Source organism: Thamnophis sirtalis, unplaced genomic scaffold (assembly GCF_051295495.1).
Source record: "Thamnophis sirtalis isolate CommonGarterSnake01/CBP01778 unplaced genomic scaffold, rThaSir2_p1.2 scaffold_14, whole genome shotgun sequence".
Classification (NCBI taxonomy): Eukaryota; Metazoa; Chordata; class Lepidosauria; order Squamata; family Natricidae; genus Thamnophis; species Thamnophis sirtalis.
In genome coordinates this window covers 17,743,438-18,029,751 of record NW_028261394.1, presented here as the reverse complement: position 1 = coordinate 18,029,751, position 286,314 = coordinate 17,743,438, and the positions used below count along the sequence as shown (strand labels likewise).

At 44.1% G+C, this 286,314-nt stretch overlaps 9 protein-coding genes and 1 long non-coding RNA gene across 18 annotated transcripts; 4 read left to right on the top strand and 6 right to left on the bottom strand.

Annotated features, from left to right (window-relative positions):
- Positions 1–14,269: 14,269 nt before the first annotated feature.
- MEIOB (meiosis specific with OB-fold) lies at positions 14,270–56,085 on the top strand. Its single transcript, XM_087728886.1, has 13 exons — positions 14,270–14,344; positions 34,595–34,652; positions 36,731–36,862; positions 43,605–43,677; positions 45,423–45,609; positions 47,172–47,272; positions 50,627–50,679; positions 50,778–50,873; positions 51,225–51,329; positions 53,082–53,235; positions 53,598–53,787; positions 54,587–54,673; positions 55,978–56,085. The coding sequence occupies exons 1-13, from the start codon at positions 14,276–14,278 to the stop codon at positions 56,083–56,085; spliced, it is 1,413 nt and encodes a 470-aa protein (XP_087585012.1). The 5' UTR covers positions 14,270–14,275.
- Positions 56,086–56,180: 95 nt separating this feature from the next.
- FAHD1 (FAH domain containing oxaloacetate decarboxylase 1) lies at positions 56,181–61,107 on the bottom strand. Of its 3 annotated transcripts, none has more exons than XM_087728883.1 (3): positions 61,021–61,038; positions 60,656–60,745; positions 56,181–58,057 (listed from the first exon to the last, which is right to left on the bottom strand). In XM_087728883.1, the coding sequence occupies exon 3, from the start codon at positions 57,942–57,944 to the stop codon at positions 57,273–57,275; it is 672 nt and encodes a 223-aa protein (XP_087585009.1). In that variant the 5' UTR covers positions 57,945–58,057; positions 60,656–60,745; positions 61,021–61,038; the 3' UTR covers positions 56,181–57,272. The 3 variants fall into 3 exon arrangements, with proteins under 3 accessions (XP_087585009.1, XP_087585010.1, XP_013915508.1); XM_087728884.1 differs by lacking the exon at positions 61,021–61,038 and adding an exon at positions 58,645–58,751; XM_014060033.2 differs by lacking the exon at positions 60,656–60,745 and having other exon boundaries at positions 61,021–61,107.
- Positions 61,108–61,139: 32 nt separating this feature from the next.
- LOC106543929 (hydroxyacylglutathione hydrolase, mitochondrial) lies at positions 61,140–90,359 on the top strand. 3 transcript variants are annotated; one of them, XM_087728882.1, is made up of 10 exons: positions 61,169–61,297; positions 72,346–72,639; positions 76,169–76,350; positions 78,322–78,386; positions 81,349–81,466; positions 84,182–84,290; positions 85,133–85,236; positions 85,958–86,059; positions 86,659–86,738; positions 88,952–90,359. In XM_087728882.1, exons 3-10 carry the CDS (start codon positions 76,246–76,248, stop codon positions 89,049–89,051), a joined length of 783 nt encoding a protein of 260 aa, XP_087585008.1. In that variant the 5' UTR covers positions 61,169–61,297; positions 72,346–72,639; positions 76,169–76,245; the 3' UTR covers positions 89,052–90,359. The 3 variants fall into 3 exon arrangements, with proteins under 3 accessions (XP_087585007.1, XP_087585008.1, XP_087585006.1); XM_087728881.1 differs by lacking the exon at positions 72,346–72,639 and having other exon boundaries at positions 61,140–61,297; XM_087728880.1 differs by lacking the exons at positions 61,169–61,297; positions 72,346–72,639 and adding an exon at positions 65,599–65,666.
- Positions 90,360–93,498: 3,139 nt separating this feature from the next.
- On the top strand, positions 93,499–115,523 carry HAGHL (hydroxyacylglutathione hydrolase like). Of its 3 annotated transcripts, XM_087728804.1 has the most exons (10): positions 93,499–93,569; positions 95,770–95,908; positions 97,221–97,285; positions 101,113–101,230; positions 101,698–101,806; positions 104,033–104,136; positions 106,414–106,515; positions 108,892–108,971; positions 114,096–114,286; positions 115,198–115,523. In XM_087728804.1, exons 2-9 carry the CDS (start codon positions 95,804–95,806, stop codon positions 114,256–114,258), a joined length of 846 nt encoding a protein of 281 aa, XP_087584930.1. In that variant the 5' UTR covers positions 93,499–93,569; positions 95,770–95,803; the 3' UTR covers positions 114,259–114,286; positions 115,198–115,523. The 3 variants fall into 3 exon arrangements, with proteins under 3 accessions (XP_087584930.1, XP_087584931.1, XP_087584932.1); XM_087728805.1 differs by lacking the exon at positions 106,414–106,515; XM_087728806.1 differs by lacking the exon at positions 114,096–114,286.
- LOC148042722 (uncharacterized) lies at positions 101,343–103,383 on the bottom strand. The gene is made up of 2 exons (XR_015698452.1): positions 102,956–103,383; positions 101,343–102,024 (listed from the first exon to the last, which is right to left on the bottom strand). It is a non-coding gene; the product is annotated as an uncharacterized LOC148042722 (long non-coding RNA).
- Positions 115,524–116,252: 729 nt separating the features above from the next.
- On the bottom strand, positions 116,253–139,926 carry CIAO3 (cytosolic iron-sulfur assembly component 3). The gene is made up of 11 exons (XM_014060037.2): positions 139,721–139,926; positions 136,487–136,579; positions 131,983–132,126; positions 131,033–131,162; positions 129,551–129,685; positions 126,405–126,523; positions 125,553–125,682; positions 124,619–124,691; positions 120,513–120,650; positions 119,437–119,594; positions 116,253–117,368 (listed from the first exon to the last, which is right to left on the bottom strand). Exons 1-11 carry the CDS (start codon positions 139,922–139,924, stop codon positions 117,130–117,132), a joined length of 1,563 nt encoding a protein of 520 aa, XP_013915512.2. The 5' UTR covers positions 139,925–139,926; the 3' UTR covers positions 116,253–117,129.
- Positions 132,029–135,310, bottom strand: LOC148042721 (uncharacterized). The gene is made up of 3 exons (XM_087729220.1): positions 135,223–135,310; positions 132,401–134,814; positions 132,029–132,164 (listed from the first exon to the last, which is right to left on the bottom strand). Exons 1-2 carry the CDS (start codon positions 135,308–135,310, stop codon positions 133,634–133,636), a joined length of 1,269 nt encoding a protein of 422 aa, XP_087585346.1. The 3' UTR covers positions 132,029–132,164; positions 132,401–133,633.
- A 7,112-nt stretch (positions 139,927–147,038) lies between the features above and the next one.
- On the bottom strand, positions 147,039–214,111 carry ABAT (4-aminobutyrate aminotransferase). Of its 2 annotated transcripts, XM_087729117.1 has the most exons (16): positions 213,975–214,111; positions 185,147–185,280; positions 177,777–177,874; positions 175,756–175,785; positions 174,608–174,725; positions 170,651–170,700; positions 168,547–168,627; positions 167,607–167,699; positions 166,635–166,697; positions 160,031–160,094; positions 158,243–158,391; positions 154,604–154,741; positions 153,701–153,868; positions 153,355–153,501; positions 150,605–150,716; positions 147,039–150,065 (listed from the first exon to the last, which is right to left on the bottom strand). In XM_087729117.1, the coding sequence occupies exons 2-16, from the start codon at positions 185,214–185,216 to the stop codon at positions 149,944–149,946; spliced, it is 1,503 nt and encodes a 500-aa protein (XP_087585243.1). In that variant the 5' UTR covers positions 185,217–185,280; positions 213,975–214,111; the 3' UTR covers positions 147,039–149,943. The 2 variants fall into 2 exon arrangements, with proteins under 2 accessions (XP_087585243.1, XP_087585244.1); XM_087729118.1 differs by lacking the exon at positions 175,756–175,785.
- A 12,084-nt stretch (positions 214,112–226,195) lies between these two features.
- METTL22 (methyltransferase 22, Kin17 lysine) lies at positions 226,196–242,933 on the bottom strand. 2 transcript variants are annotated; one of them, XM_087729522.1, is made up of 12 exons: positions 242,824–242,933; positions 240,667–240,724; positions 239,222–239,374; positions 237,387–237,749; positions 235,753–235,793; positions 235,529–235,673; positions 234,104–234,175; positions 232,653–232,706; positions 231,736–231,816; positions 230,455–230,557; positions 228,607–228,775; positions 226,196–226,390 (listed from the first exon to the last, which is right to left on the bottom strand). In XM_087729522.1, the coding sequence occupies exons 3-12, from the start codon at positions 239,325–239,327 to the stop codon at positions 226,325–226,327; spliced, it is 1,200 nt and encodes a 399-aa protein (XP_087585648.1). In that variant the 5' UTR covers positions 239,328–239,374; positions 240,667–240,724; positions 242,824–242,933; the 3' UTR covers positions 226,196–226,324. The 2 variants fall into 2 exon arrangements, with proteins under 2 accessions (XP_087585648.1, XP_087585649.1); XM_087729523.1 differs by lacking the exons at positions 240,667–240,724; positions 242,824–242,933 and adding an exon at positions 239,689–239,728 and having other exon boundaries at positions 239,222–239,376.
- A 6,294-nt stretch (positions 242,934–249,227) lies between these two features.
- Positions 249,228–262,916, top strand: TMEM114 (transmembrane protein 114). Its single transcript, XM_014068421.2, has 4 exons — positions 249,228–249,607; positions 252,784–252,864; positions 259,297–259,434; positions 261,948–262,916. Exons 1-4 carry the CDS (start codon positions 249,424–249,426, stop codon positions 262,178–262,180), a joined length of 636 nt encoding a protein of 211 aa, XP_013923896.2. The 5' UTR covers positions 249,228–249,423; the 3' UTR covers positions 262,181–262,916.
- Positions 262,917–286,314: the final 23,398 nt, after the last annotated feature.

Sequence of the window (286,314 nt, the reverse complement as noted above, 5' to 3'; positions counted from 1 at the left end):
AGAGAAAGAACGCAACAATCACACCATTCGAGTGGGGCTATAATCTTAACCCCAGGCCAGCCGGGACAGCCAGATCTTTACAGCAGCGCGGAAGGATTGGAGGGTGGTGAGGGTCCGAATCTCCATGGGGAGTTCGTTCCAGAGGGAAGGAGCAGCCACCGAGAAGGCCCTCCTCCGGGTAGTTGCCAGTTTGCACTGGCTAGAAGATGGGATTCGGAGGAGGCCTAATCGATGCGATCGAATCGGTCTGGTGGAGGTAATTGGCAGTAGGCGGTCTCTCAAGTACCCAGGCCCACTACCATGAAGGGCTTTATAGGTGATAAGTAGCACCTTGAAGCGCACCCGGAGATCAACAGGTAGCCAGCGCAGCTCGCGGAGGATAGGTGTTACGTGGGTGAACCGAGGTGCACCCACTATCGCTCGCGTGGCCGCGTTCTGGACTAGCTGGAGTCGCCGAATGCTCTTCAAGGGCAGCCCCATGTAGAGCACACTGACAAGATACTAGCCAGATGAATATCATGGATGCTGGTAGGCAGAGGCAGATTTTTTTTTCTTATTTTCCTCCTCAAAAACTAAGGTGTCTCTTATACTCCTAAAAATACCATAAGTAGAACAGCAAGGGGGGGGGGGACAGCTATGCTGCACAATTTAGATTTGCTACAAAGCAGGATTTCCTGCTTTCTATCAAATATTGTCGCACAGATGATAGTTGGAACTTTTATTTTACTTTTTTAAAGCATTTTTTTTACTACTGATTCAGGCGAACTGGTAGCATTTTTTACTACTGGTTCAGACAAACTGGCCCGAACCAGTAACATTTCACCCCTGATTGTAAAATGACTACCTATATAACAACCAACCAAAATTACATCAGAGGGCAATAGTGTTAATCTAAGGTTTATAAATTAAATTGGCCTTCCCCACAAATAAGGAATAAAACAGAAATCTTTTACTGGCATTTAGAATATAGGAAAGCCCTATTTTAGGAAAGTTTACTTCCATTCACTCTCCTAAAAAATATTAAGTGAGATCTTCAGCCAACAAACAATTGTCTATCTCTAATCTTATTATATATGCTCATATCTAAACTCTCCAAGTTTTCAATGAAATTAGTGATGCATCAAAATCTACCATAAAAATTCTCAGTTTTCCTATGCTGCAAAATGAGTGTTTCACTACTGTACCTAATTGTGGGGATGCTTGAGAATTTCTTTCCTATTTTTTTCCCCAAGAGTGTTTTTCATCACTAAAAGCACACTCCAGCCATGAGAAATTCAGCAATATTCAGTTTACTATCTTAAAGCAATCTTAAAGCCGATTTCCTTTACACAAAATGAATAATACCTGCTCCAAAAAATGCGGGATTTTTGTTTGTTTGATACAGCGTTATCTGAGATTTATTTGCTCTATTGCCTCCAGCAATGCAGCCATTTGATTTCAAGTTTCACTTTGACAAATACACTGGGGGGAAAAACACTGGGGCCAGCCAGGTAAGAAATGTTACTTCCTATTTCCCCAGGTGAACCTTCACCTTTTCCATGAAATCAGTTAGGGCTACTGAAAACATTCCCCCCAGGGCTCCTTTGATTGAGAGCAAATCCTTTACAAGGTATAAGCAAAGCCCTTAGATTGACGCATCATTTTTTCCTCCTCTACCTGAGAGATTTATGAAGACAGAAAGGAAAGTATGTGCATCAGTCACAGGGATCTGTAACCGAACGCCATAAGTAGCATGAAGAGCTTGATGTAAGAAGACACAGAGGCAAAAGGGTCATTTTGTGGCTTGGACCCTCTGTGGTTCTTCCACTTTTATTCTTGTTCTGTTCTTTTCATGACGCCGAGCAAGACTGAGGCTTGGCTTGGCTCTAACTAAACAGCCAAACTGCCATCCCTTCAGGGCAGAACAGGTGAAGAAATAGATAGCACAGGAATACAGAATCATTGTTATATAATATGGTAGTCCTCAATTTACAATAGTTTGTTTAGTGACCGCTCAAAGTTATTACAGCACTGAAAAAAACAACTTATGACTATTTTTCATACTTGAAGACCTCCAAGGTCCCTTCCAGCTCTATTCTATTCCTCATTTTAGTCTACTCTATTCTACTCTACTCTATTCTTAGTTCTGTTTTATTCTATTTCTATTTCTGTTCTATTCTACACCTTGTTCTATTCCATTCCGTTCCATTTTCTATTCCATTCCATTCCATCCTCCCATTCTATTCTGTTCTATTCCATTCCTCATTCTATTCTACTCAACTTCTACTCTAAGTTCTGTTTTATTCTATTTCTCTTATATTCTATACCTTGTTCTATTCCATTCCATTCTGTAGGTTTAGGTTTAGGTTTATTGGGATTTATATGCCGCCCTTTTCCCTGAGGGGACTCAGGGCGGCTTACAACCACAGGGGAGGGGAAGTGCAAGGTCAAAACAAACACTTTGTGAACAAAAGAAAAATAATAAAACACAGCTTTCATTCAGCAATCAAACACTCGGGCGGGTAATTGGAAGCCTATCCCCAGGCCTGCTGGGAGAGCCAGATCTTGAGGGCTGCGCGGAAGGTCTGGGTCGTGGTGAGGGTGCGGATCTCCATGGGGAGCTCGTTCCATAGGGTCGGGGCAGCAACAGAAAAGGCTCTCCTCCGTGTGGTCGCCAGTCGACATTGACTGGCAGATGGAATTCGGAGGAGGCCCAGTCTGTGCGATCTGATTGGTCGATTTAGGGAGGTAATCGGCAGAAGGCGGTCTCTCAAGTACCTAGATCCACTACCATGGAGTGCTTTAAAGATGGTCATCATTATCCTGAAGCGCACCCGGAGACCAACAGGCAGCCAGTGCAGCTCGCGGAGGACAGGTGTAACGTGGGCGAACCGAGGTGCGCCCACTATCACTCGCGCGGCTGCATTTTGGACTAGCTGTAGTCGCCGGATGCACTTCAGGGGCAACCCCATGTAGAGCCCATTGCAGTATTCCAGTCTAGAGATCACAAGGGCTCGAGTGACTGTTGTGAGGGCCCCCCGATCTAGGTAGGGCCGCAACTGGCGGACCAGGCGAACCTGGGCAAATGCCCCCCTGGTCACAGCTGACAGCTGGTGGTCAAAAGTCAGCTGTGGATCCAGGAGGACTCCTAAGTTGCGGACCCTATCTGAGGGGTATAAAATTTGACCCCCCAGCCTAAGCGTTGGTGTATTAGCCAAATTATTGGGGGGGAAACACAACAGCCACTCGGTCTTATCCGGGTTGAGCACCAGTTTGTTAGCACTCATCCAGTCCTTAACGGCCTCCAGACCCCGGTTCATCACGTCCACCGCTTCATTGAGTTGGCACGGGGCGGACAGATACAATTGTGTATCGTCCGCATATTGATGGTATTTTATCCCGTGCCTCCGAATGATCTCGCCCAGCGGTTTCATGTATATGTTAAATAGTAGGGGGGATAGGACCGAACCCCGAGGTACTCCACATGTTAGGGGCCTCAGGGACGATCTCTGCCCCCCCACTAACACCGACTGCGACCTGTCCGAGAGGTAAGAGGAGAACCACCGCAAAACAGTGCCTCCCACTCCCACCTCCCGCAGTCGTCGCAGAAGGATACCATGGTCGATGGTATCGAAAGCCGCTGAGAGGTCAAGGAGAACCAGGATGGACGCATAGCCTCCATCTCTGGCCCTCCAGAGATCATCGGTCAATGCGACCAAAGCGGTTTCTGTGCTGTAACCAGGTCTGAAGCCGGACTGTATTCTGTTCCATCCTTCTGTTCTATTCTATTCTATTCCATTCTCTATTCCACTCCATCCTTCCATTCCATTCTGTTCTATTCTCTATTCTATTGTTCTATTCTATATTATATTATATTATATTCCTCATTTTATTCTACTTTATTCTTCTCTACTCTACTATATTCTATTCTATTCTTAGTTTTGTTTTTTTCTATTTCTATTTCTGTTCTATTCTATACCTTGTTTTATTCCATTCCATTCCCTATTCATTCCATTTCATCCTCCTATTCTATTCTATTCTATTCCATCCCTCATTCTATTTTACTTAGCTCTAAAGTTCTGTTTTATTCTATTTCTCTTCTATTTTATACCTTGTTCTATTCCATTCCATTCTGTATTCCATTCTATTTCATCCTCCTATTCTATTCTATTCTATTCCATTCCATCCTCCCATTCTATTCTGTTCTATTCTATTCTCTATTTTATTCTGTTCTATTCTATATTCTATTCCTCATTTTATTCTACTCTATTCTGCTCTACTCTACTATATTCTATTCTATTCTTATTTCTGTTTTATTCTATTTCTGTTCTATTCTATACTATGAAAGCAAAACTGGGGCAGGGCGTACGCTACCAGGTGGCAGGAACAAGGAACAAGCTTCCTCCCTTTAAGACCTACTGATAAGCTTTTTCACAATAAGACGTAGGCATTCCATTGATCCCCACATTTTTTCCTTCCTCTGTTTTGCTTTCTTTTTTATAACTTTTTATAACTGGACGACAGATGGAAATCTAAAGAAATCCATCCAAGAAAAGAAATTTCCCACCCCGCTCTGCATGCACTGAAGTAGGCTCAGGAAATGCTGCCCCCTTTGCTTGGTTGGTTTGACAGATGGGACGGATGGTTGCTGCCAATGATTAAATTCTCCATTTAATGCAGGATGAAACTGTGTCTTCTCTTCCCCATCCATCCCATCGCTGTGCCCCCAAACGGTCCCCTGATCAAAGCCGCTGGATTGACTGTTACCCGCTCCCACCCCCGCCCCCTCTGAAAAGGAGCCAGGAAATGAAGGGTCTTTTCAATCACAAAAAGTTTCCCAGCTTGAAACTCCCCTGCCTGTCAAATGCAATGATATGGCTGGTCTTCTTTTCCATTGCATTGAATTTTTTTTCTCCCCTTCTCAAAAGGGGGCGGGGGGGGGCAGGAAATCTATAGAAAAAAATTGAAACTTTTAGCACTGTAACATCATAGAAATTGATAGAAAGCCCTGCCAGATGGAACAGCAAGGGGATAAAAGGCATGCCGAAAGGCCCATAATACAAAGCAATCCCAGCAAAAAAAAAAAAAAACCAACAACCCTCACCCTGGTCTCAAATTTCTGGAGCACACGATGAATATCTTTACGAATAAAATCACAATTCCAGAAGCAACAGAGCTGCATGCTGATCAGAGGGGAAATACCTGCATGCTGTGGACCAAAGCAATTTTTTTTTAAAGTTGCCAAAATGTATTTGAAAACCCCTTTTTCTGTTCCTTGCTCCTTCTTACCACTGGTCACCAAAACTTCCAGCCAGCTGGGACTGATAACAGACTGGATTCAAAGATGAATGCAATCCACAAAATTGAATGAGTGAAAGGTGCTGATCGCAATGTTGGAAGAAATGTCCATCTGGGTTCAGTTCAAAGTAAGGAGAAAGACACTGGAAACATGGAGGCTGCTTGGAAAGGTGGTTTTAATGGTGGACAGGATCCCATGCCTTGAAGATCTTGGGTGAAGGAAGAAAAAAGGGAAGAGATGCTGAGAGTGCCTGGTTATATGCCCTCTCTGGGCTTTTGAATTTGAGCTTGTGTTCTGATTGGTTGTCAAACTCCCATGGGGCCATGCAGGGGCAACTCTGTAGGCTGTCCAGAGTCCCAGGCTTGGTTGATGGGTGATGTTATCTTGCCATGTGGTGAGATGGGTAGAGGGCTAATCCTACCTTTGTTGGATCTTGGGTGAGGGCATTTGCCTATGAATAGACCTAGCTATCTCTTTACCTCTTAAGATCAGACATCTGCTGTGGGCTATTGAGGAGGGTGGGGGTTATTAAGAGTGAGTCTGTTTCCTGCCTAAAAACATGTTTCTCCAGGGAAATGTAATATTCTACCTTTTTAAATATTCCCTAGAATATTTCATTTTTCAAGGAGAGGGGTGGGTGCTAACTTCCTACAGCAATGTCCGACCCATTGCAACCCCATGGACAATGTTCCTCCAGGCCTTCCTGTCCTCTACCATCCTCTCGAGTCCATTTAAGCTCAGGCTGACTGCTTCAGTGACTCCATCCAGCCACATTCTTCTCTGCTGTCCACTTCTTCTTCTGGCCTCCATCTTTCCTAGCATGAGGCTCTTCTCCAGGGAGTCCTTCCTTCTCATTAGGTGGCCAAAGTCTTTGAGTTTCCTCTTCAGGATCTGGCCTTCGAAAGAGCAGTCAAAGTTGATCTCCTCTAGGACTGACCGGTTTGATCACCTTGCAATCCAAAGGACTCGCAGGAGCCTTCTCCAGCACCAGTTCAAAGACCTCCATTCTTTGGCGCTCAGCCTTTCTTACAGTTCAACCTTCACGGCTATCCATTGCAACTGGGAAAACCATAGTCTTCACTATATACACTTTTGGTGGGCGGGGTGATGTCCCTGCTTTTTAGTATGCTGTCTAGATTTGCCATAGCTTTCCTCCCCAGGAAGCAAGCGCCTTTTAATTTCTTGGCTGCAGCCCCCAACTGCGGTGATCTTGGAGCCAGGAAAATAAAATCTGTCACTATCTTCATTTCTTCCCCATCTATTTGCCAGGAATTCAGAGGGCCAGATGCCATGATCTTAGTTTGCTTAGATAGTTATTTCCTTATTTTCCAGACCATAAAACCCTCCAGAGATTGCTGTCTTGCAAATCTCCTTACAAGAAGAAACTATCTGGAGTAAATGATCTCAAGGCCTTCTCCTTTCCTGATCTGGTTCTTCATCCCAATTGAAGTCATTGGCTGAAATTTTTATGAAGTCCTCTTCAATCCATCAATTTTTTCCCATTGGGAGGGAAGGTGGAATTTAAATCGGATAAATAAATGAATATAGGCAATAATGATCCATCACTCCTTGATTCTGATCAGAGGTAGGTTTCAAATCCCAGCGCTACCGGTTCACTTGTGCTTACGCGCATGTGTGGCGCTTTTGCGCATGCGCAGAAGTGTCTGGGTGGATGGGTGGAGCTTCCCACCGCCGCCAGTCATGGTTTGGCCAATCCGGGCCAATCCAGGAGCAACCCACCTCTGATTCTGATCACTGCCTGATTTGAAGGTATGGCCCAGTGGTGGGGTTCCAAAATTTTTTACTACCAATTCTGTAGGCATGGATTGCTGAGCATGGCAGGGGAAGGATACTGTAAAATCCCCATTCCCTACCTACCCCACTAACCTGTGTTCCAGCTCCATTCTCCTGTCAGGGCAACAAAAGAAGACCCAGCCAATCAGCTAGGACTTGGGAGGCAGGGAATAGATTGTGGTGGGGCCAGCCAGAGGTGGTATTTGCCAGTTCTCCAAACTACTCAAAATTTCCACTACCGGCTCTCCAGAACTGGTCAGAACCGGCTGAATTCCACCTCTGGTATGTCCCGTGGCAAAGCACTCTGAAACATGATCTAGAATTCCTCAATTTCTGTACTAGCTGTCTATGAACCAATCCAGCAGACTCTGTGCTTGATTTTTTTCCCCCAAAGGGAAAGAAAGAAGTTATTCAAATAACCACATAATTCATCCTTTCTTTTTACCTCTGTCTCGTCTTTTTTGAATAAGCTTTTTCATGATAATTCAATCCATGTTGGTGTCAGGAAAAAAAACCATGAAAACTATACACTATATGCAGCCAAAACTAGGTAACAGACAGAAGACCCCCCCCCCAAACACACACACACACATCCGGAAGAATGTCATATGCCAGTAATTTGATCCGTGCCTTTTCTTCTCTGCTGCTTCTTGTTTGAATGGAGGCGGTCAGTTGAAAACAAATGCAGGAAACTTGAATCTCCCTCGTATGGAGTCTTCAGACAAAAGATGAAAATTTGCTCTAATTGGAAGAGATTTCCAAGGCCAGATAGCATCGTCCTCCAGTCTGTTTTTGCTATCTGCTTGGAAGACAACTCTAGAAGTCAATGGACTTATGAAGCTCTGCTATGGATGAAGGAAAACAGACTTTCAGCAATATGTAGGGGTTTTTTTTCTTTTCAAACAAAGCACTAAACTTCTCCGCATTACACAGTTTGGGGCTGTTGTGTTCTTTCTTCCTTTTTTCCTTCTTGACCCAAAATTCAAAGCTTTGGGCATCGTTGTATATAGAACTTGAAGGAACAATATAACTTAACAATTCTGCTTGCATTGACCACTGTGTGCAGTTTTTGGTCATTGCACTTTACAAGAGTTTTTAGGTATCATCATCTCCTTTTGATGACCCCATAAATCCCTTGCATGGTGGAGTCTGGGCAATTGAATGGAGCTGAGTGCTTACTGGCCTGAGGCCCTTCCTGTCACCAAGGCAGAATTTTATTCAACAGATAAATTCTCATTGTGGCCCAGAGAGAGAAATATCTGCCTCTACCCAGGATTGAGCTCACAGCCTCCTGATTGTGAGGGGAGAGCTCCACCTCTAGGCTACCACACCACTTAGGTAACTACGTGTATAGCCACCTAAAATGATCAAAGGAAGGGTTACAGTTGGGGGTATCTACTTGGAATGAGGGGAGATGGAGATGGAGATGATGATGATGATACACACTTCAGAATCTCTGGAGACTTCTTTATCATGCTATTACTTTCATTGCATTTTTTTCTATTTCCCAGTATAACCTGTCTAATCTAGTGCAACATATAAAGAACGGTTGCTGGAACTGGATATGTCTAGTTTAATGAAAAGAAGGACTAAGTGTGGCATGATACCAGTCTTCCAATATTTGAGGGACTGCCACAAAGAAGAGGGAGTCAAGCTATTCTCCAAAGCATCTGAAGGCAGGACAAGAAGCAACAGATGGAAACTAATTAAGGAGAGAAGCAACTTAGAACTAAGGAGAAATTTCCTGACAGTTAGAACAATTAATAAGTGGAATAATTTGCCTCCAGAAGTTGTAAATGCAGCAACACTAGACATTTTTAAGAAGAGATTGGATAACCATTTGTCTGAAATGGTATAGGGTTTCCTGCCTGAGCAGGGAGTTGGACTAGAACAGTGTTTTTCAACTACTGTGCCGTGGCACACTAGTGTGCCGTGACATAGTGTAAGGTGTGCCGTGGGAAAAACACCTTATATATAGTCAATATAGGCACAGAGTTAATTTTTTTAAACATTTTCTAATGGTGGTGTGCCTCGTGATTTTTTTCATGAAAAAAGTGTGCCTTTGCACAAAAAAGGTTGAAAAGCACTGGACTAGAAGACCTCCAAGGTCCCTTCCAACCCTGTTACCCTATTATTCTGTTAACCTCTGACAATCCTAGGATTTCTTTGTTTTTCTCAACCAAGCACTTGGCTTTTTTTATACAAAGCTTTATTTTATTGTCAAGAAAAGTGCTTAATTATTCAACAGCTTTTCTTGCCCAGAGTACATGTTGTCTTAAAATAGTACAATAAACCAATGCTTTAGTCTTCCAGTGCTTCTTTAGCTAAAAAGTATGCTGTTTTCAAAATCTTATTATTCCACTGTGTTTAAGTAGAAATCAATTTAAAAAATGTAAAAACTACATTCAAATCAAATCATTTCATATTCTCGGTCTCAGACCATACACAAGAAAAGGACTAGCAATATAATGAATAAAAAAGAATAATAAATAGAGAAAACTCTAAAGCAGTTAACAATTAGCAATTCATAATAGGAAGAAGGAATTAGATGGTTTTTAACAATTATAGCTATTGATAAAAATCTTGCAGCTTTTCTTAGAGGTTTTGGAAGAATAATTTGCCCTCACCACAATAACCTTGCTAAGCAATTTGAACCTGGCTCTCAGCATTTTCCAATGCACCTGTCACTAAATTTCCTAAAGCAGATTTACTAAGGAGTGATAGCCATTGAACACAGCAGAGCGAATGACTCCTCATGTAGGAATGAAAAATAATCCAATAATGCAAAATCAAGTAGTTTTATTTTCTCAATTGTTGCTCCTGATGTTTGAATTGGGTTTGCTTCATATTTGTTAAGTTTACACTGAATCATTTATAAGGTTGTTTTCGGCTTGATGTGAAAGTGGCCAAAGTTTAAGGAGTCCCAACAACAAGCACTTCTTGCCACTTTTCAATATATATATCTATATAACTTCCTCCCTTTTCCAGCACCTTAAAGCAACAGGACATGAAATTGATTTTGAAGGAACCAAATTAATCTCCAAAACTGAACACTTCAACAAGAGAATAATTATGGAAGCCATTGAAATAGAGAAACACCCCTACAACATGAATAAACATGACGATACCTCCTGCCTACCAGACATCTGGAAACCAGCCCTAGTCAACAAACGAACCCCACCCACCACCCAGGTCATTACAACACAAAAGAAAACACCAGCCTGAAGATGGCGAGTGGGATCTCGCCGAAACGTTGCCAAGACAATCTCAATCTTACATGGAAAAAGACCCAAATATGTTAAGACCTGCATGCGCGCGCACACACACACACACGCACTTAAAGTCACAACCCCTGGTATGCCCAAGTGTGGGAGGAAGGTCACACTTCCACTCTCTGTCATTAGGCTCGTCACAAGAGTCCATCCAGACAGAAACCCAATATTTTTACTGTTGCCTTTGTTATATTTATCAGCACAAATAAAAACATATATATATATATATATATATATATATATATATATATATATATATATATATATATATATATATATATATATATATATATATATATATATATATATATATATATATATATATATATATATATATATATATATATATATATATATATATGCGCTGTGGGGGTAAGACACCCCTAACACCCCTGGGGGGGGTGTTCTGTTAAGATACAGCTGTTGTGCCTTAAAATGGCTTCTACTGTACAGCATAGTGGAGTTGCCATGGTAACAGCTTCACAGTACTACACAAGGGATTTCCCTCTGGTAAGGGGGGAAATCCAACACAGAAATTATGTTTGGTCTGGACATTTGTGATAAACATTCATGTATTAGACATATACAGGATTGGGATAAACAAATACCTGAGCAATGCCAGATTAGCAGTTATTAAACTATATGAGAACATTACTAGGTGTACGATGGATAACAGAATAACAGAGTTGGCAGGGCCCTTGGTGGTCTCCTAGTCCAACCCCCTTGCTCAGGCAGGAAACCCTATACCATTTCAGACAAATGGAAGTCCAATCTTGTCTTAAAATCCTCCCCCATTGGAGCAGCTACAACTTCTGAAGGAAACTCATTCCACCTGATTAATTGTTCTACCCCCCCCCCTATTCTAATCATTTAAGGCATTTAAAATAAGCATTCGTTGTAGGCCGCTTTTTTCAATGTAATTAACAATGCTTATAAAACACTTCATTTCTTTCTTTCCAATTCTTGGAGACCACCTGGACAAGTTCCTGAAGTTTTCTCTGACAAGTCGTCCCCCCCCCCCAAAAAAATGTGGTTTGTCATTGCCTCTTTCCAAAGCTGGTTGGGGGCATGCTGTGAGTTGAAGTCCACCAATTTTAAGTGATTGAGAAATATTGCACTTAAACTATGTTCCAATCTGAGTGGAAAACCCAGCCACTAAAAGCAGTCAAAAAAATATGTTACCCCATCGTGGTCACAACATTTGCGGCCAGGTTTGATTGTATAAACAGAGGCATAGAATCAAAATCATGTGTAATATTTAGTGCTGCTTTATAAAGCCTAGTAAGACCACACCTGGGATACTGGGATAAAATTTTGGTTACCACACTACAAAAAAGATGTTGAGACCTTGGAAAAAGTTCAGAGAAGAGCAACTAAGATGATCAAAGGCCTGGAGACTAAAACATATGAAGAACAGTTGCAGAAAATATGTTTGGCTAGTCTAGAGAAAAGAAGGACTAGGACCGGACATGATAGACGTATTCCAATATTTGAAAGGCTGCCACAAAGAGGATGGGGTCAATTTATTTTCCAAAGGACAGAAGGCAAGGTAAGAAACAACGGATGGAAACTAATCAAGGAGAAGCAACCTGGAATTAAGGAGAAACTTCCTAACAGTGAGGACAATCAACCAGTGGAACAGCTTGCCTCCAGAAATCGTCGGTAAACAGTAACAGTTGGAAGGAACCTTGGCGGTTATCTAGTCCAACCCCCTGCATATGCAGACCTGTACCAGGGATTCAATCCCCCGAACTGCCAACCTTTCTGATCGACAAGCTGGACATTTTTAAGAAGTGACTGGACAGCCACTTGTCTGAAATGGTAGAGGGTCTTCTGCTTGAGCAGGGGGTTGGACTAGAAGACCTCCAAGGTCCTTTACAGCTCAGCTCAAGCCACAATACGGTTGTTCTCAACGTTAGTAATTACCATTGTTATCTATCCAAATTTTTGCAACTCGAATAAGGTTGCACTTGTATCCTCGGGGGACCGCAATACGTTGTCCGGAGTTTAGCTTTTAACTTTTCTACAAAAGTTCGGAACTCGGATTTCTCGAGAGCAAGCCAGGAATGGGAAATCATATTCCTGCAAAGGCTGAGCCATTCTAAACATCGCATTCGGCAGGGGCGTCGCAACTGCCCGCGGGCCTCTTAAAAAGTCGGGGTGGGAGGGAAAGAGAAGGCGCGCCTGCGCGGTGCCAATCCAGCGCTTCGGACTGGTGCGCCTGCGCACGGAGAACCACGCTGCTCTTGGTGTTTTTTTTCCCGCCCTTCGCCGATTGCGCTGAGGAGAGAGGCGCTGTGAGGCGGCTTTTTGGTTCGCGCGTTCCTTGACTTTTTAAAGGAACTGTTTAAAAATAAAACATGTTTTCTTTGCGCACGTTATTCACACGCCCCTATTTCTCATTGTTAGAAAAACCGCAAACATAAACAAGCCTCCCCCTCTTTTTTTTCTAACTGGGAATTGGACAAATGAGTCCATGTTTTGTGAGCGGGTATTGGCGTCACTCGCCCTCCTGCCCACAAGTCATGGCGGATCTCCAGAACGCCTGAGGCCGGTCGTGGCTTGTGGCCTTTCCAGCCTTCTTGTCAGCCAAATGCAATGGGGAGACAATTCTCCAAATTCCCAGCTGTCCTTGGCCATGTAGGCTGGGAATTCTAGGTGTTCTAGTCCTTACACTTGTGGGGAGGAAGGGGCTAAATTAAAAAAGAAAGTACAGTAAAATAAATTTTAAAGCATTCCTTTCTTTAATTTACTGTGGAAAAGCTCAGAATATCACTACTGTTGTAGTTAACAGTAAGAATTGATAGCTGAGCAAAGAACCATAATTTGGATTATAAAATTCTTGCTTTAATAACAATTTCTTAAACATTGGGGGGGGGGATAAAGAAAATAAAATAAGCAGCTGCCCCACACACACTTGACACACTGGCCATTTTATATTTACTATATTTGAGTTATGTTATACCGTAACACAAATATAGTAAATGTAAATATATATAGAGAGAGAACTATATAGAAAATAGTTTCCTCATAAAGCCCCACAGCTTTGCATGACAAGGATGCCTCTTTTTTTTATTACGCTAATTTTCCCCCCTATACGAATCAATTTTCAAAAGGTTCTTAGCCTACAAATAGAATTTTAAAAACTTCCCAAACCACAATAACAACCAACTTTCTAGTCATTGGCACATCATTTGTATCCTGTTTAGGCCAACCAAAAGACAACAGTACAAGGATTAACTATAAAGTGTGGCAATGAAACTGTTGCAATAAAAAAAAAATCAATATCATTCAAAGAGGTTTGTTCCCGTGAGGAATTTACCTCAGTCTCCAAGAGATTTCTCCTTCAAAACACAAGATTAAAGCATAACTGCATTTAAAAATACATCTCAAATGAATGCCACACAATTTTTTTATTTTTTAACACCGACAGTTGTACTAAGTCATTTGCCCTTGGCACAATGTATTGTCTGAACTTCACGTGAATGTGACATGGAAACTATGGTTTGTGTGACGGAATTGATTCAGATATATGTCAAACTAAGTCTTGTTTGAACCATGCAAATAGTGTGCTTCAATTATAGCCATACATCATGGTTATAGCCATACATCATGTACAAATCACAACATATCATGTAAATATGCTAATTCCACATAAATCACTATGTCTTCAACAACCCATCGTTAAAACAATTCATGACTTTACAAGATGGATAAATACAACTATAAATCCTTTTATTGGGAGCTTGAATTGTGTTTTTTTCCTTAGCCCATGCAGCTCCATATATCTAATCTTAATATCTATCAGTGTCAAGCACTGTTCCTAAAAAAGAGTTTTAGGAAGACATAAATACATTAAATAATATAAATAATTGAATCTGTTTTTAATAGGACATTCTGACTTCTCTTTCTCCAATTTCAGGTAAAAAGAATGGCGTATTCCATTTCGTCACAAAATATTGTAGCCATTTCTGATCTGCATCCCAGCCTTGCTCATCCTGTAAGTCTAAGTACCATAACAATATTTTGTTCTCCGATGAAACTTTATATAAGTGTGTTCTGTTATAACATTATGTAATTGGTTTATCTTCATCTGCTCATAGCATTGACAGAATTATTAGAGACAAAATATTCCTGTGTCTCATGTATCCGCAGAAACTGAAAACTGATATCTCTGGCAAAAGAGAATGGATATTACGATCATTCTAGGATGATTGGACTAAGTTAAATTATGGAGTTTTATGAAAGGATGGCTGGGTTTGCTCTCCATGTTTAACTCCCATGCTTGGTTAATGAAAGGGCAACCCCTGGTTAATTAAGGGCAATTAATAAATACTTGAAATAAATTAAATAATGACAGAATGTGAAAGCCTGTTTGTGTCTGAGTTTCCACAACATCAAAAAAATTTCTATGCCATTTTAAACTTGTAAATGTCCATAATGACCTTTCTCAAATCGGTCAGTTTAGCCACCTCAGCAAGTTTTGTCAATTTCACTAACCCTCCATAGTGGGTAATGTCAAATCTTTCCATATGTGTGCATATGTCGTGCTGCAATAATCATAGATTGATATAATTTTCCATGACTGTTTTCTAACTGCATCCACCAGCTTCTCATTTGGAGTACATTCTAGATTCCTCTGGCATCATGTACCAACAATACATCATTTCATAAAAATTATCTTTAAGATCAAAATATAAATTTCAACCCTTTTGACCACATATTTTCCCATTGAGCCATCTGTATATTATAACCAAAATTCTTAGCCCACTTTGTCATATATTTTTAACCTGTTGTTTTATTTTAAATTTCAATAAAAGTTCATATATTTTACTAATCACATGTTCCTAATCAGTATGAAATTGCATTTCAAATTATGTCTTACTTTGCTTCATACCATAAGTCTTTTAATCCACTTTAAATCTTTCTAATAACTGTAAATGGAAAAGCCATTGATAACTATATCCTGCCATTAGTTGCTATCTTGACTTAATTTTTGGTGATTCTACAATGATTCTGGTGTGTTAACCATTTCTCTTTTGTTTCTCTTTTGTGAAATGTATTTTTGAGCACAGCTTGAATTTACATCTATTCCATATTCTCAGTATGGCACTAAACCTAATAAAATGTTTTTTTAAATCTATTTAATAATGGCCAAATATTTTACTTTTTTCTCAATTCTATTTGATCTTCTATTTTTATGTTGTTAATATCTTCATCTTCCAAGTATTAATCTTAAAACTTACTAGCAAGTCAAGTCATTTAATTTTCCCATTAATGTCTCTAATGGATCCTCCAAACACTATAGCCAGGTCATTGGCAAATATCATTACTTTTAGATACGAGGAGGCGCTGAGGTAAATTGAACAGAAACCTTTATTCTACAGTAGAACTGACAGCAAGTTCAGAACACGCGCGCTGGACAGCGCCGCCTGACAGCTATTTATACTGATAGCTGTCAGGCGGCCGGCCAATGGGGTGGCCGCAATTCTCCCGCCGTCCGGCAGCCGTGCCAGGACCAATCAGCCTCTTGCAAGGTGTGGCTCGGCTGCCGGCTGCGTCAGGGGGACGCAACACCCCTTCCCCCCAGATAGTGCATGCATAGTCGTTCAAGTACTTCAGTCGACTACGCAGGCACTGCCTCAGTCTGGGTGTGTCTGCCGAGGGCGTCGGAGGCGGAGGAGAAGGTTTGTCGGAGTGATGACGCTGATCCGGAGGCCCAGCCCCTTGCCTTGCGCTGAGATTCAAAGGCAAGTTCGCGGCCGCGGTGGTAGCTGGTGGCGAGCCGCCGGGAGGGTTGGGGCGAGTTGTTTGCGGCTGGAGACCAGTGTCGGCTGGAGCGGCGTCGGCCTGTTGTCCGGGTGGCTGGGCGGTTGTGCGGCGGCGTAACTGGTTTATATGGCGCTGCCAAACTCGTCCGTCGCCAAGTTGGACCCTGTAGGAATAGGGCCCTGTTAATTCAAGCAGCATGGCCGACAACCACTTCGGTTCGCCCAAATCGTTTTGAGCGTAAACCCCCTCCCCCACCAAGAAGGTCTGTGGGGTGTCCAGTTGGGGAACGCACAGGGGATCGAAGTGGGGGTGCAGCCGGTCCAGTGTGGTACGGAGCCGGCGGCCCATTAGGACCTCGGGAGGGGATTTTCCGGTGGTAGAGCATGGGGTGGAGTGTTGTGCCTGGAGGTAGGTGAAGAGCCGGGCCGGCCAGGGCAGGTGACTGAGACGGGCCAGGCCTTCCTTGGCAGAGCGAACAGCGTGCTCAGCCATCCCGTTGCTGGCGGGGTGATAGGGCGCCATGGGGCATGGTGAACCCCCAGGCTGGCCAGGTAGAGCCAGAACTCGGGCAAATTGAGGACCGTTATCGGACACTAGGATGTCCGGCATGCCATGGGTCGCGAAAAAGGCACTTGAGGGACTGGATGGTGGCAGCAGAAGTCAGGGAACGCATGGGGATGACCTCCACCCACTTAGATAGCGCATCAATGACTAGTAGGAAGGTGCGGCCATCCACGGGTCCAAAAAGGTCCGCGTGGATGTGGCTCCAGGGGGCAGAGGGGGTTTCCCACTCCCGGGAAGGGGACGTGGGGGGGGGGCGGGCCGGATGGCCTGGCAGGGAGGACACCGCTGCACACAGCCAGCGATGTCCGCGTCCATGGAGGGCCACCAGACATACCCGCAGCCGAGGGCCTTCATGCGGACAATGCCTGGGTGGCCCTCGTGAAGGCGACGCAGGACCAACTGGCGCAGGGCAGGCAGAACCACCACCCGGGATCCCCAGAGGAGGCAGCCATGGACAAGGGAGAGTTCGGTGCGGCGGCAGAGGAACAACAGAAACTTGGGGGACCGCGAATCCGCCGTCCAGCCCCGGCGAACAGCTTCCAGGATGCGCCGAAGGAGAGGGTCGGTGGAGGTGGACTGGGCAATGTCGGAAGCAGAGAGTGGCAGCTCCAAGTCGTCTACGAGGAAGACGCTGGAGGCCACAGATGGGGCAGGGTCGGCAACCTGGGTGGGCAGTGGACAGCGGCTCAACGCATCCGTGTGGCCCATATGCTTTCCCGGCTGGTAGTGCAGCCGGTATGAATAAGTGGCAAGGAATTCGGACCAGTGGGACATGCGGGGTGACAAGATGGGTGGGGTGGCACGATCCCCTGCCAAAATGCCCAGAAGGGGTTTGTGGTCCATAAGGAGGGTGAATGGACGGCCGTAGAGGTAATGGTGAAACTGCTTCACCCCTGCTATGGCTGCCAGAGCCTCCTTGTCCAGGTGGCTGTAATTCCATTCAGCCCTGGACAAGGTGCGTGAATAGAAGGCAATGGGGGCTTCCGACCCATCAGGAAAGGAGTGGCTCAAGACGGCCCCCACGCCATAGGGGGACGCGTCGCAAGCCAGTAGGAGGGCAAATGCCCGTCGTACTGTATGAGCATGGGGGAAGCTGTCAGCAGGCGTTTGACAACCGCGAGCGCATGCGCTTCACGGCTGGACCAAACCCAGGGAGTGGAAGAATTGAGCAGGCGGTGAAGGGGCTCCGCCACCGATGCCTTATGCAGAATGAAGGCGGTGTAGAAATTAAGCAGCCCCAAAAACGCCTGAAGCTCCGCCTTGTTGGAGGGGGTGGGGGCATTGGTGATGGCCTCCACTTTGGCGGAAGAAGGGTGGATGCCTTGGGCATCCACGCGGAAACCTAGGAAGTCAATGGAGGAAACTCCAAGTTGGCATTTGGAGCGCTTCAGGTGGAGACCTGAGGCGCGGACCCGGGATAGGACAGTTCACAGGATGGAGATGAGTCCTGATTGATCCAGAGCGGCAATCAGGACATCATCAAAGTATGGTGTCATGCCAGGGATGCCATGGAGCAGGCGCTCCATGAGTCCCTGAAAGAGACCAGGGGCAACACTGATGCCGAATTGTAGGCGCTTGCAGCGAAACGCACCCCAGTGCGTGACTATGGTCTGGCCAGTGGCAGTGGCGTCGTCCACTGGCAGTTGCTGATACGCTTGGGCCAGGTCCAATTTGGCAAAAATCTTGCCCTGGCTCAAGGTATGCAGCACATGCTGGATGACGGGGACCAGGTAGGGATGGGCCTGCAGCGCCTTTTTGACTGTATTTTTGTAATCAGCGCAGACCCTCAGGGAGCCGTCAGACCTCAGTGGAAGGACAATAGGGGTCTCCCAAGGGGCATGATCCACTAGCTCTAGAATGCCCTGGGAGATAAGTTTGTCCAATTCGGCATCAACTTTAGCTCGCAGCGCAAGGGGCACCGTGCGAGTGTCAGCCTCTGCTTTGCTGCTGCTTCGGCTGCCATTGAAACGGGGAGGGGGGGCATGGTATTTGGGAGGGGTTTACTAATTGTGCTGGAGGAAGATTCTGGAGTTCTGCTGCCTGTCGGACTGCGCATGCGGAGGAGGTTCCCGCCAAGGCCAACGGCACCGACATTCCATCTCGGTGATGCCTTTCGAAGTTATCTCACACCTGACACTTGGGAGAATTATGATTGGACTGCAACTGGGATGCCAAGGGGTGGGGAATGGGTTATTTTATATATCACTTGCTTTCGCGCCTAAATAATCAGTCTTCGCTTTGCTACGCTTCTGTTCATTTATAATTAGTAAAAGTACACTTGATTTCTATCAATGGAGTCTCATGGTCTTCTTTCCTAATTACTTAATGAAGAGGTGCTGACAGTAAGTGAAGACTCACTCACACCCCACCAGGAGGTCTCAACCTACCGTGGGGGGTGTACTCACAAGCAGGAACGAAGAAAATGTCATTGCGAGCGAGCGATGAAGAGGAGACTGAAAGGGAAACTGCAGACCCATCTTTACCTGAAAGGCTGGCTGGCCTAAGAATAGAGGAGCCTGCAGTTCGCCCTCGATGGACTTTAGGAGTGGGGCAAAAGGAGGATAGTGAGATTTTGGATGCTGGAGTTACCAGGAGAAAACAAAAGAAAAAACCAGCCGACTGGGAAGAAGCCATGACCGAGCGGAGGTCCCGGGAAAAAGAGCAAACAGAAGAATTTGAACAAAGGTACTCTATGCATAAATTTAGGGAGGGTGAAGAGGCTGAGGGGGGATGGGAGCAAACAAACCCAGAAACAGCTTCCCTCCCCCAGCCAGAGTTGCTGCCAGAGTAGCCCCCCCCCCCAGAAGATGCAGAATGGCAAAAGTCCCTCCCTTGCCAGTAAAATATAACGGAAATCCCAGGGACCTGGGTCTCTTTGTTATACAGATTTGGAATTATATGGAAATTTATGGGCCCGATTTAGAAACAGATGAGATGAAGGTGCGAATGGTTTTACTTTCTTTGGAAGGAAAAGCGGCCGATTGGATGGTCAGCTTACACCAATGTAACTCCCCCCTCCTGAGGAATTTTGATGTCTTTATGACTGCACTAAAAAGGAGATTTGATGATCCGCTGATTGAGAAACGGGGGAAGGTGAAATTTATGGCCCTCAAACAGGGAGATAGACCGGTGGCTGAATATATTCAGGAGTTTCAACAGCTTTCTTCTTATATGAGAGGCTGGTCTGAAGAGGTGCTGCTCAACCAGTTTGCATTGGGATTAAATGAGGACATTTACCAACAATGCGTTAACAGACACCTTCCCAAGCGAGTTACAGCTTGGTATGAAAATGCAGCAGACGTTGAGCTCGACTTGATTAGACTTCAACGTGTGAAAGAGGAGAAAGCAGAGAGATCACCCCCCCAGCTCAAAGGGCCCCATTCCGCATCAGGGGTGAAGGGAAGGGAAGCTCCGCCGGCAAGGCCAAGCCTTTCACATGCTTCCGTTGTGGGAAAGGGGGCCATCGCGCCATGGATTGCCGCGTTAAACTTCCTGCAACCGCCCCGCCCCCTGCCAAGAGGGAAGGGAAGACGAGCAAGACCCCGGGGAGGAAGAAAGAGGCTGCTTTCGCTGCTGAAAACACCCCCCAGCATTTCCGGCAGGAGGCGGAAGAAGCGGATGTCACCACCAGCTCCTCTGATGACTCCGATGATGACGCCTTGCCTCGTTGGGTGAGTTCGAATAAAGGCCCCATGTTGATCCCAATAGAGTTAAGGGTGCCACCCGATGGGGAGACAGAACAGCTTCCCGCCCTCCTTGATTCGGGCTGTTCTAGATGTATGATTAATTCTGCAATGGTTGAAAAACTGGGCTTGAAATTGAGGACTTTGAAAACCCCTATTGTTTTTTGCCAAATCGATGGATCCATTGCAGGGGGTGGCCCAGCCCATTTCTACACTGAACCTCTAGAGATGAAAATGGGCACCCATGTAGAATTGATCTCTTTTATTGTGGCTCCTGGAATGGACAGACCCCTTATTTTGGGACTCCCCTGGCTTCGTAAATGGAACCCTCGCATTAATTGGAGGGAGGGGTGGCTGCGTATTCGGACCAGCACAGCCCCAGATGGGGAGGCCGATGCCCCAGAGCCTGCTGGCTCCAGCCCCGCATTGGCCGCCAGGGGCCAGGAGAAAATTGAGGGGGAAGAAAAGATTCCAAAAGAGTATTGGGACCTGAAGGGGGTTTTTAGTGAAAAATATTTAGATAAACTTCCACCCCACAGACCTACTGATTGCTCCATCGATATTTTGCCTGGAGTAAAGCTTCCAAAGCCCCAAATATATTCAATGTCCCCTAGGGAAATGGAGGAAATGAGGAAATTCATTGATAAAAACTTGAAAAGGGGTTTCATTGAGCCAGCACGGCCCAAGGTAGCAGCACCTGTGTTGTTCAGAGAGAAGAAAGATGGCTCCCTGAGATTATGTGTTAATTTCAAAAACTTGAACTGCATCTCAGCTCAGAACCTATACCCATTACCGCTGATGAAGGACATGCTGGCCCAACTGGGAAAGGGCCGTATTTTCACTAAATTGGACCTCAGAGAAACATACTATAGGGTCCGCATAAAGGAGGGGGATGAGTAGAAGACGGCTTTAAACTGCCCCCTTGGTTGTTTCCAGTTCCGGGTGATGCCCTTTGGCCTGCAGGGGGCACCTGCAGTTTTCATGCAATTAATTAATGAAATTTTGCATGACCACCTTTACAAGGGCGTTATCGTATATTTAGATGATATCCTTATTTACACTCAAACATATGACGAACACGTCAAGTTGGTCCGCACTGTCCTCAAGAAGCTCCGAGCCGCTGAACTTTATGCCAAGTTGTCCAAATGTGAATTTCACCAGGAGAAGATAGACTACCTTGGGTATCGTATCTCCCCCGCTGGTATTGAGATGGACCCCGCTAAGGTAAAGGCGGTCACTGAGTGGGAGGCGCCCCGTACATGTAGGCAATTACAGAGATTTTTGGGTTTTGCCAATTTCTATCGTCAATTCATACCTTCTTTTGCCAAAATTGTGCTTCCCATCACTAATTTGTTGAAGTCCAAAGGTGGGCCTAAACCTAAGCCTAGCAAGCCGTTGAATTGGACCATGGAGTGTCAAGCTGCTTTTGAGAAGTTGAAACGACTCTTTGCGGCGGAACCGGTTCTGAAGCATCCGGAGATGGACAAGCCTTTTGTCGTTCAAGCTGATGCCAGCAACGTGGCAGTTGGGGCCGTCTTGCTTCAGACTAACGACCAAGGTAATTTACAACCTTGCGCATACACCTCCCGTAAGCTCACGGACACGGAAAGGCGTTGGGCAATCTGGGAGAAGGAAGCATTTGCTGTACGTTGGGCTTTAGCCACGTGGCACCACTTTCTGGAGGGCGCTAAGCACCCATTTGAGGTGTGACCATAAGAACTTGGAAGCTTTGAGGACTCCCAGGCGACTCTCCCCTAAGCAGATGTGCTGGGCTCAGCATTTCAATCGGTTCAATTTCACACTCAAGTACATCCCAGGAGGGAAAAATTTTATGGCTGATGTTTTGTCCAGACTTCCTCAATGCAACTGCTCTAAACTCGGTGTTATCCAGCCCGTGGTTCCCACGTCCAGCCTCGCTGCTCCTGTTGTTACTAGGCAGCAGGCATGCTCAAAGGTGGAAGTGTCTCAAGATTTTCTCTCTGATCTCAAAAAGGCCCTTCCTCAGGATGACTGGTTCCAGCAGCATCAAGGTGAATGCACGATAAGAGACGATTTGCCATGGATTGGAGCGAAACTTTACGTCCCTGCCTCTCTTCGTCTTGTCCTCCAATGGGCTCATGATTCCAAGTTAGCGGGTCACTTTGGATTTGTGAAGACGCTACATTTGGTGAAACGGCAGTTTTGGTGGCCCCCTTTGAAAAAGGACATTGAACTTTATGTTGCCAGCTGTCCGGTCTGTGCAGCCGCTAAACGGCCACCAGGGAAGCCGCAAGGTCTACTCCAAACTGTAGCCCGCCCTGTCGCCCCCTGGAAGGAGATTTCTATGGACTTTATTATCGAACTTCCTGAAAGCCAGGGGCACACCGTTATATGGGTGGTTACTGACTTATTTTCCAAACAAGTTCATTTTATTCCGTGCCACAAGATTCCTTCTGCAAAGACACTTGCTAAACTCTTCATTTCTCACGTTTACCGTTTGCACGGAGTGCCTGATCGCATCATTTCTGATAGAGGTGTGCAATTCACTTCTGTTTTTTGGAAGGAATTTCTTAAGCGCATTGGCTCCGCCCAGGGTTTAAGCTCCGCCCACCACCCTCAGACTAATGGGCCTTGCGAGAGGACTAATTCTGTTCTAGAACAATATTTACGGTATTTCATCAATTACCAGCAGGATGATTGGGTGGACTTGTTGCCGCACGCGGAAGTGGCTTATAATAATTCCGTACATAGCAGCACTGGATTCACTCCTTTTCGAATTGTATCTGGCCAGGACTTTGTTCCTATTCCCGAGGTTCCTCTTGAGCAGCCACAGGTTTCGTCCGTCTCCGAGTGGAGTGAGTGATTGAGCCATATTTGTCCTTTGGCACTTAGTACTTTGGATGCTGCGCATCGCGTGCATAAGAAACAGGCTGATAAGAAACGTGCACAACCTTATCAGTACAAGGTGGGTGACCAGGTTTATTTATCCATGAAGTTCCTTCACACTACGCAAAAATCTAAGAAGTTGGGACCTAAGTACGTGGGCCCGTTTCCCATAATCAAGGTCATCAATCCTGTTTCGGTTCGCTTGCAGCTACCCAAGCACCTCAGCCATGTTTATCCAGTTTTCCACGTTAATCTCATTAAACCTGTTCGTTTCTCGTCTTTACGTCCACCTGTGGACCCACCGCCTGCCTGCCTATTGATTGATGGTGAACAGCATTTTGAGGTCCGGGAAATATTGGACTCGCGGCGGCGGCGGAATCGGATTCAGTACCTAGTGGCTTGGAAGCATTTTCCTCCATCTCATGCCGAGTGGGTGGACAAGTCCCATGTCCGTGCTCCCCAGCTGCTCCGACAGTTTTATTCTACTTATCCTGACAAACCCTGATTGACTCTCCTTCCTGACTTTCTCTTCCCCCCCTTTTCTTTTTCTGTTTTTTGTTGTTCATCTGTTTGTTTGTGTTTTGTCGTTTTCCAAGCCTGACCGCTTTTTTCCGGAGGAGGGCCGGATGTCAGCCTCTGCTTTGCTGCTGCTTCGGCTGCCATTGAAACGGGGAGGGGGGGCATGGTATTGGGGAGGGGTTTACTAATTGTGCTGGAGGAAGATTCTGGAGTTCTGCTGCCTGTCAGACTGCGCATGCGGAGAAGGTTCCCACCAAGGCCAACGGCACCGACATTCCATCTCGGTGATGCCTTTCAAAGTTATCTCACACCTGACACTTGGGAGAATTATGATTGGACTGCAACTGGGATGCCAAGGGGTGGGGAATGGGTTATTTTATATATCACTCGCTTTCGCGCCTAAATAATCAGTCTTCACTTTGCTACGCTTCTAATAATTTATAATTAGTAAAAGTACACTTGATTTCTATCAATGGAGTCTCGTGGTCTTCTTTCCTAATTACTTAATGAAGAGGTGCTGACAGCGAGCTTTGAGGCGAATAGGCACCACCATGGGGTCTAGACTCAGGGAGGTGGGAGTGCCATTATAACGGCCCAGGGCAGCAAATTCTGTGACGGAGGTCCAAATCAGAGGCCAGCCTGAGGGAATTGACCCCGGCGATGGACAGGCCGAAGGCACGGAACCAGTCCAGCCCCAGGAGAGAGGTCAAGGGATTCCGGACCACAATGAGGGGCAAGGGACCCTGGAACCACCCATACTGGATCGGCAAGGTGAGGCAACCCAGGACAGGAATGGAAGTCCCCTGATAGTCCCTGAGGTGGCAAGGGGCAGAAGAAAGTCAGTCCTACCGAAGCGGGGGGAGAGCTGTCTCAGAGTGTCCCAGGAGATGATGGATCATGAGGAGCCCATATCCAGCTCCATGGTGCAGGGTTGGCCGGCCAGTAAGATGCGTAGGTGCATCTTAGCCCGGCCCCCTGTGGAAGTGGACGCCGAGTCCAGCAGCCAGTCGGGAGAGACCCCGTCGGGTTCCAAAACAGCATAGCAGCCTTGGCGGGAAGACGATGGCATGGACGCAGGCTGGCGCCCGGCGGGAGCTCTGGCAGGCCGTTGCGCTGAAGCAAGGGAGTGGCACACTACGGCAATGTGGCCCTTATTGCCACACTGGCGGCAGAGGGTGGTCCGGAACTGGCATGACAAACGGCCCCAGCATCCCTGACAGAGAGAGACCTGAGGAGATCCACGGAGAGGTCGAAGTTAGGCCGAGGGTCTTCCGGGCCCAACTGACAGTGGATTGAAGCAGGAGGAAGAGAAGCCGTGACCGAAGGAGGGAAACGGCGAATAATGGAGGAAAACACCCCGCTTTCGCCCCTCAGGAAGATCGGTGAGGCCGTAGGCCTGCAGGAAGATCTCGAATCTTTCAAGGAAGGCATCCCAACTCTCCGCCTCAGGACAGAAAGGCGAGAAGGAAGAAGCGGCAGCAAGAGCCAGGACGTGCACTGGGTCGACGTCGCTCATCCTCGTCTCCAGTTTTAGATACGAGGAGGCGCTGAGGTAAATTGAACAGGAACCTTTATTACAACAGAACTGACAGCAAGTTCAGAACACGCGGGCTGGACGGCGCCGCCTGACAGCTATTTATACTGATAGCTGTCAGGTGGCCGGCCAATGGGGTGGCCGCAATTTTCCCACCAGCCAGTAGCTGCCCCGGGACCAATCAGCCTCTTGCAAGGCGTGGCTCGGCTGCCGGCTGCGTCAGGGGGACGCAACAATTACAAGTTTGTTTTTAATTTTTATTCCCACTATTTTCTCATCTTATGACTCTGTTCTGTTACCTGAATAACTAAAATGAACAAGAGTAGAAACAGCAAGCATTTTTGTCTTCTCTCACATGGGGTTTTTTTTTGGTTAATTCTCCATTAAACAATTATATGAGTTTTTATGAGGTAAAATTCAATCTTATGTATTTAATAAAATTATGTCCAAAATTGATAACTTCCAGGACTCTAAAGAAGAAAATTCAGTTAAAGCTATCAAAGGTGTTAGTTGCATCTAAGAAAATCAGTGGTTTATTTTTCATTATGTTGATCCAAATATCCAATACATCCAATATTCAATATATTTCTAATATTCTCTTGTAATTTTCCCTTAAATTAAAACTCACATTGATTTCATGAATAAAGTCCTATACAATTATTTTCAACCATTCATCCCAAAACATTTTAAACAACTTGTAGTCATGATTCAATAAAGATATTGGTTGGTAATTTCTTGTTAAAGTCAGCTCCTGGGATTCTTTAAGTATGAATCATATACTTGCTTCTTTCCAAGTGTCAGGAATCTTTCTATTCTGTAAAATAAATATTCATTGTTTATTGTTCAGGTTGTAAAATTTAGTCCTCAAAACATAAGTCGGCAGACCAAGTGCCTTTCTGATTTTAGTCTTTTTAATAATTTTACAAACTTCTGTTATTCTTACAGATACATTCAAAATTACTGATTCTCTGTAATCTTTGGTAAATTCTGTTTATATAAATAATTGTCAACACTCCTTCATTTGGATAATCAGGAAAGAAAACCACAAGACTCCATTGATAGAAATCAAGTGTACTTTTACTAATTATAAATGAACAGAAGTGTAGCAAAGCGAAGACTGATTATTTAGGCGCGAAAGCAAATGATATATAGAATAACCCATTCCCCACCCCTTGGCATCCCAGTCACAGTCCAATCATAATTCTCCCAAGTGTCAGGTGTGAGATAACTTCGAAAGGCATCATCAAGATGGAATTTCGGTGCCGTTGGCCTTGGCGGGAAACCTCCTCCGCATGCGCAGTAAGACAGGCAGTAGAAACTCCAGAATCTTCCTCCAGCACAATTAGTAGTCCCCTCCCAAATACCATGCCCCCCCCTCTCCCTTTCAATGGCAGCCAAAGCAGCAGCAAAGCAGAGGCTGACATCCGGCCCTCCTCTGGAAAAAGGCGGTCAGATCTGGAAAACGACAAAACACAAACAAACAGACGAACAACAAAAAACGGAAAAAGAAAAATGGGGGGGGAGAGAGAAAAGGTCAGGAAGGTGGGACAACTAGGGCTTGTCAGGATAAGCAGAATAGAACTGGTGGAGCAGCTGGGGGGCCCAGAGATGGGACTTGTCCACCCACTCGGCATGAGACGGGGGAAAATGCTTCCAAGCCACCAGGTACTGGATCCGATTCCGCCGTTTGCGAGAGTCCAAAATCTCCCGAACCTCAAAATGTTGTTCACCATCAATCAATAGGGAGGGCAGGTGGCGGATCCATTGGCGGACGTAAAGATGAAAAACGAACAGGTTTAATGAGATTAATGTGGAAAACAGGATATACACGGTTGAGGTGCTTGGGCAGCTGCAAGCGAACCGAAACAGGATTGATGACTTTGATGATAGGAAACGGGCCCACATACTTAGGCCTCAACTTCTTGGATTTCTGTGTAGTTTGAAGGAACTTCGTGGATAGATAAACCTGATCACCCACCTTATACTGATAAGGTTGAGCACGTTTCTTATCAGCCTGTTTCTTATGCGCGTGATGCGCAGCGTCCAAAGCACGAAGTGCCAAAGGCCAAATATGTCGCAAACGCTCACTCCACTCAGAGATGGATGAAACCTGCAGCTGCTCAAGCAGAACTTCGGGAATAGGAACAAAGTCTTGGCCAAACACAACTCGGAAAGGGGTGAAACCAGTACTGCTATGTACAGAATTATTATAAGCCACCTCCATGTGCGACAACAAGTCCACCCAATCATCTTGCTGGTAGTTGATGAAACAACGTAAATATTGTTCTAGAACAGAATTAGTCCTCTCGCAAGCCCCATTAATCTGAGGGTGGTGGGCGGAGCATAAGCCTTGGGCGGAGCCAATGCGCTTAAGAAATTCTTTTCAGAAGACCGAGGTAAATTGCATGGCCCTATCAGAAATGATGCGATCAGGCACTCCGTGCAAACGGTAAATGTGAGAAATGAATAGTTTAGCGAGGGATTTCGCAGAAGGAATCCTTGGGCAAGGTATAAAATGAACTTGCTTGGAGAACAAATCAGTAACCACCCATATGACAGTGTGCCCCTGGCTCTCAGGAAGTTCTACAATGAAGTCCATAGAAATCTCCTTCCAGGGGGCGACAGGGCGAGCTACAGTTTGGAGCAAACCCTGTGGTTTCACCGGCGGGCGTTTAGCGGCCGCACAAATGGGACAGCTGGCGACATAAGGCTCAATATCCTTCTTCAAAGAGGGCCACCAAAACTGTCGTTCACAAGATGCAGCGTTTTCACAAAACCAAAATGCCCCGCCAACCTGGAATCATGAGCCCGTTGGAGAACAACTAGACGAAGAGAGGCAGGGATGTAAAGCTCCACCCCAATCCATGGCAAATCATCCCTCATGGTGCATTCACCTTGATGCTGCTAGAACCAATCATCCTGAGGAAGGGCCTTCTTTAGGTCGGAAAGAAAATCTTGAGACACGTCCACCTGAGAGCGTGTCTGTTGTCTAGTTCTTATGGTCAGTCCACACCTCAAGTGGGTGCTTAGCGCCCTCCAGGAAATGGCGCCATGTGGCCAAAGCCCAATGAACGGCAAATGCTTCTTTCTCCCAGATTGCCCAACGTCTCTCTGTGTCCGTGAGTTTACGAGAGGTATAGGTGCAAGGTTGTAAATTACCTTGGTCATTGGTCTGAAGCAATATGGCCCCCACTGCCACGTCGCTGGCATCAGCCTGAACCACGAATGGCTTGTCCATGTCCGGGCTCCTCGGCAAAAAGTCATTTCAACTTTTCAAAAGCAGCTTGACACTCCATGGTCCAATTCAATGGCTTGCTAGGCTTGGGTTTCGGCCCACCTTTGGACTTCAACAAATTAGTGATGGGAAGTGCAATTTTGGCAAAAGAAGGTATGAATTGACGATAGAAATTGGCAAAACCCAAAAACTTCTGCAACTGCCTGCGTGTGCGGGGCGCCTCCCACTCAGTGACCGCTTCGACTTTAGCGGGGTCCATCTCCACACCTGCGTGGGAGATACGATAGCCAAGGTAGTCTATCTTCTCCTGGTGAAATTCACATTTGGACAACTTGGCATAAAGCTCCGTGGCCCGGAGTTTATTTAGGACAGTGCGGACCAACTTGACATGTTCGTCGCGTGTTTGCATGTAAATAAGGATATCATCCAAATATACGATAACTCCCTTGTAGAGGTGGTCATGCAAAACCTCATTAATTAACTGAATGAAGACTGCTGGTGCCCCCTGGCCAAAGGGCATTACACGGAACTGGAAACAACCCAGGGGGCAGTTGAAAGCAGTCTTCCACTCGTCCCCCTCCTTAATTCGGATCCTATAGTATGCCTCCCGTAAGTCCAGTTTAGTAAAAATGTGGCACTTCCCCAGTTGGGCCAGCATGTCCTTCATCAGAGGCAAAGGGTAGAGATTTTGGGGTGAGATTGAATTAAGGTTTTTAAAATTCACGCAGAGACGAAGAGAGCCATCTTTCTTCTCTCTGAATAGTACAGGGGCAGCCACCTTGGGTCTGGCTGGTTCAATGAAACCCCTTTGCAAGTTCTTGTCAATAAACTTCCCCATTTCTTCCATCTCCCTGGGTGACATAGAATATATTTGGGGTTTTGGAAGCGCTACCCCAGGCAAAATCTCGATGGAGCAATCAGTGGGCAATGTTCCCTCTAATTTTTTTTCACGGTGAGCGGAAAAGTATAGTGTTTGAGCGGCACAGTTTCATGCCTGAGCACCTAAGAGAGCCACCGTTTGAACTTCTGTCTCGTCTGCTGGACATTTGCGCAACATTCCAAGCGCCAAGCACCAATTGTGAGCGAGGTTTCAGCCTGATGAATGCCAGGCATGAAAATGTGCCACTCAAACACTATACTTTTCCGCTCACCCTGAAAAAAAAAAGACTTCTGCTCAGCTTTTAGATCATTAGACTGGCTAGAGAGAGACATGGCACCAACAGGTCCTGGGTCCTGGCATTTTGCAGGCAACCTGTCCTCTCACATTCCTTTGGAATGCAACCCATCACATTTGAATTAGATTTTGCCAATTATCCTATTAAAAGATAATCCTATTATTCTAAAATATGACTAACTCGATATTAAAAATGTAAATATTTAATGCTGATAAATAATAGCAGTAATTGTTATTTAGTATGATTAAAATCAGTATTGATATATATCTATCTAAATTGACAATAAACACTAAAATAACAATACAAATATATAATGTGGAATATAAATGTAATAAATATAATATATAAATACAACATAAATGTAATAAAATAATTTATCATGAAACTCTCCCCCTTTAAAGTAATAAGATCAATTAAATAGTCTAGCAAGTTTGGACAATATGCTATATGTTATGTTACTTAAGAATATATATGCCTCAGAATCAGATACAACATCCACATCATTTCCAACTGAGTCAATAAAATGATATGCCATGCCAAAACTATTTTAAATAAAGATATGAAATTAATCAAGTATTGCATTTATTTTTCAAAATGAATGTAGAATTTTTTTTATTATTTAAGTTTTGAAGACTTAGACACAAAAAGAGATAGCTGACTAACCTAATACGATTAAACCAATAACTCAAATGAACAATATACAACAACTGAGAGATAAGCGAAAGGAGAAATGTATTAGGGGTGAGAACCCACCGTCGAGCAATTTGGTTAGACCACAATGTTGGGAAAACTTAAAAAAGCTGATAGGAAATCCGCTATAACTACCTGCTTGGAATTAGCAATTAAACTTCATTTTAGATGAGGCGAGAGGATTTATAATCCTTGCCTCTTTAAGCAAGGAAAGGAAAAGAGAACCAGGTTGTCCTCAGCAGAGGAAAATATGTAAATGTAACAAAGGTTAGAGGGGAGGGAAGGAGGATAGTAGGGAAGTCAGGATGGAGAGGAGAAAGGAGAGGAACAGGAAAGGCAGAAGAAGGGGGGAAGGATAAGGAGGAGGAAGAGAAAGAAGAGAAGGGAAAGAAGGTGGGAAGAAAGGAGAGAAGAAAGAGAAGAAACCGGGGGAGGAAGGAGGGAGGGAAGAGGAGAGGGTAGTAAAGAGGGAAAGAGGGAGGGAAAGAAAGAGAGAAGGAGAGTTGAAAGGAAGGAAGGAAGGAAGGAGGGAGGAAAAGAGGGAGATTAAGAGAAAAGGAAGGAGGAGGGAAAGAGGAAGGGAAGGAGGAAAGGTATGTGAGAAGGAGGGGGGGACCGAGGGAGGGAAAGGAGGGGGAAGGAAAGGAGGAAAGGAGAAAAGAAAGGAGGGAAGGCAGGGGAGAAGGAAGTAAGGGGGGAGGGAAGAAAAGGATATGGAAAAGAAGAAATGAGGGAAGAGAAGAGGGAGGGAAGGAATAAGATACCTAACCTTTGATGTTTATAATGATTTGATAGTATGGGAATATCTCGAAATGTAGTTGTATTGTTTTTTACAAGTTATGGATGTTGTATTTTCTTTTTACCAATAAAATCTTTTTTAAAAATTAAAAAAAAAAGTTTTGTACCCTATCTTTTCTAACTAACGTTAACTTTAAAAAGATGTTACATCAGACTACAATACAAGTAATTAAATGAAGACTAAAATAAGTGTTTTGGCATATTGAGCTTTTTATATTTCTTTCTAATATTTCTTCCTTAGTTGAGAACTTCCTCCTCAGCTTACTTACACATTAACTGTTTGTTGCTTTTATGGTTTATTCATTCACTGCTCCATCTTCAGTTTTTTTCACAGGGGGCAGGGTTTCCTTCCTTCCTTCCTTCCACTCCTTTGGCCACCAATTTTGATCTGACTCTCTCTCACTCACTCACACTCTCTCTCTCTCTCTCTCTCTCTCTCTCTCTCTCTCTCTCTCTCTCTCTCTCTCTCACACACACACACACACACACACACACAGACAGACACGTGTTCTTTGGGGGGGGGTTTGAATTACTCCACCTCACTGCGCAAAGTCGGCTCAGCATGTGTTCGGCCCCTGCTTACGCTGAATCAAATCTGCAGCCGGCGGGACCATTTCAAAGCCGCCAGTCCTCTTGCTCCTTCTCCTTCACCTCCCCCTTCGCTCGGAGCACCTCAGCTGGGCTCTGGGTTATCCCTGCCATCGCCTCCACCTCCGCCGCTTTCCTACTAGCTCCCGCGGCCTCAAGCACGGCAGAGGAGGAAGGGGGAGGGATAACGCGGGGGCCAGCTCCACGTGGAGAGAGAGGCACCACTGCCACGGGCGGCTCATCAAAACAAGTCTGGGGAGGTCCTTTGCAAGCGGCCAGTTCTAGCTGCCTGCAAAGAACTTCCCCACGTTTGCTTTGGTAGAAAGCTCTGCGCGGCAGTTAGAAAGCTCTGCGCGGAGGTTTTTAGCGACGTGCGCGGCCGCGCACGCGCGCACCTTAGAGGGAACAGTGGGTCTGTTATTCTTACAGATACATTCAAAATTACTGATTCTCTGTAATCTTTGGTAAATTCTGTTTATATAAATAATCATTTTTTCCAAAGAAATTTCTGGACTCTTATATAAAGTAGAATAATAGTGGTAAAACATTTTCTGCGTATTTGCATTATCTGTTATTACAATGTTTCCTTCTTATAACATTAGTATCACTTTCTTTTGTTTTTCTTTGTGCAGCTCATATGCCAACCATTTTCCTGGTTTACTTATAAACTCAAATTTTCATTGTTTTGCATAATTCATCTTTATTTCTATCTCACCGTTAACATAGATAATTGCTTCTGTAGAAAGAAAGTAATTGTCCTGTCTGAGGGCTCTTTAAACTTTTCCTTTTTTATGGCACCCCAAATCACCCCAAGGCACGAACCCTTCGTTGATTTGATACAAAATCAGATTATCAATTTCCTTCTAACAGAAATTAAAGGATACCATTCAGCCATAGTTTTTATAAAGTTAATTTTTATTTTTACCCCACCTTTACTGTGTTTATAAATAATTCAAGGTAGTGAGCATACCTAATACTCCTTCCTTTTCATATTTTTCCTATAACAACAACCCTGTGAAGTAGGTTGGGCTGAGAGAGAGTTACTGGCCCAAAGTCACCTAGCTGACTTTCATGCCTAAGGCAGAACTAGAATTCACAGTTTTCTGGTTTCCAGCCTGGGTTGTTACCACATTGTAATCACATAAACATTTCCAAAGTATTGGAATCATGGATCAGTTATATTTGTCCAGAAGGGTTTATTTATTTTACAGCAATGAGAAGAGATTAAGTATTAGAAAAAGGACTGAGCCAGAACCTAGTTTTTTTGTCATTTGACTTGGTAAACAAACCTTGATTTCAGTCTGATTCATCTTTTAGGAAGTTAGTAGCCAATAGTTAAATAGGGGTATGTGTAAATGCATGTGTTTCCTTAAAAGTAAACAACTAGCTCCAGAAAACTACATTGTAAAGCATTACTTCAAAGAAAGAATATATAATTGGGTCACTAAGTCACTGTTTTAAATTATGCAAATATTGTATCCAATACTCTAAATAATGTTACTTGAAGACAGAAAAGAAAAATAACAAAGAGTTGTTTGGCAAATGGACACAGAAGTTTTTCTCTTTTCCCCTTGATTAGCTGAACAATGTGGCTACAATCCCAACTGTACACATTTGGGAATCATTCACTCAAAATTAAAGATATATACAAAAGGTTTAGGAATAGATCTCATGCTTTTAATTTTGAATTATGGGATTTTGCTTGCTTAAAAGAGACTAAATAATTTTATAAAGATAAAATTTAAGAAGTCTTTGAAGTAAATACTGTTGTAAGTCCTAAGGCATTAAATGACATTTTGGATTCCAGGAACCAGTTCTTTTATTATCAGTAGAATAATGCACAGGATATGCTGCCATCTAATTAAATTACTGTGAGTAGGAAACTAAAAACATTTTGAATGTAGATTAATAGAATATGTTTTAAAAAGCAAACTTTTGGATACTTTGAGGAAATTATATTTTATTACACAGATACTCTGAATGAACTCATCCAGATAAATGGAGGAATTGTTTTCTTGCTCCACCTAGTGACTTAGATGATCACAGAAATTTAAGTGACTGTTTTTCAGTACTTGTTAATTGTGTTTACCAGTGCTGGAAATTAAGAGAAATAAAATTATTGATTGTTTAAATTCTTTGAAACGTTTTATATCTATGACATACTCATAAAAACTGCATATATTTACTTAAACAAATCCTTCTGCAGCTGGACAACAAAGTAAAAAAATGATTAAATAACAAGCTCAGAATAGCTTTAACTCATAAATGAAAATAGGAATGTTGTTCCTCTAATTTGGATATTCATCTGTTCACACATGAACGCTTAGAAGCTGCTTTTAGGTTTTTTTTTGTTGATTTACACATGCTTGAATATAATAGGAAGTTGGTCCTTGAAATAATCCATTCTTGAAAGTTCATGGAGGCAAAATAAAATGTGAGTTATATTAAACATGTGAAGAATTAGGACCACCCACCATTACTTCCTGGAATGTACAAAAAACTACAAGCCTTTATTAAGTGGACACAGTTCCCCTCCCCCTAATTAGTGCCATCATCATTTCTGTTATTCATTCACTACCATTAAAAGGGTTACTTATATTACTATTTCTTATTCATAATAATAATGTCCCTATTATTTCTCACACATCTTTTTGTATATTGCAAGAATGACTTCTGTTAATAAATTAATGTTTCTGTCAAGTATGTTAAAATAGTTAAAACATGTTTTTAATTAATGAAGGAATATAGAGAGTCTGTGAAAAAAAATCCATCCTGTACATCTGTATTTGATGTTTATATTCTGCAATCTCTTTTTCTCTCTCCATAGAATATAATTGGTGTGGTGATTGGGAAAACAGATGCCAAAGGCTTTCCGGATAGAAAAAGTAAAGTGGTTTTTAAGTATCTTATTCTCAGTTTCCCAGGCTCTATCTTTCTGTTAGTGTCTTGACTAATTAAAAAAAAATTGGTGCAATCTTTTCTGTACAATCTATGTTGAAATGACAATAGCTATTTCACTCTTGGCACAAGTAATATAAGATCATGAGAAGTGATAGTAACACTCTACAGTATATAAGCACTTAGACTTATATACCACTTCATAGTGCTTTACAGCCCTCTCTAAGCGGTTTACAAAGTCAGCCTCTTGCCCCCAACAATCTGGGTCCTCATTTTATTGACCTCAGAAGGATGGAAGGTTGAGTCAACCTTGAGCCGCTCAGGATTGAATTGCTGGCAATCAGCAGAATTAGCCTGCAGTACTGCATTCTAACAGGAAGGAAGGAAGGAAGGAAGGAAGGAAGGAAGGAAGGAAGGAAGGAAGGAAGGTAGGTAGGTGAGGACTTATATACAACCTCACAGTGATTTCAGCCCTCTCTAAGCAGTTTACATAGTCAATATATTGCCTCCAACAATCTGGGTCCTCGTTTTACTGACCTCGGAAGGATGGGTCAACCTTGAACCTGGTGAGATTTGAACTGCCAAATTACAGTCAGCTGGCAGTCAGCAGAAGTAGCCTGCAGTACTGCACCTTAACTACTGCGCCACCATGGCTCCTCCTATACTATACTAATGAGGCCACACTTGGAATACTGTGTCCAATTCTGGTCACCAAGATACAAAACAAGATGCTGAGGTCCTAGAAAGAATTCAGAGAAGAGCAACAAAAATGATAAGGAGTCTAAAGGCTAAACTGAAGGATTAGGGATAACATGACAGCTGTCTTCTGATACTTGAGGAACTGCTACAGAAAGGTGGGGTCAACTTATTCTCTGATGCCCCTGGAGGTAGGACAAGAATCAATGGGTAGAAACCTGTCAGAGGGAGATCCAACCCAGAAATAATGAGAAATTTCCTGACAGTGAGAACAATTAATCATGGGAACAGCCTGCTTATCAGAGTTGTGAGTGCTCCATTGTTGGAGGTTCTCAAGAAAAGATTGGACAATTTGTCTGAGATAAAATAATGTCTCCTGCCTTGGGCAAGGGATTGGACTAGAAGACCTCCAAGGTCCCTTCCAACCCTATTCTACTATATTCAACTGGTGATAAGAAGTTAAGGGGAGAAAGTTTCCCCCATATCTGTCATTTTTGTTGCTGTGTCTCTCAGTACACTTAAGGATATATACCTGTTCCTTAGTAGTAGTAGTAATAATAATAATAATAATTCAATATTTTTGAAGCAATGAACATAAGCAAAACATTTTATTCATTATAAAATTCAATACTAAAGTTCATACTAGTTTCTTTTCCTAAACTTTTTCTTCTCATTCCAGAGAAAGTTTTAAAATTATGGTGACCTCTAGTGGTATGAATGAGATTGCCCTGCAATATTTGCATTCTAATTCCTCATATATCAACATTTATAGTACAGATAGTCCTCAATTTATAACAGTTCACTTAGTGACCATCCAAAGTTACAACTGTACTGAAAAAGTGATTTATGACAATTTTTCACATTTATGACCATTGCAGCATCCCCATGGCCATGTGATTTACATTCAAACATCTGACAGCTGATTTCTATTTATGACGGTTACAGTGTCCTGGGGTGATGTGATTCCCTTTTGCAACTTTCTGGCAAGCAAATTAAGTAGGCAAACCAGATTTACTTAACATGTTTGTTACTAATTTAACAGCAGCAGTGATTCACTTAAACCAATGTCGCAAGAAAAGTCGTAAAATGGAGCAAAACTCACTGAACAAATATCTCACTTGGCAACATAAATTTTGGGCTCAATTGTGGTCGTACATTGAGTACTACCTGTGTAGCATTTCTTCTTCTTTGCTGCTGCTGCTGCTTGTATCTTAATTTCTGTTTCCAGAACTCAGTTTGATTCAAAACCATTATTCATAGCATGGTTTAAGTTTTGTAATAGCAGACAAAATATCATTTACTGTATATTATGTGTCTCACACCAAATTCAAATTTTAAATAGGGTTCTTAAATATACCCCTCTCTGCAGATATTGGATCAGAACGATATACTTTTTGTTTTACCATTCGTGATTCCCCATCATGGTTCATAAATGTGAATTCCTGGGGAAGAGAGGACTATATTAAATCACTTTCAGAAAGCTTTAGACTTGGTGATTGTGGTAAGATGGAATTTATTCTGAACATATTTCAATATGTTTTTCTCTTTCTTAAATCAGTATAATGTGGCTGTGATCTTAGGGTGTTTTTCTTCAAGGAATTACCGACCTGTTTAACTGGAACCAATTTTTTCAGTTAGACTAATTGAAAGAAGTTATATTCACATATTCTGATTAGTGAAGCTGTCATGAAGACATATAAATTTAGAACATAATTTCCCATATTCCTTCTTAGATCGTTGTACTATGTTTTTACTTTTAAAATGTTTCATAAGTATAAAAGTAATTGGAGTCATCCCCTACAGTGAATGTGGGAATAGTCTAGTAATTCCTATTGACACAACGGGAATTATTTTTGAATAAAATACATACATAGTATTATACGTTGCCCAGCCTTTCTTTCATTTAATTATTTTCACTAGACTAAATGAATCTTTAAAACATCCCCAATGCTTCTCAATAAAATTTTATTATGCGAGCCTGGAGACTTAAAATATAATATTATTTAATGTTATTATTTTTTTATTTCTGGTAATTATTTTATGTGTATATTAAGATCATTGCCAGCTCTTCCTAATTTTCTATACTGTCAAATAAAAGTTACTCCACACTTCATTTACCTTCACTGGCCACCAAAGCCTAAGCCAGTCTAGATCTAGTTGATACTTGAATTCTACAACAGAATCTCAGGGCTGTAGGTTAGACAGATTATTTTTTTTAGAAAATGACAAACAGCACCAATGGCAAATCACATCCTTGTTGTGACTAAGAAAACTGCATGGATGTGGTTCCTGCAGTCACCAGGATGTAAGGCTGGTTCCAGAGTATCTTTATTATTTTTCTCTCTCTTTCATTTGAACAATTAAACCAGGAGAGATAAACTTAATCCAGAAAAAAAAAGAAATGTCATTTTCTCAAGTGTCGGCAGATATTTGAGGATGGGATTGTTCGAAGATAAGATCTCTCTCCTTAGCAAATTTTATTTGTGTTGGAATCACTAGAAGGGGAAATTAACAATTCTTATCCTAACCTTGTAGCTTTTGTAGTTCGGCAGAAGGAGGACACGGAAGCCAAGATTAACAACAGTAGCAGGTTTATTTAACATTAAAAAGAGGTGACAACGATTCCTGGCGGGGAAACACACGCCAAGATATTTATACAATTATACAACCAACCACTGGCCGAGAACTGGGCGGCACCGCTAAGATCGAATCTCGGCCAATCAGTAGTAACTGTGGCCGGCAACAGCCTCAGCTGCGTCCCAGCCAATCAGGGCGCAAGAGGCTGTTGCCGGCTAAAACGTAATGCATACACAATCCAACTAATGAATATTCAACACCCCTTCCCCCCAGTTCTGCGCATGCTCCCAGATGGAGCATGCGTAGTCACGAAGATAGGCGGGGCGGTGCCGGACCCGCCCTGATCTCCTTAGTTCAACAGCAGTCGTCGGCGGAGGTGGACCTGCTCGTTGTAGCTCCTCCCCAAAGGGAGTGCAGCTCCGAGGGACGCCATCTCGGCACGGCCCAGAAGGTGGGCTCAACAACACAGGTAGGCTGGGCCAGGGTGGCGCGTCCACAGATGTAGGGGAGAGCATTGGAGGAGTGTCTCGGGGAATAGGAGCATAGGCCGGTAACTCTTCGATGGCGGTTTGAGCTGACAGTTTCGCTTCCCGGCAGGGGGCACTCGGACAGGCCGGGCCTGGCTTGGAGAAGGCCTGTTGTCGCAGTTCGTCGGATTGAGCAGTGTCTGGCTGTGGATAGACGAGGCCTGGATGTGTGAAGGCCTCACACGGCAACCCCGAGTGTGCAGCGTCGTCTCGTCCAGAGAAATCCGGGTTGCCCGTCTCTGCTGGGAGGCGCCTCCTTAACTGATCCAAGTGGCGCCTCCACTCGGATCCATCAGCCAATCCGACCCTGAAAGAACAGGGGCCTGTCAGGGCAGTTACTTTAGCTGGGACCCACCTGGGCTCCCCAGTAAAAGAGCGGGCCCACACCAGATCCCCCTGTCTAAAGGAATGGGAAGGGAGAACCCCCAGGTTGCATGGCTGGTCCCCTGAATAGAGCGGATGGAGTCTATCCAGGGAGGTCCGCAGGCGCCGGCCCATCAAGAGCTCCGCGGGGCTTTTGTTGGTTATCGGGCAGGGGGTGGAATGCTGGCTTAATAAGTAAGCCGCCACTCTTGTCTGCCAGTCGCCCCGGTCCATACGGCCCAGTGCCTCCTTAGCTGAGCGGACCGCCCACTCCGCCCCGGGTGGTACGGGGCTATGGGCGCGTGCCAGATCCCCTGCTCGGGCAAGAACTCCTGAAATGTGGCGGCTGTGAATTGCGGGCCATTATCCAAAACAAGTATGTCCGGCAACCCATGGGTTGCGAACAGTCTACGTAAGGCCCGAACCGTACTCTCGGCCGTGGTGGAGGCCATCAGGACCAGTTCCACCCACCGAGAGTAGGCGTCCACCACAATTAGGAAATTCTGGGCGTGGAAGGGACCGGCAAAATCTACGTGGAGGCGTGACTATGGGCCTCTCGGAACCTCCCACTCCCGAGCAGGCCCGGCCAGAGGATTGGGCCTGGAGAGTTGACATGTAGCGCAGCGGCCCACATAAGCCGCTATCTCTGAGTCCAACAAAGGCCACCAGACATAGCTGCGGGCTAAAGCCTTCATCCGCGCTATGCCCGGGTGATCTTTGTGGAGCAGAGGCAGAACTTGTGGCCGTAGTGCAGCAGGGATCACTACCCGATCCCCCCAAATGAGACACCCCCCGTGAATGGAAAGCTCCGCTTGCCGAGCTTTAAAGGGCCGGAAACCCTCTGCCACTTTATCTGTGGGCCATCCCCTCAAGACCCAGGAGGAGACCTGGGAAAGGATAGGATCGGCTTTCGTGTAGGCCGCGACCTCCGCGGCTGAATGGGTAGGCCGGAGGCCGCGATGGATAGGACAGAGAGGGCTGGCACGGGGGCGGTATCAGTCTCCGGCAGTGGGCAGCGGCTAAGGGCATCCGCATGCCCAAGCTGCTTGCCCGGACAATATTGCAGCGTATAAGAATACGCCGCAAGAAATTCCATCCAGCGTGTCATGCGTGGGGAGAGAATGGGGGGGGGGTCGGCCTGTCACCTGCCAAAAGCCCAAGGAGCGGCTTATGGTCAGTGACAAGACTAAAGTGCCCACCGTAGAGGTAGTCGTGGAACCTCTTAATCCCGGACACCGCAGCCAGAGCCTCCTTGTCGATCTGGCTGTAATTGCGCTCCGCCGAGGAAAGTGTCCGGGAATAAAAGGCCACCGGGGCCTCCGAGCCATTTGGAAGGACATGGCTCAGGACCGCCCCCAGACCGTAGGGAGAGGCGTCACATGCTAGTGTCAGAGGCATCCTGTCATTATATTGAACCAGGACTGCCGATGACGTCAGCACCTCTCTGACAGCTGCGAACGCATGCGCTTCGCGGCTCCCCCAGCGCCAGGCCGCGGATCGGTCGAGCAACCGATGCAGCGGCTCGACTAGTGACGCCTTATGCGGAATGAATGGCGCGTAGAAGTTAAGTAGCCCCAGGAACACCTGTAGCTCCGCCTTGGAGGTGGGTGCAGGGGCGTTCCTGATAGCTGCAACCTTAGAAGGCGTAGGGTGGATGCCTTGGGCGTCAATTAAGAAGCCCAAGAATTCCACCCTCGGGACAGCAAACGAACATTTGCTGCGCTTTAACTTGAGACCCGCCCCCCTAAAACGCAGGAGGACCTTCCTTAGTACTTCGACGAGTCCTGAGCGGCTGGAAGCAGCGATCAGAACATCGTCGAAATACGGTACTACGCCGGGAAGCCCGTGGAGCAACCGCTCCATGAGGCTCTGGAAGATCCCCGGGGCCACGGAAACGCCGAATTGAAGGCGGCGGAAACGAAAAGCCCCACGGTGGGTGACGATGGTCTGCGCAGCCGCCGCATCGTCATCCACCGGGAGCTGTTGGTAAGCCTGCGCCATATCCAGTTTGGCGAATGTGCAACCCTGCCCCAATGAGTGGAGCAGGTGTTGCACCACAGGGACTGGATAGGGGCTCGCCTGAAGGGCCAGGTTGATCGTTGACTTATAGTCGGCGCAGATCCTCACTGAGCCGTCCGGCTTAACTGGGAGAACGATCGGGGTCTCCCAGGGTGAGTGGTCAACAGGCTCGATGACTCCCTGCGCCAGGAGCTTATCAAGCTCAGCGTCAACCTTGGCCCTTAAGGCAAAAGGCACCCTGTGGGCCTTCAGCCTAATTGGAGCAACCTGGGGGTCCAGACTAAGGGATATGGGGGTGCCTTTATAACAGCCAAGCTGGCCGTCAAAAACGTCCGCGAAATCAGACAGGACGCTTTCTAGGGAAGAAGAAACAACCCGGTGCACCCCCCCAATTGAAAGACCCAGAGCAGGGAACCAATCCAGGCCTAAAAGAGCAGGGAGGGAATCCCTAACTACCAGGACGGGCAATTTTCCCTCAAAGGGGCCATAAGAGACCAAAATGGGGAAAGAGCCCAAGGTGGGAATGAAATTCCCCTGATAGTCCCTTAAAGTGGTCTTAGCAGGCAGGAGCTGGCTTTGAGAGACCATGGGGCAGAGGCGAGAGAAAAGAGCCCAGGACAACAGAGAACGAGAAGAGCCGGAGTCCACCTCCATCCGGCAGAGCTGACCTTCCAGTTGGACCGAGGTAGCGATCTTCCGGGCTCCGGCGGAGGCTTGGTTAAGAGAGCAGTCAAAGGCTTGCGATTGATCAATGGTGTAGCAGTCTTCAGCCCACCGAGCAGGCCGCGATGGTTGGCGGCACGGCTGCGCTTGGAGTTGGACAGCAGTTTGCAGGAAGGATGGGGCAGGCAGCGAGGCCCGGCAAACCCTAGCGATGTTCCCTTGCCCGTTGCAACGGCGGCAGGTTGCGTTGCGGAAAGGGCAGACTGTACGGGCATGGCGACCGCCACAGCCACGGCAAGGGGCGCCAGCTGTTGGAGGCGCAACCGACTGCGGTTGAGGTTTGCGCTTTGGCTGCGTCCTAAGCTGCCCCACGATTTCATCAGTTGGGTCCTCCGGGGGTGGCAGGTCATCGACTAGGCTCGTTTGCGAGAAAGGGCCAACAGAGGTGTGAGTAGGCGAAGCCAGTTGTAGCCGCTCGATATCGGCCGTGGACTGCTCCGAGAGCTCCGCTGCTCTAGCAGTCTCCACGGCCTGGAGTAAGGTAATGTCTTGATGGCGGAACATACGGCTTCGCAGATTTACATCCCGCACACCACAGACAAACTGCTCCACCAGGTTTTCTTCCAAGTTGGTAAAGTCACATTGGGCAGCCGTGGTCCGCAGGGACTCTAAAAATTGGCTAATTGACTCCTTAGGTCTCTGCACCCGGCGACGGAAAGCGAAACGGCGGACGATCTTTGAGGGTGTCGGTGCATAATGTCCTTTGAGCCTGGCCATTAGAATGTCCCAGCCTAACTTATACACCGGCCTTGGAGCGGCCAAGGCTCGGGCGGAGGCGAACATGGAGGGTTCGCAACAAGAAAGGAAGAAACTGCATTTTTCCTCGTCGGTCTGTGCCTGGCTCCTGGACGCAATGAGATAGCACTCAAAACGTTCCATGAATCCCTCCCAGGATTCTCCCCCTGAACCGTAGGGAGCAAACGGAGGCAAGGCAGAAGTCATCGTGGCTAGATGCGGAAAGGACTTGCGGAGTGGAGAGGAGAGACCAGAAAATTTTCCTTCCGTAGGTCAGCGTTCGTTGCAAAGCATCCCACCTTCGTCGCCAGTTTTGTAGTTCGGCAGAAGGAGCACACGGAAGCCAAGATTAACAACAGTAGCAGGTTTATTTAACATTAAAAAGAGGTGACAACGATTCCTGGCGGGGAAACACATGCCAAGATATTTATACAATTATACAACCAACCACTGGCCGAGAACTGGGCGGCACCGCTAAGATCGAATCTCGGCCAATCAGTAGTAACTGTGGCCGGCAACAGCCTCAGCTGCGTCCCAGCCAATCAGGGCGCAAGAGGCTGTTGCCGGCTAAAACGTAATGCATACACAATCCAACTAATGAATATTCAACAGTAGCTGTTCAAGGATCAGCCAGAGATGTCTTCTTCACATCTTCAGTGACCTCTATTAATATGGTTGTCTTAATACTGATAAAATGTTTTTTCTATACTCAGTTAACAGCTGATACGAGCCTAAGAAAAGCATGGGTACAGCTGCCCCATATTACAGGGGCTCCATATTGGTGAAGGGTAGGTAAAAGCCACAGATTACCCATTCCTCATTTAAATGGTATAATCTGTGTGAAGTTACTGTTGGACAGAAATTGGTAAACTAAATCTTCTAAATTTTAAAGTATTTCTAAAAAGCATGTGCAATTAAAAAGCCCTGTCCATTATTTGTATTCCAAGGTAAAAAAGATACTATGCAGCCCAAACATAGCATGTATCTGCATAGTATTAAAAATACAGCATCTTTCCAGGATAGGCCAGCTGCCTTCTGTATATACAGTGTAATCCTGGGGAAAAGATACATTTGATTTAGGGAGTTGCAGTGTTACTGGTAGGAAATATATGTGCCAGATGTTATGAAGTGGTGCACATCCTACTTCTTTTATTTTATTTTATTAACTATTTGTTTGGATTGAAAAGTAGGATATAATTCAAATCACTGTGTAGTTTCTTCTTATATAGCAAACTTTAGGAGTGGTTTGTAGGTATATCAGTCCACTTGTAAACTGTTATTTGATTTTTTTAATCACAGTCATAATTGAAAATCCTCTAGTACAGACAAAAGAGGTGGAAAAAGAAGAAAAGTTTAACCCAACTACAACAAGGTAAATTAAAAATAGAATTTATGTGGTTGGACTAGTTAGATTATTGTTATCAGAAGATGCAGAAGATTATTACTGCACAATTATACAGGTAGTCCTCAACTTAACAACAGTTCATCTAATTCAAAGTTCAAAGTTACAACAGCACTGGAAAAAGTGACTTATGACCGTTTTTCAGACGTATATCTGTTGTTCCCATGGTCACATGATCAAAATTCAGAGGATTGGCAACTGGTTCATATTTATGACAGTTGCAGTGTCCCGATGTCATGTGATCAGTATTTGCAAGTTTCTGACAAGCAAATCCAATGGGGAAACCAGATTCACTTAACAACCATGTGACTAATTTAACAAATGCAATACTTTACTTAACAATTGTGGCAAGAAAAGTCGTAAAGTGGGGCAAAACTCACTTAACAAATGTTTCAATTAGCAACATAAATTTTGGGGTCAATTGTGGCCGTTACTCGAGGGCTACCTGTATACAAGCTAAGGAAAATATTCTACATGAATATTGCATATATCAGAACAGGCACAATGTACAGTGTAATTATTTTGGCTTCTGGTTTATTGGAGTAATGTAATTAACATCCAAATCAAAGTACAGAGGTTTTTTTTTTCTGTAGTGTGGCAACAAAATGTTGTAGAAGCATTTTTTCTGCAAAGTACTGCGAGTAAAACTTGCCATACATAAGACAAAATCTTACCTATATTCATCTTTTATCCATATCAAAAAATAGTATAGTAATAGTGTTATTTTCCATATCCAGAAAATAGACATAAAATATAGCCAAAGCAGAAGGTGGTCAACCTATTTTCCAAATCATTTGAGGGCAGCAGAAGAACTAATGGGTGGAAGATTGTTAAAGAGATATCCAACCTAGAATTAAAGAGAAATTTTCTGACAGTGAGAACAATTAATCAGTGGAATGGCTTGCCTTCAGAAGTTGTGGGTGCTCCATCAAGATGAGATAGGATAGGGCAATCATTTGTCCAAAATGATGTAGGGTACCCTACCTGAGCAGGGGGTTGGAAAACCTTCAATGTCCCTTTCAACTGTTATTCTTTGTTCTATGTCATTTACATGTTGCGAGTTTATGCCATATTTATGCAGTACCTCAGTGAATTACCTTGAAGTTAATAAATGTTTTAAAATATCCTAATTATCATCTACAGTAGGATTGGAAGCACTGTTTTGTTTTATTTTATTTTTGTTTTGTTCCAAGATAATCAATAGCTTATGTTACCGTCTTCACAGTGAATGGCCTGGTGGGCAATTCAGGAAGCTGAATACAGTTGTTCAGTGGTTCTCAACCTGTGGTCTTCAGATCCTGGGGGGAAGGGGGGATGATGCTATCACAGTGGGCAGTTTATTAGTTTATTTCATTGGGTTTGCATCCATGGTACAGAACTGCAGCCTAAAGAGTCATCAGTTGGTAACTACTTCTAAAAGATCCTCATGCATTCATAACATATATGGGCTGCAAAAATTCTCATGAGATTTTTTTTCCTCATATGCGATAGGCTTACCTTGTTCCAAAGCTTAACTACGGCATAAGGGACAACGTGCTTCCAGTAATTTTGTTTTAGTTTTGAATTAGTCAAAATAAGTTTAGATGTCAGGAAAGTAATTTGAAATTGCTATTTAATATGTCACTCATACAGTATTCAAATATAAAAAGTTTGATGCAACCAGTACAATATGTATGTATTTAAAAGTTGTAAAATATTATGTGCCCACTTGTCAGCAGTTACAAACTATTGCTCAGTGAGAATCACTCTGTGGTCAGAATCTATGAAGCAGACACTGGACTGCTGTCTCTGTTACATCTACCTGTAAAGAACCCACAAGATTTTTACTCATTGGGGGATATTGTGGCCAATGGACAAAGCTTGGATGGAAAAATAATTAATGTTCTCGCTGCTGTTAAATCAGTAAGTCATGTCATCTGTAACAAATCAAAGAGAGCTCACATTATAGCCTGAAAAAATGTAATGGATTTCTGTATAGATAAGAATTTACTGGGTTATAGAAAAGCTAGGAGGAAGACTTTATGTGTTGCTCAGCAGTCTCTTGGCTTGATTTAGCACTGAGAAAGGTTAATGAATAACATAAATCAAATATTTTATAAACAATATTCTATAAAACTGTCATGGATTTAAGATGCAGCTTCAGTAAGGTACTAAAGGTTTAGTTAAAATTTCTGCATAGGTTAATTAGTAATCATGAGGTTAAGTATTAATGCTAAATGCAGTATTCAAATTAAGTTGAATCTCACCCTTGTACCTTTATCCTCCCTTTCCTGCATAATCCATGTAAACTCTTCTGCACAAACCATTTTGAAAAACGCATAAGCTCCTATTAAATGCTAACATTGGAGGGAAGAGGGAGAAATGGTGGGTGAGAGTTTCCTGCCTTCATTTATTGAGTTTAAACTTTCCTTCAGCTGGACTTGGGTGAATAGGGAAAAATAAAGAACCCTTATGTATGTATGCCTATTGAAAGAGAGAGAGAGAGAGACGGGGCATTAACTATATGAATAAAAAACACTTTGTTTTACTTGAAATATGCAGTTCTTTCATTTCAAAGCTTTATCTGGCTACTAAGAATTTAAAGTAATATCGTAGTTTTAACCATTCAGTCATGTCTTGGTGACTTTATAGGCAAGTGCTCTCCATGCTACCCTGTCAAGCACAGCTTCTATCAGTTGTTGGATGTTCATCTATGATAGTATCAAACCAGCGAGTTAACCATTAATACTTCTTAGTAATAAGAATTACTATTTAGTAATAAATAATTACTAAATAATAACAGCATTCTGTGCATCTTCGGCGTTTAGTCATTGGCCACATGACCACGGAGATGTCTTCGGACAGTGCTGGTTCTTTGGCTTTGAAACAGAGATGAGCACTGCCCCTTGAGTTGGGAATGACTAGCCCAGATGTGCAAGGGGAACCTTTACCTTTACTCTTTAAAAGAGAATTGACAACTAAGATCTCAATCATTGTGTAAAAAACAGACTACCGGTATTTAAAAGAACACTCACAATTTATGGAGTCTGATCTCCACTCATCTACCATTTCATCATCCAAGTCTAACATTTCTGGACTTTGTCTTATGTGTGCGAGGGGAACCTTTACCTTTACCTAATAAATAATTGCTAACGAATTCTATAGGAATTCTCATTGTTTTATAAGTGACAAAATGAGAACACTTCATTTCCTATAGCAATATTCCACAAATTTGATAATATCCCACAATTTGATAAGTTGTTCTCAGAAGGTTGTGACTCTCTGAGAAGAATAAACTCTACATTTATCCACCCAAACACTGTAATTAAAACCAGTGCTTCTATAGCTAATTCCTGCTGAAATGAGTTTAAGTTTGAATAGTGGTACCATGAATATGAGAAACATTTCTATTTAACAAAACAAATATACATGGAATGTTATGATCAAGATCAGGTTTTCTTTTTCTTTTTTTCCCCTTTACAAAGGTTGGTGAAACAAAATATTTTGCTACTTCAGACAGGCGTAAAGGCCACAGGTGTGAAGTAAGACTGTATGATGATAGCGAGTCTTCCTTTACAATGATATGGTAAGCACTGGTTGAAGCCATAATTCCGCTTTATATGAATACAAAACTGTGAAGTCTGTAGAGATTCTCTGACATCCAGATCATAGTTGTCCCAAAGGTACTTTTTTAAGAGGCAACTGGACTTTCTTGTTTTTCTTTTGAAGACGTTTCGCTTCTTCAGCTTCCCCTCTATTCTGCTGTGAAGCAACAATGGGTAGAAATGCATACACTTATCACTAACCAAGCCTGCTAACTGTGTGATCTTTGTGAAATAAAGGATTTATTAAGGCATAAGGTTCTTAGAACTTTGAATATAAAAACACCTTTCATTTGAGTTACCATATCAAGAAAAGTTCTGCATCCAGAACTCTCTATAGAGAAAGGGAGGCTGCTGCATCTATAAGCTTTTAAATGGGGGGAGGGGGAGGTTTTTAATTCTATTGTTCACATAAAAGTATAAAAAGTAAAGAAACTTACCTTGATGGAAATATGCAAGAAACGTTAGCAAGAGGGTTGTATTCCTGAAAAAAGAGATAACATTCGGAAGCGACTCAGATAGATGCCTCCCTGATTCATTGGAGAATAAGAAGGGGTGGGGGAGACACAGCACAGACTTTCAAGATTCTGTTACAGGACATCTCAATAAAAGTAGATCTAGTCTGCAATTAGTCAGTGGAACAGCTTGACTCCTGGAGTGGTGGGTGCTCCATTGCTGGACACTTTTAAGAAAGGACTGAACAACTAGTTGTCCAGGATGAATAAGGATTCCTGCCTTGCGCAAAGGGTTGAACTAGTACACCTCCAAGTTCCTGTAGAGTTGATTTTGATTTTTGATTTTTTTTAAATTTTATTTAGCATTTATAGGCCGCCCTTTTCCCTGAGGGGACTCAGGGCGGCTTACAATAGTAAGGGAAGGGGAGTGAAAGACAAAATACAGGGGGGAAAAAATGTGAGATAACTAAAAAGTACTAAAACACAACATTCACTCAACATTCGGGAGGGGCAAGAAAATTTATCCCCAGGCCTGACGGGCTAGCCAGATCTTGAGTGCTGTACGGAAGGCCTGGACTGTGGTCAGGGTACGAATCTCCACGGGGAGATTGTTCCATAGCGTCGGAGCAGCAACTGAGAAGGCTCTCCTCCGGGTGGTCGCCAGTCGGCACTGACTGGCGGATGGAATACGGAGGAGGCCCGCTCTATGCGATCTGATGGGACGCAGGGAGGTTATTGGCAGAAGGCGGTCTCTCAGATAGTCAGATCCACTACCATGGAGCGCTTTATGGGTGGTAAGTAAGACCTTGAATTGCACCCGGAGATCTACAGGCAGCCAGCGCAGCTCGCGGAGGATAGGTGTTATGTGGGCGAACTGAGGTGCGCCCACAATCACTCACGCGGCCGCGTTCTGTACTAGCTGAAGTCTCCGGGTGCTCTTCAAGGGCAGCCCCATGTAGAGCACATTGCAGTATTCCAGCTTAGAGATCACAAGGGCTCGAGTGACTGTCGTGAGAGCCTCCCGATTCAGGTAGGGCCGCAACTGGCGCACCAGGCGAACCTGGGCAAATGCCCCCCTGGTCACAGCTGATAGATGGTGATCAAAACTCAGCTGTGGATCCAGGAGGACTCCCAAGTTGCGGACCCTATCTGAGGGGTATAAGTTTTGTCCCCCCAGCCTGATTGATGGTACGGTGGTCAAATTATTGGGAGGAAAACACAACAGCCACTCTGTCTTGTCTGGGTTGAGCACCAGTTTGTTTGCTCTCATCCAGTCTTTAACAGCTTCCAGACCCTGGTTCATCACGTCCACCGCTTCATTGAGTTGGCACGGGGCGGACAGATACAATTGTGTATCGTCCGCATATTGGTGATACTTTATCCCGTGCCTCCGAATGATCTCGCCCAGCGGTTTCATGTATATGTTAAATAGGAGGGGGGACAAGACCGACCCCTGTGGCACCCCATATGTTAGGGGCCTCGGGGACGATCTCTGCCCACCCACCAACACCGACTGCGACCTGTCCGAGAGGTAGGAGGAGAACCACTGCAAAACAGTGCCGCCCACTCCCACCTCCCGCAGTCGTCGCAGAAGGATACCATGGTCGATGGTATCGAAAGCCGCTGAGAGGTCAAGGAGAACTAGGATGGACGCAAAGCCTCCATCCCTAGCTCTCCAGAGATCATCGGTCAATGCGACCAAAGCGGTTTCTGTGCTGTAACCTGGTCTGAAGCCGGACTGGAAGGGGTCAAGATAGTTTGCTTCCTCCAAGGTACGCTGAAGCTGGAGAGCAACCACTTTCTCAACAACCTTCCCCACAAAGGGAAGGTTGGAGACTGGACGGTAGTTATTAAGAATAGCTGGATCCAAAGACGGTTTCTTCAGAAGGGGTCTCACCACCGCTGCCTTAAGCTCGGTGGGGAAGTGCCCCTCCCGAAGAGATGCAACAACAACCGCTTGGATCCAGCCTCGTGTCACCTCACTGCTGTTGGCAACCAGCCAGGAGGGACACGGGTCCAGTACACAAGTGGAGGTACTCACAGCTCGCATAGCCTTGTCCACATCCCCAGAGGCAACTTCCTGAAACTCAACCCAGAGATGGTTTGCCAAGTCTTTCCCCTGTGTCTCAGCTGGCTCTTTCCTGGTTTCTTCTATCTACGGGGGCTTACAACAAGATAGATAATTGAGATTAACGTTTTAGGAAAATGTAAGCTAAAATGCAGCCTGGAGTGGCAAAGAACATGTGCATTCTATGCTATTTGCTGTTAGTATGACCAATTTCTTCAGTCTTCAAATGTATTTAGCTGACAGTTCACTAGACTTATGGTTTCTGAGTTTTTTTGAGAGCTGTGGAGAACTTTAGATTTAATTCCAAAAAGGGGCTTCAGAGCATATGGAGACATAAACGTATCACCTCCCTATGACTGTTATAAACAGATCCAGATATGTACTATATTGTATATCTTCCATATGTTCAGAAACATCTTTTAAAAAGCATATCCAAAGTGCTGTACAGCCCTAATATTTTGAACCTCTTAAATCTAACCTGTCTGGCTGTGTTTTCCCATATTATATCTTCTACCTATTGAATAATACGAGCATCTTCCCATAGCAGATGCACATGGGAAGATAAAAGATAGGATCTTTCCATTTGCTCTAGAATTTATTTAATAGGATATCTCCTGATTATGAATTTCTAGGAAGGGAGGTAGTAGATAAACATCTGATCAAGTATTTGTTTTGTTTTTCTTTTTTATTTACTAGATTAAGTATGTATATGCTTACATGTTTTTAATATTTGAATACTTCTCTAATATACAGTCATATACATTTAAATAAATAAGCATTTATTTATAATAACCTAATTCTATTGTTTTCTCCAGCTGGGACAATGAATCTATCCAGTTTGCACAGAGCTGGATACCGCAAGAAACAGGTATCATTTTTTTCATTTTTCGTAAACGTTACCAGATTTCGTTAAAATATCTAAAGTTTGCCTGGGATAACAAAACACATTGTATTTTCTTTTCTCAGTAATATTTGCATCTGATATAAGAATAAATGTTGACAAATTTAGAAACTGTATGATTGCAACTGTAATCTCAAAGACCATCATTACTATTAACCCTGGTAAGTAATTGTTCTTAAGTTCGGCTTAAAGTATCATAAATGCCTTATTCTAGTTCTTTTAATGAACAGAAGTTTGGGAATTTAAAGTCGGTGGTTTGGATCTGAAATAAAACTCTCTATAACTATAAATAACGTTTCATAAACAATTGTAGCAAATTTAATTGAAATCCCCTGCTCAGTCTTATTTTTTCTTTATATGGCCATTTTATAAGTTTGAAGTTATAATGACTCTGTTCCCCAATCATCAGTATAGCCCCATGGATAATACTTTCATCTAAAATCGTTATTATATGTTGTGGCATTGCCCATATTTACTTGTATTAATATTATATTGAAAAATATTTTTTCAAGATACAGCGGAAGCCAATATTTTATTCAACTTCATAAGACAAAATCCAGAAATGTTAGACTTGGATGATGAAATGATAGATCAGTGGAGATCAGACTCCATAAATTGTGAGTGTTCTTTTAAATACTGGTAGTCTGTGTTTTTACACGATGATTGAGATCTTAGTTGTTAATTCTCTTTTAAAGAGTAACGGGTTTCCCTCGCACATCTGTGCTAGTCATTCCCAACTCAAAGGGCAGTGCTCATCTCCATTTCAAAGCTGAAGAGCCAACGCTGTCTGAAGACGTCTCCGTGGTCATGGGGCCGGCCTGACTCAATGCCAAAGGCACATGGAACACTGTTACCTTCCCTATTTTTTTACTTGCATTTTTTAAATATTTGTTTTTTAAACAAACACAAATGGACAGAACAAAAAACAAAAAACATTAAACCATCTTCCATGACAAATTATAGAAAGTGTGTCAGTTGGTTACAAAATTTCTATGCATCCCTTCCATAGTCATCACTTACAATCTACTTGCATTTTTACATGCTTTCGAATGGTTAGGTTGGCAGAAGCTGGGACAAGTAACGGGAGCTACTAGTGCTTATGCAGCACTAAGGATTCGAACTGCTGAATTGCTGATATTTCTGATCGACAAGCTCAGCATCTTAGCCACTGAGCCACTGCATCCCTTTTTTTTAAAGACTAACCATGCCTTATAACTGATTGGAATTTTTTGCTTAAAAAATACTATTTTATCTATTTATGAAAAAAGATCATAAATTATGTTTTGTGAGGATAAGGCGCACAAATTAGAGAAATAATAGTTTTAAAATGAAGAATAATACAGATATATTCAGCCCCTATAGCATTGGCTTATGAATACAAGGTTAGGCCAGTCTGGAAAACCAGATTCATATAAAAACAACAATTCTAGTTATATCCACAAATGATGAAATGTTTGTAATATCCACTGAAATGTGAGGAAGTTTCCTAAATCACACAACATGCTAACCCACAATATAATTATGGCTTATTACAGGTAATCCTTGATTTACCACAGTTCATTTAATGACCAAAGTTATGAAGGCCCTAAAAAAAACAACCTTAGGACCGTATTTCGCAGTTACAACCTTTGCAGCAGCCCCATAATCATGTGATCAAAATTCAGATGCATGGCAACTGGTTCATACTTATGACCGTAGCTGTGTCCCAAGGTCATGTGTTTCCCTTTTGTGACTTTCCAACAAGCAAATCAATGGGGAAGCCAGATTCACTTAACAACTGAGTTACTAACTTTGTCAACTGCTGTGATTCATTTAACAACTGAGGCAAGAAATGTTGTAAAGTTGGACAAAACTCACTTAACAAATGTCTCAACAACAGAAATTTTGGGCTCAACTGGAGTCATAAGTTGAGGACTACCTGTATGATGTATGAATCTAGCCACTGGTTTATAAATCATAGTATGTTATTTGCTTATTTTAGGAATTTGGGGGTTATTTAGAGAACAGTTTGGTGTAGTGGTTAAAGTGGTGATTTAGAAACCAGGAGACTGAGTCCTACATGACAGCCAGCTGATTTGGGGCCAGTCTCTCTCTCAGCCCAACCCAGCCCAGCCCAGCCTAACCCACCACACAGGGTTGTTGTGGGGAAGATAGAAGGAAGATGTATTATGTATGTTCCCTGTCTTGAGTATAAGGTAATAAAGGCAGGATAAAAATCTAATAAATAAATAAATAAATAAATAACATCACACTGCCCTTAGAGCCACCAGGCTTTGCAGAATGTCCTATTCATATTTGAGTCTTAGACTTCACTCTAAGTTCTGTTGTTTTCAGATGTGCTTTTCTTTTTTTCCATTTCTTATCTATAGTGCAGACAATAGTTGACGTTTATACAGTGGAACAATTAAAGATGAAAACTTTGCAAAATGAAGGAAATCCAGAACCATTTTATGGCATTATTTTTGCTTACATTTCTTCATTGAATATTGATAATGAATCAAGTAAAGTAATACGAAACAAATGGTAAGCACCTCGTTAAGGGAAACTGGGTAGCATTGTGGACATTTATTCTCTTCTCAGTTTCAAATTAGCCTGGAAAACCATTGAGTTTGTACATTGAAATAAACTCTTTAGGCCCTGCAATCTAACCCCCTGCTCAGTGCAGTAAGCCTAATTAAAGCATGCCTGCCAGATGGTTACCCAGCTTCTGCTTTAATCTATTCAGTGAAGTCTACTATCTCCTTTGATTATGGATTCAACTGTTAAACTGCTTTCCATTCATCAGTCTGCTTAATTTGAAAAAAAAAAGAGCCATAACACAGAAAAATCCATTTGAAAATCAGTTAACTGTATACCTATTAATGTTTCCTTTTTTTCCTTTGTAGTGTTAAATGCCACTATGTTATCAATGAAAAGACAAATACATGTTCTTTTTGTAGCAGCACTAACTCCTTAGCTGACACTGTGCCAATGTTTGCCAGCTTTGATTTACTAGTTGACCTAACTGACCATACAGGAACTCTTCACTTTTGCAGTCTCTCAGATACAATAGCAGAAGAAACTTTAGGTCACACGGTAAGAACATAGGAAATAGTTTCCTACTTCCTGAATTTATTCTTTTAGGTTTGTTATGCCAGTAAAAATCCTGGAATCTCTCATCAATGCTTGAGGCCAATTCAGATAATGTGAATTTGTGGATACCAAAAGGCTTGTAAATCTGCTGTATTTAATGAAGTGGGCATCGTTCAATTAAAAGCTATTCCAGCTTAAATTTTCTAAACTCTTAATAATTTCACAAAGCATCACTATTATGGTAGTTATCACAAGTTAGATATCAAAAGACTTCATTAGAGCCAGTTTAGCCTAGTGGTTAAAGCACCGGGCTAGAAAGCCCAGGAATTCCAGTTTGGTCTTAGCCATGAAAACCAGCTGGGTAACTTTGGGCTAGTCACGCTGTCTCAGCCCAGCCTACCTCACAGGGTTGTTGTTGTGGGGAAAATAGTAGACAAAGGTATGTTGGATATGTTCCCAAATTATTTCTAAAAGTAATAAAGGCAGGATACAAACAAAGAGATTTGCTTCACATATATTATGACGATTCTATAGCAATCAATTGGATAAAAATAATTTATTTCTGAGGTAGTGTTTATATTGAAGTGGTAATTACAGATGTTTAATAATTTTGATTCATTTTAATGTATTTTCTTTCCAGAGAAACTTTGAAAATTGCATTTACTGCTTTATTTGCCCTGTAGAAAATTTAACTTTCTGATAATTATACCACATTCTGGACATGAACATTTTATTGTTGAATTATGTTTGATAGCAAACGCACGTTTATTTTTAACAAACTGATCTGTGATCACTCCACTAGGTCCAAGAATTTCAAGCTCTGACAGAGACACAAAAGACAACATTAAAATGGCAACTCCTTCTAGAAAGAAGCAAAATTTACTTTAAGGTAAGTATCAGTATAATAAATAATAATGAAGCATGATAAAATATAGAAGAGCCATGTAGATGGAGTGATTAAGATGTTGATCTAAAAACTAAAAGGCTGAATTCTAGGCCTTCTTTAGCTGTGAAAGCCAGCTGGGTGGGCCACTCACTGTCTCTCAGCCCAATCCCAATTCATGCAGGTTATTATGGGGAAATATGAGGCAGAAATATTAAATATGTTTGCTGCTTTGAGTTTATATATATATCTAATAATAAGAGTAATCATCATCACCATCATCATAAAATCATTAAAGTGGGGATTGTGCAAAGAAGCAGAGGAAACAGTAGATCATATACTCAGTTCGTGCAAGAGGATTGCATAAACTGATTATAAAAAAAAAACCCATCACAGTCACCAAAATGATTCATTGGAACATTTGTAAAAATTATCATGTTGCAGCACAGGTAGTCTTCGACTTATGACCGCAACTGAGCCCAAAATTTCTGTTGCTAAGCAAGACAGTTAACTGAGTTTTACCTCGTTTTACGACCTTTCTTGCCATAATTGTTAAGTGAATCGCTACAATTGTTAAGTTAATAACATGGTAATTTGGCTTCCTCATTGACTTTGTCAGAAGGTTGTAAAAGGAGATCACATGACCCCAGGACATTGCATCCGTCATAAATACTAACCAGTTGCCAAGCATTCAAATTTTGATTGCGTGGCTATGGAGATACTGCAATGGTTGTGTGAAAAATGGTCATAACTCACTTTTTTCAGTGGTGGTGTAACGGTCACTAAGCAAATATTTGTAAGTCTCTATATGACATCCTAAGTTCTTGGGAAGAGATTTGATGCATAGGAGAGTCAACATCACCTGTGATTCCACGTTGTTATGAATATAATTACACAATAATACAGTCCTAAAGATATCACTATTTCTTACAACTTGACCAGTATACTAACATCTCAAAATCTATGATCAGTTTTTCCCACTGAATGAAAAACTTTGATCTGCAAGAAAAAGACATGTCTACAATATTTTGGAACATAGTATCCAGAAATTTAAAAAAACCCAAGATTTTTCTAAACCACACAGTAGTACAGAATGTTTACAAATTACTAAATGTATGTGTGTCACTGCTCAAATATTTTGTCAAGATTCTCTAGCAGTATAAGGAGATATTAGGAGATACAAATGGCTTCCATCCTTTTCTAATAAATACTATTTATGAAACATACATACATAAAATGTTCAGCCTGTGAACCTAGTAAAAAGGAGAGAAAATCTTTAAAAATGATGATTTGTACATTTACTTCCATAGGTTATTTTTTCTACCACAGCACGAACTGGGCTAAGAGTGAAACTGCTTTCTTGCAACCTAGCAGATCCAGTGGAGGCTTGTCAAAACTTGCCTGAAAAAGGAAAATAACATTATGCATCTTTAGAATAAATGGAAGGAATTCTTATTTTATCATAGCAGGGCAAAATGACATCTGTAGAGGAGAATGCAGACTCCATACAAAGGCTTGTAAAATATACTTTATTAAGGTGGCAAGATTTTATCTGGCTTTGAAGGGTTTGTTTCACTTTCCAATTTAGTTTTCCATTATAATGTGGAAGGAATATATGTTTTCAATATTCTTCACAAGCATGTTTAATTTCAGATGACCTCAAAAAGGAAGAATATTCAGGACTTTTTGTAGCGAGAGATGGTTCAGTAGTTAAGAGTTTCAGCTGGGACAGAAGCACCATCTTCATGTGTTGCACAAGCCATGAACTTATTAAGTGTTATGAAGGAGAGTCCTTCCTCAACACTTCCCCGTTTCCCTACTTTAAGTGTTCAACAGAGAAAATATATCTATGACCAGTGTTGCAAAAATGCTAACTATATTTTGTTTCATAGATAACCGGCAAGAAATATTATGAACTGAGTGGCATTTATTCAGAGAGAAAAGGAGACATGTTTTGGCTTCATTTCAAAGTGCTTTTAAAATCTCATCATATAAAGTACAATTTCCAAACAATACAATTTGCCGCAAAATTTCTTCATTACTTGGTTACGGTTTTAAGGAAGGTAGATTATAACTATAGGATATGATGTGTTTTGCAGTCTTAAAAATATATAGGCTTTTTATTTATAGTTATAGGCTGGCCTTTTCCAGACAAGCCAGAAATAGGAAATAGACAACCAATATAGCTTCTAAACTTGAGCTTGCCAAAGGGATACAGCCAGGATATCTTATCTGCAAATCATAGCAAAAGGCTTCCAGTGTTAAGGTTTACTTAAGCTGCTCCAATGAGGCAACTGGTGTATGTTTGTGAGTATATTGCTATATTCTGGTTTAATTTATCTGAAATAAAGTCACTGTATCTGGTACACAATAGGTTGGGATCACTGTGGGTGGCACTCTGTGTGAGAGAAGGAGATATCATTCTGAAAGCCTCCTATTTTCCATTTCGGAGTGGGGAAGGAAGGTGCTTTTTCATCTTTGAAGTGAAACATCTTCAAGGAAAAACCAACCACTTGCCTTTTGAAAAAACACCTTTTGGAACAACCACGACCCGGATGACTGAGAATCTCCTTAGTTGCTTCCAGAGAAAAGGAACTTCCACACATCAGGGCTGGCTTTTCTGCCGCGCCACCTGAAAGCGTATGCTCAGCAGCCCCTCGATCCCAGCTTCTATTTCATCGTTCTCTTGCACAGCCGAAACTCCTTCGGGGGATCCCGTTAAGATGATATCTCCTTCTTCCAAGGTGACAATTCCACTGATGTAGCTGATGATGTATGGGATGGGGAAAATCATGTCGGACGTGTCCCCGTCTTGACGCAACTCTCCATTCACCTTTAGCCAGATCTTCAACCGATGTGGATCTGGGACTTTCTCCTTGGGCACAAAGTCACTTACTGGACAGGAGGTATTGAATCCTTTGGCCAGAGTCCAAGGGAGCCCTTTCTTCTTGCACTCCTCCTGAGTGTCCCTGGCTGTCATGTCCAGGCAGAGAGCGTAGCCTGCCACGTGACCCATGGCTGCTTCCTGAGGGACGGTCTGGGCTCTCTTCCCAATCACCACGCCCAGTTCCACCTCGTGGTGCAGCTTATTGCAATAGTAGGGCTGGATGATGGGATGGCCCTCCCTGACGTAGGCCGAGGAGGGCTTGAGGAAGAAGAGCGGCTCAGTGGGGAGGGCATTCTTCAACTCCTTGGCATGGGCTGCGTAATTCCTCCCCACACAGAAGATGTTCTTGCCCCATTCCCAGAACTTGCCTATAGGCTTGGAGGAAGCCATGCTACAATTATCAGCTCTTCAAAATCGTCAGCTCTGGAGGCAGCAGCGGTTGTGTAGCTTTGCTTGAAGAGCAACAATTTCTCCACACAGCAATCTGGATCCCGATTTCCAGTCTGGGGGGGGGGGAATCAATAATTTAGAGGGTTTGACATTTTTCCCATACAGCTTCATACATATACATACATACATACATACATACATACATACATACATACATACATACCAGTTGTGGGTTGCAGGCGGTATGCCCCAGTACGGGAGTACCGGAGCCTGCCCGGAGCATCGGATACCGGTACGGTACGGTGCTCTGGAGGGTCCACCCACCCGCCCGAGTTCCTTACCTGTCTTTTAAGGCTTCCGCGCATGCACATGGCACATACAACACCTGTGCGACGCTCCGCTGAGCAGCGTCCATGTGGACGCTGTTGGGCCCGTTCCAACCGTACCAGTTGGAACAGAATCCGGAACCCACCACTGATAGATAGATAGATAGATAGATAGATAGATAGATAGATAGATAGATAGATAGATAGATACATACATACATACATACATACATACATACATACATACATACAGTATATCTTAAAAATTCTACACCGAGGCCATACACAGGTAGTCCTCGACTTTCAACAGTTTGTTTGGTGACCATTCAAAAAGTGACACTGAAAATTGTGACATGCACATTTTTCAAGTTTACCTTTGCAGCTTCGCCATGATCACGTGATCAGGATTCAAAGGCTTAGCAACTGGTTCATATTCATGACGGTTGCAGTGTCCTGGGGTCACGTAATCTTTTGCGACCTTCTGACAAGCAAAGTCAACGGGGTAGCCAGATTCACTTAACAACGAGGTTACTAACTTATCAACTGCAGTTATTCATTAACAACTGTGGCAAGAAAGGCCATAAAATGAACAAATATCTCACTTAATGACAGAGGTTTTGGGCTCAACTATGGTTGTAAGTCGCAGGCTACCTGTATTTCTTTGCTAGATTTTAGAGTGGACAAATGAGAAAAAAAACTCAAGCCGACCTACATTAAAAATGACACAAAAGCCATTAGAATGCCAAACGCACAAAATGAAACAATGCTCTGGGGATTCATCACAAGAGGCATGCTGTGGCTCCCATGGGCAAAAGAGTGTGTGGTTTTGGATCCAGAAAGTGGGCTGCTTCTGTGCCAGCATCTGCTCTTTGAAACCCCAATCCCACCAAAATTAAATTTGCCTTGACCACAAGGATTCTTTGGAAGCTTTAACAGATTAACAGAATTGGAAGGGGCCTTGTAGGTCATCTAGTCAACCCCTCCTCGCCCAAGCAGGATACCCCTACTTGAAGACTTGGATGTCTTCCTGGCCAGAAGGGGTCAAATTCTTAGCTGGAGCCTGTGAGGTTGTTTTAAAGGCCAACACAGATGAGGCCAAACAAGAGATAGGAGGTCCTAGGGTTTTCAAATCTTTTCAGGCTGGGGAACCTGTCTGGAACCCCTGATCAAGAGACAAAGGTCTAATGACAGAAAATGTGCTATATTCAAGGGTTGGGGTTTTTCTTGGGGGGGGGGGAGGTTGATTGTTGCTATTTTGCCCTAAGCACCTAATGAAACCCTATCTAGTCCTTGCAAAAGAACTCAGTGGGACACAGTTTAAAAATCCTTCTCTATGTAACCAGAACAAGTCCATCCCGTGTCTTTTTGAAACTTAAAAGTAATTGCTAAGTCATCCGGCAAAGCGAAAATACGGATGAAATCCAGGTTTCTGCTGCTTCACATTACAGCTTATTCAGCAACTGCCTTCTCACATCTGGATTTGCAAAACCACCATCCTGATTGCTGCTTCTAGCAGAAACAAACAGTGCTAAAAGGGGGTGGATAACAGTAATACAATAATATTAATAACATAATTATCTTTTCTCTCTTTTCTTATCTCACATTTTCTGAAAAATGCTATTTTGAAGCCAGAGAAAAGCCTCCATATGCTGGGATTGAACTCTGCTCCTCAAGAGAGCCTTCTTGCATTTGGTCACTGATTAATTGTTTTTATCAGGTCAGTTTGGACTCAGATTCTCTGCAAAGCCTTCCTACTTCAACATCTATTGAAAACCTCGGCCTGATGTAAAACTGCAGAGGAAAAGCTATCCAAAATTTGGAGAGGTTATAAATGAAATAAAAGAGGAACTGGGGACTGAGTCCCTGCCCAGGCAAGAGAGCACCTGTGTGGGGCTCAGCCCCAGCAAGCCTGGCTCCCACACTCACCTGCTCAGCCAGAGGGTTCATTTCCAGAATAGAACAGAATATAGAATAGAACTAAATATAGAATAGAATGTAGAAAATAGGATAGAAAACAGAAATAGCAATAGCACTTAGACTTATATACCGCTTTACAGTGCTTTTACAGCCCTCTCTAAGCGGTTTACAGAGTCAGCATCTTTCGCCCCCAACAATCTGGGTCCTCATTTTACAAACCTCAGAACGATGGAAGGCAGTGGGCAGTTAGCCTGCAATATGGCATTCTAATCACTGTGGAGGGAGGGAGGGAGGGAGGGAGGGAGGGAGGGAGGAAGGAAGGAAGGAAGGAAGGAAGGAAGGAAGGAAGGAAGGAAGGAAGGAAGGGCAATAGCACTTATATACCGCTTCATAGTGCTTTTAGAGCCCTAAGCTGTTTACAGTATCAGCCTCTTGACCCCCAACAATGTGGGTCCTCATTTTACCCACCTCGGAAGGATGGAAGGCCCGAGTCAACATCGAACTGACAAATGGCAGGCAGCAGAGGTACTACAATACTGCACTCTAACCACTGCACCACTGCAGAAATTAATAGAATAGATTAGAATGTATAATAAAATAATATATACACTGCAATGGAATGCAATACAATACAAGAATAGAATAGAGCTGGAAGGGCCCTTGGAGGTCTTGTAGTCCAGCCCCCTGCTTAAGCAGGAGAACCTATACCATCTCAGACAAGTGACTGTCTAGTCTCTTCTTAAAAGCCTCCAGATGAGAAGGATAACAATAACAATAATACTACAGCCCTACTACAGGGGTAAAGAAGGGAGCTGCTCCCAGCTTCCACTCACCTTCCCGACCGTCCAGGAGTCGCTTCCTCCTCCCCCCGCCCTTGGCACGCACACCGCCGCGCACGCCCCGTCTGCAGGCCGGGCGGCCATTGGACGGCGGCGGGGGCGTGGCGGGGGCGTGGCAGTGCGCCTGCGCCAAGGGAGGGCCCGCCGGGGAGCGGCTGGGGTCGGGGCGCGCGGGCTTCGGTTGTGGCGCCTCCGCCTCGGACCATGGTCTGCGCGGGCGGCGGGAGGATCGGCCCCGCTCTGCTGCTGCTGGCTGGCCCGCTTCGGAAGGGTACGTGCAGGAGGGGCCCGGGGAGGGGGCCCGGGAAGCAGGCCCGCCGGGGCCGGCTCCTCTCGCGGAGGCCCCGCTGCCCTCCGAGCGCCGTCCCTGCGGAGGCTGCGGGCGGAAGAAGGGAGGGAAGGAGCGAGCGGGCCGGGCGGGTCCCTTTTCCCGGGAGGGTCGAGCCGAGCGGGAAAGACGTTGCAGTGGCGGCGCGGATCGGAGGTCCAGCGCTTCCCTCTCCGCCTATCCAGCAGTCCTGGAAGCCCGTAACCGCCGGTGTCGCCTGAGTGGAAGTGTTTTCCTGCCTTTTCCAGGTCAAAAGCAGAAAAAATGGCCGTTAGGACAGCACAGAATAGAGCTGGAAGGGAACTTGAGGTCTTCTAATCGAGCCCCTTGCTGAAGCAGCAGAACCTATAACATCTCAGACAAGTGACTGTCCTAAAAACCTCCAGATGAGAAGGATCATCCTATCCTATCCTTGCATCCTTGGAGGTCTTCTAGTCCAACTCCACCTGCTCAGGCAGGAAACCCAATGCCATGAAATGTCTTTGAATATTACTCGCTCTGGTTGGTAGTTAGGCTGTTGGTTTGAGCTCCGAGCTTGGCAGTGTGGTTTGGTTGCAAACATTTTGTCACCATTCGAGGAGACGTCATCGGTGCACTATGAGTTATGCTGTCGGTCGGAACTCAGGCCTATAAATCCCTTTTTATGAGATGCAAATTAGTCTGAATGTTGTTTGTTCGAATATATGCTATGCCAGGCAAATGACTGTCCAGTCTCTTCTTCAAAGCCTCCAGTGATGGAGCACCCACAATACCTAAAAGCAAGCCATTCCACTGGTTGATTGCTCTCTTTGTTAGGAAGTTTCTCCTTAGTTCCTTCAACTCATAGCCTGGTTTGTAATTTCTTTTAAAAACACGTTGGTACTGATTTTTTAAGCCTTTTTAGCTTAGGTTGCAAATGAATACCTGACGATACGATATTAAAAACCAAATAGGTATTCCATATTTTTCAGTCAAGAATATAATTTGATTTGGTCAAACTTTCATTTTCGTTTACAATCTTTAAACGTGTTGGTAGCTCCTAATGCAAAAAATAATAAATAAATCCCATTTTGGTTGATTGTGCAATAAAGAAGACAAATTTCAGTTTCAGGTTATATAACTAAGTTCTCTGTTGCAGCTCAGTTTTGAGTTGCTTGCTATGTGATTTGCTGCATTGTGTGTTGGTATAGAAATATGCACACAAAGTTCAAAACCTTGAACCATTGGCAGGTTTATCCAAAATGTGTTGGATACACTTCATAAATTCCCAGCTTGCATGTTAGTGAGCCAAGATTTAAAGAGCATGATTTCAACTAAAATTTGCCTATTTCTCATAATTATTCCACGCTGTTGCGTGCAATATCTTTGTTTAGAATGCTGAAACCCAAAACATGTTATTTGTGAGGAAAAAGCAGTTGCTTTGAAGGTGGCCAGGTTCCACGTTGATTCAGTTTAGGTACCAGCTCCATTCGATCACCTTCCCAGGCTATAGACCAAATTTACATTGGCCTTCCTTCATCTGGTGTCCTCCAGATGTGTTGGGAATATTAATCACAGAATTCTCAGGCACAGTTCTGAGAGTCATGGTGCTAAAAACATCAGGAGAGCAATGAGTTGAGTTCAGCTCCTGATGACATAGAATAATAGAGCATAGAGAAACAGGATTGTAAGGGAGCTTGGAGGTCCTACTCCAACCGCTTGCTCAAGCAGGAAACCATATACCCTATAGCAGTGTTTCCCAACCTTGGGAACTTGAAGATGTCTGGACTTCAACTCCCAGAATTCCCCAGCCAGCGAATGCTGGCTGGGGAATTCTGGGAGTTGAGGTCCGGACATCTTCAAATTGCCAAGGTTGGGAAACACTGCCCTATAGCCATCTCATAACATCATAGACTCATAGGGCTGGAAGGGACCTTGGAGGTCTTCTAGTCCAACCCCCTGCTCAAGTACGAAACCCTACACCCTATAGTCATCTCATAACATCATAGACTCATAGGGCTGGAAGGGACCTTGGAGGTCATCTAGTCCAACCCCCTGCTCAAACAGGAAACCCTACACCCTATAGCCGTTTCATAACATCATAGACTCATAGGGCTGGAAGGGACCTTGGAGGTCATCTAGTCCAACCCCCCGCCTAAGGTAGGTGTCCTTATTCCATCCTGGTCAAATGGCTGTCTAGTTTCCTCACTGGCCTCACTGTCTCCTTAGTTTTTGGTTAGATCTTAAATGATCTTCCACCTGTTACTTCTTGTCTTGCCCTCTCCTCTGTGACATCCCCTCCAATACAGGAAGAACTATCCTATCACCCCTAGTCCTTCTCTTTGTTAGAGTAGACATACCTAGTTCCCTCAATTGTTCCTTGTATGATTTAGCCTCCAGTCCCCTGGTCGTCTTTGTTGCCCTTCTCTGCGCTTTGCACAGCCTCAACATCTTTTCTGTATCCCATAGTGAACAAAACTGGATGCAGTATTCCACGTGGGCCCTCACCAGTGCAATATAAAGCCAGACTATCACTTCACCTGACCTTGAGGCTGTCCCTCTGTTGAGGCAAGCTAGGACTGCATTAGCTTTTTTGGCAGCTGCAGCACACTGCTGGCTCCTACTTAAGTGGTGATCTATTAGGAAGCCTCTCACAGTTGCATCATCTACTCCAGTGTTGGCCTTTTCACCTCCAAGTGCTGTAACTGGAGCGCGAGCGCTGGAAACTGGAAGAACAGTTCCGCAGTGCCCATGTGTGCACTGGGAAGCTAAGCTTCCAGTTTCCGGTGTGCACATGTGCGCCGGTCACATGGTCTTCCGGTTTCTGGTACGCATGCATGCGCAAAGTCCAGCTGGCTGGCCCATATGCGTGCTCCGGAAACTGGAAGCTCAGCTTCCTGGCATGAACATTCGCACCAGGGAGCTGCAATTACAGTTTCTGGTGCTGTGTGCACCAGAACCTGGAAGAGCAACAGGCGATGGCTGGTGTGCCCAGAGAGATGGCTCTGATGCCACTTCCGGCATGCGTGCCATAGGTTCGCCATCACAGGTCTATTCTATACCTGTGCATTTGGTTTTTCTGGCCCAAGTGTAAAAAAAACCTTATTTTTGTCACTCCACAATTGCATTGTGTTGGAAAGGGCCTAGTGTTATCCTTCTGCATCTTGAGCCTTCTGAATCTGACCATAATGCTAAACCCATAAAAAGATAAAGGGAAACCCTCTTGAGCTGATCTCTTGATGACTACAGAAAAAAGTTGTTGGAAGAAATATCCATCTGGCCCAGTTCCAAGCCAGGAGAAAGCTACTGCAGACAAAACGGAGGCTGATTGGAAAGAGGATCCATTTATTGATGAACAGAATCACCAAGCACATGGTTCTGGTGCGGCTGACCCCATGAAGTTGAGAGTGGGAGATATTTATATTTGCACTTGAGTTTCCTGTTCCTGTGCAAGAACATGTATTCTATTGGCTTTTGTCAGACTCCCATGGGACCATGTACAAATCCTAGGAGTTTGTTCTGAGCTTAAGTTTGGTTGAAGTTTGGCTGATGCAATGAAGGGACTTGTTGGGCAATCCCTATGGTGGCAGAGGGCTAATTCTACCTTGGTTGGCTCTTGGGTGAGGGTATTTGCTTATGAATAGAGCTATCTCTCTTTATCTCTTAAATGCTGACACCTGCTGAGCACTATTAACAAAGGTGGGGGCTGCTTTTCAAGAGCATGTTTTTCTCTATTTCCCATGCAGGGAAATAGGATAGTCTGCCTTTTTAATATTTCTCAAAGTATTTCATTCTCCTAGGAGAGGGGTGGGTGCTAACTTCCTACAATGTGTACATGGTTTCTTTGGTAGCAGTACGGAAATCATTTCTCCTTTTCCAATTTTTTAAAACTTTCCAATGTATGGTTCAAAGCTGAAATTTTCTGACTGGTGACCTCCCATGGGAGTAGTAAACTTGCTTAGTATTTTGAGATCAGCCAAAAACAGCTGGAGTTGTGCCATATCTATCATGAGTGATATGAGAGAGTCTTCTGCCCTTAGGTAATCCATTTGATTACTGGATTCCTAGTGTTAAATCTGCTGCCATCAGCCATATGATCAACCTAACCAGGAGGCTGGTGAGAAAAGCCAAGTTTCCGAGGAATACATATTCTGCAGCTAAGGGCAGTAGAATCAACACAATATTCTATTCTTCTTCTGTCCTTAGCTACAGAATCTCTAGTCCTTGGACACCCATTGTTTTCTCACCAGCCTGTTGGTTAGGTTGATCGTATGGCTGATGGCAACAGATTTTAACGCTGGGAATCCAGTAATCAAATGGATTAGCTGGTTTGCAAGAGAAGTGCCCAACATAGGTATGGAGTATGGGTGGGGGTATAGAACCAAATGATTACTTTCTTCTCTGCTACTGGTATATTTTCTAATTCATTCACGCCTTCTCTTTTTTTGAAAAGGAGGTGTGATTGACATCTGCAAGAGAGTATGGTGTGGGCAACGTATACGACAGAGCAATACTGATAGTCCTCTCTTAATGACACTAATTGGCACTCCCTCACTAAAAGTCTGTAGAGATTCTCCGTCATCCAAATCATGGTTGTCCCCAAGGTGCTTTTTCAAGAAGCAACTGGACTTTCTTGTGAAGACATTTCACTTCTGCAATCCTTCCCTTCCCCACCATCCTGTCAGAGCTGAAGAAGCTTCTTGGATGAGAAGCAAAGTGTCTTCGAAAGAAAAAAACAAAGTCCAATTGCCTCCTGAAAAAAGCATCTTTGGGACACTCCATCGCTAAGCGATGCAGATAAGAAGCAATGTTGGGTGACCATGCTGATTTACAGTGGCAGTTCCAGCAATCCCAGTTGTTGTTATTAGGAGAATCCCATGCAATTGTAACATCCACTGCCTGCCACTGCCTACTGAGGCTTGACTTTCGGAGACCAAACCTCCACTGTAGGGAGGAGGAACCGACCAGGTGGTTCCGCCCCAGGCCACTTATGGACCCCTTGAGGTTCCAGACGGAGCTTGGGGTTATTCCTGATACTCTCGCCCGCAGTCCGGTGGAGACTCTGGTTGCTGCCTGGAACTCGGCAGCGTCGGAGTCTGTTGACCGGATTGCGCCACTACGGCCGCTCCGAGGCAGTGGATCCAGGAGGCCTCCTTGGTTTACCGAGGAACTCCGGGAGAGGAAGCGCCGGAAGAGACGCCTAGAGCACCTATGGAGGTCCAACAAATCCGAATCGAGCCGAGCACTTCTAACATCGTGCATCAAGGACTACATCAGGGCAATTAGGACGGCGAAAAGAGCTTCTATTGCCACCTTGATCGCCTCCGTTGAGTCGCGCCCCGCCGCCCTGTTTAGGATAACCCGTTCCCTCCTAAACAGGAGGGACACGGGGGATCCCCTCCAGGGTAGGGCTGAGGACTACGTCCAGTTTTTGGCAGACAAAGTTGCTCGGTTTCGGTCGGAGTTGGACTCCGATTCCGATTCTGCAGATCCAGCTGAGGCACAAGGGGATAATCTGGTAGACCACCCCTGGGTTGAGTTTCAGGATGTTGCCCCTGGGGACGTGGACAAGGCCATGAGAGCTGTGAGTTCCTCCACATGTGCAGTGGACCCGTGCCCCTCCTGGCTGGTTGCTAACATCAGGGAGGTGACACGGGGCTGGATCCAGGCGGTTGTTACCGCCTCCCTTCGGGAGGGGGTCTTTCCCCCCGCACTTAAAGCGGCGGTGGTGAGACCCCTCCTGAAGAAACCATCCTTGGATCCAGCCGTTCTTAACAATTATCGTCCAGTTTCCAACCTCCCCTTTGTGGGGAAGGTTGTTGAGAAGGTGGTGGCCTTTCAGCTCCAGTGGTCCTTGGAGGAAGCTAGCTATCTTGACCCATTCCAGTCCGGCTTCAGGCCTGGCTACAGCACAGAAACCGCTTTGGTTGCATTGACCGATGACCTCTGGAGAGCCAGGGACGGAGGCTTTGCCTCCATCCTGGTTCTCCTTGACCTCTCAGCGGCTTTCGATACCATCGACCATGGTATCCTTCTGCGACGACTGCGGGAGGTGGGGGTGGGAGGCACTGTTTTGCAGTGGTTCTCCTCTTACCTCTCGGACAGGTCGCAGTCGGTGTTAGTTGGAGGGCAGAGATCGACCCCTAGGCCCCTAACATATGGGGCGCCGCAGGGTTTGGTCTTGTCCCCCCTACTTTTCAACATCTACATGAAACCGCTGGGCGAGATCATTCGGCGGCATGGGATAAAATACCATCAGTATGCGGACGATACTCAGTTGTATCTGTCCGCCCCGTGCCAACTCAATGAAGCGGTGGACGTGATGAACCAGGGACTTGAAGCTGTTAGGGACTGGATGAGGGCTAACAAACTCGTGCTCAACCCAGATAAGACCGAGTGGCTGTTGTGTTTCCCTCCCACCAATTCGGCAAGTATTCCACCTCTCAGGCTGGGGGGTCAAACATTATACCCCTCAGACAGGGTCCGCAACTTGGGAGTCCTCCTGGACCCACAGCTGACTTTTGAACACCATTTGTCAGCTGTGACCAGGGGGGCATTTGCCCAGGTTCGCCTGGTGCACCAGTTGCGCCCCTACCTGAACCGGGAGGCTCTCACAACAGTCACTCGTGCCCTTGTGACCTCTAGGCTGGAGTACTGCAATGTGCTCTACATGGGGCTGCCCTTGAAGAGTATTCGGCGACTTCAGCTAGTCTAGAATGCGGCCGCGCGAGCAATTGTGGGTGCACCTCGCTTCACCCACATAACACCTATCCTCCGCGAGCTGCACTGGCTACCTGTCGATCTCCGGGTGCACTTCAAAGTGCTACTTGTCACCCATAAAGCCCTACATGGTAGTGGATCTGGGTACTTGAGAGACCGCCTACTGCCAATTACCTCCACGCGACCTATTAGATCTCATCGATTAGGCCTCCTCCGAGTTCCATCTGCCGGTCAATGCCGACTGGCAACTACGCGGAGGAGAGCCTTCTCGGTGGCAGCTCCGACCTTATGGAACGATCTCCCCATGGAGATTCGTACCCTCACCACCCTCCAGACCTTCCGCACAGCCCTCAGAATCTGGCTATCCCGTCAGGCCTGGGGCTAAGACTGTAACCCGCCCGAATGGTATGAATGTTGTGTTTTTTTAATTATGTGTTGTCTTATATGTTAAAAGTTTGTCTCCCCCTCCCCCTTGGGTTGTGAGCCGCCCTGAGTCCCCCCAGGGAAAAGGGCGGCATATAAATAAACTTCAAACTCAAACTCAAACATCCTGCTGTCACGTGATCGCCATTTTCAACCTCCCGCTGGCTTCCCCATTGCCAGAAGCTGGCTGTGAAGGTAGCAGATGGGTGATCAAGGGCTACTTACATAACACTACTGCAATGCGCTCTACATGGGGCAGCCTTTGAAGAGTGTTTGGAGACTCCAGTTGGTCCAGAATGCAGCCATGCGAGCGATTGTGGGTGCACCCCGGTACACCCACGTTACACCTATCCTCCGCGAGCTGCACTGGCTACCTATTGGTCTCCGGATATGCTTCAGGGTGCTAGTTATTACTTATAAAGCCCTACATGGTATTGGACCTGGGTACTTGAGAGACCGCCTTCTGCTGATTACCTCCCACAGACCCATTCGATCCCACAGATTAGGCCTCCTCCGTATTCCATCTGCCGGCCAATGTCGGCTGGCGACTACTCAGAGGAGGGCCTTCTCTGTGGCTGCCCCGGCCCTTTGGAACAAGCTCCCCGTGGAGATTCGGACCCTCTCCACCCTTCGGGCCTTCCGGACGGCCGTGAAGACCTGGCTGTCCCAGCAAGCCTGGGGTTGAATTCCCCCCCCCTACCTGAATTTGTTGTGTGTGTTGTGCTTTTCAATTGTTCGTATTGTCCGATTGTTTTTGTCTTACTTTTTGTAATTTCCCCTCCCTTGGCTTTGTTCAGCCGCCCTGAGCCCCTTCGGGGAATAGGGCGGCCTACAAATTGAATAAACTCTAAACACTCACTCTCTAAACATTTCTTATGGAGCTTTGCCATGTAGGACAGGTGAAAGGAATTTGCCCAAACAGAAAAGAATTACAGAGTTGGAAGGTACCTTGGAGGTCTTCTAGTCCAATCCCCTGCTCAAGCAGGAGACTCTAATACTTCATGAAAGCCTCCAATGATGGAGAACCCACAACTGCAAAGGCAATTAAATTTTTCTCACTGTCAGGAAATTTCTCCTTAGTTCTAAGCTGCTTCTCTCCTTGATTAGTTTCCATCCATTGCTTCTTGTCCGGCTCTCAGGTGTTTTGGAGAATAGCTTGACTCCCTCTTTGTGAGAGTCAACCTATTCAACTTTAATGAACCTTCCTTTGAAGGTTTACTAAGAGATGCATATGCTGTGATGACAAAGTCCTTTTTGGACTCTTGCCTCTCCCTTCACTCTCTCATCACCTGTCAACGAGAATTGCAGTTCCAGCCTTTCTAGTTTGGTGACCAGAAGTGGTGACTCTTATGACGCAGGGAGCTTCTAATTTACTTTCCCCACTTCTGTGTTGCTACTACCCTGTTTCTCCAAAAATAAGATCCAACTGGAAAATAAGCCCCAGCATGATTTTCCAGGATGCTACTAATGTAAGCCCTACCCCAAAAATAAGATCCAGTTAAGATCGTCAACCAGAGGGATGCATTTAGTACCGCATTTCCCAGAAAACAAGACCTAACCAGAAGATAACCCCCCAATGCGTCTTTTGGGGCAAAAATTAATATAAGATCCAGTCGTGTTTTCGGGAAAACACGGGATGCTGCATTGGTGATTTGGAAATTGCCTAGGCCAGTGTTTCTCAACCTTGGCCTCAGTGGTGAAATTCAATTTTTTTTACTACCGGTTCTGTGGGCATGGCTTGGTGGCATGGTGTGGTTGATGGGCGTGGATTGGTGGGCGTGGCAGGGGAAAGGATAGTGCAAAATCTCCATTCCCACCCCACTCTGGGGCCAGCCAGAGGTGGCATTTGCTGGTTCTCCAAACTACTCAAAAATTCCGCTACTGGTTCTCCAGAACCTGTCAACCTGGATTTCACCCCTGTTTGGCCCCTTTAAGATGTGTGGACTTCAACTCCCAGAGTTCTCGCTGTGGAATTCTGGGAGTTGAAGTCCGCACATCTTTTTAAAAGGTTTTATTTCTTTTAAAAAACACAAATATTTCATCATTCGTCAATCATTAAAACATTGAAGTACAATTTTTTTGTATGCCCCTCCCTCCCTCCCTCCCTCCCTCCACCCCCAACCCCCTCCTCCTCCCCCCCCCGACTTCTCAGAACCCGTACACGGTATGGATTTTTAACTAACACAGTCTAAAATCTATTGAGAAAAAAAGAAATAAAGAAATTAATGACATTCTACATTGACCTTAGCTGCTTCTTACTGAACTAACTTTAAACAGTTTAAATCATTTCTGATCTTAAGCATAGGCTAACTGGAATTTCTTGGTCCCGTATTTATTTTGTATATAGTCAATCCATTTTTTCCAGTCTCGTTTATATCTCTCATTTGAGTGATCTTTAAGATATGCCGATATTTTAGCCATCTCGGCTAAGTTTGTAACTTTCAATGTCCATTCTTGGATTGTAGGCAAGTCTTCCTTCCTTCCTCCGCACATCTTAAAGGGGCCACGATTGGGAAACACTTGGCATAGACACAGCTGTTCTTGAATTTTGGTGCACAGAGCATTAGGAAACCACACAAATCTTTTCCATTTGCTTATCCCTTTCGGTGCCTGACAAAGGACAGATTAATCATCTGGCTTGAGCTGCTTTTTCAATGTCTTCTTCCAAAAGGATTCTCAGTGACTTGAAAACATACATTTAAAACCTGGTCCCCAACTTTGCCTGCTTTCTCCCTCTTCCCCGCTCCCTTGCTGGCTACTTTATTTTTTTTATTATTGTGGTTGTTACAGATTTTTTTGCAGGCAGATTTTTCTTAGAATCTGTTTGGAAGAAATGTCCATCTGGGTTCAGTTCCAAGTGGGGGAAAAGACACTGGAAACATGGAGTCTGATTGGAAAGAAGGTTTTAATGCTGGAAAGGATCGCATGCCTTGAAGATCTTGGGTGAAGGAAGAAAAAAGGGCAGAGATGCTGAGAGTGCCTGGGTTTTATGTCTTCTCTGGGCTTTTGAATTTGAGCTTGTATTCTGATTGGTTGTCAGACTCCCATGGGGCCATGCAGGGGCAACTCTGTAGGCTGTCCTGAGTCCCAGGCTTGGTTGAGCCTTGCTGGGTGATGTAATCTTGCCATGTGGTGAGATGGGTAGAGGGCTAATCCTACCTTTGTTGGATCTTGGGTGAGGGCATTTGTCTATGAATAGACCTAGCTATCTCTTTACCTCTTAAGAGCAGACATCTGCTGTGGGCTATTGAGGAGGGTGGGGGTTATTAAGAGTGAGTCTGTTTCCTGCCTAAAAACATGTTTCTCCAGGGAAATGTAATATTCTACCTTTTTAAATATTCCCTAGAATATTTCATTTTTCAAGGAGAGGGGTGGGTGCTAACTTCCTACAACAATGTCCGACCCATTGCAACCCCATGGACAATGTTCCTCCAGGCCTTCCTGTCCTCTACCATCCTCTGGAGTCCATTTAAGCTCAGGCCGACTGCTTCAGTGACTCCATTCAGCCACCTCCTTCTCTGCCGTCCACTTCTTCTTCTGGCCTCCATCTTTCCCAGCATGAGGCTCTTCTCCAGGGAGTCCTTCCTTCTCATTAGGTGGCCAAAGTCTTTGAGTTTCCTCTTCAGGATCTGGCCTTCTAAAGAGCAGTCAGGGTTGATCTCCACTAGGACTGACCGGTTTGATCGCCTTGCAGTCCAAGGGACTCGCAGGAGTGCCATGTGATGAGATGGGTAGAGGGCTAATCCTACCTTTGTTGGATCTTGGGTGAGGGCATTTGCCTATGAATAGACCTAGCTATCTCTTTACCTCTTAAGTGTGAACATCTGCTGTGGCTACTTCCTACAGTCCTTTCCTGACTTTTGTCTCCTTTTCATTTCTTGTTTTCCAAGCCCTGTTAAGTGTTGGGCTGGTACTTCCAAACAACACCTAAGGAGGTGCCATCCCAAAAAAAACAACAACCAAAGTTGGGAATCCTGTCTCACCCCACCCCTCCTCCGTTCCCTGGGAGCGAAGGAGACGGGCGGAGGCCAGCTGCGTTAAGGCAGGCTATCCAGCCGGATTGTCAAGCCGCCTGCTGAACCCTGAACTGGCTGGAGAAAAAGTTTATCAGAGACCTGCAAGCCGAGGAACAGCAAAGAGGCCAAAGTTTGAAGCCGAAGTGGGTGATGCTTTTAAGGCAATTCGTAAGTTCTCCCTTATCTTTTAATAGGCTGTGGCAGGCAAGCATTTCCTCCAAACGACCAGCTTAGGCAATACTTTATTAGAAAATAAAGTCAATAAAGCAGCATATTAAGATATTTTTTAAAGTTTTTTATTTTTTCATTTTTATACAAATAACCACATGTATATTGTTTCATAACCAACATTATTTTGTATTATTAAATATTTACATCAGTTTGTCTTACCATCAACCCCCAAGAAGGATTAATGGTCTTCTACTCTCCATACACCCTGTTTGTACCTATCCATCATTTTTCTTCTCCCTCTCTCCTCCTCCTCCCTACCTCCTTTCTTCCCTCTGTCATCCTTCTCTACTTCCCCTTCCTCTCTCCATCTCCCCTTTCCACTCTTTCTTTCCCTCCTCCTCTCCCCCCTCCTAACCCTCTCTTCTTCCCTTTACCTCTCTCCTCTCTTCCACGTTCTTCATCTCATTTACTTGATGTATTTCAGCCTCTGAGCTGGCTCCATTTTAATGTTGATGGTATTTATAATTTCATTTCAATAAGCATCTTTAATTTTAACATATATCCTTTTTTTAAAGAAAAAAGTATACATATATAGGAATTATATTTTAAACCTGAAATATTTTTGTTGGGCATCCTTCCAGAAAAAATATAATAAAAAGATATATATCTGGTTTTACATATACTAACTGCAGCCAGAATTGTATTTGCGCAACAATGGAAAAACGATGAGATTCCATCAGGATGCAATTAAGAAAATACTAGAATGCGCAGAAATGGATAGGTTAACACTTACTATTAAGGATAAAGAAGAAACCCAATATTTTTTGATGTGGGACGCATTTTATCAATGGTTAGACAATAGAAACAGATATTAGAATAGAGGAGATATAAAAAAGAGGAAAGAAATGTTAACATGGAGAGAATTTGACCATGAAGATGTTATGTATTATTCTAATTATATTGATAGTTACATTATTAATATTATTGTGACAAATAAAATAACAAATATGTGGATTGTGACTGTTTAAATAACTGTACCCAGAACATACTGTTTGCTGGAAATGGAAAGTCATATAAATAAAATAAAAAAACATAAAAAATAAAAAAATACTTCTAAGTTCCTTTCCTGGTAGCTGGGATTGTGAATGCTTGCTTGTTTACTTACAAGGAACTTCGTTTTTCTTCTGGGTTGTTTTTTTTATTTTATTTATATGTTTTTCTTTAGTAAGCATAAAAACTCAATATCTACATGAACAGTGTGTTGTCTGAGTGCAGTTAGTTTTGAAAAATAATGGTAATAATAACAATATTCATAGCCTTGATAATGATCACACAATAATATTTGCTTCTCCATACAAAATCCCTTCATTGCCTATTTAATCATTCTCTTAAACTTTTGAATTTCTAACTTCTGTTTCTGTATACTAATCATTGGTAAAATGTTAAAAAAATATTGTTTCTTCCTTCTTCTTTACTTTGAGCGTTAATCTATCCATCCCCACGCATTGTAATATTTTATTAACACTTTTTGTTTTCTTCTGGGTTTTAATTCTGCTTTTGATAATTCCTGATCCCTGACTTTTATTGCAGGACACTGGAGTCTTTGGCCTCAAGGAAAAGGAATTTACTCCCTGATTCTTGAGGGGACATGGAGGTTGGGGCTATGTAGAGAGTCAGGCAGAAGGAGTGAGACATTTTTTAACTCTTAGCATTTTGAGATAATATTTGAAAGCAGACACTTCCCTAATTCACCTGGATTATAAAAAGAAGGAGGGGAGGTTTACAGATTAACAGAGCTGGAAAGGACCTTGTAGATCATTTAGGGAGTTGGAAGAATTGGAAGCGACCTTGTAGGGTCATCTAGCTCAAGCAGGAGACCCTACACCATTTCTGACAAATGGCAGTCCAATCTTTTCTTGTGTTGTGGCCCACCAGTGGAGCTGGTGGCAGATTCGGACAGTGAGGAGGTTGGGGAGGAACATGGCTCAGTCCTGGAGTCTGGGGGAGGCTCTGATAAGGGCTCTGTGTCAGAGGCAGAGAGGGGGGCCAGAGCCGTCTGGCAGTTATCAGCTGCCTTCAGAGTCAGACATCAGTGAGGCAGAAGAGCAGCTGGAGCCTGTTCTCAGTGTGCGCATGCGCAGAATGGCCAGAGGAAGGGAACAGCTAAAGAACAGAGGTCGACTTGGGAGTAAGGCCACAGGTGGACGATGAATGCCGCCTCCCCCCCCCCCGACGAAATAAAAGAGCGAAAGGGGAGTGGAGTTTGCAGGAGGCAATTAGTTCGCTCAGAACATCTTGAAAGTTTCCAGTATGAACCTCCCACATCTTCCAAATAAGTTTAACCCTGTCAGACTTGAAGGGTTCTGTACTTTTAGACAATCTCTGGAGTCAGCTTCCTGGTCTGATCTTCCAAGTGGGGCAGAGGTGGGTTCCTATCGGTTCAGCCCTGTTCGGCTGAGTAGGTAGTGCCACCCACGCACCTGAACCTGTTCTATTGTTGGCGTCGCCATCTTGTTTTTTGGTTCTGCACATGCGCAGAACAATCTACATTGCCAAAATGTAATTTCCCCCTCTTTTCTAACGTCTGCGCATTTGCAGTATAAATGCTCGTTTGCGTACTGAACAGGCAGTAATGCTAGTAGCAACCCACCCCTGAAGTGGGGGTGATCCCCTGAAGAAATCCTGCCCTGGAGATCCTGCCTCTGCATCTCCAGGCACGACCGGCTGCTATCTCTAGTCCACAGAGCAGCTTCTGGTCTGGCGTGATACGATACTGAGCGATTAATCATCTAGCTAACAGGAGTTCTCCCTGGGTGCTTATTAATCTCTTTCTTTTTCCTATCCCATTAAAAGTTTGCAGGTGGGTGTTGTGGTTATGTGGGGGTTTCTGGACGCCCAACAAAGGCTTGTAGCAGTCACGGGCAGCCCTGGGGATCGTCTCTGTGGGGTTCTGCGTTACACATCTAATAGTCGATGGTGGCCAAACTTCTATGAAGGAAGAACTTTGCTTTCTAAAACAGGGGCCCCCAACCTTGGCAACTTTAAGCCTGGAGGACTTCAACTCCCAGAATTCCCCAGCCAGCAAAGCTTTAAGCCTGCAAAGCTTTAGGACAAAGCTTAAAGCTAACAAATTCTGGGAGTTGAAGTCCTCCAGGCTTAAAGTTGCCAAGGAGGGAGCACCCTGTCCTAAAAGACATCAGCTGTTAGCCAATCCAGGCAACTCTTGGTTCTTACTGTTTTTCCATCTTCCCTTTGAGCAAAAGTGGGGTGGATACAGAGGTGATATTCAGTCAGTTTGGACCAGTTCGTCCAAACCAGTAGCGGAAGCCATCCTGGGTATAGGACTTCCTGTCTGAGCAGGGTTTGGCTTGGAAGACCTGCAAGGTCCCTTCCAGCTCTGCTAAATGGTAAAGGCTTTCTTCTATTGTGGAAAAAGTTAACTTGGAAAAGTTAACCAATTTCATTGTTATTTAAGTACAATGAAAAATAAAGATTATACTTATACTTGGTTTCTCGTCTTCCAAAGGTTTTTCCACGTTCCAAGTCAACTTTGCCCATCCAGAATTTGAGCGGCGGCCTCCTCAGATCATCTCGCAGGCCAACATGAAGGTGGAAATCCTCCCAGCCCTCACAGACAACTATATGTACCTCCTTGTGGATGAGGAGACCAAGGAAGCAGCCATCGTTGACCCCGTGCAGCCCCAAAAGGTATTTTCTTCTAGATCACCTCACTTTCCTCCGGGGCTCCGGGGCATCCATTAGCAGAGACAAGCATCCTATCTTCTGGAGAGCAAGAGTTTGGACTGTGTGTGTCCCCAAAAATACGACCTACCCCGAAAACCAGCCCTAGCCTGATCTTCATGCTTGCCCTAATATAAGCCCTATCCAAAATAAGCCCTAATTAAGCTCCACCCACTGCCTGGTTGTACTAGTTGGGGTGAGGAGGCGTAAAAATCAAGCTGGGGGGGGGATGGAGCTGCCCCACACACCCCCATACCCGCTTACCTTAGGACCACCATAGCCAGGTCTCCCATGCCCTGACACCTGTCATGCCATTGACCCAACTTCTTCAGTAGCCTCTTGGGGATGTTCATGGCCGGATGCCACATGGCGCATTGTTCATTACATCATTGCTGTCCCTCGCAGCTTGATGCTGTGAGGTTCGGTGCGCTGGTGCCGTTGCTTGCACACATAACAGCACAATACGCACATGCAGAGTCCTGCCACAAGTGGCTACATCAGCGCAATGAGCCACATGGTGTCTGGCCCCCAGTGGCCGCAGAAGTCAGGCCGTGGAGTGGCAGGTTTCAGGGCACGGGAGGCCTGGCTGCAATGTTCCTAAGGTAAGCAGGCAAGGCATTCCCCAAAAATAAGACCTGGTGCTTATTTTGGGGGCGAAAAGAAAATAAGACCAGGCCTTCGAAAACAGACAAACAATTTCAATACATAACACTACACATACTCACTGGTTTTATTTTATTTTATTTTATTAGGTTTGTATGCCGCCCTATTCCCGAGAGACTCAGGGCGACTAACTGCAGCTAAGATGGCTTTTGTACAAAACTGGAAACAAATCAATACATCCGCAGACGAAACAATAATTAGAAAAGTACTTGAATGTGCAGAGATTTCTATAAAATATGGAATAGAATTCATAAGTGGCTAGAAAACAGAAGCCAAAATAGGAAATAGAAGTCTTTCTTTGTGTTTTCCTAAACTAGTATTGGATAAATTTAACCAAAGTTATCAAACTTAAAGTATCGACTACAATGTAAATATAATGGCGATATGAAGAATTAATATTATTGCAAGTGTTAGTATTACTGTTATTACATTATTAGAGAAGGTAAAACCAATAGGAAGGCAATGGAGAATGGAGAACTAAAAAGGCTAAACATGAATAACGATACAGAAGGCTGTATAATTACTTTATATTGTTATGTCTGTCTTGTTTTTTTCTTTTCTTTTTTTGTTGTGTTTTTCTTTCTGTTTTTAAAGGTAAAATGTCTAATAAAAACTGTTGTTTGTTAAAAAAGTAAAGTTGAGAAGACAAAAAAAAGACTGGGTCTTATTTTCGGGAAAACAGTGCTAGGATTCAGGCCTGGATGCATTATTTGGATTGGTGGGTTGGCGTTTCTTCCCTCGTTCCTTTGAGATTGGTGGAAGGAGGTGCTGCAAATTTGGCTCAGCTGTTTTGAGAACCTGAGTCAAAAGGAATCATTTCAGATGGGCGTCCACTTTATCCTGAAATCTTTCTTTGGTTTCCTTCTTCAACAGCAATTTATAAATAAGATCCTGCAGGTATTCTGAATCACATATTACAAGACTGTCAAATTCCATCAAGTCTCTAAATATCACCCCCTTTCTCCAGTAGTATATTCAGTAATAATAGTAACTCTTTTAGTAGTATGCTACTTATTTGAAAATAATGGTTGTCTTTCCTGATGGTTACGTTTAATGAGTGCCAAATCTTGGTTTCTAGAGACATTTCAGTAAAAAATTCAGTCTTTTGTTTGAGTGTAGGATTTTTTTGGCACCTCTTGAGATATTTTCTATCTTCACTGATTGATTGGTTAGTCCATGTCTTTGTTTGCCCTCAAGAAGAATGGACATTTGCAACGTTTTGTAAAGAGTAGTGGTAATAATAACAACATTTCCACGTTCCACTGTTTTTACTAGGTTCTGGATGCAGCCAAGAAGCATGGAGTAAAACTGACCACTGTGCTTACTACACATCACCACTGGTAATCCTTTTTTTTAATTTCGTGGCTTAAAAGGTTTTGGACCCGAGTAGCAAGGGGCACCGAGGGGACAGCTATTTTTTGGTGAACCAGGGTTTTTCCCGTGCAAAGAGTACTGTCCAGTTTTGTATTAAATTTATATTTATCGACAAAGAAATAAAAGGAGACTAGTATAGATCTATTTGAAGCTATTTAGCTCTTGTCAGCTAGCCATACCCTTCTGGGATTCGAACCCGAGCTATTTACATATTACATGGATGTATTAAACTCTAAGCCACAGGCTATCCTCACTTTGTCAGCTATACCAGGGGAGAGATTAAGTGGTTTTTTTTTTAATCAGGGCAACCTGGTCTACCCAAATATGGGATACTGCATACTGCTTCCGCTTTTGCCTTTCAGCCCCAATCCTGGAGCCTTCATGGGCAATCGCTTTTGTGACAAACTATTTTTCTATTAAATTTATTTTTATCGACAGAGAAATAAAGGGAGACTAGTATAGCTCTATTTGAAGCTATTTAGCTCTCGTCAGCTAGCTATACCCTTCTGGGATTCGAACCCGGGCTGCTTGCATATTAGGTAGATGTATTAACCTCTAAGCCATAGGCTCTTCTGGCTTTGTCGGCTATACCAGGGGAGAGATTAAGTGTTTTTTATCAGGGCAACCTGGTCTACCGAAAGTGGAAGCAGTATGCTCCGTCCCATATTTGAGTAGACGAGGTTGCCCTGATAAAAAACACTTAATGTCCAGTTTCTTCTCCTGGGCTGCTGATTCAGGTTAGATCTGCAGCTGCAGCTGTCATCCCATTTCAGTTATTGCTGTCATCCCGACGTCTCAGACAAGTAGTTGATTTTCCAAAGTGGAAGGCTTTTCCAGGGAGGAAAGAAATACAGAGTTCTTTTGAAATTAACTATTCACTGAGTTTGCCTTCGTGGAATGGACCGGGTCAATACACTGCCGGACAATTTAACAATTCAATTTAATTCTTTCAAATAAAGTTAAAAATCCTTTTAATTTTTGCCAATGACATTTCATTCCGTCCCTCCTCCTGCCTCTTTTCTTCAATGATTCCATTCCACCATTTCTTCCATATTAATGTAACTCTTGTCCCGTGGGCAAGGAGGTGCCCGTGGCAAGCCAGTTGTGGCAAGTGAGCTGTGGCGAAGGGTCTACAGCAAATTGCGGAAAGCTGTGGCCGTCGGTGGGAGTTTGAGCTTTACCACTTTTGAAATGACATTTGGGAGAATTCTATAAGCCCCCTGTGGTTCCCAAACTCTGCCCTGCTGCTGCACTTCACAGCAAAGCAACAGATCTTCCGCAGGGGATTGAGAGGAGTTTGTTGGTTTGAAAAAGAAGTAAAACAGCGTTTGCCACTTTTAAAAAAATGTTTCATTTGTCATTTTTCTACAAACGTATCATTAGGTGAACCAGAGTTACATTTTAGTACAAATAAAACAATACTCTTCATATTTAACCCAATGAATAGTCTTATAGACTTTTAGTAGTAATGCACATATTTTGATGAATTATAATCTTAATTATTCCACATTTCAGTATATTGTTTTTTATGCCAATCTCCATATCCTTGATATCACTCCTTTTGCTACATATAGAATACCAATAATCATATTTGTTATGTTTAACAGACTTACATAATTCTAACGGTAATACACAGATTTATATTGAATTATAATCTTCCATTTCCCCCCTCTAATTTTTACTTTATGCCACTGTTATATTTTAAAAATATCCCCTTTCTATCACATTTTAAAACAAAGAAAGCAATGTTCATCTTAAGTTACATTTGACAAGTTCTATAATTCTAATAAAAATAATACACTATTATTATGAAGATCTTTCATTATTATCTTGTTCAATAGTTCAATATGTTGTTTTCATGACAATCAAATTCTAAATATCCTTTTACATATCCTTCCTTTTACTACACATAAAATGTTTATATATTTATATTTATTTATATTTATATTATTTATGTTTATATTATGTATTTTATATTTTATATTATATATTAGATGTTTTATATTATTTATATTTATATATTTATATTTATATATTTATATTTATATTTATATTATTTATATTTATATTATTTATATTTATATTATTTATATTTATATTTATATTTATATTTATATTTATATTTATATTTATATTTATATTTATATTTATATTTATATTTATATTTATATTTATATTTATATTTATATTTATATTTATATTTATATTTATATTTATTTATATTTATATTATTTATATTATTTATATTTATATTTATATTTATATTTATATTTATATTTATATTTATATTTATATTTATATTTATATTTATATTTATATTTATATTTATATTTATATTTATATTTATATTTATATTTATATTTATATTTATATTTATATTTATATTTATATTTATATTTTTTATATTTTAAAACCCGCCAATGGTGGCTCGATGGTTCACATTTTTATTAGGTTATAAAGTATTATAAAATACGAAATACAAAAGTAAATAAGAGGGCAATGAGGGGGGAAGGAAAAGGGTCGCAAAGGGAGGAAAGATAGAGGGGAAAAGAAGTATTGACTTCTGACTCTCTCTATTTAGAGTAGCATAAGGTATTACCAACCAATCACAGCTTTTTGCTTTTCCATAATAACATGAACCAGCCATTTCTATAAAGATCTGTCTGGCAACTGGAGAGCAGGCCGGGGGATCAGTCAAACCCTGATCCTGTCAATCTAATCCGTAGAACCCAAAGTCAAAGTTTCATTCTTTTCCACATCAAGCGTGAAGTTCAGAAACTGTTTCCAGTGGTGGCTTATTCATTATAATAGGACTTTTCTTTTGCCGAGAGCGCGGACCGAAAGGCCATGGAGTTGGATGTGCGTTTTCGGCGGATGCTTCTTCCCGGGTTTGCACCGCCTCCAAAGTCTGACAATTTTACCTTCTAGGGACCACGCTGGTGGCAACGAGAAACTTGCAAAGATGGAGCCGGGGTTACGAGTGTACGGGGGAGATAGCAGGGTTGGAGCCCTCACCCAGAAAGTCTCTCACCTTACGACCTTTCAGGTAAAAAAGCACCAACAATGGTGGCGGGGAGGGGAAGGATAGATTGGCCGGGCCCTTTCTGAAACATGCATCCTATTCAGGCTTGACGGCGTGTGCCTCTCCCGGGGCTGGTGGTTATGCTGACCCTTTATAGCCACGTAACAGGGGTGTGGTTGACCTCAGGGGGAGTGTGGGGCGTGGCTGACTCGGGGTGTGTGGCCAACATGACACCAGTCGCCAAACTGCTGGCATGTTTCCTCTTGGACTGGGTAGACCGGGCCGTACTGGCCCGATGTTTCCTCTTTGCATTGGGTGGACTGGGCCGAAGTGATGCAGTTACACCGGGATGAAGTGACATGGGCCAGGCCCTTACATTTTCCAGGATGGCCCTGCGGGCCGGATCCAACCACATTGCGGACCGGATCTGGCCCACGGGCCTTGAGTTTGAGACCCCTGCTTTACAGGTTGTCTTCAAGTTACGACCACAATTGAGCCCAAAATTAAAACAGGACGGTGGGGTTTTGTTTTGCAGCAAGCGAAAAGCTGTGTTTGTTTTTCACAAGAAGAATTTTAAAATAACCAAACTAGGTGATCCAAGACACTCGGTAGGTGTGGAAACTGGTCATGGGTGCCCTTGGTTGCCGCCACCCAGGTCCTGGGGAGGAATGTGGTTGCCAAGGTTCCAACTGACGAACCCAAGCAAGCTAGCAAGCACCGTTGAGACGATCCAATCTCTGAGTGCAAAACTTCATTGAGTACATCGTATCGGCACAGATTGAAAGCAAAACCAACTCTAACTACCGTATTTTTCAGAGTATAAGGCGCACCTTCCCCCCCAAAAGAGGATGAAAATCAGGGTGCATCTTATACACTGAATACAGCATTTTTGGCCTACTGAAAGCCCGTTCCCTTTGCAAGAATGGCTGTGCATAGCCTTTAGGAGGCTTCCAGTGCTCCTGGGGGCTGGGAAGGGCATCAATGAAGGAAAAACGGGCCGTTTTTTGCTCCTTTTTGCCCCCCAGCCCCCAGGAGCACTCTACAAGCCTCCTAAAGGCTAAGCATGCCCTTTTTTTGACAAAAAATGGGCCCGTTTTGCGAAAAATGTGGTGTTTGGGGGAGGTCTGCAGAGTGCAAAAACTTTTTTTAAAATTTGCCTCTTCAAAATCTGGGTGCATCTTATACTCCGCTGGGTCTTATACTCCCCAAAATACAGTAATTCCCATGGTTTTCACATAATAATAAAAAAAAATGCCCTGGAGTTTTACTTCTGTTGGGGGTGCTCCTTGGAACCCTAACATAGAACCACTCCCTCCCCTCCTATTAGTGCAGATCGCATTGTCCAATGAGATGGCCACTGTCAGTGTTATGGCAACTGTCCAACTGCCTTGGTTGAACATCTGGTTAGGTGACCTTGGTTCCCATGAGACGATTTGTTGCTGCGGCCTGGAACTGGCCTTCCACTCCCCCCTCCCTCCCCCCCTCCATTATTGAGGCAAGCTGAAAGCAGGAATGGCTGCGACAGCAAAATTGCGCTTTGAAGTTTGCCTTTGTAAGCTTTTCAAATCTAGGTGCTCCTCCACTTACAGCAGTTCATTTAGTGGCCATTCAAAGTTACAACGGCACTGAAAAAAACGACTTAGGACCAATTTTCACACTTCTGACCGTTTCAGCATCCCTCTGGTCACGTGATCAAAATCCAGGTCAGTTTGGCAACTGACTCATATTTATGACAGTTGTGGGATCCCCTTTGGTGACCTTCTGACAAGCAAAATCAAGGAGGAAGGCAGATTCACTTAACTGCGGTCACTAACTTGACAACTGGAGTGATTCACTCAACTGTGGCCAGATAGGTCGTAAAATGAGTCAAAACTCACTTAACCAATGTCTCACAACATAAATTTTGGGCACAGTTGTGATCGCAAATTGGTAAAAAAGTTGGCCTCGTTCTTTGCCCGGAGCTACCAAGGCCTCTGGCCACATTCATTCTTCAGTTAAACAAGCACTTCCTTACCTCTCTGCCTAAAGCAGGGGTGTCAAACTTGATTTTGTGGAGGGCCGCATCAGAGTTGTGTTTGACCTGGGGGTGGGGGCAGAGGGCATGGCCAGCTTGATGGCACTCATGTTGTGGGCGCCTCTGGCCCAAGCCCTCTCCCAGAGAAAACGGGCTCCTGAGCTCTGTTTTCGGCTGTGATGGCTTCCTGAAACTCTCTGCCAGTGAAAACTGACCTCGGCAGGGGGGAGTGTGTGGCCCTTACAAGCTCCGTTTTCGGCTGCGATGGCCTCCTGCAGTCTTCTGCCAGCGAAAACCGAGCGCCCCCCCCCCCAAGCTCCATTTTTGCTGGCAGAGGGCTGCAAGAGTCCATTGCAGCCTAAAACAGAGCTCACAAGAGCCGTGTGCAGCCCTCCCAAGTTCCGCTTTTGCTGGCAGAGGCACCCCTGGCCGGCCCTTCACTGTTTCCAGGGTGACTGCGGGCCAGATGGAAGACTCTGCGGCCCTTGAGTTTGACACCCTTGGCCTAGAGAAAAGTTTTCTGCAACAGAAAATCCCTCAACAAAGGCTGGCAAATGTGCATCCAGCTCCAGAAATGGGACCGATTGGTGCAACCAAATTTGCAGCACCTCCTGTTTGGTGCTCTGCTTCTTTGTACTTCTGCTCTGTCAGCCGAGCTATATCAGAGTCAGAAATGGTGTCGAGGCCTCCCTGTCAGTAACCAGAAGATTTCCTCCCCTCCTCAGGTGGGCTCCCTCAACGTGAAATGCCTCTCAACTCCCTGCCACACCTCTGGACACATCTGCTATTTTGTGACAAAGCCTAACAGCTCAGAACCACCTGCGGTGTTTACAGGTAGGCTCCATAACCAGAGCTTTCTAAACAGAATATTATTGCCATTATAATATTGTGTGTTATATATAATATTATATATAATATGTTGTACGTAATATGTTATTGTTATTATGTGCCACGGTGGCGCAGTGGTTAGAGTGCAGTATTGTAGGCTACTTCTACTGACTGCTGGCTGACTGCAATTGGTAAAAGCACAGGGAAGTGGTATATAAGTCTAAGTGCTAAGTGGGATGGGTGGGTGGGTGAGAGGAAGGAAGGAAGGAAAGGTAGGAAGGAAGGAAGGAAGGAAGGAAGGAAGGAAGGGAAGGAAAGGGAGGAAGGAAGGGAAGGAAGGAAGGGATTAAGGAAGGAAGGAAGGAAGGGCTATGGTGGTGCAGTGGTTAGAGTGCAGTACTACAGGCTACTTCTACTGCCTGCCGCTGCCTGCAGTTTGACAGTTCAAATCACACCAGGCTTAAGGTTGACTCAGCCTTCCATCTTTCCGAGGTGGGTAAAATGAGGACCCAGATTGTTGGGGGACAAATAGGCTGTCTCTGTAAACTGCTCAGAGAGGGCTCTAAAAGCACTGTGAAGCGGCCTATAAGTCTTAAGTGCTATTGCTATTAGCAATATTTCCATAATTGCTTCCTTCTCGAAGGGAATCTGTGCACAGAACAAGCCCCTGATCAAAAAATCATCAGCCATACAACCACAAAGGAATCAAACATTAAAATAAGTTTCCTTAAAACAGAAAATCAAGGTGATGGCAATCTAACAACTGTCTTGTCTGGAAGAAATTGGGACTCATTCTTGCCTAGCATCCTAGTCCATTTCTATTTTTTCAACCTCATCTTTCTCCCCAGGTGACACCTTGTTTGTGGCTGGCTGTGGAAAGTTCTTTGAAGGAACGCCGGAAGAAATGTACCGAGCTTTGATTGAGGTCTTGGGGCGCCTCCCTCCTGAAACGGTATTTATGTACAAACCACAAACCCCTTGGAGGGCTCAAAGGGAGCTGGATCTATACACCATTCTAAACCTGGGCTAGCAATCCAGCGTTTTCTAACAAGTCCCAATCGCAAAGGCCAATGTCACCCTCCCTCTGGGGCTCCGAAGATCACCTGCCCTCTTTTAAGCAATTGAGGCAAATAACATTGTCAAATATAAACGGAACTGTCATTAATTGAGCCGTAGTAGTTAGAGTGCGGTACTGCAGGGCTACCTCTGCTGACTGCCGGCTGCCTGCAATTTGGCAATTCGAATCTCACCAGGTTCAAGGTTGACTCAGCTTCCCATCCTTCCGAGGGGGGTAAAAGATTGTTGGGGACAAGATGCTGACACTTAGAGAGGGCTGTAAAGCGCTATGAAGCAGTATATGTCTAAGTGCTATTATTATTGCTAAGAACTGTGGTGGTACAGTGGTTAGAATGCAGTATTACAGGCAAATTCTACCAACTGCCAGGAGTTTGATCCTGACCCACTTAGCGAGGTGGGTAAAATGAGGACGCAGATTGTTGGGGGCAAGAGGCTGACTCTGCATACCGCTTAGAGAGGGCTGTAAAGCACTGTGAAGTCTAAGTGCTGTTGCTAATTTGCAATTGTTAAATAATTGTTTTGGGAAGCATCCAGTGAGGTTGACCTGCCATTTGGTGCCTTCTAATGTTCTCTTTTCCTGCTTCTTTCCTGGCTAGAAAGTCTATTGTGGCCACGAATATACCATCAACAACTTAAAGTTTGCCCGGCATGTGGAACCAAATAATGCTGCCATCCAACGAAAGCTATCATGGGCAAAGGTAAGAGAGTTTGCCCTTTCCTTCCCTGGAGAAAGAAATAGGAGTGGTTCCTAAGAATTTTCAGCTTGTTCTCTTTGGCCGCAGGAAAGTCCCGTTTGAATTTCCCCAATGCATTAATATAGCAGATGAAAGTGGTGTGGTAGCCTAGAATTCTCGCCTCACAGTCAGAAGGCTGTGTGTTCGATCCTTGGTAGAGGCAGATGTTTCTCTCTCTCTTGGCATGATGAGAATATATCTGCTGAATATAACTCCGCATTGGCAACAGGGAGGGCATCTGGCCAGTAAATCCTCTGCTAGCTCCATTCAATTGCCCAGACTCCACCCAAGGAGATGATGATGATGATGATGATGATGATGATGATGATGATGAATGTAGCAGTTGACTATCGCAGCTCTCTGACCTTCTTATCATGGTTTTCCATGATTTGTTCAGGGCCCTGGCAGAAATAGCCGGTCCTTCTGCTGGGTAGGGGAAAAAATGCTTAGTCCCAAAAGTGGTGCAGCAGGTTATCTCTGATGGAGTTGCACAACAGGTGAGTCCTTCAAGGATCCTTCTGCCTGTTGGACTTTTCTCAAGCTCTTCCCTTCTTTTTCTGCAGGCCAAATACGATGGAGGGGAGGCAACCATCCCATCCACCATCGGCGAAGAATTCACATACAACCCGTTCATGAGAGTGAGGTAATTTCCCTGCGGCAGGAGGGTTGCTCTATTAGAGCAGGAGTGTCATAACTCAAGATCTGGCCTGCGGGGCCAGCCTGGAAGCAGCAAAGGATCAGAGGGCTAGCAAAACAAACTTAAAAAAAGGGGGGGATTTTTTTTCTCCTTTTGCACTTGAGCCTTGAAGAAGGGACAGGAAAGGAGAAAAGGAAAGAGGAAAGACAAAGGGGAAAAAAGGAAAGATGAGAAGAGAGCAAGGAAGGAAAAAGGAAGGAAGGGAAGGAAGGAAGGAAAAAAAGGAAAAAGGAAGGGAAGGAAGGAAAAAGAAGGAAGGAGGGAAGGGAAGGAAAAAGAAAGGAAGGAAGGAAAAAGAAGGAAGGAAAGAAGGGAAGGAAGGAAAAAGAAGGAAGGAAGGAGAAAGAAGGAAGGGGGGAAGGGAAGGAAGGAAAAAGAAGGAGGAAAGGAAGGAAAAAGAAGGAAGGAAGGAAAAAGGAGGGAAGGGGAAGGAAGGAAGGAAGGAAGGAAGGAAGGAAGGAAGGAAGGAAGGAGAGAGATTATAATGGGAGGGAGGGTCTGAGAGAAGTCCTGCCTTAGCACTTGGCCACCACAGTTGCCCCCGACATGAGTCCTGTGTCATGCCCACCCCGGCCACACCATGGCCACGTCACGGCCCCAGCCCTCCGAGGTCAAACACAGCCCTGATGCGGCCCTCAATGAAATAGAATTTGACTTCCATGTATTATAGTGTTTCTCAACCTCAGCAATTTTAAGATGTGTGGACTTCAACTCCCAGAATTCCCCATCCAGCTGGGAGATTCTGGGAGTTGAAGTCCACACATCGTAAAAGCTGCTGAGGTTGAGAAAGGCTGTCCTATTACATTAATAAAAGGCAAATTAAGTATTTGCTGAATCAGGTACCTCACAGCATTCTGCCGTCCTGTGGGGCTAGGGGCAGGGGTCAGCAACCCACGGCTCTGGAACCGCACGTGGCTCTTTCATCCCTCTGCTGCAACTCCCTGTTGCTCAAAAAATGCGTCACAACCACCAATGGGTGACACCCGCTGGCATGTGATTTATTGAGCTTTTCAACCCCTGGTAGGCCAACCATGGTTAAATCCAAGAAAAGGAAAGTTTCGAGAAGAAAACAGAACATTTCATTCAACTACATATACTAGGGTTTTTTTTTTGTAAAAACATTTATTTTTTTCTTTCCATATACATTCACAAATATACATTCTCACAAGTACACTTAATATTTATCTGTTATCTTCTAGCATTTATCACAATCTGTTTAAACATACTGTATAAAAAGCATAATCGGGGTCGCTTTCATTCCACCCTGTACATCCATCTTATTTTGCAACAACCCTACTCCGCCTTTCTTCCCAACCTCTCTTCTCTACCTCCTTCTTTCCTCCTTCCTCTTTTCTTCTTCCCCTCCCTCTCCCCCACTCCTCCATTCTCCTTCTTACCCTCTCTCCTACTCTTACTACCCCTCCCTTGCTTCCTCTTCCCTTTTCTTTCTCCCTCCTTCCGTCGTTGCCCTTGCTTATTTTCTTCTTCCCTCTGATGGGTTTTCCGGGTGAAATTCCAGCGATCCCGGTCTCATATTTACATTTTTTTAAAAAATCCTCTTCCCCATTTTTATTTCCCTACTAATAATTCCACTTGTATCATCTTTTAAACTGTATAGTTGTATCTTAATACTTTTCTATTTTTCCCTTTCCCTCCCCTTGATTTGATAACGTGTCAGCGGGGTTGTTTAATCTATAATCTTTTTCTTTTTTACTTATATTCCTTTTCTAACCAATCATAAAATCGCCCCTAAGTCCTGAAGTACACCGATTCCTCTTTGTCCTTTATTCTCAGTGTTAACCTATTCATTTCTACGCAATCCAATATTTTCTACACATGCTAGTTTTGTGGCCGTTCAGGAAATAGTCAGGCTCCGGAAGGATTTTGTGGCTCCCAATGTTTTCTTTTTGGTGGAAAACAGGTCCAAATGGCTCTTGGAGTGTTTAAGGTTGCCGACCCTTGGACACAAGCCAGAAAGGAATAAGAGGCATCCTCTCGCTTAGGTACTGCTGAAGTCTCCCCTGCCCACTGGGGATTCTGGGAATTAATCTGTCCAACTCACGTGGAGGCAGCCAAGCTATGGGAGAGTCCTTGAATAGGCTGAAAGCCTCTTCTAACTGCCAGGTTCCCCTCATGAGTCTTCTTTTCTGTCTGGACAGAGAATCAACCGTGCAGCATCATGCCCGGGAAACGGATCCTGTCCGGACCATGGGGGCCATACGCAAAGAGAAGGACAGCTTCAAAGTGCCGAAAGATTAAAGGAACCAAATCCCCCCCCTCCCGTTGTTTTTCTTTTCTTCTTCTTCTTCTTCTTCTTTCTGTTATTCAGTTCAGGAAATTGGTGTTTTTATTGTTCTGTTACTATTGAGTTCATTTGCATTATGGAATTCAGTAGGGGGAGGAGGGAAAAATAAATCACCGAAGCACTTTGCTGTTTAAAAAAAAAATTAATTATTCTCGTGCCCTTGGGACTCAGTTAATTATTATTATTATTTGTATTTGTTTTTAGCGTGATGCACGGAAGTGGTATGGGTGTCTCTGCTGGGAGCAGAGGCTCTGTGGGTTTTTACCAGCGGGGTCCAGTGCAGACCTTCTTCCGGGGGACTAGACTAGGGAGGGTGAACCTTTTCGGCACCGAGTGCCCAAATCGGAACACGCATGAATGTATGTGTGCCAGAGCGCCAGAAACTTGAAGACTAGCTGGCCAGTGCACATGCCTGTTTTTTGGCCGTTATTTGGGGCCATATTCAAGCCGTTTTCTGCCGTGCCGGCACTCGCAGGGACATGTGCACTGGAGACCAGAAGAGCAGCTGGCGATGCAAGTGCCCAGAGAGAGGGCTTTGTGTGCCACCTCTGGTATGCGTGTCATAGGTTCGCCATCACGGACCTAGACTTTCTGGGAAGCTGGCTTTGAACCCTCTCTGCCTCTTGAGTCGAAATGCACCTTTGAAAGTCTCGGTGATTTCTCTAAAGACTTCAAAACAAATCTTTCTAATCTGCCAAGGAGTGTTTTCCGCTATTCTAAAATGCTCCTTCTCTCCAAGTGTTTGCAATCTTGCATGTGCTCTTTGCATGCGAGCACGCCGTTCCCCCTGAGCAAACGTGCCCGTCCCTCAGGGAACTAAGCAGCGGGCTGGGAAAACCCAACAGAGGAGAAGTGACATTGCAGGAGCAAGTAAATAGCGGTGTTTGTAGATCTTTAAAATAGGGAAACGATGATTGTTTTAACAGCACAGCACTTTAAAAAAGGAAAAAGAAACAAACCTTAAAAATCTATTTTAACTGGTCGTGGCTTCAACCAGAAGTGATTAGCAACTTCGTTTAAATATTCTCAGCACTCTGGAAAAACTCTGAATTTTCAGAAATCAAAAGTAGTGACGGTAGAAAATGGTGTGTTTTCTTTCTTTCTTTTTGCTTTATTTAAGCTGCCACGGCAGAGTTGCACTTGCAAAACCTTCATTGTAGACAACCTCCTTCTTAAAGCTTGAATTGTCATTTCCCCGTTGATTCAGCTAATGTACATGTAAATAAATATTATATCTAATAAATATTACTTTAAGAGATTAAGATGTTTGAAGAGCCATCCTTCCCTCGTCTGTTTTGGAAAAACCCTGATGGAGTCTGGCCAAAGAAAATATAAGCCTATCCATGTCAAATTCTCAGGCTACCTTATTAAAAATGTCATTTCCTCTGTACTGAACGCTCCTTGCCTTGAGTTTGCACTGGCTGTGAACAAAAATGTGGTTTTAGTTCTTTTCCTCCATCTTCCTCCAAACTTCAGGATATTTTACAGGTGGGACAGATCTTTCTTCCTGAACTTTTTCTAACCCTTCCCAAAATTACGGGAGTGACTTGTACTAAATAACAACAAAAGAGCATCTCTTTTTAACTTTGGAAAATGAAAACAATCGTTAGGGCATCGCTGGGAGTTTTCACAATAGTGTTTGGATGTGAAAGCTAAGCTGGGTTGAGAAGGTGGGTGATCCTGTTCTATAATAAGTGGACAGAAGATTCACAAGAAAACCAAGCCTGAGAAGTAAAAAAAAAATATCCCAGAAGAAAGCTGTGGTCAGCTATCTCCACCTGACTGCCAAAACTACCTGAAAAAAGGACATGGATTGAGACTCTAGAAAGAGTGCAGAGAAAAGCAACAAAGAAAGGGTTTGCAGGATAAATCCTATGAGGAACGGTTAAGCAAAGTATGCCTAGACTGAAGAGGCTAGTATGAAGAGAAGGATTAGGGATGGCATATGATAGCTGTCTCCCAGTACCTGACCGGCAATCACAGAGAAGGTCAACCAACTCTTAAGGCTAAACAAGAAGCAGCTAAAGAAATTTCCTGATAGATCGAATAATGTTGAGACTCTAGAAAAAGTGTAGAGAAGAGCAACCAGGATGATGAGGGGACTGGAGACTAAAACATACGATGAACAGCTGCAGGAACTGGGCCTGGCTAGTCTAGAGCAGAGAAGGACCAGGGGAGACAGGATAGCAGTCTTCCAATACTTGAAGGGCTGCCACAGAGAGGACGGGGTCAAGCTATTCTCCAAAGCACCTGAAGACCAGACAAGGAATAATGGATGGAAATTGATCAAGGAGAGATTCAGGAAATAAGGAGGAATTTCCTAACAGAACAATCAGTAGAACAGATGTTGCCTTCGGAAGTTGTGGGAGCTTCATCACTGGAAGCTTTGAAGAGACTGGACTCTCATCTGTCAGAAATGGTATAGGATCTCCTGCTTGGGTGAGGGGAGAGTTGGACTAGATCAGTGGTCTCCAACCTTGGCAACTTTAAGACCTGTGGACCTCAACTCCCAGAGTTCCTGGGAAAGCTGGCTGAGGAACTCTGGGAGTTGAAGTCCACAGGTCTTAAAGTTGCCAAGGTTTTGGAGACCACTGGACTAGATGATCTACAAGGTCCCTTCCCACTCTGTTAAGCAGTTAATCTATTAATTCATCAGTGGAACAGCCTTGTGGATGCTCTGACATGGGAAGTTTTTAAGAAGAGAGTGGACAAGCATTTGGTCAGGATGATATAAGGTTTCCTGCTTTGGGCAGGACATTGGATTAGAAGACTACCAATGTCCCTTCCAGCTCTAGGCTCTCATGAAGCCACATCTCCTCTTTTCTTTTTTTACAGAGGGCAAATTTTGGCTGTTTTCCAACACCTCAGTAGAATGCCTACTAGTTTACTTTGGGGTGGAAAACCATCAGTGAATATCACAGTGGTTACCCCTAGAATAAAAGAGTTGGAAGGGACCTTGGAGGTCTTCTAGTCCAACCCCCTGCTCAAGCCGGACACCCTACGCAACAAAGTTTGGACTGCTAGAAAACAAGAGGGTGGATGAGTGTTGTCAATTATTTCTTTTATAGTTGAAAATCAAAGATGTTTTCAGCAAGTCAAGCACTCTGGACAAGCAGGGGTGCTTTCCCCAAATTGGGATGTGATGCGGTGACCCAGATATGAAGGCCAGAGGGCAGCCCAGTCACTTCCCACAGAAACGGCAGCAGCAAAGGACTAATTGACTGAGACAAAACAGAACAGAATAGCAAGAGTTGAAAGGGACTTTTCAGGTTAGAATAGGAATAGAATAGAGAATAGAATAGAAGAGAATAGGAAATAGAAGAGAATAGGAGAACAGAAGAGAAGAGAAAAGCAAAAGAATAGAAGAGAATATAGAATATAGAATATAGAAGAGAATAGAAAATAGAATCGAATAGAAAATAGAATAGGAGACCAAAAGAGAAAAAAATAAAATAGAAAATAGAATAGGAGAACAGAAGAGAAAAAAGAATAGAATAGAAAATAGAATAGGAGAACAGAAGAGAAAAAACAAAAGAATCGAATAGAAAATAGAATAAGAGAACAGAAGAGAAAAAAGATTAGAATAGAATACAGAATAGGAGAGAATATAGAAGAGAGAATAGAATAGAAAATAGAATAGAAGACCAGAAGAGAAAAAAATAAAATAGAAAATAATAGGAGAACAGAAGAGAAAAAAAGAATAGAAAATAGAATAGAAGAACAGGAGAAAAAAAAGAAAATAATAGAATAGAAAATAGAATAGAATAAGAGAACAGAGAGAAAAAAGATTAGAATAGAATACAGAATAGGAGAGAATATAAAAGAGAATAGAATAGAATATAGAAGAGAATAGAAGAACATAAGAGAATAGAAAAACCAAAGAATAGAATAGAAAAACTAGAATAAAGAATAGAAAAACTAGAATAGAATAGACAAGAGAAGAGAGAATAGAATAGAAAATAGAATAGAGTAGGAGAACTGAAGAGAAAAACAAGATTAGAATAGAATACAGAATAGAAGAGAGAAGAGAGTTTAGAATACAGAAGAGAAGAGAAAATAGAATAGAATAACATAAGAGAATAGAAAAATTAAAGAATAGAATAGAATATAAAAACTAGAATAAAGAACAGAAGAGAAAAACAAAACAATAGAATAGACAAGAGAAGAGAGAATAGAAGAGAAAAAAGGAAAGAAGAAAGAACAGAAGAGAAAAACAAAATAGAATAATAAGAGTTGGAAGGGACCTTGAAGGTCTTCTAGTCCCCCCCGTCCCCCCCGCTCAAGCAGGAAACCTCATAGTAGCGCTTCACAATCTTTCTAGTTTGCCGTCCCCGCCCGCGGCTCTTACGAGCCGTTGTCTCTCCCTCCCCTTTCTATGGAGAAGAGCGCGCATGCCCAGAGGCAGGAGCGGGGGCGGTTCCATCCCGCCTCCCGGAAGGCGGGGGTTTTCGTTGGCTGCGGCGGCTCGCCAGGCAAGGGGAGGGCGGGGGGGGAGCGGAGCTCCGGGGAAGGGCCGCGGGTCAAACAAAGCTTCCTGGAAGGGGGGGGGCGTGGAGGGGAGGGGCATCTTGGCCTCCCAAGGTGGCTGTTGGTGGGATTTAAACTGGCACCTGACTCTGCAGAGCGCTGTTTGGCCACTTTAAGATAGGCGGACTTCAACTCCCAGGATGCCCCTTCCCCGTGCCTCGGCTGAGGAATGCTGGGAGTTGAAGTCCGCCCATCTCAAAGTGCCCGTGATCGAGAAACACTGGAGTGGGTGAAGTTGGGCCGGCATCGAGAGGGTGGCTGGCAGAGCCCCGATTTCAGCTTTCTTGGGGAAATCATCCCCCTGGCTGGTTTCCTCCTGCCAAAGATCTTGGGATGGGGCCCTGAGCAGCCTTCCCCAGCTTGAATCCATTCAGTTCAGTTGGAAGGGACCTTGGAGGTCATCTAGTCCAACCCTCTCGAGCAGGAGACCCTATACAATCTCAGACAAGTAACTGTCCAGTCTCTTCTTAACAACCTCCAGTGATGGAGCACCCACAATTTCTGGAGGCAACTTCTCTTCCACTGGTTAATCGTCCTCACTGTTAGGAAATTTCTCCTTAAATCCAGGTTGCTTCTCTCTTTGGTGAGTTTCCAACCATTGTTTCTTCTCCTGCCCTCTGGTGCTTTGGAGAATAATTTGACCCACCCCCCTCTTCTTCGTGACAGTCCCTCAAGTACTAGAATACTGCTATCCTGTCACCACTAATTCTTTTTTTCTTTAGACTAACCAAACCCAAATCCTGCAGATGTTCTTCCTATGTTTTAGTCGCCAGGCCTTTGATCATCTTAGCTGCTCTTCTCTGAACCTTTTCCAAAGTCTCAACATCTTTTTTGTAGTATGGTGACCAAAACTGAATGCAGTATTCCAGATGTGATCTTACAAAGGTTTCATTTGAAATCCCTCCTAGTTCAAGACAAATCATTCCACTGGTTAATTGTCCTCACTGTTAGGAAGTTTCTCCTTAATGCCAGGTTGCTTCTCTCTTTGGTTAGTTTCCATCTGGTTTTGTTTGTTTGTTTGTTTGTCTTGCCTTCTGATGCCTTGGATAATAATTTGACCCCTCTTCTTTTTTTTTGGCAGCCTCTCAAATATTGGAATGCTTCTATCATGTCCACCCTAGTCCTTCTTTTCTCTAGACTGGCCATCTCCAAATTCTGCAATTGTTCTTCCTATGTTTTAGTCTCCAGGCCATTAATCATCTTTGTTGTTCTTCTCTGAACTTTTCCCAAAGTCTCAACATCTGTGATGACCAACACGGAATGCAATATTCCAAGTGGAGTCTTACTAAAGTTTTACATCCATTGGGGCTGGTTCCCCAGAAGCCCTGGGTCCAATGTGTTTCTGCTGGTTCCTTCCCGTGTTGGGAAGGTGGGATGCTGCTTCAACTTTCACTTGTAATTCTTTCTTTCCTCTCCAGCTGAACCATAGCAGTGGTTTCCCACTAGAATTCTTCTGCTGGAAAACTGCTGCAAATATATGTCAGGGTTTTTTCCCTTTTATTCGGGTAAAAAGACAAGCCTACCTTCACCCAATAGCAGGCACAAAAGCCATAGTCACTTTTGCTGTGTAAAGCATCACCTGGGTTCTCCCCCTCCCCCCTCATCTCCATCCCAAGGTCTTCTGGTAGATTTTGCCAAAATTGTTAGGGACTCCCCTACTGAACTCCCTTCACAAACCATTCCCATATTGCTTGCTCAGTGAGTAAAACTGAAAGAAGGGATTGTGCAATCCCTGCATTGAATAGTTAGCTCAGTGGATCTAAAAGATTCTCCCTCCCTCCCTCCCTCCCTCTCTCTCTCTCTCTCTCTCTCTGCAGAATGAGAATATATCTGCTGCAAACTCCGCTCCATTCAGTTCCACCAACGCAAGGGATTATGGGGGTCATTAAAAGACAAACAAATAAATCTAAAAGTATTCTATGTTTCTAGTCCTTGGGGCTGCCAACATAAGAATTTGAAAGGGATTTCCAGATATTAAGAACAGCAAAGGAAAAGCGGGATAGGTTTAGTGAAGAAAAAGCTGGGATGCATTAGATCATGTTGCTGCAACTACAGAGAGTGTGGAAGTATGCAATACCATTAAAATGGACAAGGGGTGTGTGTGTTTGGAATTGCTTTTAATGAATGTGGTTTTCCTTTGGGCAGTTTGGCTTCCCTGAGACCTTGAATCCCCTGGAGTATGAAGGTCAAAGTGATTTCAATTTTAGAAGATAATTACATGTACCTGATCATTGAAGAAACCACGCGAGAGGCCATAGCAGTGGATGCAGCGGTTTCCAAGCGGGTAAATGGGATCAGAAGAGGCTTGGAAAAAATGATAAAATAGAGGCAGGTGGTATAGGTTGCTTCCCTTTGGAGTAGCTTTCAAGACCCCTTAGGGCAGAGGTCTTCAAAGTTGGCAACTTTAAGACTTGTGGATTTCAACTCCCAGAATTCTCCCAGCTATGCTGGCTGAAGAATTCTGGGAGTTGAAGTCCACAAGTCTTAAAACTCTGCTGGCTGGAGAATTCTGGGAGTTGAAGTCCACAAGTCTTAAAACTCTGCTGGCTGGAGAATTCTGGGAGTTGAAGTCCACAAGTCTTAAAACTCTGCTGGCTGAAGAATTCTGGGAGTTGAAGTCCACAAGTCTTAAAACTCTGCTGGCTGGAGAATTCTGGGAGTTGAAGTCCACAAAGCTCTGCTAGCTGTAGGATTCTGGGAGTTGAAGTCCACAAGTCTTAAAACTCTGCTGGCTGTAGGATTCTGGGAGTTGAAGTCCACAAAGCTCTGCTAGCTGTAGGATTCTAGGAGTTGAAGTCCACAAGTCTTAAAGCTCTGCTGGCTGGAGAATTTTGGGCATTGAAGTCCACAAGTCTTAAAATTGCGAAGTTTGAAGACCTCCGATCTAAGTGGAGAGATTGCAGAGGAAGGGATTACAAGAGAATAAATTATGCTGGCTGGAGAATTCTGGGCGTTGAAGTCCACAAGTCTTAAAGTTGCCAAGTTGAGGGACCCCTGCCTTAGGGCATTGGGGAGTTGGGGGGCGGGTGGAGAGTTGAAAAGGTTGGCAGGTTGTTGTAACTTTGAACAGTCACTAAATCCATGATGGAGAACCTATGGCCCATGTGCCAGAGGTGGCAGCAGAGCGCAGTCATCAGCTGTTCTTCTGGTTTCCAGTGCACATGTGTGCCGGCCAGCTGATCTTCGCAGGCACTGAAGTGCCGGAAAACAGCCTGAAAATGGTTCCAAAAAACCAGGCTGTTTCTCAGGACATTTTCCGGGATATTTTTTGGCCGCTTTCTGGCTGTTTTTCAGCCCAGAAAAACAGCATGTGCACGGCAGCCAGCTGGTCTTCAGATTTCTGGCACTCCGGCGTGTGCACATGGACACACATGCACGTATGTTCCAGTTTGGCCACTCAGTGCTGGAAAGATTCGCCATCCCTGCACTAAATGAGCAGTTGAAAGTTGAAGACTTTGTGTACGGCATTCTAACTATTGTGCCACCGTGGCTCATAGATAACAAATTAAAGGACTTTTTTTTTTTAAAGTCTTTTGGAATAAATCTATGCTCACTATGTTCTTTGTGGCTGTTCCCCCCTCCCCCTCCCCAATTAGCTCCTAGAAATCATCCGAAGAGAAGACATCGTTCTAAAAGCCATTCTGACTACCCATCACCATTGGTAAGAGTTCCGCCTGGCTCTGGCGCTGGTCCTTTGGGAGAAAAGAACAGCTTTTTCTCCCTCTTCAGGTTCAAGGGGGGCTGAATTTGTGAGGCAACAACGAAACAACTGCGGCCTCCCGTCAAGTTCAAGGGGAGAGTGTTCCCTGAGGATTTTCTTTCAATAGAATAGAAAAGACTATAGGATATAGAATAGAATATAGAAAATAGAATAGAATATAGAGAATAGAATAGAATATAGAGAATAGGATATAGAATAGAATAGAATATAGAATAGAATATAGAAAATAGAATAGAATATAGAGAATAGAATAGAAAAGACAATAGGATATAGAATAGAATATAGAAAATAGAATAGAATATAGAGAATAGAATAGAAAAGAATAGGATATAGAATAGAATATAGAAAATAGAATAGAATATAGAGAATAGAATAGAAAAGACAATAGGATATAGAATAGAATATAGAGAATAGAATAGAATAGAAAAGACTATAGAATATAGAATAGAATATAGAAAATAGAATATAATATAGAAAATAGAATATAATATAGAGAATAGAATAGAAAAGACAATAGGATATAGAATAGAATATAGAAAATAGAATATAGAAAATAGAATAGAATAGAAAAGAATATAGAATAGAATATAGAAAATAGAATAGAATAGAATATAGAGAATAGAATAGAAAAGACTATAGGATATAGAATAGAATAGAATATAGAATAGCATAGAAAAGAATATAGAATAGAATATAGAAAATAGAATAGAATATAGAGAATAGAATAGAATATAGAGAATAGAATAGAAAAGACTATAGGATATAGAATAGAATATAGAATAGAATAGAAAAGAATATAGAATAGAATAGAATATAGAAAATAGAATAGAATAGAACAGAGCTAGAAGGGACCTTGGAGGTCTTCTAATCCACCCACCTGCTCAAGCAGGAGATCCTGTACCATTCCAGACAAATGGTTGTACAATGATTGCCTTCTTAAAAACATCCAGTGATGTCCACGATTTCTGGAGGCAAGCTGTTCCACTGGTTAATTGTCCTCACTGTTAGGAAGTTTCTCCTTAATTTCAGATTGCTTCTCTCTTGGATTAGTTTCAAACCATTGTTTCTTGTCCTGCCCTCTGGTGCTTTGGAGAGTAATTTGACCCCCTCTTCTTTGTGGCTGCCCCTTAAATACTGGAAGAATGCTATCATGCCACCCCTAATTCTTCTTTTTTTTTAGATTAGTCAAACCCAAATCCTGCAGATGTTCTTCATATGTTTTAGTCTCCAGGCCTTTGATCATCTTAGTTGCTCTTCTCTGAACTTTTTCCAAGGTCTCAACATCTTTTTTGTAGTGTGTTGTGTGTTGATCAAAAATTGCAGTATTCCAGGTGTTACTAGGGTTTTATAAAGTGCTACTAATATTTCACATGATTTTGATTCTATGCCTCTGTTTATACAAACTAAGGATTGTATTAGCTTTTTTGGTGGCTGCTCCATACTGCTGGCTCATATTCAAGTGATCATCCACTAAGACTCCAAGGTCCCTCTCAAAGTTACTGTTTTTTGAGCCAGGTTTCACCTAATTTTTTCTTATACCTTTGATTTTCCTGCCTAAATGTAAAGTTTTTGCTTTTCTCCAGATTAAAATTCATTTTTTGGATAGGGCCCATTCTGGAGAAATTATTAAAGGATATTTTTTTAATTCTTTAAAATTGGGGGTGGGGTGGAAATCAAAGAACTTCTCAGCCTGCAAATGAGGTGTGAAATTTTTGAAAAATACTACCATAGAAGAGTTCTGCTTTCTTTTTTTTTCTTTTTTTTAAATCATTTCGATATCTTTTATTTTCATTTTCATTTCCATTTCATACAGTCACATATATACTGTGCATAACCGGGGCCATATAACATTGAGCAATAAACACAGCCATCCTTGTCAACAATACTCCCCAAAATACAAACCCAATATACCACTTCAACCCTCCAACACCCTTTCTTTCACCCCCCTCCAACTTTCCTTTCTCCCCTCCAACATTCCCCTCTACCCTACTTCCCCTCCCCCTCTATCACTCCTCTCTCCCAATACACTCCCTCCCTTCCATCTCATCCTCCCTCCGATCCTCTCTCCAACCCTCTCTACCCCTCTTTCTTCTTTCCCTCTGCTCCTCCCTTCGGTGTATTTCTACTATCTATCAATATATTCAGCTTCCTATTTTACACTAGAATTAAAAAAGCAACAGTATACAAGTACAATCATGTTACTTTAAAATCTAGCACATACTATATTCCCCCCCTCCCCCCTAGGACCCCCCCTCCCTCCCCCCCCCGACTTCCCAGAGCCCGTACACGGTATAGCTTTTTATCAAACACTGTCTAAAATATATTAAAGCCAAGGAAATTTAAAAAAAAGAAAAAAGAAAAAAAAAGTCAGTAAAATCTCTGCGTTGAACTCAGCTTCTTGCCGTTACACAAACTTTAAGCAGTTTACATTATTCCTAATCTTAGTTGTTTGATTACCTGCAGGATTTCCCCAGAGGTTATTTGTTGGTTCAACTTTTTCCTGTACTCTTCTCTAACTAGGGGTATTATCTCTTTATCTAAGTATCTGTCTATATCTAAACCCTTAATTTTGTCCCCTTTGTACAATTCTGTAAAAATAAATAAAAAAATTCCCGGAATGCCTTTTAAATCTCCTCCTGTTAAAACACCTCCTTCCCTCTATAACACAATTTGATACATTTCAAATTTTTCTTTTAATTTCCTCTTCCAATTCTTTTCGTTTTTGCCCTTGTTTATGTCTATGTATTTTGTTTATATTCATCAGTACTCCTCTCATATACGCTTTACTTGCATCCCCTACAAATTCCATGAATGTACCCTTATTCGTATTCAGAACAAAGTATTCAGATAGCAATTTTTTACAATCATTAATATACTTTTCATATCTAAATAAACTCTCATTCGACCTCCAAGACCTTCTTGCCTGCACTACCCTTCCCAATTCCGTCCAGACTGGGTTATGATCCGAAAGGACCCTCGCCGCAATCTTTGTCTTCTTCACCCTAGAAAATAAATCATTAGTGATTTATATAAAATCAATCCTTGAAAGGGATTGATGTCCATCAGAAAAAAGGGTGAAGTCATATGCCTCTGCATTTCTTTCTCGCCAAACATTTCTCAATTCGAAGTCGTCCATCAAGTCTTTTTCCCTTCTAGAATTAGGTCTAATGCGATATATCTTCCAAAGGGATCTGCTTCAATTAGTTCAGCCTTAATGTCTTTTCTTAAGTATACAACTATACCATTTTTCTTTTCCATAGCAGAGGTCACAAAATATTGACCAAGTTCGGGGTTGAACAAATATTTTTGATCAGTTGATTTGATATGAATTTCTTGCAGACAAATTATATCGTTCTTGAACTGTTTGAGATAATGAAATATTTTCTTTCTCTTCTGTAAAGAGTTCAGACCACAACTCCTTGATCAATGGCCGATGATTATTGAGGTTGTTGCAATGTACCTTGTTTTCCCATTCGTCTGGTAGTCATACGGCTAGATCTTTGTTCCCTGACCCCTTGCCCTTCCGGAAGGAGGAAATGGTGCTTTTTGTCTGGTAGTTGTGTGATTTGCTGTTTATCCTGTCCTTCTCGTGGTCTTTCTCCAGATCCAGATGATTCAGGGTGTCCCACCTTCAGGATCTTGTGATAGAAATCTCGGGCTTCCCATACAGAGTTGCTTTCTTTTTGATAGTCTCTTCTCTCTCCTCCAAATTGGAGATGGCCGAAGAGAAGGAAAAAAACCTTCCCTCTTCCTCCTTTTTTCCCAAGGGATCATGCGAGAGACAATGAAGAACTGGCCAAACTTTATCCTGGCCTGGAGATATATGGTGGGGACGAACGGGTGGGAGCTCTGACACACCGCGTGACTCATGAGGAAGAATTAAAGGTAAGCATGGAACGGATCACACCCTTCTTCAGCATTATTGTGGTATCACAGTATGTGTAAGGCCCGGCCTCGCCTCCTTATTCAAGAAAGTAAAGACTCTTGAAACTTAGCATTTCAAAAGGAATCTTTTATTGAACAGAAGTGATAGCAGGACGTAATCAAAGCAGGATCTGAGGGCCCTCAGGCCATCCAGTTAGAATAAAAGGAATTAGAAACCCCTCCTAACAGTCCAGTGTGGATTAAGCCAAGCCACCAGTGTGAAGATATTATTGTACTGGCCACTCTGAGAAAGTGATAAGGGAACTTTCTCGGGTATTCTCTTCTGGCTTTCGGGAGATACAACCCACATGGCCCTCTCTCCCCTTACATTCCTCAAAAGGTAAGAAAATGCCAGGCTTCGACACACAACATCCACCCATGTCTTGGGCTTTGACACACAACACCCATCCTTCTTTTCTTTTGTACAGTTTGGCAGTATCAACGTACGGTGCCTTCTCACTCCAGGCCACACCGCGGGGCACGTCTGCTACTTCGTGTGGGAAAACGATTCCCTGAATGCTCCTGCAGCTTTCACAGGTTGGTCCTGAGAAACGAACGGCAGTTATGATGCGTCCTGGAGCCAGCTTTAGAGAAAGGGGAAGTTGCTTATTGCATATGAAGCTGTTGAAACAGTTTTAGGTTAACTTGTTTTCTTTTTTTTTAATATCTGAGAACTATACTTTATTTCTCTGCCAATGAAAATGGGCTCTTGGGCCCTGTTTTCGGCCGTAACGGCCTCCTGCAGCCCTTTGCCACTGTGAGAGAAAAAACAATGATTAAACCCTCACAACACAGAGAGAAATCTGGTTCACAATTCAAAAAGGTTTATTTGCAGAAAAATAAAGTGTTTGCAAAGGTGGCCTCCAAGTCTCTTCCCAAGTAGATCGAGTACAAGGAGAGCAAAGAATAGCATTCAAACAATACATTTTATAGAGTCTACTCCAGGGGTGGGTTTCAACCGAATTGCACCGGTCCCTGCGATCCGGTTGGTCGCCGAACCCGGAAGTAAGTAACTTCCGGGAACGGCGAAGCCCCCCCCCCCGCGCCCCCACGCCCCCGCACACCCGCGCCCGCTCCTTACCTGGATTTTACGAATTCTGCGCTTCCACGCATGCGCAGAACGCATACAGCGCCTGCGCGATCCTCCAGGAGCAGCTGGAGCATCGCGCAGACGCTAGTACGCATGCGCGCGCCGACGCCGCATGTGTGCGCGAGGACGCCGCCGGCCTTGTTCCAACCGAACTGGTTGGAACGGGGCGAGAAACCCACCCCTGGTCTACTCCTAAGAAACTTTCCCCCTCCTGCTCATTCATTTAAGTCATTTCTTTCGTCATTCCATACTCTAGGGCCAACTTGACAATTTCTTGAGAAGCCCCTATCTCTTATTTGGTTTCTTTCTGGTGCCTTTTGTCTGAGCAGATGGCTTCCTATCTAACTTGTAAGTTGGCTCCTGTAAACGGCTTGGAATAACAAAGGTTATCTTCTCCTGCTTACTGAACACATTTAGTGGTTAGCAAAAGCACAGTAACTTATTACATATTTTAGGCAAGAATTTAATGGTTTATATGTTCATTAAGTGAGTTTCGCTCCATTTTATGATTTTTCTTACGGTTGTTAAAGTAGATAACACGGTTGTTAAGTGAATCTGGTTTCCCCATTGAAACACAAACACACACACACACACACCGGAACACTGCAACTGTTGTAAATATGAATCCATTGCCAAGCCTCTGAATTTTGATCATGGGGTCATAAGTGTAAAAAATGGTCGCCAATCCCTTTTTCCAGTTGTACGTTTGAATGGTCACTAAGCGTACTGTTGTAAGTCGAGGTCTACCTAAAAAACAAACATTGTAACACAATATCTGAGACTCAATCGCTAGGAAGGTGGGTTTTTTCCCCTGCCAAGGTTTAAGGAATTTTTATTAAAACAAGAATTTTATAATCTAAATTATGGTTCTTTGCTCCACTATCAATCCTTCCTGCTAACTACAACAGTGGTGATATCCTGAGCTTTTCCACAGTAAATTACAAAATTAAAGAAAGGAATGCTTTAAATGTTTTGTACTGTGCTGAAAATTATTTTCCCTCTTTTCCCTGTAATGTTTATAAAACATTAATTTGTTTTTTAACTTTTGCTATATTTGTTTTTTTTTGGGGGGGGGGGGATTTTAAATCAATAGGTAATCTAGGACTAGCAGTTTTGCTAGCCCTGGCATTTGTTGTGTACCTAAGCTTCAAAGTTTCCTTTCCTTTTTAAATTCATTTTATATTTTGTAATGTTTTTCTCAATTTTACCGTATTTTTCGGAGTATAAGACGCACCTTCCCTTCCTAAAAGAGTGTGGAAATGTTGGTGCGTCTAATACACCGAATACAGGCATTTTTGGCCTCCCAAAGCGCCCCCCCCCCCCGCATCCCATTCCCAAAAACATGGAGGTGTTTTTTCCTTCCCCCAGCCCTGCTGAAGCCTGCAGAGTGCTCCTGGGAGCCAGGGAGGACAAAAACTTTTTTTTCTTACTTACCTCTTTGAAATCTTAGTGTGTCTTATACACCGGTGCATCTTATAGTCTGAAAAATGCAGTAGTAGTTTTTCCATATTTAGATTTTTTTCCTTCAGAGGAAGGTGTTTTAATCGCCCTGCTGATGTTTGAGTAATGGGCCCACCAAGTGACCAAGTGGTTGGAGTGAGGGGGGGAGGAGGAGGAGAATCAAGTGGGGAGGGGAATTGTGGCTTGATTGTGCATCTTTCTTTTGTTCTTAGGGGACACCTTATTTGTCGGTGGTTGTGGGAAACTCCTGGAATGCACAGCTGAGCAGCTGCATAAGAGCCTGGCGGAGGTCTTGGCCGGGCTGCCAAAGGAGACGGTAGGTTGGAGCTGCTTCAGAGGCCGCTGAGGTGCCAGCCAAGGAAAAGACCCTCCTGCCCTGTGCCCTGTTCCCATTTGAAGGCCAGCAGTGGGGAGAGAAGAGGATAGGAGGTTTAGTCTTACCCAAAGGCAGGCCTGGTCCTCCAGTCAACCCCTCAGCCCTGGCTGCCTCTGCTGTCACTTTCCCATGGTCCCTTGCTACTACCCAACCCAGAAGCCTTTCCCAATTTCTTGTGCTTTTAAGTCTTTATTTTAAGATCCGTGGTGGCACAGTGGTTAGAATGCAATACTGCAGGCTAACACTGCCCACTGCCAGGTGTTCGAATTCTATTTCTATTATTTCTTACAGTATTTCTTATCCATTTCTTACATTCTATTCATATTCTTCTCTCTCCCTATTCTATTCTATTCTATTTTTTCTATTCTATTCTATTTTTTCTTTTCTATTTTTTATTCTATTCTAGTCTATTCTAATTTTTCCTATTCTATTTTTTCTTTCCTATTCTATTTTTTCTACTCTATTGTATTGTATTCTTTTCTATTCTATTCTGCTCTGCTCTGCTCTGCTCTGCTCTGCTCTGCTCTACCCTACCTCTACTCTACTCTATTCTATTCTTCCTGTGATGACACGGTGGTTAGAATCCAGTATTGCAGGCTAATTCTACTGCCAGAGGTTTGATCCTGATGGGCTCACTCAAGTATCCTTCCGAAGGTCAGTAAAATGAGGACTCAGATTGTTGGGGGCAATATGCTGACTTTGTAAATTGCTGAGCAAGGGCTGTAAAAGCACTATTTATCTATCATCTCTCTATCTAGCATTTCTCTCTCTCTCTCTCTCTCTCTCTCCCTCCCTCCCTCCCTCCCTCCCTCCCTCCCTCTCTCTCTCTCTCGCTGTGGTGGTTGAATGGTTAGAGTGCAGTATTGCAAGCTAATTCTGCTGACTGCCAGGGGTTCGATTCTGACCGGCTCAAGGTTGACTCAGTCTTCCCTCCTTCCGAGATGGGTAAAATGAGGACCCAGATTGTTGGGGGCAAGAGGCTGATTCTGTAAGCAGCTTAGAGAGGGCTGTAAAAGCTCTGTGAAGCGGTATATAAGTCTTAAGCTAGTGTGTGGTGTTTTGATATTCAAGCTCTGCTTAGTTCTGGATAGCCCTGAATTTTAATCTGGGATTGTAGTGGGAAGTGATTCAATTTTATGTCATGAATTTGTTTCGATAGTGATTTTTATTTGATTAAAAATGTTTAAAGCTGTACAGTGCCTGGGGAGCACTTAGGTTTGGCAAAGGACAAGAATATAAATTGAAGCATCCCTGAAAAGAGTGGATAATATCACATATGATTGGAATTTTTTTATGATTCCCCTCTCCCAGATTGAAGGAGAACTTGGAAAAGGTTCAGTTCCTAATTTTAAAAAAAGTAACCCTATTTTATGAATCACATTGTCTTTTTGCGTTTTCGCTTCCTCAAAAAATCCGAGAAACCACATTTCCAGTTCTTGACACTATTCACTAGGTGTTGTGGTCCACCGGCAGCCTGCGGAGCTGGCAGCAGAGTCGGACAGTGAGGAGGTTAGGGAGGAACATTGGCCAGTCTTGGAGTCTGGGGAAGGCTCGGACGAGGGCTCTGCATCAGAGGCAGAGAGGTGGCCAGGGCCATCTGGGAGTTTTATGCTGCCTCCAGAGCATCCAGAGTTGGACATCAGTGAGGCAGAGGAACAGGAGGAGCCTGTACCCAGTGCACACATACGCAGAGCTGCCAGAAGGCAAAAACAGTTAAGACAAAAGGGATAACTTGGGAGTACGGCTTGAAGGGGATTGGCCCCTCCCATAGGACATAAAGGAGGAGCAAAGACATGTAAGCTTTTGCAGGAAGCAACTTTGTTCGTTCTGTTCAGTTTAAATTCTGAAGCTCCTTTTTGACTCTTTGCTCTGTGTGACCTTGCAAGCTAATTGCCAAACAGGTCTTTGGCAGCGTTTCAAGGGAGATAAAGTTGGGTGCTTATCAGCCTTATCCCAAAAGACTTTGGCAGATTTCTGTCGGACTCTTTACAAACTATTTGTGACTCATTACGGGCTTGTGAATGAACATAATTCACAGCCGTTGAAATAAAAAGAGGGTTTGGGGGACTAAGCGTGTGCTTTGTACTGTCTCAGGGAGCCAAGGTCACAACACTAGGGACTTTGGAGAGCACAGCAAAGAAGTTTGTGGAAGGAAGGGATTCCAAGGGGAATCACTCTTAAAGCGGTAGTCTGAAATAAAAAAAAATTCCTTTTCAGAAAATCTTCTGTGGACACGAGTACACAATCCAGAATTTGAAGTTTGCCTCAAAGGTGGAACCCGAGAATGAATTTGTGAAAGAAAAGCTCATTTGGGCTAAAGTGAGTGGTTCTATACTGTTCTCCCATTTTTTTTTATCTCTCCAAAATGAGGGCCAAGAGCAGAGGTCTTCAAACTTGGCAACTGTGAGACTTGTGGACAAGCCTCAAAGTTGCCAAGTTTGGGGACTCCTAGCCAAAGAGGGAAAATTGACCCCTTATAAAAGTCAGAATTATAACCAATAACATCAGCCTCTAATTAGTTTAGTGATTGCTTCAAAGGTCTTGCTAGACTTTGGATTGTTTCAATCATGACTTCTGGTATAAGCCAACATCTGTGGCAGAACAAACCTTGATTGCTTTCAGTGGTGTTTGTGGGATGGATATGTGGTTTTAAAAAAAACTAACTCCGGATGGCCATGTGATTGAAAGACTCCCTTCTTTTATGCTTCCACTGCTTGCTTGTTTTTTAAAAAAAATCAAAAGTATTTGAAAATGCCCCCGTTTGATGGATCGGAGATAAGACACCGGGCTGTCTTAACGCATGGGCCTGTTGGGCTCCATGAGCATAGGGGCTCCATACTAATCTGTGTATGTTAACCCTTCAATGCACCTTGTATCATATAAATCAGTGGTCTCCAACCTTGGCAACTTTAAGACCTGTGGACTTCAACTCCCAGAGTTCCTCAGCCAGCAAAGCTGGGAACTCTGGGAGTTGAAGTCCACAGGTCTTAAAGTTGCCAAGGTTGGAGACCACTGATATAAATACAGCAACATATTTATGACATTTTACTGCATTTTTTAAATTAATACTAACATGGAAATATATTTAGTTTTATCAACCATTTACATTTTTATCTCTGTGATAGTTGTTGTAGGATGCGGCTTTGCCTAGGGCCCACAATGCTGTTAAGGTGGCCCTCATCCCCTAAGCCTTTTGTAGTTCCTCAGGGTCAACCACAAGGCATTTGGTACATTTGAAAAGGCCTGTCATCCATCCCAATTAAGTTAGCTAGTTAGTAAACAGACTCAAGTGGGTTAGTTAGCCAAGAAAGACTCCTGGCTCATTGTTTCTTAGAGCAGTGATGGCTAATGTTTTTGTCGTCACGTGCTGAAAGCACATGCGCGCCTGCCCTCACACGTAATGCAATATGCATGCGACATGCCCTCACATCCCCCACCCCCCTGCGCCCCCACCCCCTTGCGCATGTGCACGCGACCCCGTGCTCCCCATGCATGAACGTGTAACCTCCCCGTCACCCTGCATGCGTGTGGCCCCCTAGCCCCCCACACATGCGCGTGCATCTCCCGCATGCCCCCTGTGCATGCGTGGTAGAGACCAGACAGGGCTGGCCGGCAGGTGGCGCACATACATGCACATTGGAGTTGAGCTAGGGCAACGGCTTGTATGCCCACAGAGAGGGCTCTGCCATGGGTTCACCATCACAGTCCTAGAGTATACGTTACTGAAAGCAAAAGTAGTTACAGAAGTAGTGAAGCAGAATCTGATGGTTTGGCACACAAAGGATAGAATTAACTTTCCCTTTCCTGCTAGCCACACCTCCCCTCCACCCCCGATTATTGGTCAATGTCCAATTAAGAGTTCTGCTGTTTAGGTGATGGATGTTCTGATCCAGGCTTCCCAAAAGCCAACTCCTCAACCAGGTAAAACCCCTTTTATTTAGGTTAAAGGGAATTCCTCTCCAGCAAAATCCTGGCCAACAATCTTTCAAGAGATTTCACACCTTTATCAGACTTGGAGAGCTGCCAGGCCAAACGCCACGCTTAGCAGCAATTACTTGGCAAGAAGTCAGGAACAGACCTTCACCCTAATGAACTAATTGTCTCCTGCAAACTCCACTCCCCTTTCGCTCCTCTTTATTCCCTATGGGAGGGGCCATTCACCATCCATCTGTTGCCTTACTCCCAAGTTGACCCTTGTTTCTTAGTTGCTCCCTTCATCTGGCAACTCTGCACAAGCGCACACTGGGAACAGGCTCCAGCTGTTTGTCTGCCCCACTGATCTATGACTCTGAAAGCAGCTGATAACGGTCAGATGCCCTGGCCCCCTCTCTGCCTCCAACACAGAGCCCTCATCACAGCCTTCCCCAGACTCCAGGACTGGCCCATCTTCCTCCCCAACCTCCTCACTGCCCAAATCTGCTGCCAGATCTCCTGGCAGGCAACAACAACGAACTCTCAATTTGCACCTTCTCCGTCTCCTCATACTTTCGGTTGACTTGGACTGGATTGGTAAGTCTCACTTTTCACACCGGCACAGATTAGTTCCCAACCCTCAAACCCCCCCCCCACTCCATCCCCATCCTCCAATATTCCAACCTCTCTCCCCCTCCACCCACCCCTTTGCGAGTATCAGATTGGCTGGATGTGATGCAAAGCTAAAAGAACAACAGGTCTCCCTGATTTATTCTTTCACAGCTCCGAGAAGATGAAGACCTTCCAACAGTGCCTTCTACTTTGGCCGAGGAGTTTCTCTACAACCCGTTCCTTCGCATCTTGTGAGCCCACGTTTCTTTAATGGAGCGGGAGGGAGTGAGTTGTTTTTCCCCTTTGGTTTCTGTCCCATCTTTCCTCCAGGAACTCAAGGCAATGTGTTTATTTATTTATTTATTTAGCAAGTCAAACATGTACGAGATAACAGGTACAAGTAAAAACATGGACATGAACACAGGAAACAGCTAAATGGGGACAGTAGGATAGGGACGGTAGGCACGCTGGTGTGCTTATGCACGCCCCCTTTACGGACCTCTTAGGAATGGGGTGAGGTCCACGGTAGGTATTTTAAGGTTGAAGCTGTGGGGGATTGAGGATGTAGCAACGGAGTCGGGTAGAGCATTCCAGGCGTCGACCTCTCTGTTGCTGAAGTCGTATTTTCTGCAATCGAGTTTGGAACGGTTAACCTTAAATTTGTATCTATTGTTTGCCCGTGTATTATTGCGGTTGAAGCTGAAGTAGTCATTGACAGGTAGGATATAGTAGCAGATAATTTTGTGTACAATGCTTAGGTCAGACTGAAGGCAACACAGTTCCAAGCCCAAAATTTCAAGCCTAGTGGCACATGGGATTCTGTTGTGAGCAGTGGAGTGGAGGACTCTTCCCATGAAATACCTCTGGACCTGCTCAATTGTATTAATGTCCGATATAACAGTGCGGATTCCAGGCAGATGAGCTGTATTCGACAATTGGTCTGGCAAAGGTTTTGTATGCAGGACAGTGTTACCGGAGAAAGCGCTTCTCAAAATTAGGTTAACAACTCTTAATGCCTTTTTGGCGATGCTTTTACAGTGAGCTCGGAGGTTTAGGTGAGTACTCCTAGGTGTTTGACTGAGTGAGGATCGTCTACGAGGTCGTATCCACCCAGCTTATATTTGGTGTTCTGATTTTTGTTGCCAGTGTGAAAGGCACAGCATTTGTTGGTTGAGATTTGGAGTTGCCAATTGTTCAACTATTCTGACACAGTCAAGGTCGCTTTGTAGGAAAGAAGTATTGTGAGTGGTGAGTGGGTGCACGCCACCCACTCACGACAGCCACCCATGAGATTGGTGGGCTAAGAGGCTGATTAGCCCATTGTTCTGGGCTCAAAGTGGGCCTCTGGGTATTGCTGCACTCGAGGGCGTAAGCAGAGCACTTCCTGAGTGGATCTGAATGTGGGTCTCTCCAGACCATCCAACTTCTGAATCCTGTGCTTTAGGTTTTAAGGGTCTGTTTTGTCTGGGTTCACACAATACACTATATAACATTGATGGTAAGCCTATGGCTTGCATGGCAGAAGTGGCACGCAGAGCCATCTCTCTGGGCACGCTAGCCGTTGCCTGTTGCTGCTCCCGGTTTTGGTGCGCACGTGTGCTGGCCAGCGCCAGAAACCGTAAGAGCTGCTCCCTGGCATGCATGCACACGCTGGGAAGCTGAGCTTCTGGTTTCTGGCGCACATGTGCACACCAGCCAGCTGGTCTTCGTGTGTTCATGCATGCCAGAAACTGGAAGACCATATGACCGGTGTGCATGGGAAAGTGAAAGCTCAGCTTCCTGGCACGCAGATCCAGAACAGGTAGGTGATGCCTTTCGCCAAAATAAGCCTTTGTGGGATTTTTTTCCAGGATATCTGCAAGGGCAACATCAAGTTGTCAACAGTTCTAGGCCTGATCATGGCATTGAACCTTTTCCCTTTTTATGTTTAAGCATGAAATGTGAAAGGCTCCAATCACACGATAGCAATAGGACTAACAGATTTATATACTGCTTCACAGTTTGTTTGTTTTGTTTTGTTTTGTTTTGCCTTTATTTGTATGCCGCCCTTTTCCCTGGGGGGACTCAGGGCGGCTCACAATTCAAAAGAGGGAGGGGGAGAAGACAAACAATAGACAATACAGCATGTTAAAAAGAAAACACAACAATCGTACAATTCGAGTGGGGCTACAATCTTAACCCCAGGCCAGCCGGGACAGCCAGATCTTTAAAGCGGCGCGGAAGGACTGGAGGGTGGTGAGGGTCCGAATCTCCATGGGGAGTTCGTTCCAAAGGGACAGAGCAGCCACCGAGAAGGCTCTCCTCCGGGTAGTTGCCAGTTTGCACTGGCTAGAAGATGGGATTCGGAGGAGGCCTAATCGATGCGATCGAATCGGTCTAGTGGAGGTAATTGGCAGTAGGCGGTCTCTCAAGTACCCAGGCCCACTACCATGAAGGGCTTTATAGGTGATAAGTAACACCTTGAAGCGCACCCGGAGATCAACAGGTAGCCAGTGCAGCTCGCGGAGGATAGGTGTTACGTGGGTGAAGCGAGGTGCACCCACAATCGCTCGCGCGGCAGCATTCTGGACTAGCTGGAGTCGCCGAATGCTCTTCAAGGGCAGCCCCATGTAGAGCACATTGCAATATTCCAGCCTAGAGGTCACAAGGGCACGAGTGACTGTTGTGAGGGCCTCCCGGTTCAGGTAGGGACGCAACTGGTGTACCAGGCGAACCTGGGCAAATGCCCCCCTGGTCACAGCTGACAAATGATGTTCGAAGGTCAGCTGTGGGTCCAGGAGGACTCCCAAGTTGCGAACCCTGTCTGAGGGGCGTATAATTTGACCCCCCAGCCTGAGAGATGGAGTACTTGGCCAATTCATGGGAGGGAAACACAGCAGCCACTCGGTCTTTTCTGGATTGAGCACAAGCTTGTTGACCCCCATCCAGTCTTTAACAGCATCCAGCCCCTGGCTCATCACATCCATCGCTTCGTTGAGTTGGCACGGGGCGGACAGATACAACTGAGTATCGTCCGCATATTGATGGTACTTTATCCCGTGCCGTCGAATGATCTCACCCAGCGGTTTCATGTAGATGTTGAAAAGAAGGGGGGACAGGACCGAACCCTGGGGCACCCTACACGTTAGGGGCCTAGGGGTCAATCTCTGCTCCCCAACTAACACCGACTGCGACCTGTCCGAGAGGTAAGAGGAGAACCACTGTAAAACAGCGCCTCCCACCCCCACCTCCCGCAGTCGTCGCAGGATACCATGGTCGATGGTATCGAAAGCTGCCGAGAGGTCAAGGAGCACCAGGATGGAGGCGTGGCCTCCATCCCTGGCTCTCCAGAGATCATCGGTCAATGCGACCAAAGCGGTTTCTGTGCTGCAGCCAAGTCTGAAGCCAGACTGGAATGGATCGAGATAACTGGCTTCCTCCAAGGACCGCTGGAGCTGAAAGGCCACCACCTTCTCAACAACCTTCCCCACAAAGGGGAGGTTGGAGACTGGACGATAGTTATTTAAAACAGCTGGATCCAAGGATGGTTTCTTCAGGAGGGGTCTCACCACCGCCGCCTTTAAAGCGGGGGGAAAGATCCCCTCCCGAAGAGAGGCGGTAACAACCGCCTGGATCCAGCCTCGTGTTACCTCCCTGCTGTTTACAACCAGTCAGGAGGGGCACGGGTCCAGCACACATGTGGAGGCACCTACAGCTCTCATGGCCTTGTCCACATCCTCAGGGGTAACAGCTTGAAACTCAATCCAGCGATCACTTACCAGATCATCCCTTGGTGCCTCGGCTGGTACTGCAGAATTGGAGTCCAGGTCCGCCCGGAGCCGAGCAACCTTGTCTGCGAGAAATTGGACGTAGTCCTCAGCCCTGCCCTGCAGCGGATCACCCATATCCCTCCTATTTAGGAGGGAACGGGTTATCCTAAACAGGGTGGCTGGGCGCGACTCAGCAGACGCAACCAGAGAGGCAATGTGTGTTTTCTTAGCCGTCCTAATTGCCCGAACGTAATCTCTGGTGTAGGTTGTCAAAAATGCTCGGCTCGATTCGGATTTGCTGGACCTCCATAGGTGCTCTAGGCGTCTCCTTTGGCGCTTCATCTCCCGGAGTTCCTCAGTGAACCAAGGAGCCTTCTGGGATCCACTGCCTCGGAGCGGCCGTAGAGGCGCAATCCGGTTAAGAGACTTCGTCGCTGCCAAATCCCAGGCAGCAACCAGAGTCTCCGCCTTATAACCCTCTCTATATAGTCAGTATATACTGGGAAGGAAGGAAGGAAGGAAGGAAGGAAGGAAGGAAGGAAGGAAGGAAGGAAGGAAGGAAGGAAGGAAGGAAGGAAGGAAGGAAGGAAGGAACCATAGCAATAGCACTTAGGCTTCACAGTGCTTTACATCCCTCTCTCAGTGATTTAGCCTCTTGCCCCTAACAATCTGGGTTTTAGTTTTACTGACCTCAGGAGGATGGAAGGCTGAGTCAACCTTGAGCCTGGTGAGATTTGAACTGCCAAACTGCAGGCAGCTTACAGTCAGCAAAAGTAGCCTGCAGAACTGCACCACCACAGCTCCTATTGCATTCTAACCACTGCGCCATCCAGAAGTAGACTTATTCTACCACTTCATTGTGCTTTATAACATTCTCTGACCGGTTTAGAATCAGCCTACTGCTCCCAACAATCTGGCTCCTCATTTTACTGACCTTGGAAGGGTGGAAGGCGGAGTCAACCATGAGCCGGTCAGGATCGAACTCCTGGCAGTGGGCAGAGTCAGCCTGCAATACTGTATTCTAACCGCTGTGCCACCACGGCTATTCCAAACACCCCTGCTCTGCAGAATATTCCATGAAACCAGTTATAACTCAAGGTATAGTGATGGTAGGGTGGTGGCTCAGTGGCTAAGAGGCTGAGCTTGTCGATCAGGAAGTTCAGCAGTTTGGTGGTTCGAATCCCTAGCACTGTATAACAGAGTGAGCTCCCGTGACTCATCCCAGCTTCTGCCAATCTAGCAATTCGAAAGTATGTAAAAATGCAAGTAGAAAAATAGGGACCACCTTTGGTGGGAAAGTAACAGCATTCCATGCGCCTTTGGCGTTGAGTCATGTCGGCCACATGATCATGGAGGCGTCTTCATACAGCGCTGGCTTTGAAACAGAGATGAGCACAGTCCCCTAGAATCGGGAACAACTAGCACCTATGTGCAAGGGGAACTTTTACCTAACGATGATGGTTGCATTTTGGCACCTGTGATCCCTGCTGGAGGAACCAGCTGGTTTTTGCAAAGGACCTACAGGCTCCTTTCACCGTCTTGTACATCTGTACAACGTGATCCATTTGAAGATCCGGTGACAACCTATTTGTTGAGTTTGCTAAATGGGCTTATTTGCTGTTCCAGGGAAGAGCCGGTCCAGAAGTTCACGGGAAAGTCGGAACCTGTTGAAGCCTTCACGGCTCTGTGCAAGGCCAAAGAGAGCTTCCGGAAGCCCAAAGAGCGGCTGAATCCTCAGGCCATGTTGGCGTTCGAGTGGGGGCTCTTCGACCCACTCCTGCAGAAGTGAACCCCTCCCTGCCATGATGGGGATACAGGTGCTGTCGTTGAAGGGCTCCCTCCCTCTTCCCCCGTGCTGTCAGAAAATGTTGAGCACCTATTGCAGAGGTCCTCTCAAGCAGAGGTCACCAACTGGTGGTCCGTGGGCCCCTGGTGGTCCACGAGAAAATTATTTGCATTTTTTATATGGCGCTAAATCAGGGATCCTCAAACTACGGCCCCTTGGTCGGATATGTGCAATGAATGCTTGTGTTGCTGCAGAGTCTCCACCTTCGGGGTCTTTTTGTATGGGCCGGGGGGGCAGCAATCCCGACTTGGGGTCTGCTTCAGCCTCCTGGAGGGTGGGGCTTTGGGCGAAGGCTGGAGGGAAGGGCCGCTGCTGGCGATGAGACGGAGGGCCGCATTCCAGTGGGGCTGCATCATGGCCTGGAACTGGCTGACCATCTCAACCTGCTGAGCCTCCAGGTGCCGGTACCTGACCTTGTACTCCTGAAGGTCTTCCCTCTACTTGGAAAGCCTATGCTCGTAGTCCTCAGTAAGGTGCTTCTGCTGAGCCGCCTCCTCGGCCAGATCCAATTTGAACTGAGCTGTTTTGCCAACTCTTTCTCCTGGTGGCTGCTGAGCTCCAACAACTGCTTCCTGTTGGGGTCCTAAGAAGCCCAGGCAGGCGGGTGAGGTCTGGCTGGGAGGGGAGGGGCAAGTAGAGGCTGGCAAGGCACCCCTGGACATGAGTGGCAATGAGTTGGCCACGCTCACCCAGTTACATGACCACATTGCCACGCCCATACATCTGCTCATTAGGCAGATCATATTAGTGATCCACAGGATTTAAAATTAATTATTTAGTGGTCCCTGGGGACCAAAAGGTGACCCCTGATCTAAAGCACTAGGGGGCTATCCATTTTACAGGGTCTGAATCTTGGGATTATTGTCCCATTTTTTTTGACAGCTGCAGCAAATACATCTGGATTTTACAGCCCCTTTCCAGCAGCGTCTAATGGGGCAGAAGGTTTGCCGAGGTGAAGTTGCCTTCTTCCATTTCACCAAGGAGGGAAATGGCCTCCTTTCCTTCTGATTCTTAATTATCTTGCTGTAAATATGGTGACAAGTATCGAAGTAAATTCCTTACTTCTGTGAAGGCAGGCACGATGGAGCTATGCAAAATGGAGGAAAATATAGTTGCCTGCCTCAAAATTTACCATGAATTTAATGACAACTATTTGTGCATCTTTTAATTAAAAAAACGTTTTCAAAAATAAAATTGTTTTGTTGGGATTTAATCCAACCTTTCCTTCAGGTGCTCAAAGCAAGTATTGTTGCGGCCCGCCAGCGACCAGCAGAGGTGGCAGTAAAGTCAGAGAGTGAGGAGCTTGGGAGGAACATGGGCCAGTCCTGGAGGCTATGGAAGATTCTGATGAGGGCTCTGAGGCAGAGAGAGGGCCAGAGCCATATGCCAGTTATCAGCTGCCTTCAAAGTCAGACATCAATGAGGCGGAAGAACATCTGGAGCCTGTTCCCAATGTGCGCATGTGCAGAGTTGCCAGGAGAAGGGAACAGCTAAGGAACAAGAGTCGACTTAGGAGTAAGGCCATAGGTGGACAGTGAATGGCCCCTCCTAGAGGAAATAAAAGAGGAATGAAAGGGGAGTGGAATTTACAGGAGACAATTAGTTAATTCCTGCATTCTTGCCAAGTATTGCAGAATCTGAAAGATATGGGCCTGGCCACTCTCCAAACCTGAGGTCAGTGATTGCGAACTATCTTGAAAGACTGTGGGAGAGGAAAGACTTTGCTAGAGAGGAATTCATTGTAAATTAAATAAAAAGGGACAAGGACTTGACTTTGTCCTACTGGGAAAGCCTAGGTCAGAACAGGCAGGCTGAAACAGTGCAACAATTCCATTGTACTGCACCTTTCTCATTTGAGTTATTTGGGGGGGATTTACACGGTAGGCAAATTTGGGGCAGGCCTTATAGAAGAGACAACATGGAAAACTGATTCTATGTTCTGTGATCAATTTCTTATTTTATTGATGGTTGTTGAGTGTTCACATACACCGCCTGTGTGATATATACCTCAACAGAGTGGGAGTCTGCATTTCTGTTCCCCCTCCTTATGTTGCATGTGGACTTGGACAAGGGAAGGCTGCAAATGCTCCACTTTGTGCCACATAACCGGAGGGGAAGCCAGAATGGTGCTACTCAATGCCCCACCCATCCACTTTTTTTTCTCTCTCCATAAGCCTCACAGAGTTCCAAATTATTTCCTTTTTTAAAAAACATTTGGTCCCTTCTCCTCAAATGCCAAATTCAGCCTGGTTCCATTTTGCTCTCCTGCAATTATTCAGAAGAGCTCCTTGCATAAATTCTAACTTTGTGGGAGTAGGGGAAAAAAGGGGCGAAGCTGTTGAAAGCATAAACTAACAACGGTCCAATTTACTGCCTCAAAGATCTGATGAGGTTAAGAAATCCAGTGGAGGGCACGGATTTCGTCTGCTGTGAAGCCAAGGCTTTACCTTATCATTTTTGAGAATTCAAATATAAATCTTTGATACCATTCTTTTAAAAATGAAACTTTCAGCTTTGTCTGCAGCAATAAGGGATGTGCTACATCAAGCGGTCCCCAACTTTTGCAACTTGATAGCTCCGATTTTGGGGTGGTGGTGGTGGAGAACCAGGCTGCACAAGCAGTGGGCTGGTACAAACAGCTTGATTGCAAGCTGCTCATGTGTGCATGCTGGCTCGCCGCTTGTGCGAGTCAAGCTACACATGTGTGCAGTCTGCCACTCACCCAACCGTGGTTGTGAATAGGCCACAGCCTGCTTGTGGGCCATGACCTGGGTGTTGGGGACCCGTGTATTACGTTACACGAGCTGAGCCAATTTACCACTTAATATTAAAGCTGGTGCTGCCTTTCTCCACAGCATGGTATTGTGTATGGAGATGATCTTGAGCCTGTGGAGAAGTGGGACCACCAAGCCACTGGTCATAGAGGTCGCTGATGGCTTTGTTCATCTCGGGGTCTTCCGGCTGGGCCATTTCATAGAGTCTCTCCACATGATGGAGCAGGTCCTTGCTGGATTCCCCTTCCGCTCTGATCTGTCCCCCTCCATTTAAGCACCCTGGAAAATAAGGATTTACAGCTGAAGGCAGGAGACGTGAAAGAGCGTTTAGCTTAAACTGGGAGTTGCTAACTTGAGGGGGTGGGCCAGAGGTTGGATTTTTGGCACTGTTGCCGTTAAGTTGGAAACATAGGTAATCCACGACCATAATTGAGCCCAAAATTTATTAAGTGAGACATCTGTTAAGTGAGCTCTGGCCCATTTTATGACCTTTTTTGCCTCCGTTGTTAAGTGAATGGCTTCAGTTGATAAAAGTAACAAAGTTGTTAAGGGAACCTGGCTTCCCCATTGACTTTGCTTGTCAGAAGGTCACAAAAGGGGATCAAGTGACCCCGGGACATTGCAACCGTCATAAATGACTCAATTGCCAAGCATCTGAATTTTGATCACGTAATCATGGGGATGCTGCAGAGGTCATACCTGTGAAAAATTGTCATGTCACTTTTTTCAGTAACTTTGTAACACTCACTAAAGTAGGGGTCGGTAACACTCAAAGAGCCACAAAGGTCCTAACCAGAAGCCCCCCATTCAATTCTGGAGCCAACTGGAAATCCAGTTCCCCCACCATAGAGTGAGTTCCTAGAGCGGCATCCTTTTTCCTCTACCTGCTCTAACTGAAAGCCCCATCTATTGTGGAACCAACTGGAAAACCCGCCCCTTGCATGAGTGTCTCCTCCGAGCGCACTGTACTTCCCTGCCCCAACCAGCAGCTCCTCTCAAAACTGTGGTGCCGACTGGCCACAGAGTTTTAGCAGCGGGAAGAAAGAGCCACATGCGGCTCCAGAGCCGCATAGGTTGCTCACCCTGTACTAAAGGAAGTGTTGTAGATCCAGAACTACCTGTATGGAACTATTCTGGGTATACAACGGAAAAGGGAAGGGATGAACTACTCACAAAATGTGGATATGTAGGACACTGTCTATGAATCCTACTTATCTGGGTTAATTGGAGTCGATGGTAATCATCTAAACCCGTGATGGCAAACCTATGGCACCCATTCCACAAGTGGCATGCGGAGCCATATTTGCTGGCACACTAGCAGTTAGCTCCAGCGCGCCAGCTGGCTTTTGGCCTTCTGGAAGGCCATTTTCTCCCTCCCAAGGCTTCAGGAAAGCCTCCAGAGTTTGGGAAGGGGTTGTGCGTGCATGCATGGGGAGGGGGGGTCACATGTGCATGCGCAGGTGGGCGGAAAGGATTGAATTGGGGTGGGTACGCGCGCGCACACACAATTTTGCCATGCCACAAGAAAAAAGTTTGCCATCACTGATCTAAACCAAATCCTAAAATACCAAAATGCCCATCAATTTCATTTTCTAAGTAAGTTTCCGTATTTTTCGGAATATAAGATGCACCTTTTTCCCTTAAAAAAAGCTGAAAATCTGGGTGCGTCTTATACACTGAATACAACATTTTTTGCCTCCCAAAACCCGCCCCTTCACCAAAATGGTCGTGCATAGTCTTTAGGAGGCTTCCAGAGTGCTCCTGGGGGCTGGGAAGGGCAAAAATGAGTGGAAAACGGCCCATTTTTTGCTCAATTTTAACCTCTCAGCCCCCAGGAGCATTCTATAAGCTTCCGAAAGGCTATCCATGCCCTTTTTTTTTATGAACAACGGGCCCGTTTTTGTGAAAAATGAGCTGTTATTTGCTCGTTTTTGGCCTCCCCATCCACTTAGAAGCACTTTGCAAGCCCCCTAAAGGCTATTCATGCTTTTTTTGGAGGGAAAAATGGACCCATTTTTGCAAAACACGGGCAGTTTTTGGGAGGTTTGCAGAGTGCAAAATTTTTTTTAAAAAAATTTCTGTTCAAAACCTTGCTGCATCTTATACTCTGAAAAATACGGTATTTTGTAAACCAAAGGAATTCTTGGGAACAAAACATAGGCTTGCATCCTTCAGTGTCCTATTGGCCAGGGAAACATAGCAGGCCGCAATGGTATCTATGCAGCCTATCTAGCCTATCATTCCCTCTCTTGAAAGAATTCCTGAAAACGTCCCAGAGAGTTCTGGATCAAACATTTGTCTCTTCCCTTCCAGCCATATGCCAACTCAAACCTGTAGGCATCCTCACCTGAGGGACAAGCCATCACCTCCACGTAATGGTAGGGCAGCTTTCCGCGTTTCAGTTTCTGCACAAAGTTTTGGATGTTCCGAAATCCATAGGCCAAGGCAAAGTGCAGGAGGGTCTGGCCATCCTTCTCCAGCGTCACCTCTTGAAAATCCTTGTTTCTGAGTGGATGAACATTAGAGAGCATAGAGGATTGACAGCCAAACTGTAGCTTTTCCTCCAGGCTCGTGAGGAGAAAGCAAGTTAGGCTTCAGCTGCGTCACAGATTGGGGAAAAATAAGAAATTTATCCTCCAAAGTCTATGGAGATTCTCAGTCAACCAGGTCACGGTTGTCCCAAAAGATGCTCTTTTTTTTTCTGCAAAAGGCAACTGGAGTTTCTGTTTTTCCTTGAAGGCGTTTCGCTTCTCATCCAAAAAGTTTCTTTAGTTCTCACTGAAGGACTAAAGAAGCTTCATGGATGAGAAATGAAACATCTTCAAGGAAAAACAAACTCCACGCCTTTTGAAAAAAAGCACCTTCCAAAGGAAAATCTGTTTGGAGGTGAATTGCAGAATCAAGCAATTCCTGACATTTATTTTGGGACTGCACTGGCAAGATTCAAGCACTTGCAGGCAGCAGCTATTCGATCTAAGGGTTTAACAGCCTTTTTCTTGGGGGGTAGCTTATATAGAAGGGGTGAAAGCCCCAGTGGGACCAGACAGTGATGGAAAGAGCACTGGTAATAAAGACCAAACTTTTTCCTCCTAGGCTTGGGCGAAGTTGTTCCTCTTTAAAAAAAACACTATGCAGAAGCATTAGGTGATTCTCCCTGTTGCAAGGTAGAAAAAGGCTGATCTTAACAAACTGCCCCTCACAAGTTATTTCATGAAGCTTCAAAAAAGTGGGGGGGGGGGATCAATGTACAGACAGTTTTTACCCCCAAAATTTAGAACATGGCCACAAGAAGATGTGAAGGCCGAGTGTGTCCTATGAATGATCTGAGTGACTGTCACTATCCTGGGAATGGAGAGACAGGAAGAGGGCAAAGGCAAGAGGAGGGTGGGGTGGGAGGGCTAGGAAGGAAGTTGAGCTCCTTACTTCAGGGTCTTGTACTGAAGCTCCTTAACTGGAATGCCAAAAAGCTCCTTGGCTGCATATTTGAATATGTGCTCCAAATATCCCCCAGAGCCACCTCCGGGATGGCCCAAGAGCTGATCTTCCAAACAGTTGCCAAACCTACAGCGAGGGGGGGGGGGAAGGGGGACAAATGCCACAAAGTCAAGCTGTCAACTCCTGGTAGCTTCATCCATGTAGCTTCCTTTTCTGACTTCCCTCTTTAGCTAACAATCATGGGGTTTTCCCAAGATCAGCCAAGACTGGCTAAGGGCTATCACCCACAGGGCCCGAGTGACTCCGAGTATTCTTGGACACGATACGGAAATTCATTTCTGCTGCCTTCTTTCAGGATATTTTTATTTCCACTTTTCAGTTTAGTCTTCAGCCCCGGGCCTTCCTGCTAGTATTCCCAAACTAGCTGTTGCCATTAAAGGTAAAGGTACCCCTCGCACATATGTGCTTGTTGTTCCTGATTCTAGGGGGCGGTGCTCATCTCCGTTTCAAAGCTGAAGAGCCAGCGCTGTCCGAAGAAGTCTCCGTGGTCACGTGGCCAGCATGACTCAATGCCGAAGGCGCACGGAACGCTGTTACCATCCCACCAAAGTGGTTCCTATTTTTCTACTTGCATTTTTACATGCTTTCAAGCTGCTAGGTTGGCAGAAGCTGGGACAAGTAACAGGAGCTCACTCCATTAAGCGGCGCTAGGGATTCGAACCACCGACCTTTCTGATCAACAAGCTCAGCATCTTAGCCACTGAGCCATTGCTACTGTTGCCATTAAATATACCGCCAAATGCCCAGCAGTGTTTTAGTAAAACCAAAGTCCAATGTAGAGACAGAGGAGAGGGGATCAGCACAGCAGCCAAATGTAACCACTGGAACCTACCGTCGGCCTCATCTGCAATGGCAGAAGACGCGTTGAGGTGCTTATTGCTAGGCAGATGGCAAACATGGTCGCTTTTGAGATGTGGCCGATCTCTAAAACTGGCCTGTCTCATTAGTGAGAGATGCTCCAAATTGTGATTGGACTTTGGCCAGGCTTTTGAATTGAGTTGAACAACTTTTCCTAAGCCTAACTTGGCCTTTAAACAATGTGCAATTCTAAATTGAAGTGGATCCAGCCAGGACAAAACTAAAACCAGCTCACTTGGGGTGGGGTGGGGGTCAATGTTCCCTCTAATTTTTTTTCACGGTGAGCGGAAAAGTATAGTGTTTGAGCGGCACAGTTTCATGCCTGAGCACCTAAGAGAGCCACCGTTTGAACTTCTGTCTCGTCTGCTGGACATTTGCGCAACATTCCAAGCGCCAAGCACCAATTGTGAGCGAGGTTTCAGCCTGATGAATGCCAGGCATGAAAATGTGCCACTCAAACACTATACTTTTCCGCTCACCCTGAAAAAAAAAAGACTTCTGCTCAGCTTTTAGATCATTAGACTGGCTAGAGAGAGACATGGCACCAACAGGTCCTGGGTCCTGGCATTTTGCAGGCAACCTGTCCTCTCACATTCCTTTGGAATGCAACCCATCACATTTGAATTAGATTTTGCCAATTATCCTATTAAAAGATAATCCTATTATTCTAAAATATGACTAACTCGATATTAAAAATGTAAATATTTAATGCTGATAAATAATAGCAGTAATTGTTATTTAGTATGATTAAAATCAGTATTGATATATATCTATCTAAATTGACAATAAACACTAAAATAACAATACAAATATATAATGTGGAATATAAATGTAATAAATATAATATATAAATACAACATAAATGTAATAAAATAATTTATCATGAAACTCTCCCCCTTTAAAGTAATAAGATCAATTAAATAGTCTAGCAAGTTTGGACAATATGCTATATGTTATGTTACTTAAGAATATATATGCCTCAGAATCAGATACAACATCCACATCATTTCCAACTGAGTCAATAAAATGATATGCCATGCCAAAACTATTTTAAATAAAGATATGAAATTAATCAAGTATTGCATTTATTTTTCAAAATGAATGTAGAATTTTTTTTATTATTTAAGTTTTGAAGACTTAGACACAAAAAGAGATAGCTGACTAACCTAATACGATTAAACCAATAACTCAAATGAACAATATACAACAACTGAGAGATAAGCGAAAGGAGAAATGTATTAGGGGTGAGAACCCACCGTCGAGCAATTTGGTTAGACCACAATGTTGGGAAAACTTAAAAAAGCTGATAGGAAATCCGCTATAACTACCTGCTTGGAATTAGCAATTAAACTTCATTTTAGATGAGGCGAGAGGATTTATAATCCTTGCCTCTTTAAGCAAGGAAAGGAAAAGAGAACCAGGTTGTCCTCAGCAGAGGAAAATATGTAAATGTAACAAAGGTTAGAGGGGAGGGAAGGAGGATAGTAGGGAAGTCAGGATGGAGAGGAGAAAGGAGAGGAACAGGAAAGGCAGAAGAAGGGGGGAAGGATAAGGAGGAGGAAGAGAAAGAAGAGAAGGGAAAGAAGGTGGGAAGAAAGGAGAGAAGAAAGAGAAGAAACCGGGGGAGGAAGGAGGGAGGGAAGAGGAGAGGGTAGTAAAGAGGGAAAGAGGGAGGGAAAGAAAGAGAGAAGGAGAGTTGAAAGGAAGGAAGGAAGGAAGGAGGGAGGAAAAGAGGGAGATTAAGAGAAAAGGAAGGAGGAGGGAAAGAGGAAGGGAAGGAGGAAAGGTATGTGAGAAGGAGGGGGGGACCGAGGGAGGGAAAGGAGGGGGAAGGAAAGGAGGAAAGGAGAAAAGAAAGGAGGGAAGGCAGGGGAGAAGGAAGTAAGGGGGGAGGGAAGAAAAGGATATGGAAAAGAAGAAATGAGGGAAGAGAAGAGGGAGGGAAGGAATAAGATACCTAACCTTTGATGTTTATAATGATTTGATAGTATGGGAATATCTCGAAATGTAGTTGTATTGTTTTTTACAAGTTATGGATGTTGTATTTTCTTTTTACCAATAAAATCTTTTTTAAAAATTAAAAAAAAAAGTTTTGTACCCTATCTTTTCTAACTAACGTTAACTTTAAAAAGATGTTACATCAGACTACAATACAAGTAATTAAATGAAGACTAAAATAAGTGTTTTGGCATATTGAGCTTTTTATATTTCTTTCTAATATTTCTTCCTTAGTTGAGAACTTCCTCCTCAGCTTACTTACACATTAACTGTTTGTTGCTTTTATGGTTTATTCATTCACTGCTCCATCTTCAGTTTTTTTCACAGGGGGCAGGGTTTCCTTCCTTCCTTCCTTCCACTCCTTTGGCCACCAATTTTGATCTGACTCTCTCTCACTCACTCACACTCTCTCTCTCTCTCTCTCTCTCTCTCTCTCTCTCTCTCTCTCTCTCTCTCTCTCTCTCTCACACACACACACACACACACACACACACAGACAGACACGTGTTCTTTGGGGGGGGGTTTGAATTACTCCACCTCACTGCGCAAAGTCGGCTCAGCATGTGTTCGGCCCCTGCTTACGCTGAATCAAATCTGCAGCCGGCGGGACCATTTCAAAGCCGCCAGTCCTCTTGCTCCTTCTCCTTCACCTCCCCCTTCGCTCGGAGCACCTCAGCTGGGCTCTGGGTTATCCCTGCCATCGCCTCCACCTCCGCCGCTTTCCTACTAGCTCCCGCGGCCTCAAGCACGGCAGAGGAGGAAGGGGGAGGGATAACGCGGGGGCCAGCTCCACGTGGAGAGAGAGGCACCACTGCCACGGGCGGCTCATCAAAACAAGTCTGGGGAGGTCCTTTGCAAGCGGCCAGTTCTAGCTGCCTGCAAAGAACTTCCCCACGTTTGCTTTGGTAGAAAGCTCTGCGCGGCAGTTAGAAAGCTCTGCGCGGAGGTTTTTAGCGACGTGCGCGGCCGCGCACGCGCGCACCTTAGAGGGAACAGTGGTGGGGGTGTTAGATCATTTGGATATATTTGTGAGTGAGCTGTAATGGCCAGGGGGAGGGGGTGCACCTTGCTTTCTCCTGGCCATGGTGGCTTCTCCTTTCGCTGAATGTGTTGCAGAAGAAAGTGGAGAAAGCAGGCAGCAGCTTGGCAAGTAGATGAATTCTCAGGGAGGGTCTTACATGCTATCCAAAGGCATGGGATTCACTTCAAGAAGGGATACTCCTTCCTCGTCCAGCAGCTTTAAGACTTCTCCTGAAATAAAGATATATGACAATTAAGCAGATCCAAGAGGTCAAGCCCTGGCCCAGAACAAAGACAAAAAGCTTCACAGGATTCCAAGTCAATCCCAGGTGAGTCTCACTGACATACAAGGGGAAACGTACAGCAAAAAAGTTAAACGAAAGTACAAGGATCCAATAGTTGATTTATGCTGGTTTTTTTTAGTCCATTTTTGAAAAAGGAAGTATTAAATGTATGTTGCGTGACCTCAAATGATAGGAATTTGGGAAAGGGGGCTATGGATAGAAAAAATAATGTCAGGTATTTAACCAGCTGACTCCCTTAGCCTGTGTGTGCTGTAGCTATTGAGAGAATATAATCCTCTCCCTTCAGTCACCAGCCTCTTTCTATCTTGGAATTAAGTACAACTCATTAGATTGCAAGCTTGTCAGAGGCAGAAATGATGTTTCTTGGATCTGCCCCTCAGGTCACTGGGATCAGGTGGCGTATAAAAATACATAACTAATTCCTCTTTATGGTAAATACTAGGATTCTATAAAATGTCTCAAATCTGCCATGCTTGGAGCCTCAAAACCCCATCTTGCTTTGAGTTCAAAAAATCCAGAAAAAAATGATTCTAATTCAAAATAAGTGTTTTACACTTTTTAAGTTATTTGCACAGCCTAGTAAATATATCAAGAGAATAGTCTGAATTGTCTCTTTGTCCCCAATTGTGTGGCTGAAGTGCTTATTTGGAGCTTCCCCCTCTCCACCTGTGACAAATGAGACCCTGGCCTCTATCAAGATTCCTATCGGAGCAGGATTAATTCACGGGTCTGATGAAGGAGAAGCAGGGTCCTTCCCTCTCAAAGATCAGTTAGGCCTGCACTTTACCTGTTGTAATCACACAGTCAACCTCACGGGTCTGGTATTTTTGAATGAAGAAATCTGGCCTGGAAGCTTCTAGCTTTTTGTCATAGCAAGGCATCACAGTGGCATGGTAGATTTGGTCTGGTGTCAAGCACTGGAATAAGAGTTTCGAAATTGCATTGAAGCTGGCAAAAGAATAGGAGATGCAACCAAACAGCACAGCACAAAGGACCTTCCAATTTGGGGGCTGAGTGGTTGGGCAATCAGAAATTCACCATTTGTCTCACCCTTCTCTTTCCCAAGTGTTTATATCTCTTCCCCTTCTACTGCTCTCCAAATGATGGCTAGGGGATTTGTGAATATGGAGAGTAACATATACAGAATGGCTAGTCTAAGTGCCTCAGTGGGGGCAATCACATCATGGGTAGCTCGCATTGCACTCATGGCAGAAGCACCAAGGCACTTCCGGTTCGATAAACTGAATTAGCTGGTGACATTGCTGTTGACCAAGGTATGCCCAATTGGGAGCTCCTTTCATGACCCCAGCAGGAGCCGGAGCAAAGAACGGGGGCTCGGCCCATCCCACGGCAGCACTTGGGTCTCAAACACGGATTTGCTAATTCCCAACCCAACATCCTAACCATGCAAGCCACTATACTCCTTATAGGTAGATCGTTGAATAGGAAAGAAACAGCTGGCTGCCCCTTTGGGAACACAAACACACACAAACAAATCCTGTTTTTACAGAGGGAGCAAACGCTCTGAGTTAGAGCTGCAGCAGAGATTTGTAGCACATTTGCCAATTTGTCCTTTGCCTCCAGTGTTCCAAACTTCCCCATTACATCTGCTGTCTTGCTAGTAAAGTTTGAGCAACACCTGTTGTTTGGCAAAGTGGTCCTTAATCAGGGCTCCCATGATCTGCTGGGGTGATCTGGTAGTACTGATGTATGGGATGATAAAATTCCCGTGGGTTTTTTCAGCATAACAGATCCAACCTGTAAGGGAAACATTTTTAAGAATTAAAGCAATCCTGCTATCTATCTTTGGGTCAATGAAAGCTACGTAGCAAAGGTGAACCTTGGCCCTATTTAAGAAGGGTTGCACAAGGAGTTCTTTTTCCCATCCATTAAACTGAATATAACCAGACACCTAAATATGTAGCAAGCCCCAAATACTTGGGCAAGACAACAAAAGCAATTACTTGGATTATGGCAAGGTATATTTAATGCTATTTTTGAGATAAAGAAATGGAGTAGTTGCAAAAGGAATTGCTGAATCTCCTTCGCAGTGAGTTCACAAAGGCACAATCTATTTGCATGATTTGAAACACTTCTTGGTTATCCCCCCCCCCCCTTAAATTGCCGTTTGTGAAAAAAGCTGCCAACCGACTGCACTCTTGTCTCTCGATCTATTATGCCCCATGCCTTTCCCAGCTTCCATACCATCACTCACAGTATGGAAATTAGGCAGGACATAAGTAAGTCTTAAAATTGCCTGCTTGGTTCTGAAAATGCAAATAAAAGTAAGTCCTCTAAAGACTTAATTATAGTTCCCTATAGCTGAACAGAGAGTCTTCCGGATGGAGAGTCTTCCAGTAGCCAGCCTACAACCATAGAGTGCACTCCTAGAGCAGCCTCTGCTGGAAGACTTGGCAGCCGAGTTTTGGAGTTTGGAAGCTGGAGAAGTTATGCTCGGAGCGCCGCTGCGGTGCCCTGCAGGCAGAGCTGGCCCAGGACATGGTGAGGCTGGGAGGTATGCTTGCTGGGGGCGGAACAGGTGCTCGCGCAACCCCTCTCTCCAGCCGGGCAGAGCTCCATGCACTGACCTAGGGGGCCAAGCCGCGGGAGCTGGGGGATGGGCAGAGCGCCACGTGGCTTGGCACCTTAGGGATACCTCCTAGGCCAGTGAATGGCGCTCTGCCCGGTTGGAGAGGGGGTGTCAAACATGCCTCCTTCAATATCCAAGAAAGGAAAGCCTCAACTCCATTTTAATAGACATAAAGTACTTTTACTAGATATGAAGTGAAAACAGCAAAAAGAAAGCAAGATCTGAGCCAGAAAGGCGGGAACATATATATATCAAATGTTTACCCAGCACCCACCCCCCAATTCCACAACCCATTGTCCAATCTGCAACTCCCTAAGGTGTCATGTGGGGTTCATCTTCAAAAAGCCTCATCAAGTTGGTATGTGGAACGGTTGGTCTTGATGAAGTCCAAACATCAGCCACCAGCATGAGCAGAAGATGGTGAGAACAAGACTCCTCCAGTACAATATAATTCCCTTCCCCAATACTATGCACACACACACACCGTTCCTATGGAAGCCGATAGCAAGCAAGCATACCAAGCAAAACAGAGGCTGACATGGGGTGGCGCAGTGGTTAAATGCAGCACTGCAGGCTACTGCTAGATCAGCAGTTCAGCGGTTCAAATCTCACCGGCTCAGGGTTGACTCAGCCTTCCATCCTTCCGAGGTGGGTAAAATGAGGACCCAGATTGTTGGGGGCAATATGCTGACTCTCTGTAAACCGCTTAGAGAGGGCTGAAAGCCCTATGAAGCGGTATATAAGTCTACTGCTATTGCTATTGCCAGGCGGCTATTCATGAGCGTGGTCACCACATGGCTGCTTCGCCTGAGGCTGTGCCTGGCTCTTCGGGAGCCGCCCAGCAACTCCCCCCTCTGGCCAGGCAGAACGCCACTCCCCAACCTAGCGGTATCCCGAAGGCGCCAAGCAACATGCCTTTCCCCTCCCCGGCTCCCGCACCTTGGTGCCTTCGGGATACTGCTAGGTTGGTTAGCGGTGCTCTGCCTGGCTAGGGGGGGGGGTCCAGGGGACTTATTTTTGGGGGTGGGCTTATATTTTTGCCCATGCGAAAAATGTTGCAAGGAGTTAGTTTCAGGACAGATCGTATTTTCAGGGAAACATGGTGTGTGTGTGTGTGTGTAGCAAAGCAGCAAAATATGCCAGAAACGGTTAGAAAACTATGCAAATCAGTCAAGTGACCACAGGATGCTGCAATCAGTTGTAGTGCCTAAAATCCAGTCATGTGACTGGGGGGGGGGTAGCATGCTTTACAACAGCCATCATACCTTCAAACTTACTGTGTTTCCCTGAAAATACAACATGTCCTGAAACTAAAGCCTTGCCACATTTTTCGGGTGGGGAAAAATATAAGCTCCTGTCCCGAAAATAAGCCCCTTGTACAACCCCCCCCCTCTGGTGAGGCAGAGCACTGCTCACTGACCTAATGGTATCCCGAAGGTGCCAGGGGGCGGGGCGGAAGAAAGGCACTCACGTTGCTTGGCATCTTCAGGATACCGCTAGGTTGGGGAGTGGCATTTTGCCTGGCTGGAGGGGGGAGTTGCTGGGCGGCTGCTCCCTTGTGAGCGGGCACACAAAGAGCCAGGCACAGCCTCAGGGGCGAAGCAGCCATGAGGTGACCATGCTCATGAGCAGCCACCTGGCAAACCCCCTCTCCAGCCGGGCAGAGCACCATTCACTGACCTAGGAAGTATCCCTAAGGCGCCAAGACACGTGGCGCTCTGCCCACCCCCCCAGCTCCCATGGCTTGGCACATTTGGGATACTCCCTAGGTCAGTGCATGGAGCTCTGCCCGGCTGGAGAGGGGGTTTGCCGGGTGGCTGCTCATGAGCATGTTCACCTCATAGCTGCTTCGCCCAAGGCTGTGCCCGGCTCTTCGGGAGCCTGCTCGCAAGGGAGCAGCTGCCCGGCAACCCCAAAACAATAAGCCCTCCCCATCTAATAAGCCCAAGGCCATATTTCATGGGTCAAAAAAGTATAAGACTCTGTTGTATTTTCGGGGAAACATGGTACTAGTTATAAGTTGAGGACTACCTGTAATTACTTTTTGAATTTCTTTAAATGTTTTGCTGAAATTTTGTATAATGGGGTGCCCAAATTTGGAGCCAGTTATGGTGGTCAAATCTAGAGTACATTACATCAAGGAGAGTCTTGCTTCAGTCTTCCCTCCCCTCTGGTGCCATGTGGTATTTACTCACCAGGACAAGCAGCAGCTAACATGGGCAAAGATTTCTTATCTTCTGCTCGTCTCTGGAAACGCTGCACAAACTCCCGCTGGCTCTCCAGCAAACTGAAGTTCCTGGTGAAAGTTGTATCAAGGACAAAATGTACCCCTGATAAAGGAGAAGGAAGAGAAGAAGTGTTGAATAGATACTACGACGAAGTGCAATTTCAGGATGGTATTTGGTCAACTCAGCTGCAGGAAAAAAAGGGGCTGCAACAATCGATCAGCAGCAACATTTTACAGGACCTATGACTGGTACTTCATTAGCTCATGCAGCTGGCCAAAAGGACTGTACAGATTTCTGTTAAGACATCTTGAATGCTAAGGTAAGGGTAAAGGTTCCCCGTGCACATATGTGCTAATCGTTCCTGACTCTAGGGGACTTTGCTCATCTCCGTTTCAAAGTCGAAGAGCCATCACTGTCCGAAGACATCTCCGTGGTCATGTGGCCCGCATGACAATGCCGAAGGCACACAGAACGCTGTTACCTTCCCAACAAAGGTTGTTCCTATTTTTCTAGTTGCATTTTTTACGTGCTTTTGAACTGCTCGGTTGGCAGAAGCTGGGACAAGTAATGTCAGCTCACTCTGTTATGCATTGCTAGGGATTCGAACTGCTGAACTGCCGACCTTCTGATCGACAAGCTCAGCATCTTAGCCACTGAACCACCGCGTCTTTAATGCTAGCTTGGAATAAAATGCATAATCTTTGATACTATAAAAATTTCCAACCTTACTTACAGTGAGTTCTTTACATACTTTGAATGCTGCTTCTTTCCTTCTACTTAGGCTCAGTTGCTATTTATAAGCAACTGCCATCAGATTCACCTTGTGTTGCTTGAATTTTCAAATCTGATCTCTCTTCCATTTTTTCCCAGCCTCCCCACAAATTGAGTGCAAATTAAAGTATTAGATTTGGAAAGCATTGGGAAAGTACAATAATTGAATACAAGAATAGAGACTGAATAAGATTACTCTTTCATTTACACTGTGTGCTTGATGATTTCCACCTAAGTGCAAGAAGGGGGTTTATTCTTATAGCCGCCCTGTTCAATTTCTCTGCAAGTGTTTTAGAACAGCATAATCCAGAATTCTTCACAACTTCCCAGAAATATGATTGAAATATTTTGTAGGCTAGTTTCCATGCTTGTGGGTGACAATAATGATTGAATTATTATAATTGGTATAAGATGAGGAAACACATTTTACCCCCATTTAAATATGTCCGCTTATATAGATGCCAATGCATATATTTCAAATTTATTTTCTCACATTTTCAATATTTCTGTCTTCAATGCTGCTTAGGTGTGACACACAAATGACTGATTTGGATTAATTTCATGGGACTAGCTCAGCATCCCTTTTGAGAATTTTAAGAAGCAAACTGGACGAGAGTTGCCACTGAAGACTTTACATGCAAATCTCTTAGCACCATTTTCAAATCAAATACTACTCACCTAAATTCTTAAAGAAGGATGTCAGCTTCTTAGCTGTGTCTAAAGGAGTCATTCCGAATCTTGCAGCTAAAGAAGCTCTGGATTGGGGAGATACAGACACCACCACCAACTTCTTGGGAGAATTGGATGCCTTTTAGTTCAAAAAAGAAGAAAACAACCATAACTCTCCACTGACCTAACACACTGATATTTATATAACATTAAGGCAGGTGAATTATTTCAATGTGTTTATTATCTAACTAGCTGATAAGCCGTTGTTGCCCGAGTATTTATTTATCCTGATCCTGCATTAGACAGGAGAAGGTCTGATTTTGACGACAATTAAATTTGTTACAAATGTTTTCCCTGTGCCCTCAAAAGCGTCAAGGAAAGTGATACCACGTTGTTGTTTTGCTAGCTGATCCATGATCATTTGGTATGCTTAAAAATAATCAAAGCCTTGTTGAAAATGTCCGGGCCAAACATAATTTCTAATGTTGGATTTCCCCCCTTACCAGAGGAAGTCGCCTTGTGGAGTACTGTGAAGCCGTTATCATGGCAACTCCACTGTGCTGTACAGTAGAAGCCATTTTATTGCAGTATGGTAGAAGCCATTTTAAGGCACAACAGGCTGTATCTTAATAGAACACACACCCCGAGGGATATTAGGGGTGTCTTACCCCCACAGTATTTATTTCCAGAGAGTAAGTCATCTGTAGGTTCGGTTGAAATTGCTCAGACTTACGCTGAAACATACACACACACACACACACACACAGCCATTTTTATATATATTAAAACATACCTCTTCACTAGAGGAGCTAAAATTAATATTAAAGATTGACTGCTGATGAACACATCCCTTCTCTCTTTCTCCCTTCCCAATATTCAAGGTAGATAATGATTAAAAAGGTAATAGAAAAAGAGAGTTGGAGGCCATTAAAGCACAGCTCCCTGTTTAAATCACTTACCTTATTGGCATGTAACACTTTGTACAGCTCTTCGTGGCTCTGCTGAGTGATTAAGACGCTCTCCGCTGACGTGATGCAACCACTGCAGGCCAAGCAGTCATTAAGAGTAATCTTGGCCTTTTCCAGTTTTTGTGGCCCACCGTCCTAGGAAGGAAGCCATCGAATGGACTGCTGTCAGCATCCTGAAAAAAGTAATTGCGATGGGCATCCACAGGGAAGGTCAAAAGGCCAGGATGATAGATGTAGCCACACAAACCAAGTTTCACCACTTTCTTACATACAGCATGGTTGTGTGGCTACCATCTTGATCTTTTGGACACACACACACACCCCAGGTACAGGTAGCACTCAACTTATAACAGCTTATTTAGTGTCCGTTCAAAGTTACAACAGCACTGAAAATGGCAGTTGGACTTACCTGAACTGCATGTTTAGAAGAAAGGCGTGGGAGGAGTAACAGTTGGGTATTAACCCAGCCCTCTTGCCTATAGGAGACTGAGGTAATCTTTTGAAGCCACACCTACGGACCTCCTCTGACTTCCCCAGATTAACCGATGGATTGTAGCAGCATCTGAAAGGAAGGACAAACAAGAACAGCCAACACATATCCTTCCTAACCGTTATAGCTGAACCTGGACATGCTCAGGCCCCCCTAGACGCGGGGCGCCCAGGACGGGAGGGAAGTGACTCCTCCCACGCCTTTCTTCTAAACATGCAGTTCAGGTAAGTCCAACTGCCAGTTTCCGAAGACAAAGCGTGGGAGGAGTAACAGTTGGGACATACCAAAGCTAGATGTCCTGGGAGGGATTAGATGGGCCTGAGCCCCCTGGAGAGTCCAGGACTCCCTGTAGTACCCTCCTGCCGAAGGCAGCCTCTGCAGAGGCGTATGCGTCAAGTCTGTAATGCTTAATGGAGAAGGGGACGCCTAGGCGGCCGCCCAGCAGATCTCCTCTATGGGGGCCTGGGTGGACCAGGCTGCTGAGGTGGCTGCACTTCTCGTGGAATGTGCTGTGATGCCCTCTGGGACCTGGAGTCCTTGTGCCCTGTAGGCCTGTGAGATGGCCGCTCTAATCCATCTGCTGATGGTGGCCAGAGAGACCTTAGCTCCCCAGGAGGAAGGTTGGTAGGACACAAAGAGGGCCTTCAAACACCTAAAGGGGGCCGTGCGCTTCAGGTATATGCGCAAGGCCCTTCTGACATCCAGCTTGTGCCAGGATTTCTCCCTCTCACCGGAGGGATGGGGACAGAAGTCCGGGAGAATAATTCCTAGAGCCCTGTGGAAGGGGGAGTTAACCTTGGACATGAAGGTGGGGTCCAGCCTGAGGATGACCCGGTTATCTAAGAAGGTACAGAGGTCCGCCCTGTTGGAGAGGGCGTTGATCTCTGAAACTCTCCTGGCCGAGGTGATGGTGACCAGGAAGACGACCTTGAGGGTTAGGAGCTGGAAGGAAACCTCCCTCAGAGGCTCAAACGGTGCTTCCGTGAGGGCCTGGAGAACCGTGGGAAGGTCCCAGGTGGGGAATCGATGGACCACTGAGGGTTTCAGATTCGCCGCCCCTTTGAGGAAGCGTTTTAACACCGGATGCTGGGACAAGGGAGGAGCATTCACCCCCCCCCCACCAGTACTGTGGACAGAGCGGAGACCTGTCGCCTAAGCTGGGCGGAGACCCTTAGCTCGGCACCAGTCCGCAAAGGCCACCCAGGAGGCGTTGTAGATGCGTGTGGTGGACTGTCTCCTGGATGCCTCTACCGTCCTGATGACACTATCAGAATATTGGGCCTCCCTTAATTGTTCCCGCTCAATCGCCAGACAGTCAGATGAAGCCACTCCGGGTCCGGGTGCTCCAGAGATCCCTGGTGCAGGACCACCTCCCCCGCTGGAATCCTCCAGTGGGGAGCTGTGGACAGATCCACGAGGTCCGCCAGCCAGGGGCGGCGAGGCCAGAAGGGAGCCACCATTATCATCTCTACTCCCTCCGCCACCACCCTCCTCAGGACCCCGGGAATGAGGGGAAGGGGGGGAAAGGCGTAGAGAAGACCTGGTGGCCATCTGCATCGAAGGGCGTCCGTGTCCATGGTTCCCTTGGTCGGAAACCTCGATACGAACTCTGGCAGCTGGGCGTTCTGCAGGGTCGCGAAGAGGTCCACCGTCGGATGTCCGAACCTCCTGCAGATCTGATGGAAGATTGAGGGATGGAGTTGCCACTCTCCGTTGTTGACCGTCTCCCTGCTGAGCCAGTCTGCCTGATGATTTTCTGTTCCGGATATGTGCTCGGCTTTGATGGACTGTAGGTGTCTCTCTGCCCAGTTCCCCAGTCGCAGGGCCTCGTCGTGAAGGGCCTTGGAGTGGGTGCCGCCCTGTCTGTTCACATGGGCCTTGGCTGCTAGGTTTTCGGTCAGGACTAGGATGTGATGTCCAGATACCGTGTCCTTGAAGTGGCGAAGCGCCAGGTGGATGGCTCTGAGCTCCAACCAGTTGATGTTGTTTCGTAGATCTGTTGGAGTCCAGCGGCCCTAGGCGATCTGGCTCTCCAGGTGGGCCCCCCAGCCGAAGAGACTTGCGTCTGTGGTGAAGGTCCTTCTCGTCGGTTCTCTGAAGAGGCAACCCCTGCTCAAGGCTGGGGACAGCCACCAACGGAGCGATAGCAGCACCTGGGGTGACACTCTGATCCTGAAGGTAGCGTCGCTCGTCTCGGCTCTCTGGTGAGGCAGCAGGAACCACTGGAGCTCCCTGGCGTGTAGTCGAGCCCACGGCATGATCCCTATGCACGAGATGAACTTCCCCAGGAACCTGGAAAGAAGAACTACAGGGACAGAGCGTAACTTGCGAACCTCATGGATCATTTTAACAATGCTGTCCTCGCGATCTTGGGACAGAAAAACCTTCCCAGCCACCGAATCGATGATGGACCCTAGGTGAAGGAATCTGGTGGATGGTACCAGGTGACTCTTCTCCAGGTTAATGGAGAAGCCCACGGCCCTAAGAGTGTCAATGGTGATTCCCAGGTTCCGTTCAGCCAAGTCAGGTGACCTGGCTAAGACGAGGATGTCGTCTAAATAGCAGAACAAACGGACTGGGAGGGAGCGTAGGTGGCCCGCAGCTGCTGCTAGCACCTTGGTGAATGTCCTGGGGGCTGAGGCCAGCCCAAAGGGAAGGGCCCTGTATTGGTAGTGTTTTCCTTCGTGAGAAAACCTGAGGAGTTTACGGTGTTCCGGGGCGATCCTGATGTGTAGGTATGCCTCTGTGAGGTCGATAGAGGCTAGGAAATCGCCCAGTCGGATGCCCTCCAGGATGGACTTCAGGTGCCTTTTTGAGCGCTTTCGGCATCGGTAGGGAATGCTGATCACGCGCTCAGCTCACGTGCTCCAAAATGGCGACTGGACCTAAGATGGCGACCGCCGACCTGCGGACCGATCTCCTGTTGCTGGGGATCGTAGGGCCGATCTTCAGGCCTCGCAGGTCCCTCTGCTGCTTACCAGAAGCCTCGAAGCCACTCTGATCATCCCTGCCGGGCGGAGGCTTCCTCCCCTTCTTACGCGACCAGCCGGTCACACGGGGCACAGGCGCACACACTGGGCAGCGACGAGGCTTTCCCCAGCGGCGCTGAGCACAGTAGAGGAGAGGTGAGAAATCTTCAGCATTAATTCATTGATGCTGATGTAATCGCTGCTAAGGATCCTGCAGAAAAAACTCCCAAGTCTTCGAAGAGAAGGGAGAGTCAGAGAAACACTCCTTTCAGGCCGTAGACTGAGGTTAATCTGGGGAAATCAGAGGAGGTCCGTAGGTGTGGCTTCAAAAGATTACCTCAGTCTCCTATAGGTAAGAGGGCTGGGTTAATACCCAACTGTTACTCCTCCCACGCCTTCTCTTTGGAAACAAGTGACTTATGGTTGTTTTTCACACAAGCATTGCAGCATCCCTGGGGTCACAAATTCAGACGCTTGTCAACTGATTTATATTTATGACAATTGCAGTTTCCCAAGATCATGTGATCCCTTTTTGTGAACTTCTGATAAACAAAGTCAATGGAGAAGTCAGATTCACTTAACATCCATATTACTAACTTTAAAAAGGCAATGATTCACTTAACAGCTGTGGCAAGAAAAGTTGTGAAATGGGGCAAACCTCACTTAATCAAGTCTCACTTTGGGCTCAACTGTGGTCCTAAGTCAAGGACTACCTGTTCACTTCCCACTTGCGTTACAGGGTTCCCACTATCAAAAGCAATAGAGATTTATTTTTGTCTGCTCCACAGATTTGTCCTAGACTATATCCTTGAAAACAGTAATCTGTTGTCAAAATTTCTGAGTTTCACAGCAAAAACTAAGTTTCTGATTATGACAAAAATGACCCACATCAATTGCTGGTCCTCAAATCTAGAGTGCCTTCCAGCCCAACAAAAACTCTATTGCAGAGTTGGAAAAAAATGGAAGAGTTAGAAAAAATGTTGGGAAAAAAGCTTGTTCCTAAAACACACTCAGACAGGGGAAAGAAAAACTTTACCTGGCCAACTTGAAAATAAGTTCCATCATCTTCAATACGAATCCTAGCTGCTGCTTTTCCAGGCTTGTCAACTTTGATTGGTTTTATACATTCCTGAAAGGGAAATCACACAATCAAATTATCCAACAAGCCAACAAACATTTATAACAAAAACAAAACATAAATATAAAAATATGTGGAATTAATAAAGATTAACTTAAACCAAGCTTCCTTGGTGAATCACAAATATTGCTAACTTTGATCTGGCTGGCAATATTCATATTCATCCCCTGGCCTCTGAAGTTTTCTGAGAGTCTACTATATTGGGTTCCACAGGCATCAACTTTTCCAAGCTAAAAATGTAGCTATGAAACTTAAAATGTCTAACATGGAAAACAAATGAAGCCAATGCGCAGCAAAAGAGAAAATGAAACAAGATGTAATTTGCTTACAGTAAACCTGTATAAGAAAAAAAATTGTAAAACATTTGCTTTACAAAAATTTGGGGCAAGAATTTATATCCTCAGGATCAATGAAGAAAAAGTAAGTTGTTTTATATATAAACCCATATATAAATTACAACTACTATACAGTTGAAAATGATTATCTTGATATGTAGGTGTAGAAATCAAATGAGAATAAAATCATAATAATCAGAATATAGTATCTAATGAAAACAAATGTATATTCTTTAAAGGACATGGAAAAATAAATAGATTTAACATGAAACTTGGTTTCTCTTGGGAAATTGGAATGATTTCTCCAGAATTAGTTTAAAAAACTGTTTTCTGCATCAAATTAATGCAAGATAAACTGCAAAATAAACCATCAAAAATATGTTTTGAAATGACAGAGAAATTTGAGCTCATAAATATATGGAGACATGGAAATGGAAATGCTAAAGAACATACCGTATTTTCACGACCAAAAGCCGCACCGGATTATAAGCCGCAGTATCAATTAACGTTAATTTTTCAAACTTTTTCTATATATAAAGCGCACCGGGTTATAAGCCACACGTTTCCCGACGCTTCTGGACATCTGTTGCAGTCGCGAGGAGCGGAGAAGAGCGCGAAGGTTCTTGGCGCTCCAGGAAGCCGCGAAAGCAGCTGGGAGAGGCGCACGGCTTGGTTTCTCCTCCCTGGACGTCGCAGCAGCAGCCCCAAGCGCACCGATCTCTGTGTTTTTCGCATCGGGGCATGCTGCAAGAGAGAGCGTGTGAAGACCTTTCCGGATTGCTGGTGGTGGAGGTGCGGGCCCGTCGCCCTGTGCTCAGCAAAAAAAGTCCGGGGGAGTCCTTTGCGCTGGCTGGAAAAGATCTTCACTCTTCACTCATTCCCTCTTGCAGCACACCCTGCTGCGAAAAACACTGAGATCGGTGAGTTTGGGGCTGCTACTGCGACATCCAGGGAGGAGAAACCAAGCCGTGCGCCTCTCCCAGCTGCTTTCGCGGCTTCCTGGAGCGCCAAGAACCTTCGCGCTCTTCTCCACACTCTTCTCGGCTCCTCACAACTGCAATAGACGTCCAGAAGCGGCAGGGGCTATCGAGCTGGAAATCCAATCCCCATTAGCCCCAAAAGCCGCTTCTGGACATCTATTGCAGTCGCGAGGAGCGGAGAAGAGCGCGAAGGTTCTTGGCGCTCCAGGAAGCCGCGAAAGCAGCTGGGAGATCTTTTTCCATATATAAAGCGCACCAGGTTATAAGCCGCACTGCCGGTTTTGGATCAAATTTTAGGATTTTCAGTGCGGCTTATAGTCGTGAAAAAACGGTACATACTTTTCTGAAAGACACAGATCCTTTTAAAGATTAGATACGTTTTGGATTTCTGAGAAATTAGCTGTATTAGTAAAAACAAAGGTACTATCAAAAATGATCTCACGTTATAATCCAGTGACATTGACATATAAGGGAGAAACTAGAATTTAGAGATGGAGGTTAAATGGGACTCAAAAAGAATTAAGGACTATAAAAAAAGAATTGAAATTTTTAAAGAATTATCTAAATAAAAGTACAGAGGTAAGAACAAAGTGGAACACACATAAAGCTTTTACAAGAGGATAATTTGTAAACAACAACAAAGCTGATTAGGAGCCCAGAGACTAAAACATATAAAGAACAGTTGCAGGAACTGGGCATGGTTAGTCTAGTAAAGAGAAGGACTAGGAAGGACATGATAGCAGTCTTCCAATATTTGAGATTCTGCCACAAAGAAAGAGAGGAGAAACACATTTCCAAAGCACCTGAGGGCAGGGCAAGAAGCAACGAGTGGAAACTGATCAAGGAGAGATTCAATCTGGAACTAAGAAGAAATTTCCTGACAGTTAGAACAATTAATCAGTGGAATGATTTAGTCTTGATACAGGAGTAATTTCAGATGAAACCTTAGTAAGACCACACTTGGAATGCTTCATCCAGTTTTGGTCACCATATTATAAAAAAAAGATGTTGGGACTCTGGAAAGAATGCAGAAAATAACAAAGATGATGAGGGAATTGGAGAATAAAACATACGATGAACGATTGCAGGAATTGGCTATGTCTAGTTTAATGAAAAGAAGGACTTGACATGATAGCAATGTCCCAATATTTGAGAGGCTCCTACAATGACAAGGTGGTCAAAACTATTTTCCAAAGCACTGAAAGGTCGGACAAGGAATAAAGGATGGAAATTGAAGGAGGAGAGATTCCACCAGGAACTTTCTGACAAGGAGGAACAATCAACCAATGGAATATAAGTTGTGGGAGCTTCATCCCTGGAAGATTTCAAGAAGAGGCTGGACTGCCCTCTGTCAAAAATAGTATAGGGTCTCCTGCTTGGGCGGGGGGGGGGCGGGGGTTGGACTAGATGACCTCCAAGGCCCCTTCCAACTCTGTTATTTTATGTTCGGAGGCCGGAGGGGAGGGCGAGAGCGGCTTTGCGGGCCCGATGCCAAGCGGACAAGAGGGCCGTCAACAGTCATTGTTATACCGCCCAGATCCTTTTTCAAGGCACCCAAACTGACTACCGTTGTCACAGCTGGCAGAGAAAGGAGCCATTTGAAGTGAGGCCGCTTCCTCTCTTCCTAGAGAGGGAAACCCGGAGGCCAACCGCAGCGAAGGTGTGAGGGAACCCGTCCTCACTTAGGCCGAGGGAGAACCAGAGAGGCTGGATCCCTTCGGCCTCTGCAAGCGACACTCGCCCACCTGACGGTGCTACAGATAAAGCCCGCGAGCGCCGCTTCGGTCAAGGGAAGCGGAGCCCGGCCTGGCGCCCACCTGCGAGGGGCCGATGAAATCGTCCAGGTCAGTCAGTTGCAGAACGCCGCTGAAGGGCGACGCTACCGCCATTTTGCCCCCGCCGTAAAGCGTCGAAAAGCGCCGTAAAAGCGGGAGCCGCGCTTTCGCCAAAGACGGCAACGATGCTTCAGGGCCTTTTGTCGTAAAAGCCACCGCGAGGGAGGCGCACGAGACTCCGTCCATTCCCCTCGGGGAAGGCGGTTTGAGGGACCGCGAGGCAAACAAACGAGACTCCGCCCATTCTCCTCCTGGGGGTGTGGCGGTTTGAGGGACCGCTAGAGAGAGACGCTCGAGACTCCTCCCATTCTTGGGGTTGGCGGTTTCAGAGACCGCGAGGGAGACACGCGAGGCTCCGCCCACTCTCTTCATGAGGGAGAAAGTGGCGGTTAGCGGCGAAAAGCGCCCCACGAGCCTTTGGCCGTGAGGGAGAAATTGACCGGGGCTTTCAGGGGCTCCCCACCGGGACTAGGCTCCGAAACCTCGGACGGGGAATCGCGCGAGTTTATCTCAGCCGTCGCTGGATAAATGGAGACCCCCAATTTACAAGGCGGTCCTTTTGGCTGCTCCCCCAAAAGGGATGAAACTAACCGAATTTAATAGTCGTCTACCAGCCTTGCGAGGTAGTCCAGACACGAAGCACACCCCAGAAGGACTATCTCTGATGTTATTGTAAGGTTATATTCACTTTTGAAGGCAGCGAAATCCACCTTTTGGATAAAGAGGACCACTGGGTTCAAAGAAGGGTAAAAGAGGCCATTTATGTTAATACTAGCTGATAACCCAATATTTATTTATCTCAACCCTCCTTCCATGAACGTTGCTGTAATTTCTATTGTTGGATTTTCCCCCTTACCAGAGGAAGCTCCCTTATGGAGTACTGTGAAGCCGTTACCATGGCAATGCCACCGCTGTGCAGTAGAAGCCACTTTAGGTCAGTATAGTAGAAGTCATTCTAAGGCACAACAGGCTGTATCTTAACAGAACACCCCCTCCCCAGGGTGTTGGGGTGGGAATAAGATTACCTGCCCCCAATTTACAATTTGGCTGCTCCAAAAAAGCATCAGAGACTAAACTAACCAAACTATTAGTCGCCTACCAGCCTTGTGAGGTAGTCCATCCAGACAAGAAGCACACCTAGAAGGATTAGTTCTTAACTTTATTGTAAGGTTATATTCACTTTTGAAGACAGTAAAGTCCACCTTTTGGATAAAGAGGACCATTGGTTTGAAAGTAGGTGTAGGAAGACAAATCCATATGTTCAGTTCCAAGATTGTATTTTACCACCGCCGAACCCCCCCCCCCTTCTACTCTGCTCGCCCTGCTGCCAGCTGCCTTGTTTGTCCTGTGATCCTCCGGGGGGGGGGAAAAAAAGAAATCTGGCCGCTTGTCTGTTCGGCTGGGGATTGAATGGAGAACGGAGGACGGAGCCCTGGGCAGCTTTATTGTCATTCTGCGCTCCCAATCCGAGGAGAAAAGAGGCCTGGACGCCCCTTCCTCTCCCCATCTTCTGGCCCCCTTATCATCATAGCTACCTCAGACATTGCTCCTTTGTTGCTCCCCCCGGTTATTGGGGAGCCTTTTTTACCATCTCCTTAATTGCTTATTAGGAACAATAGATGATGGCAGCTGTAGGGACGAGACCTTGGTACCAAGAAAAGTGGTGCTCTCTCCCCCTCTGCCTTGAGCAGCTGGGGCCAGCTTCAGACTTTGGCCCACCGGACTATGGACCTTATATAACTCCAGGAAAGAGACTTCCTTCCACGTGGTCTGCTGATCTCCTCTGGGACCTTAAGGGGAATAAGACCGAACAGATTCTTTCTATAAACATCAGGCATTTTTGCCTTGCCCTTTTCCACGTGCGACTGCCTTGTACACCATTGACTTCTGGCCTTCCAGCTGTGGACTTTCCTCTGGGACATAGAAGAGGGAGAAGAGCGGAGCAGCTCCCTCCTCATTTCTTACACCTTTGTCTGATAGCGCACTATCGCAGTGCTCCGTAATTTTTAACTGGTATGGTGAGTGCATGGGACTTGCTTGTGATTGAATGAATGATCCCACTTTTATTATTCCATTTTATTGTATTTTATGTGTTTTAATTACCACGTGGGGACTGTTTGAGTAAATAAATGAGTGTGTTTGATTTGGAGGGCCTGCCGGGGAACGCAGGAGCCATAGGGGTGGTTGAGGGAACCACGGACATGGGAGTGGGCCGGAGCGTTACGGTCGTAACAGGGAGGGGCAGATATGGCGGGGACTTTAGGGCTGCCCATTACCAGGGAAGGAGGGCTCGCTACGTCATAGAGATCCCTCCTTCCAGCCCTATGAGTCCCACTCCAAGGCCAGATGGCGCGAGTAATCAGGACCCTGATCTCAGGCTGTTGTCTCTAAATGCCAGGTCTGTAGTTCATAAGGCTCCCCTCGTCCGGGACTTAATTTTAGACGAGAGGGCAGACCTGGCATGTATTACTGAAACCTGTCTGGGCCCGGAGGGAGGAGTCCCCCTCGTAGAGATGTGCCCAGAAGGTTTTCAGGTGCTTCATCAGCCGAGAGCCCAGGGAAGGGGTGGAGGTGTGGCTATTGTTATCCGAGAGTCTCTAGTACCTCGTAGAATCCCTGCTCCGGAGCTTGTCGGGTGTGAGTCCCTGCTGGTGAAGTTGGACCTCAAGGGTCAAGTGGGTTTGTTGTTAACGTACCTGCCTCCCAACAGCGTTGCAGCAGCCCTCCCCTCGCTCCTCGAGTCGGTAGCCGAGCTGGCAATTGAGTTCCCCAGGCTTATGGTTCTGGGGGATTTCAATTTGCCTTCGCTCGGTGAACACTCTGACGGAGCGCAGGAGTTCATGGCTTCCATGACAGCCATGGGCTTGACCCAGGTAATTCAGGGCCTAACCCGTTCAGTGGGTCACACGCTCGACCTCGTATTCCTCTCGGAGCAGTGGACTCGTGATCTTGGTCTGAGGGGTAATGAGATCATACCCCTGTCGTGGTCAGACCATTGCCTACTGAGGCTTGACTTTCGGAGGCCAAACCTCTGCTGTAGGGAGGAGGAACCGACCAGATGGTTCTGCCCCAGGCGACTTATGGATCCCTTGAGGTTCCAGACGGAGCTTGGGGCTATTCCTGATACTCTCGCCCACAGTCCGGTGGAGACCCTGGTTGCTGCCTGGAACTCGGCAGCGACGGGGTCCCTTGACCGGATTGCGCCACTACGGCCGCTCCGAGGCTGTGGATCCAGGAGGCCTCCTTGGTTCACCGAGGAACTCCGGGAGAGGAAGCGCCGGAAGAGACGCCTAGAGCACTCGTGGAGATCCAACAAATCCGAATCAAGCCGAGCACTTTTAACATCGTGCATCAAGGATCACATCAGGGCAATTAGGATGGCAAAAAGATCTTATATTGCCACCTTGATTGCCTCCGCCGAGTCGCGCCCAGCCGCCCTGTTTAGGATAACCCGTTCCCTCCTAAATAGGAGGGATACGGGGGACCCCTTGCAGGGTAGGGCTGAAGAGTACGTCCAGTTCTTGGCGGACAAAGTTGCTTGGTTTCGGTCGGAGTTGGACTCCGATTCTGCAGATCCAGCCGAGGCACAAGGGGATAATCTGGCAGACCATCGCTGGGTTGAGTTTCAGGATGTTGCCCCTGGGGATGTGGACAAGGCCATGAGAGCTGTGAGTGCTTCCACATGTGTACTGGACCCGTGCCCCTCCTGGCTGGTTGTCAACAGCAGGGAGGTGACACGGGGCTGGATCCAGGCGGTTGTTACCGCCTCCCTTCGGGAGGGGGTCTTTCCCCCCGCACTTAAAGCGGCGGTGGTGAGACCCCTCCTGAATAAACTATCTTTGGATCCAGCCGTTCTTAACAATTACCGTCCAGTCTCCAACCTCCCCTTTGTGGGGAAGGTTGTTGAGAAGGTGGTGGCCTTTCAGCTCCAGCGGTCCTTGGAGGAAGCCAAATATCTTGACCCATTCCAGTCCGGCTTCAGACCTGGCTACAGCACAGAAACCGCTTTGGTCGCATTGACCGATGACCTCTGGAGAGCCAGGGATCGAGGCCATGCCTCCATCCTGGTTCTCCTTGACCTCTCAGCGTCTTTCAATACCATCGACCATGGTATCCTTCTGCGACGACTGCAAGAGGTGGGGGTGGGAGGCACTGTTTTGCAGTGGTTCTCCTCTTACCTCTCGGACAGGTCGCAGTCGGTGTTAGTTGGGGGGCAGAGATCGAACCCTAGGCCCCTAACATATGGGGTGCCGCAGGGTTCGGTCCTGTCTCCCCTACTTTTCAACATCTACATGAAACCGCTGGGCGAGATCATTCGGCGGCACGGGATAAAATACCACCAGTATGCGGACGATACCCAGCTGTATCTGTCCGCCCCGTGCCAACTCAATGAAGCAGTGGACGTGATGAACCAGGGACTTGAAGCTGTTAGGGACTGGATGAGGGCTAACAAACTCATGCTCAACCCGAATAAGACCGAGTGGCTGTTGTGTTTCCCTCCCGCCAATTTGGCAAATATTCCATCTCTCAGTCTGGGGGGTCAAACATTATACCCCTCAGACAGGGTCCGCAACTTGGGAGTCCTCCTGGACCCACAGCTGACTTTCGAACACCATTTGTGTTTGTCAGCTGTGACCAGGGGGGCATTTGCCCAGGTTCGCCTGGTGCACCAGTTGCGCCCCTACCTGAACTGGGAGGCTCTCACAACAGTCACTCGTGCCCTTGTGACCTCTAGGCTGGAGTACTGCAATGTGCTCTACATGGGGCTGCCCTTGAGGAGTATTCGGCGACTTCAGCTAGTCCAGAATGCAGCCGCGCGAGCGATTGTGGGTGCACCTCGCTTCACCCACGTAACACCTATCCTCCACAAGCTGCGCTGGCTACCTCTCGATCTCCGGATACGCTTCAAGGTGCTACTTGCCACCTATAAAGCCCTTCATGGTAGTGGATCTGGGTACTTGAGAGACCGCCTACTGCCGATCACCTCCACACGACCCATTAGATCTCACCGTTGAGGCCTCCTCCGAGTTCCATCCGCTGGCCAATGCCGACTGGCCACCACGCGGAGGAGAGCCTTCTCGGTGGTAGCCCCGACCCGATGGAACGATCTCCCCGTGGAGCTTCGTACCCTCACCACCCTCCAGACCTTCCGCACAGCCCTTAGAATCTGGCTATCCTGTCAGGCCTGGGGCTAAAGATTGTAACCCGCCCGAATGGTATGAATGTTGCGTTTTAATCATGTACTGTCTTATATGTAAAAGTCTGTTTCCCCCCCCCCCTTCCTTTGGATTGTGAGCCGCCCTGAGTCCCCCCAGGGAAAAGGGCGGCATACAAATAAACAATCTAATCTAATCTAAGATGGGAGAAAGACGCTGGAAATAAAATGGAGGCTGATTGGAAAGGAGAACCAGCAACAAACAGCCTGTGGTTCTGGGGCAGCTGGCCAATTAGCTTGATGAGTGCAAGGATTTTTGTAGAGTTTGCACTGTATTTTGTAATTTTCAGGTTTGCTTTCGTGCTTTTATTATTTGATTGGTTTTACTTGTTTTGCAAAGGTTCCTGAGGGGATCTTAATTTCCTTGGTCCTAATCCTGTCAGGCATATGTAACTGATTTTATCCTCTTATCTATGGCCTCTAGTCTAGCCTGCTTTTCTTAATGGACCGGTATTGTTTTCACTTTTCTCAATGGATGGGGTAAAGGTCATCTCCTGTCCTTAATCCCATCACCTGGAGCTGGAGGTGTTTTGTTTGTGAATAGGCTTCGCCCAGGATTTCTTAATGGGCACCTGCTGTAGACTATTAAGAAAGACTGGGGGCTGCTGTCTGCCTCTAAGAACATTTCTCCTTTGTGGGGAAAAATGTTCTATCCTCTTTTAATATTCCCCAAAATATTTCATTCTCTAGGAGGGGGCTTCTCACAAAGGGTAAAATATGCCATTTATGTTAACATTGAGCAGCCTCCTCCCAAGGGGTGGGGGATAACACACCACCTATCCCAAATTTACAATGCAGTCCTTTTGGTTGCTCCAAGAAGATTCCATGCCTCTAGTTCAGATGACCCTGAGGTCCCAGGTAAAAACCCAAGGAACCACAACAGCTCTCCGGAGCGTGTTAAGACTAGGTGGACTGCATAAAAAACACACTCTTTCCATTCCCCTCCCCATCCTGTCAGAACCTATCATTTCCCCCTCCCACCAACCAATCTCAACTGTCAATAACTGTCTTTCCATCTCTCCTACAGCATCCAATACAACTGATGAAGCTTCCTGGATAGGAATCAGTCCAGTTGCCCTTTCAAACTAAATACCACTTTTGATACTCCCCAAATCATAGAATATCATCAGAACTGCCACCACTGAATCAAGAAGGCATGTCTGATATCCTTCATTGCCCAACAGTGTGTTTGAATTAATTTGGTGTGTTTGTTTTTTCTTAAGCTTTTCTTCCTTGACTTGTCATAAATTGTTCTTTAAATATTAAATTCCAAACGTGGTGCAGAAGAACTCGGATGGAGGAAGGCAGTGTTTGGATTCTTGGCCTTGGAGGCTGCAAAAAGCCAGCAGATCAAGGACTTGTGCAAAGGAAAACAGGACCTGGATGAAGGGAGAGCTGTTGGGAGCCCATTAGATAACTTGGATACTGTTTCTACTGCTGGTGCCCTGTTCCTTTTATAGACTTCTGGGTGAGGCCATGGAGGCTATAAAAGCTTGAATAGATCAAGTCTTTGTTGAGGGCAGAGGGATTTGTTGATATGAGAAGTGAGTGAGACAGAGACATTTTTGTAGATGAGCATAACTTGGTTTTCTTCTTTTGGGTTTGACTGGGATGGTTGGCCTTGGAGGGGAACCACCACCCACTAAAGCCAGAAATTTTCTCTTTTTCTCTTCTGCCCCTTTTCTCAGAAATGGAATACTGTACTATGAACTTGTGCGGCCAAACCAATACCAACTTAAAATAATTTCTTGGGATCCCAGGGATTACTACTTTAGTAACCGTTGGCCCTATGTGCTAGTTGGCCTTTGTTATTTTTCTCCACCAGTGCAAATAAGTTGCTTCTGTTGGTTCCGACAGTGGCATCACTGCGACCTGGGGAACCCTAGGGCACTGAAAGCACTATTGAAGCAAAATGGATAACCTTGGTGATTACCAGTGTGATCTGCAATGTTTAATATTGGTATTAAACTGTAGACTCTCCTGTAATGCTGGGAATATAAGTAGATAAATTTTTACACCCAACTGAGACTTCTAGGCACTTCACTTGATATTCATAATCTCGATCACAGCAGAAGCTCAGCGATCTGACACAGCTAGTTATTTTATTGTAGACAAGAAAGAAGCCATATATATACACGTAGAAGATTTGCCTACTGCAGAAGACAAAAAAGCCAACTATTTCTCTGTATCCCTTACATTGTTTAAATTCTAGGCCCTTTCTGAGATTCTGGAAATTTGTTTATTTTCTTTTTGGCCTCTAGAATAGGACATCTCTGCTCTAGGTTTGCAAAATGGTTTTATACAGTGGTGGGTTGCCAATTTTTTTACTACTAGTTCGGACATGCTCCCGTGCGTGCTTGACTGATCTGGGCCGAACTGGAAGCAACTTACCTCTGGTTCTATATTCAGATTAACAGTTGGAAGGGACCATGTACGTCATCTAGTCCAACCCCCCTATCCAAGCAAGACACGATTTCTGACGGATGGCAGTTCCGTCCAGCCTGAGGTTCACTTGTTTCCATCTCATTAGATCCAGCTCTTGCCAGAATGAAGCCCAAGCGGCCCCTTGCCATTTTTATGTGCTCTTTTTGGCACTCTCCAACTACTATCACTACAAACTGGCAACAGCCCCCTGGCCTTCCAAGTTGATAGGATGGGGGAAAGGAGGTATTTTAGCTTCTGGTCTTTCAGCCTCATCTTCTAGTGTCCCAAAGGTCATAATCCTGCTTCTGAGTTTGTCCAGGGACAGAAGCAGGGTAGGGGGAGATATTCTGCCCCAGTGACATTTGCAGGGGATTGGGGTTACATACAAGAAGTCCTCACAACAGCTGATTTACTGACTGTTCAAAGGCCCTGAAAAAAAGTGACTTGTTATCATTTTTCACCCTTAGGACCATTGCAGCATCCCCATGGTCACAGGATCAAAATTTAGACATTTGGCAACTGGCTGACATTTATGATGGTAGCAGTGGTCCTGGGGTCATGTGATTCCCCCTTTGCGACCTTCTGACAAGCAAAGTCAATGAGGAAGCCAGACTCACTTAACAACCATGTTACTAATTTATCAACTGCAGTTAACTGTGGCAAGAAAAGTCGTAAAATGGGGCAAAACTGACTCAGAAATTGTCTTGCTTAGCATCAGAAATTGGGGCACAGTTGTGCTCATAAGTCAAGGACAACCTGTAACCAGGTCACAAAGTCTATAACAATATCTTTTTTTTCTATCCATACACTCACCTCTTCATAAACTAGCCTGCAGGTTCAGATTCTGGTTAAAAAGCACAGGAGAAAGTTTCAAATGGTGTATTCCTGTTTTCATGAGGGCCTCATTTGGAATAGCAAAAGAAGATAGCAATAGCAGATTTATATACCGCTTTATAGTGCTTTACAGTCCCCTCTAAGAGTCAGCCTTGCCCCCAAAAATCTGGGTCCTCATTTTACCCACCTCGGAAGGATGGAAGGCGGAGTCAACTTTGAGCCTGATGAGATTTGAACTGCTAGATTGCAGGCAGCTGGCAGGCAGCAGAAGTAGCCTGCAGTACTGCATTTCAACCACTGCGCCACCAGGGCTCTTACATACAATCTGCTTCATTTCCAATCCCTTCAAGAGGCAGCTTTCCTGTTGGAAAGACTTCCGAGTCCACTCTCGTAAACGTCTTCCTCATAAACTGAGAAGGATAACATTGACCTCCATGGATGAATGGGAGCAATACCAAACATTGGGGCTAAATCATTTATAGCCAAGGCTATAAATGCTCTCCTTTTGCAATCTGATTTGGGATTATTCCTCCAAAAGCTCCACATAGGTGGAAATCACTGGTCAGGAAGACCACTTCAAACAAAGGACAAAGCTAGAACACAAGCTAAGCCAAAATTAATTAAAATTACATTAGAATTCATACAATCATTCCCCAAACGCACATTTCCTTCTTGCTGTATTAAAAAAAATGCAGTAAGACAACAGCTTTTGGGGGGTTCTGGAGGCTGCAGTCACGGATGGGGAGGGCTGGGTGCCATTACGAAGCCCTGGACAGTGCACCACAGCTATAGAAGATGATGGGTTTACTAATTTTGCTGACTCCATTTGACACCCCCCCCCCATTGCAAAAATTCTACCCTCTTTCTGCCAGAGTCCTTCCAAATACCTGGATTTGTTTAAAAAAAAACTGTTTGGTCGCCAAAGGAAGTTCCATCGGCATGTCTCCTAGTGAAAATGGCCCCCAAAAAATGTAAAATAAAAGCAATGGCAGAAATAGGTTTACAAGCACCGAAGCAGGGAAGGAAGTTGGCACCTACAAAGTCCCAAATCCACACAAGGAACTCCTGTTAAAAGAGATGAGGATCAAGGCTTGGAACAGACGCTGTGAGTCTTCCAAGATCCATAACCACCTTTTGGAAGAGGCCCGTAGACCCTCAGAGGCGGTGCAAATAACAGTCTGGTGTTAGCAGACATGTGAAGACGTGGAGGGATTTTGCCTTTTGAGTTTCCATGTGTGCTTCAGAAGAGACCACACTTTGCATTGGGACTCCGGAGATGGACATGGGTGTATCCAACAGCTGCTTTCTCCTTGGAAGTCCACCATCATTCTCTGTTCAACAGTGCTATGGATCCGTGGCAGTAGAAGTGCATTTTTTCAGACTCGAGTGTTTACAAACCAGTTGCAAGAAAACATACCCAGGGACTCAAATTCCAGGCCAAGATTTGAAACTTGAAACCGATCACTCTTAGCCTTTGCTAGGCCAAAGGAGACGGCTGAAGAAATCAAAAGCGTGTCCACATTTTTTTTTCTTTTTTAGCCAGAAGCAGTTTGTGTTGGAGGTGAGCATGATCAAACCAATATTTTTTTTAAAAAAGCACTTTATGAATTCCATCTTTCCTATTAGTGAAAATATATATTATATGTATATACATATATATTTATGATCTTAAATAAACTATTCTCCAATTCTGAGAAGATATTTGGCCTCTTGGTGCAAGATGGGATCCTGACTACTTGAAAGCTGCCAGAATATCACTGAAGATGTTCAGGAAAAGATGTGCGTGGTGGTCTCGGAAGACCAGAGTGGGTCGGAAACGGATCGATCGGTCCCCACTGCCGCCTAATACCACACCTGAGGGAAGAGAGAAAAAAAGGAAGTTGCAGATTCAGCTCTCACTGAGAATTTTCCATCACAAAATCCCCTGGATCCTGGCAAGGATATTATCATATTTAATATCAGAATCATAATAGAGCTGGAAGGGACCTTGGAGGTCTTCTAGTCCAACCCCCCTGCTCAGGCAGGAGACCCTATACCAGACCAGACAAGTAGCAGCAATAGGCAATGGCAATCCCTGCAGCCTGAAACAGCTGATGGTTGGGAGGCCAATCCAACCAACAATCAACTGCTTGTGCTAATCAGGCTGTGCTGAAACTGAAACAGGCTGTTCACCGCTTGCTGCAAGGAGGCAAATTGCTGGGAGGCAGAGACCAAAGGGGCTGGTGGGGGGGCTACATTTGGTGTAAAAGATGCACCCAAATTTTCACCCTCTTTTGGGGGGAGGGAGAAAAAAAGTGCATCTTATACTCTGAATAATAAAATACTTCCCCGCCTTTGAAATCCAGGTGTAGGACACAATAATCCAAGCCCTGGTTCAAAGCACCACATCTTACCTTTGTTTCTAGCTATTTCAATGAGCTTGTTCCTGGTTGCGTCATTTGGAGTGTCAAAAGAGCAGAACGTCCCTCGTCCCCGGGCTCGGCTGATCAGATGGGGATAGCGACTCTACAAAAAGTGGAAAAGAAAATCACAGTTTGTCATCATCTTGAAAAACCAGCCAAGGCATGCTGAAAAACAAAACAAAACAGGGAAAGGAAATATAAGAGCTGTGGGTGGCGCTGTGGTTAGAATGCAATATTGCAGGCTAATTCTGCTGACTGCCAACAGTTTGATTCTCACCGACTCAAGGTTGAATCAGCCTTCCATCCTTCCAAGGTTGGTAAAATGAGGACCCATATTGTTGGGGGCAATAGGCTGATTCTGTAAACCGCTTAGAGAGTGTTGTAAATCACTGAAATGGTATGTAGGTTTTATTGCTATTGCTATAATTCCCAGATACTGTGCTTTTTTAAAAAAGCGCCTAGTTTTCTTATTAGCAGAGAACATTAAAAAAAATCACAATTGTGACTGGCAGATTGTGGCAGTGCTGTAATGGCCACACATTTGCAAATACACTTGGTCTGAGGATCCTTAACACTTACATAAATTCCATGGGAATAACAGCTCTTGGATTTTGTACACATTCTTCAAGTAATCAGATTATTGAAGGCAAGCTGTTCCACTAGTTAATTGTTTTTAACTGCCAGGAAATGTCTCCTTATTTCTAGTTTAGTTCTGTCCTTGACTGGTTTCCATGCATTGCTTTATAGAGTTTAGTAGCACATAGATGGCTTCTTAATATTCTCAGCTTTCAGCCATTCCTGACTAATTGATTCCACTTATTGTGGGCTTCAACTGTAACAGCAGGTATAGGTGAAACAGAAAATGGCTATGGAGTCTGGTTCTAGCCCAGGGTCAGCAACCCGTGGCTCTGGAGCTGCATGTGGCTCTTTCATCCCTCTGCTGTGGCTCCCTGTTGCTGGTTGGCACCACAATTTTGAGAGAAGCTTCCAGTTTTTTGGGGGGGGAAGCACAGCACGCCAGGAGGAGACTCTATGGCAAGGAATGGGTTTTCTGGTCAGCTCCACAGTTGATAGGGCTTTCGGTTAGGACAGGTAGAGGAAAAAGGATGCCGCGCTAGGAGGAGACTCTATGGTGGGAGAAGCAGACTTCAGGTTGGCTCCAGAATTGAACGTGGGGCTTCCAGTTAGGACATTTGTGGCTCTTGAGTGTTTAAGGTTGCCAATCCCTGTTCTAGCAAGAGATGCCCAGCAATAGCAACTCCATTGTTGTGCATCAGAGACCCCATGTACCAAAGAGATCTTGCCCACCTCTTTTAATATTTAAGTATAAGCATCCAGTTTGCTCTGCATCCAACAAACTGTCCAAATCTGTTGTTTTGCAATAAAAATAATGGAAGATAATAGCAGAGTTTTCACCACCCAAAATTAGCCTGCAATACACGGAATCACAGATTACACAGACTGGGATACCCAATACAGCAAATCACAAAAAAGGTAATTGAAGTTGTTTACCAGCCTTGGGCTGTAAAACAGGGGACACATATATTCGTTTTAAAAAACCTAACAGATTTAACAGATTAACAGAGTTGGAAGGGGCCTTATAGATCATCTAGTCCAACCCCCCCCAAAGCAGGAGACCCTACACCATTTCTGAAAGATGGCAGTCCAGTCTCTTCTTGAAAGCATCCAGTGATGAATAGCAATAGCAGTTAGACTTATCTACCGCTTCATAGGGCTTTCAGCCCTCTCTAAGCGGTTTACAGAGTCAGCATATTGCCCCCAACAACAATCCAGGTCCTCATTTTACCCACCTCGGAAGGATGGAAGGCTGAGTCAACCCTGAACTGGTGAGATTTGAACAGCCGAACTGCAGAACTGCAGTCAGCTGAAGTAGCCTGCAGTGCTGCATTTAACCACTGCGCCACCGCAGCTCCCACAACTTCCGAAGGCAACTTCTATTCCATGGATTGATTGTTAATTTCTCCTTATTTCCAGGTTGAATCTCTTGTTCAGTTTCCATTGATTATTCCTTGTCGGGCCTTCGGGTACTTTGGAGAATAGGTTGTCTCCTCTGGTCTTTCTCTTCACTAGACTAGCCATGCCCAGTTCCTGCAACCGTTCATCGTATGCTTTAGCCACCAATCCCCTAATCATCCTGGTTGCTCTTCTCTGCACTTTTTCTAGAGTCTCAACATCTTTTTTATAGTGTGGTGACCAAAACTGGATGCAGTATTTTAGGTGTAGTCTTACTAAGGCTTCATAGATTGGTATTAATAGCTCACTTGATCTTGATTTTATTCCTCTGTTAATGCAATTTAGGATTGCATTGGCTTTTTTGGCTGCCGCTGCACACTGTTAACTCACATCCTAGTATCATCTGCAAATTTGGTAAGTTCCCCTTCTATTCTAGTCATTTGTGAAGATATTGAAGAGTCGTGGGCCTAAGACGAAACCTCGTGATACCCCACTGCTTACTTCCCTCCATATAGATGTAGCACCATTAAGGACTACTCCTTGAGTATGCTTTGTCAACCAGTTACAAATCCATCTGATGGTGACGCTATCTATCCCACTTTTTTCTTCTTCTTTTGCTTGTTAACTACGTATATCGAATCCACACTATGAACCAAATTTATTTCACGAATCTCAATTAAACAGAAGGGCCATTTTAAAAATGGTACCCACATCCTGAGATTTCACATCAGACTGCAAGAACTACTTACCACTTAAGGTCTCCTTACCTGTAATTCCAGCAGCCCCATCAACAGGACCTTCCCGGCATGGGTGACGTTGCTTAGAAGGTCTTCCCTTTTTATGACACTGATGACCTCTGCTAGCAGAAGATTCTTGGAAGGCTCTCCAAGCCACGTGTTAAAAATCCTATATGGCTGCAGGGAAAGGCAATCCAAAAGAGAGAAAAGAAGGAGTGGGGGAGGAACAATTAGTTGGCCGCAGAGAAGTTGTCCCAGTAGGCCTACAACTCCCAGAATTCCCCAGCCAGCATTTGGCAGTTGGAAGTCCACAAAGTCTTAAAGTGACCCAAGGTTGAGAAACGGTGGCTTAAAAGCTCTTCAAAATGGAACTTACTGCATTTGCCCGGAATTCCTCCTTGTGGAAAAATCCTCCGGTCATCATCTTCTTGCTGAAAGTCAGGACGTCCGCTGGATCTTCGAGCCCCCAGTGTTCATGGGCCCAGAATTTGCCAGTACAGCCACCTCCCGTTTGTACCTCGTCTAGCAAGAAACCGCAGCCATGCTGTTGAGAAAAGCACACCTCGATTTCAATCCCTTTTAGGAAAGGAGTTGGGAACTGGCTTTGCTTGCTTAGGAGGTAGGAGGTGTCCAAATTTGGCAAGTTTTAAGGCTTGTGGACCAGGGGTGAAATGCTACCGGTTCGGGCCGATTCACCCAAACCCTTTGTAAAAACTGCTGCTGGTTTGCAGAACCGGTAGCAAAAAATACTAAAAAATGTAAAAAAAAAGCAAAAAAAAAAACACGTCCCAACAATCGCACATCACCCACCTGAGCTTTGGAACTTTAAAAAAAAACTTTTTAAAGCGTTTTTTTTACAGGTTCTCTGAAAACGCAGGGTGTGGGGGTCTGTTTTTGCTCCCAGCAAGCTTCCCTGAAGCCTGCTAGGGGGCGGCGGGTGCTGAGAAAAAGAAAGGGAGAGAGAGAAAGGGAGAAAGAAAGGAAAAAAGAAAGAAAAAGAAAGGGAGGGAAAAAGGAAAGGAAGGAAGGACTACTAAGGTGGCACTAGACACAGGATAATCCAGGGCTGGAAGGGATCGTGAGGTCATCTAGTCCAATATACCCATGCAACGCCAGGTTAAAAGCTAGTTAGAACTAAATGCAGATGTTCAATTTCGTAGGATTCCTCCTGGGTTTTCCCAGATCAGCTTGGAAGCTGCTACTCGAAGATTAGATAGACTTATTGCTCAGGAGACAAATCTTAGGCTTAGAAAACGTTCTGTTTTATGTCGAAGCTCACCTTTCTTGCGATGTTTCTCAATTTCCTAAAAAAGTCATCCGATGCGTGATTGTCCCCCCCTTCGGACTGAATGGGTTCCACAATGATTCCTGCAACAACTTTATTCTTTTTCCTGTATTTAACAATCAAATCCTCCACCTGCAAATTAGAACATAGCAAGATTTTGCTTTTAAAGAAAACAAATACCTATTCTCCATTTTATCTTCTTCTGATTTATTGAAACAATTTATTAAATTCCAGGGAGCAATCAAGGAGGATTGGTGACATTTTTGCACCACTGAATAACCTTCTCCAAAAGGGAAATTGCCTCCAGATGAAGGCAATTTTTCTCCTATCTGGCTTGGCAATTACGGAAGTTGAGATCCACACATCTGGATGGGATCCAAGGTCGGAAAAAGATGACCCATGGGCCAATTAGTAAGGCAAAGGTAAAGGTTCCCCTCGCACACGTGGTAGTTGTTCCCAACTCTAGGGGCGGTGCTCATCTGTTTCAAAGCCAAAGAGCCAGCGCTATCCGAAGACATCTCCGTGGTCATGTGGCTGGCATGACTCAACGCCGAAGGCGCACAGAACGCTGTTTCCTTCCCACCAAAGGTGTTTCCTATTTGTCTACTCGCATCTTTACCTGCTTTCAAATTGCTAGGTTGGCAGAAGTTGGAACAAGTAATGGGAGCTCACTCAATTACGCGGCACTAAGGATTCAAACCGGCAAACTGCCAACCTTTCTGATTGACAAGCTCAACGTCTTAGCCACTGAGCCACTGTGTCCTTTATTTTCCCTTAATTTGTTAGTAAAATCTGGTCTTAAATAAAAGAATCTCATTGATGGCATACCCTTCTGGTTAAAGTGAATGATATACATGAAATAAATGAATCAAACTAAGAAAAAAACCTGAGTGATATTAATAAAGGGAGACACATGATTATTAGTAATGTTTTATCCAAAGCAACTGTTCCAAAAACAGAAACCAAACCACACCTAACTGAGAAATGCCAATTTCTTGGGGGATCGCTCCCAAATTCTAATCTTGACAGTTTCCTTCCTCCATTGGTCTGTTTTTTAAAAGAGCATGAACCATAGTGCATTTTGAGGAGATTATTATCTTCAGCTTGAGTTTCAGCTTCCGATCCAATGGAAGCATTTCTTCGGTCTCCACAGAGATCTGATAAATCAAGTCCTACCCTAAGAAGCACTCAACTCCTTCAAACCCAACCAAGGCTAACTTGGAGAATTAGGACATCCCATCAACATGGTCTTTCTTCAACTTTGTTTTTCATTCTCTGATGAGCTTTCTAGGCTATTCTGCCACGTTTTGCCCTAAACCCAAACCACACCAATATCAAGAAGGTCCATAATCTGCTTTCTCTAACTTAGCCTCTGCAAGAAGGTGGCTTCTTACAGTGGTTTGACTTAGCCTCCTTGTGATGTCAGTTGTAATGCATTCAAAACTAAACCTAGTTTAGCGTTGTTGGTGAATGTCAGAATATTCATGAACAGACAGAGAAATGGTAACAAGGTCAGCCAATGAGGGCTGTTTAGAAACTGAAACAGTATTTGCTGGAGACAGCGAGGAGTCTGGGCGTGGCTTAGGCTAAGTTTAACTGCCCTGTATAGAGGAGATTCTCTTTGTCTGTATTACGTTCTGTGCTGGAAATGAAACTAATCTGGACCTGCTGTCCTGATCTGAAACTGAAGAACCACCCTAGCAGGAGTGGGTTCCTGCCAGTTCTAACCTCTTCTATAGGAGAGGTTCCACAAATCTACCGTGCCGTTTAGAACCGGTTCCAGCTCCCTCCCCCACCCGTCCACACCACACTTGCCCCGCCCACCACTCACTGATTGGTTGGCTCACCAATCTCCCTGCTCGCCTCTAAGAGTCCTATCTAAACCTTAAAGTTTGAACATCCCTGGGGTTTTTTTCCCTAAAGGTTTAAGGGTGCCAGGGTATTGTAACTTGACAGCTTTAAGACTTGCACACTTCAATGGCAGAGTTCCTGAGCCAAGATGACTGGAGGAGGAATTCTAGGAGTTGAAGTCCACAAGTCTTAAAGCTGTCAAGTTTGAACACCCCTGGGGTTTTTTTTTCAAAAAAGTTAGGGATGCAAGGGTCTTGTAACTTGACAGCTTTAAGACTTGCGTGCTTCAAATGCCAGAGTTCCTGAGCCAACATTTTGGTTGCTAAGCAAGAGCGTTGTTAAGTGAGTTTCACCACATTTTACGTTGGCCATGCCCACCCAGTCACATGACTGCCAAACCACTCCCACTCAGTCACATGGCTGGCAAGCCACTTCCACAAAGCAGGCGACACCTACAAAAGAGGTTCTAAAAAAATTTGAAACCCACCACTGCACTCTTGGTATTGGTACACTTACTCCTGTGCTATGTATGTAAAGAAGTTAATGAATCCTGCTGAATCATTTATCTGTGTATGCTTTCTGGATTTGATTTTTCTGCAACAAACTCTTTACAGTGAACGCAATCACCGCCTCCAATTGCCAGGGCCTGCGGCATTTTGTATCTGAAATCCTGAAGGGTTTGGATCAGATGTCCATCCATGATGCACCTAGAATTTCAGAAGACTAAACCTCTGGTCCCAGTGTCCGATTGGATCTTGCAGCATTATCCTGGGACATCTTTATTTGCTTTCATTCGTGAGGCTGATTAAACCCAAAGGTGCTTTTTTTCAAGAGGCAACTGGACTTTCTGGTTTTTGTTTGAAGATGTTTCACTTCCCATCCAAGAAGCTTCTTCAGCTCTGACTGAATGATGGGGAATGGAAGGATTTAGACTCCTTGCAGAAAGCTGGTCATTTGCATTCTTTTAGCATGTCATTAAGGTCAGCTGGAGGTTTATCTCTGTCCTTAGGGTAAATGGGTGTGGAGCCTTCTTGGAACTGCTGAAAGGACTGTGTTGCAGATCAGAAATAGATGATTGGTCATATCATTCCCCTTCTGTTGAGAGAGAGCTGTCCAATTTTGACATAGATGGCCCCTTTGACCCCTTTTTAAAACCAGTGGTCATCTCTGTCCAAAATATGGACAGAGTCTTTCAAACGCAAGTGGGCTGCTGAATCTAGTCCTGATGTGTTTGTTCTCCAATCTACAGCACAGTCCTTTCAGCAGTTCCAAGAAGGCTCCACACCCATTTGCACCACTCAGGCGACTTTAATGACCCTGATAAACCTCCAGGTGACTTAACAACTCACTAAAAGGATGCAAATGACCAGCTATCTGCAAGGAGTATAAATCCTTCCATTCCCCACCTTTCTGTCAGAGCTGAAGAAGTTTCTTGGGTGAGAAGCGAAACGTCTTCAAGAGAAACAAGAAAGTCCAGTTGCCTCCTGAAAAAGCAACCTCGGGACAACCAGGACCTAGATGACTCAGAACTTCCATAGACAATGAGGCCGATTAAAGTTAACTTGGTTTGCTCAGGGCTGAACTAAGTGAGGATGAAGATGTTTTGCGAGCGTCTTCTCTCTTCCAGGAAAGACAAAGGGTGAATGTCTCTTGTGGTCCTTCTCCTCCATCTTATGCTTGATCTTTCTGTGCTGGGTTAATTGAGCGAAACAAACTCGCTTTCCGTTAGCCAACACTGTTGCCCGAGGCACCTCCTGCACTCTGAAGATGAGTTGTCCTCACCTCCTCTAAGCAGCGTGCTTCCTCCTGCTCGTTCTCCCGCACAAAGTCTTCCAAAGGGTACTGCAGCCTTGGGAAGGGAGCGATGGGCCAGTCAAAGGATGGGATGTCCAGCTTGTGAATGGCCTTGGAGTGCGTAGTGGCCAAGCAGCCTAAACAAAGAGAAATGAAACCATGAAAACCAGAGGAAGCCTTCAAAGATAGCACCTCGTTCTGGATAGATAACATCCCTGCAGAAAAATGCTTGCTCAACTGGATAGTAAGTTCCTGTCAAGCCTGCAGCCATCTTTTCTTTTGGATCTTTGACCTGCCTACACTTTTTATTATTCTACTATGCATTTTCTATTGTGGGAAAATGGGAGGGGGGATTGTAAGGAGTGAGATGCTATGTAGCCATAACCACATGCTTTCTAGTAAGCCAAGGTCATCCTTTGTCTTTGCACCTCTGCATCCGACTGGAACTGAATGGGAGGAACTGCCAGCATGGCAGTGGAAGATTGGACGATGTGATGGACTTGTGCGTGTGTGGGGGCAAGATATAGAACTTTCAACTGAGTGGGAAAAACTGGGAAGCTTTCAGATTCGGGTTTTCCCAGATGTGCCAACATGGCTCTCTTAATAAATTGGAACTTTGAGGAATACTTTGCCTTGGACTCTGATTTACTTTTGGATGCTACTTTGAACCCTGACAGTTCCTTTCACTGAATTCAAACTTGCTTTCTGAAGCTAGATGATAGAAGTTACAGATCTATCTCCTTTCTGTGCAAAATTTCTTTGGCAGCCCTTTGTCTGTATGTTAATTATCCCCAATGCCTGCACACAGCATCACGGATCTGTCAAGTTCAAAGTGTGATTTTTGTTGAAAAGTCATTGCTGCTTTGCAGCTTGTCACAAACTCCGGGGGAAAGGGAAGCCACTTTGGGAATGCCAGTTCCAGGCACCCACAAGAAACCATCCTATGGGAACCAAGGTCATCTAACCCAGGGGTGTCAAACTCAATTTCATTGAGGGCCACTTCAGGGGCTGTGTTTCAACTCAGGGGGCCAAGTGACCAGCGCACAGCCCTCTGTCAGTGTGCAGCCCTCCTGAGCTCTGTTTTCAGCTGGGATGGCCTTCTGCAGCCCTCTATCAGAGAAAACAGAGCTTCTGAGACCAAGCGTGGCCTTCCTGGGCTCCTTCAGCTGGACAGCCTCCTGCAGCCCTCTGCCAGCAAAAATGGAGCTTCTGAGGCCTTCCTGAGCTCTGTTTTCGCTGGCAGAGGATTGCAGGAAGCCATACCAGCCAAAAACGGAGATCGGGAGCCCGTTTTCACTGGCAGAGGCACTGTGTGCTGGTCCTTCACTCTTTCCAGGGCGGCCCCACAGGTCAGTTCTAAGCACTCTGTGGGCCAGATTTGGCTCACGGGCCTTGAATTTGACATCCGTGATCTAATCAGATGTTCAATCAAGGCTCAGACAGTTTCCATAACAGTATTTAGACACCTGATTGGACAATGTGACCTGTGCAAATGGGGGGGGGGGAGGAGATTCAATTCTTTAATTCTGTGAAAACCACGGAAATTAAACAGAGTTTGTTTTGCTTTCAGTCTGTGGCAAAATGATGTACTCAATAAAGCTTTGCTTTAAGAGATCGGATTGTCTCATCAGTGCTGGCTCAGTTGGGATGAAAGCTCTTGAAATATTAGGCCTTATCTGATGTCACCTTGATGGCCTATAATCAATCAAGCCAACTCATTGATCATCTAAGCTTGTATTAATGCTATTTGCAACAACAACAATAACTCTTTCTTACCCATGGTTCTCCCGTGAAATGCACCCATAAAGGAAAGCATGCTGTATTCCGGGCAACCCGGGGGCTGAAATGCAAAGAGGAAATGAATATTTATTCATTAGTTAATTAATTTTCAAATTGGGCCACAAGGAGGCAGCCTCTTCCCCACAGCAACGCTAACTGGAATGACCAACTGAATGATAAAATCATTCAGGTGGAGAACTTATTATATTTTTTTCAATTCTGCTGTGCTATTAGGAGAAAGTTCTCCTCTATTATGAATCTTAATTCAGAGGGCTGGCATTCAAATCCAAGCAAAGCAGAGTTCCAAAACCAAGAAAAAATTATCCCTCAAGATTGCAGTTTTATTTCACTCTTCTTCAAGCCTTATCTTCACAGACCGCATCTTGGGTTAGGCTAGGAGTGATTGGCCCAAAGTCATCCAGAGGACTTTTTGGCTGAGCAAAAGATGAGGTGTAGACCCTCCCAAGTCCTAGAGCTCTGACCCAGCACCACAAACACAACAGACCCTCTGCATTTAAATCAAGGATTCCTTTATTGGAAGAACCAGCAGCCCCGGCAAAAAAGTTTCTCTCTCACTGCAGGCTAACAAGTTTGTCCGGCAGGGAAATGAATAGTTCTCTGCTACATCTATTCATCTCTACCTCCTGCCTTTGATCCCCAGAGCTAGGGTGGGGCTTCACTAGCAGTGGTGGCTCTTCTGTCTCAAGGACCGGCCCATAGATTTCCACTGCTCTCCTCTCCTCTCCCCTGCCTTCGGCACATCAGGCAGTGGACCTAGCTATTCTTCTTCCTCATCAGCTACATCCAGACCTGGGGGCTGTTGACTCTCCATCTGAGGGCTCCCTCCCACCCTCCCTCTCTCCCTCTCCCTCTTTCTCTCTGACAGCTCCATTCCCTCTTCCCCCTCGGAGTTCTTAGATTGCCTTGATGCTGGCCCTGATTTCCATTCCTCCTCCTCCTCTGATTCAGCTGCTGGAGGGGCCAGTGGTGGACAGGCGACAACACCTAGGTTGACTTTGATCATTAGCTCCTTTGATGCGACCAATCACGTAGGTAAGAAAAAACAAATGTACAGGTACATATTTGGTGAAACTTGGCTTAATAGCAGCTCACTGCAGAAGGGATCTTGGAATCCAAGTGAACAATCACTTAAATAGGAGCCAGCAGTGTATAGCAACAGAGAGATAAAATCAAGATCACATAGAGTATTAGTACCGCTGTATAAGGCATTGGTAAGACCACACTTGGAATACTGCATCCAATTTTGGTCCCCACAATATAAAAAAGTTGGTGAGATTCTAGAAAAAGTGCCGAGAAGAGCAATAAAGATGATTAGGGAATTGGAGGATAAAACATATGGAGGAGAGTTGCAGAAATTGGGCCTAGTCTAGTGAAAAGAAGGACTAGGGGTGACACAATAGCAGTGTTCCAATATTTGAGGAGCTGCCACAAAGAAGAGAGGGTCAAATTATCCTCCAAAGCAACAGAAGAGCTAGACAATAAGCAATGGATGGGAATTAATCCAGGAGAGAAGCAACTAAGAACTAAGGAGGAATTTCCTGACAGTGAAAACAATCCGCCAGTGGAACAGCTTACCTTCAGAGGTTGTGGGTGCTCCATCACTGGAGGTTTTTTTTTTTTAAAGAGACTGTGCAGCCATTTGTCTGGAATGGTATTGGGTCTCTAACGCTTGAGCAGGGGGTTGGACTAGAAGACCTCCAAGGTCCCTTCCAACTCTTGCTATTCTGTTCTGTTTTTTGTTTCAGTCAATTAGTCCTTTGCTTTCTGTTAAAAGAAGCTGCTGTCTCTGTGGGAAGTGACTGGGCTGCCCTCTGGCCTGCATATCTGGGTCACTGCATCACATCCCAATTTGGGGAAAGCACCCCTGCCTGTCCAGAGTACTTGACTCTTGCTGAAAACATCTTTGATTTTCAACTATAAAAGAAACAATTTGCAACATTCATCCACCCTCTTGTTCTCTAGCTGGCTCAAACCTTATTGTGGACATTGTCCAGCTTTTAAGAACATCAAGTATGGAAATAAAACAAGAAAACCAAGATAAGATAAAATGAAAGTAAAGGTCAATAATACTAATAGATAAGGCAACACATTGCAACTTTTAGATAAACTACACTCCTTTAAAGTGTGGCTTATCTAAAGGAGTGTTCCAGTTTCAGTGGAAGGAGCACCAGACATAAAGCTAGAAAGAAATAAAGCGGGGAACCATTTTTATGAGAAAATATTTATTTGAAATGTATTCTCGATTAAATATCTATAGAATATAGAATTAAATATCTATCAAATATAGAATGGAATGGAATATGGAATGGAATGGAATAGAAGGGACCTTGGAGGTCTTCTAGTCCAGCCCTCTGCAGAAGCAGGATAACCTATACCATTTCAGATAAGTGACGATCTAGACGACTCTTAACCTCCAGTAATGGATGTCCCAAAAGTGCTTTTTCAAGTGGCAACTGAACTTTCTTGTTTTTCCCTGAAGACATTTCACTTCTCATCCATGAACTTCTTGGATGAGAAGCGAAACGTCTTCAAAGAAAAACAAGAACATCCAGTTGCCACTTGAAAAAGCTCCTTTGGGACAAACATGACCTGGATGACTGAGAATCTCCATGGAAAGATGTACAGAAATGACAAGTTTGCCCCAGATACAAGACAGAATGAATTTGATTTAGTAATAATGAAGGAAAGAGAACTAAGACTATCAAAATGAAACGGTATAGGGTTTCCTGCACAGGCAGGGAGTTGGACTAGCTCCAAGGTCCCTTCCAACTCTGCTATAGTATTGTATTATTAAAATGATCTCTTGTTTTATCGCATCTGTTTTGGCTACATAGCTAATGCTCTAACTCATGGCTAACTGAACCATGGTGTACAGAGTCAGAAATCAATAGAAATAAGAATAGAATAGAATAGAAATAGAAAGGAATGAAATGGAATAAATATAGAATAGAATTAAGAATAGAATAGAATAAATATAGAATAGAATTAAGAATAGAATAGAATAAATATAGAATAGAGTAGAGAAGAGTAGAGTGGAGTGGAGAGTGGAATGGAACGGAACAGAATAAATATAGAACAGAACAGAATTAAGAATAGAATAGATCAGAACAGAATATATATCTGTTCTTATATATATATATATATATATAAGATTTCAAATATGGGAGGAAGATCACTACTTCCATTCTCATTCGGCTCGTCACAAGAGACCATCCAGGCAGAAACCCAATATTTTCACTGTTGCCTTTGTTACACATTTTGTGTTATATTTGTGCTGGTAAATAAATAAAGGGAGACTAGTATAGATCTATTTCAAGCTATTTAGCTCTCATCAGCTAGCCATACACTTATTGGGATTCGAACCTGTGCTATATTACATCTTAGGCAAACGTCTTAGCCATTAAGCCACAAGTTATCCTCCTTATCAGCTGAAGCCAGGGAAGAAGGTATATATTAGTGTCACAACCCCTGGTAAGTCCCAATTATGGGAGGAAGCTAACAGCCTCCACTATCTGTCAATCAGCTTGTCACAAGAGTCCATCACGACAGAAACCCAATATTTTTACTGTTGCCTTTGTGTGTATATATATATATATATGTGTGTGTATATGTGTATATGTGTATATGTGTATATGTGTATATGTGTATATGTGTATATGTGTATATGTGTATATGTGTATATGTGTATATGTGTATATGTGTATATGTGTATATGTGTATATGTGTATATGTGTATATGTGTATATGTGTATATGTGTATATGTTGTATATGTTGTATATGTTGTATATGTTGTATATGTTGTATATGATGTATATATGTGTATATGTGTATATGTGTATATGTGTATATGTGTATATATATATATATGTATATATGTATATATGTATATATGTATATATGTATATATGTATATATGTATATATGTATATATGTATATATGTGGAAGCTAACTGCTTATTTATCAGCACAAATAAAAAAACACAAATATAACAAAGGCAACAGTAAAAATATTGGGTTTCTGTCGTGATGGACTCTTGTGACGAGCCGATAGACAGATGATGGAAGCAGTTAGCTTCCTCCCATAATTGGGGCTTACCAGGGGTTGTAAAAAATCTAATAGATACCTTTCACCCTGGCTTCGCTGATAACGGATAAGAGCCTGTGGCCTAATAGTTTCGCTGATAACGGATAAGAGCCTGTGGCCTAATGGCTAAGAAGTTTGCCTAGGATGTAATATAGCCCAGGTTCAAATCCCAGTAAGGGTATGGCTAGCTGATGAGAGCTAAATAGCTTGAAATAGATCTATACTAGTCTCCCTTTATTTATTTATCAGCACAAATAAAAAAACACAAATATAACAAAGGCAACAGTAAAAATATTGGGTTTCTGTCGTGATGGACTCTTGTGGCGAGCCGATAGACAGATGATGGAAGCAGTTAGCTTCCTCCCATAATTGGGGCTTACCAGGGGTTGTAAAAAAATCATATATATATATATATATATATATATATATATATATATATATATATATATATATATATATATATATATATATATATATATATATATATAGTGTCATAACCCCTGGTAAGCCCCAATTATGGGAGGAAGCTAACTGCTTCCATCATCTGTCAATCGGCTCGTCACAAGAGTCCATCACGACAGAAACCCAATATTTTTACTGTTGCCTTTGTTATATTTGTGTTTTATTTGTGCTGATAAATAAATAAAGGGAGACTAGTATAGATCTATTTCAAGCTATTTAGCTCTCATCAGCTAGCCATACCCTTACAGCACAGGTTCGAATCCCAGTAAGGGTATGGCTAGCTGATGAGAGCTAAATAGCTTGAAATAGATCTATACTAGTCTCCCTTTATTTATTTATCAGCACAAATAAAACATATATATATATATATATATATATATATATATATATATATATATATATATATATATATATATATATATATATATATATATATATATATATATATATATATATATATATATATATATATATATAAGATTTATCTAATGTAATATATATATTAGATTTTTACAACCCCCGGTATGCCCAAATATGGGAGGAAGATCACTACTTCCATTCTCTGTCTTTCGGCTCGTCACAAGAGACCATCCAGGCAGAAACCCAATATTTTTACTGTTGCCTTTTTGCAGAAATACAACACACACACACACACACACACACACACACACACACACACACACACACAGATAGATAGAAAGATAAATAGATGGATGGATGGATGGAAAGGAATAAATATAGAATAGAATAGAATAGAATAAATATAGAATAGAATAAATATAGAATAGAATAAATATAGAATAGAATGGAATGGAACGGAATAAAAATAGAATAGAATAAAAATAGAATAGAATAAAAATAGAATAGAATAAAAATAGAATAGAATAAAAATAGAATAGAATAAAAATAGAATAGAATAAAAATAGAATAGAATAGAATAAATATAGAATAGAATAGAATAGAATAGAATAGAATAGAATAGAATAAATATAGAATAGAATAGAATAGAATAGAATAGAATAGAATAAGGCATTACTTGCATAAACACAGAAAAATGGAGCAGTGGCATTTACTATAAGTTTGCAAAACTGATTTAAAGGATGATGAAACGGACTATCAGTTGCTATGAGGAAACTGAGTTGTGAAAGAGATTAGAGAACCAAGAGAATGACGTTCTCTTGGGACTTTGTTGGGAAAGGTTTGTTGGGTTTAAAAAAAAAGGGCTGATTTTTTAAATAAAAGGGACATCCACTCTACAGGAAAGCAGGAGTGAGGGTTGGAATACAGAAATGTTTGTAGTCAGAAAATTAGAATAAAAACAACAAAAGGTGGCAAGTGTTGTGCTGACCACTACTCAGTTCACATTGTCCTTTTAGTTGCCAGTCCTCTGAGGTTGCAAAGTGTGTGTGTGTTCACATTCTAATTTAGGTATAGGTAGTCCTCAAATTATGACCACAATTGAGGCCAACATTTAAATTGCTAAGTGAGAAATTTGCTAAGTGAGTTTTGCCCCATTTTACGAATTTTCCTGCCACATTTGTGAAGTGAATCACTGCAGTTGTTCCATTAGGAACACAGTCGTTAAGTGAATCTGGCTTTCCCATTGACTTGGCTTGGCAGGAGGTCGCAAAAAGGGGATCACATGACCCCAGGACACTGCAACCGTCATAAATGTGAGTCAGTTGTCTTTCCCCTTTTCCTTTCCCCTTCACTGGCCTCTTATTTGCTTCTGTATTTTGTCTTTTATAATACTTTATAACTTAATAAAAAAATATATTTACTAATTTGTCAAGCATCCTAATGTAAATCCTGCAACCAGGGGGATGCTGCAACAGTCATAAGTGTGAAAAATGGTCATAACTCATTTTTGTGTCATCGTAACTTCAAACGGTCATTAAGTGAACTATTCTTTAAGTTGAGGACCAGCTCTAGGTCTTATGCTGCCTTGCTGGGCAGGTGAACCTTGAAGCAAAGACCCAGAATGTAATTTGACATGGGCTTTTTGCTCTGCCGAATGAAGGAATGTCCCTTACCTGGTTAATCATGCAGGTCTCCAACTCTTCTTTGGTAACTCTGTTGTCTCCCCTTTCTTTGTTCTGGAAAAGAAAAGTTTCCCATCATCATCCTAGTCAAGAATTGCCTTCCAACCCATCTGAAATGGAGATGAACAGCGCCCCCTAAAGTCGGGAACAACTAGCACATACACTATATTGCCAAAAGTATTCGCTCACCTGCCTTTCCTCGCATATGAGCTTACTGTAAGTGACATCCTATTCCTAACCCATAGGGTTCAATATGATGTCGCTCCACCCTTTGCAGCTATAACAGCTTCAACTCTTCTGGGAAGGCTGTCCACAAGGTTCGGGAGTGCGTTTATGGGGATTTTTGACCATTCTTCCCAGAAGCGCATTTGTGAGGTCATACACTGATGTTGGACGAGTTTATGTGGCCTACCACTTCATGGCTGAGTTGCTGTCATTCCCAAACACTTCCATGTTACAGCTGACAGTTGACTGTGGAATATTTAGGAGCGAGGAAATTTCACGACTGGATTTATTGCCCAGGTGGCATCCTATCACAGTTCCACGCTGGGATTCACTGAGCTCCTGAGAGCAACCCATTCTTTCACAAATGTGTGTAAAAACAATCTGCATGCCTAGGTACTTGATTTTATACACCTGTTGCCATGGAAGTGATTGGAACACCTGATTCTGGTTATTTGGATGTGTGAGCGAATACTTTTGGCAATATACTGTGTGAGGGTGACCTTTACCTTTATCTTAAGGGTCAAAGAAATTCTATGAGGGAGGGGGGAGAGTTGGATCATTTGTGGCAACGTAAGGACTCTAAAGTGATGACATGTTTAACTCCACCCTCCAGCTCTGTCTGCCCTTCTCCTACATGGACACAAAGATTTTGAAATTGAACTGAGGGTCTCCTCACTCTCTATATCCCACTTTGAGCAAAGACCACCCTCCCAGAGCATCCATATAGCTTTTACTCACCCTGTACCACATAAATATAGTTTTAAAAGCGTTTTCATTGGAGCAAGATCCACAGGACATGGTTACTACTTGAGAGAGGCCTTTAGGAGCAACCTGGCAGCGGAGAAGAAACACAGATCTTTCGATTCAAAGAGCATGTAAGGCTCGTCATAACTGAGCATTGCAACAAAATGATGCTTATTTTAACCACCACCCCGCAAATGTTTAAAATTAGCCCCAGTGCTAAAGGATACGGTTATGGAATCTTAAGGGTTGGAAGTGCCATTTAGCCTACTGACTAAACCGTAAAGTCTACAAACTTGAAATTTGGCACTTATGTTCCTCTTGACTTCTAGGTGCTCGCTAAGAAAGGATTTTTCAAAATGAGAATCAGATCATTAGCTTTTCTTATACAGTAATTAACACACTCCGATGCTAAGAAGTTCTACACCCCCTCCCCACCTGAAAAGAACTCTGTTCCAACTGCCAGTTGCCTCACATTCCATTACCTCATTTCAAACTGGCAGACATTCCACTCCTTCACTCAGGAGCGGTCTGGGGCTCCTTAAAGTACTAAACATTGGTACATCACCAAAATGTCTACGCCTTCTACCTATGGAACTAATTCCAGACTCAAGGTGGCAGGAGCGATATTCCCTTATATGTTTCAATCATCGACTACCACTGAGCCAACGGATTGAACCGGAGTGAACCAGATTTCTCCTGCATTGCCCAATCACATAGTTTCATTGCGAAGCATGGGTATCTATAATAGAGAACTCATAATGTTCCATGTTGCATCTTTTCAGGTGTTTGGGCTATCATTCCCTTATCCTTTTAAAATGCCAGACCTATCCAGTTTTCTCAGCCTCTCCTTGTATTTGCCAGTCCTGGAATTCTTCGCAAAACCCAATGCTGGATGTCAGTTTCACTGCTCCTTCGGTGCTAGATTAAAACTTACCGAAAGCAAAGATTCCTTTAGCTTTTCAGCAAAATTTTCTGGAGGCAAAATTCCTAGGGCAGGTCTGTTGACAAAAGTGCTCTGAATAAAGAAAAAAGAGAGAGAACAGAGGAAGGGAAGGAGAAAAAAGGAAAGAGAACAATGAAAGAAGAAAATAGAACAGAGAAAAGAATGGGAGAAGAGAAGAGAAGGGAAGAAGAAAAGGGAAGAGAAAAATGAAAGAAGAAAATAGAACAGAGAAAAGAAAAATAAGAGAAGAGAAACAAGAGAAAAGAAGAGAACTTTATCATGAATAGAATACAAACTTATCAAAGGGTCAACCAAAAACAGTGCATGAGGTGACCTTAATTGCCTTAAACAAAGAACACCCCCAATTTTGAGGCTTGCAACCACTCTTCCCCCAACCTGTAAGCCAAGCAAGCTCTTTCTGGTATCAGAATTTAGCTGGAGTGGAAACTATTTGAGAGTATCTGCAGATGGAAGATGCTACTTATTACTGAGACGCTTTGGTGTCCTCTAGATTTTGAACAGATTTCTTTTCTTTGTGCCCTCTAGATCAGTGTTGCTTGACCTTGGCAGCTTTGAGATGTGTGGACTTTGACTCCCAGAATCCCTCAGGTGGAGAACCACTGCTCTAAAAGATTGCTTGGGTTTAACTTATGTCCAAATTTCTAAAAAATAACCAGGTTTTGCTGGTTTTGCCTTCAAAACTATTCCGTTGGTGATCCATCCTTGGCTCATCAAGAAAGATCGATCTTGTCATGGACATCCAGAGAAAAAGCTTATAATCAGTCTACATGTAAGAGGAGTTTACACAACATGCTAAAACCATTCATGCTAATAACACAGTTGTCTAGAGGGCATGTGGTTCTGTTCATATTACATGCCAGTCTAGCACTTGGGGTTCCCCAAACACCGAATTATAAGCTACCAAACCAGGGATGGGTTTCGGCAGGCACTACTGCTGGTTCACTCATGTGCATGCTTCATGCGCATGCACAGTGCAATTAAAATTGTTCTGCGCATGTGCAGAACTAAAAAACAAGGTGGTGGTGGCATTACCCGGGGAACTGGTTTGGGGGCGTGGTAAGCCTGGGTCGCTGCTGGAACTAGTACGAACCGGTAGGAACCCACCACTGTACCAAACACATGTTAGCCTAGTCTAGTTTGCTGCGAGCATCCTCCATCCATTTCTGATGCTTTGTGGGCAGCCTTGTCCAGCACACACATTAGCTTTGCAATGAAGAGCAGTGGCGATTACTGTCAGAATATTCATGAACTGGAATGGGCCATAGCAAGAGGTCAGCCATTGGAGACTGGCTGGAATAGGACAGGGTAACAAGGTCAGCCAATCCATAGGCATGGGAACTGGGTCAGCCAATGGGAACTATTTGGTGACTGAGAGCCATGCCAGACAGCTCAGAGCCTGGGCGTGGCTTACCTATGTAGTTCTGAGACTGTGCAAGAGAACTAATCTGGTCCGCTCTCTGAATTGAAACTACTTACAGCCTCTCCTCTCTACCATGTTGGAAGAATCTGCTGTTGGTATTGTACATTTATTCCTGTGTTATTATGTCTATAAAGAAGTTAATGAATCCTGTGGAATCCATTATGTTCTGGATTTGATTTTTCTGCAACAAACTCTGACAATTACACAGAGAATTTAAATTATGATGGAGATTAGTAGCCCCAGGGCAACACAACCCCAGGAAACCTTGCGGTAGCTCTTCAGACTCTCTCTCTCTCTCTCTCTCTCCCATTTGGCTGCCAACCAAAAGATGGTTGATATGAGAACCAACCCAGAACCAATCAGGGAATGAGTTCCTTTGGTCTCTCCTAGCTCAAGAGAGCAAGACAAAACCGTTCATGCCAACTCCTGTCATTCTCAGCCATTCCCGTAAAAATGGCTTATTTCGGAGACTCACCCCCAAGTAGGTGGGGAGGCTCCTGGTTCCAGCCTCAGAGACCCTGAGCAGTGGGTGAACGGCCCTGGGAAAGGACAGGCAGACACTCTGGGATCTTGGGGAGAAGAACGGAAGCTTCACAAAGAGGCAATTTATGCACTGTTTTGGCAACTTGGTACCTTCAGCAAAAGGTCACTTACCAGATTCTGGGGCTGTTGTAAAAGTTTGATCAGAGATGGGTGGCTGTAGCCTAGAAGGAAACACAGAGACCATTGTCATCTGCTTTCAAGAAATTTCCCATTAAATTGCTCCCCAGGCAACTGGATTTTGTTTTTCCTTGAAGATGTTTTCTTCTCACCCAACAGGCTTCGTCAGTTCTGACTGAATGGTGGAGGATGGAAGGATTTATATTTCTTGCAGTGATCTGGTCATTAGTGCTCTCTCTGAGAGTTGCTGTGGCTACTTGGAGGTTTATCTATGCCCTCAGGGTCACCTGAATAGTGCAAATGGTTTGCCAATTGCACAGTGGCAAATAGGAGAGTGCTCCAGAGGGTCAACATCATTGCCCAGAGGATCATGGGTTGCCCTCTCCCCTCTTTGGAAGAGCTCTATAGCTCCCACTGCCTTAAGAAACTTCAAAACATTCTTAAAGACCCATCTCATCCTGGGCACCCTTTTTTTCCAACTATTACTATCTGCCAGACGGTACAGGATAATAAAAACAAGGACAGACTGAAAAACAGCTTTCCAAAGCAATAACTATACTGAATTCTACTGTATAGTGCAATATTGATGCAATATCAGGTTTTCAATTATATAGCATGTGAAGGATGTGTGTTTGTGTTTTATTTTTATAATTATAATGTACACTGAAGATGTCATTTAATTTTGTTGTATGAGGTGCAATGACAATAAAGTAAACTAAACTAAATGAACGTGGAACCTTCTTGGAACTACTGAAAGGGATTGTGTTGTAAACAGGATGTAGGTGGTATCCTGTACCCCCTCCCCCTTCAAAAGAGGGAGGGCTGTTCAATTTTATTTATTTTTTAAATATATATTTTTAAATTTTTAATTTAAAACAAATACAGCATCCTTCTTTACATGCTATAGAAAGTGTATCAGTTGGTTACAAAAAAATTTTTTCGTGCATCTCTTCCACAGTCAACAAACATAATTCATATTAACTTAAGTATTTTAACTCAAATATTTGTACATGTCACCATCATTATTATATCTCCATTTTCATTTGACTATAATTGTTTAAGGGTCCTTCATCATAAAATATACCAAAATTAAATTTTTGTATAGATGTCTCTTAGCAACTCCTTGCTTATAAGATCTCTCATATAATCTTGATGCCTTCTTTCTGTTTCCTTATTCAGCTTATCTTTGATTGTCAGCAGTGCTATCAATGCTTTTGCTAATAGAATTTCTTTCTTTAAGTCCATAGATTCTTTAGTTTTTTCTTCTTTTGTATCTTGCCCTCTGGAATAGATTTCCTCTCCATTTAATTCCTCTTTTAGTATTTCATTCTTTCCATTTTCAGGAACAAACCAATTACCATAAACATCAGCACATTTAATCTCTTTATATTCATTTTCCACTTCATTTTTTGAGTTTCAATCACCCTGTTTTGCATTTGATAAACATCCTCATTTTTTTCATCATATTTTATTGTTATGTGCATATATATTTGATAATTTCTGTATTTCTGAAGGTATCTTTTGCAAATTTGAGACTTCTATTTTCTTTTGAAGTTGTGCCATTCTAACAAACACGGCTGCTCTAGCTTGGAAGGTTAATACAATTAAAGCATAGATTCACAAAGAAAGTTATTTCCACTTTTTCTGATTAGAAATATACTTCAAAGGGACATCTGTGTGCTTCCCTTCTTATCACTCTCTGTAGCCAAGCAGTAAAACCTTGTAGTGCCAAGTTAAAAGAATCCATGAAGAACAAAAAAGTGTTCCGTTTTCAATACACAATGCTCCAATCAACAAAACCTCCCAGCCTCCGAGCAATGGTAACCCTGTTAAAAAGTTTCCTTTTGTATCTTTTTTGTATTTCAAGTTAAAAAAAAGAGTCCAATTTTTAAATGAATTAGAAAAATACCCACAGCAATGAAAGAGGAAAACTTTAGTCTATAGGTTACAGAGAACAATAAAGAAAAAACAGAAGAAGAAAACTTAATCCATCCATTTCAAAAGGCTTACATAAATTCCATCCATGAAGATAGCATTTTAAAAGTAAGATAACCACTGTCCAAAACCATTCCAAATTTAATTCCGCTGCTTGATTCTTCTATTCTTCAATTTAGATTAATTTTTAAGTTTTCATAGGCAGTCTCTTTTTAAAACAGTAAAAGTTCCTCACCAGCTAGAAACACTTTCTCATTCCGTATCCTTCCGTTCTGGAGCCGCCCCGACTTTGTCAGCCGTGGCTGGATTTTTGTCGCCGGCTTGAAGAACTTCTCTTGCTTCTTTCAGGGATTTTGCGATATCCCTGAGATCAGCAAGACTTATTCTTCCTGTTCACCATCTCTTCGGGACGGTTTAGGTCCGTTTGGACCACCCAGCGGCAAAAGTATTGGCTGCGGTCTCAGAGCATCGAGACCGCACAACCATATTGTTGCAACATTGGCTCCTCCTCAGGGATGTTCAATTTTAATGTAGATCTTTGATCCTTTTAAACCAATGATCATCTCTCTCTCTCTGTCCACTGTCTTCAAAGGTGTGACCTTTGTTTTTCAAATGCATATTTCAAATTAAATATGGCAAACTTTTTAGAGCGCAGAACTGTACTTCCAATCAGTCCTGAAAAGTCACATTTGCAGCAGGACTGAAGTATGATGTGCGCTAATATTTTTCTTGAGTGGCAGGTCAAAAGTGGCTGAAAAAAGGACACCTGGCATCATTCCAGAACTATCCTATCCTTAGAAGAGATTAAAAAAATAAAGTTGTTGTGTCCCGTTGGCTGCCAGCAGAGCTAACAGCAGAGTCAGACAAGGAGGAGGTTGGGGGGGGGGGAAGGCTCTGATAAGGAAACAACTTCAGAAGTCAGAGCCCAGCCCTTCCGTCCTCCCCCAAGTGGAGAGCCAGCTGTCTTCAGGGCCTGAGCTGAGTGAGGGGGAGGAAGAGATGGGGCCCATCCCAGATGCACGTATGCACAGAGAGGAGAGGAAAACAAAGGAAATCAATAAGCCGGCTCTCAGGGAAAGGCAGACGTGGATATTAGCAGCTGGGAAATAAATAGTAGAGGTTTGGGAGTGGCCAGTTGTCACAGTCAACTGTTCACTTTTAGGATACAGCAAGCAATTAGGATTTCTTGGCCCTGTCTGTTGGGACTAATTACGTTTGATTTTTTTCTTTATCCATGTAAAAAGACTTCCTATCCTGTTTGAAAAGGGGTTTGTTTGTACTCGCGAGCAAGCGGCTTATCATTACTTGGCAAGGCTGAGTCAGAACAAAAGCTACCTAAAATTGAAGACTTGCTGGTTAAAAACCTGGTAGATTCAAAATACTCCCATTTAGTTTCACCTGAGTTGCCTCCTTTTTCCAGAAGCTCAGATGAAGCTTTTTCCCTTAGATTAGGGGTCAGCTCTGGAGCCGCATATGGCTCTTTCATCCCTCTGCTGCGGCTCCCTCTCGCTCAAAATAGGCATCATAACCACCAATGTGCGACACCTGCCAGCATGAGATTTATTGAACTTTTCGACACTCCCCCTCCCCCTATGGTCGGTAGGCCAACCAAGGATAAATCCAAGAAAAGAAGTTTCAGGAAAAAAATTAAGTTTAATTCAACTACATATGCTAGTTTTGTGACCGCTGAGGAAATAGTCAGGCACAGGAAGGGTTTTGTGACTTCCAGTGTTTTCTTTTCTGTGGGAAATGGGTCCAAATGGCTCTTTGAGTGTTTAAGGTTACTGACCCTGGCGTTAGAACAAGACTCTCCAAACCAGGTGACTCGTTCAGTGCCATTCACACAACGAATGTCAAGGACTATCTGTACTCTTTTTCCTGCCTGTACTCCCAATTTGACATACGGAACTTTGGTGTGGCTCTTGATGCTGAAAAGGAGCGTTTTGGGTGCTTGGCTGCCCACTGTTGCTCCAACCGAGATCGGAAATTCTTGCAAAGACTCCAAAAAATTCTTACCAATTGGGATGGATGAAATCTGAGAGTAGAGATCCAACATCCGGTTCCCATCAGCATCCACAAGATAATTTCCTCGGCTTTCTTCGTAGTTGCAGAAAAAGTGGACTGCCTCTGCATTCTGAGAGAAACAGATGAAACAAGCTGAGATTTCCTGGTGTGATGCCAAAGTTGAGAATCAAGCAAAATAAGCCACAATTTAGGCTGGATAGGAAGGAGAATAGGAAATTCTGGTTGGTTTCCCATTTCTGTAAATCGTTTTTCTCTAAACATGCTTATCTTGGAAAGACAAGGGAATTCTGATAGTTTTGGCATTTGGGGACTAAAAAGGGGGAAAAGTTTAGGATGACAACTACAGTTGTACAATTCTGCTTTTCTTTTTTTCAGGTTCTCTCGGAGGTTTTATTGCTTAGTTTCTATCTTTGTTTTTGTTTGTTTTGTACATTTTATTATAGTGAAAAATTATATAGTGAAGGTAAGGGGATTCTAGGATTGTCTTATTGTTATGTGAGTCCCGTTTACCGAATTTTCAAACGGAAATGAATTTGAAAAGATCAGTAATGCAGTAGAGTGTCCATTTTACAGAAGCGGCTAGCTGAGGCTAAATGCAATGAGCAATTGTGCGAGACCATCCACTGCATTTTTCATTGAGCTCACTGAGCCAAGGAATGCACTGGGCATGTGTGTTTCTGTCCCCCGCCCCTTGTCTTGCATCTGTTTGCGTTGGGGTGCACCAGGAAACAGGGCAGGCTTCATTCATTCATTTTCTGGGCCATGTGACCAAGGATCCGGGGCACTTGGAATAGAGCAGTGGCCAATATTCCAAATCTATGCCCAAGTGCCCTTCCCATCAGGAAGCATTGGGGAATTTTGGCAGGATTATTTATTAATTTTTAGGTATTTATTTATTTAATTTCACCCACACATCCTCTTTTTTTTTTTTCCTGTAGCACCCAGTTATATCCAGATTATTTGTCTGCCACCAACAAATATGCTCCCATTCTGTTTAGCTTCATGGCCTTGCTGATTACAAAACAGGCATACGTATGTCGCTTAGCAACCTGCCATTCACACAATTTTGTGATTCAGCAGCCAATATTTGAAGGGTAGAAGATCTGGGATGTTTTTCAAGTGGAATCTGGAGAAATTACCTGAATCCCATTCAACTGTTTCATTAGTTCCTGAAAGAAGAAGAATGAATATTATTATACAGATTGACCAATCGAAAAACCAGGAGGTGAAATGTTCCTGTACAACCTATTCAACTTTTTTTGGTTTCTCTTTTTTATTTTTTATTTTACTTCATTCAACCCTAGGAAGTACAAAGGGCATCTAAATGTCATGATTTAACCAAAGAGCCAGTCCGGCCCAGGGGTTAAGGCCAGGGGTGGGATTCAGACGGTTTGGACCTGTTTGAGTGAACCGGATGTTAATTTTAATCTGGCCACCGAACTGGTAGTTGCAAGGACTGGATGGCCCTGCCCACCCCAACCCTCCCCTCCCAGGAGTCTCCACGTGGCCCGTTTTGGATATGAGGTAAGTGCTGGACCCACACGGAGGCTCTTGGAGGGCGAAAAAGGGCTTACTGGAAGTACCGGAAGTCTGAAAAGGGACCGTTTTCGTCTTCCTGGAGCCTCCAGAGCCTGGGCTGAATGAAAACTCCCTCCCTCTGCCATGGTGCAGGATGCTGACTAGGCCATAACCCCCCCCCCCCAATGGCCACACCTACCCAGCAACCGGGCAGAGAACTGGTTGCTAAAAAATTTCAATCCCACCCCTGGTTAAGGCACTAGGCTAGAAAACAGGAGATGGTGAGTTCAACATCTACCTTTAGCCATGAAAGCCGGCTGGATGATTTTGGGCCAGTCACTTTCTCTTAGCCCAACCCACCTCACAAGGTTGTGGGGAGAATAGGAGAAGGAAGGTGGGTTGGATACATTTGCTGCCTTGGGTTATTTAAAAAAATACAAGATAAATAATAAATCTAAAGCATAACAAATAACAGAGCTGGAAGGGACCTTGGATGTCTTCTAGTCAAGCCCCCTGTTCAAGCAGGAGACCCTACACCATTTCAGTCAAATGGCTGTCCAGTCTCTTCTTGAAAGTCTCCAGTGATGGAGCACCTATAACTTCTGAAGGTAAAATCCATTTTATCCCAAATCCATAAGCACTAGAAGTATTTTTTTAAATAGGAATGTGTATTAGATCTTCGCTCCCTTGAGTTATTTATAAAATAATAAAGGCAGGATATAAATAAAATCATAAAATAATAAACTAAAGTACACTAAATAAAAAAATAAAAAATAAAAAATAAAATAAAAAAAATAAAAATAAATGAATAAAAAATAAAAAATAAAAAATAAATAAAAATAAATAAATAAATAAAATAAAATAATAAAATAATAAAATAAAAAAATAAAAAATAAATAAAATAAAAAAATAAATAAAATAAAAAATAAAAAAATAAAAAAATAAAAAAATAAAAAAATAAAAAAATAAATAAAATAAATAAAATAAATAAAATAAATAAAATAAATAAAATAAATAAAATAAATAAAATAAATAAAATAAATAAAATAAATAAAATAAATAAAATAAATAAAATAAATAAAATAAATAAAATAAATAAAATAAATAATAAAATGAAATAAGGATTATAATGATAAAACAGTATTCCAGAGTTTGCATTCATCTCCATGCAATGGGAATTAAAGTCCAAGTAGACTGATTGGAAAATTGGACTTTTTTTAAACAGAAAAAAATAAAATAACTTTTAGATTTGATGATTAGAAAAAAATTGTAGAGAATAGAAAACAAGGAAAGCAGTGATATTAATTTAGCATAAGAGTTTCATGTAAATTTATACTTGTTTCTGCTGTAAACGAAAGTAGGAAATAGTTCATACTTGTTTTTCTTTCGTTTTCTGTCTGCACTTCTGGCTTGGCTTTTCTCTCTTTTTTATTTTAATTATTAGTTTGTGTTTTTCTTTCCTTATTTGAAAATCTAATAAAGTTATTTTAAAAAAAGGAATTAAAATCCAACCACTAAGTCAAGGAAGGACTTTTAAGGTATGTTTAATCTCTTGTGTCCCCCACCCCCCGCCCCAAATATTTGGAGATAATGATAGTGGAGTTGAGGAGTATTAAGGATGGGAGTCCTCATCTTGACTTACCCTGGATCTCGGCCCAGGGACTTCGGTCTTCATCAGTGGTCCATCATAGTCAAATTCCATGTCTATTTTAGCTGCCACTTGGCTAATTCCTCGGAATCCTGAAAACAAACAAACAAAAATAATTTAAAAAGTGACTCTAGGACAGTGATGATGGACCTTTTCGGTACCGAGTTCCCAAACCAGAATGTGCACACATGTGTGTGCTTATGCATGCGCTGGACCACCGGAAACTTAAAGACCAGCTGGTCTTTGCCTAGTTTGGGGCCATTTTTCGGGCTGTTTTCAGTCTGTTTTTTGGGCTGTTTTCAGGCGAATTTTCAGTTCGAGAACAGTCTGGAAACTAGCTTGAAAACAGCGAAATGTGTGCAAAGCAAACCGGTAGTAAAACCGGGAGCAACCCACCTCTGTGTTAGGGGTGTCTTACCCCCACAGTATTTTTTTCCAGAGAGTAAGTTATCTGTGTACCAAGTTTGGTTGAAATTGCTTGAGCCGTTCCAGAGTTATGCTGGAACACACAAACACGTACACAGACAGCCATTTTTATAGGTAGGTAGGTGATAGATTAGATAGATAGATAGATAGATAGATAGATAGATAGATAGATAGATAGATAGATAGATAGATAGATAGATAGATAGATAGATATAGCTAGAGAGATAGCTAGAGATAGCTAGATATAGAGAGCTAGAGAAATACCTAGAGAGAGAGAGAGAAAGAGAGCTAGAGAGCGAGGTATGTATGTATGTATGTATGTATGTATGTATGTATGTATGTATGTGTGTTGCATTTGTGCTGATAAATAAATGAAGTGAGACTAGTATAGATCTATTTCAAGCTATTTAGCTCTAATCATCTAGCGATGCCCTTACTGGGATTTGAACCTGGGCTGTTTTTACATATTAGGCAGTTGTATTAGCCTCTACGCCAGCAGATGAGAGCTAAATAGCTTGAAATTGATCTATACTAGTCTCCTTTTATTTATTTATCAACACAAATGCAACACAAAAATGATTTTCTGCCTAGAAGGCTCCTAGGGTGGAGCTGAAAGGCAAAAGGGAAGCAGTATGCTCCCTCCCATATTTGGGCATACCAGGTGTTTTCACATACACACACCTTTGTGTGTGTGTGTGTGTGTGTGTGTTTGTGTATATGTATGTGTGTGTGTGTGTGTGTGTGTGTGTGTGTATATATATATATATATATATATATATATATATATATATATATATATATATATATATATAGAGAGAGAGAGAGAGAGAGAGAGAGAGAGAGAGAGAGAGAGAGAGAGAGAGAGAGAGGGGGGGGGCGCTAGAGCTAGATATATGTATGTATGTATCTATCTATGTATGTGTGTGTGTGTGTGTATGTATGTATGTATGGAGAGAGAGAGAGAGAGAGGGAGGGAGGGAGGGAGGGAGGGAGGGAGAGAGAGAGAGAGAGAGAGAGAGAGAGAGAGAGGGAGGGAGGGAGAGATACACAATTCTTTTGGACACATTTTATGTTTATCAAATTGAATGCCCTTAAAATAAAAGAAGGAAGAGACCAAATGCCCCCTTGGTCCCCCCAGGAAAATAAGGAAGAGGAGAAAATTTGTGGGCTTTTCCAGGAAATTGCATCATCAGCCAAATGTGCTCGGTCATTTGAACAGCTAGAAGAACAGCCACTGGGCAGGAATCTTCTCAGCAAGTAAACAACTCTTAACACGCAGCCTGGGAACGGGAGCTTTATTTATAAAATGCTTCCAGGGTTTCAGTCATATGTGATTGAGGGCAAACAAGATGCAGGAGGCTCCCACCCACTCAGAGGTATGCTTTCTCTACCACGGGGATACGGATGCCAAAATAATAATGATGATTATCTAAACTGCAACGAACCGTAAGCATCCATGGGAACCAAATCGGGGCTGCTTGCGCAATGCTGCACGCATTCCTTGGGTGCAAGGCAGGACAGCTACAGGAGCTGAAGAGAAGCTCCCAAATCCTTCAGATGTGCAATGAAGGCTTGCTAGCCAAGGGGAAGAGTAAACTGGGGCCGGATCTCCTTGAAGGATTTTCAAACGCGAAAGATCTGGGGCAGGAGGAACCATGTTTTGAGGCAACCGTTCTGGGGAGTCACCTCAAAGTGGTTATGTCTTCAGTAGCTTCCGCTAAAATGATCAGAGCAGGGCTCAGAAAGTTTGCTTGAAGCCCCCTAAAAGAGGTAGACAGAGGATGCGCAGAAGGCATATTTAATCACCAACATTTTTTAAAATTATAAGCGGCCTAGAGCAGTGATGATGGCAAACCTGTTCTTCACCAAGTGCGCAAACTGGAACATGTGTGCATGTGCGCACTGGAGAGCAAGAAACCTGAAGACCCGATGGCCGGTGCACGCATGCCTGTTTTGGGGGCTGTTTTCAGGCCAAAAATGGCCCGGACAACGGCCCAGAAAACAGCCTGTGTTTTGGGGGCCATTTTCTGCCGCTCCAGTGCCCACAAAGACCAGCTGGCTAGCGTGCATGTGCACGCCAGAAGTCAGAAGAGCAGCTGGTGACGGCGCATGTGCCCACAGAGAGGGCTTTGAGTGGCTCCCCTGGCACCTGTCCCATAGGTTTGCCATCAGGGGCCTAGAGTCATTGATTGAGGTGGGCGGCTAAACTGAAGATGGATGGATGGATGGATGGATAATAGGCAGACAGATAGATAATCTTCCCAAAGCACCAGAAGGCAAGACAAGAAACAATGGATGGAAACTAATCAAGGAGAGAAGCAATCTGGAATTCAGGAGGATTTCCCAACAGTGAGGACAATCAACCAATGGAACAGTTTGTGCCTCCAGAAGTTGTGGATGCTCCATCACTGGAGACTTTTAAGAAGAGACTGGACAGCCACTTGTCTGAAATGGTATTGGGTCTCCTGCTTGAGCAGAGGGTTGGACTAGAAGACCTCCAAGGTCCCACCCAACTCTGTTATTCTGTTTTTTTAATTTATCTCACCTGGAATCTCCCAAAATGTTATTGGTGCCTATAATTTATTTTACTCCTGCATTTGAATCATGTTGATGCCAGATGGTTTTATTGCTGATTGTGTCAGCTAATTGCTCTTATAGAAAATTTTGTCCAGGGCTCCTTTCAGTGGTACAAAAATAAATTAAGCTGATTTATCTTCATTTCGTTCTGGGGATCTGAAGGACTGGGAGTACTCCATGGACTCCCATATTTATAGCTACTGCTAATGCTTTTGAGGGCCACATATGATATTTTTTCTTCATAGCCCAAGGATTGCAACATCAAAGGGTTTTAATTTCATGTTGACCTCAATCCTCTGCCAAGATAGCTACTCATATATGCAGAGAACCGAAGTCTGGCTGAACAGGCCAGGTGCCCCACTGTGATTTAGAGTCTAAGGCCATGTTTCTCAAGTTTTAAGATGTGTGAACTTCAACTTCTAGAATTCCCTAGCCAGCATTTGTTGAAGTTCACACATTTCAAAGTTGCTAAGGTTGAGAAACACTAGTCTACAATAACGGAGTAAACAACTCTAGGTCTAAATCAACTCCTGGTGCTCTCTTCTTCAGAGCTGAAGAAGCTTCTTGGATGAGAAGCGAAACATCTTCAAGGGGAAAAAAACGAAGTCCAGTTGCTTTTGAAAAAAGGCACAGTTGGATCATTGAATAGAAAATAATAATAATCGTCCAATCCTTTCGTTCATGCAGGGTTTCTTTCTTTAATAGCTTTCTACTTTGATTAATCCCAAGGTCTTTCCCACAGTGCAGTTTAGAAAATAAGTGTGCTAGGCTATGAAAACTGTAAAAATCTATTTTATGTATATATTATTTATATGTATATATACACAAGTCAGGAAACAATGGATGGAAACTAAGGGTGGGTTGCTGCGGCATTACTGCCAGTTCGGTGCATGTGCAAGTTTGCATGCACACCTGCTTTGCTTACACGTGTGCATAATTGCCCATAAATAGGTCTACACATGCGCAGAACATTAAAAAATGGGAAAAATGCCACGCTGACCAAGGAACTGGTTGAAAGGCATGGCAGGCCTGGGTCGCTGCTGGTTCTTGCGACCCAGGCTGGCAAATCACTACCCGTTCAGCAGAACCGGTCCGAACTAGTAGGAATCCAACACTGATGGAAACTACCGTATTTTTCAGAGTATAAGATGCACCAAGATTTTGAAGAGGCAAAAAAAAAAGTTTTTGCACTCTACAGACCTCCCCAAAACGGCGCATTTTTCATGAAAACAGGCCTATTTTTTGTCAAAAAAGGGAATGCATAGCCTTTAGAAGGCTTATAGAGTGCTCCTGGGGGCTGGGGGGGGGGGGGGCAAAAACAAGCAAAAGCCCCAGGAGCAATCTGGAAGCCTCCTACAGTAAGGTGACCAGACATCCCGCTTTTGGCGGGACAGTCCCGATTTTTAACAATTTGTCCTGCATCCCGCGGCGTTTTAAAAAAGTCCCGATTTTTGTATAAATAACCGAGTTGCATAGAAGTCACACACCTTGTTGGAATGGCAGCCTAAGTAAGTAATCCGAAGCATCGGGCAGGAAAGGGCAAGACTGTTAGCTGTGAAAGAGGGCCAGGGAGGGAGGGAGAGATGGGGATGAATGGTCATACGCGATTTGCACCGAGTGGCGCTCACCCAGGGTACTTTAGTAGGAGCTGGGTTTTTCCCCACCTTTCAGTTGTATTAAAATAATAATCCTGGGAGACTTTTGAGGGGTTTGCAAAACGGATAGCAATTTGCTAGGAAGAGGGGGAAAAAATCCATCCCAGATGGCCCGATCAGCAGAAGGCTGGTTCACTTGCAAGCCGCGATCATTTTGCACCTGGGAGGAAGTGCTTGCTTGGCTTATGTGCCGCCGGCAAAGGGTGGGTGGGTTCCGTGGGCGGAGAATGGCCAAGCGAGCAGCCAGGTGTGCGGGATGTCGGCCGCGTGCCTCTAATATCCTAGGCCAGTCCCACACAGGTGCGAGGAGCACAAGTGTGGTGCGAGGAGCACAAGTGTGACACGATTGCCGGATGTGCCGGGCGGAGTGAAAAAGGTGTGCGCGGGAGCGGCTGCTTTGCCTAACTCGCTTGTTAAGGAGTAGGCTTGGATTGTCTGGGACTCTGCCAAGTTCAAGCTTTGGTTGGGGCTTTTATCAGGTTAGAACCTCGTCGAAGTGGTGGGGGGTGAAAAGTGGGTGGGTGGAAGGAAGGAGGGGAGACTGGTTTGCCACCGCCTTGCAGTAGGCTATGAATTAGGGTATAGTACTGCAGACCACTTCAGCTGACTGTTATCTGCAGTTCAGTGGTTCAAATCTCACCGGCTCAAGGTTGACTCAGCCTTCCATCCTTCCGAGGTGGGTGAAATGAGGACCCAGACTGTGGGGGCGATATGCTGACTCTGTAAACCGTTTAGAGAGGGCTGAAAGCCCTATGAAGTGGTATATAAGTCTAACTTCTATTGCTATTGCTATTAGCCAAGATAGGACTTAGTTGGTTTTCACATTTTCTTGCGGCGCCCTTTTAACCGCAATATAGTCTGACTTTTTATACTTTCTTTTCCAGGGTTCCTGTAAAAAAAAAAAAAAAAACAACTTAAAATGTAGGGGGTTGTGTAGGTAAAAACCTAAGGGCATCTGTTGTGCTAAAGCCGAGGACCGTAGGCATATTTGGGTGTGGTGTGTATGGACCATGGACCATATAGACCAAATTTTTAATCAAGACCCCCCCCCCCGGTCAATGGTGTCCTGCTTTACCAATGTTAAAATCTGGTCACTTTATCCTAAAGGCTATGCACGGCCATTTTGGTGAAGGGGACAAGGTTTTGGGAGGCCAAAAAATGCTATATTTAGTGTATAAAATGCACCCAAATTTTCACCCTCTTTTCTGAGGGAAAAAGGTGCATCTTATACACTGAAAAATATGGTAATCAAGGAGAATCAAAGAGAAACTTCCTAACAGTGAGAACAATTAACCCGTGGAACAGCTTGCCTTCAGAAGCTTTGAGTATTTTGTCACTGGAGGTTTTTAAGCAGAGACTGGACAGTCACTTGTCTGAAATGGTATAGATCTCCTGCTTCAGCAGGGGGTGGAGTAGAAGACCTCCAAGGTCCCTTCCAGCTCTATTTTAATTGAATATGTTTCTGTGTCCTTTTTTTTTGATGTACATATTAAAATATCTTGTTTGAGTTTATTTTGTCAGCGTGCACACATTGTGACTATTTTGAGACAACCCAGGAGCAAAATACAGTAAACAGGTTTGTCTTTCAAACAGTGGTTTATATACAAGGAATATATACATACATGTACAGGGGAAAGTCAGGCAATCAATCATCAACTATAGCACGGAAGCACACGAGAGAGACCATCAAACCTTTCTTATAATACAGTCTCTTAAAGTGGTCAAATAACCCTGCTGACTCATTACTACCATTGCATCATCATTACAGCAGCTGGCCAGCTATTAAATCATTAAATCATCATTGCCTTGACATATTTTATTTCTGTAAAAACATTTTGTTTTTGTAGTTTTATATTTTAACTTTTTTTGAATAAAAAATACACATCTAGCTATCATCTACCGATATAAATAGATATAGATATAGAATATATGGATATATAGGTAATTCCTGACTTACAACAATTCATTTAGTGACTGCTTAAAGTGACAATGGCACTGAAAAAATGACTTATGATCATTTTTCACACTTACGACCATTGCAGCATCCCCATAGTCATGTGATCAAAATCCAGGTGCTTAGCAACTCATGTTTATGATGGTTGCAGTTTCCTGGGGTCATGTGATCCTCTTTTGCAAGTTTCTAACAAGGAAAGTTAAGTGGGCAAGCCAGATACACTTAACAACCCTGTTACTAACAACTGCAGTGATTCACTTAACAACTATGGCAAGTAAGGTCATAAAATAGGGCACATCACACTCAATAACTGTCTCAGTTAAGAGCAGATATTTTGGGCCCGTAAGTTGAGGACAACCTGTACAGATACTGTATAAGGTAAAGGTTCCCCTTGCACATAAGTGCTAGTCGTTCCCAACTCTAGGGGGCAGTGCTCGTCTCTGTTTCAAAGACGGAGAGCCAGCGTTGTCCGAAGACGTCTCTGTGGTCATGTGGCTGGCATGGCTAAACACCGAAGGCACATGGAACGCTGTTCCTATTTTTTCTACTTGCATTTTTACATGCTTTCGAACTGTTAGGTTGGCAGAAGCTGGGACAAGTAATGGGAGCTCACTCTGTTACGTGGCGGTAGGGATTCGAACTGCCGACCTTTCTCATCTTTCTGATCGACAAGCTCAGCGTCTTAGCCACTGAGCCACCGCGTCCGTAGATACTGTATATAGATACATAAACTCTTTTTCTGTCCCACTCACCTCCTGCAAATATCCTGGAACTCTGTTGCAGTGCCCATGCTGTGTGCCGATTGAGCAGCATCAGGGCCATTGTATTCAATGGGATTTTTCTTCAGTCACAAAATGAATTTTTCTTTACGCCTCCAGCTAATGACCTGGAAAGAGAAATAGACAAAACTCAATACTTTTACCATGGAAGACCAGCAAAACAGGACTCCTCTTAAAAAACACACCAGGAAGCCTCTAGATCTCAAGAGCCTGGTTTGCAAAACCAACGAATCAGCAAATGGAGCATTTGTGGCCAAATCCCTCTCAGGTTGCAATTTCCGAAGCTTCAGCTGGCTACTGAAATGTTTCTGGCTTTGGCCAAAGCTTGAACTATCAATTAACCAAACCAGAAGGTTAATGTATAATAACATAATGTACCACACCTAGAGTACTGCATCCAGTTTTGGTCACCATACTATAAAAAAGATGTGGAGACTCTAGAAAGAGGGCAGAGATGAGTAACAAAAGTGATTAGGGGACTGGAGGCTGAAACATATGGAGAATGGTTGCAGGAACTGGGGATGTCTAGTCTAGGGAAGAGAAGGACCAGGGGAGGCAAGATATATATTTTTATAGAAATCAGTGGTGTAAAGTTATTTATTTTTTCATTTTCATAACATATAATCACATATATACTATTACATAGCCAGCATCGTATTGTATTATTAAATGTTTACATCAATTCATCTTAAATGAAGATGAACTCCCATCAACTCCCAAAAAACAATAATTGGCTCTTATTGGAGAAACAATTTCTCCATACACCATATTTGTACCTTATCCATCACTTTCTTCTCCCTCTTTCCTCCCTCCCATCTCCTTTCTTCCCTCTGTCCTTCTTCCCTTCTCTACTTCCCCTTCTCCTCTCTCCCCTTTCCACTCCTCCTCTTCCCCCCTCCTTGCCCTTTCTCCTCTCTCTTTCTTCTTCCCTCTCTCTCCTCTGTTTCCTACTCTTAATCTCATTTACTTTAAAAAGAAAAAAGAAAGAAATCAGGGATGGTATTCAGCCAGTTCAGATCAGTTTGGGAGAACTGGTAGTGGGAACCTGTTGGGGGGGGGGCTGCCCATGTGCCCCAACACTATGCCGTCCTATTTAGCCCTGTTTTCTAAGCCTTGTGCATGTGTGCAAGCCACATGTGCGCAAAATGCATGCATGGAACGCTGTGCATGTGTGTGGAAGGCGCATGCTCACAGTTTCGGTGCGCAGCACACCAGTGGTAAAATTATGTGAAACTCATTTCTGATAGAAATGGCTAGTGTATATTATTATGGGAAAACAAAAAGTTGTGGTTTGATGTTAATGCTTTTTTTAACACTGCAACAGAGGGAGTCGGAAGTCAACATTTATTTTTCTTTTTTTCCTTTTCCCCAGTTTCTCCTCACTTTTCTCTCCCCTCCCCCCGCTGTGTCTTCCTATTTACTTTTGTATATTATCTTATAACCTAATAAAGATGTTAAACATGGAAATATGGTTTTCGAAACTAACTCTCATCCAGCTGAATGAGCATGAAAATGTTCAGCAGAGCAAGGCCGTTTATCTCCTTTTGACTTGTTCTCCATATCGCAGGGGGCCCAGGCAAGAAACAGTGGGTGGAAGATAACAGAATAATAAGATCATTAAAGAAAGATCCAATCAGAAGGAAGGAAAATATTTTCTGACTGTGAGAACAATTAATCAATGGAGCAGCTTGCCTCCTGAGTTGTGGGTGCTCCATCACTGGAGGTTTTCAAGAAAGGCTGAACAACTGTTTGTGTCAGTTGCTTGCTTGTGCGGCAACAGCCTGCCATGAACTGTGGAGAGGATTGAAGGGGGAAGGCTTGGGGAAATGAAAGTAAATGCTATGTTTCCTGAGATGATGCCTTAAGGTCACCTAGCTGGGAGAAGGAGGGGAGCTGCACATGAAATTGTGCTTGGACTGACCATTATGAAAACATCTTGCCTGAACCTGATTGGTGATATTGGGGTGGGCAATGAGAGGCAGTGAAGGGAGAGAAAAGTAGAACTTTGGGATTTTGGCACGCAAAGTGGTATAACAGAAAAGTATACATATATAGTCATTGTGCTTTTAAACACCCCCCCCCCCCAACCTAATTTTGGTCAAGCTGTAGACTGTTCCCAGCTATTCTCATCATTATCTTTATATAGATCATTATCTTTATATAGTTGTACATCCGTTTGTGATTCTGTCTTTTTATCACAATAGTTTCCCATTGTAGGTATATTTCATGTTCCCTCTCCATTTTTCTATGCCTTGGATTAGATTACCCTTAATTATCTCTAGATGACAATCTTCGCTGGTCAGTGTTCATTATACTTCCCCGAATGTATTATATAAAGTAACATGCAGTAAACATCTCATTTTGTTCATTATCTTAAAGGTTCTATATATGTCCATGTTTCATAGATTTTGACCCATGCTTAGCTGTTCCTCTATTGTCATATTCACTCAATTCGCAACTCAATTTAATTACCATGTCAAATAGGTAAATCACAAACCTCTGCTTTACAAGCTTGAGTGGGATGACATGAGGTTTCCTGCTTTGAGCAGGGGGTTGGACTAGAAGACCTCTAAGTTCCTTCTATCCCTATGATTCTATGTGCTATGTTGAAAACAACTGTCCCCAGGATTCTTGGAAGAAAATACAACACAAATAAATATAGAACATAAATAATCTAAACTGGTTGGCTGAGAATCTCCAGGACCAGAAATGCAAAAGAGATTTCAAACCCAGCTTTCCATGCAGGGAACGTCTGGTGGTTTTCATGTTGTTTTTATGATTCTACATTGCTAGTGTTTCATCCAGAGTTTAGATGGGAGGCGATTCCAACTTTCGGCTGCAGCGTTACCTCATGTTCTCAAAAAGCCTGAAATTAAATCCGTTGCTCAGCTACAGGCAATTTTCATCATTTGAAAATCCTTTGGCTGCTGCTGTTTAAAACCACTCAGGCTTGGATTAACATCAATACAAGGCAGTGAATTTAAAACACTTAATTAAAATGCTGGAAACATCCCCCGGTGCTCCTCTCTCTACCCATTTCCTTTTTTTAAAAAGCGACCGCAAGCAAAATTCAGTCAACAAGTCCAGAGCCAAATTCAAAAACGCTCCCGCGGACTCCGATGACAGATAAGCAAGTTCAAAACTTCCTCCTTAAATAAAACCTAGATTGAGGACACCAATTTAAAGGCTAGCTTGGGTTGTTTCTTTGCTTTTTATCTTCTAAGAAAATGCGGCTTGCTTCAAACAGTTAGAGTAGTCCTGAAAATCCAATACAGTACTGTCAAAGCAGAGGTGGTATGCTCCCAGTTCGCACCGGTTCGGGCGAACCAGTAGTGGTGGTGACGTGAGGCTCCGCCCACCTACCCAGATGTCCTCAAGGATCTTCTGCGCATGCGCTTCCGCTACCGAACCCATAGTGAAGAAGATAGAATACCATTACTGTTTCAAAGCACATTTTCTGGTTGAAGAACTGCAAGCCACATTAAGCACCAGAGGTGGGTTCCTGCTGATTTGGACCGGTTCGGCCGAGTAGGTAGTAATTCAGCTAGCCACGCCCCCGAACCGGTTCTAGTAGCAACGGACCTTGAATGTCTTCTAGTCCAACCCCCTGCTTAGGCAGGAAACCCTACACAATTTCAGACAAATGGATAGCCAACATCTTCTTAAAAACTTCCAGTGTTGGAGCATTCACAACTTCTGGAGGCAAGTTGTTCTGTTGATTAATTGTTCTGACTGTCAGGAAATTTCTCCTTAGTTTTAAGTTGCTTCTCTGTTTGATTAGTTTCCATCCATTGTTTCTTGTTCTGCCCTCAGGTGCCTTAGAGCAGTGGTCCCCAACCTTTTTATCGCCGCGGACCAGTCAGCCTTTGATAATTTTACCGTGGCCCGCTGAGCGCGTCGATGACCAGCACTAGTAGCGTAGCCTTGCGCAGGAGCAGTTCAGTATGGCTAGCGTAGATAGCGTAGCACAAACTGCGCCTACGCAAGGCTACGCTACTAGCGCTGTCTACGCTAGCCCTACGTAGCTGCGCAGGCGCTCTTAGGTTTTTTTCAGGAATCGGCCAGCGCTGAAGCGCTGAAAAGGAATGAGAAGGGCGGCGCTGGACACAGGGGGGCGGTGGGCCGCTGGTGACGTCAGAGTGCCACCAGCGGTCCAGTAACACCCCTTGTGCCAGTTAGCCCTAATTTGCATACAGAAAGAAACTATGGCTCCCGGCCGCTGCAGCGATCATGGCCCCCGGCCGCTGCGCGGCCCGGTGCCAGGTACTCCACGGCCCGGCACCGGTCCGCGGACCGGGGGTTGGGGATCACTGCCTTAGAGAATAGTTTGACTCCCTCTTCTTTGGGGCAGCCCCAGATATATTGGAAGACTGCTATCATGTCTCCCCTAGTCCTTCTTTTCATTAAACTAGACAGACCCAGTTCCTGCAACCTTTCTTCATATGTTTTAGCCTCCAGTCCCCTAATCCTCTTGGTTCTGCATTCTTTCCAGAATCTCAACTTCTTTTTTACATCGTGGTGACCAAAACTGAATGCAGTATTCCAAGTGTGGATTTACCAAGGCATGATAAACTGGTACTATCACTTCACGTTATCTTGATTCTATCCCTCTGTTTATGCAGCTTAGAACTGTGTTGGCTTTTTTGGCAGTTGTTCCTCAGGATTGCATAATTGTGGTCAGACGAACAAATGCATTAGCCTTCCATTCAATCATGTCCAATTCTTAGAAACCAACTGGACAACTCCCTGCGGTCTTTCTGGCAAGATTTTCAGAAATGTTTTTGCCACCTTCTTCCTAGGCTGAGAGAAAGTCAAGGTCACCCAACTGGCTTCATGCCCAAGGTGAGACTAGGTGATGTCGGGTCTCCTTGCTTCTATCTAACCACTACACCCAAGGTAGCTTAGTTGATGAATGTTCGGTGTTAGTTTGTTAATGTCCGTAGCCTGAAACATCCTCAAATAATGATACCCATCCAAGAACAGACAGCTCAAGTCTTGAGTTTATTATCTGCACCTCTATAACGGTCTGGTTTGGTTCTGCAGCCCAACAAGACAGACACAGACTTCAGAGGATAATTAGAACTGCAGAAAAAACAATGGCTACCAACCTGCCTTTCATTGAGGACCTGTACGCTGCACGAGGCAAAAAGAAGACTGTGAAAATATCTACAGATCCCTCACATCCAGGGCAGAAATTGTTTCAACTTCTATCCTCAAAACAACCATATAGAGAACTGCAACCAAGATGACTAGACACACAAACAGTTTCCCCCCGAATGTCATCACTCTGCTAAACAAATAATTCCCTCACCACTGTCAAACTATTCACTAAGGCTGCATTACTATTACTATTAGTCTTCTCATCGTTCCTATCACCCATCTCCTCCCACTTATGACTGCATGACTGTACGTTTGTTGCTTGTATCCTCATGATTTATATTGATATTGATTGTTCCTGATTGCTTATCTGTACCCTATGTACATTATGTATTGTACCTTACGATTCTTCATGAGTGTATCTTGCCTTTTTACACTGATAGCATCTGCACCAAAGACAAATTCCTTGTGTGTCTAATCACATTTGGTCAATAAAGAATTCTATTCTATTCCTTTTTAGAGTTACGAAGGTATAAGATGAACGGAAGAGATTCAGGCTTAATCCCAGGCTGAAGTTAGAGTAGTTCAAACTTCAGAAACCTACTGCAGCTGCATATAAGGAAAACTTATATAAAATGTGCAAAGTTGGCAAAGTTGTTTATATTTCCTCCTTTGGGTTTGTGCGCCGCCCTGAGTCCCGCCGGGAATAGGGCGGCATATAAATAAAATGAACCTTGAACCTTGAAACTTTCCAACATTTAGTGGACATGTTCTTAATCAGTTATTGGGTTTATGTTATCATATGTGGTGGACATGCCCCAAGGCAAAAAATATTGGACAAAAATACATACATGGTTAGGAAAAAATGGTAAGGCAACATATAGATTGAAAACCAGAAATATTGTTGTTGGGTATCTTACCAGAAAAATATAATAAAGGGAATACATTTTTAATTTTACACATGTTAACAGCATCTAGAATTGTGTTTGCACAACAGTGGAAAAATGAAGAGATCCCTACAGATGACAATGTGATAAAAATAAAAATACTAGAATGTGCAGAAATGGATAGATTAACACTTAAAATGAAAGAGAAGTAAGAAACTGAATACTTTTTAACATGGGATTTGTGTTATCAGTGGCTAACTAACAGAAACAGAAGTTAGAAATTTAAAAGCATAAAAGAATGACTAATTATGTAAGGAAGGTTCACAAAGAAGTATAAGTAAATACTATTATTATTATGTAATCATTATTAATGTTATGAAGATTAGTTGTTGTTATTGTTATTATTATTATTCCAAGTCTGGTAATCTGTTGAAGAGTCTAGTCCTTCTCTTATCCACCGTTTCTCCAGTCTACTTCTGAGGCTTGTCTATCAAAATTTCTAAATAAACTGACAGCAAAGGGGTCAAGCCACAGATGTCTGTCACATCTGCTTTCACTCTCTGCAGAGATCTGGGTTTGCACACAGTTGGATCCTGATTTAACCCCAAATCTCAGCCATTCTGAGATGCAGCTGGCCGCTGAAGAGATCGCCCTTTAGTTATGCCACAGCTGAAGGCTGAGAGCAGCCTTCTCCAACCAGATGCCCTCCGAGTGAATTGAAACTACAACTCCCATCACTCCTCACTAGATAAATGGGCTGCTTCAACAGAGCAAGGGGGATTGGTCTTTGCATGCTACATTTTGGCAAACAGGTGAAACACTTTCCAGACTGAAGGGGTAAAGCCCCCGCCTTCCCCCAGAAGAATGAAATATTTCGGGGAATATTAAAAAGAGGGTAGAACAGATATGGGTTGCTCCCAATGCGGCCAAACTGGTAGTGGAATTCAGGCCTGGGTCACAGAACCAGCAGCGACCCAGGCCTGCCACACTCCTGAACCGGTTCCCTGGGGTGCCATGATTTTGTTTTTTAGTGACTGCGCATGTGCAGTTCGCTGTAAATTGTTCTGCATATTTGCGCACAACAATTTACATTGAACAGCACATGTGTTGCAGGCGGGTTGCAAACCAGTAGTAAAACTGGTAGCAACTCATCCTTGGGGTAGAACATTTCTCTAAAGTAGAAATAGAGAAACATGATTTTAGAGGCAGAAAGCTGCCCCCAAGTCTTTCTTAATAGCCCACAGCAGATGCCAGAGATAAAGAGCTTATTGAAAAAGGAAGACAAGTATCTAGATAAAGGTAAAGGTTCCCTTCACACATATGTGCTACTTGTTCCTGACTATAGGGGGTGATGCTCATCTCTGTTTCAAAGCTGAAGAGCTAGCGCTGTCCGAAAATGTCTCCATCGTCATGTGGCCGGCATGACTAAACGTTGAAGATGCACGGAATGCTGTTATCTTCCCACCAAAGGTGGTTCCTATTTTTCTACTTGTATTTTTACGTGCTTTCAAACTGCTAGGTTGGCAGAAGCTGGGACAAGCAATGGGAGCTCACTCCATTATGTGGCACTAGGGATTCGAATCGCCGAACTACCAATCTTCTGATCAAAAAGCTCAGCGTCTTAGCCACCGAGACACCGCATCCCTAAGTATCTAGATAGTTCTATTCACAAGCAAATACTGCAGGCAGAAGTCCATTCAAACCAGGATATTCCGAAACTCCTTGCAGCAGATCTAACAAAGGCAGAATGGCAGGATTCGAAAGCAGACCCTCACCCAAGATCCAACACAGGACGCAAGGCCATTAGCCACAATAGGAATTGCCCAACACCCTTTCAGAACATAAGGCCCTCCGTTGCACCCCCCACCCCACCCCAGAAGAGCTCTAACTTCAAAGTCACAACAACCTATAAAGATCCATCCACTCTTTCAACCATTGGATCAGCTGACCCAGAACTGCACCCTGTCTTTGTGGTTCTGTTCAATAAACCAATTTTCCAATCAGCCTCCAATGTTCTTCCCAGCTTCTTTCTCCCGGCTTGGAACTGGAACTGGATATTTCTTCCAATGGCCCTTTGAAAAAATCCCATCGAATAACAAAAAGAATCGGCTGGGTGAAATTTAATGAGAGATAAAATAATGAAGCATTGTCCCATTTCTGAGCTGGGATGGGGGACATCCTGGAAGTGCTAATCCAATATATTTTAAGAAATCCCTTTAAAATATCCATTAGAGGAAAAGGCCCCTTTTTTCTCCTTTGTAAAGACTTCTTAGTTGGCTATTGAAGAAAGTTAGCACCCACTCCTCTTAGAAGAATGAAAGCAGAGTATTATATTTCCCTGGATGAGAAAAGGAGAAGCATGTTTTTAAAGAAAGCCAGGGAGCAGATATTTGGTGTCCATTGAGAAGGACTGGGCCAGCCTATCTATAAAACAAAAGACCTCCAGCTCCAGGATGATGGGATTAAGACACAACACCCATCTAGCAGCAGAGCTCACCACATGGCACAATCTAAGGACATTGCATCAGCAGTCCAAACTTCAACCAAACTTAGCTCAGACAAACATGACCCCTGCAGGGCCCCATGGGAGTCTGACAACAGCCAATAGAATACATGCCCTTGCACAGGAACAGGAAGCTCACGTGCAAAGTCCAAGAGAGGGTATAAATAACACTCACTCTCCACCCAGAACACTCTCTACCCAGAATGAAATGTGCTTGGTGCAGGGGTGGGTTGCTAATCCCGTTCCAACCGGTTCGGGGCCACGGCGTCCTCGTGCACGGGCACAGTTCACGCATGCGTCTTAGCGCCTGCACGATGCTCCAGCTGCTTGCAGAGACTCGCACAGGCGCTGTATGTGCCATCCAGCTGCTTGCGTGGAAGCGCAGAAGCTTTCAAAGACTGGTAAGGAGCGCGGGCGGGCGGGTGGGCCCTTCGCCGTTCCCGGAAGTTACTTACTTCCGGGTTTGCCGACCAACCGGTTCGCGGGGACCGCCGCGAACCGGTTGAAACCCACCCCTGGCTTGGTGGCTCCGCTTCACCATTAAACCATTTTTCCAAGCAGCCTTCATGTTTCCAGGGTCTTTCTCCCCATTGAACCCAGATGGATATTTCTTCCAACACTATGGTTTTCCTCTGCCCTGTCCATTTTTTCCTCCATCCTTTTAAGTACCTCTCCAATTACATAATTATTATTTCCATCAAAGTCCATTGCGGGGTGCTTTCTAAACAACTGTTTCCTTGTTGGACTAAATCCATGCCCAGCCTCACAGCCAACCCTCTGGATGCATCAGTGCCCAAGAAAATTTGGGCGGGGGGGACCAACAACCCCAATCATTGGTGGAAAACTGTCCACTGTGGGAGATGAATTTGGCCATATTTTGCAGAGGGACCATTTTCACTATTGACGAAATATGAAATATTAGCAACCCAGAGGAAGGTTTAATGCACTTTAAACATTGCCTTGTGCTTGGTTTTGGGGTGCTATTGTTGTTGCTGCACGCGGGTGTTGTGTTGTGCAAACACACTGAACGCAGCAAAATATGGCTGAGCAACCCGCAGACATTGTTGGAGCTGGGCCGGTTGAATGCGCGTGGGTGAACCGACCAACTGGCTTCCTTAAGCATTCCTCCCCCCTTCCCAAAATGATGCTGAGATTGTTGCTGTCTCCTGGTGCTGCCCAATGCGCCAATGGAGGTGTGACGTGCCAGCACCATGGTCAATCCAGGGCCCAGCATGAAATCCGGGTGCAAAACCTCTTTTCTTTGCGCAAACATTCAGCACACACAGCCACTGTTGGGTGCCAACCTTTGTACACAATGCGAGTCCCTGCAGCGCCTCTCCCTCCCCCCCTCCCCTTCCTTCCTTCCATAGGAGGGGGGGAGGCTGGCTTATTCCAAGGGAGTTGCCATGGCACCCATAATAGGACAGGAATGGGAGCAAGGGATGGGGGGGAGGAAGCAATGAAGGGGATGCAAAGGGGAGCTGTGCACCATCAATCTCCCAGCAACTGCTTCATCTCAGCAATTACCCGGTTGCTGTAGTAACCACCCAGAAGAAAGTCAGGCAGGAAATTTGCAATTCTTCCTTCTAAAGATATTGGTGGAAAGAAACGAATGGGGCAAAACAGAATTTGGAGATGGTTAAAATTAGACCTTGTCCAGCTCTGCACAGAGCTATTTCTAAAAGGAAGAAATGCTCCTGCCCAAGTAAAGTTTGTCCTCCTTATTATGACTATTTGTTGTTGTTAGTTGGGAAGTCGTGTCTGACACATTGTGACCCCATGGTCAATGTTCCTCCAGGCCTTCCTGTCCTCTACCATCCTCTGGAATCCATTTAAGCTCACGCCGACTGCTTCAGTGACTCCATCCAGCCACCCCCTTCTCTGCCGTCCCCTTCTTCTTTTGCCCTCCATCTTTCCCAGCATGAGATTCTTCTTCAGGGAGTCCTTCCTTCTCATTACAGTTTCCTCTTCAGGATCTGGCCTTCTAAAGAGCAATCAGGGATGATCTCCTCTAGGACTGGCCAGTTGGATCGCCTTGCAGTCCAAGGGACTTGCAAGAATCTTTTCCAGCACCAGAGTTCAAAGGCCTCCATTCTTTGGCACTCAGTCTTGCTTATGGTCCAACTTTCACAGCTATCTATTGTAACTGGATGCAGTATATCACTCTATAAAGCCTTAATAAGACCATACCTAGAATACTGCAACCAGTTTTGGTCACCACACTATAAAAAAGGTGTTGAGACTCTAGAAAGAGTGCAGAGAAGAGCAACCAGGGTGATTAGGGGACTGGAGGCTAAAACATGATTGCAGGTGAATGATTGCAGGAATTGGGCGTGGCTAGTCTAGTGAAGAGAAGGACCAGGGGAGACATGATAGCAGTGTTCCAATATTTGAAGGGCTGCCACAGAGAGGAGGGGTTCAAGCTATTTTCCAAAGCACCCGAAGGCCAGACAAAGAATAATGGATGGAAACTGACCAAGGAGAGATTCAACCTGGAAATAAGGAGGAATTTTCTGACAGTGGGAACAATCAACCGATGGAACAGAAGTTACCTTCAGAAGTTCTGGGAGCTTCATCACTGGAGGCTTTCAAGAAGAGCCTGGACTGCCATTTGTCAGAAATGATGTAGGGTCTCCTCCTTGGGTGGTGGGTTGGACTAGATGACCTACAAGGTCCCTTCCAACTTTGTTAATCTGTTAAAGTATCGCTGGACCAGTATTTCTCTTGCTCTGTTTTAAAAACATCCCTCCCTTTCGTGAAAGCGACACTGTGATTCTTCTCTAATCTAAGAAGGCTTGAGAATGTCTCTTGAATCTCTCCTGGCAGCCTGTGCAAATGTGTTCTTTGCTTGGGGGATAGCAGAGATATTTCTGCCACCGTTCTGCTTTTTACAACGTATTTTTTACTGGTGTACAAACTGAAAAATTCCTCCCAACCTTCCCCTTAGGATTTCCTGGCAGGCTGAAGGAGCTACTGAGACAGTGATCCACCGAAGATTGCACAACGAAGGACATTTGCCTTCACCAAGAAATTCAGGCAGAAACATTAAACTCCCATCTGCAGGGGCCTCATCCAACCCCCTTCCCTGGAGACCGATTGTCAATGCTACAGTCACTCTCTTTCATGATAATAAATGAAAAGAGCTGGAGAAAAAAGGGTTATTTTTCTGCACTGGACAAGTTCAAGCTGCAGTGGACAATTATGGACAAAAGGATTTCTCTTCCTTCCATTTTTCACGATGCTGAAATTTCAGGGCATTCATGGGAATCGACAAGCAGAAACACAAAAGGAGCCATTTCTGCCTCATTTCATAAGGGAACAAATGCATATTATTCAGATTTTGTTTATGTCTTTCATTCGAGGCTAATTTGGACAACAGCCTTCACTGTGTTTATGAAAAGGGCCAGATATGTAGTGAAAGAAAAAAAAAAAGTAAATGGCTAAATAAAGAGAGCAAGGAAAATGATCTGGTGGGAGAAATGCAGGAATCATGATATGGACGTGTAGGAAGTTATCACCCAGCCCTCTCCCAGAAAAATGAAATATCCTAGGAAATATTGAAAAGGCAGAATATTTCTCTGGATGTGAAAAGAAAGAAACATGTTTTAAAAGACAGAATAGCTGCCTGTAGCTTCCTGCCCATCCCCACTTTGTTAATGGGCCATTAAGAAGGCCAATCTAGTCCACTTTACATAATAAAGACTTCTCCACTTCAGCTACAGGAAAGCATGATAATATTGGCCCCAACTGACCACATGGCATCTGAGAACTCAACCAAACCTGGATTCAAAACACAGCCCAGAGAGCTGCCCCTGCATGGCCCTATGGGAGTCTCACAACCAATCAGAATACATTTCTTACACAGGAACAGGAAACAGAGAGGTGGGACTGAACAGGTTATAAAAAGCCTAGCAAGCCCCTTCCTCAGCTCTTCTCTTCTTCTCCACCAACATTGAAGCATGTGATCACCTTTTCTGTTCAGGGCTCAAGCCATGTGATCCTGTCCAACAATAAAGCATCTTTCCAAGCAGCCTCTATGTCTCCAGTGTCCTTTTCCCCACTTGGAGCCGAACCCAGAAGGACATTTCTTTCATCAGGCAAAAGTAGCTGAAGCATTTTTTAGTCCAGAAAGAATGGCTGCAGGGTTTGTGTTTGGCTAGTCTAAAGAAAAGAAGAATTAAGAGTGACATGATAGCAGTATTCCAGTATTAGAGGGGAGGCCACAAAGAAGAGGGGGTCAAATTATTCAGAAGTTGTGCGGGCTTCGTCACTGGAAGCTTTCAAGAAGAGGCTGGACTGCCTTCTGTCAGAAATGGTGTAGGGTCTCCTGCTTGGGCAGGAGGTTTGACTAGATGACCTACAAGGTCCCTTCCAACTCTGTTAATTTGTATCTATTCTCTAAAGCACTAGAGGGGAAGACAAGATACAATGGAAGGAAAGTAATCGAGAAGCAACCTGGAATTAAGGAGAAATTTCCTAACAGTGATGACAATTAACTAGCAGAACAGCTTGCCTTCAGAAATCGTGGACGCTCCCTCCCTTTTAAGAAGAGATTGGACAGTCACTTATCTTGAAGGATCAGATGGCATGTATGTCCAGATGATGCCATGGGGATCAGAGGAGATAGGACCCAGGTATGGATGGAATGGACATGAGAGTGAGGAATATGAATTCTGATAAAACATTTTCTCTTGACTTCATTTCTTTGCCTTGACAATTAAGAGCTTTGTCCTTTCCTGTCTCTCTCCTGTCCTGAAAAGGGAGGGGGAGGGTCTCGGGGGGGGGGGGGGGAGCTGCCTCAGATAAAATCATTTGTTCTTTTATTCGGCTCTGCAATAGGAAGGGTGGGGGCTGCACATTAACAGTGAGACAGAAGTTAGCACCTTAAAACCACTAGCCAGGATATTCGGGGCAAGAATAGCTCCCTTATAAGAAAAAAAACCCAAACCCGCATAGCTGGCATACTTTGCAAGATACCGGTGACCTGGGGTGAAAAACAGGTGACTTGACATTTAGCTATTTAACATAACAAAGTGTAAAGTGGTTTAGGAGGGCTGAAATCCAAATAGCCAATCAATATTATCTGTTATGCATGGATTATTAAGGGGAAGAGCAAAGGGTTGAATGCAACCATCCCTTGACTATAAAAACTGCTGTAAGATTCTACTCTTGGCCCTTGTTTGGCTTTTCAAACCGGGGTCCTTATATCTTGGTACCAAAATAAAAGTATAATTCTATATCACACCTTGTGTCCGGTAACTTATCAGCTTCGACACCAAGCAAGAGCCCAGTTTTGGGGACAACAATCTGAAATGGTATAGGTCCTCCAGCTCTAACAGAAGGTTGGACTAGAAGACCTTCAAGGTCCCTTCCAGTTCATTCATTCATTCACTCACTCATTCATTCATTCAACTAGATAAATTCAGAAGTGATTTCTAATTTACTAAATCATAAGAATGGGGAGGAGATGCAGCACAAGCAGATTTGGAAGTTTCTGTCATTATAGCCAGTCTCAATTTAAAAGTAGTTTAAGAATTCCCTCGCCAGTATTTGTTGAGGCATGTGGATTTCCATTCCCGGAATTCCTCAGCAAGCATGCTTTAAGATGGATGGACTTCAACTCCCAGAATTCCCCACCCAGCAAGTTCTGGTTAGTACTTGGATGAGACACCACAAGGAAATCCCAGGCCTGTATAGGCTGGACTCGGAAAGGAAAGAAAAATACCTGTTTCTTGACAAGGGGAAACTTATTGGTGTTGTTGCCAAGGTAACAACGTGAAGATGTTGAGCTCAGCGGTTCAACATGTTTTTAAAGAAAAAGAGGCTTTGTTGTGATTGAGAACCTCTGCAGAAGTTCAGGCAGGCATTTTCCCCAGCCTTTCCTGTTAAAGCACTAGTGATTCATCTCTGTAGAAAAGTAGGGTGGATAATTTGGTGCTTTCTATCAGGTTGCAACCTGGGAATAGATTTCCAAGTTATGCACAAAGTCAATCGGTCTTCTCTCGTTTCTAAGCTATGCACACATTCTGGGCTTGTGTCCAAACAAAAATAACATTAACCCACATAATAAGAAAGTCTAGCTCGTCGGCGTGCTTCCTTGATCCTGCAAGGAAAAATCAACCCCCATTTTCTCCATCAAAACTGCCTCAAAAACGGAGAGGATCTGCTCTGTATTTCTGTAGTTCTGCCTTCAGAAGGTGTGGCTGCTCCATCCATGGAGCTTTTAAAGAAGAGCTTGGACAGCTGTTTGTGTGAAGTGATATAGGGCAGTGATGGCAAACTTTTTGGGCACCGAGTGCCCAAACCGGAACATGCATCCATGTGTGAGCAGGTGCACACACTGGAGTGCTGGAAACCTGAAGACAAGCTGGCCTGTTTTTGGGCTGTTTCTTGAGCCATTTTCAGCTATTTTTCAGCCTCAAATCAGCCCAAAAGTGGCTCAAAAATCAGCTGAAAAAAAGGCCCTAAAGTGGCCTGTTTTTTAAACAAGAAGAGCAGCTGATGACGGCATGCATGCCCATAGACAGGGCTCTGTGTTCCACCTCTGGCATGCGTGCCATAGGTTCGCCATCATGGGTATGGGAATCCTGCTTGAGAAGGGAGTTGATGCCAGTCCATGGTCCAGGGGTTGGGGACCCCTGGTTTAGAGTCTCCTGCTTGAGTCGGGGGTTGAACTAGAAGACCTCCAAGGTCCCTTATCCTTATCCCATACCATTGCATCCCATCCTACTTGACTTGTTCTCAACCTGTGGTCCATGGACCCCTGAGAGGCATAATGTTGTCATGCTTGAAGAAATGGTATGATTTAAATCTTGAATTAAGTCTGGTTGGTCCATGGACACAAAAGGTATTTAAAGGGGGGTCTATGGTAAAAAAAAAAAAAAAGAGAGAGAGAACTGAACTTTTTTGTTCTTTCTCCAAAAGATAAAAACCAGAAAGTCCAGTTGCCTCCGGAAAAAGCACCTTTGGGATAACCATGACCTGGATGCCCGAGAATCTCTACAGACTTTTAGCTATTCAATTTGGGATGGACACCCTTTGAATGGTCCAGGAATAGGAATGGATTTCCAGAGGAAAAGAAATTGCAGACTACAGGAACCAGGAGCACCAACTCAGGTGACCCCGAGGACACAGACAAACCTCCAAGTGGCCTCAACATTCCTCTAAAAGGATGCAAATGACTGGTTGTCTGCAAGGAGCATAAATCCTTCCATTCCCCACCATCCAGTCAGAGCTGAAGCAGCTTCTTGGATGAGAAGCGAAACGTCTTCAAAAGAAAAAAAACAAGAAAGTCCAGTTGCGCTTTCAACAATGGAAGCATCGACACATCCAAATATCAGTAGCATGAAGAATATTATTAGATACAAAGATATCTTAACAGAAAGGGGGGAACTTAAACAAAAACAGGAATTAGAAGAATAAGGGATTGATATAGGTTGGTTTTCGCAATTGTAAATACAATCAAGATATGAAAAAGATAAAAGGGAGTATGGTTTTAACCTGGGACGTTCAGGGTTGGATAAGATACTTACGGAAACAGAAGAAATAATAATTAAAAAACTATATAGCTATTTATTAAGAATTAGACTAGAAGAAGAAGTGGTTAAAGATACAATGTTAGCTTGTGCAAAAAAGTTTGGCTACACAATTGAGTTAGAAAAGCGGCAACAACTATGGGAAAGGAATTATAAACTAACCATGTCAACGGCCTATAAAGAAAACTTATACAAAATGTTTTATAGATGGCAGATGTCACTGGAAAAATTAGCAAAGATGTTAGACTGTGCAGAGATGAACAGGTTGACTTTGAAAATAAAGGACAAAGGGGAATCAGTGTATTCAAGACATGGGGAAGATTTTATGATTGGCTAGAGAAAGGAATCTAGAAAAGAAAGTAAGGGGAAGATACAGAAACCAGATGATACACTATTAAATGAGAAAGCAGGGGTGAAGAGGGGGAAAACAGAAAAGAAATACTAAATATGCAAATTTATATTCAAGAGTAAGATATAAAGGGGAAAAAACATAGTTGGGATAGATTAGCGAAGGGAAGGAAATAAGAAATGATACTAAACTATATTTGGGTTTACGGTAATACTATCCCAAGAAAACATAAATTGAGATTTGAAAGAGATACCTGTAACAACAGAAAAACAAAGGAGAGAGGAGGAGAGGACGAGAGGAAGAGGAGAGAAGGAAGAAAGAGGTAAGGAGAGGAGAGTGGGAGAGAAAGAGAAGGAGAGAGGGTAGGAAGGGGAAGAGGAGGAAGGAAGTAAAGAAGAGAGGGAGGGAAAAAAGAAAGGGAAAATAAGGTGGTGTTAAAACAGGTGGAAAGGATGGTAAATAAAGCAACTCAAATTGTATACGATAACCTTTTAAATGGAATAACAAATGCATAAGAATGACAAATGTAAAGAAAAAGAATAACTATGTGAATGTATACCTATAATTGTAAGAGAATAAAAAATAAAAAAACTTTTTTAAAAAAGAAAGTCCAGTTGCCTCCTGAAAAAAGCACCTTTGGTGCTGTATTCTATTCTACTCTCTTCCGTTCCGTTTCATCAGCTCTGGCTCAAAACCGAGAAGGTCTCCTCTGTATTTTTGGAGCTTCTGACTGAACCCTGCAGTCACAGCTGTGAAAGGCAGAAGCTCGTTGTGGTTGTCAGAGTCCTGAGATTTAATTGTTGGCATTTCTGCTTAAAAGGCTGGGATAAAAAGGCCAACCGTCCTCAAGGCAGCACCTGTCAATCAAGAGAGAGTGGCAGGCTTTTCCAATATTCACACTCATCAACTCTTGGTGAAAACTTCTCAGGTGGCCCATTGGGATCCACCAGAGTGAAGGCAACAGCAGGGAGTTGGCCATCAATCGCTCCTTCTTCCACTCCCATGACAAGGGGCATTTCTCCATTTTACAATTTCAGGCATTTTTTCCACCCTTTTGCTGTCTTAAATTTCCTCTGTTTTCTCCTGTCTCCCATAACATTGGCCCAGCTGAGATTGGTGCCTTCCTGGTTCCTTCGATCAATCAGTGTCATTAATTGGGATCCAGGAAATGCACAGCATGTGTATGCCGGCCAACTGATTTTCTGCCTTCCGGAGGGCCACAGGAAGCCGCTTTCGCCCTCCCAAGGCTTCAGGAAAGCCTCCGGAGCCTGGGGAGGGCAAAAAACAGGCTCAATGGCTCAACCAGAAGTTCTGTTTGGGCTGTTGGGCCTGTTTTTTGCCCTCCCCAGGCTCCGGAGGCTTTCCTGAAGCCTTGGGAGGGTGAAAATCTCCCCCCGCACAGGGGTCGCTTGTGCATGCGCAGGCAGGTAGTTTTGGCACACCTTTACAAAAAGGTTAGCCATCACTGGTGTAGGGTCTCCCGCTTGGGTGGAGGGGAATGGACTAGATGACCTATTGTCAGCCGGCTCTCCAGCCTCGGTTTTTCCTCTGATGCATGCTTGCTATCGGCTGTCATAGTAATGTGGGGGGGGGGGGGGCGGGGCGGGGAACATGGTATTTGGATTGGGGAAATGGGCTGGTGAGGTGAAGGTCCATGTGAACAATACAGGAGCTTTGCTCTCAAGAATCACTGCACTGCTGAGTGGAGTCGTTTTCACCCAGTCAAGGCCAACCGTCCTAGAACTCCAGATGGGTGAAATACCTGAGGATGAGCTTCACTTGGCATTAGGCAGGACGTGGATTGGACACTCAGTCTTGGACCCTGGAGGGGGGGAGACTGGGGAAACTTTCAACCCGTAACTTCCTTTTGAAGCAGACCTTGCCTTGCTTTCACTGTGATCGTTTCAAACTCAGTACAAGGACCTCTTCTCTAGCACAATGGAGTCGGGGCAGGGGTGGGATTCAGCCGGTTCAGACTGATTTGAGCAAACCGGATGCTAATTTTATATCTGGTTCTCCGAACTGGTAGTTGCAAGGACTGGCTGGCCCCACCCACCCTGCCCCACCCTTCCCAGGAGTCTCCACGTGGCCCGTTTTGGATGCCAGGTAAGTGCAGGGCGCATGCAGAGGCTCTGGGAGGGCAAAAAATGGGCCTCACAGAAGTTCTGGAATTTTGGAAATAGGCCTGTTTCAGGCCTCTGGAGCCCGAGGAAAGATGTTTTTGCCCTCCCCGAGGCTCAAAGAAAGCCACTGGAGCCTGGGAGGTGAAAATGCCCCCATCCCTGCTGTGGTGCAAGAAGCTGAGTAGGCCATGCCCACCATGACCACGCCCACCCAGCAACTGGGCAGAGAACCGGTTGCTAAAAATATTGAATCCCACCCCTGCGTTTTGAACCAGAGGTGGGTTCCGGCTGCTGTACTGCCAGTTTGCTCAGGGATGCGCTGTGCCCGCTCGCGTGCTTGATGCACAGTACTTAAAAAAAACAAGATGGCATTGCCGTAGGCGTGAACCAGTTCAGGGGCGTGGCAGGCCGAGTTACTGAGTTACTCGGTTGAACCAGTCCAAACTGGTAGGAATCCACCTCTGTTTTGAATGGAGGCAGGCCTGACACCTACAAGGTCCCTTCCAACCCTGTTAATCCATCTCTCTCTCTCAAGCTGCAGGCAATCCTTGCCTCTCATATCTTCTCCAGGAAGATCCTTGGTAGCCCCTCTGCTCCAAAGGCCACAGCAAAAGCCTCCATTATCCTCACTCAAATCACTGACCAGTGCACCAGGCTGGGGCCATCAACAAGAGTCGTGCAGGAATTTATGAGCCCCGTCACATGCTCCCTTAATGAACTGTGGGATCATGCCAACCACAACTTGCACGGCTGGGGAAACGACAGTTGCCAAAAAAGAGCTTTCTGCTCTTTTTCAGAAGAAGAACTCAGCAGCTGTTGGCAACGTAACACCTGTTTGGTGGAAATAATATTTGGGGGCTGTTAGTCAGCGGGGAGCCCACCAGCACTGAAAAGACTTCCTTGTTATCACAGCGTAGCAAATTCTGGAAGGTGGCTTGCTTCTCCTCCGTCTTCCCCAACTGCACTGCCAGACGTTGCAAGCACAATAAGTGAAATCCCCTGCCGGCAAGGCTAGTCAAACCCGATATCTATGGACTTGGAACAGGGTTGGGTTCTGGCTTCTGCTACTGCTGGTTCGCTCAGGGATGTGCTTCATGCGCGCTATGCACACATGCACAGTAGTAAAAAAATGCTTCTGCGCATGCATAGAAGTAAAAAACAAGATGGCAATGCCTATGGTGGCACCGATAGAAGCGGTTCGGGGGTGTGGCAGGCTGAGTTACTACTTACTCGGCTGAACCGGTCCGAACCAGTGGGAACCCACTTCTGACTTGGAAGACAGTAACCCTAACCCTAGCCCTAACTAAGAACCTGAGCTCAAGGCAGGAAGGCTTCGAAAACTCCAAAATTAGCATACACACAAAAAATGTTCAATATTTTGCATCGCTTCATTGAAAGCATAGATGAGACTCTTCCCCAAGAAATTTGGGCAAGGAACAAAGCAGAAAGCAGAACCGATCAGAGCTGGAAATATGAATTCATAGATTTGTGCTTGCAAAGCACAAAATACCCATTTCAGGGAAATGAATATTCTACTTGTTTATTTATAAAATTTATAGGCCGCCCATCTTAACTCAAGATTACTGGAGGTTTAAAAGACGGCGGCAGATGGCTAGAGAAATGCACACAAGGATATTTGCTGCTCCAAATAGCCATACCCTCAAATTAAAGATAATGCCGGGGAGGGGGGAGAAGACCACAATATTACCTGAACCATTTATCTGATTCTCCCCCTCAAAATTTGAATAGAATAGAATAGAATAGAATAGAATAGAATAGAAGATGGAAGGGACCTTGGAGGTCTTCTAGCCCAGCCCCCTGCTCAAAGCAGGAGAACCGATGCCATTTCAGATAAGTGACTGTCCAATCTCTTCTTAAAAACCTCCAGCAACAGAGCAGCCAACCCTTAGATATCACACTGCCTAATCACAAAACTTATTTTTCCATTTCCTGGCCATTTTCAAGGCCTTGTTGTTTACAGCAACAGATAACATTCCTGGACTTGCAACGTACATTCATCTAGCAACTGTTCCAAATGACAACAGCACTGACGGAAGTGACTTACGGCTGTTTTTCACGCTTACGACCGTTGCTACCAGGGACGTGCAGTCACTAGAGGCAAGGGAGGCGGGGCCTCACCAGTCTCCTCAGGGAAAGGAAAGACTTTTAAAGAATTTTTTTAAAATAATTAAAGCCAGGATAGTTGCTACCAGATATCAAGTTACAGTGGCTTGGTGTCTGCGCTCAGTGTTAACTATGGGAGGAGGCGATAGATAGATAGATAGATAGATAGATAGATAGATAGATAGATAGATAGATAGATAGATAGATAGATAGATAGATAGATAGATAGATAGATAGATAGATAGATAAGGTAGGTAGGTAGGTAGGTAGGTAGGTAGGTAGGTAGGTAGATAGATAGATAGATAGATAGATAGATAGATAGATAGATAGATAGATAGATAGATAGATAGATAGATAGATAGATAGGGTGGGTGGGTGGGTGGATAGGTAGGTAGGTGGGTGGGTGGGTGGGTGGGTGGGTGGGTGGGTGGATGGATGGATGGATGGATGGATGGATGGATGGATGGATGGATAGATAGATAGATAGATAGATAGATAGAGATAGAGATAGATAGATAGATATAGAGATAGATAGATATAGAGAGATGGGGATGGATGGATGGGTGATAGATAGATAGATAGATAGATAGATAGATAGATAGATAGATAGATAGATAGATAGATAGATAGACAGACAGACAGACAGATAGATAAAAGAAACATAACGGATATCTAAGAGATGTAGAAGTGTTGCAAAGACGATATAAATGTATATTATTTTTAAAAAATAAATAAATAAATGTAAACCAATTTAGTTGCATACATGATGTAAAATGGCCATAAAGGCTATTATTATTAAACCAAGCCTTGAATCGAGATTTAAATCGAGTTGACTTTAATCATATCCACACTGGTTCAGGGCATGGGTTTTAGTTGCTCTTCTCTGCACTTTTCACTGAGATTGCAACCTCCGTTGGCTCCTTTTCCTTCTCAGCCCCAGTGTGTCCCTTGACACCTGCCACAATCAGTTGTGACCCCTGGCTTTGCTCATCCAGAGAGCTCAGGCGATAAACGACAGGGAGAGATCTGGCTGCTCCCTCCCGGATTACACACCTGGTGCAATCAATACCGTCATTGGCCAACCTCCCAGAATTGGCTCAGGAGGCAATTGTATAATCTTGACATCTTCAGCTGAGTCATGACTAAGCAAAGTTCTCTTGGCTGTTGCCACACATCATGATTACCTCATGGTACAGAGAGATCTGAGGGAAGACACATTGCTTACAGTGCAAAACTCCCTGCAGGGTCGTAGGCCAAGCTAACTAACGAAACGGGAGAGGAGGTTCAAACCAGATAAAGGTGATTTAGCTTAACGGTACTACTGTCTACATGGAGGGAAATAAGCAGTGGGGTACTGCGAGGTACTACATCTTAGGCCCAGTACTCTTCAATATCTTTACAAACAACTTAGATGAAGGGGAATTGATCAAATTTGCAGATGACACTAAACTGGCAGGAATAGCCAATACCCTAGATCAGGGGTCTCCAACCTTGGCAACTTTAAGACTTGCGGACTTCGACTCCCAGAGTTCCTCAGCCAGCTTTGCTGGCTGGGGAATTCTGAGAGTCGAAGTCCGCAAGGCTTAAAGCGTCCAACGTTGGAAACCCCTCCCCTAGATGATAGGCTCAAGATCCAGATGGATCTTGACAGACTTGAACCCTGGACACTATCTAACAAAATGAAACTCAATGTAGAGAAAAGTAAAGTCCTACACTTAAGCAAGAAAAACCAAAAGTACAGAAATAGACTAGCTTAACAGCAGCAACTGTGAGAGGGATCTTGGAGTCTTAGTGGACAACTAGCTAAATATGAGCCAATAGTGTTTGGTGGCAACCAGAAAAGCCCACACAATCCTAAATTGCATTAACAAAGGGATATAATCAAGATCAAGGGATGTACTAATACCACTCTATAAAGCCTTAGTAAGACCACACCTAGAGTGCAGCATTCAGTTTTGGTCACCACACTATAAAAAAGATATTGAGACTCTAGAAAGAATGCAGAGAAGAGCAACCAGGATGATGAGGGGACTGGAGGCTAAAACATACGAAGAATGGTTGCAGGAACTGGGCATTACTGGTCTAGTGAAGAGAAGGACCAGGGGAGACAAGATAGCAGTCTTCCAATACTTGAGGGTCTACCACAGAGAGGAGGGGGTCAAGCTATTCTCCAAAGCATCTGAAGGAATAATGGACGAAACTGATCAAGGAGAAATTCAACCTGGAAATAAGGAGGAACTTTCTGACAATGAGAAAATTCAACCCATGGAGCAGAAGAGCTTCATCCCTGGAGGCTTTCAAGAAGAGGCTGGACTGCCATTAGTCAAAAATGGTGTAGGGTCTCCTGCTTGAGCAGGGGGTTGGACTAGATGACCTACAAGGTCCCAACTCTGTTAATCTATTAAAAGACTGACTAATGACAATGAGAATCAGAGGAACAACTTGTCTCCAGATGTTGTGAATGTCTCATCAATTGAGGTTTTCCAGGCATGTTAGTGACTCTTTTCAGCACTAAATGCCAAAATGGGAGTGAACGCACACATGGGCGCACATGCATACCGGTAACTGGTATATGTACACACCGGGGAGCTGCTCTTCCGGTTTCTGGTGCATGATAGTAAGGATATTGCAAAGGTCCTAAGCCACATTTTTCAATGCAGCTGTAACTTTGAATGGTCACCGCATGAGGTGTTGTAAGTTGAGGAGTACCCGAATTTACAACAGTTGCAGCATCCCAGGGTTACATGAGTGCCATTTATGACCTACCCAATTAGCTTTGGACTAGCATACTCAATGGGAGGAGTCCAATTTGCTTAACAACCAAGTGATTCACTGAATAACTGAGGCATGAAAAGTTGCAAAATGGATGTGGTTCACTTAACGACTGCATTGCTCAGTACCCAGAGTTCCATTCCCAAGTGTGCTAATAAACTGAGGACAACCTGTGATCTTTTTACTGCTTTCATCCACCAGATCGGCACATTCGTTTCCTGAGATTCCCTCTTTCAATTCACTGGAATGTGCACATTTCCCCTTTCAAAGCTCAGGAAAATAGCTTGCAATGACAGCAGCTTGACAGATCCCTACTGCAAACCTGGTAGGAAAAACAGCATTTGAGGAAAGGGTGATGTGGTGGGATGGGGAATAAGCCTGGATAAATTGCAGGAGGGAGACATGTAAAGAATGTGGGGGAACTGTTACCCAATGGAGATTCCGGTGGAAAGACCTTACAGGAAAAAGCGAGGTAGATGGAGAAGCAGACAAAATATTTAGATTAAATAGGAGTGATGTCAGGAGATCTAAGATCCCAAGGGAAGAACAAGGGAGATTGGTCAAAAAGTCAGTAAGAGTTGAAATACTAAAAAGAGCAAGATATGACGGATAGATATAGAATACTTCTTAATATAGGATTTGATTGATTAAGAGTTAGAAAATAAAGGGTATAAATTAGAGATGGGGGAAATATGATGTTGTACACCGCTATATAAAATATTATAATTACCACTTAGACATAAATGTTAGAAGTTGAAAGATTATTACTACGTATACCTGAATAGTATTACTATTGTTATTTGTATTATGTAGAAAGTAAATTGACCCAGACAATACACTGTTCACTAAGTGCTTATGTATGTTAAAGAAAAAAACTATAAATAAAATTTATAGTGGTGGCTCAGTGGCTAAGCTACTGAGCTTGTCAGGCAGAAAGGTTGGCAGTTCAATGGTTCGAATCCCTAGGGCCGGGTAACTGAGTGAGGTCCTGTTACTTGTCCCCCGTTTGAAAGCATGTCAAAATGCAAGTAGAAAAATAGGAACCACCTTCGGTGAGCAGGTAACAGTGTTCCATGTGCCTTCGGTGTTGAGTCATGCCAGCCACATGACCACGAAAACATCTTTGGACAGCGCTGGCTCTTTGGCTTTGAAACGGAGATGAGCACTGCCCCCTAGAGTCGGGAACGACTAGCACATATGTGCGAGGGAATCTTTATCTTTAAATTGATCCAGACAATACACTGTTCACCAAGTACTTATGTATGTTAAAGAAAAAAACTGTATGTATGTATGAGAGAGAGAGAGAGGAGGGGGGAGGGAAGAGAGAAACTGAGGCTTGAAAAAGCAGAGTGAAGGGCGGTGGGGATGCTGCATGGCCAGATCTGAGCCAAATCTGATAGCATCTTGTCATCAAGATGAATTGGGGGTATTTAGGAGAAGAGCAACTGGAATTTCAAAATGAATCCCTTCTCGTGGAAATGAGCTTTGGGGATTCAGCTAGGAAGTGCAGCTTCCTCACTTCCCACACTGGTCGACCAGATCTTCCTGCCAAACAGAACTGCACACACTTAGTCCAGAAATAATAAAAGGAACAGAGGGGATGTTGGGTTGAAATTGGATGGATCCGGTTGCGTAACACCTCTGCAAAAGGAGGAAACATTCAAGGGTCGGAGGGATTTTTATGTCTCAGCAACAGAATTCAGCATCCCTCCCCTCCAGCAAGTTAGGTCTTAGAGAACACAGAACATGCTTTAGGATCGTAAGGCTGGAAGGGACCTTGGAGGTCTTCTTGTCCAACCCCCCCCCCCGGTTCGTATAATGGCGAATCAAACGGGAAAATACCAAAAGTTCACCAGAAGCTGCTTTTCTCCGGCCTTCCTGAAACACATTATTTCTGTAAGCCTTTGAAACAATCTGGCTGACATGGGTTGACCCAGAAAAATTATACATCTCTATGGTGCACATATCATTCTAGATCAAAAAGGTGAACCTAACATCTCCTTGGCCTTTTGAGACATGGAGAGGTCTTTCTTGACCCCCCCGCGCCCCCCTCTGGGAATGTATTCAATTTTCCAGTCAGGCCAACAGCCCCAGGTTTCTTAATAATGCCTCATCCAAGCACCAACCAAGATTACACATGCTTAGCCTAATCTTGAAGGACCAGGGCAGACATGATAGCAGTGTTTCAATATTTAAGAGGCTGCCACAGAGAGGAGGGGGTCAAACTGTTTTCCAAGGCACCTGAAGGCAAGACAAGGTATAATGGATGGAAACTGATCAAGTGAGATGCTAATACCACCCTATAAAGCTTTAGTAAAACCACACCTAGAGTACTGCATCCAGTTTTGGTCACCACACTATAAAAATATGTTGAAACTCTAGAAAAGTGCAGAGAAGAGCAACCAGGAGGATTTGGGGACTGGAGGATAAAACATAGGAAGAATGATTGCAGGAACTGGGCATGGCTAGTCTAGTGAAGAGAAGGACCAAGGGAGACATGATATGAGTCTTCCAATATTTGAGGGGCCACCACAGAGAGGAGGGGGTCAAGCTATTTTCCAAAGCACCCAAAGACCAAACAAGGAACAATGGATGGAAACTGACCAAGGAGAGATTCAACCTGGAAATAAGGAGGAACTTTCTGACATTGAGAACAATCAACCCATGGAACAGAAGTTGCCTTCAGAAGTTGTGGGAGCTTCATCGCTGGAGGCTTTCAAGAAGAGACTGGACTTCCATCTGTCAGAAATGGTGTAGGGTCTCCTGCTTGAGCAGGGGGTTGGACTACATGACCTACAAGGTCCTTTCCAACTCTGTTAATCTATTAAAAGACTGGCTAATGACAATGAGAATCAGAGGAACAACTTGTCTCCAGATGTTGTGAATGTCCCATCAATGGAGGTTTTCAAAAGTAAGTTGGCCATCCATTCTTGCCTTGAGCAGGGCGTTGGACTAGTAGACCTCCAAGGTCCCTTCCAATCTTCCCTTCCCTTCTGCCATTCTGTTATTCTGCTACGATACAAACACTGCCCAGCCGGTGCCCAGGGAGTTTTTGGAATCAAACACTGGACTGTTACAGCTTGGGCAGAAAGAGATGACTCAGCCTTTCAACTCTCTGAAGCTCCGATCCATCTTATCTCTAATTTGATAAGACTGACTTTTTAAATCACTGCCTTAATGATGCCTAGGTTTGCAGAAGAGATTTTATGATCTATTAACAGAACTGTGAAAGTTCTTGTTATTTTGTTAGCAGGTTGTTAATTATTGTTGGGTGGAAAAACCATCTTAGGTCGGATGGGTAAGAAAATAAACCTGCCTTGAAATGGGTAAGCCTTTAACTTTAAGCCCTAATTATGAAAACTGAAGGGCTCTTAAACATTTGTCTTCTCAATGTCCTCTTTTTCTTTTTCCTCTGGGATTAAAAACTAGGTAGGCTTCTCATCTTGTCTTGCTTTTAATGTTTTTGGGTGGTGGTGGTTGGTTGAATTTTTAGGACAACTTAAATAATATGTTTGTTTTGGGAGAAGCAAGTAGCTTCAATTAGATAGTCAGAACAATGAAATTCCCAATGAAGCAGAAGTATTAGTACCACATTAAGAAGCCTTAATGGGGCCACACCTAGAATACTGCACCCAGTTTTAGTCACACTACAATAAAGATGTTGAGACTCTAGAAAGAGTGCAGAGAAGAGCAACAATGATTATTAGGGGGCTATAACATAAAAGCACAGTTACAGAAATTGGGTGTGTCTAGTCTAGTGAAAAGAAGGACTAGGGGACTTGATAGCAATCTTCCAATATTTGAGGGGCTGCCACAATGAAGAGGGGGTCAATTTATTTTTCAAAGCACCAGAAGGCAAGATAAGAAATAATGGATGGAACCTAATTAAAGAGAGAAGCCACCTAGAACTATGGAGAAATTTCCTAACAGTGGGAATAATAAACCGATGGAATGGCTCGCCTTCAGAAGTTGTAGGTGCTCCATCCCTGGAGGTTTTTAAGAAGAGACTGGACAGCCACTTGTCTGGAAGGGTGTAGGGTCTGCTGCTTGAGCAGGGGGTTGAACTAAATGACCTTCAAAGTCCCTTCCAACTCTGTTACTCTGATCCAAGATAAGAAGTCAAGTTTCATAATTGCAGGATGTATTGCAAAGCACATGAACATTGAATGCAGCTAGAGAGCTGTGAGCAATGTCTGAGAAACTGCATCCAGTGGCCAGGGGAAATAGCAGACAGAGCTGAAGGACGGAGAGGCTCAGAATTATCCAAAAAATTGGAGAAGAAGCCAACTGGCAGAGCAGAAGAAGATAATGGCCATGTTCTGAGTTGGAAGACATCCCCCAAATAAACCACTGGGCTGGGGGGGAAAAAGCAGAGTGATGTTTGTCCAGAATATGGTATCCTGCTCGAGTGAGCGGGTTGGACTAAATGACCCCCAAGTCCCCTCCAGCCCTATGATTCTACGGTATATTCTGTTTCTTTCTTTTAAAAAACCAGAGAAACAGGCGAACACAGAATGAGAACCTCCCAGAAGGGATCGGTTGAGCCACAATAGCTCTGACCCATCAAAAGGATGACACCTGGATGCTCTAATTTACAACAACCCTGCAAGGCAGACCGAGGGGAAATGAAGGCAATCCATACAGAGGTCCTGGAGAGAAATTTTGGGGGATTCCCCCCCCCACATGAACGGATATTAAATGGAGGGGTTTTTCGGGGGAGGGGGTTGAAATAGGCAAGGAGGAGCTAAGGGAGCAGCTGAGACCTAGAGGGGTTTGGAGCAAGAATGTCTCCCCTCCCTAGAAGAAGAGGGGGTGGGCTGGTGGGGAGGGGATGAGGGTGCTTGAGAATGAAGAGATGAGCTGAGGGCCTCCAGGGGGCTTCAATCTCCCACCTCCCCAAAAGGTGGAAGGGAAAAAAATTCACCAGTCTGAATGAATTGGGGCTAGAAGGGGTCTTCTCAGAAAGCCGGTTGGGGGGGTGGGGAGAAGGGGAGGGGGAGGTCACTATGGGTGAGAAAGATGGGAAGGGCTTCTCAGAAAGCCAGGGAAGGGATGGGAGAAGGGGAGGGGGAAACTATGGAAGAGTGGGATGAGAGGGGGCTTCTCAGAAAGCTAGTGGGGGAAGAGAGAAGGGGAAGCAACTATGGGGCAGAGGAATGAGAGGGAGTTTCTCAGAAAGCCGGTGGGGGGGAGAGGGGGAGGGGGAAACTATGGGGCAGAGGGATGGGAGGGGGCTTCTCAGAAAGCCACTGCAGCAAATAAACGGAGGGGGAAGCAGGTCCCAAGTTCGCGTTGCCCGTTTCATTGATGGGTGGTCCAAGGAAAGGAAGACGGAGGGCAGCCGCGGACCCTCGCCCGCCCCTTGATTCCGCGGGGGGGGCGTGCAATACCTCCACCCCCTCCCCACTCACCGCGTCCAGGCGACCGGCGTTCTCGGCTTGCGACCCCTTTCGCCCCGGCGTCTCCCGGCGCCGCCACAGCCGCCCCTGCTACAACTGGCGCGGCCGAGAGCAAAGCCAGCAGCTGGCTCGGCTCGCCGAACGCGCCGCAGCCAATCCGAGGGCAAAGCTCGCCGCCCTGCTACGGCCTTGGCCAATAGCATGGGCCGCCCAGGACACACCCCTCTCTTCGGAAGGGAGGGGCGGCGCGGGGAAAACACTGACGTCTTCTGCTTTCTCCGCCAGAGGTATGGGACTTGAGCTCCCATGGTTCCCAGCCGGGCAGCCAGAGGAGAAGTGGAAGGCAGGCTGAGGTTGAGGGCGTGGGGGGGGGGGGGAAGACACTTGGAATTCGTTTTTCTCCTGATCAGGGAGAATAGAGCCGCAGGGGCAGATCAGGGACCCCCATCCTGGAACAATGCACGCCTGACATGCTCAGAGATATCTTGGCCTTGCTCCTGTAAGTGAGGTGTTAAAGGTTGGTTTTCCTAGTTGCAATGGATGGCTGTGAAGGTTGGACCTTTCGGCTGAGTGCCAAAGAAACGCCTGGTCCCAGCCACCCAGCATTCATGGTCAAGATTCCGCTTGCTCCGTTTTGACTTGAGAAACAAAGCAGCTCTGACGAAGGTCTCTTTAAAAAAAATCACCACTTACCATCTAAGACAGGGGTCTCGCTGGCTGGGGAACTCTGGGAGTTGAAGTCCACAAGTCTTAAAGTTGCCAAGGTTGGAGACTCCTGATCTAAGAGATTGTTGTTTCCTGAACTCCCCAAATAGTTTCTCTGTTTCAGATAGTTCAGAAGGTATAACTTCAAACTTTCACAGTTTGGGCTTGCGGGTGTGGTGGGAATGGAACAGCCCACCTTAATTGTTGCATTTATATGCCACCTGTATTTTAGTGTACATATTGTTCCCACCTCTTATTTTTTCCAACAGCGGCCCATCCTGATTACTGATGGAAATTCCTGTCCTTAACTGTGGATTTAAGTCAAGGACAGCCTGTTCTTTCTTCTCTGGTTAACTCATCTTGACATTATTAGATTTTTATCTTGCCTTTTATTTAAAATACACACGCGCACACACGCATCAACTCAAAGTGACAATCATAAGAGAAAGAGACTGGCCCAAAGTCACCCAGGCAGCTTTCATTCTTTCATGCTTTACAGCCCTCTATAAGTGGTTTAAAGAGTCAGCGTCTTGCCCTCAACAATCTGGGTCCTCATTTTACCCATCTCGGAAGGATGGAAGGCTGAGTCAACCTTCAGCCGGTCAGGATAGAACTCCTGGCAGTGAGCAGTGAATTAACCTGCAATACTGCATTGTATTGAACTATGGTTCTGGAGAAGACTCCTCCGGAGTCCCTTAGACTGCAAGGCCATCCAACTGGTCAGTCCTAGAGGAGATCAACCCTGACTGCTCTTTAGAAGGCCAGATCCTGAAGAAGAAACTCAAAGACTTTGGCCACCTAATGAGAAGGAAGGACTCCCTGGAGAAGAGCCTCATGCTGGGAAAGATGGAGGGCAAAAGAAGAAGGGGACGACAGAGAAAGAGGTGGCTGGATGGAGTCACTGAAACAGTTGGCGTGAGCTTAAATGGACTCCAGAGGATGGTAGAGGACAGAAAAACCTGGAGAAACATCCATGGGGTCGCAATGGGTCGGACACAACTTTGCAACTAACAACAACAACTGCATTGTAACCACTTCCCCACCAAGGAAGGAAGACTAGAACTCAGGACCACCTGTTTTATAGTTCATTGCTTTAATCCTACCATTATACTGAATCTCGGGCAGCAACAAAAATCAATTCCTGGGACATCTCTCTGGATATTAGGAAGAAACCTCCAAATCCACCCACTTAACCTGGCTCCAACTCCAGGGCTTTACTTACCCTACTCACCCTAAGTGTGATGCTTAGTTCACCAACAAGCTTAATTAAGGATGAAGTCAGCCTTTCAGGTAGACATTGTGGGATTATTTTTAGCATTCAAAGCCACTCAGGAGCCAAGAGGCTGTTGGAATATCTTACAATTGCAAGCCGGGAAGTAGAACAGAGGCTCCATATCTGGTCATTTTTCACTAGGACCATTTGACGTAACAGATTCCTGCACGATCTGGTAGTTGCCTCAAAGGAAACAAGGGAGCAAAGGGCAGCCGATCTACAGGCAGTCCTAGACACATGATCACAACTGAATCAGAATTTCTGTTTCGCTAAGCAAGGCTGTTGTTAAATGAGGTGCCCAATTTGATCACCTTTTTTTTGCCAAGGTTGTTAAGTAAATCACTGCAGTTGTTCAGTGAAGCACACATTCAGGTAAAGCCACATTGGTCCCCACACTATAAAAAGATGTTGAGACTCTAGAAAAAGTGCAGAGAAGAGCAAGCAGGATAATTAGGGGACCGAAGGCTAAAACATATGGAGAACAGTTGCAGGAACTGGGAATGGCTAGTCTAGTGAAGAGATGAAGACAGGAGAGCACTCTTCCAATATTTGAGAGGTTGCCACAGGCACCTGAAGACAAAACAAGGTATAATGGATGGAAACTGATCAAGTGAGGTACTAATACCCCCCTATAAAGCCTTAGTAAAACCATATCTAAAATATTGCATCCAGTTTTGGTCACCACACTATAAAAAGATGTTGAGACTAGAAAAAGTGCAGAGAAGAGCAACCAGGAGGATTAGGGGACTGGAGGATAAACCTTGGATGGTTGCAGGAACTGGGCATGGCTAGTCTAGTGAAGAGAAGGACCAGGGGAGACAGGATAGCGGTCTTCCAATGTTTGAGGGGCTGCCACAGAGAGGAGGGGTTCAAGCTATTCTCCAAAGCACCTGATGGCTAGACAAGGAATAATGGATGGAAACTGATCAAGGGATGTATTAATACCACTCTATAAAGCCTTAGTAAGAGCACATCTAGAATACTGCATCCAGGTTTGGTCACCACACTATAAAAAAGTTGTTGAGACTCTAGAAAAAGTGTAGAGAAGTGAAGAGCAACCAGGATGATGAAGGGACTGGACTGGAGGCTAAAACACACGATGAACGGTTGCAGGAACTGGGCGTGGCTGGTCTAGGAAAGAGAAGGACCAGGGGAGACAGGATAGCATGTTCCAAGTTATTTTCCAAGGCACCAGAAGGCCAGAGAAGGAATAATGGATGGAAACTGACCAAGGAGAGATTCAACCTGGAAATAAGGAGGAACTTTCTGACAGTGAGAACAATCAACCCATGGAACAGAAGTTGCATTCAGAAGTTGTGGGAGCTTCATCACTGGAGGCTTTCAAGAAAAGACTGGACTGCCAGCTGTCACAAAGGGTGTTAGGGTCTCCTGCTTGGGTGGGTGGGGGTTGGATTAGATGACCTACAAGGTCCCTTCCAACTCTGATAATCTGTTAATCAACTCTGCTTGTCAGAAACCACAAGGTCATCGATGGTGATAGCATGACCCCAGGATGCTGCAACTGTCATAAACACAGTTGCCAAGTGCCCATATTTTGAACACACAACCATTGGGGAGGGTGTGTACTGTAATGGTCGTAAGCGTGAAGACTGGTCATAAGTCACTTTTTTAAGTGTTCTTGCAACTTTGAATGGTCGCTAAATGAATAGTTGGAAGTCAAGTATTTTGTACAGGTGATCCTTGATGTACAGCCACAACTGAGCCCAGAATTTATGGGCCTGAGTGAGAAATTGGTTAAGTGAGTTTTGTCACCGCTTTACCATTTCTCTTGCCACGTGTGTTAAGTGAATCAGTGCAATGATCAAACGAGGTTAAGTGAATCCGGTTTCCCCATTGACTTTTCTTGGCAGAAGTTCCCAAAAACATGTTCACATGAGTCGGGGGTGGGATTCAACTGGTTTGGACTGGTTTGGTTTAATTTGGTTCGCTGAACCAACAGTTGCAATGACTGGCTGGCCCCACCCACCCCTCCCCTCCCAGAAGTGTCCACGCAGCCCGTTTTGGATATGAGCTAAGTGCAGGGCTCATGCGAAGGCTCTGGGAGGGTGAAAAATGGGCCTCCCGGAAGTTCCGGAAATCCAGAAACAAGCCCATTTCCGACCTCCGGAGGGCCTCGGGAGCCCAGGGGAGGCCATTTTCTCCCTCCCAGAGGCTTGAAGAAAGCCTCTGGAGCCCCGGGAGGGTGAAAACGCCCTCCCCGCCATGGTGCAGGAGGCTGAGTAGGCCACGCCCACCCAGCAACCAGACAGTTTGATGAAATTTTTGAAGCCCACCCCTGCACATGACTCTGGGACACTGCAACCGTCATAAATAGGAACCAGTTGTCAAGCATTTGAAGGTAAATTGTGGTACATGTGAAAAATGGTCCTAAGTCACTTTTTTAAACGAACCGTTGTAAGTCAGGGACTACCTGTAGTGTGATAAATTCTTTGGCATCCCAAACAACTCCTGTTGGTAGCAAACTAATTCTGATGTCCCTTTCTTGCTTTCTCTTAGGTGCTGTGTGTGGGGGCAGAGATTGGAGTGTGCTTACTTCAGCAGAAATATCTCTAGATAAAATTTAGCCGGGAGAGGACTTGGCTGGCTAACAAGGAAAGGTCATCGTGATCAGAGAGTTACAGGACTGATCAACCAGAATTTCTGCAGATCAACACTTGCAATTTAACGGGTTTAACAGATTAACAGAGTTGGAAGGGACCTTGTAGGTCATCTAATTCAACCCCCTGCTCAAGCAGGAAACCCTACACCGTTTCTGACAGATGGCAGTCCAGTCTCTTCTTGAAAGCCTCCAGGAATGAAGCTTCCACAGCTTCCGAAGGCAACTTCTGCTCTATTGGTTGGTTGTTCTATCAGGACATTTCTCCTTATTTCCAGGTTGAATCTCTCCCTGTTCAGTTTCCATCCATTATTCCATGTCCGGCCTTCGGGTGCTTTGGAGAATAGCTTGACTCATCCTTATTTCTAGATTGAATCTTATAATTAATCTCAATTAATGCAGATGATATCCCCGGGGGATGATCTGAGAAACTACCCCCAGTTTATGTCTATGGAGATTCTCAGTCACCCAGCTCATGGTTGTCCCAAAGGTGCTTTTTCTTCCCAAAGAAGCTTCTTGGATGAGAAGTGAAACGTCTTCAAGAAAAAACAAAGTCCAGCTGCCTCATGAAAAAGTAACTGCTCTTTAGAAGGCCAGATCCCAAAGAGGAAACTCAAATACTTTGGCCACATAATGAGAAGGAAAGACTCCCTGGAGAAGAGCCTAATGCTGGGAACGATGGAGGGCAAAAGAAGAAGGGGACAGCAGAGAATGAGGTGGCTGGATGGAGTCATTGAAGCAATAGGCGTGAGCTTAAATGGACTCCAGAGGATGGTAGAGGACAGGAAGGCTTGGAGGAACATTGTCCATGGGGTCGTGATGGGTCGGACACAACTTCACAACTAACAACAACAACAAAGCAGTGGCTAAGATGCTGAGCTTGTCACTTAGGTTAGCAGTTCAGCAGTTCTAATCCCTAGCGCCATGTAACGGAGTGAGCTCCTGTTGCTTGTCCCAGCTTCTGCCAACCTAGCAGTTTGAAAGCACGTAAAAAATGCAAGTAGAAAAATAGGAATCACCTTTGGTGGGAAGGTAACAGTGTTCTGTGCTGTTGCCATGACCACAGAGACGTCTTTGGACAGCGCTGGCTCTTCGGTTTAGAAACGGAGATCAGCACCGCCCCCTAGAGTCAAGAATGACTAGCACATATGTGCGGGGAGAACCTTTACATTTACATCATTTGACCCATGCTAATGTTTAACAATTGTCATTCAATTGGTGGTCATAGGAGATGGTGTATTAGCCTCCCAAAGCAAACGTAAACATTTGGAGGTAAAATTTTGTATAAAAATCTCAATGGTTGGGGGGAGAAGGAAAATTTTGCAATAACTGCAAAACAGGCAGTTGCTTTCAAGTGCCAAATAGATTTCTTTTCTCAAATTCTCGAGTTGAAAGCATTGTCCCATTTTAATATTGAGTAATGGGTGCTTTTGCTCTTTTGATGCAGCAATTTTCCCGTATCTCTAATTCCCCTCCTCTCCCTCTTATTATCTTTATTGTTCTAAAGTCGTCCTTCCAATCTCTCCGCTGAGTCATGAATGCTCAAGGGAGTTGGCATTTTAATTACAGTGCACCAAGGCAATCGGAGGCCAACAGGCAGTGGATCAAAGCTCTGGTAGAAATGGGCCTTTTCTGCTGAGATTTCCATGTATAACGTTCAAGAGGGACACAGAGAAAATAGTCAGGACTGGAGAAAAAGATGGAGTGTTTTCTGCAGGATTTGACAAAAGCACATTGTAAGAAGAAGAATTATCGGCAGAGAGAAAAGTGCAGGAATTGGGTATGTCTCTGTCTGTTGATATAGGGACGCGATGGCTCAGGGGCTAAGGCGCTGAGCTTGTCGATCAGAAGGTTGGCTGTTCAGCAGTTCGAATCCCTAGAGCCGCATAATGGAATGAGCTCCCATTCTTTGTCCCAGCTTCTGCCAACCTAGCAGTTCAAAAGCAGGTAAAAATGCAAGTAGAAAAATAGGAACCACCTTTGGTGGGAAGGGAACAGTGTTCTGTGTGTCTTCGGCATTTAGTCATGCCGGCCACATGCCACAGAGACATCTTCGGACAGCGCTGGCTCTTCGGCTTTGAAACAAAGATGACTGCCACCTAGCGTTGGGAATGACTAGCACATATGTGTAAGGGGAACTTTTACCTTTATGTTTAAGTCTGGTGAAAAGAAGCACTGGGGGTGAAATGATAGCAATGTTCCAATATTTCAGGGGCTGTCAGAAAGAAGAGGCAGGAGAAAAAGCAATGGATAGAAAATTTATGTTTACTGAAAAATAAATAAAGGGAGGCTAAAGGTAAAGCTTCCCCTCACACATATGTGCTGCCCCTGACTCTAGGGGTGGTGCTCATCTCCGTTTCAAAGCTGAAGAGCCAGCACTGTCCGAAGAAGTCTCTGTGGTCATGTGGCCAGCATCACTAAACGCCGAAGGAGCACGGAATGCTGTTACCTTCCCACCAAATGTGGTTCCTATTTTTTCTAACTTGCATTTTTATGTGCTTTCAAATTGCTAGGTTGGCAAAAGCTAGGACAAGTAATGGAAGCTCACTCCATTATGTGGTGCTAGGGATTCAAATCGCCAAACTGCCTTCTGATCAACAAGCTCAGCGCCTTAGCCACTGAGCCACCACATCTAGTATAGATCTATTTCAAGCTATTTATCTCTCGTCAGCTAGCCACACCCTTCTGGGATTTGAACCCAGACTGTTTACATATTAGGTAGATGTATTAACCTCTAAGCCACAGGCTCTCCTCACTTTGTCAACTATACCAGGGGAGAGATCAATCAAATAGAATGGGTTGTCTTCAGAAGTCACAGATGCTCCAACACTGGAGGCTTTAAGAAGTGAATGGACTGCCACTTGTCTGGAAGGATGTAGGGTTTCTTGATCCAAAGTCCCTTCTAACTCTTGTTATACCATTATTAAGAACTGCCTCCTTATCATAGACCCATGAAGAATGAAATCCGCACCTGCCTATGGCAATGAGCGCACTGAGATTTTTGCAAGACAACAGATTCAAATCAAAGTGATAATCTCTTCTTAAACTCTCTCTGGTCTTTGGACTTCTACAAGCCTCTTCCCTCCCATGTTCTCCCCCAGAACAGCCTCTTCCGTCCCATGTTCTCCCCCAGAACAGCCTCTTCCGTCCCATGTTCTCCCCCAGAACAGGTAGTTCTTGAGTTACAATCATTCTTTTAATTTAATGACTGCTGGACTTTACAACCGCACTGATAAAATGGAGTTATGATCACTTCTCACATTTACGATGACTGCAGCATCCCCATGTGTCCAAAATTTGTGGTGCATGGAAAGAGACCTGTGTTTATGACCGTTGCAGTGTCTCGGGCCTATGTAATCACCATTTGTTGACCTTCCCAGCTGGCCTCTGACTAGCCAAGTCAATGAGGGAAGCCAGATTAGCTTAATGACTGTGTATTCACTTAACAACTGCAGTGATTCACTTAACAATCATGGCCAAAAGTTCGTAAATTGGGGCACGGCCCATGAAACAGCTGTCTAGCTTAGTAACAGCAATATTGAGCTCCATGGTGGTAGTAAGTCAGGATTACTTGCATTTTCTTTTCTAAAATTGTCTTTAATTTCTCAGCAACTACCCCACCCCACTTCTGCTCCCCTCCCCCCAAATCAGGACTTCAACAGCAATTCAAAGTGTGTGTGTGTGTGTGTGTGTGTGTGAGAGAGAGAGAGAGAGAGAGAGAGAGAGAGAGAGAGAGAGAGAGAGAGAGAGAGAGAGAGAGAGAGAGAGAGAGAGAGAGAGAGAGAGAGAGAGAGAGATATCACAAAGAGCTTCTTTGTTGTAAGGAGAACTTGCACAGACTGGATTGCCATCTGTCAGAAATGGTGTAGGGCAGTGATGGCGAACCTTTTGGGTGCCGAATGCCCTAAGCGCACTTGCCCTCCCAAAAATGCAATGCGAGCATCCACATGCATGTGCTCCCATCCTTGCATGCATGTGCGTCCTCCGCACATGCGGGCGCTCCACCTATTTTTGGCTTCCAGGTTGGTGTAGGCGGCCTTCCATGCCCAAAACGGGGTGCGGGGGGGGCGCATACACTCAAAACTCTAAAATGCAAGGTGGGTGCCCCCCCACACTCACGCACACACATCCCCTGCATGTGCCCCACCCCCATGCATGCACGGCAGAAACCTGAAAATCAGCTGGCCAGCGGGAGGCATGTGTGCATGCACAGTGGAGCTGGGCTGGGATGATGGCTGGCGTGCCTGCAGAGAAGGCACTGCGCGCCACCTGTGGCATGCGTGCCATGGGTTCCCCATCAGAGGTGTAGGTTCTCCTGTTTGGGCGGAAGGGTTGGACTTGATGACCTATCAGGTCCCCCCCAACTCTGTTAATCTGTTAAATCAGAACTTTAACTTGCATCTGACTCATTAGAAACATGGAGAAATACTTGTTACTGGAACTGGGACTATGCAGAGGTATTCTACGGAGTTTGGAGGATGAGTTGTGAAGTGGTGTGTGTGTCTCTGTGTGTGTGAGACTCACAGAAATGGAGGGCAGAGTTTGGGGGTTCAGACTGAAGATACAGGAACAAGTAGGTGTTCCCAACCTTTTCTTTACCAGACCCCCCCCACACACCTTTAAATACCTTTTATGGCCACGGACCCCCAAGATGTAACTCAAGATTTAAATCTAACATATCTTAAATCTAACATTTCTTCACGTCTTCGTGGACACCGTGTGATGACATTGCCCCCCCCCCCCGCCCCAGGTTCCACCTGGTAGCTCCCTTGGACACAATGGGGCGTTTCAATGGGAAGATGATATCCTGTACATTTCAGATTTGCAACTAGTTGGAGTCGCCATAGTTTTGGAAAAAAAGATCTTTCCCCCGAAGGAACTCTAAGACTCTTGCTTGGGCAGATGACCTACAAGATCCCTTCCGAACTCTGTTAATCTGTATCTGAACTACGGAATGATGAGAATTGGAGGGGACCTTAGAGGACATCCAGTCCAACCCCCTTAGCAATGCTGGATTAAGGGAGAGAGGAGGGAGAGGGAGAGGGAGAGGGAGAGGGAGGGAGGGAGGGAGGGAGAGAGAGAGAGAGAGAGAGAGAGAGAGAGGGAGAGAGAGAGAGAGAGAGGGAGAGAGAGATGGCCTTTTATTTGGCGGGCAAGACTTTTCTAAGCTTAACCAAGCCTCATTTGTACACCTGTATTGGCAATTTTATTGAAAGTACATGTCATGTTTCTTGTCCTCACCAAAAATCAATACCTGGCATGAGAAAGAAGGAAGGATTAGAAGTTCCAGGTCAACGGGGCGATGTTAAGATCAAACAAACTGAACTTTTAGTGACGAAGGGAAAAATAAACGGAGAAATGTTAAGACACTGATAGAAAGGGGTGAATTGTGGAGTCCAGGGTTTATCTAGGTCAGTGAGGGCTAACCTTTTTGTCGTTGCGTTGCACCCATAATGCAATCCACATGCAACACCCCTCCTGACCTTTCCCCCTACAAATGCACGAAACACGCCCCCCCTCCATGCATACACCCCGCACATGCATGGCAGAGACCCAAAAATCAGCTGGCCATGTGTGGTAATGCTGAGCTGGGATGATGGCTCGCATGCCCACAGAAAGGGCTCACACTTGCCACAGGTTCCCCATCACAGGATGTAGGTGGAAGCTAACTGGTTACTCAATAAAGCTCAGCCATCACCAGTTCACAGTGACACCTAGTGGCAAGATTTGTTAATTTCTCTGAGCAGTTTTTTGTTGCTTCTGTACAGTGAAGAAATAGTCTTAAGAGTAGAGAAATGGTTGTAAGGGGTTGTAGAAAACTTAACCCTCATAAAAATCCCAGTATTTATTGTACGGGGGTAATCAGTATGGAAAAGTTTAAGAGAGATGAGTACGTATTGTAAGAGCATCTCACTGCCAACATTAAGCACCGGTGCTTCTATAGATGTGCTTTTTTCTTCTCTGTGCTCCCCCCCCCTTTCTTTTATAAATTTCTTTCTATCGCTGTTCTGCCTAAACATTGGCATTGAGGCTTGGTGATCTGACAGCAGAGAGATGATAGTGAAGAGCCCAGCAGACCAAAGAATCGTATTTATTCTAGGTCTTGCCGACAAAAACGAAGGGGGAAAAAGGTCTGAGCATCAGATCCAGTGCTGGGATTCAAATAATTTAACAACCGGTTCTCTGCCCTAATGACCAGCTGGGTAGGTGAGGCTTGGTGGCCATGTGACTGGGTGGGCGTGACCAACTCAACATCACTCACATCGATGGGCGCTTTGCCTTAGTTAACCGGAGAGGCAGTTTCTGTAAGCAGGGCAATAAAGATTAGCCTAGAAACACCACCAGAATGTTTCCTTCCTGCCTTCCTTACAGGATTAGCCCTGTCAAGTGGGAAAAAATAAATTGAGATTTCTTCCAACAACCTGTTCTCTGAACTGCTTAGAAAGTTAACAACTGGTTCTCCCAAATAGGTGCGAACTGGCTGACTCCCACCACTGATCTGATCTGATCAACGTAGGAAACAAATCTTAGGAAGGCCTGGTTCAATTCACAGGAGGACTGCCATAGTTCAAGGATCTGAATTCTCACAATGCTGAGAAGACATTTCAGTATAGGAGAGAAACTCAAAGCAAATCATTTTCAAAGAGGGTCCAGCAGCATCGACTGAATGGCTGAGATGTCTTCAGCAATAACACTTAGTACTTAAGACTTGTATAGCGCTTCAGTGATCTACAGCCCTCTCTAAGCAGTTTACAGCAGGGTGGGTTGGATTGAAATCAAATCACTAGCAAAAAATCATCACTTAAATCAACTCGATTTAAATCATAATTTTTAGAGTCACTTCAGTCCTGCAGCAGCTCCTTCTGACCTGCTGTTGACTCACCGACAGCCCCATTCACTTTAATGGTGATGTGGCAGGGACACAACAAGGTGAGGGACATGGCCGCAGGTGAGTGGATGCCCGCTAACAGGCTCTGCCAGGATGGATCTGAAATGACAGGTGCTCTTTTAATGTAAGGACTCCTTTTTGCTGGTAGTTCCATGTGTCATAATATTCTGTCTCTCCTTTGTTTTTTTTAATTCTAGTGTTAGTCTATCCTTTTCTGCACTTGTTAATATCTTCGTTATTATCTCCTTTAAAAGGGGGTATTTTCACTTTTCCATTGCTGGGCATACACCATTCTCGCTGCTATTAGGATGTGAAATATTAGGTATATTGACCCTTTGCCTTTTGTAATAATACCCAACAGAAATAAATCTGGCTTGAATTCTATATGTTGTCCAACCATTTTTTCTAGCCACATCTGAATTTGTAACCAAAATCTCTTTGCTTTTTTACAGGTCCACCCCATGTGATAGATAGGAGGTGCCTGGTGATTGTTTACATTTCCAACATTTTGAGGATGTGTTGCTCTTCATGTCTTAATGACAAGAGAGAGACTTTGAGACTAAATCTTCTGGACCAGAAAAATGCCAAAAGTGATCCCTGATGTTCTGTTGTGCTGTGCTGTGGTCACATCTGGAAGCCTGAACAGCCAACGCCCTCTGAGAATACCTTTTCTGCCGACCTTTTGCACTCCCTTAACAATATAGCAATCCCATCATGGCTGACATCATTTGCAAATCACAACCAACGTATTACTATCATGGACACCGTATGTATTTAATCTGTTTTTGACATGGGCCTGAATTCTATCTGCTTCCTTATTCCGTTTAACAAGGCCTTTAGATCGTAAGATCAGTTGAGAGAAGCCACTGTGTCTTCTTTTAGTCTCTTGGGGGCTGAGGATGGGATCCGTCGAGTATCTTCTGGGCACTAAGCTTCCACAGCTCCTACCAAAGGAAAGATATTCAACATCCTTTAGGGCTCTCATACAATTCAGGACTGTACCATTGTTTATGAGGATGGGAAAGCAAGAAGAAACTTCCGCCTCCCCCGAAGTTCTACATTATGTTTCATACATTAAAACAGGATCTGGGATCAGCCTGTTTCTTCCTCAACACTTGATGGAGATGCAATTGCAGCCAAACTGCTGTAACCAATCAGTCCCCAACTCCTTACTCAAATCAGATATGGGCTGCAGCACATCACACACCATTCTGTGCAACATGTTCCAGTTTTACAATAGGCCAGCATGGAAACAATTCATAAGGCTTATTCAATGTTTGTCTTTCTTTGTAGAGCTCAGAAGTTCAAATACAGGCGTCCAGCAGGGGAACGTTTTGTAACTGTCCTTGCTCAATCCAGGTGTTTTTAAGACTGCTTACATCAAACTGGCACAACAGTTCACAAACAGAAGAGTAAAATCTAGTATGTTCTCTGTGTGTGTATTGGAAACAATGGGTCGGGGGAAGATTATACAAGCTGTTTTACCAATGCAGCAAGGCAACGAATACAAAAATAATGTGAATAGCAGAGTTGGAAAGCAATAGAATGGAATAGCGTAACGGAAGGAACCTTGGAGGTCTTCTAGTCCAACCCCCTACTCAAGCAGGAGACCCTATACAAGTGATGGCTATGTCAGGCCTGTGGTTATATTCCTTCTTAGGATCTTTGGCCTGCCACACTCTCTCTTATTTCATTATCCTGTTTCATTAGTGTAGAAATTGGGAGGGGGAATAGAAAGGAGTAGAATTGTGGAATGCATTGTTGTCATTCCTTTCTAGAAGCCAAGGTCATCTTTTGTCTTGGCACCTCTGCACCTGACCGGAACCAGCTGGGTGGAGATGCCAGCATGGCCGAAGAAGATTGGACCATGTGATGGATTTATGGGGGTGGGCATAAGATCAGGAACTTTCAACTGGGTGGAATCCCAGGAAGCTTTTAGATTTGGGATTCCAGAGTTTGTTGCCAACATGTCTGTCTTATTAAATTGGAACTTTAAGGATAGCTCTGCCTTGGACTCTGATTTAATTCTGTAAGATATTTGAAACGCTGACAGGCTAACCTTTTTTGGATTGCGTGCCAAAAGCAGGGGAGTAGTGTGTGGGCGTGCCATACCCATAGTTATGCACCCAGTGTGCATACAGCGTGTCACACACACACACACACACTGCTTCTGGCGTACTTTTTTCGCCCTCTTCAGGCCCCAGAGGCTTTCTAGGAGCCTGGGGAGGGTGAAAACAGCTCCCATACCTCCTGGAGGCCCTCTGGAGGGGAAAAAATTAGCCATATGGGCAAACCAGAAGTTCAGGAACAGACTTCTGGTTTGCTTGTAGAGCAGTTTTTTTGTCCTCCGGAGCCTTTAGGGAAGCCTCCTGAAGGCTCTGGAGTGCAGAAAATGGCCCTACGAGCAAACCAGAAGTCAGTTCCTGGACTTCCAGTTTGCCTGTAGGGCTGGTTTTTCGCCCTCCGGAGGCTTCAAAGAATATACCCATGATGGAGAACCTGTGGCACGCATGCCAGAGATGGCACGAGGAGCCTTCTTTGCGGGTATGCGAACCATCGCCCAACTCAGCTCCACTGCGCATGCCTCCTACCAGCCAGCTGATTTTCAGGTCTCTGCCACACGTGGAGACGTGCATGCATGCATGGGAGGGGGGAGTGCGGGGTGGTGGAGGTGCGGTGCCCTCCCCACTCCAGTGGTGTGTTTTTGGTCCCAGGAGGCTTCAGGGAGGCTTGCTAGGCCAAAACAGGGCACATGGGGGTCATGAGCATGCTTGCGGGGGGATACATGGGGATGGGGGGGGAGAGCACGCACATGTGCAGGGGACAGGGCGCAATGCATTATGGGTGTGGGCCCGTGCATGTGCCCGATTTCAGCATGCAAGGAGAAAAAGCTGTCACTGCCCTACACCATTTCAGGCAAATGATTGTCCCCTCTCTTTTTAAAAACTTCCAGTGTTGGAGCATTCACAACTTCAGAAGGCAAGCCATTATACTGGTTAATTGTTCTCACTGTAAGGAAATTTCTCCCTGGTGCTAGTTTGCTTCTTTCCTTGATTAGTTTCCATCCATTGTTTCTTGTCCTGTGCTTGTTCTATCATCCTGGCTTTCTACCGCTTGTATGATTGCACCAGGGGAGTAGTTTGCCAACACTGATACCCACCAGTTGCGGAACTCGCTCGTAAACAATATGCTGTGGAAAAGACAGCTCTACGGGCTGAACGCGGTATCTCATCTCGCCATCGCTGGTTTTCAGCAGCTCTTCCAAAGTACTCCGGAAGTGATTATAGGCTTCGCACACAACGTCCATTTGTCTTAAAGTGAAGTTGAACCTGGGCAAACACATCCCATAAAGCATCTCAGAACAGTTTCAAAGAGATCTTTTTTCTAAATGTGGCTGCATCTTCGCCCCCAAATGACAGCAAAAGGCATCAGAATATAAAATCAACCTGACAGGAGATGCTGGAGTTACAGAGAACAAGCAAATCGCCTGTACTTGTTCTGACCGAGGCATCCCAAGAGCCTGAAGCAAACTCCTCGTCCCCACACAAAGCCCTTTTATTAATTGACTCTGAATTCTGCTCATTTACATCCACCAAAGTCTTTCAAGGGAGGATTTACAGTCATAGACCTTATCTGGCTTGGAGAGCTGACAGGCCGAACTTGACAAAACTTGACAAGGAGCCCCGGAGAGTCATGAACCAATTAAGCGAACTAATTGTCTCCTGCAAACTCCACTCCCCTTTCTCCCCTCTTTTATTCTGTCTGGGAGGGGCCATTCATTGTCTACCTGTGGCCTTACTCCTAAGTCGACCCTCGTCCTTTAGCTGTTCCCTTCGTCTGGCAACTTTGCACATGTGCACACTGGGAACAGGCTCCAGCTGTTCATCTGCCTCACTGATGTCTGACTCTGAAGGCAGCTGATAACTGGCATACGGCTCTGGCCCCCTCTCTGCCTCCGACACTCATCAAAGCCTTCCCCAGACTCCAGGACAGGCCCATGTTCCTCCCCAACCTCCTCACTGTCCGAATCTGCTGCCAGCTCTGCTGGTGGGCCACAACAGTACTTAGATAACACTGCCAAAGGTGAAGATCCTGCGTTGTTAGTGCCTATTGCTGTTCTGAACTTTTTTCAGGTCAAAACCTCTAGAAAGAGAATGCTTACATGTCCACTTTATTCAGCTTCAAAAGCTGGAATGAGATAAAGTCAAGACAGTGAAGTCAAAGGGAGGGAGGAGAAAAAGGTCAACTCCTTTTGTAGAATTTCTAACCTGCTCATAGTACAGACGCCATGCTGGAATACAGACAATTCCCAACTTACAACCATTTGTGAGCATTCAAAGGTACAAAAGGGCCGAAAGAAGTGACTTATGCACTTACAACCATCACAGTCACATGATCAATGTTTTGGGTTTTTGGCAACCAGCATGCATTTACAATAGTTGCAGCATCCTGGGGTCAGGTGATCATGATTTCTGACCTTTCAAGACAGCTTCTGTTAAGCAAAGTCAATGGGTAAATAGGATTCGCTTAATGACGACTCTGATTCACTTAGCAACTGTGGTAAAAAATTGTAACATCGGGTGAGACTCATTTAACAAACGTCTTGTTTGGCAATGGAGATTCTGGTCTTCAGAATCAGAATAGATCCGGAAGGGGCCTTGGAGGTCTTCTCGTCCAGCCTCCTGCTCAAGCAAGAGTCCCTATACCATTCCAGACAAGTGGCTGTCTAGTCTCTTCTTAAAAACCCCCAGGGATGGGAGCCCCCACAAGGTCTGAAGCTTGTGGTTTTCTAATTGAGGATTATCTGTAAACTAAAGGCCCTTTCTAAACTGGTCCAGAAATGAAAACGATTTAAAATCATTGCTTGGTATTTTTCTACGATGATTGTGATTGTGCTGGAAACTCAGAGAAGCAAATGTTGCCTTAGTTGCAAGCTCTGTTTTTGCTTGGTTTGTGACAAACAAGACGCCCTATTTATGTTATGGTGCATCTTAAATGCATCACCAACCTCTTTTCCATAGAGAAGTAGACGGTGCAAGAATTCCTCAGGTTGCGAGTGATTCGGGACAGTGTTTTGAAAAAAGCATCTGTTAGGTCATCATCATAAAATACTGCAATATAAAAGATGGAATAGTGAAGGTTTTCAAGGCTACCCAGAAGCATTACCCTCCCATCTTAAAGCTGATTTGTGCAATCAATTATTGTTCAGGATACACTGCATTATAATGCAAGCAGTTAACTTCACATTTTAGTAACTAGGACTCCAGATGAATTACGGTCATCGAGCAGAGAGGATTTTTTGCAACTGCAAGAGACAGGCATGGCAACACACACACACACACACACACACACACACACACACACACACACACACACACAGATCTGCCAAGTAGCTACACATTTAATTTTTAATTTCACTGAGAGACTTTTATGCAATAATAGGAGGAGGAAGATGCAGTGGATATAAGTTCATTGTCTTGATGTCTTTGGAGATTCTCAATCATCCATGTCACCATCATAATCACCTTCTTTTAACGACCCCATAATTCCTTGCAAGGCAGAGTCTGTGCAACTGAATGGAGCTGAGTATTTACTGGCCAGATGCCCTTCCTGTCGCCAATGCGGAGTTATATTCAGCAGATAAAATCTCAACGTGCCCAGAGAGAGAAATATCTGTCTCTACCTAGGATTGAATTCACAGCCTCCTGAATGTAAGATGAGAGCTCTATCTCTAGGCTGCCACACCCCTCTTCTCCCTTTTCCTCCCTTATTTCATTTTTTCTTTTATTTTCTTTTATATTATGATAAATTAATAAAACTTTTGGGAGAAAAAAGAAGTTTTCTTTTAAATAATGATTCCAAACACTTCATTAAAAATGTTCTGGGCAAGATCTGTTTAACTTGCACCTGTTTTAATTTTGTATTTTGTATTTTAAACTTCATGTTGTACAGTATGCCTTATCTTAATTGGGATGCTTTTGACATGAATAAACAAATGTTTTTAAAAAAACCAGAGTGTTATCAGAGCTGCACAAATATGCGGTTGTGATTTCATAGCTGTTCCTCCGATAATTTAAATTTCTGAGCCAATTTGAAGCAGAGTGTGAACCTGAGTTTTGTCAAATTGACTGGCAGCCAAGTCTACTGAACTGAAAGATTACTGCACATCCTTACCTGAAGCAACTATCACTTTAAATCACTGAATCAACCTGGTTCTGACATTCCAATCTCGTTAAGGCTGATTAGCATGTTTTTATAGCCTCAATCCATTCCCAAACCTTTTTCGTACCATCAGCAGCCAGTATCACAGTGGTGAGGTCATGCAGTTCAGCAATCTCTTTTTCGGACCAGCTAAAGCAATCCTCAGGATCTACAGCAAAAGTGGGGAGGGGGGGGGAGGTATACAATACTTATTTACTGCATATCCCAAACTGTCTATAGCAGAGTTGTCAAACTCATGGCCCACGGGCCGGATTTGGCCCTCAGGGCTAGCCTGGAAACAGTAAAGGACAGCCCGGGGTGTTGTAGTCCGCTAGGGGCCCTCGGAGCTGGCAGCAGAGTCGGACAGTGAGGAGGTTGGGGAGGAACATGGGCCAGTCCTGGAGTCTGGGGAAGGCTTTGATGAGGGCTGTGTCGGAGGCAGAGAGGGGGCCAGCGCCATCTGGGAGTTATGTGCTGCCTCCGGAGCCTCACATCAGTGAGGCAGAAGAACAGGAGGAGCCTGTTCTGAAGCTCCATTTGACTCTGTGCTCTGTTTGGCCTTGCAAAACTAATTGGCAATTAGGTCTCTGGCAGCATTTCAAGGGAGATAAAAGTGGGTGCTTATCCGCCTTACCCTGAAAGACTTTGGCAGACGCCTGTTGGACTCTTCGCAAACTGTTTGTGAATCATTATGGGCTGTGAATGAACATAATTCACAGCCGTTTAAATAAAAAAGGGGGTTTGAGGACACTCTCTCTCTCTCTCTTCTTTACATGAAGATTTAGGTTTGTCTGTGACAACCTCAATTTTGCATCCTGTTCTTCAGGACTTTGACCTCTCAATTAAGCCAAGCAACACTATGGTTTACTCAATGAAGGGCAGAAATGTATTTTGCACATGCTCAGAGGCAAGGCCTTTAGTGTCATCATCTCAGATAAATCCTGAGTTTTAAATGAGAGATTGGAAAGAAACCCTCAAAACCAGCTGTAGAGAAGTTTTACGCACCAGTGCAGAAATCGTCTTGCTGCCAATCCAGCTTTTTAACTCTAATTTCACTTCCTAAAAATCCGCAAAGGAATAAGTGGTCAAGAAAACTATTAGGATACAAACGATACAAAAAATAAACAAGAACATAGCGGCAATGCTGTTATGATGTGCTTCTTATACAGATGGTCCTCAACTTACAACCGCCATTGTTGCTAAGCTGGTCACATGCTTGGGACTGATTTTACAACCATTTTTACTGTGGCTGTTAAGCGAATCACCACGGTTGTAAATCGAAGCACGTGGCTTTTAAATGAATCTGGTTTTCCCTATAAACTTTGTTTGTTGGAAGCTGGCTGTGAAAGTTGCCAACTGTGATCATGTAGCTGCGGGAGATTGTGTTGTGAATGTGAGTTGTCTGCCAAGAGCCCAAATTGCAATCATGTGACTACCGTATTTCCCCCCAAATAAGACTGGGTTTTATATCAATTTCTGCTCCAAAAGATGCATTAGGGCTTATTTTCAGGGAAATATGGTACTAAATGCATCTTTAGTGAAGGGGGGGGGGAGTCCCAATACGTACGTCACGTAACACTGCTGTGACGACACGAGTTTGACACCCCTGAGTTAGAGGAATGCAGTACATTTTTATTCAATCAAGAGAAGAAAGTGTAGCACACAAATGCTCTGTCAGATATCCACTGGGAACCATGAGGACTGAAGGATAGACAGGGGACTAATATATTTTTTTGGTTCAAAATTTGTTCTTCTATAGAGCTTCCAACACCCAGACTAAAATGATAAAACAATATTAGCCACTTATCCAGAAGCAGGCCTCAAGAGCATACACTTTAAAATAGATTGCAAGTACCATATTTTTGGGACCATAAGACGCACCGGAGTACAAGATGCACCAAGATTTTAAAGAGGTAAATTGAAAAAAAAGTGTTTGCATTCTGCAGGCCTCCGAAATCCTCTGCATGCGTCATTTTTTTGTGAAAAACGGGGCATGGAGAGTTTGAGAGGCCTGCAAAGTGCTCCTGGGGGATGCCCCCCCCCCCCAACGAGCAAAAAACAGTCCATTTTTTTGCAAAAAACAGGGCATGAATAGGCTTTGAGAGGTGCCCCCAGGAGCACTCTACAAACCTCCCAAAGCCTCTGCACATCCATTTTTGTGAAAGGGGCAAGGTTTCAGGAGGTCAAAAATGCTGTATTCAGTGTATAAGACACACCCAGATTTTCACCCTCTTTTTGGGGGGAGGGGGGGGAATGTGCGTCTTATACTCCAAAAAACACGGTTAAGTGCATGAGCTACCTACCACTAAATAATACTTCTCAGATTTGATGCTTGTTTTAGTTTGCTGGATGTGAAAACATTGACCAATCTTGAAAGCACATTGTGATATAATCCTATGTAGGTTTGTTCAGCATCAGACCCCTCTCATAGTCAGTGGAAGTGACTCATTTTTTACCTGTTGGCTCAGTGATGTGTTTGTTTAAGGCTACATTTCGTTCACACATGTTCAGCAGGTCTTCACCAACATCTTTAAGAACAAAAAAAGATGAGATATATCAGAATTCCAAAGAGCCAGTTTGGGGAATGCGCTGCCCTAGAAGTCAGGAGACGGTGAAGTTTTAGTCCCACGTTAGGCATGGAAGCCAGCTGGGTGATTTTCGGCCAATCACCCGAAGAACTGTGAATTCTAGTTCCGCCTTAGGCATGAAAGCAGCTGCATGACTTTGGGCCAGTCCCCCCACCCTCCCCTCTCTCTCAGCCCAATCTCACTCACAAGGTTGTTGTTTTGGGTGAAAATAAGAGACAGGATATTATGTATGTTTGCTGGCGGGGGCAATTGGGAATGGGAAAAGGGAAAGTGCCCCCTCCCCTTCCTTTAATTTGTCGTAAGGGTATCCCTCTGCCTGTGATGGTCAGTGATTTCCATGACCCTTTTCATATGTATGTTTGCCATCTTGAGTTGACCAATGTATGTGTCCTTCAATAAATAAGAGGCAGAATAAGTATCTAATAATAATTTCATGCTGAGTTAACCAAAGTAAAAGGATACCAGGTAGTCCTCAGGTTATGACAATTGGGCTGGGACTGCCACAAGCAGTGTGGTCATCTACTAAGTCAGGATTGGTTTTATGACCTTTTTTCCTTGGGGTCATTAGGCATCCAAATAGTGACCCCATGACAGCGCGAATGCTGTGACAGTCATAAGTCATTTTTTAAGCACTTCTGTGGCCACTAAACAAATGGTTATAAATTGAGGACTATTGTAGGCATTTTAAAACCATGGGACCCCTTTTTGAAATGTTGTTTTGAATAGAATAGAATATTGGAATGAAGAATAGAATAGGAAAGGATAGGAATAGAGTGCAGAATAGAATAGAATGAAATGGAATAGGAATAGAATAGAATGTATTTAGAGTAAAGTAGAGTAGGAATAAGGAATGAACTGAAATGAAATAGGAATAGAACAGAACAAGAAATTAGGAAAAGGAAAGAATAGAATAGGAATAGAATGGAATAGGAATAGGAAAGAATAGGAATAGGTAGAATAGGAGTGGAATAGGAACAGTACATAATATAATTCTTTATTGGCCAAGTGTGATTAGATATGAAAAGAATTTGTTCCAGTGCATAAGCTCTCAGTGTACATACAACAATAGTGATAGATCATTATCATAGTCATTGTAATATATATATTCATTATAAAACATTAGATACAACACTTAGGGGTAGTCATGGAAACTGAATAAGCAATCAACATAAATTATACTAGGGGGAAAAACAGTCCTTGTGTCTAGTTGTTCTGACGGGCAGTGCCCTACAGCATCATTTTGAGGGTGGGAGTATATCCCAAACCACCCAAAGAGTTTTACTAAAGAGATACCTGTGCAGTAAATGGTTTTGGCAGCTTTGGCCACGATGATGCTGACAAGTCCGATTCCTCCTCCAAGCTCCAGCACTGTGCAACCCTTGAACAAATCTTGCTTCCCGAGGATGTAATCGGCAAGCAGGAAAGCTCCTCGCCAGACCTTCAAAACCAGAGAGAAAGATCGTACGTGGGGCGGACTTAAAAAAAGATGGGAAATGGACAGCGGACATGCTTCCTACCTGCTTCCCAACATCTTCTAAAGGGGTCGCCATGGTGTGCTCTGGAACAGCAAAACAAACGAAGAATCTTTTCCATTAGTCCAAATTCATTATCCCTCCTCCTCCCAATGTATTCTCCTCAAAACTGCTTTTGCAATAAAATGCGGAGCTGGCGGCAGAGTCAGACAGTGAGGAAGCTGGGGAGGAAGAGTCCTGGAGTCTGGGGAAGGCTCTGATGAGGGCTCTGTGTTGGGAGGCAGAGAGGGGCCCAGAGCCGTCTAACACTTATCAGCTGCCTTCGGACTCAGACATCCGTGGGGCAGATGAATAGCTGGAGCCTGTTCCCAGTGTGCGTATGCGCAGAGTTGCCAGACGAAGGGAACAGCTAAAGGACAGGGGTCGACTTGGGAGTATGGCCACAGGTGGACAATGAATGGCCCCTCCCAAAGGGAATAAAAGAGGAGCGAAAGGGGAGTGGAGTTTGCAGGAGACAATTAGTTCGCTTAATTGATTCGTGACTCTCCAAGACTCCTTGTTTTGCAGATATCGGCCTGTCAGCTCTCCAAGCCAGATAAGGTCTGTGACTGTAAATCCTCCCTTGAAAGACTTTCCTGGATGTGAAGGAGCAGAATTCACACTAAATTAATAAAAGGGGTTTGTGTCGGGACCAGGAGTTTGCTTCAGGCTCTTGGGAAGCCTTGGTCAGAACATAAAGCTCAGAAAAGACAAATACAAAAAGGCAGAAATGAAAAATACTTCTCTTCAGATATTGTTAGGAAAATGCATAATTTGCATTCTATCAGAGTAGGAAGAGTGAGAATCAGAAATGGAGAGAATTGAAGTATGACCTGTTCGCCATTATAATAAAAATATAGAGACTGTCTTCTGCCCAAAAGCGAAAAACGAACCTTGGACAGCAGTGTTTCTCAACTGTGCAACTTTTAAGACGTGGGGACTTCAACTTCCAGAATTCCGCAGCCATATTATAAATGTTGTAAATTGGAGAGGTCATGTAACTGTGGGATGCTGCAATCACTGTAAACGCTGGTCAGCTAAAAGGTAAAGGTTCCCCTCGTACATATGTGCTAGTCATTCCCGACTCTAGGGGGTGGTGCTCATCTCCCTTTCAAAGCGGAAGAGCCAGCACTGTCCGAAGACGTCTCCGTGGTCATGTGGCCGGCATGACTAAATGCTGAAGGCTCACGGAGCGCTGTTCCCTTCCCACCATAGGTGGTACTTATTTTTCTACTTGCATTTTTTACATGTGTTTGAACTACTAGGTTAGCCGAAGCTGGGACAGGGAACGGGAGCTCACTCGATTACGCGGTGCTAGGGATTCAAACTGATGAATTGCCAACCTTTCTGATCAACAAGCTCAGCATCTTAGCCACTGAGCCACTCTGTCCCATGCAGGTCAGCTATTAGTGTACCAATGGGATTTCATGGCTACCCTCCCTCCGCTGTCAGAACTTTGAATTCAATTCTTCAGCACCAGTTCTGTCCTCTGTAATTAATTCTTCCCTCACTTCTGCTATGGCAGCCCAGGGATGTGTTTCAGGTTTTAGCCCTGGGAGATCCATTGCAACTTTGCTAAAGCAATTGGCTATAAGTTCAGCACTATTTGCATGAGAATAAAATATGATGGTGTTACTGACCTATTTTAACGATATTGAAACTGTTGCTCTCGTGTTCTTCTTCTTCCAAGACATCTCCATCCTTAGTCAAAATAATGGGGAAGGACTTAGTCCTTGTCTGACCCTCACCTCCTGCAGGAGGGAGGGGAGCTTTCCGGACCACCTGCAGGTCTCCATCTTCATCCAACAAGGCCTCAAACCCTCGACGGGGGTCACCTTTGTTTTCAGGACTGTCTGGGGAATCGTCAGCACCAGCTCTGCCCTCTGCAATGAATTCTTCCTCACTTCTGCGCTGGCAGCCAAGGGATGATTCTTGGCCTCTCTCTTCTGTCTCAGGGTCCCCCTGGATATTGTCCAAAAGGAGCCTGAACTGCGAGAGAAAGACTGAGAGGCAATAATTTCAGTTGATACATTTCCTTGCAAGCAAATGACCTACACATTTGAAGAAACTTACAAGCAGAATTAGACTTTCGGAGGTTCCAAGGACTGTTTTCCCTAGAACTTTGTTGTACAGTTATTTAGCACGCCTCACCCTTCAATTTAACTGGGCATTTCATGTGTTTTTGGAAACTACATGAAACTGAATTCATAATGATGTATGTAGAGGTTTAAAATTCTTGTATTTAATGATTCAGCTTTCTTCACTTCTATCATCTACCGATCCTGTTCTTGCCCTCTTATATTATTCAGCAATAATTCCAAACAACAATACATTCTGAGGATTTCAAACCAGATATAGGGAAATATCTTCTCTCTCTCGGGCTTTGCAGATGTGTTCCGTTTCTGTTCCCATCAAGCCCAGTCATGTGCTGTCCTCAGGGGTGGGCTTCAAAAATTTCAGCAATGGGCTCTCTGCCCGGTTTCTGGGTGGGCGTGCCCATGGTGGGCATGCCCTAGTTGGCCTCCTGCACCATGGTGTGTGTGTGTGGGGAGTTTTCACCCTCCTCAGGCTCCGGGGAGCCCTGAACTTACCTCGCATCCAAAACGGGCTGTGTGGAGATTCTTGGGGGGGTAGGGGGGAGAGGGGCCAACCAGGGGTGGGATTTGGAGGTTCTCTAAACTGGCCATAACATTAGCTACAGGTTCTCCTGAACCAGCACCCCACCCCTGGCTGCCCTCCTTTCCTTGTACGTAAATGTTCTATCAGCCCCTTCATGGTCCTTTTCTTCCTTGCATGCATTTTGCCAGTCTCTTCCCCCCTCACTCTTCAGTTTCTGTTATCTGATGCATATCCTTCTTTCTCCTTTTTGTCACAGCTAAATTCCTCTTCTTCCTTACTGCATCCTCTCCTAAGCATATGCATTAAACTATAAACCCATGATGGCGAACCTATGGCACAGGTGTCACACGGAGCCATTTGTTAGGGCACGCAAGGCGTTGCCCTGTCAGCTCCAGCGCGCATGCATGCACTGGCCAGCTAACTCCGGACTTCATTTTTGGCCATTTCTCTCCCTCTGGAGGCTTCAGGGACGCCTCCAGACAGGTGGGAAAGCCTCCTAGAAAGCCTCTGGAGCCTGGGGAGGGCGAAAAACGGGTGCATCTTGCGCCAAAAACAGGGGGGGAGAAGGGTCGCATGCATGCGCATGGGGTTGTGTGCATAGAATTATGGGTGTGGGCACGCCCGTGCACAATCCCTCCTGCGCTCTTCCCCCTTTTGCCACGCAATGGAAAGCAGGTTAGCCATCACTGCTGCAAGCCATGGCAGAGACCTGTGGCTGGTTAGGTGCACAATTTGAGTAAGCCAAAACCAAACAACGACACAACAGTCCTGGAAGCTCTGTTGAGTTCAGCACTCTTCCTCTCTCTCAATCAACAGCATCCACTCTTGATGGGGATGGAATTAAATGTTATATTACCTGGCTGGCCAACAGAGTTCAACCTCACCATAAAATGCCTTCTGTTTGCAGTGTGGAGATGAATATCAGAGAGTACTGTATCACTTCGAAATATTGTTTCATCCATAGCCTCTCTCACCTTCTCCAACTAAGATGCGCTGAGGACCAGATCATCTATAATTACAAAAAGCAACATCCCAATTGACACAAAGAAGATTGAAATATTTCACATCTGCTTATAAAATGCAACATGGGTGCATCCCATCATCTTGATGCTGCAATGGTTGTTAAATGTGGAAAACAGTCATAATTCATTTTTTTCAGTGCTGTTGTAAATTCGAATGCTCACTAAACAAATGGCTTTAATTCGAGGCAAGTCCATACTTCACACATCTTTAAATTAACCTATTTTGAAGGTGTGGCACTCTTAGCTATACATTTCACAAAAAAATACAGCTTTCAGAGTGCAATCCTCTACTTATTTATCTGGGAGTAGGCTCCAAAGAGTTCAGCGGAACTTGCTTAACAGCAATAGGATTGAATTAATGGTTAAAAAAGAAAGAAAATAAAATGGATTACTTGCTATTTTACGCATGCTATTAATAAAGGGAGAAAAATCAGCAATCTCAGATATGCGGATGATACCACGATCTAAAGAGCCTCTTGATGTGGGTGAAGAAGGAGAGTGCAGAAGTTGGCTTGAAACTCAACATTAAGAAAACTAAAATCATGGTATCCGGCCCTCTCAATTCCTTGCAAATAGATGGGGAAGAAATAGAGATAGTGACAGATTTTACTTTCCTGGGCTCCAAAATCACTGCAGATGGGGACTGCAGCCCAGAAATTAAAAGACGGTTGCTCCTGGGGAGGAAAGCTATGGCAAATCTGAACAGCATACTAAAAAGCAGAGACATCACCCTGCCAACAAAAGTGTGTATAGTCAAGGCTATGGTTTTCCCAGTTGCAACGGATGGCTATGGAAGTTGGACCAGAAGGAAGACTGAGCACCAAAGAACAGAGGCCTTTGAACTCTGGTGCTGCAGGAGGAGTCCCTTGGACTGCAAGGCGATCAAACTAGAGATCAACCCTGACTGATCTTTAGAAGGCCAGATCCTAAAGATGAAACTCAAAGACTTGGCCACCTAATGAGAAGGAAGGACTCCCTGGAGAAGAGCCCCATGCTGGGAATGATGGAGGGCAAAAGAAGAAGGGGATGACAGAGAAGGAGGTGGTTGGATGGAGTCATTGAAACAGTCAGCGTGAGCTTCAATGGACTCCGGGGGATGGTAGAGGACAGGAAGGCCTGGAGGAACATTATCCATGGGGTCGCGATGGATCGGACACGACTTCACAATTAACAACAAATTTTTTTGAAGGTGTGGCACTTTTGGGTATACATTTCACAAAGAAATACAGCCTTGTGTGCAAAACATGGGAGTTCAGAATGCAATCCTCTACTCATTTACCTGGGAGTAGGCTCCAAAGAGTTCAGCGGAACTTGCTTAACAACAAATAGGATTGAGCCTGCATGGTTAAAAGAGAAAGACAATAAAACGGATTACTTGCTATTTTATGCAGGCTATTAATAAAATTTGTATACGGTATTTCACAGAGTCTTACTGTAGAAAAAATAGTACAGTGTATAAAGAAAGCATGTAGTCTCTAGATAAATTAGGTAGGAGCACAGTGCACAAACAAATCCTTTAAAATCATTTTTTAAGTCTGTTGAATTTGTATGGATGAGCACATTTATAAATGGGTAATATTATCCTCACATAATAAACCATGGCTTTTCTCTCCACTGTAAAAAGTCTCCTTTCCCTTGAAAATATATACCCAGGTACGATGGGGAGCTACAGCTAATCTGCTTATGGGCAGAGACACTCTTTTTCACAACGCTAAACCCAAGAGAGCAGATCTTTCTGCTGGTGGTGGTGGAGGGAGGAACAGGATGACGACGGCACAAGGAGGGGAGGAAAGCAAGCAAGCTCACAGAGCTATACAGATGAAAACTTATCAAGGGAAAATCCAGTTCAGAACTAAGGAGAAATTTCCTTTTTTTTTAAATTAAAAGTTTTTTTAATTAAACACACATTAAAACATTGGACACAGTGTAACCGTCCTGGCAATGTCTTTGCCATACATACTAGAATATAAAGTTAAATATTGTAACCACCATGCTTATTTACAATTGGTCTATTCAGTATTTACAAATATAAGGATATCGTATTTCCATCCATGTTGCTTTGTCCTTGGTCTTATACAGAGAAATTTCCTGATAGTGAGAACAATCAGCTGGTAGAATGGCTTGCCTTCAGATGTTTTGTATGCTCCATCACTGGAGGCTTTTAAGAAGAGACTGGACAGCCATTTGTCTGGAATGGCATAGGTTCTCCTGCTTGAGCAGAGGGTTGGACTAGAAGACCTCCAAGGTCCCTTCCAGCTCAGTTGGAAGTTACTGCTTTGGAAGACAGTTAAACCGATGTGGCTTATGACTTCCAAATTCATCCTTATTTGTGTCTCTTTTAAGAATTATCCAGACTTTGCCATCAATCCTGTTGGGACCTTTTGTCCCTCCTTCCACCTTTCTTTCCCTGTCTTTCCATCTTCCTTCCTTTCAATCCTTCCTCCCACCTTTCTTTTCCCATCTTTCCACCTTCCATCTTTCTTTCCGCCTTCCTTTCTTTCAGTTCCTCCTTCCACTTTTCTTTCTTTCTATCTTCTTTCCTTTCAAACCCTCCTCTCACCTTTCTTTCCCCCTTCCTTCTAGTCCCTCCTTCTGCCTTTCTTTCCCTGTCTTTTTTCATCTCTTACTTTCAGTCCCTCCTCTCACCTTTCTTTCCCTATCTTTCCACCCTTCCTTCCTTCCAATCCCTCCTTCCACTTTTCTTTCCATCTTTTTAACTTTCATTTCCTCTTTCCACTTTTCTTTCCCTCTTTCCACCTTCCTTCCTGTCTTTCTTGCCATTTCTTACTTTCAGCCCCTTCTATTTTTCTTTCCCTGTATTTCCAGCTTCCACCTTCCTTTCAGTCCCTCCTTTTGCCTGTCTTTCTACCTTTCTTCCCCATTCCTTCCTTTCAGCTTTCTTTCCCTCTTTCCACCTTCCTTTCAGTCCCTCCTCCTGCTTTTCTTTCCCTCTTCCTTCATTTCAGTCCCTCCTTCCACCTCTCTCCCCATCTTTCCATCTTCCACCTTTCTTTCCACCTTCCTACCTTTCAGTTCCTCCCTCCATCTTCCTTTCCCTCTTTCCCCCTTCCTTCCTTCTTCCTTTCCACCTTCCTTCCTTCCATCTTTCTTTCCTTCTTTCCCCTTCCTTTCTTTCACCTTTCTATCCCTCTTTCCTCCTTCCTAACTTTCACCTTTCTTTCCCTCTTTCCTCCTTCCTTCCGTTCAATCTCTCCTTCCACCTTTCTTTTCCCACCTTCCACTTTTCTTTCCACCTTCCTTCCTTCCAGTCCCTCCTCCCAGAGAGAAGGAAGCAGCTGGCACTCTGCATGCGCGTAGAAGAACCCTATCTTCCACTATCCCCGTTCCCCCGTTGCTTCCTGCAGCCCAGCGCAGCACTTTTGCGCGCCGAGAGCCAAACGGCTCGAAAATTCCTTTTCGCTCCGCAGGGACTCACCTGCCGACGCGCCTCAGAGACGCCACACCCCCCCTCTCCATTATTGTTTCATTCCCCCCTCCCACCAGCTGCTTCCTGTTTCCGACTTCCGGCTTCGGGCCTTCTGCAGCGCTCGGTCACTCGCGCGAACTGACCAATCATTGACGAGGGTACCTTACTGGGCGGGGCTATAGTTCTCCGTCCTAAAAGGATCGCCCTCCTCCCGCGTTGCAGGGTTGCTATGGCAACCTGCTCCCTAGCCACTAGGGGTAGGTTAATCCTTCTTTGGAGAGTTCAGGGAACTTAAACTGCTGTGGCCGTTTCCATTCGCTGCAGTTAACAGTCCAGTATATCAGACGTTGTGATCCTCACTGGAGGATTTTTAAGAAGAGACAAGGAAGGCAAGCTGTTCATTCGTCCAGGATATTACAGGGTTTCCTTCCTGTTTGAACAGAGGGAGAATGGAATGGAATGGAATGGAATAGAATAGAATTAAGAATGGAACGGAACAGAACAGAAGTAAGAATGGAATGGAATACAATAAGTAGAATAGTAGAAATAGCATAGCATAGAAGTAGCAATGGAACCGAATGGAATATCAGAATGGAATAGGCATAGGAATGGAATGGAATGAGAATTAGAATGGGAATTAGAATCGAATGGAATAGAATATAATAGAGAATCAGGAATGGAATGGAAATAGAAGTAGAAGAAATAGAAATAGAATATCAGAATGAAATAGGAATAGAACAGAATACGGAATAAAATAGAATAGAATAGGACATAACTAAGAATGGAACGGAATGGAATATCAGAATGGAATAGGCATAGGAATGGAATGGAATAGAATGGGAATGTAGAATGGAATGGAATAGAATAGAATAGAGAATCAGGAATGGACTGGAATGGAAATAGAAGTAGAAGAAATATAAATAGAATAAGAATAAAATAGAAATAGAAGAGGGAATAAAATAGAATAGAATAGAACATAACTAGGAATGGAATGGAATATCAGAATGGAATAGGCATAGGAATGGAATGGAATAGAATGGGAATTAGAGTGGGGATGTGGAATGGAATGGAATAGAATAGAGAATCAGGAATGGACTGGAATGGAATGGAAATAGAAGTAGAAGAAACAGAACTAGAATATCAGAATAAAATAGGAATAGAATAGAATAGGGAATAAAATAGAATAGAACATAACTAAGAATGGAACGGAATGGAACAGAATGTATTTACAGTAAAGTAGAGTAGGAATAATAATAGGAATAGGTTAAGGATAGGATAGGATAGGATAGGAATAGAGTGTATTTAGAATGGAATGGAATGAAATAAAATAGGAATAGAAGGAACCTTTGAGCCCAATCCCCTGTTCAAGCAGGAGAACCTATACCATTTCAGGCTAGAAGACCTTCAAGGTTCCTTACAACTCTGTTACTTTATTGAAATAGTTCACAATACATAATTCCATTGCTAACTAAACTATAACTTACTGAATATGCCCAGCTAGTCTTGTTAGAACAGCAGAGGGAACACACAACACAAATACGCTCTCAACCAACCACATAAGAATTCTTTGCCCTGACCTGCAGAAGGAATCCTGAAAAATAACCAAAAAGTCCCAGGGAATCTTAAAAATTAATGTATTTAATAAGACGCCATGCTGTTTATTAGCTGGTTTCCTCAAATTACACTGTGGCTCAGAAAAGCAGGTGCTGGAGATGTATTAATTTTTGCAAAGTTGCAAAAGTTTTTAAAGAAATTCCCCATATTCTGCAGTAGACCGTATAAACATATTTTGAGGGGTGAAACATGTATTAGATATTAGACAAAAATATTAAAGTTTCATATCTGGGTAATGTTTTATGCCTACAAGAGGCATCTCTTATGATTTGAAACTGATTTAGTCTGACGGGTGTGTGTAACATGATAACTATCTTCCAATACTTGGATAGCTATCACAGAAACGAGGGGATTGATGTATTCTCCAAAGTGCCAGAAAGCAGAACAAAAAATAACAGATGGAACATCATGAAAGTGAGATCATATTTAGAAGTAAAGAGATATTTCCTGATAGGGAGAACAATTAATCAATGGAATAGCTTGCCTCCTGGAGTTGTGGGTGCTCCAACACTGGAGGTTTTAAAAAATAGACTGGACAGCCACTTGATTGGGCTGGTGTCCCTTGAGTAGGGGGTTTGACTAGAAGATCTCTGCGGTCCCTTCCAGTCCTATGATTCTATATCAGACCTGGGTATTCTATGGCCTGTGGTCCACATCTCACCCTTTGCCTATCCTTGTCTGGCTTGTGGTGACAGCGGCCCTATTGATTCGGCCCACAACAGTTCCAGTTTTGCATGTCGCCTCTTGGAAATTAATTGCCCAGGACAGGCAAAGGGTGACATGTGTTCTATTTTCTATGATAATAAGGCTTATATGTAGTCAGAACAGGAAAACAAGAAAACACAGTCAATTTCTAGCACACTGCAGACAGAATTGTTATCTTCTGTAGAACCAAGAGATTGGATAAAAAGAGGCCTGGGTCTGATCCTGCCTTGTGCTCAGATGTTTTCATCTCTTTTGTAAACCTATCATTCTGATCTTCTCATTTTCCAATATTTTATTAAGCTACCTCTCTATTTCGCCTACCTTCCTGATTGTTCTATGCTTTTTTTTTCTCTATTTGCTTAGAGTGCTAGAATATTGTACTGACAGATTATATTTAATTTTCTTCTTATCTTGAGATAAATTGTACTTGTGCTGGCTGTTTTATTTTTTAAATTGCTTTTATGTAATGTCTTCTTTACATAATCCTTCAATATTGCAAAGCCATTTGATAAAGCATTCAAATTGATTCGGTATTTGAATAAAAACACCCTGATTTTTCTGCAAGATCTTTGATAATTAACTTATTTGTTGCTTGCAATCTTCATTTTTATTATATTCTCCTTTATACTCTGTTGCACAGCATCTAGAACCTCTGGATTCAGCCAGTTTACAGTTAATTCTCAACTTTGGACTCTAAGTGGGTCACCATGTAGTTGGACCCATTTTTATGACCTTCCTTGTGGCAGTTGTTAAGTGAACTCATAGTTTGCTATAGGCCAGATTTATAAACCTGTCATAAATCATGATCATATGAGTGAAAGACACTGCATATGGCCATAAATGAGGGCTGGTTACTGAGCATGCGAAATGCAATAATATGACCAATAAGGGAGGCTGTATTGAAACCTTAAAACTTGGTTGTAAGTCTTAACTTTGAATAGTCTCAAGTGTGAGGACTATCAGTATTAGTTTTATTAATATAGACCACCAACCTCAAAAACATGGAGGTAGGTTACATTTAATCAGTGGTGGGATTAAAATAATTTAACAACCGGTTCTTTGCCCTAATGACCGGCTGGGTAAGTGTGTCTGGGTAGTCATGTGATTGTTTGGGTGTGGCCAACTCGATATCACTCACGTTGAGGGGCACCTAGCCTTGCCCAGCCATGCATCAACCCTTCCCTCCCAGCCACTCCTAGTTACTGGCCCTGCCACCCAGCCAGGTAGCTGGGTGAACGTCCAGGCAGCGCCCAGGCAGCAGAGGCGAGGAGTGGCTGGGAAGGGAAGGGTGAGGTGTGGTGAGGCACGCTATTCAGCCGGTTCGGCAAACTGCATAAAAAGTTAGCTACCGGGTCTACCGAATCCCCCCACTGCATTTAATCTTAGATGGGTACTCAACAATGAATACTCTGCTTTTTTCTTTCTGCAAGTTTTTCTTTTCTTTTCTGCATAGTAGAGATATCTTGTTGTGGGGATATTTTTCCATGAGTAGTTCCTTTTTTCTTAAAGTGACTTGTAACCCTTGTTACCATCATTATTGCATCAGTGCTTATCTCTTAAAACCCTTGTTAACAGGGCTGCATGGATGAGATTTCAGTTGCGTCGTTGCACATGGCATCCAGTTCTGGGCACCATAATTCAAAAACAGATGTTGAGATATTCTAGAAAGGATGCAGAGAAGAGCAGCAAATATGATAAGGGGGGAGGGTAACCATATGATGAATGGTAGAATGGAATGGAATGGAATAGAATAGAATAGAATTCTTTATTGGCCAAGTGTGATTGGACACACAAGGAATTTGTCTTTGGTGCATATGCTCTCAGTGTACATAAAGAAAAATAAAATAGAATATATTCATCAACAATCATAAGATTAGTGATAGTCATAGGTTACTAATAAGCAATCAAATCCTACTAGGAAACAAATAAAACAATATAAATTGTAAAGATACAAGCAACATGGTTATAGTCATAAGTGGGAAGAGATAGGTATTAGGAAGGATGAGAATAATAATAATAATAATAATAATAATAATAATAATAATAATAGTAGTAGTAGTAATAATATGGTCTTAGTAAATAATTTGACAGTGTTGTGTGGCTGAGGAAAGTCACACAATGACTGAGGAAACCAGGTATATTTAGTCTAACAAAGAGCATTATTAAAATATTTATGTTTGTTGTAGTTACTGTTATTTTAGATTCTATTGTGAACCACCTAAAGATGTGTAACTGTGGTAGTATAGAAAGTGAATATAAATAAACAGCTGCCAATTTGTCAGGATCCAAAATGGAGTTATGGCTTATTCCATATGGTTTCAAAATGTGTTTATTTATCCTTCCCTTCATTGTGCATTCTGGTTTTCCAGATCTGAAGGACTAAGTCCAACAGAACTTTTTATAGCTAAGCATAGACGTGATATCAGGAACAGTTTCACTCTAAGGTGTTGGGTGGGAAGAATAGCTCATACTTTACACAATGAGAAAGTGTGGGAAACTGGTTGCCCAGAAACTAAATCTCACAGACTGGGCAATCCTTTTTTACTCAAAATGGAACTTTGAAATATTGATACTATACGAACTCCATGCAAATGTCATTTTTAGGTAGTAAATTTAAACAATTGTTCCAAAACAAACTATCAGTTAGTAGATCCACCCCCCCCCCCTCCTTACAGGATCAAGCACAACTCCTGTCTTTAGTTCTGGGCCATTCAGAAAGATGTTTTTGCTTCATATATTGCAAGGACTTAAAGTAGATGGTTATTCTAAGATTCCATCAGATTAAACTTCTGCCTACCAACCGAGTTGTAGACAAAAACCTTTACTGTATCTCAGAAGTTCAACCACCTTTCAGTATGTTCTAAAAGAAGAGAGAAAATAAAGCAAAAGATCAGGACGTCAACCTGCTTTAACAGCAGACATGAATGGATCTTCATAGCTCAAGATCAGGAGTATGAAAGTCGAGGCCCAGGGGCTGGATCCAGCCCACAGGATGCTTAGATCTGGACCCTGGGGGCCACCCTGGAAACAATAAAGGACCGGTCCACAGTGCCTCTGCCAGCAAAAACAGAGCTCGGGAGGGCTGCACAGCCCTGTGCCAGCCAAAATAGAGCTCTGTTTTCACTGGCAGAGGGCTGCAGAAGGCTGTTGTAATTGAAAACGGGACCCAAGAGGCATGCATGGCCCACCCAAGCTCCATTTTTGCTGGCAGAGGCCTGCAAGAGCCCATCACAGCTGAAAACAGAGCTCAGGAGCCTGTTTTCACCAACAGAGCACTCAGGCCGCCACAGATGACCCCGACATAAGTGAGGTCAAGTTGTCCATGCCCACCCCAGCTCCCGAGGTCAAACACCATCCTGATGTGGCCCTCAATGAAATCAAGTTTGACACCCCTGCTCAAGATGATGAAGTCCGTGGAAGCTGCTTGAATCTATTGACCATTTAGTGAAGCTAATTGAACTGTGAAAACTGACTCCTGTGTACAATTAGCATCCACGGTGGCTATTTTTCCTTAGAGAATTGGAATTGCATACCACTTGCTTGGAACGCACAAGATGTACGGGGTTGGCTTTTCCAAAACACAAGTGGAGAGCTATAAGAATTACCCCAAAGGATCTCTTGAGCATATATGGTGAAGACTGTATGAAGAAGGACAATTGCAGACTTCTCCAAATGCCTCATAGTTTTTAAAAAAAACCACAGGATTTTCTGGGGGAAAACTCATTCTTCTACCATCCAAAGACCCACGCAATTCACACCTAAGGAGCTATCCATGGTGCTGGGAATTACTGGTTTCCTTTGGGTTTCCTTCCATGTCAACTAGACATTGAAGTCTAGTCATAAATAGAAATAGAAGTAGAAATAGAAAACCCAAGGTCTAATCGGGAGCTGTTTGGCATTTTAACAAAGAGGAAATGTTAGCACTGAGTATCTTACGTATTTACTTAACCACATGACAACTGGATGAAATGCGAGGGACGCTGCTAGTCAACACCTCCCCTTTTCCCAAAGTAACTGGGCATCAGCTACCAACAAGAGAAGAGTAAATAAAGAAAAAGGGCAGAATTCAATTTCCGTCCATGACTGTACCTTCCAGTAGATGATCGAACTATCAGTAGGCATACACATCAGTAAAATTTAAGGAAACACTGCAGACATTGGCCATCCAGGGAAACTCCAGAAGGTGGGCTTGCAAGAGATGTCCCTGGCAGTCCTGTTCATTTATTCTTAAAGACCAGTGGAGAATACCATCCATCTCAAGGGCCAACGCAGACAGCAACAACCATCGCCATGAAAGTCAAACTGAACAAAGTTTCTGTGTTTGCAGTCTTGGCGGGTGTTATAAGTTTCACCTTCCTGGTGGCTGCCCTGGCCACAGACTTTTGGTACCAAATTGATGCTTCAGGATTGGAGGGCTTCACCAACCTTACAGGTAGCGTGAAGTTCCATAGAGGACTCTGGAGGACTTGCCAATGTAAGTACATCCAGGGTTTCCCTGGGAAGTTGGTGGTTTGGTTTTTTGGAGCAAGGAATCGGCATATTTAATTGGCATAACTGAATGACCCTTTCCTAAAGCTAGACTCCCAAGTGGTCCAACAATGGGGTTGATGGATACTTTTAATGCCAAAGGAGAAGATTTGTGTATTTTGATAAGGAGAAAGCTTTAAAAACGTTTGGTGTCATTTTGAATTTGCATAAGGTTGGACATAAATTGTTTCAACTTCTACCCTCAAAACGATGCTACAGGACACTCCACACCAGAACAACTAGACATAAAGAGAGTTTTTCCCAAATGCCATCACTCTGCTAAACAACTAATTCCCACAACACTGTCAAATTATTTACTAAGACTGTAATACTATTACAATACAATTGTTTAAATTTACTACTTAAAAATGACATTTGCATGGAGTTCGTATAGTATCAATATTTCAAAGTTCCATTTTGAGTAAAAAAGGATTGCCCAGTCTGTGATATTTAGTTTCTGGGCAACCAGTTTCCCACACTTTCTCATTGTGTAAAATATGAGCTATTCTTCCCACCCAACACCTTAGAGTGAAACTGTTCCTGATATCACGTCTATGCTAAAAAGTTCTGTTGGACTTAGTCCTTCAGATCAGGAAAACCAGAATGCACAATGAAGGGAAGGATAAATAAACACATTTTGAAACCATATGGAATAAGCCATAACTCCATTTTGGATCCTGACAAATTGGCAGCTGTTTATTTATATTCACTTTCTATACTACCACAGTTACACATCTTTAGGTGGTTCACAATAGAATCTAAAATAACAGTAACTACAACAAACATAAATATTTTAATAATGCTGTTCGTTAGACTAGATATACCCGGTTTCCTCAGTCATTGTGCGACTTTCCTCAGCCACACAACACTGTCAAATTATTTACTAAGACCATATTACTATTATTATTATTATTATTATTATTATTATTATTATTATTATTATTATTCTCTTCCTTCCTAGTACCTATCTCTTCCCACTTATAACTATAGCCATGTTTCTTGTATCTTTACAATTTATATTGTTTTATTTGTTTCCTAGTATGATTTGATTGCTTATTTGTACCCTATGATTATCATTAACTGTTGTACCTTATGATTCTTGATGAATATATCTTTTCTTTTTATGTACACTGAGAGCATATACACCAAAGACAAATTCCTTGTGTGTCCAATCACACTTGGCCAATAAAGAATTCTATTGTGTTCTGTTCTGTTCTGTTCCATTCCATTCCATTCTCACCCCCTATTTTGTTTTCTCATCCTAACAATTGTTAGGTTCCATGACTAGAGTTTCGTTTTCAAACAAGATTCATCTGAACTCATGACCTTTCTAATATTTTCAAGGCTTAGGAGAACAAAAATAGTGCTGTACTATGTCTCCCTGCCCCTCCCCCACCCTCAGTGATTTAGTCAAATGAAAGAGAAGTTAGCATGGAAGTTGTTTGGAAGGGGAAGAGAATTTTGGACAATCTGTCCTATGTGCCGTGTGTGTGTGTGTGTGTGTGTGTGTGTGTGTGTGTGTGTGTGTGTGAGAAAGGGTGCCTCTTTAATGACAAGGTGGCCAGGAAATGTGTGAATATATCTTGTCTTTCATTGTGTAATCCTCTCTACAAATCCCCATGTACCCAATTTGTACCCTATGACTATCATAAAGTGTTGTATCTTATGATTCTTGATGGATGTATCTTGTCTTTTTATGTACACTGAGAGCCTATGCGCCAAAGACAAATTCCTTGTGTGTCCAATCACACTTGGCCAATAAAGAATTCTATTCTATTCTATTCTATTCTATTCTATTCTATTCTATTCTATTCTATTCTATTCTATTCTATTCTATTCTATTCTATTCTATTCTATTCTATTCTATTCTATTCTATTCTATTCTATTCTATTCTATTCTATTCTATTCCTACTCCTACTCCTACTCCTACTCCTACTCCTACTCCTACTCCTACTCCTATTCCATCCCATCCCATCCCATCCCATCCTATTATTCTATTCTATTCTATTCTACTCCTACTCCTATTCCATCCCATCCCATCCCATCCCATCCCATCCTATTATTCTATTCTATTCTACTCCTACTCCTATTCCATCCCATCCCATCCCATCCTATTATTCTATTCTATTCTATTCTATTCTATTCTATTCTATTCTATTCTATTCTATTCTATTCTATTCTATTCTATTCTATTCACTCCTACTCCTACTCCTACTCCTACTCCTACTCCTACTCCTACTCCTACTCCTACTCCTACTCCTTTTTCTTCTCATATTCAGTGGAGGATTTTGAAAGGCCATATTTTTTCAACTGGGATACTTTGAGAAACTATGAATGAGAAAAGTATAAACCTATACTTTATAGCCTAGAGTCTCTAGGTGGGCAATATATAATATAATGAATTGTTTTTATCAATATTATACAGACAAAGAGCATATAAAGAAGGGTTGATGGAACTGGGTATGTCTAGTCTGATGAAAAGGAGGGGCGACATAGTAGTGTTCCAATATCTCAGGGCTTGGCGCAAAGAAGAGGGAGCCAGGCTGTTCTCCAAGGCACCTGAGTGTAGAACAAGAAGTAATGGGTGGAAACTAATCAAGGAGAGAAGCCACTTAGAACTAAGGAGAAATTTCCTGACAGTTAGAACAATTAACCAGAGGAACAACTTGCCTCCAGAAGTTGTAAATGCTCCAACCCTGGAAGTTTTTTTTAAAATGTTTGATAACCATTTGCTGACGTGGTGTAGGGTTTCCTGTCTAGGCAGGGGGTTGGACTAGAAGACCTCTAAGGTCCCTTCCAACTCTGTTATTCTATTTCTATTTCTTGTTCAGATCAGCAGGATTTCAACTATGCTATTTCTCAAAATATTACAGTTTAGGTTCTTAAGTAATTGCCCTGATTGAATGCAAGAACTTTGGACAATACATATCCACACAACATGCTAACAACATTCTAATAATGAGGCAGAGAACATTTGGGTGGCTACGGCTGTATTTCATGGCTTCTGTTTTAATTGTCAGATTAATCAACTCGAAGCTTAAGTCGATTAAGCGGTGGTGCCAGGTGGGAAATTGTTGACCAAAACCGTTGGTTGATGTTGATGGTTTCCTCTTTTCTTGCAGTTAATAGGACATGCCTCCCTATGGTAAACCCGTTCAAGTCTAAGACTGCAAACATGACAACTTCGCGTAAGAATGTCCTGTGTAAGTAGCTTCTAAGTTGTATTTCCTGACAGCAGTTGCCGTACAGGGAAGTCAGCATTGTCTACCAACACTGCCCTCAGACTTGTGAGATAAAAACCCAATAAATAAAATATATTAAAATCCTCACAACACAGAGACAAGTCTGGTTGACAATTCAAAAAGGTTTATTTGCAGAAAAATAAAAAAGTGTTTGCAAAGGCAGCCTCCAAGTCTCTTCCCAAGTAGATCGAGTACAAGGAGAGCAAATAATAGCATTCAAACAATACATTTTATAGACTCTACTCCTAAGAAACTCTCCCCCTCCTGCTCATTCATTTAAGTCATTTCTTTCGTCATTCCATACTCTAAAGCAGTGGTTTCCAACCTTGGCAACTTTAAGACCTGTGGACTTCAACTCCCAGAGTTCCTCAGCCAGCATAGCTTTAGAGCAATGGTTGGAGACCACTGCTCTAAAGGACCAACTTGACTGTTTCTTGTCAGGTTCTTGTCCCTATCTCTTATTTGGTTTTTTTTCCTGGCGTCTTTCGTCTGAGCAGATGAGGTGAGGCCAGCGGAAGGGAGGGGGGAACATGCCCCCCACACCCCACATGCCGTTACCTAACAGCCGCTCCTGCAACCTTAGCCATTGCGCCCCTTCCGTCACGCTAATCGCCTTAAAAAGAGTGGCAGATCCAGCGACACGCCTTGCCCCTCACTGCCATAGCAGTGTAAAACAGCAGCAGCCATGAGGTGACCACGCTCGCCGCCTCCTGCACCTCAAAAATAATAAGACTTTCCTGAAAATAAGGTCAAGCACTTATTTCGGGGGGGGGGGTGTCAAAAGAAAATAAGACGCTATATTAACCTTACTTGCGGGAAGCTGTCTAGCAGAGGCCAGGTGTTACGGACATTAGAAGGGGGGAAATGAAGCTGGTTGGAAGTCCCATGGGACAGAACCTGGAAGGAGTTGACCCCATTTAATGTGGTTGGATGGTCTGATGAACAGAAGAAGGAAGTCCCTAAAAAATGTTATGGAACCATAGCATTGACACCCATCAGTCTCAAAAGACGATGGTATCGTGCTCTGGAAAGAGGTAAAGCTGGAGTGTCCTCTCCAGAGCACAAGGCCTGGGTAGATTGATACAGAGGATAGACTGTTACCTAAGCAGCAGATCCCCCTCTCCACATACTGGAATAGTCCAATGGAATGGCAGAGCCGATACGATTGGTTCCAGCTGCATCACAAGAGTTTCCAGAACATGGTTGTACACAGTCACAAACTGCTTCCGGGACTCCGGCTCCAGATTTTGCCTTGAGGTTGACTCCTGAAGCCTTTTCCAGTAATGGATATAGCCACAAGGCAGTGGAGGTTTGTATTCCGAGCTTCCCTTCTCCTAGAAGATGGTTCTGCTGCTTGATCTGCCGTTGGGGGCGTAGAGTCCTCTTCCGCCTTCAAAACTGTTGACCGTCTTCTCCTGTAACCCTGGAAAGGGGCCCTTACGAGGTGCTCCCAGCCAGGCCAGCTGGACCAAGGTTCTTTAAGGAGGTGTTACTCCTCCATCACTCACCCTTTGTCCTGGCTTGTGACAGGCAGAGCCTGACCTCCCAAACGTTGGGCCCAGGATGGCGGGTTTAGTGTGGAACCACAAAGGGCTTTAATGGCAGCAGCTTGAATTGCACCTGGAAGCTAATTGGCAAACAATGCCGCTCTTGAAATAAAGTTGTTATATGTGTGTCTTGAAGTGAAGTGATAAAGATTCAGACTTGAGAAAGACGAATCACACTTAAAAAAAAAATCTAGTAATTCTGATTGTACTATTTCTGCATCGTGCAAGATTCGTCTTACATCTATTATTCTTTCTTTGACATCTTTTCAACATGATGATGATGTTTGTCCATTGTTTTTGAAGAGGACCTTGACATCTAGTGGGTAGTGGGCTGTCCACGGTGTGTCCGCAAATGGCTGGTAAGGCCAATACTGGCATGGAATGTTCTCTGTTCTTTCCTCTTTGCAGGCTGGATCCGACCACATCACGGGCTGCATCTGGCCCACGGGCCTTGAGTTTGACACCTCTGGACTCTAGAGCGAATGTGGGCAATCCCTTGTCCTCTCTCTTATCCAGAGAGACTTTGAAGAACCAGTTCTTTAGTCATTGTCTCTGCTCTCCATGGAAATATGTCTACTGGGATTCAATTTAGAAAAAGGGATTTGGAGGATGATGATGACCAGCAATTTCTACTGAATAAAAACAATGTGGTTATAAAATTTATTCATTATGAAACCCGAGCCTACTCAAAATTGTGGGGGGAAACCCTTCCAACTGCTTAATTAGCAGCTTCTCATGCAGAAATTTGCCAATATATACGTATATTGGCACAATAAATTAGGGTCTAGAGGGAAGTCCCTTCTATAGGGCAGCATATTCAATTTTCCCTTGTGTTGTGGCATCATTTTGATAGATGACAGACATTCTTCCCAAACAGCCACAGAGCAGGTTATATAATCTTGAAATGACTACTTTGATAAGCCAGCCACTCATCAATTGGTAAAATCCCTTTTTTTAGCCAAACAACTTCCATTTGTTTTATTGTGAGCACTTAAAATTTGAAAGCAGGCAGGGGAGAGAGCGAGAGAGAGTGGGGGAGGGAGGGACACACACACAAACACACACACACACACACACACACACACACACACACACAGAAACAGACCAACACTAGTGGTATTTTCTGGTTCTTTGAAGGAAAATGCATGTCTATTAATTTTCTATTATTTCAAATGTATGTCTAGTTTAATGAAATAAGGACAAGGAGTGACGATAGCAATGTTCCAATATCACAGGGGCTGCCACAAAGAAGAGGGGGTCAACCTATTCCTCAAAGCACCTGAAGGCAGGACAAGAAGCAATGGGTGGAAACCAATCAAGAAGAGAAGCAATCTAGAACAAAGGAGAAATTTCCTAACATTGAGAACAATTAACCAGTGGAACAGCTTCTCTCTGGGCGTTTTTAAGAAGACTGGGCGTTTTTAAGAAGAAATTGAACAAGTCTGTAATGGTTTAGAGCAGTGGTTCTCAAACTTCTCAATGCCGCGACCCTTTAATACAGTTCCTCATGTTGTGGTGACCCCCAACCATAAAATTGGTGTCTCAGTTCCTAAGACCATCAAAAATATGTGTTTTCCAATGGTCTTAGGCGACCCTTATGAAAGGGGTCCCGACCCACAGGTTGAGAACCACTGGTTTAGAGTTTCCTGCTTGAGCCAGGAGTTGGACAAGAAGACCTCCAAAGTCCCTTGTTACTCAGTTATTCTGTTATTCTGAACATATCAGCTGCCTTTCATTCCTGTTCAGAGGTAGTAGGAGCTGCCATTAGGTTCCCCTACCTTGGTCGGGACCAGTGAAGAAGTAAATAAAGCAACTGGAAGCACCAATCCTGACTACTCTTAGAAGACCACATCTATGAAATGCCCAAAGCTACGGAGAGGCACCTAGCAACCTTCTGTTTGGGCAGCTGGTAGCACAATGGTCCTGGGGTGATGGGTCAGAGAAAGAGAGATGGAAAAGCAATTGCATTGGGAACAAAGCCAGCGATAAAAAGCCATCGTGTGGAGGGCTCCTAGGACACAGGAGAAAACTTCAAGGAAAGCTTATCCATTAGTGGTTAATGATTATCTCGGTGCAGCGAGGAGAACTTGCAAACGAAAACAGCTGCGCCACGAGGTGCTTGGCAAGATGCAACACGGCCGTTTACTCAGATGGAAAGGAACCAGCCAGAGGATTAAAAAAGCAGTTTGCTATTTATTTATTTATTTATTTATTTATTTATTTATTATTTATTTATTTATGCGGATAAGTAATCTCCCAGCACCTTGGAAGTTAAACGGTATTCAAGGCCAAGAGACCAAGAGACCGGCACTCCTGAGATCTGGACTGAGATTGCCATCAGTCCATTGGCTGGTTGTTGAAGTCCTGTTCTGAGAAACACGGATGAGTTTTGCTGTTGCCCACAAATATGAATGCTTCTCCTCTGGAGCATTAGCCAAGTTGCCCCAAATCAGAGAATTAGTTCAGGTGAGCATGTCTGCAACACCAATGCGGACCCAACGAAAGAGACAGCTATAGTACCCTCTTGCCAGGCATGGTATCAAAAGTCAATTTCTTTAGTGTTATGTCATATCATGCATGGATTAATGGTATAAATTAACATTTCAACTACCAGTAGATTAGTACAAGAGAAATCATTCTATACTGCATTCGGTTATGTGATAACGGTTGTGTTTAAAGAATGAGCTTCAGCTGGGCAACCCGGAATCTGGACTTATTGATGCAGCAATCTTGGTTCATACAATACTGCAAGCTATAGGACCAAAACCAACCCACCCACCAACCAACCACAATTACGTTCAGGTAGGTTTAGCATGTTGTGTGAATCAGTGGTGAAATTCATTTTTTTTACTACCTGTTCTGTGGGCGTGGCTTGGTGGGCATGGCAGGAGAAGGATACTGCAAAATCTCCATTCCCACCCCACTCCTGGGCTAGCCAGAGGTGGTATTTACTGGTTCTCCGAACTACTCAAAATCTCCACTACCGGTTCTCCAGAACCTGTTGGATTTCACCCCTGATGTGAATCCAATACAACGTCTCTGATTTCATGAAGCATTTTGTGAATCCAAAAAGTCTTTTCTGAATAGATTCATTTTCATTTTTGGTCACATTTTCTCTGATGTGTCCTCCCCCCGCCCCTTCCCCCCAATTTCCACTGAGCCATGACCATGTCTTGGCTAGACTTCCATCAGCATAAACTATTGGATTTTGGTGTAAGGAAGCCCATGTTACTGCTTCTACGATCCTGGGTATGGCATTTTACCAATCAAGCTGAACTCTCTTTCCCCAAAGATTTTCATCTGAAATATTCATACACGAGAGAGTAGAGAGAAAATGAATCAAGGGCAGAAGAGAAGAAATGGTGGCATTTGCAGCTAAATGTGTGATGGATGGATTGCAATAGGAAGTAGCTCCAGATGGAGAGAGTTTTCAATATGGCTTTAGCTCTTGTTACCTGTTGTGGCCTGCCAGCAGCCAGCAGAGCAGCCAGCAGATTCGGACAGTGAGGAAGTTGGCTAGGAAATTGGGCCAGTCCTGGAATTTGGGGAAGGCTCGGATGAGGGATCTGCATTGGAGGCTGAGAGGGGGCCACAGCCATCTGGTAGTTATTTGCTGCCTCTGGAGCCTTTGGAGTCTGACATCAGCAAGGCAGAAGAACAGCAGGAACCTGTTCCCAGTGTGTACAGAGCTGCCAGAAGGCACAAACAATTAAGAAAACAGGGTCAACTTGGGAGTATGATTGGCCCCTCCCATAAGAGATAAAAGAGGAGTGAATCGGATGTGAGCTTTTGCAGGATGCAATTAGTTCATCTGGTTGGTTCAAGCTTTGAAAAGTTCTGTTCGACTCTGTGCTAAGTTTGGCCTTGCTCTGCATTTGGCAATTAGGTCTCTGGCAGGATTCCCAGGGAGATAAGGTGGGTGTTTATCAACATTTCCCTGAAAGACTGTGGCAACTTGAACAGACATCGGAAGCTTCACAGACTGTTTGTGAAGCCTTGGGGACTGTGAATGGCCATAATTTACAGGTGTATAAATAAAAGACAGTTTTTGGGACTAAGATTGTGATTTATGTTTTCTCAGGAAGCCTAGGTTAGAACATTACCCTCCTTGGGGGTCAGCATCTACATTGCTTATTCCGCTGCCCTCTTCAGGCATGTCGCATCTTTTCAGGGAACGAAGAATCTCTTGGAAAATCTCATCATTCACTTTTGCTGGTCTTTGGCCTTTGCCTGGGTCTCCATCCAGTGGTGGGCTTCAAATAATTTAACAATGGTTCGCTGCCTGGTTGCTGGATGGGCGTGGCCATGGTAGGCATGGCATAGTCAGCCTCCTACACCATCGTGGGAGCGAAAACAGGCTGTGGAGGGCCCGTTTTCCACCTCCCCTGGCTCTCCAGAGGCTGGAAATAGTCCTGTTTATACCCTCCACAGACCTCTGGGAGGCCCATTTTCTACCTCCCCAGGCTCCACATGGCCCCTGCACTTACTTGGGACCCAAAACTGGCCGCATGGGGGCTGCTGGGAGGGGTGGGATGGGGCGAGGCCAGCCGGTCGTTGGAACTACCGGTTCGACAAACCAGATGTAAAATTAACATCTGGTTCGCCCAAACGTCTTAACCGGCTGAATCCCACCCCTGTCTCCATCAGCACTGAGCTTCTCACCGGGTTGGCCTTCGTTCTCATGGCCAAGGTGGTGGGCCAGAAATGCTGGTGGGACAGTTTCATTTGAGGGTGTTGGAGATGATGCTCTTCACTTGCTCTTTCCATCCCTGTCTCCTGTCTCTTTCTCATCACTGCTTTGAGCTACGTTGAAGTGATTACTTCTCTCCCTCTCTCTCCTTTCCAGACCTTAATGGGGCATTTGTGGTCCTGTTGCCTCTAAGTCTTGTCATCATCATCTTGGGAGGAATGGCAGGTATCCTTAGCATCTTCACCCAAGCTTTCTGCCTTATGCTGTTCACCGGGGTGCTCTTTCTTCTAGGAGGTATGTGGTCAAACTGATCCTTGAGGTGGACCGATTATCATGTCAAGTGTTCGTACCAATTTATACTGCATTGTGAGACCACACTGCATTCAGTTCAGGTCACCATGATACGAAAAAGATGTTGAGACCCAAGAAAGAGTGCAGAGAGGAGCAACTAAAATGATAAGGGATCTGAAGACTAAACTATGATGAACGATTGAGGGAACTAGTAGGTGTTCTGAAACCAGCTCCCCAAACACAAGAAACCCTCCGATGTGAACACAGAAGATTCCTTTATTAGGAATGCTGGCAGCCCTGGCAAAAGGTTTCTCTCTCAGGCTAACAAGTCTGCCCATCCGGGAGATGAGTAGTTGTCTGCCACACCTATTCATTTCCACCCCCTGCCTTTTATCCCCAGAGCTAGGGTGGGGCTTCACTAGCAGTGGTGGCCCTTCCTTCCCAAGGACCGGCCCATATATTTCCACTGCTCTCCTCTCCTCTGCCTTCTGCGTATCCACGCATCAGGCACTGGACCCAGCTGTGATTCTATGTTCTATGATTTGAGAGTCCAAAAAGTAACATCTTTGAGATGACTTAGAGTCGGCTGGCCATTCAGCTGGCTCTTCAAACTTCCCCATCAAGTCTGTGGGCAGGAAAAGTGGGATGGATTTTTCCAGGCGAAGGAATCTGGAGTCTGATAGGACCTTTCTTGGTCAAACACGTTTGATTAAAAGGCAGAAGCTTTGTGTGAGTTCATGAAAACCTCTGCTTTTTAATTTTAGTGATTTCCTTAAAATGCCATCTGACATTATCAAATGTATAAAACAGATACAAAAAATACAAATAAATACGAAGGAGACAATAGGACATGTTCATAGTAAGTCATCATGCCTACAGGTAAGTGAGTCAAAGCATTCCTATCGATGTTTTTTTTTTAAACCGAACATCGAGGGCTTATTTCTGGCAAGAAAGTCATAAATTGTATCCTGTGACTGTGGAATGCTCCACTGGCTGCAAAGCTTGCCAAGTGCCTAAAATATGGTCATATGATCACAGGGGGTCTAGGGCAACTCGGCACAGCCAACTTGCGATGGCCAACTCACTGCAGGAAAAGAGTTGCATTCATATCGAAGAAACGGTGGAATAAAGACCATTAAAGAAAGGGTGCAAAAGAAGGGACAGAATGAAATGTGAATGGTAAAAAAATACTTACATTGAATTGTCGAATTGTCCCACAGCGAGTTGTTCCATGGTGTGTTGGCTGTGGCAGGTTGGCCACGTTAGTTGGCCACATCAAGTTGTACCATTGCATACCATAGGTGTGTCTCTCTGTGTGTGCCATCATCCGCACTAAATAATTTTAGCCTTTAGGGAGGGTTGGGGCCATCATAACTTCAAATGGTACTCATGCGTTTGTACTCATGCACTCATGGTTACAATGACCAAATTCCTTCTAGTCTTCAGAATCTGCATAATGGTTTATAGAGTGGAATGCAGTGGTGGGATTCAGCCAGTTCGCACCTATTCGGGAGAACCAGCTGGTAACTTTCTAAGTAGTTCAGAGAACCGGTTGTTGGAAGAAATCTCCTTTTGTTTTTTCCACTTTACAGGGCTAATCCTGTAAGGAAGGCAGGAAGGAAACATTTTGCTGTTGTTCCTAGCCTAATCTTTATTGACCTGCTTACAGAAATTGCCTCACTGGTTAACCCTTATTACATTGTAACAGCTAAGGTGAAGCACCCATCGACCTGAGTGACCTTGAATTGGCCAAGCCCACCCAGTCACATGACCACCGAGCCCCACCTACCCAGATAGTCATTAGGGCAGAGAACCAATTATTTGAATCCCACCACTGGTGGAATGGGACAACTCGCTGTGGCCAACTCACCATGGCCAACTGGCTATAGGACAACTCATTGTGGCCAACTGGCCACGAGACAATTCCATGCGGGGTAACTCAATGTGATCAATATAATCCACCACTGTTTCTTTGGCATTATTTCTATTGACAAAAATGGAAATAATGTGGAAGAAACAGTGGCAGATAACATTTATTATGTTATTATCCCATGTGTTTAGTTTACTTTATTGATTAGCCCTTGGGCCATATCCAAGTGCAGAATTCCAGATACAAATTATTACTAAAATCTGATAAAAACAGTTTAATTGGAATAAAATTTGATTTAAAATGAAATTGGAATAAAATTTGATTTAAAATGAAATTGGAATAAAATTTGATTCAAAATGAAAATTGGAATAAAGTACAATAATTTAATATATAGATAAATAAAATATGATAAAATTATATTTTGGAAACACCCATACAATCTACCCCAATCAGTCCCACAGATGCCGATCTCAACCGAACCATTTTGCTCAACCATTATGCTGTGTTAAATGTTCAGATTCTTACCCGACGTGGATTGTCCCGTGGCAAGTTGGCCGTGGCAGTTGGCCATGGCGAGTTGTTCCTAGATCCTTATGGAGAGAGTTTTCAATATAGAGGCCTCTGACTCTGCTTGTGTCCTTTTTAGCTCTCGTTACCCTCCTTGGGGTGAGCATCTACATTGCTTATTCTGCTGCCCTCTTCAAGCACGTCGCATCATTTCAGGGGAGGAAGAAGTTCATGGAAAATCTCAACATCCAGTTTGGCTGGTCTTTGGCCTTTGCCTGGGTCTCCATCGGCGCTGACCTTCTCACCGGGTTGGCCTTCATTCTCATGGCCAAGATGGTGGGCCAGAAACGACGGTGGGACAATTTCATTTGAGGGTATGGGAGATGGTGCTCTTTCCTGCTCTCTCCATCCCTGCCCCCTATCTCTTTCTCATCACTGCTTTGATCTAAGTTGAAGTCACGCTTCAGGGGTTTTTGCCACTGCTACCATGTTTCCTCGAAAACAAGACAGGGTCTTATTTTATTTTGACACCCCCCCCCCGAAATAAACGCTTGGCCTTATTTTCGGGAAGGTCTGATTATTTTTGAGGTTCAGGAGGCGGCGAGCATGGTCACCTCACGCCTGTTGCTGTGTTGCGATATTTTCTGGGAGGGCTTATTTTCAGGGGAGGGCTTATTTTAGTGCATGCGTTCAAAAGCCTGATTGGTCTTATTATCCAGGGAGGTCTTATTTTGGGGGAAACGGTACAAGTAGTTGAGTATTTTCACCCAAAACGAAGATGAAAAACCCAGATTTGTGCAGAGCTGTGACTCCATGTAATATAAGCAAATAAAAACAATATGTATCCTCAAATACTGCATTCCATAGGAAACCAATGCTTCCTTGAACAAATTAACACAATATCTTTATTTTGTCTAATTTATCCTTCTTCCCCCTTTTAATTGTATTTAAGTACAATATTTAATATTAAATAATATTAATTACATTATTAAATTATTGATTAATTAATTAAATTATTAAAATATTAATAATATTCAAGTACAAATACATTGTATGTAAGTTCAGTGACAATAAAGATTATACTTAATACTTAAAATTATTCACTGCAACTTTGGTTGTTGCCAGTTAGACTGACACATTAGGGTTAAAGAAGAATTAGCCTTTCACCAGAGGTGGGTTGCTTCCGGATTGGGCGAACTTGTAGTAGCGGTGGTGGGAGGCTCCGCCCACCCACCCGGACACTTTTGTGCATGCACAGAAAAGTCACGCGCACGCAGGAGCGTGCCTGAACCAGTAATTTAAAAAAAAAATGGCAACCCACCACTGCCTTTCACCCTTAGGTTTTGGAAATCTTGCCCATCCACCATCCTAATTTCTGAAGTTTCAGCAGATACTTTTTCTAAGGGCTACCTAGATGTTTTCTTCTTTTCTTCAATTTTAAAGGAGAAAAAAATGAAACAGAAATCTGAATTCCTGAGATTATCAGGTGCTTAGATTCTGAACAAATTCTGCAGTTGTTTCTGCACTGCCAGAAGGAAATATTGGCAGTATTCAGTCCATAGGTCAGATAGATATGTACAGGTAGTCCTTTGACTTAGGATCACAATTAATTTCCAATTGCTAGGCCAGATAGTTATTAAGTGAGTTGCATCCCATTTTACAAACCTTTTTGTCACAGTTATTAAGTGAACCACTGCAGTTATCATTAAGCGAACCATGCTATCATTGGCAAATCTGACTTTTCCCCATTGAGTTTGCTTGCCGGAAGCCAGCTGGGTAGGTTACAAATGGTAATCACATGACCCCAGGACAGTGAGCCCAGTGGCAAAAAAGAAGCCTCCTGGATGTTTTGGAAGTACAGAAATGTTTCCAGCCTCTGCAGGCCCTCCAGAGCCCGGTGTGTGTGTGTGTGTGTGTGTGTGTGTGTGTGTGTGTGTGTAGAAGTTGTTTTCGCCCTCCTGGAGGCTTCAAATGCAGGCCACACCCACCATGGCCATGCCCACCCAGCAACTGGGCAGAGAACTAGTTGCTAAAATTTTTGAATTGCACCCCTGCTGCAAGAGTTGCTAGTGTGAAAAGTGGTAGGCTGCATTTGTGTGATATGAAGATCTTGGTTAGTGGCAACCTTATTTCATTTTGGGGTGTGTATGTGTGTGTGGGGGCTTAGCATGAGGTTCTAGCCAAGTCTGCTTAATTCAAGATCAAATGATGTACTAACACCACTCTTTAAAGCCCTAGTAAGACCACACCTAGAATCCTGCATCCAGTTTTGGTCACCAGACTATAAAAAAAGATGTTGAGACTCTAGAAAGAGTCCAGAGAAGAGCAACCAGGATGATGAGGGGACTGGAAGCTAAAACATACGAAGAATGGTTGCGGGAACTGGGCCTGGCTGGTCTAGTGAAGAGAAGAACCAGGGGAGACATGAGAGCATCTTCCAATATTTGAGGGGTTGCCAAAGAGAGGAGGGGTCAAGTTATTTCCCAAAGCACCCAAAGGCCAGACAAGGAATAATGGATGGAAATTGAACAAGGAGAGAATCACTCTGGATATAAGGAGAAGCAGTTTCCAAACGGAAACAAAACTTGATAGGTTTATTTATTTAATTACTTTAATTCAGATTCATGTTGCCACCTGGAGTTTTGGCAAATTCGATATGTTAGTTTGTCACCTACCTCTCCTCAGAGGAGTATGTGCACTTGTGAGAAAATTATTTTTCCTTCCAAGAAAGAAAGAAAGAAAGAGAGGGGGGAGAAAGAAAGAGAGAAAGAGAGAGAGAGAGGGAGAAAGAAAGAGATAGAGAAAAAGAAAGAAACAGGGAGGGAGAAAGAAAGAAAGGTGGGAGAAAGAAAGAGAGGAGAAAGAAAGGGGAGGAAGAAAGAGGGAGAAAAGAGAGATAGAGAAAAAGAAAGGAAAGAGAGAAGAAGAAAGGGAGAGAGAGATAGAAGAAAGAAAGAAAGAAAGAAAGAAAGAAAGAAAGAAGAGAACAGAGCCAATGGGGTTTCTGCTTAGTTTCATTGTGTGGGGAAACCTCTGGTCTTTGCTCACATCTAGTGGCAAGAATGAGAACTGATTAGCTCAGAAATAAAAGCTTGAGAAAGGGAAAAGATTACAAAATCTGGCGTTAACTTAAAGTTTGTGTAGAGATTCTCAGTTATTTAGATCATGGTTGTCCCAAAGGAAGCTTCTTGGATGAGAAGTGAAATGTCTTGAAAAGAAAGAACAAGAAAGTCCTGAAAAAAATCACCTTTGGGACAACCATGACTTAGATGACTGAGAATCGCTACCGACTTCTAATGGTGGGGGAGTAGGAATTGATTTCCAGAGGGGGGAAAAGTGCAGATTACAGGAAACAGGAGCACCAACTCAGGTGTCCCTGAGGACACAGACTAACCTCCAAGTGCTTCAAGGATCCTCTAAATGGATGCAAATGACCAGCTGTCTGCAAGGAGTATAAATCTTTCCATTCCCCACTATCCTGTCAGAGCTGAAGAAGCTTCTTGGATGTGAAGTGAAATGTCTTCAAAAGAAAAAAAAAACAAGACAGTCCAGTTGTCTCCAGGTGTTAGATTCTTGAACTTGTTGTCCCTGCTGGAAAAAAGTAGGTTAAATTAGAATTCTAATAGGATTCCAGTCTTCTGACTCAGAAAATGTCATCAGTGTGATTCTCTCTGTAAATTGTAATCTATCATCTAGGAATCAACACCTTTTGGTGTTTTGCCCTGGCTGCGTCTTTTCACTCTATCCCCCCCTCCCCAATTGGATAGAAGTTCCATGCTCAGGTCATGGTCTCTGGTTCATTGTTAATGTAAATGTTTTAGTTTTAATACTTAATCTTTTAATATCTCTCATTTTTAATTGCTTATATTACTTTTTATGATATTGCAAGCCACTCAGAGTCGCTTGATGGTCAGAAGGGCACATCTAAATTTAATAATAAAAATAAAATGAAATAAAAATATAATAATAATAATAATAATAATAATAATATTAATAACAACAACAATAACAAACAATCACTTACTATTGTAAACTTAATGGAGAAACAAGATGATGCTTGCATGAACATTCTCTTCTTATTCCCTCCAGAGGGAATCAAAATTGTGGTGCTTTCTGAGCTTGGTTGTTTTCTTGCAGACGTCTCATTACCCAACTAAGTAACATCATCAATGGAAGAAAAGAGCAGGATTTGCTCTTTATTTGTATACAATATAAATATTCCTAATTGCCTTTTGTACATTTTTATTTCACATATTTTCTTTAACCTTTCAAGATGTGTAACTATAATTCCCCGGTATAAAATCGGTGTTACTTGTTAATCACTTCTTCAGTCTAACAGATTTTTTTTTCTGTACCATCCCTTGCATCTTCCAATCAAATTGTCAAGAACACTTGAGTTGTGAAGGACCATTAAGTGGCCTGGTACTAATAATACCATTAGCAATAGCACTTAGATTTATACACCGCTTCATAGTTCTTTACAGCCCTCTCTAGGTGGTTTACAAAGTCAGCCTCTCTCCCCCAACAATATGGGTCCTCATATTAGCCACCTCGGAAGGAGGGAAGGCTGAGTCAACCTTGTACCGGTCAGGACTGAACTCCTGCCAGTGGGCCGAATAAGCCTGCAATACTGCATTTTAACCACTGGCAAGGAAGGAAGGAAGGAAGGAAGGAAGGAAGGAAGGAAGGAAGGAAGGAAGGAAGGAAGGAAGGAAGGAAGGAAGGAGAAAGGAAGAGCATTAGCAGTAATACTTAGACTTTTTTACCGCTTCGTAGTTCTTTACAGCTCTCTCTAAGCAGTTTACAGAGACAGCATGTTATCCCCAACAATTTGGGTCCTCATTTTACCTATCTCAGTAGGATGGAAGGCTGAGTCAATCAGGATCGAACTGCTGGCAATTGGCAGAATTGAACAAATGGAGCCGCGATTGCCAAGGGGCTGTGGCCTGGGAGTCCCCCCCCCCCCGCTTTAGAGCTTCTGAGAACCGGGACAAGAGGAGTTTTAGTGACATCCTTCACTAACGTTCTCCCAATGGGAGAATTACCAGATGCGCCCAGCCTGTGTTTGATAATGTGAAACAAAAACAAAAAACCATGTTGGAAATGGAAGTGAAAACGTAGCCCATTGTGTAAGAAAAGGTCCAGGGAAAGGCAGTATCAACAAACAAGAACAATTCTCCGAGGAGAGATTACGTTGCTTTGTCCTTTTTTCTGCTTAGAAAAGGACGATAAGAGAAAGGAACACACACAATCGAGTTGTGCAAAATGACGCACAGCCTGAAGAAAGCGGATAGCGCAACCCACTCATCTCAGAACAATTGCAGTCGTCATGAATGGTACAAGATTCAGAAAAGATAAAAGAGACATTTCTTGACATAGTACCTCATTAAACTCTGGACCACACAAGGCAGGGATGTCTATCAGTTTGGAGAACTTTAAAAGGGGGCTACATGGAGGAATGAAGAGAAGGTTTATTTGTAGAACACAGAATCAGAGGGTTGGAAGGGATCTCGAAGGCTGCCTAGTCCAGACAACCACTGAGGCGATGCATTTAGCACTGTATCAAGAACACTTAGACATATACCACTTCACAGAGCTTTACAGCCCTCTTGAAGCAGTTTACAAACTCAGCCTGTGCCCCCCCCCCAACAATTTGGGTTGGGGGGGGCACCCACCTCGGAAGGATGGAAGGTTGAGACTTTGAGCCAGTCAGGATTGAACTCCATCTTGTGGAGAGAGAGAAGGAGGGGGAGAGAGAGGTAAAATAGATCATGAGAGAGAGGGAGGAGAGAGAGACAGAGAGAGACAGAGAGGTGAAGATAGATCATGAGACAGGGAAGAGAGGGGGAGAAAGAGAGGAAGAGGTAAAGATAGATCATGAGAGGGAGAGAGAAGGAGGGAGGGAAGAGAGGTGTAGATAGATCATGAGATGGAGAGAGTGAAATAAAGAGGAAGAGGGAAAGATGAGAGGGAGAGAAGGGGAGAGGGAGAGGGAGAGGGAGGGATAGAGGTAAAGATAGATCATGAGAGGGAGAGAGAGGTGAAGATCATGAGACAGAGGAAGAGGGGGAGAGAAGGAGAGGTAAAGATAGATCATGAAAGGGAGAGAGAAGGAGAGGGACCACATGGAGGACAGATCTATCTATCTATCTATCTATCTATCTATCTATCTATCTATCTATCTATCATCTATCCATCCATCCATCCATCTATCTATGTATGTATATCTATCTATCTATCTATCTATCTATCTATCTATCTATCTATCTATCTATCTATCTATCTTTCTTTATATCTATCTATATCTATCTATCTATCTATCTATCTATCTATCTATCTATCTATCTATCTATCTATCTATCTATCCATCCATCCATCCATCCATCCATCCATCGATCCATCTATGTATCTATGTATCTCTCTCTCTCTCTCTCTCTCTCTCTCTCTCTCTCTCTCTCTCTCTCTCTATTTCTATCTATCTATCCATCCATCCATCCATCCATCCATCCATCCATCTATGTATATCTATCTATCTATCTATCTATCTATCTATCTATCTATCTATCTATCTATCTATCTATCTATCTATCATCTATCCATCCATCCATCCATCCATCCATCCATCCATCCATCTATCTATGTATATCTATCTATCTATCTATCTATCTATCTATCTATCTATCTATCTATCCATCCATCCATCCATCCATCCATCCATCCATCCATCGATCCATCTATGTATCTATGTATCTCTCCCTCCCTCCCTCCCTCCCTCTCTCTCTCTCTCTCTCTCTTTCTATCCATCCATCCATCCATCCATCCATCTATCTATGTCTATCTATCTATCTATCTATCTATCTATCTATCTATCTATCTATCTATCTATCTATCTATCTATCTATCTATCTTTATATCTATCTATATCTATCTATCTATCTATCTATCTATCTATCTATCTATCTATCTATCTATCTATCTATCTATCCATCCATCCATCCATCTATGTATCTATGTATCTATGTATCTCTCTCTCTCTCTCTCTCTCTCTCTCTCTCTCTCTCTCTCTCTCTCTCTCTCTATATCTATCTATCTATCTATCTATCTATCTATCTATCTATCTATCTATCTATCTATCTATCTATCTATCATCTGCCTGCCTGCCTGCCTGCCTGCCTGCCTACCTACCTATCTCTGTATCTCTGTATCTATCTCTGTATCTATCTCTGTATCTATCTATCTATCTATCTATCTATCTATCTATCTATCTATCTATCTATCTATCTATCTATCTATCCATCCATCCATCCATCCATCCATCCATCCATCTATGTATCTCTCTCTCTCTCTCTCTCTCTCTATCATCTGCCTGCCTGCCTGCCTGCCTACCTACCTATCTCTGTATCTCTGTATCTCTGTATCTCTGTATCTCTGTATCTCTGTATCTCTGTATCTCTGTATCTCTGTATCTCTGTATCTCTGTATCTCTGTATCTCTGTATCTCTGTATCTATCTATCTATCTATCTATCTATCTATCTATCTATCTATCTATCTATCTATCTATCTATCTATCTATCTATCTATGTATCTATCTATCTATCTATCTATCTATCTGAAAATCTACCTACCTACCTACCTACCTACCTACCTACCTACCTACCTACCTACCTACCTACCTACCTACCTACCTCTTCTGTCTGTCTGTCTGTCTTGTCTATTTCTATCTATCTATCTATCTATCTATCTATCTATCTATCATCTATCTATCTATCTATCTATCTATCTATCTATCTATCTATCTATCTATCTCTATAGATAAGGAGACAAGGAACAATAGATGGAAACTGATCAAGGAGAGATTTAACCTAGAAACAAGGAGGAATTTCCTGACAGGAAGAACAATCAACCCCTGGAACAGAAGTTGCCTTCAGAAGTTGTGGGAGCTTCATCCCTGGAAACTTTCAAGAAGTGAATGGACTGCCATCTGTCAGAAATGGTGTAGGGTCTCCTGCTTGAATTTGGGGTTGGGCTAGATGACCTACAAGGTCCCTTCCAACTCTGTTAATCTATAAATCTGGAAATTCCAACTGGGAGGCAGCTCAGAAAGAACAAGGGGGACCCTCTGTGTAACAGCCACATTTGTTATTTATGTGTATTTCCTTGTTCTGTAATGGTTTTTTTTTTGTGTATGGTACATTGCTCATTTTTATTTTATTTTATATTATCTTTGTTTGAAAGTGCCCTCTGGGAGACATAACAATAATAACAACAACAGTCTGAAAAACTATTTCTCTACAGGAAAGGAATTTCAGTGCAGCCTTGTTTGCGTTCCACACACACAAAAATTCTATTTTATCTATTTCCTAGAAGAGGAATGAAAATGAACACAGTGAAGATGCTACAAAACGTTATATAGATTTTGAACCTGTGAGGAAATTAAAAGAATTTTATTTTAATTTTGCTAAGTATACTTGCTTTTATTGATCATATAATTACCATCTCTGCCCCCTCTTTTCCTTCCTTCCTTCCTTCCTTCCTTCCTTCCTTCCTTCCTTCCTTCCTTCCTTCCTTCCTTCCTTCCTTCCTTCTCCTCCTCCTCTTCTCCTATGTCTCCTCCTCCTCCTCTTCCTCCTCCTCCTCCTGCACCTCTTTCTCCTACTAACCCCTACCCCTGCCTTCCTCCCCCCTCCTCCTCCTTTGCCATTAGCTTGGGTGATTTCAGCTCAGAGATATCCCATATTGAAATTCTGGCTGGCTTTGTTTGAGGAATTCCTTCTTTCCTTTCCTTTCCTTTCCTTTCCTTTCCTTTCCTTTCCTTTCCTTTCCTTTCCTTCCCCTTCCCCTTCCCCTTCCCCTTCCCCTTCCCCTTCCTTCCGTCCGTCTGTCTGTTGGAAGAAATGTCCTCCTGGGTTCCAAGTGGATTCATGGGGGCTGATTGGAAAGATGGTTTTAATGGTGGACAGGATCGCATGCCTTGAAGATCTTGGGTGAAGAAAAAAAGGGAAGAGATACTGAGAGTGCCTGGGCTTTATGCTCTCTCTGGACTTTTGAATTTGAGCTTGCATTGTGATTGGTTGTCAGACTCCCATGGGGCCATGCAGGGGCAACTCTGTAGGCTGTTCTGAGTCCCAGGCTTGGTTGAGCCTTGCTGGGTGATGATGTAATGAAAGGGCTTTGTGCAATTCCTACTATGGCTCTATCTGAAGGAGGTAGCTCTTTGTTATGTAGAATAGACTAGCTAGGGCTTAATGGCCCACTGACAAAGGTAGGGTGGGGGGAGGGGCTATGTTTCTGCCCCCCTTTTAGGAAAATATTCTGCCCTTTTAATATTTCCTAAAATATCTCATTTTCCTAGGAGAGGGGTGGGTGCTTAGTATCCTTCCTTCCTTCCTTCCTTCCTTCCTTCCTTCCTTCCTTCCTTCCTTCCTTCCTTCCTTCCTTCCTTCCTTCCTTCCTTCCTTCCTTCCTTCCTTCCTTCCTTCCTTCCTTCCTTCCTTCCTTCCTTCCTTCCTTCCTTCCTTCCTTCCTTCCTTGGTGTGTTCCTACCGGTTCAGACCAGTTCGTCTGAATAGGTAGTAACGTGGCGGCCTGGGTTGCTGGAACTGGCAGCAACCCAGGCCTGCCACGCCTCCAAACTGGTTCTCCTCCTGCGGCGCCATCTTGATTTTCAGTTTTCAATTTTCACTGCAGAAATGTATTTTTTCCCTTTTCTAACATTTTGCGTGTGCACAGTCTGTTTTAGTCGCAAACGTGCATGTGTGCAGAACATGTGTTTGCCGTGCGTGTAAGCCAAGTGAGTGAGTGCATGCAAAAATGTTTGCAACCCACCTCTGCCTTCCTTCCTTCCTTCCTCCCTCCCCCACCCCAAGTGACAATGATGTCCATTGACTCACTCCGGCTCTTCAGAGGACCTACCACCAAAGCTTCAGTAGCATGGAATAAAATATTAAAGTATTGGGATTTGGGAAGGCAGGGAGAATTATTTCTGCTTCCAGCTGGTCTTGTATGTGGCTGTGAAATACTACTGGGAAAAGGCCTGCTGTAGGACATATTTTTTTGCATCGTTAGAATTCTAGTTCCTTCTCTGTCTTTTCCTATGGGTTGGGAGAGAGCCATCGTGCACTTTTTGCAAGCTTTTTGCACTGAACTTTGGGTGTCACCAGAGGCTCCAGAAGCTTTTCATAATTTTGCTGATGACAGCAAGCCAGGGACGCCTCCCTCTGACTGGTGAAGGATTGCCTTGCTCTTCCCAGGCAACCTGAGCTCCTCAAATATTTAAAAGGTGATATTGTCTCAAACGCAGAGAAAGTGCAGGGCAAGTAAATGACATTACACTGCAGAGCAGGTACGTCTTTCCTGAGCACTTTGAAATTGTCTGCACCAGCAGCGTGGAAAGGTTTGCATAATCGCTCTTTTATTGCTGCAATTGTTTCTCCACATGCATTGCATGAGGACGAAAATTAATTTGGGGAAGACAAATCATATCCCTAGCCTGCTCAGAAGATGCTTAGCGAGGCACTAAGCTTTGTAAGGCCCTGAAAAACTTAGTGCTCAACAATTATGGGGAGGAGAAAGAGGAGGAGGAATCAGAATATAGAGCCATGAAGGCGAATCTATGGCATGAGTGCCAGAGGTGGCACGCAGAGCCCTCCCTGTGGGCATGCACGCCATCACCAGCTGGTCTTCGTGGGTGCCAGAGCATCAGAAAACAACCTGAGAATGGCCTGAAAAAATGGCCAAAAATGGCAAAAACCAGGCAGTTTTTCGGGCTGTTTCCCCAGGGCTTTTCCAGGCTGTTTTTCGGGCTGTTTTCATGCCATTCTTTGGGCTGTTTTCAGCCCATTTTGTGGACTGTTTTTTGGGCGACCTGAAAAAACAACCTGAAAACAGCCCCCAAAGCAGCCCAAATCGGCCAAAATACAGGCTTGCATATGCCGGCCAGCTGGTCTTTGGGTTTCCGGCGCTCGGCTGCACGCACATGCACAGGCATGCATGTGCGTTCTGATTTGGGCACTCGGTGCCGAAAAGGTTCGCCATCACTGATATAGAGTAACAGAGTGGGATTGGTCCTCTAGTTTAATCCCCTACTCAAGCAGGATATTGCATATCAGTGATGGCGAACTTTTTCAGCACCAAGTGCTGGAAAGGGAGTGTGTGCGCTTGTCTGGCCTACAACCTGGAAGGGGAGCTGCCCAGGGCATTTGCGCGTGGCCAAAAATGAACTTATGGTTTCCGGCACGCCGGGCAGCTAGTCCTCCAGTTACTGGTGCGCATGTGTGCGCTGCAATCGGCTGGCACGCATGCTCGCACAGGAAAATGGAAGACCAGCTCTTCCAGGTTCCAGCACATGCACGAAGGCCACCTGCTCGTCACAGATGCCAGAAACCCAGAAGAGAAATGGGCAACACCATGCATGCCAGATGACATGGCTCTCCATGCGCCACTTTGGCCACTCAGGCTATCTGTTCACCATTACAGTTTTATACCATTTCAGACAAATTGTGCAATCTCTTCCTAAAAACCTCCAATGTTGGAGCACCCACAACTTCTGGAGGCAATTTGTTAATTGTTCTCACTGTCAGGAAATTTTTCCTTTATTTGTAGGTTGCTTCTCTCTTTGATTAGTTTCCATCCGTTGTTTCTTATCCTGCCTTCTGGTACTTTGGAAAACAGGTTGAAGCCCCCTCTTCTTTGTGGCAGCCCCTCAAATATTACAACACGTCCTCCCATTTTCTTTTCACTAGACTAGACATTCCTCCATCCATTCTTTTAAGGCTTTAGTCTCCAAGGGCCTTAATGCTTTGTCTTGGTTTTGCTACACTCTCAACCTCTTTTTATGACGTGGTGACCACAACTGGATGCAGTATTCAAAATGTGATCTTATTAGGGCTTTCTAAAGCAGAGAAGGAGGAGGGAGAAGAGGAGGAGGGAATACTTTGAGATCATATCTTTGAGTTCCCATTTTCATGGAGCTTAGTACCAAACCTTCAAGATTCTTTTTGCAGTCTGGTTCTATCAGCTCAGCTGGAACATAGATTATATTATGGAATGCCCCAATGAGTGATAACAAAGAAATCCTGGAGATTCAAGATGGCAGCTCATTATAAAGTCAGTGGGATTTCTTTCATGGGTATTATTTTTTCAAGTTTCTCCTTTTTTTTTTTTTACCACAGAAAGAAATAGTTCTTGGCTATTGTTATCCATCAGGAACCTGGCAGAAGAGCAATTTTCTTCTGGGGACTGTTCCAAAGAGAAAACCCAGGAGGTTATAAAATCTTTACAATTTACACCTTGCTCCAAAATCCATTTATGGTTTTACAGAGATAGTGACCGATCAAAGCCAGCCGAGCTGAACTTTCAGCTTTAATTAAAGTTTACTTCACCCACCAATCTATTTACTGCCTTCTTTATTATATTTCTTTTGAACTCTGAACTTTTCTCTTTAATGTTGGGGTTCCTGATCCTTGGGGACATTTCCCCATCCAAACATGGGCACTTCTGCTTTATCAGAAAAGACCTCTGCTAACTAAATATCTAAGTTTCTCTCAGATATTGTATCTGTCAGGGTTGCAAGCCATCTTTTCTTTCAGATCTTTGGCCTGCAACACTCTCTATTATTCTACTATGCATTTTCTACTGTGGGAAAATGGGAGAGGGGATTGTACGGAGTTGGGTGATATGTAGCCATAACAAAATTCTTTCTAGAAAGCCAAGCTCATCCTTTGTCTCTGCACCTGACTGGAACTGGATGGGTGGAACTGCCAGCATGGCAGTGGGAGATTGGACCATGGGATGGACTTGTGGGTATGGGGGCAAGATCTTGAACTTTCAACTGGGTGGGGAAAACTGGGAAGCTTTCAGATTCGGGTTTTCCCAGATGTGCCAACATGGCTCTATTAATAAATTGAAACTTTGAGGAATTCTTTGCCTTGGACTCTGATTTACTTTTGGATGCTATTTGGAACCCTGACAATATTGCTATTACAGTATCCCCCCTTTGTGTGTTCTATGGAAATATGAATATCATGCAGAGAGAAATGCAAGCACTGTTCTTTAGTGCTCGAAACTTACTCAGAAATAGACATGTGTTCGGTTTCTAATTCACTGCTACCTAACACTATAGATATTTTGTGTTGGCATGGTGGCTGCCAGACAGGAAGATGCCAACTTTGATACTTGCCACAGTCCAATGCTATGCAAGCTCAGTCAGAACTTTTAGAAGAACATAGAATAAATTGGTTCTTCTTCATATGTTTTAGCATATCATTCATTTATTGAATTTCTATGCCGCCCAATCCCGAAGGACTCCGGGCGGTTTACAGAAATGAGTAGGAATCTACTCATTGAGTAGATGAGTTGAGTAGGAATCTCCATTGTTCTGTCCACAGAAGAGCTATTCCAATGAGCCTCTCATGTCCAAGATCACAACAGATGGGAACTACAATGAAGAAATTAAAAGAGGCTTGCTCCTGGAGAGGAAAACTATGGCAAATCTAGACAGCATACTAAAACGCAGAGACATCACCCTGCCAACAAAAGTGCTTATAGTCAAGGCCATGGTTTTCCCAGTTGCAATGAATGGCTGTGAAAGTTGGACCATAAGGAAGGCTGAGCGCCAAAGAATGGAGGCCTTTGAACTCTGGTGCTGGAGAAGACTCCTGCGAGTCCCTTGGACTGCAAGGCGATCAAACCGGTCAGTCCTAGAGGAGATCAACCCTGACTGCCCTTTAGAAGGCCAGATCCTGAAGAGGAAACTCAAAGACTTTGACCACTGAATGAGAAGGAAGGACTCCCTGGAGAAGAGCCTCATGCTGGGAAAGACTGAGGGCAAAAGAAGAAGGGACAACAGAGAATGAAGTGGCTGGATGGAATCACCAAAGCAGTAGTGTGAGCTTAAATTGACTCTGGGGGATGGTAGAAGACAGGAAGGCCTGGAAGAATGTTGTCCATGGGGTTGCAATGGGTCGGACACAACTTCACAACTAACAACAACAAATGTTTTTGCATCAGAACACTTCAGTCCAATAAGTCAAGATGAAAGAGAACCTCAAAGCTCTTGACCAGGGGTAACCAGATTTAAGCTAAGCTAGAATTAGCTTCCCTGTCATGTTTCCTGTCTGTCTGTCTCTCTGTCTGCCTGCCTGCCTGGTTAGGCCAAGGGTCAGCAATCCGCAGCTCTGGAGCCGCATGTGGCTCTCATCCCTCTGCTGTGGGTTCTTGTCGTCAGTCAGCACAATTTTGAGAGGAGCTTCCTGGTTTTCCGGGGGGGAGGAGCTTGGTGCGTCAGGAGGAAACTATGGCAAGGGGCGGGTTTTCCTGTCAGCTCCACAGTCTGATAGGGCAGTGGTCCCCAACCTTTTTATCGCCGCGGACCAGTCAGCCTTTGATAATTTTACCGTGGCCCGCTGAGCGCGTCAATGACCAGCGCTAGTAGCGTAGCCTTGCGCAGGCGCAGTTCAGTATGGCTAGCGTAGATAGCGTAGCACAAACTGCGCCTACGCAAGGCTACGCTACTAGCGCTGTCTACGCTAGCCCTACGTAGCTGCGCAGGCGCTCTTAGGTTTTTTTCAGGAATCGGCCAGCGCTGAAGCGCTGAAAAGGAATGAGAAGGGCTGCGCTGGACACAGGGGGGCGGTGGGCCGCTGGTGACGTCAGAGTGCCACCAGCGGTCCAGTAACACCCCTTGTGCCAGTTTGCCCTAATTTGCATACAGAAAGAAACTATGGCCCCCGGCCGCTGCAGCGATCATGGCCCCCGGCCGCTGCAGCGATCATGGCCCCCGGCCGCTGCAGCGATCATGGCCCCCGGCTGCTGCGCGGCCCGGTGCCAGGTACTCCACGGCCCGGCACCGGTCCGCGGACCGGGGGTTGGGGATCACTGTGATAGGGTTTTCCATTAGGACAGGTGGAGGAAAAAGGTCGCTGCGGCAGGAGGAGACACCATGGTGGGGAAACGGGACTTCTGGTCAGCTCCAGAATTGAACAAGGGGCTTCCGGTTAGAACCTTTGTGGCTCTTTGAATGTTTATGGTTGCCAACCCCTAGATTAGGCTAAGATTGCCGCCTCCTCCTCCTCCTCCTCCTCCTCCTCCTCCTCCTCCTCCTCCTCCTCCTCCTTATATCTGACTGTAGGAAGCCTTGCTAATTTCCATTTCCTAGCCGAGGGAGCCACCATTGTCTGAAGACACTTCCATGGTCACGTGGCTGATCGACATGCACTATGGTGCATGTAACACTGTTAGTGGCGCAGTGGTTAAATGCAGCACTGCAGGCTACTTCAGCTGACTGCAGTTCTACAGTTCGGCTGTTCAAATCTCACCGGCTCAGGGTTGACTCAGCCTTCCATCCTTCCGAGGTGGGTAAAATGAGGACCCGGATTGTTGTTGGGGGCAATATGCTGACTCTGTAAACCGCTTAGAGAGGGCTGAAAGCCCTATGAAGCGGTATATAAGTCTAACTGCTATTGCTATTGCTACCTTCCCGCCAAAGTGGGAAGCCACATTTAGCTACTTTTCTAGATGTTTTTAAATATTTTCTACAATTTTATATTTTTACATTTTCTGGATGTTGAGTTTCTAGAAAAAGTGCAGAGAAGAGGAACCAGGATGATGAGGGGACTGGAGGCTAAAATATACAATGAATGGTTGCAGGAACTGGGCCTGGCTAGTCTAGTGAAGAGAAGGACCAGGGGAGACAGGATAGCAGTCTTCCAAATATTTGAGAGGCTGCCACAGAGAGGAGGGGGTCAAGCTATTTTCCAAGGCACCTGAAGGCCAGACAAGGAATAATGGATGGAAACTGACCAAGGAGAAATTCAACCTGGAAATAAGGAGGAATTTCCTGACAGTGAGAACAATCAACCCATAGAACAGAAGTTCACTTCGGAAGTTGCAGGAGCTTCATCACTGGAGACTTTCAAGAAGAGGCTGGACTGCCATGTGTCAGAAATGGTGTAGGGTCTCCTGCTTGAGCAGGGGGTTGGACTAGATGACCTCCAAGGTCCCTTCCAACTCTGTTAATCTGTTACCTTTTACTTGCATTTACATGCTTTTGAACTGCTAGGTTGGTAGGAGCTGTGGCAAGAATGGGAACTCACCCCATTACGTAGTTCTTGGGACTTAAAGTGTCAACCTTCTGGTTCACAAGTTCAGCATCTTAATCCCTCGGCCACCGTTCTTCTCCAATAATTGTAAGAATAAGCAAAGAAGTAGCCCAAAGGGTGGGGATTTATTGAAGTTCTTCTACTACAAGAGGACATCATACTGAGGCGTCAACAGCAATTAAAGAACTTTTTTCCAAATCTTATATTTCTTTTTAAAAATAATAATAATATGGACTCTAGCAAAGCACTTATGAGAGGATTATTTCTTTCAGTGGCATCAAATGCAAAAACAGAAGTACATATTGATGATCGATCTGAAGCAATTAGAATTAAGCCCAAAGCAAAGCACTTTAGACAGAGGGGAAAAGATTAAGGTGATTTGTAATCAACCAGATTTGATTGAAGTAGGTATGATTTATACAATGTTGTTTGGAAAAAGACAAATGTCAGGCAGATTCCTGGCTGCCTTACTGACTGTGGAAGGAACAAGACAAAAAAAATCTATTTTAATTAGGACAAAAGTAGATATGGACCCCAACACTTGATGGAGCAACTAGTTAAATACTCTTCTTTAACTCTACTAATAAAATACTCTTAAATAGAGGACATTAGGTAGACCAAGGAAATATAAAACATTTTATACATTTACAGATCAACAAAATAAAATTCTTAATCCATCCATAACAAAAAATAAAACTAAAGAAGCAACAACCACAATAAAAAAATCTAAAATTGAAAAAAAAAAAGCTTCAAGACTCAACAGCACTTTTGCAAAATGTTATCAGAATTTTACAAGTAGTCTTTGTTCAACTGCTAACTGGATAAGATTCAACAACATCAGGAACTGACTTCTTCATGAAAATACCAGTACATTTTCATATCTCTGACTTACAATGACCCAGAATAATTGCTTTTTATCACAAAAACGTGCCATAATGAATGAAAGAAAGCAATTCTCTCTCTTTATTCTTATTCACAGTAGAGCCATTGGCAAAAATAATAATAATAAAAAAACTTCTTGGATGAGAAGCAAAACGTCTTCAAGGAAAAAGCAAGAAAATCCAGTTGCCTTTTGAAAAAGCACCTTCGGGACAACCGTGATCTGGATGACTGAGAATCTGCATAGACAATAAAACACAATATTTTGTGAGCAGAGAGATTATAGCTTTTTCCAAGGCTAAGCAGGAATTCAGTTTTTTTCAGGGTATGCCTGCATCAACAAACTTTATTGATGAGAAACCAGTGCTTTCTGACTGTTGCAAAGCATGTAAAGATACAGTGTGTGTGTGTGTGTGTGTGTCTGTTTGTGTGTCAGAGAGAGAGAGAAAGAGAAAGAAATAGCGAAAGAGAGAAAAGAGAAAGAGAGAGAGAAAGAAAGAGAGAAGGATAGAAAGAGAGAAAGAGAAAGAGAGAGAGAAAGAGGGGGAGGAATGAGAAAGAAAGAAAGAGAAAGAAAGAAGGAGAAAGAGAGAGAGAAAGAGATAGAGAGAAAGAGTGGGAGAGAGAGAGAGAGAAAGAAAGAGGGAGGAAAGAAAGAAAGAGAGAAAGGGAGGAAAGAGAGAAATAAAGAAAGTGGGAGGAAAGAGAGAAAGAAAGAAAAAGAAAGAGAGAGAGAGAGTCCTTTGGAGAAGAATGGGGTGGTGTCCTCTGTCAGTGGGGGCTTTTAGAACACGCACAGCAAGACCATCTGCCTAGCGAGAGATGGATGAGTTGAAGGCTTCATCTGATGTTCTCTGCTCTCCCCAGGTGCCACATGAAATCCATCATTCCACAACCGTCTGCCGTGTCTTCTGTCTGGCAAATCCAGGAGAGAAACACACCAGTTTCTCATCCTTGAGAAGCTGAAACGTGATCTGCCCAGCAAGTATGTAAACGTGAGCTTTGACTCCAGGGTCCTCTCTATAAATCTGCCTCTCTGCTCTTCAAGCACATATGTGTGTCATCTCTTCCTTAAGCACCCCCCTCCCCATTCATTACACCATTGTTTGACAGTAATGGGGCCCTGCCTGCTGGAACCTGGCTAGCCCCCTAATTTTAACCATAAATTTGAGCAAGCAGAGGGATGAAGAGAGAGATCAGAGGAGGCAGTTAGTTTTATACAATCAACCCATGGAACAGAAGTTGCCTTCAGAAGTTGTGGGAGCTTCATCCTGGAAGCTTTCAAGAAGAGACTGGACTGCCATCTGTCAGGAATGGTGTAGGGCAGTGATGGCAAACCTTTTTCTTGCCGCGTGTCAAAATTGCTATTGCGAGCATGTGTGTGTCTACTGAATCTCCCCACACACCTGCATATGCGTGCACACCAGGGGTGGGTTTCTCGCCCCATTCCAACCGGTTTGGTTGGAACGGGGCCGGCGGCGTCCTTGTGCATGCGCGCGGCGCACGCGTGCATACTAGCATCTGTGCGATGTTCCAGCTGCTCCTGGAGGATCGCGCAGGTGCTGTATGCATCCTGCGCATGCGTGGAAGCGCAGAACTCGTCAAAACTGGGTAAGGAGCGCAGGCGGGCGGGTGGGCCAGTCGCCGTTCCCGGAAGTTACTTACTTCCGGGTTCGCCGACCAACCAGTTCGCAGGCCGCCGCAAACCGGTTGAAACCCACCCCTGGTGCACACACACCCCCGTGCGGCCCCTCCCCAGGCTCTGGAGGCTTTCCTGAAGCCTGGGGAGGGCGAAAACAGGCTTCCCCGATCCTCTGGAGGCCCTCCGGAAGCCAGAAACGGATTGTTTCCAAACTTCCGGTTGTGGCATTGGGGCCGTTTTTCGCCCTCCCCAGGCTTCAGGAAAGCCTCCAGAGGCTGGGGAGGGCAAAAAACGGCTCCAATTACCCAACTGGAAGTCCCGGGAGCTTCCAGGAACAGAAACACTGGGAACAGCCTGTTCCTCTGCCTTGCTGCTGCCCAGCTGTGGAGGCAGCAAATAACTCCCAGATGGCCCTGGCCCCCTCTCTGCCTCTGACACAGAGCCGTCATCAAAGCTTTCTCCAGACTCCAGAACTGACCCATGTTCCTCCCCAACCTCCTCACTGTCCACAAGCTGTCGGCAGACGACAACAGAAAGCCAGTTGGGTGACTTTATTGACTAACCTCCTGAGCATCTCAGAATAATGCAATCACGGAAGGAACCTTGGAGATCTTCTAGTCTAACCCCCTGCTCAAGCAGGAGACCTTCTACCATTTCAGACAAATGGCTGTCCAGTCTCTTCTTAAAAGCTTCCTGTGATGGAGCACCCACCACTTCTGAAGGCAACCTGTTCCACCGATAAATTGTCCTCACTGTCAGGAAGTTTCTCCTTAATTCTAGCTTGCTTCTCTCCTTGATTAGTTTCCATCCATCGTTTCTTGTCTTGCGCTCTGGTGCTTTGGAGAATAGGTTGACCCCCTCCTCTCTGTGGCAGCCCTTCAATATTGGAAGACTGCTATCATGTCACCCCTAGTCCTTCTTTTCACTAGTCTAGACAAACCAAATTCCTCTCTCCCCCACTCTCTCTCCATTTATCATCTATCATCTATATCAGTGGTCTCCAACCTTGACGACTTTAAGATTTGTGGACTTCAACTCCTAGAGTTCCTCAGCCAGCAAAGCTGGCTGAGGAACTCTAGAAGTTGAAGTCCACAGGTCTTAAAGTTGCCAAGGTTGGAGACCACTGATCTATATAATCTTTCATCTTATATCTGATATCACTATTATGATGTTACCATGTCACTGTGGCCTTTTTGGCCTTTCGAATCATTGATATAAAAAGTGATTGCTGTGACTGAGATATATTGCTAATACCTGCATTTGATAGTCCCCCACTCCTTATTTCCTCCTTCGGCCCATCCCCCCCACCCCTAAGAGTTCCTCCTCTCTTCAGCTGTCATTTCTTCTCACTTGATGCCTCCAACACAGGCCAATTAACTCAAACTTTTAGAAGCTTTCTGTCACCCCTCAAGATTTTGAAAAAGAAAAAGCATCAAAAGCTTCAGAGGGAAGGAAGTGAAGGCTGCAATGGGGGCATCACGTAAGAAAATGCTGAAGGGAAGCCAAGACTAGTTCAGCTTGGAAAATAAGAGAACTGGGTTTTGGCATCAACAGAGTGGCTAATAAGTCTGAAAGGCTTTGCTCATTTCTAAAGATCTTGAAAGCAATACAAAGGCACATCTGTATTTATGGTGGAGCTCCCTGAAATCAGTGGAAACATAGAGATTTTATTTAAATCCCCCTGGATGTCGACATCTCTACCGTATTTTATAGGCTGGTTTTGCTCAATAAACAATAAACAGTATCTCTTCTTGAGTTCTTCTAACTCTTCTAACATGAACCACGGTGGCGCAGTGGTTAGAGTGCAGTACTGCAGGCTACTTCTGCTGACTGCCGGCTGCCTGCAATTTGGCGGTTCAAATCTCACCAGGCTCAAAGTTGACTCAGTCTTCCCTCCTTCTGAGGTGGGAAAAATGAGGACCCAGATTGTTTGGGGAAAGAGGCTGATTCTGTAAACTGCTTAGAGCGGGCTGGAAAGCACTGTGAAGTGGTATATAAGTCCAAATGCTATTACTATTGTTTTAAGCTGCGTGTAAGTTAGCTGCTGTGGTGGGAAAGGATTTTTTAAAGTCAGTATACGGTGGAACCAAAAGAGAGAAGGTCAAGAATAAGAGAAGAATAAGTCCTGAACACATTTCAGTTGGATGGAAAAATAAATGTAGAATGGATAGATTGAGGCGGAAAGGAAGAATAAGGGTCAGATTGCAAATAAAAACATTCCATCACCGATTTGCAATCATTGGCTTATTGACCATTCAAGTTACAATGGTATGGAAAATAATGACTCACACCTATGACTGTTGCAGCATCCCCATGGTCTTGTAATCAAAATTTTGTTGTTGTTAGTTGTGAAGTCATGTCCGACCCATTGACCCCATGGACAATGTTCCTCCAGGCTTTCCTGTCCTCTACCATCCCCCGGAGACCATTTATGTACACGCCGACTGATTCCATGACTCCATCCAGCCACCTCATTCTCTGTCATGCCGTTCTTCCTTTGCCCTCAATTGTTCCCAGAATTAGGCTCTTCTCCAGGGAGTCCTTCCTTCTCATTAGGTGGCCAAAGTCTTTGAGTTTCCTCTTCAGGATCTGGCCTTCTAAAGAGCAGTCAGGGTTGATCTCCTCTAGGACTGACCGGTTGAATGGCCTTGCAAGGAACTCGCAGGAGTATTCTCCAGCACCAGAGTTCAAAGGCCTCCATTCTTTGGTGCTCAGCCTTTCTTATGGTCCAACTTTCACAGCCATACATTGCAACTGCAACTAAATCAAAATTTAGGTGCTTGGTAACCAGCATGTATATATAATGGCTAGTCTAGTGAAGAGAAGGACCAGGGGAGACATGGTAGCAGTCTTCCAATATTTGGGGGGCTGCCACAGAGAGGAGGGGTCAAGCTATTCTCCAAAGCACCCGAAGGCCAGACAAGGAACAATGGATGGAAACTGAACAAGGAGAGATTCAACCTGGAAATAAGGATAAATTTTCTGACAGTGAGAACAATCAACCGATGGAACAGAAGTTGCCTTCAGAAGTTGTGGGAACTTTCAAGAAGAGACTGGACTGCCATCTGTCAGATATAGTATAGGGTCTCCTGCTTGGGTGAGGGGTTGGACTAGATGACCTACAGGATCCCTCCCAACTCTTTAATCCGTTAAACCTTTCACTCTCCAGTTGTTTCTGAATTAAGAACCTCGGCTCCCAAGTTATGTGTCAGGTGCAAGAAGTCAGGAACTAGGGTAGAGTTCAAAAGTACTAACGGGCTTATTTCATGGTACCTGTGCAGAAGGAATTGAACTGTTAACTGTCAAGGCAAATTGACACCAGATAAGAATCAACAGAATGCATGTGGTGGTGGTGTGGGGGGAGACTGGACTTGGGTCTCTTATGGGAACATGGAGACTCCAAACTGATGATCTCTTGAGATCCTTTGGGGTCTTGAGACTGAAGTCTCCTGGGGTGTTGGTTACCCCTGGGGTTAGCAGCAAAATTATGATTGAAGGCCCTTCTGGGAATAGGTCCTTTAAACAGATACCCTATTCAGAGTTTTGCTCATGGTTTAAATGGGCGGGGGGGATGTCAAATAATGCCCTTCCTTCCTTCCTTCCTTCCTTCCTTCCTTCCTTCCTTCCTTCCTTCCTTCCTTCCTTCCTTCCTTTTCAAAGAACCTACCTGACATTTACATACTTCTTGGAAATTCCTCCCTCCCTCCCTCCCTTATTTCCTCCCTCTTTCCTTCCCTCCCTTCTTTTCTTTTCAAAGAACCTAAAATTTACAAAATTCTTGGAAATTAGTTTCCTTCCTCCCTTCTTTCTTCCCTTCTTTCCTCCCTCTTTCCCTCCATCCCTTCTTTTCTTTTCAAAGAACCTTCCTAAAATTTACAGAATTCTTGGAAATTATTTTCCTTCCTTCCTTCCTTCCTTCCTTCCTTCCTTCCTTCCTTCCTTCCTTCCTTCCTTCCTTCCTCCCTCCCTCCCTCCCTCCCTCCCTCCCTCCCATAACTCCCTCCCTTCCTCCCGTAATTCCCTTCTCCCTCCCTCCCCCCTCTTCCTTCCCTCTACAAGTCTATCTCTTGGAATTACGTTCCTGTCCACTGCTTTTCTGGTGATGCATTGTGATCATATGCTTGTGATGTTATTCTAATAATAAATGATTGCAATTTATTATCAGGACGTCATCAAGCGGTGATGGATGGCTGCAATAGATCATTGGACAACGACAGGCAGAATATTTGAGAGACAAATTTGGATGCATGGTCTTTGCACACTTCATGCTTAGCTACATCCAAACTCTATATGGGGCAGCACTTATGTGTTGTACACATATCTGTATAATATCCATTTAATTCACTCAAATGGGCATCCTGGAGGAAGATAAAGCGTTGCGCTTTCATGAAATGGCACCATGGTTTTCCTCCACTCCCCAATGAATAAATATAATCTAATTGACCTGCTGGGTAGAACTAGATAAACTCTGAAATGCACTCTGGCTCTGAAGGTCTGTGGCCAGAAACTGGCTTTGGTGTTTTATTTAGTGCCAAGGAATTGTCAAGTAATAATGTAAAAGCTCATCTAATTGTCTTATTCTTGTCACTTTCTTCAAGAGGCAGAAACCTGACTCCCATATAACAAGTCAGAAAACATTCTGACTGGGAATGGAATGGAATGGAATAGAATAGAATTCAGAATAGAATTCAGAATAGAATTCAGAATAGAATAAAGAATAGAATAAAGAATGGAATGGAATTGAATGGACTAAACTACACTAGACTAGACTAGAATAAAAAATGGAATGGAATGCAATAGAATAGAATAAAGAATGGAATGGAATTGAATAAAGAATGGAATGGATTGGAATGGAATTGAATGGACTAGACTAGACTAACGAATGGAATAGAATAGAATAGAACAGAACAGAATGATTAAGAAGGACATGATAAATGTTTTGCAGTAATTGAGGGCCTGTTGCAGAGAAGAGGGGGTTGATTTATTCTCCAAAGAAGCAATGGATGAGAAGTAATGTGTGGAATCTTAAGCAGGAGGCTAGACTAGAAGACCTCCTGGGGGTCCCTTCCAATCAGAAGAGAAACGTAATGTAACTGAAGAATAGCATTGGAAAAGACCATGGAAGTCTCCCAGTCCAACCTCCTGACCAAGCCTGTACCATTTCAGACAACATTCAGTCCTATGATTCTATGTTCCATGCAAATTATAATTTTTAAAAAAATCAAAATTCTATATCCCATTGGGGAAAAAAAAAGCTTTCAAAAAGCTATTGTCTTCCACTACCTTGAACGAGAACTGACAGGAGAATTTTCAGGGAAAATGTGCCCAGTAATACTCGAACAAGAGATCCTGAACGTTGTAAGGCATCTTACCTGCAGCAGGTGGATGAGCCCCTTTATCTGGCATGTCTTAGTTTCAGACCTGCTGTCAGAAACGTTGAATAAATTCGGGGTAGAAGGATGGATCTGAAATTACGGTTGCACGCAGAAAGCCTCTGAGGAAACAGGGCTGCCAGTTGTAAGCAAGGAAAACCAAATGGCCTTCCCCAGAGAATCACACTTGTCGATACGCTGTTCTTAGTTGAGCACAAAGGTGCTGAGCATACAAGCCAACTTTTCTGGTAACGATTCCTGTTGTCTGATCTTGTTGGACTATTGATAACATATTTATTGATCAGAGAGCTGGCAGGCTTAGGAATTCTCCGGAGAGATAAAATCACGCCAGGGAGATCGACCGAGATCTTTGAACACTGCTGCTTTGTTCCTTGATGCCAAAGCAATCCAAGAGGGACCTTTGACCCTTTCCTTTTCAAGCCGGACAGAATCTGCCATCTTTTTGCTCTTTTTAAGGGTAAACAGGGTTTGATTGGGCACCAATCACGCCTGTG

Coding starts and splice junctions, on each gene's coding strand:
- MEIOB (XM_087728886.1), top strand. CDS start 14,276: ATGGCGTATTCCATTTCGTCACAAAATATTGTAGCCATTTCTGATCTG. Junction 14,345..34,594: donor ATCCCAGCCTTGCTCATCCT/GTAAGTCTAAGT, acceptor CTCTCTCCATAG/AATATAATTGGTGTGGTGAT. Junction 53,236..53,597: donor AAAGTAATACGAAACAAATG/GTAAGCACCTCG, acceptor TTTCCTTTGTAG/TGTTAAATGCCACTATGTTA.
- FAHD1 (XM_014060033.2), bottom strand. CDS start 57,944: ATGGCTTCCTCCAAGCCTATAGGCAAGTTCTGGGAATGGGGCAAGAAC.
- LOC106543929 (XM_087728881.1), top strand. CDS start 61,231: ATGGTCTGCGCGGGCGGCGGGAGGATCGGCCCCGCTCTGCTGCTGCTG. Junction 78,387..81,348: donor CTTACTACACATCACCACTG/GTAATCCTTTTT, acceptor TTTACCTTCTAG/GGACCACGCTGGTGGCAACG. Junction 85,237..85,957: donor GGCGCCTCCCTCCTGAAACG/GTATTTATGTAC, acceptor TTTCCTGGCTAG/AAAGTCTATTGTGGCCACGA.
- HAGHL (XM_087728804.1), top strand. CDS start 95,804: ATGAAGGTCAAAGTGATTTCAATTTTAGAAGATAATTACATGTACCTG. Junction 97,286..101,112: donor CTGACTACCCATCACCATTG/GTAAGAGTTCCG, acceptor TTTTTTCCCAAG/GGATCATGCGAGAGACAATG. Junction 106,516..108,891: donor AAAAGCTCATTTGGGCTAAA/GTGAGTGGTTCT, acceptor ATTCTTTCACAG/CTCCGAGAAGATGAAGACCT.
- LOC148042721 (XM_087729220.1), bottom strand. CDS start 135,310: ATGCCGAAAGCGCTCAAAAAGGCACCTGAAGTCCATCCTGGAGGGCAT. Junction 134,815..135,222: donor CCTCTATCGACCTCACAGAG/GCATACCTACAC, acceptor ATGATCCATGAG/GTTCGCAAGTTACGCTCTGT.
- CIAO3 (XM_014060037.2), bottom strand. CDS start 139,924: ATGGACGGAGTCTCGTGCGCCTCCCTCGCGGTGGCTTTTACGACAAAA. Junction 136,580..139,720: donor ATTTCATCGGCCCCTCGCAG/GTGGGCGCCAGG, acceptor TTTCCCTTTCAG/GAATGTATAAAACCAATCAA. Junction 124,692..125,552: donor TGACTGTGTGATTACAACAG/GTAAAGTGCAGG, acceptor TCTTTATTTCAG/GAGAAGTCTTAAAGCTGCTG.
- ABAT (XM_087729117.1), bottom strand. CDS start 185,216: ATGGCCCTGATGCTGCTCAATCGGCACACAGCATGGGCACTGCAACAG. Junction 168,628..170,650: donor TACAACAGCCCCAGAATCTG/GTAAGTGACCTT, acceptor TTCTTTATTCAG/AGCACTTTTGTCAACAGACC. Junction 154,742..158,242: donor AAGCACGCTGCTTAGAGGAG/GTGAGGACAACT, acceptor TCTAATTTGCAG/GTGGAGGATTTGATTGTTAA.
- METTL22 (XM_087729522.1), bottom strand. CDS start 239,327: ATGGATGAAACAATATTTCGAAGTGATACAGTACTCTCTGATATTCAT. Junction 235,674..235,752: donor TAGAAGATGTTGGGAAGCAG/GTAGGAAGCATG, acceptor CTGGTTTTGAAG/GTCTGGCGAGGAGCTTTCCT. Junction 228,776..230,454: donor TACTTCTCTATGGAAAAGAG/GTTGGTGATGCA, acceptor GTGTTTGCCCAG/GTTCAACTTCACTTTAAGAC.
- TMEM114 (XM_014068421.2), top strand. CDS start 249,424: ATGAAAGTCAAACTGAACAAAGTTTCTGTGTTTGCAGTCTTGGCGGGT. Junction 249,608..252,783: donor ACTCTGGAGGACTTGCCAAT/GTAAGTACATCC, acceptor CTTTTCTTGCAG/TTAATAGGACATGCCTCCCT. Junction 259,435..261,947: donor GGTGCTCTTTCTTCTAGGAG/GTATGTGGTCAA, acceptor TGTCCTTTTTAG/CTCTCGTTACCCTCCTTGGG.